Source organism: Tamandua tetradactyla, chromosome 16, assembly GCF_023851605.1.
Source record: "Tamandua tetradactyla isolate mTamTet1 chromosome 16, mTamTet1.pri, whole genome shotgun sequence".
In the NCBI taxonomy this organism is placed as follows: Eukaryota; Metazoa; Chordata; class Mammalia; order Pilosa; family Myrmecophagidae; genus Tamandua; species Tamandua tetradactyla.
This window is the reverse complement of record NC_135342.1, coordinates 75,284,909-75,506,883: the sequence shown is the minus strand read 5'-3', so window position 1 is coordinate 75,506,883 and position 221,975 is coordinate 75,284,909. Positions and strand designations below refer to the sequence as shown.

The window sequence follows — 221,975 nt, the reverse complement described above, 5'->3', positions numbered from 1 at the left end:
CCGGGCTTACTTTTGTTTTTTTAAATGAGTTGTATCAAAACATCCACTAAGTTCTTTCATTCAAATAATGTAATTTGGAATCCCCCCCCTCAAAAAAAAGTCCTCCAGCCACTGGTGGCGAAAGGTGCAACACAGGGGTCACTGGCTACCAGAGGAAGCTAGCATGGCATAAATTGCCATGTTTATTTGGGCAAACAAACAAATAAAACAACAGACCTTGTGTGGAGACAAGTATTGTCCAGGGCTGAGCTCTCCGTTCCAACTCCTTTTCTTGACCTTCTGCTCCCTCTTTCCTCGACTTCTTTCCTTTCGACTTAGCTGATGTGCAACTTCGCCTCTCTTCCTGCTACAGCAGAGGCTGTGTAGATGTGTTGGAGGCTCCTCTGGATTCCCAAGTAGGATGGTTTTAAGACTATGGTCAAAAGTCCACATTCCTGAGGAGAGGAATGATTATACAATAACCAGTGCCACCTCATGGGTTACCTTCTCTAGGATGCCCCCCTCTTTCCTTTTTCTACTGTAGAATGATTAAATATTCTCTTTTGTGTGTCCTTACTGCACACAATGAGATTTTTGTTCTAGCACCTAGAACATTTGGTGGCAATTAGCTATGTCCTCTTGATACTACTGGTTTTCCAGTATTTGGGCTGGGTACAAGCACCCAAAAGATGAGTGAAAGATGAAAAACCTCATTCAGATTTTGGGTCTGGCTAGCATTCCAAAAATTGGAATAAATTAACGTTCAACCTGATGTTTTAGTTTCAGCCAGTCAGACAAAACTAATTTCTAGATTTGAATCATTAGGGGTCTTCTTCAAGGAGTCTTGAATGCAGATATTCATGGATAGCCATTTTTCCCCCAAGCCAACTATGGTAGGTGCAGACAACATCACATCTGCACTGATTCCCTTTGGAAGAACTGATGCTGTAGTGAGATGTTTTTTCATAGCATCCAGGTATAAATAGATGTGTCAAGTGCATATCATGTTCAGTAGACCAGTAGTTGCAGCTGGGGGCCATAGGACCCTTGGCAATGTCTTGGGACAATTTTTTTTTTTTGGGTATATGGTCCAGGAATTGAATTCGGGTCTCCAGCATGGAAGGTGGGCTCTTGGGACATTTTGATGGTTAACATTGGGAATTCAGAGGTTAGGGTGCTGGTAAATATCCTACAATGCACAGGTCATTCCCCACAACAAGGAATTATCTGGCCCCAAATGTCACTAGTCCCGAGGTTGAAAAGTTCTGTGTGCTGTAGAGAATGCTAAACATCAAAACTAGAGGAGCAAAAAGCCACTGCAGTGGGTATGAGTATGGGGCTTAGAGTAAGAAGTAAAGCCAAAAGTTCAGAACACAGGTAGATTCTGGAGAATGGAAATTAAGGTAAAAAGCTGGAGTGAAGTGAAAGAAGCTGTGACTATTGCTATTTGCATAGTTGCAATGCTTGTGGCTCCTTTGGCTTGGGGTGTGTGTGAGTGGAATTGCCCAGTTTCTCAGCACGTGGCTGGGGCACATGCCAGTATTGGCTCGGAAGTCTCCAAGGATTTACACAAGTCCCCAGGCCAAGAGAATCCACTACAACCATTAATTCGCCATAGAGCTGAGTCTAGGGCACCATCACATGTTGCTATCAGGCTGTTTTGCCAGTTCATACACCTTAAAGACCTGATTCAATTTCCGGGTATCTTTTTTCATTAAAGCATTATGTCAGTACTGTGGAAGAAAGTGAATTCATTATGTTTTTGTTGATATATCTTGATAGGATCATGAGACAGTGTGGAAGGATGAAAAAAAAAATGCTATTTAGTAAAACAGTGAGTCCCAGCTTTCTATATTTTATAGGAAGAACAGCATGAGTAACAAAGGTGAATGGCTCTTTCTTGGAGCAAAACACTTTGGTGGGACTGTGTGGCTGAGAAAGATGAGGTTCTGACTTGCTTTTTCACCCCACTACCACGTAGAGCCTAGATTTGTGAGGGTAAGTGAGTGAACACTCAACTAATAAAGAAAGGAATTTTGAGAGTTTGGAGGCAGCCTCAGAAAGAGGACCTCCCAGAATGTGAAAAGAGGACCTAAGAAATTTCCTTGATAGGGACATTGAGGCAGTGAGGAATTCCTTGAGAAGGAGGAATTATGGGGAACTATATGAGAACAGTTATCGGTTTTAGATGAGATGCTGTTCCATGTTGTAAAGAAACCATTTCTATTATCCACAAAGCTTCAATAAAAGCACACAATAGCCTTGTGATAATGTTGTTTGGGGCAAAAAAAGGGGAGATGGGTGGTGTTTAGTTTGCTGGGGTTGTCATAACAGAGTATCATTAACTGGTTGGCTTAAAACAACAGCCATTTTTCATTACAGTTTTGAAGGCTAGAAGTCCAAAATCAAGGGGTCAGCTGGGCCATACTTCCTTTGAAGTTTGTAGGGTTCTGGTGGTGATCAGCCGGCACTCTGTGGCATAACTCAATCTATGCCTCTGTCACAGGGCTGTCTTCTGTCTGTTGGTTCCAAATTTCCATTCCTCATAAGGACTCCAGTCTTACAGGATTAGGACCCACCCTAATCCATTTGGCCTCATCTTAACTGATAACATCTTCAAAGATTCTATTTCCAAGGAGGATCATGTTCATGGGACTGAAGGTTAGGATTTGAACATATCTTTTGGGGGACCACAAATCAATCCATAACAGGCAGTGTCCAGAAGAGGTGACCATTGGAAAAGTAAATCTTACCGTTCGCTTCTCCTTATTTCTACTCTCAAATAGGAAGGGCACAGGACTTCTCACAGCACATGGAATTTGGGCTTGAGCCATTTCATTTGGATAATAAAAGAAGGTGTGCCTTCAACCAGGAGAAGAGAATTCGGGAACATCTGCTTCACAGCTGTGTTGAATCTGTAGCGTGTGAATTGGTACCAGAACCGAGTGAATGAGAAGAATTGGCAAACAAGACGTCATTTACCAGTTCTGCAAAGTGGGTCCTGCCTTTTCACAAGTCTTTTTAGGAAAACATTTCCTACTCAGATATCTAGAAGTGCTCTCATAATTGTCTCCAGAGATTTTGGTGACGTATGCAGTCTGAAACTTTATGAAGAGGCTGGGGCTACAGGAAAGAAAGGAAAAATGATGTGATAGGAGGTGGTTCTGCAGTGGTGCAGCCTGGAGTTGCATGTGTTGGGGCCAAGGCTTTCCAGTGGCATCATATGTTTCCGAAGGTGGATGAACTCTACGTTGTCTTCTGGATGTGTCCCTTGACTATCTCTTGGGTTTGCTATATTGCAAGCATCACGTCCGCTGTGTCTCCCTGCAGTTCTGAGAGTACCCAGCTGCCAACCATAACAAAAAAGACCGTCAAACAGGCTACTTGCCAAAGGTGAAGAGTTAGGAGATGTCAAGACATTTGCTGCAGTCATTTTTCATGTCATGCCCAATCTTTGTCATCTTCCATTAATCAGGAGTATGCATGAAGTTACAGAGTATCCAGATGACAATCACTCACCTTTTTCTCACTCCTACCAAGGCTGTTTAAATGCAGCTGTAGAAATAGTAATGTTTGTGTCTTACTCCTGTGCTCTTAGTCCCATAAACTTCTCCCTTTCCTGTATACTTGCTCATTAAATCACTTCTAACACTTTTATCTTTAGTCTTTCTCTCTCTCTCTTTCTCAACCTCTCTGTATCCCACTGGGTCTTGCCCCTAGATCCTCATGTAGTTGGTTCCTTCTCATTACTCAGGTCTTAGTTTAAATTTGCTACCTCTAGGATCCTTTCCTATAACCTTCAGCAGAGCATGGTCCTGCCGACACCTTGATTTTGGAATTCCAACCTCCAGAATTGTGAAATAAATTTCTGTTGCTTGAAGCCGTCCAGTTTGTGGTCCTTTGTTATGGCAGTACTAGGAAACTAATATAGAAATACTGATGGTGCTATCCCAAAGGGGGTAACAACACGGGGCAACATACCCAAAGAATGATGGAAGTCTCAATAGATGTTGATTCTTATGAATGGGCACTGGTTAGGTTAGGGTAGCAGGTTTGGTGTTTCTCAGGGAAATGAAACATCAGCCATGAACGTGGCTGAGTTCTCAGCAGGGTGAGTGTGCAGCAAAGATGCGAAAGATCGAAGAGTGAGTTGAGTGTGACATCCACACCAAGGGCGTGGGAAGATGAAAAGCTGCAGAGAGAAGACATCTGGGGAGTGTGAGTGGCCGACCAGTGCAGTGCTTTGGGGAGCAGGGAACAGCATAGAATACTGGAATGTGGCTGCAGGAGATGGGTTCAGAAAGATGCAAGGGTGTAGCCAATGGAGGCCCTCGCATGTTACCCCAAGGGCTGAGGATTTTATCCCATAGTTCACTTGTTCTTACATATTTAGGGTTTTGTTTCCCTTAGAGAATTTAATGAAATCTATAGATCATTTCCCCAGGAAAAAAATTAGGAAGTATACACACGGACAGTTGTGTTTTCAATTTAATGATTACGAACTCTTCTTCTTAATAATGGGGCATTGATTAACTGATCCCGTAGAGTCAGAATTTCAGAACAATAATCGTGGAAGCAACATAGAAGATAAAGTGGGATTTGAAACACTGAGGAAGAATCATGGCACAATCGTCTTCCTTTCACAGTTTTGCAAAACATTGCATTATATTTTTCTGGAAACATTTAAATACAAAAGAAAATTAATAAGGATGCTTATCATGCATGCCAAGGCAGAATTTTTAATAAGGCAAAACTCAACGACGATTTAAATTTCTGCAGTGTGCTTAGAAGTATGGCAGTACTGCAAAGAGGAAGAATGTCCAAGGGGAAATACTGTCTTGTTCCAATTCACTGGAATTAGGTGGGGTGGTGAGGGAGAGGATGGAGGGGTTGAATTCTATAGCTTCTGGGCCAGAGGTACTGATGTTGCAGAAAATTCAATACCTAGGGCAAGGCAGGCTTGATTTGTGGCAAAGGTGCCTGGTGAAGTCACTGGCCATGGACCAGCAGGCCTGGCAAGAGGCAGGGAGAGTGATGTTTTCCCCTAGAGCCATGGGAGAAGGCACAGTGCACTGAGTGGGCTCTCAGCTGCTCCCTCACTCCTCTTAGAATTCTACCCTCTTGCACGGCTCTGGGAGAATGGCCACTCATCATTTACAAGTTGGGAAAAGATAGATACACTGCTTCTTGGAAGACTCCATATATAATAAGGAAAGAGCCTTAGCCCCCATGCTGGAAGGTATTTTCTAAAGATGACCGGTGTGTCTTTGCCTCTGTAGCATGATCACGGAGAGGGCAAGAGCAAGTTCTAGGTTCAATTTCCAATTTAGCTTTGTGGGCATTTGGATAAGTAATGTGTCCAAACCTCAGTTTCCCTATCAGAATAGAGAAGATTATTGTTGTTTGGATTAAACGAGACAATATCTGTGTGGTGGACATTATCTGTGGCCTACTCAGAACATCCCTATTTATTCCAGGGTGATAGAACCCTATTCCAGCCTGCAGGCCTGGATAATGTCATATTAGAGGAAGGCTCTCAGAGAAGGCTGACCTTCCAAATAAAAAGACAAAACCTCACAAATTTAAAGCCTTTGCCCCTTCCTTTTTTATTCTGCCTTGAATGTTGAATGTGATGTCTGGGGCTGCAGCAGCCATCCTGTAGCCACAAGAACAAAGTCACTTTGTGAATGACAGATAGAAAGATCCTAGGTCTCGGAGAGTGTCATTGAGCAGCTGAACCAAGGGCAGTGACCATTAACATCTAAGCTTTTTGTTTTTTGAGATAAATAATTCTTATTCTCAGTTGCATGTAGACAAATGCAATCCTAACTGTGAATGCTGTGAAACAGTATCTACTCATCCCAGTACAAAAAGTGAGATTTGATAAATGCTAAGATTTTCCCTTCTCTTTCTTTCTTCTGGTTTGGTTTAAGTTTTGCTTTTCCTGTGAAGCATTTTCCAGGGACTTCATCTCTTTCTTTCATGTACATCTAAAGCATTTGCACTCTTGTGACACATTTATTTTATCCAGTAAAATTATGATCTGCAGATCCCTAGGTAAACATCTTACTTGACTGAATGTAACCTATCAACCAAACTTACTTTTCTTCAACATAGCTGGGAATGCAGGAAAAAAATAATTACTGGCAATTATGCAGCAAATTAGATGAGAAAAATGTCATATTCTAAAAAAAGTGATAGAGTCTAAGCAGAGAACCTCAGATCTTTATAGCTTATATCCTCTTACTTTTAACATAATTTTTATGAAAACTTGGCCAAATAGTTTCCCAGCCGATAGCAGACTTAAAGTTGGAGGATGGTTGGGAGGCTGCTTGCAGCAAGAACTGATGACAACACGGGAGGAGACTAAAAAAAAACCCACCTATAAAAAGCAAAAATGGAAAGTGAAAATTGTAGTAGCTCTAAGTCATTTAGTGTAGCTGCAGGCACCCTGCACACTTCAAATCCCCAAGGGAATCCCCAAATCACAGCATAGTGTGATAGTTGGCATTCATAATCATCCAGAGACATATAGAAAAGGTTAGTCTATGTTCTGTATATTCTGCCTAAGGCAGGGAAATGTTTTAGCTCTGTTTGAAAGAATTCCATATATATATATATATATATTTTTTTTTCCCTTTCTTTCTTAAAGCTTTAGCTTGAAAGTGGTAAGCTTCACATATCAGGAAAATTTCACTTTAAATGTTTGAATAAACATAATATCTTGTTGCCTAGGTATTTCTATTAGGGATTATCTTCTTAAATTTTGTCTTCTTAAATTCTTAATTTATATCTCTGTTAATACTTCCTATGAGGTCAAACCATCACAGACTCCCAATAAAGAGCTATTGCTTAGACTTACTTTACTTATAGAAGCTGTTGGGCGTTGTGATTTCATTCTTTCAATTGTTCAGCTTTTACTTTCAAGAGTGTGTGTCACATTGAGAAAAAGCAAATCACACCTCCAAGAGTCAGCAGTTGCTCCCCCCGAGGGGGTATTTCAGGAGCCTTGGAATGCGCTGTCTAGGAGGGGTATAAACTTTCAGAGCCCAGGGTTGGAAAGTGTGAGCTGGTTAGAGCAGACACCCAGGGTTACTTTTGCTATAGTCTGACATTAGGAGGTGATGGGTTTTCAGTTTGGACTCCGCAGCAGTACCCTTCGAATGGGGGCGGGGCGCGGCGGCAAAGTCCCTCCCTCAACCCATTAGAGGGAATAAGAGGGGGAGAGAATGGAGCAGGTAAAGAGAACATAATGTAGGACAAAATACACGTGCGAAGACTAGAGCATCACTCAGTCATTCCCAACACATAACACAGGCAGCTAGAATTTTGCAGAAAGGAAGTGAAGTCTCCATAAAGACAGTCTTAAAGGGAGCATGAAACATTTGCAGACAGCTCAGAATTACAATCTGCAAATCCCTGGGTAAACAAGACTCAGAATTAAAGTTCTCCAGCTCTGAAAGTCAACATTTCTTCCAACAGCAACATGTAAATGATGCCGATACGCTTACCAATTTACAAAAAGCAGTAACTCGTTACCTTGGCCATCAGAAAATGATATTAACATCTCTCAAGGAAATAACTGGGCCGACATGACAGCCAAGGCTGCAGTCCAATCAATGGAGCCCCTCCCAAGCCTCATTCCTGCACCCTTAACCTAGCACCTGTACCCTCTTATTCCTCAGTTAAAGGAACGAACCTCCTAGCTAGAGTTCACTCTTAGACCTAAAGGATAGTCGTTGCCTTCCCTCTTACTCGGTCTTGCTTGGCTAATTCCTCTCCTAAGCTTGCTCACCTCTATCCTTGCCTTGCTATTAATTGGCCCTTGGGTTTTGAATTTCTCGCTGGGTTGTTCCTTCCAGACTAGAAGCCTGTCACACCAAATCCATGCAGATGCAAGCATTTTCAGCCATTCTAACCGCCCCTTCAGACTCTTCCCCTCTCAACTTAAATAAGATAGCCAGAAAGTTCTATGCCCTGTCAGGCAGGACCTACGCCCCCTGACAAGCCAGAAGCAGCCTCAGAAGGTAGACCCTCAGCCTTTAGCACCCCTTAAGATGAAGGGGTGAGAACTGTCTGAGGGGGAATTTGAGGCAGGCTAAAGCAGGGAGAGAGGGGAGAGGAGAAAAACTGTGAAAGAGCCCTGAACAAGGGGGGTTAATCCAGGTCAGGAGGACCTCTGTCTGGCACAGACACCCTCCCGGGGCTACCCACTTTCAGGAAACACCTGGTGACAGCTGTCATCTGGAACCAAATGACCCCCACCTGAATGGGTCATCTGCGGAGATGGGTGGAACCCAATGACCCACCCAAATGCTCCATCTACCAGCAGGCACCATCCTGGAGAGAAGGGAAGGTCAAAGAAAGAGCCCTAAATGAGGAAGGGGGAGGAAGGGACATAAAGCTAATCTATAAAAGCAAATGCCCCCACATTGCCTTCTGCCTCCCTCACCTCTGTCTTTGTGCGAGTGCCCACATGCCCTCGTACATGTGTACCTAATACATTTGCTGCCTGTTTATGCTAAAAAAATAAAAATCCCCGAGTCAAGAAGCAGGGACCCCAGCGTGGGACGGATGGAGCCTTAGACCTTGGAAAAAGCTCACACCAAACCCAGAGCAAACCACTTTTCTCTTGCCTGTCGTGATTAAGAGAGTTAATGCAAATACAACATTCTGTGTCTAGCTATATACGGGCATTTTCATGGACACCTGATCAGTGGTTTTCAATATATCCCCAGAGACCTGTGATCCTAAAAGCCAGCCTTGTAGAATACTCTCTTAAAAATTAATAATTCTCTAATACATAAATAATATGTTGTTGAAGTTTTCAAAAACTCATATGAACAACAAAATAATTACCACAAGACTAATTAATAAGCTATTCTTCCAGTTTTTAGGTGCTTTTAAAATTATATGTATATAATTTATAGATACATTGTCCACAGACAAGAACTAAAATATGCATCTAATACACATCTAACTATATATTATACATTCTGTTAGGGATTGATTAAATCATAATTTCCACAAAAGGCAGGTCAGGTCCCAAGCCCTAGTCCTGTGGCTGTGGATCCATTATTAATAAGATCCCTTCCAGATGTGGCTACAGTGAAGGTGTGACCTAGCTGAGTCAGGCTGGGCTTTCATCTGGGTTATCAGAGTCCTTTATAAACAGAGTGAAAATCAGACAAAGAGAGACGCCGCAGGAGCAGCCAGAGGCTGGAGGTCAGCGGAACCTGGAAGACAAAGGAGAAGGTGCCGCCATGTGCATTGCTGTGTGCTGGAAAAGCTGAGGAACCTCAAAGACTGCTGGCCGGCCAGAAGATCCCCACCTGGGAGGCAGCAAGCCTTCTAGTCTCTGAAACCACGAGCCAGTAAATTCCCATTGCATGGTTTTTGTTTTAGCAGCTGGGAAACTAAAACCTATTCTTACAATAAAATATCAAATAAAGCCCAAATATTTAAAAATTGATTTTCACCTATTTTATCATGTATATCATTTTTATAAATAAACATACATTTATGTCCTCTATAATGACTACCTAGTATTCCTTTGCATTAATGTGTAATAATTTATTGTAGTTTAAGATTCTTCTAGATTTCTTTATTATAGATGATACTGTGATGAGTATGTTTGAATATACATTTTTGCTCATTTATCCAATTATTTTTAAGTATAAATTTCAGACAGCAGACTTTTGAGTCACCTTTTTTTTTTTTGCATGGGCAGGCACCAGGAATTGAACCTGGGTCTCCGGCATGGCAGGCGAGAGCTCTGCCTGCTGAGCCACGATGGCCCACCCTTGAGTCACTTTTTAAGTTTTCTGATGTTTTGTCAAAATGCCTTCTGAAAACGTTTACACCAGTGAGGACTGTGAGTCCCTCTTTATTCTTTTGCCAACGTTGGGAACAATCACACTCTATATCTCTGTTAATAAGAAAGTTTGAAAATAAATCTCAATATATTTTTTCATTCCTTTGGTGACTAGTAAAGTTAAATATATTTTAACTTTCCTTCTATTTGCCCATCTTCTTTTGAGAACTGACTTTTATTCATGTCCTTGGCTCCTTGACGCATGTTTTTCTTTACTTGTAAGAACTTTTTACATATGAATCCTTTGGCATAAACCATGCAGATAAACTTTCTTGGTTTGCTGTTCACTGAATATTTTGTAGAACAGAAATTTTAACTGTAATGTAACCAAATCTTTAAATTGTTTCATTTGAGTGTTTCTCTGCCATGTTACTATTTAGACTTAAAATTATATAAATATTCATCAGTATTTTATTTCAAAGACTTCATAGTTTCTCTTTTATATTTCTTCTTTATGCATTCTATATCACTCACCTTTTTAAAGATTGTATGTGGTAACAAATGATCCCAGCATTTCAGTGGTTTGTAATTATAAATCTATATTTCTCACTCACTTTACATGGTGGTTCCTGTTAGTTTTTGCACTGTTGCAGGTGTGCTAATTTCTAGGATCTGACCAAAGCCATGGACTCTCTCCCAGTCTCCTGGCTAGGAAAAAGCAACGGTGGAACCATGTGATGGCATATGAAACTTCTAACATGTGGCATATGTCATTTTTGTTCACATTTCATTGGCCAAATCAAGTCACATGGCTAAGCCTGATGTCAGTGGGAATTGAAGTATAATGTTGCAGGAAGAGCAGTGGATAATTCAGAACAAAGTATAATTTTCTACAGGTTTTGAACAGGGTTTAACTTTATGGGTTTCCCAGTGTGTAACCAATTGTTTCAATACCATTTGTTAATAATTTGACTTTTCCATATTACTCTGTGATACCACTTTTTTAAAAAGTAGTCTTATTGAGATATATTCAACTACCATACAATCCCTTCAAGGTGTACAATCAGTGGCTTTTAGTATAATCACAGAGTTGTGCATTCATCACCATGATCAATTTTAGAACATTCTCATAACTCCAAAAAGAAAAACTCCATACCCCTTGGTAGTCACCTCTCAATCCCTCTATCCTTTCTTCACCTTTCATAACCACTTATCTATTTCTTCTCTATTGATTTATCTATATTTACATTTTATATAAATGAAATCATACAATATGTAGTACTTTGTTTTGGTTTCTTTCCCTTAGTATGTTTTTAAAAATTATACTATTTTTTTAATTACAGAAGTTGCAGATTTACAGAAAAGTCATGTGAAAAAGACAACTTTCCCCATACCCCCTATTGTTGATACTTTGCATTAGTATGGTACCCTTGTTACAGTCAATGAAAGGATATTGAAATAGCACTATTAACTATAGTCCACAGTTTACATTCGATGCATTTTCCCATATACCAACCTATTATTAGCACCTTGTTATAACTAATGAAAGAACGTCCTTATGCTTGTGCTGTTAACCCCAGTCCATCGTCCAGGACGGAGTTCACTGTTGGATAGTCCAGTGCCTTATCTTCTTTCATTCTCGTAACGTACATGGCCCCAAACATCCCCTTTCAGCCACATTCACTTCCATAGTTCAGACAGTTAATTACACTCCAAATAATGTGCTACCATCTGGAGACACTTTTATCTCATACTACAGTCTCTCTTTTTTTAATTTTTTATTTATTAAACATACCGACATACAAACACAAACATTTTTACCATATGATCATTTCATTCTTACAATATCATCACGTAGCTGTGTATTCATCATCATGATCATTTCTTAGAACATTTGCATCAATTCAGAAAAAGAAATAAAAAGAAAACAAAAAATTCATTCATACCATACCTCTTATCTCTCCCTTTCATTGATTACTAGAATTTTAATCTACTAAATTTATTTTAACATTTGTTTCCCCTATTATTTATTTATTTTTGATTCATATGGTTTAACTTGTCTGTTGATAAGGTAGATAAAAGGGGCATCAGTCACAAGGTTTTCACAATCACACAGTTACATTGCAAAAGCTCTATCATTTTCAGGAAACATGGCCACTGGAGCACAGCTCTACATTTTCAGGCAGTTCCCTCCAGTCTCTCCATTACACCTTAACTAAAAAGGTGATATCTACATTATGCGTAAGAATAACCTCCAGGATAACCTCTTGACTCTGTTTGGAATCTCTCAGCCATTGACACTTTATTTTGTCTCATTTCTCTCTTCCCCCTTTTGGTTGAGAAGGTTTTCTCGATCCCTTGATGCTGAGTCCCAGCTTAATCTAGGATTTCTGTCCCACATTGCCAGGGAGGTTTATACACCTGGGAGTCATGTCCCATGTAGACATGGGGAGGGCAGTGAGTTTGCTTGTCGTCTTGGCCGAGAGAGAGAGACCACATCTGAGCAACAAAAGAGGTCCTCTTGGGGGTGACTGTTAGGCCTAATTTTAAGTAGGCTTAGCGTATCCTTTGTGGGATTAAGTTTCATATGAACAAACTCCAAGATTGGGGGCTCATCCTATAGCTTTGGTTGCCCACGCTGCTTGTGAGAATATCAAGAATTCTCCACTTGGGGAAGTTGAATTTTCCCCCTTTCTCACCATTCCCCCCAGGGGACATTGCAAATACTTTTTTATTCACTGTCCAAATCACTCTGGGATTTATCAGGGCATCACTCTGGACAAACCACAAAATCTCATGCCCTACTCAAGGTTCCATGTACTATGGTGTTACATTTTTTAAGCTGTCCACATAAGTTATATTAGGAAATATACTAGTCAAAATATAAATTTTGTACCAAATAAACATTTTTTTTTTGCTTTAGTCTCACACATAAGTTAAAGTTCTAAATTATTAATTACTATCTATTTTCAACACCCTGCAGTACTGACATTCCTTTGTTCTTCCTCATGCAAAAACATTTTAAAATTTTTACTTTTATTCTCACATTCTGCTTCATTCAGTGTTCTAACATTATTGTATTACAGTTAGGTAGGATTGTGCTATCCATTTCTGAATTTTTACAGTCAGTCCTGTTGCACAACCTGACATACCACATTCTTACGGACACTTCTTTCCATTTATGGACCTTTCACTAGGCTTCACTGTGTGTTTTCCTGGTCCTACAACAGGACTAGGAATTTTAAAGTCTGCTAGGGCAAGGCCCTTATTATTTCCCTTCATTTAAAAAAAGTAAGTCTTGAGTATTCTCTGTGCTTATTGTTCTTGTAGAAATTTTGAAAAGTTGAATCTATTTCTAAGAAGTTCCATTGGCATATTGATTAGCATTGCATTATATTTATGGATTCACTTGGAGGAGACTAATTTGTTTGCATAGTCTGTCTTTTCTTCCATGAACATAGTATGTCTCTTTACTTGTCCAAGTCTTTTAAAAATTTTTCTTAGAGTTTGTGTAGATTTTAAAAAGTGTCAAAATGAAAACTTATTTTTCTAAGACATTTTTATAGTTTTTTATGCTTTTGTGAAATGTTTTCTTCCCATGATATTTTAATAGTGAGTGAGACTAGCACGCATATGTTTTGTTTCTTATTTATTTTTTAGCTTGTTACACTTCTGAATGAATTTATTTTAATCATTTTTTTAGTTGATTCTATTTGGCTCTTGAAGCCAAGTAGATAGATATACATAGTATTATACTTTGCATGATATCTGACCTATTGCGCTAACCAAAAATTCCAAGACAAAACTGAAAAGTTGTGTAGATTTCAGGAATCCTTTTCTCACTTCTAATTTTAGAAGGAGAGGAAATCTTACTGGTATTTATAAACTATTCTAAGCCTAGTGTGCTAGAATTGTTTAACCAGGAATGCAGTTAATTTTATCACAGGACTTTCTTTTAATCTTTTGAGATCTTCACATGGTTTTCTCCTTGGGACCATTTCCATGCCAAATCAGATTGGTGGTTTTCAAAATGTTGAGCTATCATTGCACGTCTGGAAATAATACTGTCTGGATAAATAGCAATATTCTTTGAATATATGATTGTATTTAATTTGCTATGGTTGTAAATGAGATTTTTTGCGTTCCTTTGTTCTTCCTCTGCAAAAACATTTTTAAATTTTTACTTTTATTCTCACATTCAGTGTCATTCAGTGTTCTAACATTATTGTGTTACAGTTAGGTAGGATTGTGCTATCCATTTCTGAATTTTTACAGTCAGTCCTGTTGCACAATCTGACATACCACATTCTTACGGACACTTCTTTCCATTTATGGACCTTCCATTAGGCTTCATTGTGCTTTTTCCTGGTCCTACAACAGGACTAGGAAATATATTAAATATATTTATATTTATAAATATAAATATATTAAAATATATTTATATTTATAAATATAAATATATTAAAATATATTTATAATTGCAATTTGTTTTAAAATTTTCTTTTTGTATTTTGTCAGCTTTTTATGGTATTAGAGTTATGCTGATTTCATAAAATTCTCTAACCTTACTCTTTTCTACATTTTGGAATAGCTTCAAGAATGCAGGATTGAATCACTTTCTTAACTCACCAGTACTCACCTATTAGACTGTCTTACCATAGACATGTTGGGAAAACTTTTTCTTTTACCTTTCCCATAGTCATTCATGTTTCTGACTTTTATTTTATTTTTTTACCCCTTCTTGAGTCAATTTTAGTTATTTGAAATTTCCAAGGAAATTTCCACTCAATCAAGATTTTTAAATTGACGTACCTTATAGAGTATCTTTTGTCGTTTGAAATATTCCAGAAGTTGTACGTTAAAAACAATTTGAAATTTCAATTTATAATATTTCTTAGATGTGAACAAAGCCAAAGTAAAGGTGTGAAGTCTACCTGCCACCAACAGAGGGCGATAGCAATCACTTTATATTGTGATTTCGGATTTAAGAGCAAAAGAACTTTGAAAGTCTTCCAGAACCTAATTTGTTCATTACAATACCATTTACCATACCTAATATTATGTAATCGTGCTTGCATCTTCGTTTTTTCTCTCCTTCTTCCCTCCTTCCTCTCTCTTCTCCTTTCCTCCCTTCCATCTCTCCTTCCTCCTTTGTTGCTTTTCCCCCATTCCCCTCCCTACTTTCCCCCACCTTGCCCCCTCTTACCTACCTAGTCTTGGAATATGTCATCCTTATAAAAGAATCAGAGCTTGGATTTATTTTTATTTTTTGACATCTATATATATATATTTGTTAATTCTTTAGTTATTTTCAATATTATTCGATAATGAAAGCATTTAATGCCTAAATTTCCCACTGATTAATGCCTTGGTTGTATCCCATTGGTTTTAATATGATTTATTTTCATTGTGATTAATTCCCAAGTAATCTATCATTGCAATTTTGATATCCTCTCATGCATAATTTTGTAGGGCAGAGTTTGTTTTACATTTTCATGACTGTGAGTCTTCACTATCTAGTCCCTACAGCTATGAAGTCATATAGGGCAGCACAATTGTCATAACATGAAATGTTCACTAATGAATTGACTGTTTACAAAATCAATCTCATTTCAAAGGTCACTTCAGTCTTAAGATCAGGATCTATGCCTACCCATCTGGTCAGATCTCTTTGACCAGTAACCCCGAGATGGTTGACATTGCAATTTGTTTAAAAAGGGACCCTGTGGAATTTTTTTTAACCTTTTTTTATTGTGAAATATAATATATATCAAAGAAAAGAGAGAAAAAGCATAATTTTCAAAGTATACTTCAACAAGTAGTTACAGAACAGACTTCAGAGTTTATTGTGGGTTACCAATTCTACTATTTCATATTTTTCTTTCTAAGCTGCTCCAAAACACTGGAGGCTAAAAGATTTAGAGACCGAGGCCACATCTGAGAAACAAAAGAAGTTTCTTGGAAGCAACCTTTTAGCCTCATTATAGGTAGTCTTGAAACTGAGAAATCAGGATTTAAGGGATGATTTTGATTAATGAATCATTATATAGGTATTCCTTTTTGCTTTCTGGTATATTGGAGTAGACAGAGGGAAATTCCTGAAATCTCTAATTTATAATCCAGCTGCTGTGATATCTGAAATGATTGTAAAAGCCTTTTTCTTGTGCCTCTGTGACTGTAAGAGCTGTTACGCCCTTTATCTGGTCATTTTCTTCTAGGGCAAAGGCCCTAATGCTACTGAAGAATTTGAAATCAGCCATGAACTAGCTTCAGCCATGTCATTGGTAAATCATATCAGATGGACTCTGCTATGGACCGATAACTCATCTCCCTTCCTTTTGGCTCACACCTTTAGTGCTGCAGTGATAGCCCTGCCTCCCCTCCTTTCAATTTCTGTTCTCTTATTGAAATGATAATGATAACACTGTCTCCTTTTCTGTTTCGAACTTGCTATTCGAAATGACCTCATCTCCCCTTGCTAAAATCCTTAGAAACCTTGAACCCTCTAAACTTGGGGAGACAGATTTTGGGCTGCTAGGCCATCTGCTCTCCTTCTACAGGCCTAGTAATAAACTCTTTCTCTCTTTGAAGCCCTGATGTCTCAGGAATTGGTTATTGAGTGAGTCAGGCAAAAGAACCCATGACATTTACCCAGTAATGGTTTTCTCTTCTCCACTACAGGAAGAAGTTTCACAGGGCAAGCCTCAAAATCAAGAGCTTGGCCTATTTTCTTGGGAGTCCCCACCAGTTGAGAGGGTTCCCGGGGTTTCCCAGATGGAAAAGTTTAATAGTTTCATTTTCCCTTCAAACTCTCAAGGGGCTCTATAAGTACTTTTTTAATTATCAGCCCACCATAGTCTGAGATGTATTCTGCTATTAAGTTAAGCTATTCTGAATTACAAGGCCTCATTCCCTGAATACTCCAGGAGTTTGGGTTGTTTAAATGAGTTATCCAGACAGGTTGATTTAGATTGTGTCCTAGAGAAAATTTAGGTTCTATACACAATAAACCTCTCTGCCTTTAGTCTCATACAGTAGGTGAAGTTCTAGAGTATATACACTATCATCTTTTACCCTATATTCTGATTTATCTTAGATGTCTCAGCCAGGTTGGCTTCATTTTTAACTCTATTAATTTTTAACATTTTAATTGAGGCCTGATCTCTTTTCAGTTACTTTAACTGTTATTGTATGTAGTTGTGCTAACTTTCAGGGCTGCAGCACTCCATTTCTGGGTCTCACATGTCACAGAGTTACTGAAAGTTCCAGGGAAATACCAGCTGATACACATATAGTCCAGTGTCTCAGAATCTAGAAATACACATACAACTTCAGGCTAAACTGGCTGCTCTTAGGGCTTACAATCTAGGCTCCAAGTTTCTTATAAGTATTTTCTGAAAGTGACTGTAGCATATTTGTTCTTTTGTTTCTGGCTTACTTCTCGCAACACATTGTCCCCAAAGTTTATTCAGTTCATTGTGTGTCTCCTGATGGCCTTCCTTTTGGTAGTCGCACCAGATTCCATCCTATAAATGTATGACTGTTCACCGTTATGCTTCTCAGTCCTTGTATCCTTTGTCTTCCTCCATCTATTGGGCATCATGGATAAGGTCCAAAATAAACAAACCATGTCTTACAGTATCCTCACTTGGATGTACAGTCAGCAGCACTCTCAATTTTAGACAATTTTCATTGGTCCCTAGAGAACTGACAAACACAGCCTCACCAAATAGCAAAACAAAATTACCCCTTATACTTTATGTCCCTCCCTCTTAATTAACTGCCTCTGGTAGTGCTGTGGTACTGTTGATGCCTTTCTATTAACTATTGGCCATAGCATGCAAATTTAGCTTTCCCCTACACCCCTCTACTATTGACTCTTTGTCCAATATCAAAGCTTTGAAATAGTTGATGTGAGAACTTATTTATAATTGTGGATTTAATCAGTGTGATACATGGCATTATATATCCCCTTTCGATCATATTCACTTTCAGCATGGCAATGTTACTTATAATCCCACTAATTAGTTACCATCACTTCTATCCATTCCTATGGATTTACATTCAACTTCGTTGGGTAGTCTTTCCCCCATCTCAAGCTTCTGTGTACCTCTAGGTCTGCTATATTCTATGGCAACCTCTGAGATTACCTTTACCAGTATGATTTTATAAAATCATACTGTATCTATACTTTAGCATCTGAGTTATTTCTCTCAGCAATATGTCTTCAAGGTTCATCCCATTGTCATATGCTTTGGGACCTCATTTTGTTTTACTGCTGCATAATTTTCCATTGTATGTGTATCCACATTTTGTTTATCTACTTGTCTGTTGATGGATTGTTTCCATCTTTTGGCAATTGTGAATAGTGCCACTATGGACATTGGTGTGCAAATGTCTGTTTGTGACACTGCTTTCAGCTCTTCTAGGTATATGCTGAGTATTGGTATAGCTGGATCATAAATATTGAGATCCAGTTTTCTGAGGAATCGCCAAACTGTTTTCCACAGTGGCTGTACCATTACACATTCCCACCAACAGTGAATAAGTGTTTCACATTTTCCACATCATCTCCAACATTTGTAATTTTCTGTTTGTTTAATAGCAGCCATTCTTATAGGTGTGAGGTGATATCTCATTTTTGTCTTGATTTGCACTTCCCTTATAGTTAATGAGAATGAGCATCTCTTCATGTGCTTTTTAGCCATGTGTATTTGCTCTTCAGAAAAATGTCTACTCATATTCTCTGCCCATTTTAGAATTGAGTTGTTTTTTCTTTTGTTGTTGAGCTATATAATTTCTTTGTGTAAACAGGATATCAAGCCTTACCCAATATGTAGTTTCCAAATATTTTTGCCATTGAATTGGTTGCCTCTTCACCTTTTTGACAAAGTCTTTTGAGGCATAGAAGCTTTTGATTTTAAGGCATTCCCATTTCTTTTGCTGCTTGTGCTTTAGGTGTAGAGTTTAAGAAGCTACCTCCTAATATTAGATCTTGAAGATGTTTCCCTATATTTTCTTCTAAAAGTTTATGGTACTGGCCCTTATAATTAAGTCTTTAATCCATCTTGAATTAGTTTTGGTATAGGGTATAAGTTAGGGTTCCTCTTTCATTCTTTTGGTTATTGATTATATATTTATTGCCCACTTATTGAAAAGACTGTTCTGTCCCAATTCAGTGGATTTGGGGGCCTTATCAAAGATCAATTGTCCATGAATTCGGTGGCCTATCTCCACACTCTTGATCTGATTCCATTGGTCAATACTTTTATCTTTGTGCCAGTACCATGCTATTTTGATGACTGTGGCTTTATAGTAAGCTTTAAACTCAGAAAGTATTAGTCCTCTCACTTTGCTTTTCTTTTTAATGATATCCTTAGGTGTTCAGGGTCACTTTCCTTTCCAAATAAATTTGATAACAAGCTTTTCCAAATCTTCAAATAGGTTGTTGAGATTTTGATTGGTATTGCATTAAAAACCTGTAGATCAATTTTGGTGGAATTGACATCTTAAGGGCATCCAACCTTTCTGTCTGTGAGCATGAAGTGTCTTTCCATCTATTTAGGTCACTTTTTATTTCATTTAGCAATGTTTTGTAGTTTTCTGTGTACAAGTCCTTGACATCCCTGGTTAGACTTATTCCTAACCAGGCAAAGATACCTGATTCTTTTGGTCACTATTTTGAATGGATTTCTTTCCTTAATTGTCTCCTCAGATAGGTCATTTTTTGTATATAGAAACATTACTGATTTTTGTACATTAATCTTGTATCCCACCACTTTGCTGAATATGCTTATTAGCCCAAGTAACTTTGTTGCAGATTTCTCAGAGCATAGGATCATGTCATCTGCAAATAATGGAAATTTTACTGCTTCCTTTCCTACTTGGATGCCTTTTATTTATTTCTCCTGTCTATTCACTCCAGGTAGGACTTCTAGTACAATGCTGTATAATAGTGGTGACAATGGGTATCCTTGTTTCATTCCCAAACTTAGAGGGAATGATTTCAATCTCTCACCACTAAGTATGATGCTGTCTATGGGTTTTTCATATATGCCCATTATCATTTTGAGGAAGTTCCCTTTGATTCCTGCCTTTTGAAAGTTTTTACCAGGAAAGATGCTAAATTTTGTCAAATGCTTCTTCAGTATCAATCAATACGATCATGTGATTTTTCTCTTTTGATTTGTTAATGTGCTGTATTATGTTGATTGATTTTCTTGTGTTGAACCACCCTTGCATTCCTGGTATAAACCCCACTTGGTTGTGATGTGTAATTTTTTTAATGTGTTGTTGGATTTGATTGGCTAGTCTTTTGTTGAGATTTTTTGCATCTATGTTCATTGGGAGATTGGTCTGTAGTTTGCCTTTCTTGCATCTTTATCAGGTTTTGGTATTAGAGTGATGTTAGTGTCATAGAACAAATTGGGTAGCATTCTTTTTCCTTCAATTTTTTGGAAGAGTTTGAGCAGGATTGGTGGTCATTCTTTTGGGAATATTTGATAAATTCCCCTGTGAAGCTGTCTAGTCCTGGGCTTTACTTTGTGGGAAGATTTTTGGTGACTGATTGAATCCCTTTACTTGTAATTGGTTCATTGAGATCTTCTATTTCTTCTTGAGTCAGTATGGGTAGTTCATGTGTTCCTAGGAATTTGTCCATTTCATCTAAGTTGTCTAATTTGTTGGCATATAGTTGTTCATAATGTTCTCTTATGATTTTTAAAATTTCTTCAGGATCCATGGTAATGACCCCCTCTTATTTCTGATTTTATTTATTTGAGTCCTCTCTCTTTTTTGCTTTATTAGTTTAGCTAGCGGTCCATCAATTTTATTTATTTTCTCAAAGAACCAATTTTTGGTTGGCATATAGTTGTTCATAATGTTCTCTTATGATTTTTAAAATTTCTTCAGGATCCATGGTAATGACCCCCTCTTATTTCTGATTTTATTTATTTGAGTCCTCTCTCTTTTTTGCTTTATTAGTTTAGCTAGCGGTCCATCAATTTTATTTATTTTCTCAAAGAACCAATTTTTGGTTTAGTTGATTCTTTTTGTTGTTTTTCTTTTGTTTCCAGTTCATTTATTTTTGCTTTAATCTTTGTTATTTATTTATTTTTGCTTTGGGGTTAAGTTGCTGTTCTTTTTCTAAGTTATCCAGGTGAGCAGTTAAGTCCTTGATTTTTTATCACTCTTGTTTTTAAATATAGGCTTTTAGGGCAATAAATTTCCCTCTCAGTGCTGCCTTTACTGCATAATACCATAAGTTCTGATATTTTGCATTTTCATTATCATTCATCTCCAAATATTTACTAATTTCTCTAGGAATTTCTTCTTTGACCTTCTGATTATTCAAGAATGTGTTGATTAATCTCCACATGTTTGTGAAAGCTCAGGTTCTTCAGTGATTATTAATTTCCAGCTTCATTTCTTTAAGGTCAGAATAAGTGCTTTGGATAATTTCAATCTTATTAAATTTATAAAGCCTTATTTTGTGCTCCAACATATGTTCAATCCTGGAGAATGTTCCATGTACAATAGATAAGACTGTATATCCTGGTGTTTTGGGGTGTAATGATCTATATATGTCTATCAGATCTAATTTGTTTATCACAATTTTTAACTTCTGTATTTCCTTGTTGATTCTCTGTCTGGTTGTTCTATCTATAGTGGAGGGTGGGATATTTAAGTCTTCCACTGTTATTACTGAAATGTCTATCGTTATCTTCAGTTTTGCCAAGGTTTGCCTCATGTACTTAGGAGTCCTTTCATTGAGAGCATAAGTATTTATGATTCTTATTTCTTCTTGGTGAATTATCATTATTTTTAATATGTTGTGTTCTTCCTGTCTCTTATGACATCATTACATTTAAAGTCTGTTTTATCTGATCTTAGTATAGCTACTCTTTCTTTTGGTTACATCTTGCATAGAACATCATTTTTCATCTTTTCACTTTCAATATATTTGTGGCCTTGGGTCTAAGATGCATCTCTTGTAAACAGCACATGGATGGATTATATTTCTAATCCATTCTGCCATTATGTATCTTTTACTTGGTGAGTTTAGTCCTTTAACATTCAAAGTTATTACAGTAAAAGCAGTTCTTGAATCCAACATCTTATCCTTTAGGTTTTATTGTCAGATTTTGTCAGATCTATATATTCTTTTCCCTCTGTCTCTTTTTATCTTTTAAATTACCATTACTGGTACTCTTCAATTCTGTGCCCTTTTCCAGACCTCCTGCGTCTGTTTTTTTTTTCCCAGCTGACAGGGCTCCCTTTAATATTTTTTTGTAGGGCAGGTGTGGTAGTTAGATTCGGTTGTCAACTTGGCCAGGTGAAGGCACCTAGTTCTGTTGCTGTGGACATGAGTCAATGGTAAGTGAACCTCTTCTGTTGCTGATGACATCTGCAATCAGCTAGGAGGTGTGCCTGCTGCAATGATGTTTGACTTAGTTGACTGGTGCTTAAATGAGAGAGCACAACGTAGCATAGTCCGAACAGCTCAGCATACGTCATCTCAGCACTCACAGCTCAACCCAGGCCTTTGGAGATGCAGAAAGGAATCACTCCAGGGAAAGTTGTTCAAACCCAGAGGCCTGGAGAGAAGGCCAGCAGAGATTGTCCTGTGCCTTCCCATGTAAGAAAGAACCTCAGATGAAAGTTAGCTGCCTTTCCTCTGAAGAACTAATGAAATAAATCCCCTTTATTAAAAGCCAATCCATCTCTGGTGTGTTGTATTCCGGCAGCTAGCAAACTAGAACAGCAGGTCTCTTGTTGACTAGTTCTCTCAGTCTTTATTTGTCTTTGAAGATTTTAATCTCTCCCTCAATTTGAAGGACAACTTGGCTGGATAAAAAATTCCTGGCTGGAAGACTTTATAATTCATTAAATATATCATACAACTGCCTTCTCGCCTCCACGGTGTCTGTTGAGTAGTCTGAACTCAGTCTTATTTGTTTTCCATTTTATGTAGTAGATTGCTTTTCTTGTGCTACTTTCAAGACTTTCTGCTTCTGTTCAACATTGGACAGTTTGATTAGTATGGTGTCTTGGGGTAGGCCCATTTGGATTTATTCTACTTGGGGTTCATTGGGCATCTTTGATTTGCATATTTATGTCTTTTATAAGGATTGAGAAGTTTTCCCCAATTATATCTTCCACTAACCTTCCCAGCCCTTTATTCTCTTCTCCTTCTGGGACACCAGTGGTTCCTATATTTGAGTGCCTTTTGTTGTCCATCATCTCCTAAGATCCAGTTCTGTTTTTTCTATCTTTGTTGTGATTACTTTTCAATTGGCTCTAGTTCAATTGTTCTGTCTTCCAGCTCACTTATTCTTCCTTTAGCTTCTTTGAATATGGTATCATGTGTCTCTAGTATACTCTAATTTGGTCTACTATATCATTCATTTCTGTGAGATCAGCCATTTTTCTGTTTAACCTTTCAAATTCTTCTTTATGCTCTTCTAGTATCTTCCTGTTATCCTTTATTTCTTTATAAATATCCTTGACTAGTTGTTCCATATTCTGTATCCCCTCCATTGTTTTGATTTGGTTATTTGGCTGGGCCATTTATGGCTGAGTCTTCATGTGCTTTGGGATTTTCTGTTGTGCTTGGGGCATTTGATAATCTTAATAAGGTTATTTTGCAAGTTCATTTCCCTCACTCATCTGCAATTTTGTATTTACTTGGTTTTGAATTGAAAGTTTCCTTTTGCAATTAGTTTGCCAGTAATTACCCACCAATCCAAAGCCCAGATCACATGTGGGGGTACAATTCAACTTGAGGGTATATTAAAAGCTAGGCAGGGGTGCATGGATAGTTTAGTGGCAGAATACCTGCCCACCATGTGGGAGACCTGGGCTCAATTCCTGGCACATGTATCCCCACCAAATGAAATGAAATAAAAATATTAAAACCTACCCACACACCTCAGCAGTAGTAGGCCCTGAAATCATAAGGGGACACCCCAAGGTATATTGGGGATGAACTCTGACTGGTGTCCACAGGGAGAAAAAATTTTTTAAAAATTTAAAAACCAAAAAATATATATTAAAATGGATAAATAAAACTAAAAATTATTAAAAATATAGAATAAATCTATATATTTTTAAAAACCTGGGTAGATAGGGAGTTTGCCAGCCTGCATTTAATGTTTTTTCCCAGCAGTTGGCACTCCTGAAGCACCTCCTTCCTTCAGGCCTGTTCCTTCCTGACTGCAGCAGCTAGCTGGAAAATGGCATGTTCAGCAGGGGAACTGCTCCCAGCATGTGGTGGCGGGATGTCTAGTCCTGGAACATGGGACTGAAAGCTGATCACAGTGCTCAGCCGAACAGCTGATCACAGCATGTGGTGCATGGTGGATCCGCCATTCACTGCACCCAATGGAACAGCTATTTACAGCACCTGGCAGGGCAACTGGTCCCAGTGCCCAGGGGTGCAGATTTTTGTGGTGGGCGAATGGCTAGGCATGCTTCTGGGCTCTTCATTGGCAGTGCCAGCTGTGGAGCCACATGGGAGTTTTCCCCAGCCAGTAGCTGGGGCAGGCTGGAGCAGGGGAATGGTCAGTTTCCCTGCATCCATACTTTCCTGCATACCGCTGCCCACCCCTGGTGGGGGTCATGGCCGAGCAGACCTACCTTGATCTCCCTGCCCTGTGTCTGCCTTTCTCCCCTTTATGAAATATTGAAGACCCTCTTCAATCACTCACCCCCCAAGAGTACAGTCTGGGTCTTTTTTAAACTATCCCCGTCTTGTTCTATGGAGCAGGGGTGAATCCAGCCTGCCCTACTCTGCCATCTTCCCATAAGTCCACCGTGGGATTTTATAACATTGATGAAGTTGATGTTGGAACCACCCAATTTTCTTTGACAAATAAGGATCTGTTAGAATCCAAGGTAAAAGAAGAGAAAATCCTGTAAGATGATGACGTGATAGCTTCAGAAGAGAAAAGTAGAAGAGTACTTAAAGAACCCTTTGGGAAACTGATGAAGGCTTTGATTTTTAAATTTATTTTAAAATGACATTTTATAGTATTCAAATATGAAAGATTTGTATCTTGAGATTCCACATTTTGTCATAAATATATGTCAAACATCAGTAGTTAATTTTTTTTTGTTTTGTTTTTTTAATTTCAAGGAAACTTACCTTGATAACTTTTTGTTTCATTTGCCAAGATAAAGTTCCACTCCAGCTTTTCTCCCTCAGCATGAAACTTTGAACTTCTTCTCAAAGGGGATTTACTTTATTATTATTATTATTTTTGCAAGGGCAGGCACTGGGAATCAAACCAGGGTCTCCGGCATGGCAGGTGAGAATTCTGCCACTGAGCCTCTGTCACACTGCCCAAGGGGGATTTACTTTAAGAAGATTATTCCCATGTTATCCTCAGTAATGCCTTTGTTAATTTATTTTTTATTGCATTTTTGCATTTTATTATTATCATGTTCCATTTTTATGTCTTCTATAATTGTCAGGAAAATGTACTCTCTCTCCACTGCATTTTAAAGATTAAACATTAATTTTATTATTTAGATCCTTTTCATCCATATTTCTTGTCAAGTATACCTTTCAAAAACAATGGCATGTTGAGGTTCTCAAAATTACAGTGTTTTTGTCAGATTTTCTTACACTTTTTTCTTTGTATATTTAAATGGAATATTATGAAGAACAGAATAATTTAAAAAATTACATAACATACTTTAAATTTTAGTAGTAGTTAGCATTAAATGTTATATCTACCTTTTTTACTGCTGGAAATCTGTCAGCATTGATTTATATCTTCCAAATATTGTATAATTTCATCATTTTGAATTGTATGCCTTGCCAGTTTAAAATGTTCTTCTTTGTCCTGTTTGGTGTTTTTCCCTAGACTTCTAGGTTTCTTTTTCTTCTAATATTCATTTTATGTTGTCCAATGTATTCTTGTATTCTCTCAGTTTTTAAATGTTATATCATTTTTATTTTATTGAAAAATGCTATTTTTGGTCTAACATATTTTGAGGCCTAATTTAAGACTTGTTTTTACATTTACATTTGTTGTGATAATAGAAATTGTCCTTGTAATTTTATCATATTTTCTGTTACACTTGCTGCCTCCTTTTTCCCATCTATTGCCATAGGGATATATTGACTTTGTTTCTACAATTGTCTTTTTTTGAGGCTAATATATCATGCAAATTTTAGTAGTGCTTATCTTTACTGTTAAAATTTGTTCTTTGATTTCTATTTTTCCATTTTCAAGATCAGGAGCAAAGCAGCATTTTGGGGTTCTCAACTCTCAATTGAGATGAAGTATTTAGCACAGTTTACTTTCTTCCTTCTTTAAGGTTTTAGTATCAGATTATTATTACACTGTTACTTTTACATTTTACTTTCAGTTTTAAAATTAAATTTAAAACAGTTATTTAGATTTACTTATTTTGACCAATTTTATTGTTTATTGATGATCTCTTAATGACTGTTCCATTCTTGATCTTTTCATTTTGATTAGAATGTTTAATTCAGCATTTTTTTCAAGAAGGACACATGAAAATTATATTTTCGGAGATCTTGTTAATATGAGAATATCATTATGTTCCCTTTACATATAAATGATTATTTTCTTTTTAAAATGGTTAATGTTTAAATCTACATAAACTGGTCAGTCTTTAGCTCTGTCCAATTTTCTTCTATTATATCTTAAGATATTTTATCTTTCCATTTTTTCTCTCTTCAGAAACATTTTTATCAGTATCTTGGTTCTCCATTCTCCTTTTCCATGATTACTTTTCTCTTTTCATCTTAATCTTTTTGTCCTTCTGTTCTGAATTCTGAGGGATATTCTTGTTTGAAGTCCATATCACATGCTGCCATTTATGTTGCCTACAATACTAATTTTTTTGTTCTGTTTTCTTTTTCTTTACAATATTAATTTTATTATGAAGCAACATTTTAAGTTTCTTTAAAGTGTTTTATGTCACTCATCACCCTTTTTATCTCTTTTTATTGTCTATTTGTTTCAATCTTTTCATATGACTCACTGATCATTATTCATTGAGTCTATTACTTTTGTCTTTCGTTTTAGAATAAGAAACAATTTGAGAATAAGAAAGTTTTCTTCTGGATCTTGTTGTAGTTCATTTTTAGAGGCAGACCTTCCTCTAGAGTCTCCTTCCCATGTTTCTTATTGTTTAGAAGGTATTTCTTCTCCTAGGAAGTCTCTATGTGCAGTCCATGTTTAAGGAATAAGGAGTTATGCTGCATCTCCTTGAGGGAAGAATATCTTCATAAACTATTTTTAATTCTTCTGCATAGATTTATCTCTTCTTTTCCATTTATTTATTTATTCGAAATGTATTTCTGTAAGTTATTGACTCATGAATATTTATTTTATACTTTGGTATAATCTAATACTACTTCGTTTTTTGTTATTCAAATTGTTCCAGCTTTGGTCATTGAGAGCTCTTTCAGTTGGCTCTTCGGACATAACTCTATCCTTGTGAGTTTGTTTTGAGTACTTATCTTATGCACTACGATATACTCCTGCCTCATATGTGTATTTCTTACCCTAGATCTAGAATCAGCCATTTCTCTAAAGGATCCTGGTTTCTTTAATTAGAAAATGGAATTAGGAATCAAGATTTGGACACTTGTTGTGGTCACTATTACTGGGGCTTCATGACTTCTAGGCTCTCTCAGCTGACAGAGCAAAAAAATATATGTGTGTATACTAACCTATGTACACATATTTGTAAATATTTCTGTATGTCATCATTTGTATTGATATTAAGCTAAAATGTGAGTCTGGATTGATGTCTTCAACTGGAATCCATTACCACATGGATCATTCTAGCCTCCCCCCTTTGGTTATCTGTAACATCTTACTCCAGAACCTTGCCTTTAAAATAATATTTCCTGGGTGCACAGGTGGTTCAGTGGTAGAATGCTTGCCTTCCATGTGGGAGACCTAGGTTCGATTCCTGAACCATGCACCCCCCCAAAAAAAACCAAAAACCAAAATCAAAAATAATATTTCCTTAAAAAGCAATCTATCAGATGTCTAACTAACTATGTCTGTATTTTCATGTGTGTGTATTACATGTTCATTCTAGAGCATTTGGAAAGTTCAACAATATTTATAGAAGGAAACCTGAATCTTCATTCAGATTCAGTTGCTGTTAACATTTTACTAAAGGCACACACATACACACAATTTTATCAACAATCAGCGCATACTACAATACTGTATTATAGTCTGTTTTTCTACTTTATTGTATGATGAGTCTTTCCCTCTGTCATTGTTTTAAAGGTCATGATTTTAATTGCCTGGAGATTGTTAACTTCTATTTTTGGACAGGCAATTAAATGATAATAATTTGGTATTTTAAATAACTATAAATAAATACCTTTAAACATATGTCATTATGCATTTATCTGATTCTTTTCTTAGAGTATTTTGCTGGAAGTTAAGTTACTTGCCCCTAGCATATGAAAATTTTAAGGAGGATTATACACAATGCTAATTTTTTTCCATAAAAGATAGCAGCAATTTAGGTTCCTTCCAGTGTTATATATAAGCCATTTTCTCTATAGTCTTGGTATTGGTATAATAAAAAATCAATTGATAATTAAAATGACATCTCATTGTTTTAAATTGAATTTTTTTATTACAAGTGTTTTTGATAAGTACTTTTCCTAAGTTTATTGCCCATTTATTTTTCTCTATTTCTGCACTGTCGGTTAATGCTTTTGGTCACCATTTTTTACTTAGGTAATTTTATTTTTGTTATTATTTCTAAGTAACATTTTAATTTCAAAATATACACACTAAATTTAGAAAACTTGAATATGCAAAAAAAACACTCATGACTTTTCACTGATTTTGATTTCATTGCTATCATTTTCATTTTGCTGTATCTATTTACACACTACATTTGGGATATATAAAACAATATTTTATATTTTACATAAGGGTAATTAGAAAAGTGGTACACTGTATTCTTTTTTTGTTGTTTGCTTTTTAACACTTAACGTTATATTATTATTTCCCCAGCTGATACACAATGGGGAAAGACCTTTTTGGAATGTGTTTGTGATTTTTATCAGCAAGTCTGACGCCTTTCAACATCTTGATAAGGCCTTAAATCTGAACTATTTCCTGGTTCCATGGACCATTCCTAAGTCACAAGGATTTCTGCAGTACTAGAGCTTACCGACCTCCTGGAGCTGTGTTTGCTTGAGTTGCTGCTGCTGCCACCCTCTTGGCCCTGAGGCAGGGAGCAGGTGAGGGGACTTCTACTTTCTGCTTTACTCCCACATCCCAGCCATCTACACAGGCTTGTCTCTCAATTTTGTACAGCACAACTAAGATATGGTTGTAACACGCCACAAAACTTGTCTAAAGACCTTGAGGTGAAAGAAGAGAACTTGAACACAAAGAAAATTCAAACCAACTATTGGTTATGATTATTTTCTGGGTCCACAAATTCAAGTTCCTCCACTGAATCCCCAGCTGGCAGTGCCCAAGACACTTCCCAGACTGGGCTATGCTGTTATCCAATGGGTTCCTCTAATGCTTTTGACCTTTATTGAGGGGGGGCGCAGGGGGGGGGGTCCACCTCATTCAATTGTCATTTCCTCATTGGCTCCCTGCCAGGGTGACTGACAGTTGCAATGAACAATTCTCTCAGGGATAAAAATAAACCGATGCCCAGCCCACAGGGGTGGGGCTTGCTTTTGGACACCCCCTCTCGCAAGGGATGGTAATGTTCAGACACCTGTACATTTTACTTTTTAAATTATTTTTATTTTTTTCACCTGTACATTTTTTGAAGTCAAGTTATTCAGCATACAATTGAAATCCTCCTACAGGCTACCAGAAATTTACAAAGACACAGGTACAAAGCTAATCATTGCACTACTCTTTATAATTATAAAAGATTGTCCACCTACAGGGGACTCGTTGAATGAATATTATACAGCCACCCAAAGGACTATTATGCAGTTATAAGAAGGAAGGAATATCTCTAAATAATGCTAAGGTGTGAGCTCTAGGATATAATGTTAAGTGAAAAAAGTGTTAAAGAAAAGTATACATGGTATATTAGCATTTATCCAAGAAAGATGACTACATAAATAAAAATAAATATTTATTTACTCTAAAAATACAGCAATAAAGCATAAAATAAGTAAAATGTTTACCTAGAAAGAGAGGGAGCCCTGTAACAGGGGAGAAGGAAAAGGGTAGAAGCTAGCCTTCTCTATACCTTGTTTGTAGATTTAACTTCAAAGCCCCTTTAATGTCTTACACAATTAAAAAGCAAGATAAAAATAAAAGTATAATCCCCGAAAATCAAAACCAAAATGAAACAACTGGATCTAAATGTATAGTGAGTTGGTGACATAACCAAGCATGGAGAAATTATTTCAAATGACTTTAAAACAAAGTAATTTGACTAGATATCTCTTGCAGGATATTCCCTAAGGATTAAAAGAACTGGGGAAAAATGTCTAGCTTTGTCCCCTAAAAAAGCGCAGAGACAACGACCAACCCATAGCCACACGTGAGTGCCCAGATTTTGGTCTCTAAATACCATTTCCCAGGAAAAGAATCCAGGGATCACTGGTGAAACGGCAGATTCCCAGTCTGGAGCAGGAAATGGTAAAGACGAGTGTGAACATTTTATCACACCGGAAAGGAGGATGCTATCAAAGCCTCAGAAGCCAACTGAAGAGGCAGCTGCTGCTCCAACAGGAGCAATTTGAGCAGCAATAAAAACAATGGAATAGGGGGAAACATACCAAATATGTTAACATTCATGAGTTCATAATAACATTAAAAAAAATACCTCATTGATCATTTGGAGGATGTTAAAGAACTCATTATTTGGAAAATTGATAAATAAAAGGAAAGAATGAAGAATTGAGTCAACTTTTCCTGTGCAAATGTACCTCAGGGAAACCAAAGTGTTAATCATGGACGTTTTCACAGAAGTATCCAGCGAATAAATAAGGAAGGAGTAACAGATGATCACCATTTTGCAACCCCTTGTGAAATAAGGAATCTATGTAACGATCCTCAGTGTCTGCTAAAATTACAGTAAGAGAGACAACTAGAAATTATATGCCTTCTGATGGAAGAGCACAACACCAGTCATGAAATATTCTTGCCCCTCAAACAAACTGAATTCTGATCAAACCTCTAGATCCAGCTACCAGTATATAGGAAGTACCCAGTACCAAGGAACATGCAAAATGACACTGCGGACAGGTAAGCTGCTCTCCATAACAAATAAATTGCAAGGAAAAAAAAACAAAAGGTTGGGAGTACCTAAAGGCTAAAAGAGATTAAGAAATATAATGGGCAAATGCAGTATGTGGATGTTTTGGTCCTGATTTATGCAAACTGCCCCAAATCATTTATGAGACAACTGGGGAAACTTGGACAACAACAGAATTTTGATGACATTAAAGAATTAGTGTTAATTTTGGTGTGATGGGGGCATGGTGATTGTGTCCTTATCTTTTAGTGATATGTACGGATATGTTTCCAGATGAAATGATGTGATGCCTGGGACTTGCTTCAAAATATCTAGTGGGGAGACTGGGAGAATGGAGTGGTAGAGATGAAACACGAGGGGCCTTGATATGGTGGCTCTTGTAACTCGTGGCTGTTGTAACTCGGTAATGGGTACAAGGCCTACTGCATTATTCTCTCTACTTGTGCATTATGTTTGGGACTTTTCTTTTAAAAAAAGGTTAAAAAAAAAAAAAAAGGAAGAGAAAGAGGCCATTTTGGTTGCTAATGCTGATGAAATGCAATATACCAGAAATGGATTGACTCTTACAATGGTTATGTATTAACTTACAAGCTTACAGTTCTTAGGCCATGAAGAATGTTCAAATTAAGGCATCAATAGGATGATACTTTCCCTGAAGACTGGCTACTGGTGAGCTTGGGTCCTCTGTCAGATAACAAAGCACATGGCAACGTCTGCCAGTCCTTCTTTCCCAGGTTTCGTTGCTTCCAGCTTCTGTTTTTCTGAGAGCTTCTTTTTTTTTTTTTTTTTTTTTTTTTTTTGCATGGCCAGGCACCGGGAATCGAACCCCGGTCTCCAGCATGGCAGGAGAGAATTCTGCCACTGAGCCACTGTTGCACTGCCCTGTGAGCTTCTTTTAATTTCACCTCTATGTGTTTTATACTCTTATAAAGGATTCTGGTAAGAGGATTAGTACCTCATTGAAGGTGGGTCACATCCCAATTGAAATTACCTAATGGATTGGACTAAATTTGAGAATATGATTTTCTGTGGTACATAGCAGTGGAGAAAGCGGAGGAAGAAGGAGTAAAAGAAATGCATCTGTAGGTCTTCACGAGTACTCTCCAGTTGTGTTCCGTCAGGCTGCTCCGTAAGCTTGCATTGAAGAACATGCTCCTGGGTCCTATGTGAAGCCTTGGAGCCTCCATTCCTGGCGTTCTTAGGCAAGCTGCTTGAAGAGCACCCTCTCACCTCCAATATGTGGGAACAATGAAGTCTAAATCTGTACGTAGAAAGAAATATTTTCACATGACCTGCAAAGATGCAACTCTACCCGCAGCAGCAGTGGCTTTTTTCATGATTCTGTAGAGCCGTTTCTCAAAGAGTGGTCCAGGGAAAGCTATGCCCCTGAAACCATTTCAGGGAATCCATAATGTCAAAACGGTTTACATAATAATACTAAGATGTTTTTGCCATTTCCACTCTCATTCTCTCACCAGCGTACAGAGGAGTCTTCCAGAGGCTGTGTGACTCTAGCTAACCTTATGCTGATAACTGGTGGGACGGCAGCAGGTCTTTACAGTATGAGTGGAGGAAACGAGAAAGAGATGAAGGAAACAAAAGACGATCACACAAAGAAAGCTCATAGAGCATGGAAGTTACCATTACTGACTGTGCCATTTCAGGTATCAATTTTTGTCCTAATCCATAGAACCCAACATTTTGTTTATATTCCCTCCTTCCATATCATCACGTACCTCCTCACTTAGTAAGTTTCATTCCATCACCATAATCACTGACTTACATACACTTTTCATTCCCTTTCCTTCTCTTCTTCTATTGAACACAGCGTTGGTTCAATCCAACATCCTACCTACATCCTACCTACCAATCACACCACTGAGTGTGATTGGACAAAACACAGTCATACTTACTGGTCTGATCAGTTTGACTTCAACTTATGACCACAAACATCCAAAGGGCTTCAGAATCTCCTTGCAATGAATTATATTTTCCTGGCGAATTCACTCTTCTGTCTGACTTGATTTTTCATACCTTTTCATCTGTCCTCAACCATCTAACACTAGAAAAACTTTGTAATTTATTGTCCAATTGTCGATGCCTTTGGGAGTGAAAGGGGGTGCTATTAATAGTTTTGCTGGGTTAGTATCATTCCAGGCAAGTTATGTTCCCTCAATTTGATGTTTCCTTTTTCCTCACTTTCTCCTGATGCTTTCATGGCTTCTTTCAAGAAGAATATAGAAATAGTAGAAGAGTGTTCCAATCCTGCCACGTGACCTCACTCACCTTCTCTGTTCTCCAGTGGAGGGGCTCTCTGTGCTCCTAAGTCCGGCCCCTCCAGTTTGGCCTTCTGCAGCACCTCCCCACTGGCCTTTCTAAAGACTGTTCCTGCAATTCTCTCTTTTCTCTTGACCGCATGAGCATTCCCTCCACTTTACTGCATCATTCCTATCATTGTTCAGACATGCTGTAATATTGCCTATATTGAATAGGCATCTGACACCCTGCTCTACCCACTGACCCACTTCTTTGCTCGTTACAGTAAAAGCCCTTGAGTGAGTCACCTGTACTCATCATCTTTGCTTCCTTTCTACCAAAGCTCTCTCTAAGCCACTTCGATCTAATGTTCCACTTTATTGTTCCACTGAAACTGCTCCCGTCAGTCATCTAAAATCTCCACATTACCAAATCTGATAGTCCTCATTTTATCCAGTCTCCCACCAATATTTTATGATCCATCCTCTCTTTCACTTGAACCTGGGACATCACATTCTCTTGGTTCTTTCATACCTCTCTCAAGTTCTTCTGGTCATTCTGCCTTCTTTTTCTGAACTGCTCTGGGACTCCATCCCGGATCCTCTTCTTGCCTAGATCTGTGCTACTCACCAATGATCATAGATTGTAACCCTCTTCATCACTGAGAAGCTGATGACTCCCATTTATATGTCCCACCTTGTTCTCTCCCCTGAGTTTCTAACTCATAAACTGAAGTTCCTCTTCTGCACCTGGATAACTTCTCAAAATTAACATGTCCTAAAATGGAACTACCATTTTCCCTTCACCCAACTCTAACTGCCTTTCCCATTTTTCATCTCATTTACTCAGATGTTCACCTCAACTCACCCCGAAGCTTATAGCAAAAATTGAGGAGTCATCCTTGATTGATCCCCTTTCCTCATATCCAGCAGAGACCTGTATACCCCTCAGTACACCCACTGCTCTTCAGCTTGATGGCTTTCTCCTTACTCCACATCACTGAGACCTAGCACATTGGACTTCTGTGATCTCCACCATGTCCACGCTCGTCCCATTTCATTCCATTCTCTATCCAGGAGCCAAGTGACATGATCATATCATTCCCTCACTCAAAGTCCTCCAAATGACCTTTTCTGTCTGTTAGAATGGAAGCCAAATTCTTTACATTGGCCTACAAGGGTCTATGTAAACTTAGCTCCTGGTTAGTTCTCTGCCTTTATCACTTACTGTGCTGCCTCTGGCTCATTCAGCTTTGGCACTGGCTTAATTGCTGAACCTCAAATACACCAGGGTTCTTCTAGCCTATCTCTTCCCTCTGATTTTGTGTTCTCTCTCACTTTGTTCAGGTTTCTATTCAAGTGCAATTGCCTTTGTGAGGTCTTGCCTGATCACCTCAACTAAACCAGCACCCACCCACTGCCCCTGGAACACACATACCTCAGTTCCCCTCCATCTCTTTATCTAGCTTCACTTTCCTTCATAGTTCTTATAACTACATGAAATTATATCATATATTTATGCTGTTTTCTTGTTTATTTTCAGCCTCCTCGCTATTATGTAAGGACCATGATGGCAGGCCATTTATTTTATTCACTTTGAATAATACCTACCACACTGCAGAACCTGAGTAAGTATGACTTCCTTCAGTTATTATTATGGAAGCAAAATGTCTTTAAATTAATACAGAAAATAATGTTTAATTAGTAACAGGTTTCTGCATGGCGTGGTGACAACATTCATCTTTAGTAATTTATTTGATTTAATGCCTTTCTATAGGAGTCTTGAGGATTTAAAGATATTAGGAACACATATCAAATCTGAGGCTAGTAATAGTAGTTGTAATAGCAGTTATAAGACGTAACATTATTTAGTTATTGTGTGGCGTATGCTTTGCATGGATTATCTCATTTAATTCTCAAGATAGCCCAATGAGATCTGTCATCTCAATTGACAGATGTTGTGTGGTGGTTTCGAAATATGTCAACAAATTTTTTGATGGTCCTTCATTTAACAGGTGGAGTCTGACTGTCCACCTCTTGAGCATGGGCTGGATTTAATGGCTCCTTTCTAAAAAATAGAAACTGGTGGAAATGACAATGTTAGATTTTGTCCCTGAGCTATGACTAGTGTGCAGACCTAGTCCATTTTGTCAAGTATTTTCCATTTTCCATGAGCAACGATGGTTCTATGTCATCTGAAAAATATGAGCAGCATTGTCCACTAATTGGACTGCCCACCCCAAGGAAGGTGAGAGACTTGTCCCTTCATCCCTCAGGAAGCATCTGCTTTACCGGAAGCTAACAATGATCTGGGGGAAGCTCAGAATAGCATTATGGGTAGTTTGGTCACTCAGGTTTAACATATTAGTCATCTTTGCATCCTTTCTCTCCTTAGTTGCTCACCCCCTCCCCCAATCCTCAAAACATACACACACACAAATTCCCCCAATCCTCAAAATGCACACACACACACACACACTCACATCCTGTTAGTCATCAGTCTTGTTGATCTGGAGATTTATGGAAGTAGGTGGGATAACCATAGCAAGTCAGTGAGGTCTTTCCTTCTGAACATCTTGCAAATCCAGTTTTTCTACTTCATTTTTACCTTCACCATTGTGGACCACTGATGCAATTGGTCTCCCTGCCCCTAACCTCAACTCCTTGCATTTCTCACATTTCTTCTAGAATTTGCTTCTGAAAGCACACATTGGATTGATTAGAAAATATTTACCAGTTTTCTACTGCTGATCTGATAAATCGCTAACTCCTTAGCCTGGGCACTCAAGGCTCTCCGTGAACTGATCCTTTCATTCTCCAGCCAGGGTTTTTCTTCTCATCCTCCTCCCGAAGCAGCATTGCCTGCTACCTCTCCTTACCTCTTTCTCTGAATTAGAACACTACCTCCCCCTTTTCTATGAGTCTTCAAGTTCCATTTCAATCCTACCTCATCCAAAACATATTCCCTGAAAATATCAATCCACAGTGAATATCCCCTTCTGTGAACTCTGTAAACATTTGTTGTACAGACAAGGGTTTTGTAAACTGCATTCACATTTGCGGGGAGTGTTCGGCTAACAAAAGTAAAAGTTTTTGGTGTTTTTGTGAAACTACTGATTATATATTAAAATTTGGCTGAGCATATCATTTCCAAACCCAGTTTCTTTTTCGTCTTCTACTTCCAAATTACATCCTCATGCTATGGTGGTGAATTTGTTTCTAAGTACAAATTAAGGATCATTAAAATTTGTTTTGCCACCTACAGAGAACTACTTATTATTGTTACTATTTAAAATGGTGACCATTGGGAAAATATTGATATAAAAAGGAAAGAGAACTGCTATAATGATATATACAGTTGTAACAATATAAATCAATTCAATATCATTTCCACACACTTACCTTTTTAAATATGGAATTTTAACCAGAAATTGGCATAAAATTTATTGCACTGGCATATTTAATTCAGTCTGACAAACATTTATTGTGCACTTACTCTCTGCTAGGAATAGTGACAGATGCTCACGATAGAAAGATAAACAAGCCCGCACTTGAAGAGGAGAGTTTTCCAGATGGAGTCAACATGGAAGGACAGTCTAGGCAGAGGGAACAGCATATGTAAACTTAATGTGACCTTGAGTGAGACAGACATGAATATTTTATGGTTCAGTCTATGGTATCTTTTTTTTTTTTTTAATTTAAAGATTTGATAACTTCTTAACCTTTGACAACCTCTTAATTAAACTGTTCTTCTGGCATCTAATTCTCCAGGAGGGCAGTTCAGGGTCCAGATTCAGATACCTACAGCCTTTGCTGAGTTCCTCTCCTGAGCTGGTTTCTGGCATAGGCCACTTCATTTATACATGGACCCTGTATTTAATTCTCACCTCACCTTAGGCGTTTACCATTATCTCCATTTTAGACAGAAGGAAAGCACACTTATCCACGGTCTCACAAACAGAAATGACGGAGGGTGTGAACCTAAGTTCATATTCCATCTGTAGGAAGTGACCAGCTGGGCATCTTTTTGGGGCAGCGATGAGGAAGACATTTCCTTCAATTTCAGAGCAGCCTTACTTCCCAAGTTCTGGGTCTGTCTACTGTGTCTTTTAGACAGAGAAGCCTTTAAGTAGAAGGGTGACCATTTATCCATGATATTGTTAGGAAAAGATGGCTCAAGATAAGGTCTGTGTTTTAGAGAGCTTCTCCATTCCGTCCAGCTCTCAAGTCTGGCACATACAGGAACCCCTAGTTGTTGAACACGTTGTTGAATGCCTCACTACTCAACACCTCGTGACACAGTGGCTAGTCCCTCTTCCTGGAGTGAAAGTCTCCCGCGGGCAGGGTAGGGCCCCAGTTGTATTTGCCCGGGGACATGTGGAGGTGCACAGACTTCGGGAAATATACGTGGAATAATGAACGAGTACACGCATAGGGGGTGGAAGAACCACGCCTGGCTCGAAGGACTTTCCGGGGTTTCTAGGGGTGGCCACGCTGTCCCGGCCCTTCATGGCGCCTCTGGATGGGCCATTTCTTCCTTTCTCCCAGAGGCCTCCACATTTTACACTTCAGACTGGAGGGAGGGGCTGCGCAGCCCAGGGGGGCCAGGTCTCTTAGGGCGAAGCCCGCTCCCCTCCCGGGACAGGAGGGAGGTGGGGCACCCAGACGGTGGAGCCAGGCTGGGGACCGTGCCCTCCGACCTGGAGCCGCAGCCCTCTACCTGCCTGTTCGCCCGTCCCCTCGTGGCCCGCGGCCGGGCGCACCCGCCGGCCACCTGGCTGCCACCCTCCGGGGGCCCTGTCGGCTGCCTTGGGAGGGGGCCCGGGGCGGCGGGGAGGGCCGGGGCGCTCGTCGGCCGGGGGCCGGGTCCCCCGGGGCGCGGTCGGGCAGGCGCCCCACCCCCCCACCCCGCCCCGGGGGCCGGGCCGGGCTCCCGGGGGGCGGGGACTCGCCCAGTGGCAGCAGCGTCCGGGCCGGCGGCGGGCGCGGGGCGGCTTCCTGCAGGCGGCGCCGGGGCGAGCCGTTGCAGGCTGCAGCCACTGCCACCGGGTCGCCGGGTCGCTCGGGCCGAGGCGCTCGGGCCGCGTCCGTCCCTCCCGGGCGCGTTGCGCGGCCGTCGCTGCTGCCCGCGCTCGTGCCGCCGCCGCCGCCGGTTACGCCAGCCCCGCCGCCGCCCGCTCTGATTCTGCGCATAGGCAGCCCCCAAGCCTGTCATTCTGCAAAAACACAGTTTACTCAACACACACTCACACACACACACACACGCGCGCACACACGCGCACACTGGCCCCCGCGCGCACACGCACGGAGGGCGCGAGCGAGCAGACGCGCACACCCGGCGAGCCAAGTTCCGCAGCCTGGCATGGCTTCTGGGGACCTTTACGAGGTACGGGGACGCGGGGTGCGGGCCGCCCCAGCCCGCGGTCGGGCGGCCGGCGGGGAGCGGGCCGGGCCGGGCGCGAGCCGGAGTTGCCGAGCCCGCGGTGACGGCGGCGGCGGCGGCGGGGCCGGAGGGCGGCGGGGGCCGGGCGCGCCTCCCTCCCGCCCGCCGCCCGTCCTCCCGCCGCCCGCCCTCCCGCGGCGCCCGCGCCCGCTCCCTCTTTCTCTTTCTCTCGCTCACACACTCTCTTACTCCATCTACTTTGCGGCCTTGGAGGGGAAGGAGGAAGCCGGGCGGAGCCGGGGCGGGGGAGGTAGCGGTCCCGGGGAGGTGCTCCTCACCCGACGAGCCGCCTCGAGTGCAGAAAGTACAGGTAAAAGTCGGCGCCGGACGTGCGGGGAATGCGGGGGGCCGCGCCGCGCTGGCGGGGGTGCGGGGCGGGTGCTGCGCGGCCCGGGCTGGGCCGGGGGCGCGGGAGGGAAGGTGGAGGGCGAGCGGCGCGGAGTCGGGTGGGGGCGAGGGCGGGGTCCTGGGGGGGCTGCGGAGGGATGTCGCGGGGGACAGGTGGGTGGGGGGTCTGGAGACCCCGCCAAAACGCTCCCCGGGGCCACCAGGCCGCCTCCCCTCCCCCCACCTGCTGCCCTGGCCACGGGTTCCAGAGCTCTCCGGGCTGGGGCGTGGGGGCGGTCTGTACGGGTGTCATGCCCCTTGGGGGCGAAAGGGGGCACTGCAGAGGGCGTTCGGTGTGAGGGAAGGGAACATGGAAGTCGGAGGTGGGTGGAAACACGTTGCTGGAGGACAGCGGAGGTGAGCCCTGCCGCCAACATTCAGCGTCACCCTCAGCCGGTACCTGTCTCCAGGTCCACACAGGTAGTGACCTGCGTTCGATACTCTGGAGCCTTCACAAAGGTGGTCAATGAGGAAGACGCTAGTCTGGCCTTTTTGAAGCAGTGGAGAAATGCCCATGGCCTTTCGGGATCTAGCCAGGGCTTAGCAACCTAGCTCTGGACACAGCCATTCCTGCTTTTGGATCCTCGGCAGGAGGATAAAACAAGAAACAACCACCACACCCTGGGGAGAAAGCCCCCAAAGAAATCTTGGTCCCCAAGAGAAGGTTCAGGATAAAGACTCTAAGAGACCAGCCATCTTCAACCCGAAGGCCTGCTGATTCTTCAAGGAAGCAGAGCCATGGGTCAGCTTGGACCGAGACTCTCCTGCATATATCAGTTAGCACTAGCTCTGGTTCTCATGGCTTTAGGATAAGTGGGGAGGAGTACCTGGAAGGAGTGGCATTGGCCACTGGGTAGCCTGGGGGAAGGGGGTGGGGTGGGGATGATTCTTATAACCTGAAGAGGCAACTTCTCTTATATTGGGCTTTGTCCTTTGGGGCCTTGTGGCCAGCTGGACCTTTTTCAGATGGTGGCTTGGTGGACTGGTGCCAGAGTTGAGTACCCAGCAGGCAAGTTAACATCAAGGCCTCCTGTGCCTTCAGGTTCTTATGGATGATTCTAGGTGCGTGTGAGCCCAGTCGTGAACTGCCACCCAATGGTTTCAGGTGGGGCAGATGGCTCTTACTGCACCTTGAATGAATGACGCAGGTACCCTCTTCTCTCTTCCATCCCTATCATAATAGAGGTGACATTGGGTAGAGACCTGATGAGGAACTTTTGCATGGCATGGCCAATGGTCAACCAAGTTCCTTGGTCTGCTTCAAGACGATTGAGCAATTTCTGAAACTTAAAGTTGAAGCACAGTGAGAAAGGGGAGGTTCGATTGAGCTTCCTAAAGTATGACCTGCAATATTGGGACATTGGCCCAAAGAACGCATTGTTCAAGGGCAGAACTCATCCTGCTGGGATTGTAGATTTTTCTTCCCATTGACAGTGAGTCATCTTAGAGCTGTTGACCTCCGTTGGGTGAAAAGTTGCATCGTGAAGGTGGTAACAAGACATGTTAGGAGCTGTCAATATTTCCCCACTTGAAGTTCAGAACGTATGGACCTTCAGGGGATAATTTCATGTTTAATGTTCATCTGACACTACCCTCTTTAACATCAGTAATTATAGTTGCTGAATGAGTCTGTTAAGAGGGGAGTTTTCACAATGGCCTTGCAACTATCTTAGCACCTTCAAGAGTTCTTATTGAAGTTCAATAAACAGGACAATAATAATAATTACTTCTGTGATAGTAGGTAATTGTACTAGATGTGAAATGGTTTTTCCCTTGCTGATTATTGGCATACTCATTACTAAAAGGGCTAAATTGCATTGTGAGAATATAACGAATGTCAACATTTTAACAGCCTGTGTCTAAGTTACATAACACAGACCAAGGAATTTAGTTTATTGTTCAAATTTAGATTTAAAAACAATGAGTAGTGCTAAGTGTACATTTAGTACATATATTTCTAGCAGTAAATTGTTGTGCACTTAAACAGGTGGTTGATTTAGGACAAATTTTGGAATATCCAATACATTGATTGACTCTGAAAGGAAAAAAACAACAAGAAAACAGATCTCATTGTGAATTATGGTATTGCATTAATTTAATTTTATACTTGAGTGTACATAAAATGTTATTGCATTAATTTAATTTTGTATTTGAGTGTATATAGAATGGCTTCTTATAACCTCTGACTGATAAATCACATTTTGAGCAGGCTAAGAACTTTTACATTTGTGATTGATATTATTTCACCTGTGTGTCTGCTGACATGCTCTTTGACGCTTTATGGTGAAGATTTGATTTGGATTGTAGTAATTCCTCATCTTCTCTTTCTTTTCAGACAATTAAATTTGGGACAAGAGTTATAAAGAGTTAACCTTCCCTAAATAGCTTTCTTTAGGAACAGGTGTTGATTTTAAAGACACCAGAAAATGAGAACTTTATTTAATGGCCCCCTCCAATCATAAGGAAGAACTGTGGATTCAAGTTCAGCTTCCACAATTTTGGATCTTGATAGATTGTCTTATTTTGTTGCTCTTGTATCAGAGTTCTTGTCATCTTTTGGTGTGTTATGACCATAACCCAATGGGAAGGTAAATATTGGTTGTTCTTATAGACAGACATCTGTCTGGATACAAATTGAAACTCCTTTGCCAGATGTTCAAGTCTATATTCTATTAAACACAGAGGTCATAAACTGTCAGCCTGTGAGCCAGATGTGGGCTATTGACTGCTTTGCCTTGATAGAAGTTAAGAAAAATGGATTTGAATACCTTTAGATAAAGCAAATGGACTCTAGTTTTTCACTATCCTCTTATGCTCTCTGTTACCATGCACCCATTCTACTTTATTCTTTTACATTACTTATGGGCTCCAGTACACATTAGAGTTTGCAACTGTGGGGTTCTAGTCAGTTATTCACTAAGATGTTGGGTATCAGGAAGATATAATTGGTGAAATGACAAGCCCAGCTCTGTTGTCTTGGCCATCTGTGTATCCCCAGATCTTTAACATTCAGATATTTATCGAGCCATTGACCTGAAGTCTGAATTAAATACACACCTTGGGTGACCTTTCTATAGCCTTATGTTGAGCATTACCCCTCATTCTCTTTTCTTCCCCAGCTAGTGATTTCCTGGTGTTGGTAACACCATGTGTAGTGTGGCTTACTTCTTTCTCTGGTAGGAAATGTCAAGTCCCATATCAGAGAACCCAGGCTGTTCTTCATTATGAGGATTGAAGGCATTTAAACTCTAACCATGTGGCTTTTCTTGCTGTTGGGTGGTATTTTTCTCTCCATCTTCTGTGATTAGTTAGCGTTTGTGAGGAGGACTGTTCAAAGAGAATTCTCTGTCTGTAGAGTAAATCAGTAGTGTTCAAGATGAAATGTATTGAGATGGACTTGAGAGTGATATTTCCTTGTGTGCTTGTCAATCTTAAGTTCATATTTTCCCAAGTTCTATCTTAAAAGAATGAAATATGCTATATTCTTTCTTTGGGGATTAATATAGATATATACATGCCAACGTATCTATCATCTGTCTGTCTGTCTATCTGTGTATGTATTTGGGTATGTTTATATAATATATATGAGAAAATACTATTTTCATTTAATTCCAAATAAGACAGATAGCAATAACAAATAGAATAATTTTAGTTTTTTTTTTAACTTAAAAAAATTGTATAATATGACCTTTATACAAAGCAAAGAAAGAGAAAAGCGATAGTTTTCAAAGCACTCTTCAAAAAGGAGTTACAGGACAGATCCCAGAGTGTGTCTTGGGCTACCATACCATCATCTCAGATTTTTCCTTCTAGCTGTACCAGAGTGTAGGAGGCTAGCAGGAATAAATGCTTTCTTTTATCATCACAATGACTTTTTTCTCCCTTTCTTGTGAAAAATAACATATTACAAAAAAGCAATAAATTTCAAAGCCCAGCACAATAATTAGTTGTAGAACAGATTCCAGAGTTTGATATGGGTTACAGTTCCACAATTTTAGGGTTTTTGGTTCTAGCTGCTCTAAGATCCTAGAGACTAAAAGAAATATCAGTTTAATGATTCAGCAGTCATATTCGTTTGTTAAACCCTACCTTCTCTGTATAACTCCACCATCACCTTTGATCTTTCCATCCCACTCTTTAGGGGTATTTGGACTATGGCCATTATAACTTTTTCATATTTCACGCTGTTGGTAATATGGGGTAGGGAGATGGAACGATCTGATGTTCTGGAGAGGCTGGGCCCTCTCGGTTTCAGAATTTATCTGGTCCAGGGACCCATCTGGAGGTTGTAGGTTTCTGAAAAGTTAACCTAGTGCATGGAACCTTTGTAGAATCTTCAGTATTGCCCTAGGGGTTCTTTAAGATTGGCTGGAATGGTTTTGGTTGGGGTTTGGCAAGTTATGATAGGTAGCGAAGTCTAACTGAATTGCATAAGAGCAACCTCCAGAATAGCCTCTCGACTCTATTTGAACTCTCTCTGCCACTGATACTTTATTAGTTATACTTCTTTTCCCGTTTTTGGTAAGGATGGAATTGTTGATCCCATAGGACCATGGCTGAACTCATTCCTGGACGTTATCTCCCATGCTTCCAGGGTGACTTTCACTCCTGGATGTCATGTTCCACGTAGAGAGAAGAGCAATGATTTCACTTGCAAAGTTGGGCTTAGAGAGAGAGAGAGGCCACATCTGAGCAACAAAAGAGGTCCTTCAGAAGTAACTCTTAGGCATACCTACAGGTAGGTTAAGCTTCTCTGCAACATATACATAACTTCACAAGAGTAAGCCTCAAGATCAAGGACTTGGCCTATTGATTTGGGTGTCCCTAATGTTTGACACAATATCAGGGAATTCCTTGATAGTAAAGTTTAATAGTTCCATATTTTTTTCTCCCATCTCTCAAGGAACTTTGCCAATGTTTTCTTTTTTTTTTTTTTTTTGCCAACACTTTTTTGATTATCTCCTTAATATATGCTAGGATGTATCCAAGCATTGCATTAAGCTAGACAGGATTAAAGGCCCTCATTCTTATTCTGGGCTCCCTGTATTTCGATTGTTCAGATAAACTATCCAGACAGGTTGAGTTAGATTATGTGATACAGAAAATTTAGGTTCTGGATAGGATAAACCTTCTTTCTTTCGGTCTCAAAGAGTAGGCATGGTTCTGAAATATAGGCAATGTCTTCCTCATCCCTGTGTTCTGAATTACCTTAATCCAAACCTGATCTGTTTTGTTCTTATCTCTAAATGCCAGGTTCTACATATATGAAAAGCTTTTCAAAATCCAGAAATAATAATTACCACTCTGGAATAAATTTGTCTGTTATAAGGGCTTACAGCCTAGGCCCCTGGTTTTCTTATAAGCACTTTCTAAAGGAGACCATACAATAATTCTTCTTTTGTTTCTGGCTTATTTTATCTCACCAAATGTCCCACAGGTTCATTCACAATGTTTCATGCCTCACGAATTCGTTCCTTTTTGTAGCAGCAAAATATTCGATCATATGTATATATCATTGTTCGCCAATCTACTTCTCATCCTTCAGCCACCTACATTCATTAGGCATCATGTATAATGCTCAAAGTCCACAGCCCGTCAATGCTCTCAATTTTAGATAATTTCATTGTTCCCAAGAGAAAGATAACCAATGAACACACCCTCAACCGAATCGGAAATTGAAACCTCCCCTTAACTCTTATTCCTCCCCACATTATTTACCCCTGCTGTTGCTGTGGTACTTCTGATGTTTTCCTGTTAAACATAGACCATAGCATGCAATAACAGTTTCCCCCCTGAACCCCGGACTTAAATACTCTTTGTACATGAGTCATACTTTTGAAATAGTTCTTGCAAAAACTTATTTATATTTCTTTCTTAATCAATGGGACACATAGGTCTATATAACCTTTTTCAGTCATGTTCACCTTCAATATGGCAATATTACTTATAGACCCACTAGTGGACCGCCTTCACTTCTGTCTATTCCCTTCCATTTGAGTTCAACCGCATTAGCTAAAACCATTCAACCATCTCTAGCTTCTATGTATTTCTCAGTCCCTTATATTCTGTATTATAAACGTCTGATTTTACCTTTGCTGTGGTCATAAAAGTGGAGTCATACAGTATCTCTCCTTTTGGGTTTGGCTTATTTCACTCAGCATTATGTCCTCAAGGCTCAGCCATCTTGTCATGTGCTTCAGTACGTCATTTCTTCTTACTGCTGTATAATATTCCATCATATGAATATGCTGCATTTTGTTAATCCACTTGTATGTTGATGGACATTTGTATTGTTTCTATCTTTTGGTGATTGTGAATAATGCTGCTGTGAACATCGGTGTGCAAATGTCTGTTTGTGTCACTGTTTTCAACTCTTCTGGGTATATACCAAGGAGTGCTATTGCTGGGTCATAGGGCAACTTGATACTTAGTTTCCTGAGGAAGCACCAAACTGTCTTCCATAATAGCTGTACCATTATACATTCCATCCAGCAGTGCATAAGTGTCCTAATTTCCCCACATCCTCCCCAACATTTGTAGTTTCCTGTTTGTTTAATAGCAGCCATTCTTAGAGGTGTGAGGTAGTATCTCATTGTAGTCTTGATCTGCATTTCCCTTATAGCTAATAAAAAATGAGCATCTCTTCATGTGCTTTTGAGCCATCTTTATTTGCTTTTCAAAAAATATCTATTCATATCTTTAGCCCATTTAATAATTGGGTTGTTTGTTGTTTTGTTGTTTAGTTGTATGATTTCTTTATGTATAAAGGATTTCAAACCTTTGTCCGATAGGTGATTTCCAAGCATTTTCTCCCATTGAGTTAGCTGTCTCTTCACCTTTTTGACAAAGTCTTTTGAGGTGTAGAAGCATTTGATTTTGAGGAGTTCCCATTTATCTGTTTTTTTCTTTTGTTTGTTGTGCTTTGGGTGTAAAGTTTAGGAAGCTACCTCCTATTACTAGGCCTTGAAGATGTTTCCCTATATTTTCTTCTAGGAGCTTCATGGTGCTAGTTCTTAAATTTAGGTATTTGATCCACTTTGAATCAATTTTTGTGTAGGGTGTAAGGTAAGGGTCCTCTTTCATTCTTTTGGCTATTGGTATCCAGTTCTCCCATGCGCATTTATTGAAAAGACTATTTTGTCCCAGCTCAGTAGATTTGGAGGCCTTGTCAGAAATCATTTGACCGTAGATTTGGTGGTCTATTTCTGCACTTAGATTCCATTGGTCAGTACTTTTATCTTGGTGCCAGTACCATGCTATTTTGACCACTGTGGTTTTATAATAAATTTTAAATTCAGGAAGTGTTAATCCTCCCATTTCGGTCTTCTTTTTTAGGATGCTTTTAGCTATTCAGGGTCTCTTTCCCATCCAGATGAATTTGGGAACTGGCTTTTCCAAGTCTTCAAAGTAGGTTGTTGGAATTTTGATTGATACTGTGTTGAGTCTGTAGATTAATTTGGGTAGAATTGACATCTTAAGTATATTTTACTTTCCTATCCATGAGCATGAAATATCTTTCCACATATTTAGAGTTTCTTTGATTTCTTTTAGCAATATTATGTATTTTTCTGTGTACAAATCCTTTATGTCTCTAGTTAAATTCATTCTTAAGTACTTGATTCTTTTAGTTGCTATTTTGAATGGATTTTTTTTCCTTAACTGATTCCTCAGTTAGGTCATTACTTGTGAACAGAAATGTTACTGATTTTTGCACTGTAATTTTATATCCCGCCACCTTGCTGAATTTGTTTATTAGCTCAGGTAACTTTGCTGTAGATTTCTCAGGATTTCCGAAGTATAGTATCATGTCATCTGCAAATAATGAATGTTTTACTTCTTCCTTCACAATTTGAATGCCTTTTATGTCTTTTTCCTGCCTGATTGCTCTAGCTAGAACTTCTAGTACAATGCTGAATAATAGTAGTGACAGAGGTCATCCTTGTCTCATTCCTGATCTTAGGGGGAAAGCTTTTAGTCCTCTAATTGAGTACTATGCTGGCTGTCGGTTTTTATATATGCCCTTTATCATATTGAGGAAGTTACCATTGATTCCTATCTTTTGAAGTGTTTTTAATCACAAAAGAATACTGAATTTTGTCAAAAGCTTTTTCAGCATCAATGGAGATGATCATGTGATTTTTCCCTTTTGATTTGTTAATGTGTAATGAATACAGTAATTGATTTTCTTGTTTTGAACCATCCTTGCATTCCTGGTATAAACCCCACTTAGTCGTGGTGTATAATTCTTTTAATGTGTTGTTGAATTTGATTTGCTAGTATTTTGAGAACTTTTGTGTCTATATTCATTAGGGACATTAGCCTGTAGTTTTCCTTTCTTATAGCATCTTTACCAATTTTTGTATTGAAATGATATTGCCTTTATAAAATGAGTTAGGTTGTATTCCATTTTTGAAAAAGTTTTAGTAGGATTGATTTAGTTCTTTTTGGAATTTTGATAAAATTCCCCTGTAAAGCCATCTGGCCCTGTGCTTTTCTTTGTAGGAAGATTTTTGGTGACTGATTGAATATTTGTGATTGGTTTTGTTGAGATCTATTTCTTCATGAGTCAATGTAGCTTGTTTGTGTGTTAACAGAAATTTGTTCATTTCATCTAAGTTGTCTAGTTTGTTGACGTATAGTTGTTAATAATATTGTCTTCTGATTTCTTTAATTTCTTTAGTGTATGTGGTAATGCACTCCTCATTCCTGATTTTGTTTATTTGCATCCTCTCTCCTTTTTTCTTTGTCAGTTTTGCTAGTGGCCCATCAATTTTATTGATTTTCTCAAAGAACCAACTTTTGGTTTTCTTGATTCTTTCTATTGTTCTTTGTTCTCCCATTCATTTAAGTTTGCTTTAATCTTTGTTATTTCTCTTCTTCTGTTTGCTTTGGGGTTAGTTTGCTGTTTTTTTCAAGTTCCTCCAGGGGAGCAGTTAAGTCCTCGATTTTTGCTCTTTCTTGTTTTTTAATAAAGACATTTTCGGGCAATAAATTGCCCTCTCAGCACAGCCTTTGCTGCATCCAATGAGTTCTATTATGTTATATTCTTGTTTTCATTTGTCTCCAGATAGTTACTGATTTCCAGATAGTTACTGATTTCTCCAGCAATTTCTTCTTTGACCCTCTGGTTGTTTAAGAGTGTGTTATTTAATCTCCATATAGTTGTGTAAGTTCTTGTTTTTTGGTAGTTACTGATATCCATCTTCATTACATTGTGATCAAGGAAAGTGCTTTGAATAATTTCTGTGTTTTTAGATTTATAAAGTCCTGTTTTATTCTCCAGCATATGATCAATTCTGGAGAATGTTCCATGAGCTCTAGAGAATAATGTATATCCTGGTGTTTTGGGGTGTAATGTCCTATTTATGTCTGCTTGGTCTAATTCATTTATCAAGTTAACTTCTCTGTTTCCTTGTTGATCTTCTGTCTGGTTGTTCTTTCTACAGAGGAGAGTGATGTATTGAAGCCTCCTGCTATTATTGTTGAAACATCTGTGGGTCTCTTCAGTTTTGCCCATGTCTGTCTCATGTACTTTGGAGCTCCTTGATTGGGAGCATAAACATTTATGATTGTTATTTCTTCTTGGTGAATTGCCCCTTTTATTAATATATAGTGTCGTTCTTTGTTTTTTATGATGTATTTACATTTAAAGTCTATTTTGTCTGATATTAGTATAGCTATTCCTGCTTTTTTTGGTTACAACTTACATGGAACATCTTTTTCCATCCTTTCACTTTCAATCTATTTGTATCCTTGCGTCTAAGATGAGTTTCCTGTAAGCAGCCTATAGCTGGATTAAGTTTTTAATCCTTATACCAATCTCTACCTTTTAATTGGTAAGTTTAGTTTGTTAATATTCAAAGTTATTACTGAAAAGGTGTTTCTTGAATCCACCATCTTATGTTTTAGATTTTATTTGTCAAATCTATATATTCTTTTCCATCTTTCTCTCTTTATCCTTAAAGTTACCCTTACTGGTACTCTTCAATTCTGTGCCCTCCTCAACACCTCACTCTCCTGTCTTTTTTTTTCAACTGGCAGAACTTCTTTCGTATTTCTTGCAGGACCTGTCTTTTTTTGACAGATTCTTTCAGGATTTGTTTGTCTGTGAAAATTTTAATTTCTCCCTCAGTTTTGAAGGACAATTTGGCTGGGTACAGCATTCTTGGCTGGAAGTCTTTCTGTTTCAGGATTTCGGATATAACATAGTACTCCCTTCTTAAGGCTCCATAGTGCCAGTTGAGTAGTCTGAACTCAGTCTTATGTGGTTACCCCTGTATATAGTAGATTGTTTTTCTCTTGCCTTTTTTACAGAATTTTCTGCTTCTCTTCAATATATAACAGTCTGATTAGTATGTGTCTTGGGGAAGGCCTATTTGGATTTATTCTGTTTGGAGTTTGTTGAGCTTCTTTGATTGCATATTTATGCCCTTTATAGAGGTTGGGAAGTTTTCCCCCTTTAAATTCTCAACTAATCTACCTAGCCCTTTTCTCTTCTCTTCTCCTTCTAGGGTACCAGTGATTCTTATATTTGTACACTTTGTTTTCCCCGTTATTTCCCTGAGATCCAGTTCAAATTTTTCCATCTCTTTTGTCATTTGCTGTTTTGAGTGTTTGAAATCAGGTGTCCTGTTCTCTAGTTCACTTATTCTTTCTTCTGCCTCTTCAAACCTGTTGTTGTGTGTCTCTAGTATGTTTTTTATTTGGTCTACAGCATTTTTAATCTCTGCGATATCTGCTATTTTTCTTTTTCTTTTTTCTTTTTCTATTTATTCTTTCAAATTCCTCTTTATGCTCTTCTTGAACTCCTTTTTTATCATTAGCCACCCAGTTTATTTTATTTGGTAGAGTTTAATGAACATCTTTGATCAGTTTTTCCAACATCTGTGTCTCCTCCGGTGTTTTAATTTGGTCATTAGGCTGGGCTTTATCTGTCTGCATCATGATATGCCTAATGATCGTCTGTTGTCTTTGTGGCCTGTAAATATCTGATTGGTTTACTTTGGAAGTTGATTTCCTTCAGTAGCCTAAAACTTTGTATTTTCAGGATGGATGTGGAGCAGGATTAGGGGCACAGGGCAAGGCACATCAGTGCAGTGATGTGTTGCAGCGCAGGCTGGGGATGCTACGCTGGTGCCTGTGAGCATGGGCGCCCAGCACTAGGGTAGCTGTGGCATTCTGGGTAGGTGGGGTCTTTGTGCGCATGTGCAGAGCTCTGGGCAGTGGGTCAGTGTTGCGCCTGCGTGGGCTGGGGGCAGATGTGGCCAGGCTGTGCAGGTCAGTGATTGCCCATAGCTGAAAGGCGAGCTTGAGGGTTGTGCGCATGTGCAGATGTGGGAGGGCCATAAACTGATGTAAAGTTCAGGAAGGGCGGGGTGGGGTTGCAGAACTGTTTGGGCTGGGGGCGGGTGTAGCCTGGTTTGTAGGTTAAGTGCCTGCAGCCTTTATGTGCTGGCTATGGCCTGGAACAGTGGAGGAGGGGGAGGTAGCGCCAAGGAGGGGGTGGGGAGAGACTGCACTTGCGCAGCAGAGGTGTGTTGGGTTGGGGCAGGCATGAATGCGCTTAGGGTGGGAGTGGTTACATGCACAAAGGGTTGCTGGGGCAGGGGTGCTTGGAGTGCAGGGAGAGGGGTGGGTGACGGGGTTGAGGTGCATGAGGTGTGGGGCAAGTCATGGGTTGTGGGGTTGCGCTGGTGAGGGTAGCAAGTTCAAGGAATGTGACTTGGCTTTCTTCCTAATCTTGGTCTCCCTGTCCTTGCACTCCTGAGGGCTCCTGACTTCCATGTTAGGTCTGCGTTAGGCTGTTTGCACCAGCCAGACAGTCTCTGGTTCTTTGCTTCTTAGTTCCTCAGCTTTTGCAACTAGGGTCTCTCTATAAGGTGCAGAAGACTTTCCTAGGTCACCTACACCTTGGAATCTTCTGTCCCTTCTCTAGCTATCCCTTGGAGCAGGGGTGTACTCAACCTCTCCTATTCCACCATCTTCCAATAATTTTAGTTTTGATGGAAGAAATTTACTTTAGTTAAAAATTAACCCTGCTACAGTGACAAACAGGCATTTCTGCTATCGTGCCATATATATGTGTCATGTTATGCAACATCATACACTAAAAATAGCAGGAAAAACAGGACTGAGGCAGACCACTGAAAACCTATGGAACTTTGCAAACCAGAACACAAAGTTCTAATAAAAACAAGGACAATATTCTAATAAAAATAAAGTTTGGTTAAATTCTGCCGGCTAGTGTTGGCACTCAACAGTCAGTCCAACCTGTATAGTCTTCACCTTGGGCTTGTCCTTCTTTTTGTAGATTGCACAGGACATTCAATTCTAATAGTTCATTGTCATCCAAATTAAAATCTGGTCCGGGGCATAGCCTTCTTCATTCATCCATTTAAGTGGAAATGTTTGTAGCTTCTCCAACTGCGCTTACAGCTTTTCCACATAGGTTTCCAGAGTAGAAGGTGTAGTGATTCTTGGGCCACTAAATCAGTCACTACTCATATAAAAGAAAGGCATGTATGTGCATTCTCAGCTTTATTCTAAGTCTTTGTATATTAAGTATTTCCTTGTGAAAATGCTTGCCTATAATTGCTTCAATGTACTAACGAGCTAGGAAAAATTTCATATGAACCAACACAGCTGACTTGTTATGTACTGACATCATTTCCCTATTTGCCAATCACATCTGAAGTAATTATCATCAAAGAACATGTGTTGTGACAGTAGAAAATATCAAATGTGATGCAACTTAAGTCTCTGTACCTGTATGTGAAGTAGCTAAAGTTCCAGAGATAATGTATCATCCCTTGAGTTGGATTGATACCTTGGCACAGAGTAGGCACCTGATGAATACTGAATGGATGTATGGCTTCTCCCACTTTTTGAAAGTTCTTTTAAAATTTCCCCTTTGGATAGTCATCATCTTATTTTCAAGTAAACTTTGATGTCAAGTCATCATAGCATTAAGTCGTTTCTTCAGGAGCATACATGGGCTTTAAAAGGGGTTTGTATGACTCTTTTCAGCCTTGCCAATTGTTAAGTAATAGTTCAGTCATAGGAATTTTTGAAGATCTTAAGCTTTGGAGATTAAAAATTAGATTCTAAGGGTATGGGTCTTCTTTGCAGCCCTTGGAAGATGAGAAGAAGATATAAGTGTTTTTAGATTCATAGCATCGTCATTACTTTTTTTTTCACTTCATATTCAAAGAACCAAGTATATGCCAGGCACCAGGAAAGCAAAGAGATTGTGCCCTCTGTGACTCTACAGTCTGTTGGGAGTTATAGTTAAGAGAACAGCCTGAAAGTATTTGGTCCTGGAAAGACACGGTTCTCCTGGAGCATGTGGGATCCATGATCTAGCCTTGGGGAATAAGAGAAGGCTTTCCTGAGAAAGTGATGGCTATTGAGGATTTTTAAGCTAAAGGGTGGACACTGTCATATTTGAAGGGCTAATTGCAAATATCTGTTGTCTTTTCTATTTTTGAAATCAACTTATGTTTGTTGTTACAATTTTGGGAAATAAGAGTATAAAGAATAAATAGAAGTTATAATGACTGAAGGTAATTATTGTTATTCATTTGGTACATGATTAATACAATTAGTTAATACTAATGTGGTATTTGAATTAATTTAATGTTAGCTTTGTTGGTGTAGATACAAAATTAAGAATTGTTTTCCATACGTATTTCTATAATGTAAAAACCCAATTGCAGGGTGCATGGGTGGTTCAGTGGTAGTGCTCGCCTTTCATGTGGAAGACCTGGGTTCAATTCCTGGACCATGCACCCCCCCCAAAAAAAAATTATTGAAAAACCCAGTTGCAATATAGAGTAAATGCTATTCTCTAACATTTTATTTTAATTTAACAATATATACGTATTTCCCCTTACCCTAAAGTATTATTCTATATTGTGATTTTTTAATGACAGATTAATTTTTCCTTAAATAGATACACCATTTTGTCCAGTAATCAATCCCCTATTGTTGGACATCTAGATTGTTTCAATTTGTAAACTAGTATAAATACTGCTGTTATGAGCATCCATGTACAAATTATTTGTATACATGTCTGACTGTTTCCCCTAGGATAAATTCTGAGAAATGAAATTACTTGAACATTTTTAATGTAATTGATACATATTGTCAAATATCTCATCAGAAATGGACAGTGGATTAGATTGGAGGATAACTAGAGACAGGGTGACCAGTTAACATGGATGAAGAGATGAAGGTGGCTTGAACTAAGGTAGTGGTAGTAGGGATGAAAGACATGGAAGAGAGACAAAGATTTAAAAAGAATCAACACAATTTAGTTTCTCTGTCTAATCTAAGATTAGTTTAGGCTAAAGAAGAAAACATACACAAAATAACTGTGGTTTAAACTAGGTTTACTCTCTTACATAAAATAAGTTTGGAGTTAAGCAGTCCAGGGTTGGTATGATGGCACTTTGAAGTTCTTAGCATCCCAGACTCTGTCTGTCTCTGCTCTGTCATCTTCAGCTTATAGCTTCTGTTCTCAGGGTTATTTTATGGTCCAGGTGGCCATGCATCTCTAACCACCTTTAACAGGAAGAGGAAGGAGAAAGGAGGCAAGGGTAAGATTTAAGTCATCTCTCTGTACTTTCCTGGAAGTACCATAGAGTTATTGGTCAGAACATAATTATACAGTGATTGCTAGCAGGAGAAATGTGGAAAATGTAGATTTTTATCTGTGCTCCCCCTCCACTCAAACTGAACCTGTTGTAGGCATGAAGAAAAGGCAAGAATTGAGGAATAACTTTTTAGATTTCTATATTAGTCCATTAGGTGGATGGTGGAACCAGTTACTGAGATAGGGAGCCCAGGAAGAAGTATTGCTTGAAGGAAGTAGGTCTGGTAAAAAGGATAATGATTTTGGAATGTTTGTGGGACATCCAGCTATAGCCATTCATGGTAGTAGGACATGTAAACCTGATTCTCAGGAGAGATACCCAGCATGGGGATAAGAGATTGGGAAGCATTCGTCTATAGATTTTACAGTGACAGCCAGAGGACCATGTGTAAACATGAGGGGTCCAATGAACGGGTACTTGGGAAAAGGATACTTAAAGGATGGGAGAAGAGAATGAAGATCAGACTCACAAAGAATTGTAAGAGAGGTCAAAGAAAAACAAGAGACCTTGTTGTTAAGGAAGCCAATGGAAGATTGAATTTTCAGAAAGAGGAAAAATGCAGCAGTAGTCCTTTGGATTTCACAGCCAGTAAGTCATTGTTAATTTTTGGGAGGCTCTCTTCCATGAGCATGTTGCTGGGTGGGAGAGGACTTGATTACAGTGTGATGATGAATGGGTTGGTGTGGAAAATACAGGGGTAGAGACATCAAATATGGGCAACTCTTTGAAGAGTCTTGGGTTTGATGGTGAGGAGAGAGTGAATATGATACCCAAGAGTGGAATGGGGAGAATGAATCACCCATCTCCATTCTCCAAGTTCTCCACATCCTTTACTACCTTGGATGACTTGGACTGCAGTATTGCAGTATGGACATTGAGTGATTGGATCTACCTTCTTAGAAGAAGTGATTTTCCATAAACCCCACACATCCCTGTCCGGTTGGCTTATGACAGTTGGGTTTGACATCTTCAGTAATTTTGCTGAAAGAAGGTAGTGGAATATGTATAAGTCATACAGAATCTTCCTAAATAAACTTTTCTCAAGGATAAGGTCTTGGTGATTTGAGGACAAGGAGGTAAAGTTTGGCATTAAAGGGTTTGTTACACCATCATTCCACTGAGAGGAGAGGTAAGGTGTGCTATTGATAAATAGCACTACTTGGGTCATATTGATAAATCTATGTGAGGTCTTTCTGATGAGTTATCTTGGCTAGGCTTCATCAGACACTAACTGTAGGCTACAGTTAGTCAGTCAGACACTATTCTAGGTGTTTTACTGAAGACAGTTTTGTAGATGTGATTGAAGTCCCTAATCAGTTGACTTTAAATAAGGGAGATTGGCTTAGACAACCTGAGGGTGGGGTGTGGCTAGATTCAGTCAATGAAAAGGCTCTAAGAAGAAAGCTGAGGCTTCCCTGAAGAAGTAGAAATTCTGTCATGTACAACAGTTTAAGCCTTTGCCTGAAAGTTCCAGTCTGCCCTTACTGATGCCTTGTGCTATGGATTTTGAACTTGTCTAGCCAAGATCCTGCCACAAATCTCTTAGCATCAGTCTCCTACTGTTTCTGCTTCTTTAGTTGACCCTGACAGTCAGAGTTCTCATCCAGACTCTACCATTTGATAATGGTGCTGCTGGGAAAATCTTTAGTTATGTTGAATGTTTCTCACCTCTGCTGTGAAATGAGATATCCAATTGCCTGATTGAGTCTATATCTTCTTCAGGTAAACTCCCCGCTGGATTGGTAATTGCCATCGTCATTTGTATGCCTGTGTGAAGAGGGGCAGCCTAGAGCTCTAGGCTCTGGATCAGAACTGACAACTCCAAGAACCTTCCAGGCGTTGGTGTTCTGTTAGACTGGAGTTCTGTGGGGCAGTGTTTGGGATGGCAGGCCTTAGTGGTGTTGAACCTCCAGGGTAGGCCTCTCCAGTGTCTGAGATTCACCCCATCCTCAAGTAGGGCTCTGGTTCTGGTAGCTGAGTGAATGGTGGGATTTGTGGAGTAGCTGCTCTCTGTCCTGACCCAACCCTTCTTGTCTCTTTCTTCATCTCCTTCTCATCCACCATTGTTGCCAGCTAGCCTTAACCAATGGATACCTCCATGACCTCCAAAGATCAGAATGCTCCAATGAAAGTCCCAACCATTGTCCAGACCATTATAAAGCGATGGGTTATTGAGAAGCCTTGGAGGGCATTTGCTCACTGTTAAGTCCCACTTTCTTTTTTTTCCCACATGGGCAGACAGCGGGAATCGAACCTGGGTCTCTGGCATAGCAGACGAGCCCACTTTCTTTTTTAAAGGGTGCTGCTCCCCAAATATTCCCCCTTGATTCCAGTCACCCCATCTTTCCCAGACTTCCCGAGGGTTGAGATGTGGCTATATTGCTTTATAAGTGATTTAGAGAAGAATCAGCACTGCCCCACTAGGAATCCCCCACTGAGAGGCCTCTTCTCTTGTTCTCAGATTCCTGATCAGGGAAGTTTCCTCCTTGGTCTTCATTTCCTTGTCTTCTTCTCCAGTGTTGTAAAATCTATTTGCCAGAGGTCCTTTCTAACAGAGTATGGAGGTTATACAATTTCTGAATTTGAGTTTTATTTAAAAATACTCATATGTTAAATCATCCATCCATTAAATACTTATTGTGTATCAGATGCATGCCTAGAACTGTTCTAGGGCTGGAGCTACAATCATGAATGTCTTTGAAACTATCCCTTAGAATGTAATAATTAAAGAAATCCAATGTGTATATATGTTTATATACCAAATTTTTAATTCATTGGAGTTTTTGGTATATTGAAAGATTTGTGGGCAGACCTTAGTATACAGCTTTTTTCTGCCATCTGTGGGCATGTATTTGAACTTCTGGGGAATGTCCTCCATCTCCTCTTCTTTCAGACTTCTGAATCTGTTAAAATGAGGCATGCAGAAATTGCCAGGCAAGATGATAAAATGAAACCAAACCAAACCTGATGCCATTTACAGTTACTTTTCATGGCGAATCAAAGATCGTTTTCTCATTACACGATCTCATTATGTTTTCTCATTTATGCAGAAATAAATGGACTGCCAAGACTGTTAGAGGGAGGCAGCTAACACCCTTGGACCTCATTTTAAAATTTTGTTGTTAATGAAAATGGGCTTTGTTGTCTGTTGTCTTAACTCGGTGATAATAAAGTGTCTTAAGTTAAATTTACAAAAAATTTTAAAAAGACATTTACATTAAGAAATTATCACATGTACCTGTTTTTATGTGTTAGGGTTTCTTATAGGATTTTGTTTGGGGTATAGGGTTCCTTTGCTAAGCTCCACAAGTTTCTACTAGACTGTAAGCTCTGTGAGAGCAGAGACCAAGTCTGTGTTATTTGTGATTTTATATCCCAGTTCATGGCATTTTGCTGGGCTTGTGGGAACCTTTCAGTAAATATTCATTGAATGATGATTGAGGATGTCTGGAGCCTATGTTTCTAGGCTACTTTTTTCTTTTCTTAAGTGACCCTCCTTTACTGCTTTCTGTATGACAGTAGGCTTTCCCTTTGCTAAGGAGATTCTTCCAGACTGTTCTTGAAATCCAGGTTTCCATTTAGCCTTCCACAAGGTCTTGTGTATATTTATTAGGTAACGAAAGTACCTTCAAATGAATTGGAATATTTGAGCCGTTCCTCATACAGAGTGTTGACTAGCTTGAGAGTGGCTATTCTCTGTAAAGTCTTGCATTTGAGAGAGCCCCTTTCATATCAAGTATATACAGAGACCACCGTGTGGTTTGCAGCTGCAGTTTCCATTTACAGCTTTGCTTCTTTTCTCTTTTAGCCTCTGTGGCTTGGTCCAGTTTGATATATACCATCTGTTTTATGTTGGGCTGCCTGGAAAACTGACTCAGAAATGGGGAATTGTATGCAGAGGGTTTACCAGGGAATACTCTTAGGAGATACGCCTAAGGAAGCTAGGAAGATTGGATTGGATCGATGGTGAAGCCATTAAGGTCTCAGTTGATCCTGCAGGGAGTTCTGGAGCTGGGTGGCTGTTCAGAGGTGTTCCAAATTGTAGCAAGGGTACCAGGCCTTCCTATCTCTGTATCAGTCAGTCATTGGCTGCTTCTGGGAAGGGGCATATCTTTGGGCACAGCAGTTCCCTCTGGCAGAGGGCAATTCCCTTTGAGAACACAACTGTGAGTTGTTAGAAGCAGGGAATTCATAGTACCTGGGAGGATGGGTGCATTGACCCTTAGGGGAGAACTTGACTGCAATATCCACTATAGCATCTCTTCTTGCCATTCACTGATTGGTGAATCTCCCCAAAGACACACCTGGCACCTTGGTTGTACTTTAAAAAATTTTCATGCTTCTCTGAAGATGTCATTTGTCACTTGCCAGCTTCTTGAGGCAACCTGGTGTTGAGTACCGACAGAATGGCCATGTGTTAGAATCATGCTTGTGATCACCTTGACCCCTTGTTTGATGTACTGTGCAGGGATCACATGCAAGGAAAAATGTCCGAGGTTGTAACTGTGCTTGCTGGGTGACCACCCCTTGTTCTTTCTTGATTGGTTCTTCTACTTCTCAATTGCCTTTGTGTTCTCATCCTCCTCTGCTTGCAGAGCATCTTTGTTTTGGACCTTCTGTTCTCTTGTTGTGCACACTCCTTTGAATGAACCCATCTATTCCTTTAGCTTTGGTGACTGAACTGATGATTTCCAGGTCTCTGACTTTTGTCTGGATTTTTCTCCTGAGCTCCAGAACCATCCATTTAACTTCATTTGGGCCTCTTAAGCTCAAAGTTTACAAAGTTGAACTTCTGTCTTCCACTGCAAAACCTGTTTTTTGTTCTGGATTCCCAGCTTCAGTAGTTCCTCTGTCTACCCAGTTCACAGCTAGAGATATGACCTCCTTCGTTTCTTCCTGATATCGTGTGTGTTCTGCTGAATTAGCAAGCTGTATATTTCTTAAATCTATCTTTTCCTCTTTATACATGCTATCATCACCCTAACTTAGGAGATATTACCCAGTGCACCCCAATACCTCCCAGTTGATTTCTGTCTTGGCCTGTGCACTCTCATTTATTTTTCACGCTACACTCGTAAGGATCTTTCTGAAACCCTCATTTTGTTGTGTCTGTATCATGATGATGTGCCTTTAAGTCATGTATAAACTCTTTGTGATTTGACTCCTGCATACCTCCTGCTGTTTCTCTGCTTACAGCATGTGATCTGTCCACAGAGGCCTAATCTTAGTTCCTTGAGTCTTCCATTATTTCTCCTTTTTGTATTAGAGAAGTTGTGAGTTTACAGAACAGTCATGCCCAATGAAGCTGTGCACAGCCTTGAGTCTTGTTTCACTTCATTGGCGTTGAAGAATGGGGCCAGGTATCTCAGTCATTGACTGATATCCCAGGCCTTGACATTATGGGGAACACGTAGTATCTTAACTTTTTCTTAATTTTCTCATTTAGTCATATCTTTCCAAGGGGCTGGGGCACTCCATCACCACCCCAACTATGTTTTCATTTGCTTAATTCGTACTCATCCTTCAGGTCTCAGTCGAAATGTTGCTCTTGGCAAAGCTTCCACTAATCATTGAGTGTTTGCTGTTCTTTGGACTCCTATGGAACGCTTTACTTTTTTCATTATAGCACTCACTTCAATATATTTTAATTCAATAGCTTATTGTATATATCTTCCATTAGATTGTTAGCTTTGTGAAGGCACTGAGTCTGTCTGTCTTGCTCTGTCTCTAGCACCTAGAGGTGGCAGGTTTCAAAAATAATGTGTTCAGTGAAAGGTCTTTCATTTATATGAAAGAGAGGAAAATTATCTCAGATTTCATTACAAAAGTTTGAAGGCATTTCAGTCTTTTGATTTTTGTAAGGGCATAGAATTCTTGAGTCTGTTTTGTATGTCTTTATTGATCAACTAATAAGTGGACACTAATTTCATATAAGAACAACTCATTGACAGAATCCAGCTTTGCATTATCAATAAAGAAAATGCAGCCTCATATTCAGAGGTTTGGTAAATCTTGGTATTAGTTGAGAGTTCTGAAGTAATCTCCTAAATCTTTCACTATCACCTCCAACAACTGATCAAAAATGAAGGCTTCCATGCTTTTACATATGCTTGAGAGGCTAAACTGGCTGTGTGTCGTCACTAAAATCTAGGTACACATGAGACACGGACAACATCTTCCTGGACTATTCTGAATAGTTGCCTTGAAAATCTTGATGCCACTATTGCTTTCTTATGCAAGATTTTGTAGAGGAGACCAGTGAGGCTCAGCAAACCTCGAGTCTGGTTTCACTCCATTAGTGATAAAGATTGGGGTCTGATGTTGACATTATGGGGAGCATCTAGTATCTTAACTTTTTCTAGAATCCTAAACTAATAGAAACTGTTGAAACTCAGATCAAGTAATGGAATCCAAAGCATCTGTGGCGTTAAAGAGTATAGGCCTAAAGTTTCAATCTCTTCATATTTACATTTCTGTATTTGATTGTCTGTGTTCTACCTAAAATCACATTCACTTGGAAGATTATGGTGTACATGGAGGCATGTGAAACAACTTTGGTAAGGGTCTTACAGTTATTAGAAAGAAGAAGGAAATCACCCAGTGGTTACCTTTAGCAAACATAACAAAACACATGGCTCTTTGTTCAGACTCTAGACCTGATTTTCTTTCTGAATGGATGTATATTTTGATATTATGTAGAAAATCATGGATTATTTTTCTCACTTTGTTTATCAAATATGGCAGAGATGGCAAAGTGTTTGCTATCTTGAGCATTTATTTTGTTTTACTGCCCCCATCCCTTCCTCTACTCTGTGGTCGTGGGTCTGGTATTGACTTTTTTGAGATGCTTGTGCAAATCCTATTTGCTTGTTGACTTAATAAATTGCTGTATATCTTTTGAAGAAACCTAATCTCTGATCCTGCACGATGCATAAAGAGGTTGATGAAATGCAATAGCCTATGCTTTTTGTATAAAATAATCTTAATACAGTAAAAAAGAACAATAATACATTTAATAAGTGTTTGCTATGTGCCAGACACTGTGCTAAATTCTTTACATACATTATCTCATTCAGTTCTTCCTATGAGATGAGAACTAGTATTCTCTCCATCTTATGATTCAGAAATTGGCTTACAGGTACCAGGTGGTAGAACCAGGATTTAAACCAGGTCATCCAAGGCGCTAGTATTCATCTCATGATAAATTATAAAATGCCCAAAGATTTTACTTCTAACCTCCCTCCTTTTTGTTGCCAGTTGGTCCTTCTGCCACTGCACTGGCTATACAGAATGCCAGGGATAGGTTAGTTAATATTGCATTAAGAACAAGAAAAGGAAAAGGAAAACATTCCTGCTTCTCAGTGCTTATAGCACAAAAACACAATTGTGTATGTCATATTGTTCAAGAGAGGGATGACGTAGGCCAGCCTGCGTGTTGGCATGTGAAGGAGTTCCTGTGAAATGAGTAATCAGGATGGGAAAGTGACTGCCTGAGTCTGAGTGGATGTTTGTCAAAATTGCTGTAAGCCCTGCTGCTTCCGTAAAAGTGATGCTTCCACGCATTGGTACTTCTGATGATGGAAGCAATGCAGGATCGATCTGCCTTTATTCTGGCTTTAGCATGGAGTAGGAAACTCTGGTTTTGAGGGAAGCTGTTAGCATTTCTTGGTCAGTCTCCATTTCATATCATCTTACATATTTAGGAGCCTCAGTGCATTTTTCCGTATGTGTGTGTTTTGGTTGATGTGGTGTTTGCAGCCTTTCATGTTTGGAATTGGCCAGGATAGTATTTTTGAAAACTCTTTCTTTGCTACCATGTGCTGTGATTGTAGTTTGGTGTCTGGTGGGCAGTGGTGTCTATGTGCATACGTTATACGTATGTTATACAGCTGTATAGCTAAATGCTCAAAACAGCTAGGCTTCCCAGGCAAATAATGTCAGGCTGTAGCAAACTGATCTGCACACCTGGCTTTTTTTCATAGCAATAGAGCATAAAGCATTACTAATCTTCACTAAAGTTAGCATAATATGTTCAAATGAACAGAACCATTTATACAACATTTAAAGGAATAAAAAGAATGAGAAAGAGATATCTAACACTATTTTTTTTTACCAGCTGAGTGACAAGCTGTAAAGTACTGACAGTGAATTATCAGTGTACTTTTCTGTAGCTCTCACCTTGAATAGAGAAAAAAAAACAGCTATGAGATAATATACACATACACATGCAACTTATTTCTTTCTTAAGAGTTTTACACTAAATTGCTTAGATGGCCTGACATTTCTATTCATTTTAACAAAGAGTCCTAGAAGTAGGAATATTTTACATGCCATGTTATCTAATTTTTAACCTACTGCATTGTTAACATATGATCACTGGTCCATTTTAGGAAATGTCCCAAGGAAAGGGGGCACACTATTTTGAAGAATAGCCTCTTCCATTATTGCATAGTGCTAACTGTTAGAAAATGCTTTCTTATAATGAGCCAAAGCTGCCCTTTAGTACAATTTCCACCTGTTGGGAAGAGCAATGAAATCAGCCATCCAGACCTATCAGAGCCATTTCCTAACTAGCTCTGTTTCCCTTGATAACATCCTAGTCCACGTCATTCCTTTCTCCAATCTGGGTTAAGCAGTAGCGTCTTAACTGGACTCCCAGCATTTCCTCTTTACCACTTTCTATTCTCACACCATATCCAAAGAGATTGTCCTTGAACAGCAAAATGGTTGTTCTGAAAATGTCACTGTCTTCCCAAAGCCTCAGTGGCCTCCCACTCTTCTGCAGCAGTCCCAAATTCTTAGTGTGATCTAACTCATGCCTACCTTTCCAGTCTTGACTAGCAGCACTCACCCTTTTCTTCTCTGTGTACCAGATTCGCTGCCTCTTCAGTTTATTCAAAGGTCCTTTGTCTCAGGACCTTTGCTCATACTGTTTCTTCTTTCTGGATGTCCTCTTTCCTCTCTTTTCATGTCTAGTGTTGACCTGATAGGTGCCTTCCCTGGTCTCCAGATCTTGGGTAAATGCCTTCTTGGTAATAACATTTCTGCATCCTGCACTTCTCTTCTGTAACTTTGATGAGTGTAATGCATCTGTAATCTTTGTGTTTATTGCTTAAATAGTATCTCCCTGGAGGCAGGGTCATGCCTCGCTTATTTTGCTGTGTGTCCCCAGCACCTAGAGCATCAGAGGTTCTTGTGGAAGTCTTTCAAATATTCCAAAAAGCTCTGGGCTACTAGAAATTAGTCTTCTCCAAATTAAGCATTACCTCTTTTTCCGGCTTTTTGCATGATATGTTTTCCCAAACCTTCACCCTCTTGCTATTCAGTGCCCTACTTCAAATGTATTATCTACAATAATTCTTGTGTTTCATCAGCAAAGGTCATTTCTTGTCATTTGGATACTAGATTTTTAATTAATTTAGTACTTTTAACTAATTTAGTCTCAGAAAAAACACCCCAAATTGAAGAATAAATATTTTTAAAATAGCAGGAATAAAACAATAATCTCAGAACTTCTGGGCAATGAGTAAAGCAGTACTCAGAGGAACATTCATAACCTCAAACACATATGAAAAACCAAAAAGAATTAGCTGAAAGAGTTAGAAAAAAAAATCAGAATATTCCAAGGGAATAAATGTAAATAAAAGCAAAAAAGTTAATAAAGCAAAAATAGGAAAATACTAGGATAAGAGTACTAAAGATTGTATTTACTGTCTTTTAAAATACATGTTATTATTTTGTTGGGTCTTATGAATCTTGAATCAATTAAAATCTCCCAAATTTCTTTTCACACAAACACTCCCAAGTACTGGATCTAGAGCCTGTACTAGCATCTTTGTTTCTTTTGATTTTCTAATCTAAATCTGTGTTTTACAATTGTTAAATTTCATCCTCTTACATTCCTACTTTTTAGTCTGTTGAAATTATTTTGGTTGATAATGTCACCTTTTTGGTTGGATGTTCTTTTCAGCTTGTGAGAGCTTTTTGTTTCTGAGCTTTCTGTATGTGACGGAGAGAAGTGTGTTGGGTGAGTAAGTGCTCAAGCAGGAAGTTCTGTGAGACTCTATGAGAAACCTCATACTTGCTAATCAAGACTCTTCAGGTGTGCTTTCAACTAGGTAAGTTTCCACCTCAACAGATACTCTGTTTCTTTCTGTTCTTCTGACTAGATAATTTCGGTAGAACTGTCTTCAAGTTTGATGATTCTTCTGCCTCTCCAGTGGATTTTTTTATTTCAGTTATTGTACTTTTCAACTTCAGAGTTTCTAGTTGGTTCTTCTTCTTTTTTTAAAAAATTTTGATCTCTTTATTGTTAGTCTCTATTTGGTGAGACATCATTCTCACACTTTCCTATGGATCCTTAGACATAGTCCTTTAGTTCTTTGAACATATTTAAATTTTCTGATTTAGTATCTTTGTCTAGTGGGTCCAGTGTCTGGGCTTTGTCAGGACATTTCTGCTGATTGCTGTTTTCTCCCTGTGTACAGACCACATGTTGTTGTTTCTTTGCATGTCTTTTAATTTTTAACTGAAAACTGGACATTTTAAATATTATAATGTGGCAACACTGGAAGTTAGATTTTCACCCACCCACCCAGGTTTTCTTTTGCTGCTGTTTGTTTTAGTAGCTGTTGTTTATTTATTTCGTTACTTTTCTGAACTAATCCTGTCATGGATTATTAGATTAATCCATTCGTTCACATTAATCTGTACTGATCCTGTTGACAAATGCTAAATTTATTCTTTTTGGTTTTTCATATATGTGTTTAAGGTTGTGAATTGAATATTCCTCTGTTTCCTACTCTACCCATTTTGTAGCAGTTCTAAGATTATTGTTTTATTCCTGTTATTTAAAAAGTATTTTTTTTATTAGTCAAGTTTGGTCATTTAAGTCTGTACTCAGTTAGGTTAGAGGTCACTTAAAGTTGGATAGAGATTTTCTTAAATACCCAGAACCAAGAAGGGTTGGTTCTGTGTACATCTTGTGGTATGCCTTCGACATTCAGCCTGGCAGCTGTCAACTCTGTCTTAGCTTTCACTTCCTGCTTGTGCAGAGTGTCAAGGTCAGCTGATAAGAGCTTAGGGTCTTCTGGGTCTTTCCTTAGGATGTGTACAGCCCTGGGCTTCTGCTTGTCCTTCTAAATTCCTAGAAATATGTTGGAGCTTTTCAAAGCCCCTATGGGCATCTCATTCACTGCATTTTTACACTTTTGGGTTAGTCTGTTGTTTGCCTCAGCTGTTACCCATGGCCTCAGACAGCCACAAAGTTAATCAGTTGCCCTTGGTTGTTTTCATCAAACACTCCTGGGGAAAAGGCTCTTGTTCTCACTGGGTGAGTTCTGGCTTATGTCACCTAAAGATACTTTGGAACAGGGTCTTCCAGGAAACCATCAGCCAGGTCAAATAATGATAGTTGCTTGGAATTGGACTTCGAAGTAGCTCCTATCCCATTGCTGTCCCCCTCCATGGGCTGCAGGACTGCTGGTTTTCAAGGTTACCTTGGAGCTGGTGAAGGGTGGGATGGAAGCAGAGCAAGTTAAAAATACCAAGAGCTCATGGTTCTTCCTGAGATTCAGCCATTTTTCTTGAAACAATGCTCCCAGGATTGCCACAAATGCTTGGTTAATTTCCAGAGTTCTGAAAGGTTGATTCTGACCATTTTTGTCAGTCTTACTACTTTTTGGGAGGAGAGAATTTTTGGAGCTCTTTACTTCGCCATTGTCACTGAGATTACCTTTTGTGTGACTGACATTTTATAATCTTATTCTAAATGATATGAGAGACTCTGTCAAATGCTTCTTGCTTTCAAAATATTGTAAATGTGTCATTTTCCTTACACAGTACTCTGCAAATCCTGTTAAAGGAGGAAATGAGATTGGTGTAGAGAACTTGCTTATAGTGGATCCATGTTATTGAGACTCCAAAAACAGTTGTTGAGAAATCACTCTACGCTTTTATGCAGACCTACAAAACGACCTTTGAAAAAAACGGAATTTCACCATGTATTTACAAAAAGCTCCTTAGTTAAGAGATTGTGCACTAAGAAAATGAGGGAATATGTCTCTGTTCTGTATGCAATTCTAATTTTTCAGGATTTCTTAAAAATTGCCAGTCATAATTATATAATTTTCCTTACATGATTGTTTTCAGGTGGGGTCCTCAGATTATAATAAGATGGGGTCTGGAGGGTTGAAATCACCTACAGTAACAGATGCTCATGTGTCATTTTTCTAAATTATCTGAGCTCAGTTTCTTCTCCCTGCTATATATTTTCTTAATAACTACATTTAAAAATTCAAGTTATAAAGCAAATACATACTTATTATAAAAATTTTAAAAATATAGAAACAGAAAACAAAATAACTCATAACGCATACTTCTTTTATTTAGTAGTGTCCACTGTTAACATTGGCATATATCCTTCTAGTCTTATTCTACATACACGAAGAATTTCCAAATGCATGTTTAATTACTACCTATATACAAAATTATGGCCATACTGTACAATATGTTTTGTAATGCCTTTTAACAATATGTTGTAAATATTTCCTTATTCAAATTACTAGTATATGACAATTTTAATATGCTGTCCATGTAGTTTATCACCTTATTGTACCATATGAGAGTGTATATATTTTGTTTTAAAATCTTCAGTACTTTAAATAGTGTGACAACTAAGCCTTCTTTATAAATCTTTGCATCTGTTGCTGATAATTTCTTGATGATGTTTTTTAGATGTGGCAGGTCAGTGGATATGCCCTTTATAAAGACTTTTTTTTATTTTTATTTATTTTTTTTTAATTTTTTTATTAACGGAAAGAAAAAAAAAAGAAATTAACACAACATTTAGAAATCATACCGTTCTACATATGCACTCAGTAATTCTTTTTTTTTTTTTTAATTTTTTTATTAACGGAAAGAAAAAAAAAAAGAAATTAACACAACATTTAGAAATCATACCATTCTACATATGCACTCAGTAATTCTTAACATCATCACATAGATGCATGATCATTGTTTCTTAGTACATTTGCATCGGTTTAGAGGAACTAGCAACACAACAGAAAAAGATATAAAATGTTAATATAAAGAAAAGAAATAAAAGTAGTAATAATAGTAAAAAACAACAACAACAAACAAACAAACAAGCAAACGAAAACAAAAAAAAACCCTATAGCTCAGATGCAGCTTCATTCAGTGTTTTAACATGATTACTTTACAATTAGGTATTATTGTGCTGTCCATTTTTGAGTTTTTGTATCTAGTCCTGTTGCACAGTCTGTATCCCTTCAGTTTCAATTACCCATTGTCTTACCCTGTTTCTAACTCCTGCTGAACTCTGTTACCAATGACATATTTCAAGTTTATTCTCGAATGTCCGTTCACATCAGTGGGACCATACAATATTTGTCCTTTAGTTTTTGGCTGGATTCACTCAGCATAATATTCTCTAGGTCCATCCATGTTATTACATGGTTCATAAGTTTATCTTGTCTTAAAGCTGCATAATATTCCATCGTATGTATATACCACAGTTTGTTTAGCCACTCTTCTGTTGATGGAGATTTTGGCTGTTTCCATCTCTTTGCAATTGTAAATAACGCTGCTATAAACATTGGTGTGCAAATGTCCGTTTGTGTCTTTGCCCTTAAGTCCTTTGAGTAGATACCTAGCAATGGTATTGCTGGGTCGTATGGCAATTCTATATTCAGCTTTTTGAGGAACCGCCAAACTGCCTTCCACAGTGGTTGCACCCTTTGACATTCCCACCAACAGTGGATAAGTGTGCCTCTTTCTCCGCATCCTCTCCAGCACTTGTCATTTTCTGTTTTGTTGATAATGGCCATTCTGGTGGGTGTGAGATGATATCTCATTGTGGTTTTGATTTGCATTTCTCTAATGGCCAGGGACATTGAGCCTCTCTTCATGTGCCTCTTGGCCATCCGTATTTCTTCTTCTGGTAGGTGTCTGTTCAAGTCTTTTTCCCATTTTGTAATTGGGTTGGCTGTCTTTTTGTTGTTGAGTTGAACAATCTCTTTATAAATTCTGGATACTAGACCTTTATCTGATATGTCGTTTCCAAATATTGTCTCCCATTGTGTAGGCTGTCTTTCTATTTTCTTGATGAAGTTCTTTGATGCACAAAAGTGTTTAATTTTGAGGAGCTCCCATTTATTTACTTCTTTCTTCAGTGCTCTTGCTTTAGGTTTAAGGTCCATAAAACCGCCTCCAGTTGTAAGATTCGTAAGATATCTCCCTACATTTTCCTCTAACTGTTTTATGGTCTTAGACCTAATGTTTAGATCTTTGATCCATTTTGAGTTAATTTTTGTATAAGGTGTAAGATACGGGTCTTCTTTCATTCTTTTACTTATGGATATCCAGTTCTCTAGGCACCATTTATTGAAGAGATTGTTCTGTCCCATGTGAGTTGGCTTGACTGCCTTATCAAAGATCAAATGTCCATAGATGAGAGGGTCTATATCTGAGCACTCTGTTCGATTCCATTGGTTGATATATCTATCTTTATGCCAATACCATGCTGTTTTGACTACTGTGGCTTCATAATATGCCTTAAAGTCCGGCATCGCTAGACCTCCAGCTTCGTTTTTTTTTCCTCAAGATGTTTTTAGCAATTCGGGGCAACCTGCCCTTCCAGATAAATTTGCTTATTGGTATTTCTAATTCTGAAAAATAAGTTGTTGGGATTTTGATTGGTATTGCATTGAATCTGTAGATCAGTTTAGACTAAATCTTAATTATATTTAGTCTTCCAATCCATGAACACGGTATGCCCTTCCATCTATTTAGGTCTTCTGTAATTTCTTTTAGCAGTTTTTTGTAGTTTTCTTTATATAGGTTTTTTTTGTCTCTTTGGTTAAATTTATTCCTAGGTATTTTATTCTTTTAGTTGCGATTGTAAATGGGATTCGTTTCTTGATTTCCGCCTCAGCTTGTTCATTACTAGTGTATAGAAAAGCTACAGATTTTTGAATGTTGATCTTGTAGCCTGCTACTTTGCTGTACTCATTTATTAGCTCTAGTAATTTTGTTGTGGATTTTTCTGGGTTTTCTACGTATAGTATCATATCGTCTGCAAACAGTGATAGTTTTACTTCTTCCTTTCCAATTTTGATGCCTTGTATTTCTTTTTCTTGCCTAATTGCTCTGGCTAGAACTTCCAACACAATGTTGAATAATAGTGGTGATAGTGGACATCCTTGTCTTGTTCCTGATCTTAGGGGGAAAGTTTTCAATTTTTCCCCATTGAGGATGATATTAGCTGTGGGTTTTTCATATATTCCCTCTATCATTTTAAGGAAGTTCCCTTGTATTCCTATCTTTTGAAGTGTTTTCAACAGGAAAGGATGTTGAATCTTGTCAAATGCCTTCTCTGCATCAATTGAGGTGATCATGTGATTTTTCTGCTTTGATTTGTTGATATGGTGTATTACATTAATTGATTTTCTTATGTTGAACCATCCTTGCATACCTGGGATGAATCCTACTTGGTCATGATGTATAATTCTTTTAATGTGTTGTTGGATACGATTTGCTAGAATTTTATTGAGGATTTTTGCATCTGTATTCATTAGAGAGATTGGTCTGTAGTTTTCTTTTTTTGTAATATCTTTGCCTGGTTTTGGTGTGAGGGTGATGTTGGCTTCATAGAATGAATTAAGTAGTTTTCCCTCCACTTCGATTATGTTGAAGAGTTTGAGGAGAGTAGGTACTAATTCTTTCTGGAATGTTTGATAGAATTCACATGTGAAGCCGTCTGATCCTGGACTTTTCTTTTTAGGGAGCTTTTGAATAACTAATTCAATCTCTTTACTTGTGATTGGTTTGTTGAGGTTGTCTATTTCTTCTTGAGTCAAAGTTGGTTGTTCATGTCTTTCCAGGAACCTGTCCATTTCATCTAAATTGTTGTATTTATTAGCGTAAAGTTGTTCATAGTATCCTGTTATTACCTCCTTTATTTCTGTGAGGTCAGTAGTTATGTCTCCTCTTCCATTTCTAATCTTATTTATTTGCATCCTCTCTCTTCTTCGTTTTGTCAATCTTGCTAAGGGCCCATCAATTTTGTTGATTTTCTCATAGAACCAACTTCTGGTCTTATTGATTTTCTCTATTGTTTTCATGTTTTCAATTTCATTTATTTCTGCTCTAATCTTTGTTATTTCTTTCCTTTTGCTTGCTTTGGGATTAGTTTGCTGTTCTTTCTCCAGTTCTTCCAAGTGGACAGTTAATTCCTGCATTTTTGCCTTTTCTTCTTTTCTGATAAAGGCATTCAGGGCAATAAATTTCCCTCTTAGCACTACCTTTGCTGTGTCCCATAAGTTTTGATATGTTGTGTCTTCATTTTCATTTGCCTCTAGGTATTTACTAATTTCTCTTGCAATTTCTTCTTTGACCCACGTGTTGTTTAAGAGTGTGTTGTTGAGCCTCCATGTATTTATGAATTTTCTGGCACTCCGCCTATTATTGATTTCCAACTTCATTCCTTTATGATCCGAGAAAGTGTTGTGTATGATTTCAATCTTTTTAAATTTGTTAAGACTTTCTTTGTGACCCAGCATATGGTCTATCTTTGAGAATGATCCATGAGCACTTGAAAAAAAGGTGTATCCTGCTGTTGTGGGATGTAATGTCCTATAAATGTCTGTTAAGTCAAGCTCATTTATAGTAATATTCAGATTCTCTATTTCTTTATTGATCCTCTGTCTAGATGTTCTGTCCATTGATTAGAGTGGTGAATTGAAGTCTCCAACTATTATGGTATATGTGTCTATTTCCCTTTTCAGTGTTTGCAGTGTATTCCTCACGTATTTTGGGGCATTCTGGTTCGGTGCGTAAATATTTATGATTGCTATGTCTTCTTGCTTGATTGTACTTTTTAGTAGTATATAGTGTCCTTCTTTGTCTCTTTTAACTGTTTTACATTTGAAGTCTAATTTGTTGGATATTAGTATAGCCACTCCTGCTCTTTTCTGGTTGTTATTTGCATGAAATATCTTTTCCCAACCTTTCACTTTCAACCTATATTTATCTTTGGGTCTAAGATGTGTTTCCTGTAGACAGCATATAGAAGGATCCTGTTTTTTAATCCATTCTGCCAGTCTATGTCTTTTGATTGGGGAATTCAGTCCATTAGCATTTAGAGTTATTACTGTTTGGATAATATTTTCCTCTACCATTTTGCCTTTTGTATTACATATATCATATCTGACTTTCCTTCTTTCTACACTTTTCTCCATGCCTCTCTCTTCTGTCTTTTTGTATCTGACTCTAGTGCTTCCTTTAGTATTTCTTGCAGAGCTGGTCTCTTGGTCACAAATTCTCTCAGTGACTTTTTGTCTGAGAATGTTTTAATTTCTCCCTCGTTTTTGAAGGACAATTTTGCTGGATATAGGAGTCTTGGCTGGCAGTTTTTCTCTTTTAGTAACTTAAATATATCATCCCACTGTCTTCTAGCTTCCATGGTTTCTGCTGAGAAATCTACACATAGTCTTATTGGGTTTCCCTTGTATGTCATGGATTGCTTCTCTCTCGCTGCTTTCAAGATCCTCTCTTTCTCTTTGACCTCTGACATTCTAACTAGTAAGTGTCTTGGGGAACGCCTATTTGTGTCTAATCTCTTTGGGGTGTGCTGCACTTCTTGGATCTGTAATTTTAGGTCTTTCATAAGAGTTGGGAAATTTTCAGTGATAATTTCTTCCATTAGTTTTTCTCCTCCTTTTCCCTTCTCTTCTCCTTCTGGGACACCCACTACACGTATATTTGTATGGTTCACATTGTCTTTGAGTTCCCTGATACCTTGTTCAAATTTTTCCATTCTTTTCCGGATAGTTTCTGTTTCTTTTTGGAATTCAGATGTTTCATCCTCCAAATCACTAATTCTATCTTCTGTCTCTTTAAATCTGTCATTGTAGGTATCCATTGGTTTTTCCATCTTTTCTACTTTATCTTTCACTTCCATAAGTTCTGTAATTTGTTTTTTCAGTTTTTCTATTTCTTCTTTATGTTCAGCCCATGTCTTCTTCATGTCCTCCCTCAATTTATCGATTTCGTTTTTGAAGAGATTTTCCATTTCTGTTCGTATATTCAGCATTAGTTGTTTCAGCTCCTGTATCTCATTTGAACTATTGGTTTGTTCGTTTGACTGGGCCATATGTTCAATTTTCTGAGCGTGATCCGTTATCTTCTGCTGGCGTCTGGGCATTTAGTCAGATTTCCCTGGGTGTTCGACCCCACAGGTTGAAAGATTTTTCTGTGCAATCTCTGGGTTCTGTTTTTCTTATCCTGCCCAGTAGGTGGCACTCGTGGCACACGTTTGTCTTCGGGTTCCACCAGTGAAAGTTGCTGTGGGTCCTTTAACTCTGGAAAATTCTCGCCGTAGGGGAGGTTCGGCAGCTGAAGCGTCTTGGAAGAGTGCCAGCCGGCCTGGGGTTCTGAATGCGGGGAGGGTCGCCGGCCGCCGCAGCACGGGAGAGCGTCCGGCCGAATTAGCTAGTCGGCCCGGGGCACCAAGTGTGGCGGGAGGGCGCCAGCTGTCGCAGCCCGGGAGAGTGCACTGTTCCCAGCCGGACGGGGGAGTCACGTGTTTGGAAGGGACCCCCCGGTCACCGTTCTCCACCGTCTGGGGATTTCCAACCCAGCTATCTCAGTTGGTCCGGGGGACCTCGCGTGGTGGGGGCACCAGCCGCCACGGCCTAAGGGGACCGCCTGTCCAATTCTACCAGCTGGCCTGGGAAGGTGGAAGGGAGGGACTCCGGTCGCTTGCCGTCCCACCCAGGAAAGCCCGTGCCCCTTGGTGATCTCACCGGAGCTGGTTCTCCCAGATAGTCAGCCGTTCCAGGATGGGGTACGCTGTCCCTTTGATCTCCCTCGTGGCTCCGGGAGCTGCTCTGTATTATCTCCACTCCCCCAGTAGCTGTTCTGGAGGAGGAAAGGTGAGGGCGGCAAGGCTGTTGAGGCTGGTGGCGGAGGAGCTGGTGAAGGCGGAAGAGGGGAGAGGAGGGCGGGCGGGTCCGCTGCTGCGGGGCGTGGGCGCTGCGCGGCGGGCCGGCAGACAAAAAGCCCTTTATAAAGACTTTTTTTTTTTTTTTATTAACGGAAAGAAAAAAAAAAAGAAAAGAAATTAACACAACATTTAGGAATCATACCGTTCTACATATGCACTTAGTAATTCTTAACATCATCACATAGATGCATGATCATTGTTTCTTAGTACATTTGCATCGGTTTAGAGGAACTAGCAACACAACAGAAAAAGATATAAAATGTTAATATAAAGAAAAGAAATAAAAGTAGTAATAATAGTAAAAAACAACAACAACAAACAAACAAACAAGCAAACAAAAACAAAAAAAACCCTATAGCTCAGATGCAGTTTCATTCAGTGTTTTAGCATGACTACTTTACAATTAGGTATTATTGTGCTGTCCATTTTTGAGTTTTTGTATCTAGTCCTGTTGCACAGTCTGTATCCCTTCAACTTCAATTACCCATTGTCTCACCCTGTTTCTAACTTCTGCTGAACTCTGTTACCAATGACATATTTCAAGTTTATTCTCGAATGTCCGTTCACATCAGTGGGACCATACAATATTTGTCCTTTAGTTTTTGGCTGGATTCACTCAGCATAATATTCTCTAGGTCCATCCATGTTATTACATGGTTCATAAGTTTATCTTGTCTTAAAGCTGCATAATATTCCATCGTATGTATATACCACAGTTTGTTTAGCCACTCTTCTGTTGATGGAGATTTTGGCTGTTTCCATCTCTTTGCAATTGTAAATAACGCTGCTATAAACATTGGTGTGCAAATGTCCGTTTGTGTCTTTGCCCTTAAGTCCTTTGAGTAGATACCTAGCAATGGTATTGCTGGGTCGTATGGCAATTCTATATTCAGCTTTTTGAGGAACCGCCAAACTGCCTTCCACAGTGGTTGCACCCTTTGACATTCCCACCAACAGTGGATAAGTGTGCCTCTTTCTCCGCATCCTCTCCAGCACTTGTCATTTTCTGTTTTGTTGATAATGGCCATTCTGGTGGGTGTGAGATGATATCTCATTGTGGTTTTGATTTGCATTTCTCTAATGGCCAGGGACATTGAGCCTCTCTTCATGTGCCTCTTGGCCATCCGTATTTCTTCTTCTGGTAGGTGTCTGTTCAAGTCTTTTTCCCATTTTGTAATTGGGTTGGCTGTCTTTTTGTTGTTGAGTTGAACAATCTCTTTATATATTCTGGATACTAGACCTTTATCTGATATGTCGTTTCCAAATATTGTCTCCCATTGTGTAGGCTGTCTTTCTACTTTCTTGATGAAGTTCTTTGATGCACAAAAGTCTTTAATTTTGAGGAGCTCCCATTTATTTCTTTCTTTCTTCAGTGCTCTTGCTTTAGGTTTAAGGTCCATAAAACCGCCTCCAGTTGTAAGATTCGTAAGATATCTCCCTACATTTTCCTCTAACTGTTTTATGGTCTTAGACCTAATGTTTAGATCTTTGATCCATTTTGAGTTAATTTTTGTATAAGGTGTAAGATGCGGGTCTTCTTTCATTCTTTTACTTATGGATATCCAGTTCTCTAGGCACCATTTATTGAAGAGACTGTTCTGTCCCAGGTGAGTTGGCTTGACTGCCTTATCAAAGATCAAATGTCCATAGATGAGAGGGTCTATATCTGAGCACTCTATTCGATTCCATTGGTTGATATATCTATCTTTATGCCAATACCATGCTGTTTTGACCACTGTGGCTTCATAATATGCCTTAAAGTCTGGCATCGCTAGACCTCCAGCTTCGTTTTTTTTCCTCAAGATGTTTTTAGCAATTCGGGGCAACCTGCCCTTCCAGATAAATTTGCTTATTGGTTTTTCTATTTCTGAAAAATAAGTTGTTGGGATTTTGATTGGTATTGCATTGAATCTGTAGATGAGTTTAGGTAGGATTGACATCTTAATTATATTTAGTCTTCCAATCCATGAACACGGTATGCCCTTCCATCTATTTAGGTCTTCTGTGATTTCTTTTAGCAGTTTTTTGTAGTTTTCTTTATATAGGTTTTTTGTCTCTTTGGTTAAATTTATTCCTAGGTATTTTATTCTTTTAGTTGCGATTGTAAATGGGATTCGTTTCTTAATTTCCGCCTCAGCTTGTTCATTACTAGTGTATAGAAAAGCTACAGATTTTTGAATGTTGATCTTGTAGCCTGCTACTTTGCTGTACTCATTTATTAGCTCTAGTAATTTTGTTGTGGATTTTTCTGGGTTTTCTACGTATAGTATCATATCGTCTGCAAACAGTGATAGTTTTACTTCTTCCTTTCCAATTTTGATGCCTTGTATTTCTTTTTCTTGCCTAATTGCTCTGGCTAGAACTTCCAACACAATGTTGAATAATAGTGGTGATAGTGGACATCCTTGTCTTGTTCCTGATCTTAGGGGGAAAGTTTTCAATTTTTCCCCATTGAGGATGATATTAGCTGTGGGTTTTTCATATATTCCCTCTATCATTTTAAGGAAGTTCCCTTGTATTCCTATCTTTTGAAGTGTTTTCAACAGGAAAGGATGTTGAATCTTGTCAAATGCCTTCTCTGCATCAATTGAGGTGATCATGTGATTTTTCTGCTTTGATTTGTTGATATGGTGTATTACATTAATTGATTTTCTTATGTTGAACCATCCTTGCATACCTGGGATGAATCCTACGAAAGCCCTTTATAAAGACTTTTGATCATACTACCAAATTGTTCTCCAGAAAGGTGGGCTTGCCCGCTGGGAAGTTGTGCTTGTCTCCAGAAAAGATGAGCTTGCCTTCCAGAAAGGACCACTTGCCTGCAGTAAGGATATCACCATCAGAGATGGCGTGCTCCTTTCACTCTCAGCTCTGCTGGTATTATTAAAAATGCAATTTGTGAGGTAGTTTTCATTTTTTGTTTCTAAATTGTATTTCTTTAAACTATTAAAGGCTTTTATTCTTATCTATCACATACATTAACAAAAATATTCATTTTCCTTTCTGGTTATTTGTTTATTTTGTCTTTTGTGGATTTTTTTTCCAAGGAGACTATATTAGTTTCCTGGAGCTGCCATAAGAAGTGACCACAAACTGAGTGGCTTAAACCAACAGAAATTTATCCTCTCACATTTCTGGGGGCTGGAAGTCTAAAACCAAGGTGCTGGTGAGACAGTGCTCTCTCTGAAGGCTCTAGGGAAGGATCCTTCTTTGACTCTTCCAGCTTCTGGTGGTCCTGACAGTCTTTGGCATTCCTTGGTTTGTACTTCACCAATCTCTACTTCTTCTTCTCTGCTTTCTCTGTGTGTCCTCTCCTTGTCTTATTAAATCAATCATTGATCAGGGCCCACCCTATTTCAGTATGATGTCGTATCTTCAAAGACCCTCTTTCCAAATAAGGTCACATTCTGAGGTTCTGAGTGGGCATGGATTTTGGGGCGGGGGGGGGGTGCACTATTCCACCCGCTATGGTCTGACCTCTTGGTCTCCCCAAATTTAGATCTGTCCCCCATACAAAATGCATTTACCCCATCCCAGCATCCCCAAAGTGTCAACCCATTCCAGCATCAACTCTAAGTCCCAAATGTCATCTAAATAGCACCTCAAGAAGCCGCTAATCTCATCAGCTGAGTCATTTAAACCAAATATGAGTAGGACTTTAAGTATCGTCCATCTCTGGCAAAATCCCTCTCCATCAGTGGACTTGTGAAACTAGAAAATAAGTTATGGGCTTCAAAATAGAATGGAAGAATGGTTATAGGATAGACATGTGCATTCCAAAAAGGGGAAGGAATGAAGGGCTCATTTATCCCAAGCAGACTCCAAAACCAGTAGGCAAATTCCCTTAGGTTTCCAGTCCAGAAAATTAGCCTCTGCAGCTCCTTGTCTTCCCCCCTGGCCTGTCTGCATCTACTTCAGATGCCTCAACCCTTTCCCGAGAGTAATTAAAAATGTTATGCCAAATTAAATATATTTTTCTACGGTTTCTTTTTCTCTTCTCTTTTGCCTCCCAGCTTCCCTTCCTCCCCTTTTCAACCTACTTTTCTTCTTTCCTTTCCTCGTTGAAGTGGGGGCGGGGGCTTCCTCATGCCAAGATATAAAACCATAGATCTCCTATCTCTTTTACTTACTTTATGGATTAATTTTTGCCCTTAGGTCTTTATTACGGCTGGAATTTGTTTTGTTGTATTGTGTGAAGTAGCAAGAGAACCTTCACCGTTGTTGATCTATCGTGTCAGTACAATTTATTGGATAATTTGTTATTTTCCCACTGATTTGAAATGTCAGATTCATCACGATGAAATGACTGCATATTTTAAAAGGAGTTTGTTTCGGGGCCTTCTGTCTCCCACACTGTTTTGATTCCTGCACTTTTGGAATACATTTTTTGAAATGTTTTGGTTATTTCTATTGCTAATATTCCAATGTAAAATCCAGATAAGATTTTCTTTTGAGTGCACTGAATTTGTGGAAATTTCCCACTTTGGGGAAAGTTGACATTCTTGTGATATTGAGTCTCCTCATTCAAGAACATAATATTTCTTTCCCCTTATTAGAACTTCTTTTTATGTTCTGTAGTAAAGTTTTCTGGATAAAGTTCCCAAGTTCATTTCTTGGTAGTTTAAATTTTTGTTGCTTTGGTGAATAGGGTCATTTCCCATCTATCATTATTATTGTTTATATATTAGAAAGGTATTGTTTCTTAATATTTATTTTGTGATTATTCACTTTCTGAATTCCTATTAATCTATTTCATTCAGTTCCTTGGAGAATTTTATGTTGAGAGTAGTATGACCCTCAAATTATCTTCATCTAACTGTCATTTTTATTGGTTATGCCCTTATATATTTTTCTATTCTTATTTCATTAGCTAGAAATTTTGAAATAATAATGTGATAGCCGGCATTCTTGTCTTGCTTCTAGTTTAATAAAAATGCCCTTTGTTTCACCTAATTAAGGCAATGGCTATTGATATGAGGTAGGCATTATTTTTCCCTGTTAATTAATAGCTGTTAATACTAAGGTATTGTTTTTCCTGTTTTTGTTTTCTTTTTTCAAAAGGAATGACTATTATATTTTATTAAGTACTTTTTTGATACTTATTAAGGTAATCTTAGAAGCTTTCTCTCTGTCACTTGATATAATTTTGTAACATGTTCCCTCAGGCTAATCTTCCATATTTTGGAATAATCAAGCTTGATGACAGTGCATTTTTTTTCTTTCAATATTTGACTATGTTCAGCCAGTTGCTGTGTATGTTTAAAATTTTAGTATTGATATTCGTAAATGTGATTAGTCGGTGGTTTTCTTTTTGTGTTGTGCAAATTTAGTCAAATTTTTAGTGTCAGGATATTACTGTTTCATGAAATTAATTGATTAACCTTTTCTTTTTTTCTTGTTTTCCAAAATAGTTTTTACAACATGTCCATTACACTTTTTCTTGAATGATTTTAATGTAATTTTATTGCGATGTATTCACATACCATATAATCACCCAAAGTATACAATCACTGTCTCATAGTATCATTATACAGTTGTGAATTCATCAGCTCAATCAATTTTAGAGCACTGTGATTGCTCAAAAGAAAAAAAAAGTATAAAAGAGGACCACAAACATTCCATACCCCTGTCCTCTCTGTGATTTATTTATTTTTTTGTGTTTATTTTCTTACTCATCTGCCAAACACTGTGTAAAGGGAGTGTCAGTCACAAGGGTTTTATAATCACACGATCACACCCTAAAAGCTATATGGTTATGCAGTCATCTTCAAGAATCAGGGCTACTGGATTACGGTTTAACATGTCAGGTATTTCCTTCTAGCTATTCTAATACACTAGAAACTAAAAAGGAATATCTATGTAATACATCAAATAACCTCTAGAATGAACTATCAACTGTATTAGAAATCTCTTAGCCATGAAAACTTTCTTTTCCCCCTTTTGGTCAAAAACTCTTTCTCAATACCACGATGCCAGGTCCTAGCTCATCCCTGGGAGTCATGTCCCATGTTGCCAGGGAGACTTACAGCCCCGCCCAAAGTCATGTCCCATGTAGTGGGGAGGATAGTGAGTTTATTTGCTGAGTTGGCTTAGAGAGAGAGGCCACATCTGAGCAACAAAAGAAGTTCTCTGGAGGTGACTCTTAGGAATAATTATAAGTAGGCTTACCTTCTCCTTTGCAGGAATAAGTTTGAATGGTTTTGGAAAAGAGTTGGTTATATTTTTTGAGACAATATTTAATAATATTTTACTGACTGTTGATTTCTTTTTCATATTTTCTATTCTTAATTTTTAGTAATTTATACTTAATAAACCATTCATATTATTATTATTTTAAATTAATGTATTTATTTGAAGAACAACAAACAGTTTTCTCTTGTAATTTCAAAATATCTCTTTCATATATTTGGTTATGCTCTTCTTCTCTTTCCTGAGGTTGTTTATTTGCCCTTTTCCTATTTTGTTTTTTAGGGTTGTCCAAAATTTACCTCTGCTACTTTTTCATCAAGTCAACACTTGGCTTTATTTTCCCATTTCATGGTTTTCCTGCTCTATTTTTACTCGATTTCTGATTTGTTATCATTAATTCTGTCATATGCTTACTTTATTAATGGTTTTAATTATGAAGTAAAGCACAAAAACACATACATACATAATGTGTAGATATGATTTAATAATATCAGTGGCCTAACTAGAGAGTTTAAAAACTCAAACATCTTTTTTAGCCCTCTCTTTCCTCAGTGTTTGCCCCTTTCCCTCTCAAAGAGGCGACTATTTTTCTGAATTTCCTGTTATTATTTCTTTTAGAATGTATTTATACATTATTTTAATATACATTGCCTCACTTTTCCTGGTTTTGAACTTTATTGAATTGGAATAAAATTTTATGACTTTTTCTGCTTCTTGCTTTTTTTGCTCATCATAATAGTTTTGATATTTATCCATATTAGTGTATGCGCTTTAGCTGATTTTCCCTAGCCTATAATATTTCTCTATAAGAATATATGAATGTATGTTCAAATATATAATATAAAAATATTAAAATTATAAAATATGTAATATACAAATATAAAATATATGATATGCAAATATGAAAACATAAAAAGTGTATGGAATTTATATATTCATTCTGTAGTGAGTAGACTTTTGGAATGATTTCCTTTTCTTTGCTTGTATGTGTTTTGATATTACATTCAATGCTGATATGGATTTTTTTGTATCTGTCTGTTGTATATCCATGCCAAAGATTATCTAGGATAAATACTAAGGTGTGGAATTACTGGGTACTAGTGTACTCACGTATTTAGCTTTACTAGATTATAACATAGTCATGAAATTATTTCCAGAATTTTTACGTCTTCTTTAGACTTAGTTTGTTTTTAATTTTTTAACTACTTGAGTTGAATTGAGTTAAATAATTATTTGTTTTCATACTTGTTTGTGATGTTTACCCCCAGAGTACAGTTTTAATTGCAAAAGTTTTATTATGTACTCTTTTTGATATTTTGTTTCTAAATAGCATGTATTTTTAGTTGCTATTTTCTCTTTTACCCAAGAGCTATTTAGGAGTTTTTAAATATATCATATATATAAATGAAAACTATGTATTTTAATTGAGGCACTGTTTTTAGCTATATCTCATAGGTTTTAATAAGTAAGCTTTAAATTATTGAGTTCAAAGCATTTTCTAATTCCCATTTTTACTTAGAGGCATATTTCTAAATTTCTGAACAGCAAGATTTTTTAGTTACCTTTGCTATGTTCAGTTTTAGATTAATTATATTGATAGAGAACATATTCTATATATTAATACTTTAAAATGTGCTGAGACTTGCCTTATCACTTAGTATGTGTGTTTTTTTGTAAATATTCTGTGTGTTCTAATATAATTGTATTTTCTAAAATTGTTATGCCCAATGTTCTATATATGTCCTTTATATCAAGATTATTAATGTGTTATTATTCAGATATTTAGTCTTGCTGATTTTTTGTCTGCTTGTTCTGTCAGTAATTGAGAACAACTGAAAATCTATGTTCTAATTGTTATGTCTGTTTTTCCTTGTAATTCTGACAATTTTTGTATTATATGGTTTGAGTCTAATGAGTAGGTGCTTACAAATGTATAATTTTCTATTTTCATTGGAAATTTATAGTTTTATCATTACATAAATATTCTTCTTATTAACTCTAGTAAAATTTTTGCCTTAAAGTATACTTTGTCTCATATTAGTAGTTCCACAAAATATTTTTTCAGTGGTATTTGTATAGCATGTCTTTTTCTATTATTTTACTTCAAACTTTTATGAGTTCTTATATTTTAGATGTCTTTGTAAATGGTCTGTGGTTAGATTGATTCACTCAAAATCTTTGTTTTAATTGAAATATTTAGACAATTTGTATTTAATATAATTATGCATGTATTTAGATTTAAAACGACCATCTCACTTTCTGAGCTTTCTGTTTGTCTACCTATTCTTTATTCCTTTTTCTATCCTTTCTTGCCTTACTTTTTTGATTAGCTGAGAAAGCTGTGTGCTTCATTTTCTGTTATTAGTTTTCCTTTTTATGTTTAGTGTTTACTCTAGAGATTACAGAAACCTACTTAAATTCCAGTGCTAATTGATGCTCTATTCTCTTCCCAGACAATGCAGAGACCATACAAATCTTTAGTCAGATCTGTAGATCTGTTAGTTCTGCCCCATCTCGTTAAGGTTGTCTTTTTATCTTATGGCCTTTTTTCTTAAGGGTTATTGTTTTTAGTATTTCATTTCTGTATACTTTCACTTTATTTTAAATCCACATTATTATTATTCTTTGTGCGTTTTCCTGTATTTCCCAGGGCTACGAAAGTTCTTCATTTCTCACACCACATCCATTCTTCTGTCTGAAATTAATCTATGAAGAGCATACCTTTTGGTGTCTCCTTTAGTGAGGGCCTGCAGGTGACAAATTCTCTCCATTCTGTTTCATTCTTGAAGGCATTTTTTTTTTGAGTAAAGAATTCTCAGGTTGTAATTATTTCTTTCAGTGGTCATTCTTTCATCTGATGGATTTTATTATTTCTGTGAGGAAATTAGTTGAACATTGCTCTCCTGAAGGTAATCTTTTTACTTTTGTATTTTTCTGTTTGCCTTTAGTTTTTTGCAGCTTTACTCCTACGTGTCTACATGTGATTTTAAAATTTATATAGTGTGGTGTTTGTTGGACTATTTGAATTTGTGGGGTTGATATTTTGTACTAATTTAGGACAGTTCTCTGCTATTCTCTCTCTACCCTTCCTCCTTCTGGCACTTATTTAAGGCAGTCCATTTAAATGAGTAAGTTCCACCGCCATATCCCTTATCTATTTTTTTTTATTAAAGAAATTGTGAGTTTATAAAAAAATCATGCATAAAATGCAGGATTCCTGTATACCACCCCACCACCAGCACCTTGCATTGGTGTGGAACATTTGTTCCTATTGATGATAGCACTTTTTCAGTAATTGTATGTTTATTTTCAACAGTAGTTACCTTTGTTAGAGTTGATGAAAGATTGTTGAAGTAGTTCTATCATCCATGATTTACATTATCTGCATTAGGTGTATTTTTACCCATATACCACTCTATTATTACGTTTCTTATAATCCATGGAAGAACTTTCTTACACTTGAACTGTTAACAATAACCCATCTACAGTAGGGTTCGCTGCTGTTCAGTCCTATGTTTTATCTTTTAATTTTTATTCTAGTAATATATACATCCTTAAGTTTCCTCTTTTAACCACATTCACCTGTATAGTTCAGTGCTATTGATGATTACTCTCACAATAATGTGCTACCATCACCACCATCTATTTCCAATCCTTTACCATCAGCCTAAATAGAAATTCTGTACAAGTTACGCATCAACTTCCTATTCTCTAAGGCCAATCTATTGCCTGGAAAACTATATTCTAGATTCTAATTTTATGAACTAGTTTATTATAATTAATTCATAACAGTGAGGTTATACAATATTTGGCCTTTTATGTCTGGCATATTTCACTCAAATTAACGTCCTCAAGGTTCATCTTTGTTGTTGCATCAGGACTTCATTCCTTTTTACAGCTGAATAATATTTCATCATATGTATGTACCACATTTGTTTATCCATTCATCAATTGGGGGACACTTGAGTGGTTTCCGACTTTTGACAGTAGTGAATAATGCCACTATGAACATCTGTGTAAATGTCTGCTCTAGTCCCTGCTTTCACTTATTCTGGGTTTACACCTAGTAGTGGGATTGCTGGGTCATATGGCAGTTCTATTCTTAGCTTCCTAAGAAACCACCAGACTGTCTTCCATAGCAGCTGTACTGTGTTACATTCCCATCAGCAATGAATGAGTGTTCCTTTTTGTCCAGTCCTTTCAGCACTTGCAGTTTTATGCTTTTTAAATAATATTCATTCTAGTAGGTGATGACTGATAATCTTGTGATTTGGGTTTGCATTTCTCTGGTAGCTAATGATGTTGAGCCTCTTTTCATGTGTTTTATAAAATGCGATTTTATTGAGATACATTCGTATACCGTATATCATCTCAAGTATATAATCAAATCTGCTGTTTTAAGTCTCCATTGTGTTTCTCATTTCTTCTGTTGTGCCTCCCATTCCCATAAGTTCTGCCATTTGTTTTTTTTCGAGCTTTCCCATTCTTCGTGTTTGCCCAGTGTCTTCGTGATATCCTTCATCTCTCTTGCCGCATCTTCCCTCAACTCATTTGAATTGATTTAATGTGTTTGCTTCAACATCTGTAATTAGTTGTTTCAACTCCTGTGTCTCGTTTAAAGTATCAGTTTGTTCCTTTGGGCCATACCTTTGTTTTTCCTAGTGTGACTTGTAATTTTTTGCTGGTGTCTGGGCATCTGATTTCCTTGATTAGTGTATTCTGGATGTAGTTTTCACTCTTCTACCTAGGGTGTTTTTGCTGGTTGGCTTGGTTCTCTGTCTTTGGCATTCTTTTCTTCTGGCCCTCTAGCATAGCTTCCGTGTATCTGATGGGAATGTTTCACTCTTGGTTTCCTGGTTCTTGCTCTGCGTGTTTGGAACCTTTCTTTTTTTTTTTTTAAATTTTTTTATTAATTAAAAAAAAATTAACAGACAAAACATTAAGATATCATTCCATTCTACATGTACAATCAGTAATTCTTAATATCATCACATAGTTGCATATTCATCATTTCTAGAACATTTGCATCGATTTAGAAAAAAATAAAAAAGTGGAACCTTTCTTTTGAGGAGAGTCTTCTCAGGTGTGATTGATCCCAATCAGATTTTCCCAGACAAGGCAGGCCCAGGTCTCAGGAGGAGAATTCTTGGCTCATAGTTTTCCTCTTTCAGTACCTTATGTAAATCATGCCTCTGCTTTCTTGCCTCTGATGAGGAATTGACACTTAGTCTTATTGTGTTTCTCTTGTATGTGATGATTTGCTTTTCTCTTCCTGCTTTCAGGATTCTCTTTATCTTTGGCATTTGACATTCTGATTAGCCTGTGCATTGGAGTAGGTCGGTTGGGGTTCATTCTGTGTGCAGTACACTGCACTTCTTGGACATGTGTATTTATGTCTTTCCAAAGAGTTGGAAAATCTTCAGCCATTATTTCCTCAGACATTCTTTCTTACCCCTCTCTCTTCTCCTTTGGAACACCCGTGATACATGTGTTTGTTTGCTTTGTGCTGTCATTCAAATTCCTGAGGTCATGCTTAATACTTTCCATTCTTTTCTCTATCTTTCCTTCTGTTTTTAAGATCGCAGTTGTCCTGCCTTCTAGTTCACCGAGTCTTTTCTTCTCCTTGTTCAAGTCTGCTGTTGTATGCCTCTAATATATTTTTAATCTCTTCTGTTTTACCTTTCATTCCATAATTTCTGTTATGTTCTTTTTAAACTTCAGATTATTTTTTATTCTTACACAATGTCTTTTTTAATTATCCTTTATCTCTTTAGCCATATTTTCCTACATTTCCTTGAATAGATTTAGGAAATTTGTTTAAATGTCTTTGATTAATTGTTCCTAATTCTGTGTCTCCTCTGATGTTTTAATTTGTAGCTTTGACTGGGCCATAACTTTGTGTTCTTAGTATGGGCTGGTAATGTTTTGCTGACATCTAGGCATCTGAATAACTTGACTTTATTCTGAAGGTCAGTTTTACTCTCTCACCTAGGATTTTATTGTTGATTGGCTTTGTATTAGGGTCTTCTTTGGCACTTGGTTCAGCTTCTTCTAGGACCTTCACAATAGCCCATGTTTAACTGATTCAGATGTTTTCAGCTCTTCTTCACCTGATTCTTGCCCTGTATATGTGGTATAAGTTTTAAGACTGCACTATTTGTCCAGTTGTTCACCCCAAATGAAAGCTTCCTTTTTTTGTCTTCCTTCTCCTGGCATCTTGATTTGTTTGGTGTGGTTTTGTTTTGCCTCTCTCTCTCTTTCTTTCTTTTTTTAACACTCCTTTCATTGCCTTTAGCTGCTTTTACCTGGAGGGACAAATTCTGGAAGGAGGGTCACCCTGGAGAAGACTTGGCCAACTCACTATTTCCCAGCCCAAACCAGGTCAGGACCCATGAGGGGTGTGTAAACTGCCTCCGTAGTACTCTGGGGAGAGGGTCAAGAAAGATGCCAAAATCTTTTTTACAGCTCCCCAAAGCTGCTCTTTCCTGGCCTTCCCAGAAGATGGCACTCTTCAGCAAACTGTTCCCTGCAGACCTAAGGAGACATTGGGTCTTTAAACCCCCTCTGCTGCCTTCACCTCTGTTGGAGGCGTGGTTGGAACAATGGCGGCTGCCACCTTCTCAGGAGGCCATTGAAACAGTAGCTCAGAGCTGGGATCCAGCTATTAGACTCTGTCAATCAAAAGCCATGATCAGTGTTTGACTATGCCCCACCCCATTGTTCTGGAAGAGTATTTTTAAGTCTTTTCCTGGTAGTACCCACTAGCCAGGGCCGGGATCCCAAGGAGATCTTCCTGCCAGGAGAGTGGAAGATGGGCATCAGCAGCCTCTGTTCTTTACTACACTTTCTTGGCCGCTTCCTGTGTTCTTCTCTGGATGTTTTTCTTCTGTCCTTCAGAGCCCCAAAACAGTTATTGTGACCAGTTCCTGCCTGATTACTAGCTGTTTTGGAGGAAGAAATGAGTTCTGGAGTTATCTACTCCGCCATCCTCCCCACTCCCCTTTCTGCCTTAATAAATTGTTTTCTATTGCACTATGGATATATCCCTTGGGTTCACATTTCAGTTCACTAATTGTTTAATCACCCATGTCTGTTTTTAAACCCATCCTCTCATGTCTTAATTTTGATGAGTGTAATATTTAGTTATTGAAATCTGCAGTATCATATTTTATAGTTTTTCCTGCTCTTACAATCTCAGTACTTTCTTTTATCTCTTTTGACATGCTTTTATTTTAAAGTCTTTATTTGTTATTTCAACATCTGGAGTACCTGTATGTCTGCTTTCACTGTTATTTCTGCCAATTCTAATATTGTCTTCTCTCCTCATGTAGCTTGTTATCTTTTATTATGTTTTTAGCACTATATTTAAAAAGGCATAGAAATCGCCTGAGGTTTGAGATAATTTTATTTTCTCTAGATTGGATTTTTATTTTTCTGCTGGGCACTAAAGCAATATCGAGTCACCTTAAACCTCTTACAGGGATGGAGATTTCCTGTAAAATGTAAATTCCTGTAAAATGAAGATTCATCACATGAATCAAAACTAGGGGTAGTCTTATAAGGACTGGTTTACTTAATATTTACCTTTACTCCTAGAGTTTAGCCCTTCAGAGTCCCAATACAAGTTCCCAGGAGGCCAACTTTTATTGTCCTTTCAGCAGATACTTCTCGTGGAAATTTGCTCTTACAACTCCAATTCTGGAATTACTCTCTGGCTTTGTTCTCCATGATCTTGACGAGCAGTTGATCAATTCCTTTTCAATTCTTCTGTTTCTTAATTTTCCTGTGTCAAAAATGAGACAGAAGTGTTAGTGGTTGTCTTGATAGTAACCTTCTTCCCAATAATTTTTGGGAATAACTTTGGATTTTAGATTTGTTTTTTTTTTTTACAAATTTCAAAAAAATATATGGATGTTATTTAAAGAAAAATGAAAACTTAACCTTTATATAGCCACCCTGAAAAGAATTAGACTATAGATCTAAATTGTACTTGTGTCTTTTCTTATCATGTATTGTTTGATACCACACCTGATCCATTTTTTAGTTTATTATTTTAGTTTTCATTTCTGGTTACTGATATAATTCTATTTTTTCTCTGGTAAGGAAGAATATATGGGAGGTTTAACTTCTGGGATCTTGTAGATTGGAAAATCTTATTCTTTCCTGTGTATAATATTTAACTTGGGCAGTTATGAAGATTTTGTCTCACATTTGTTTCTTTGAAAACCATAGTGTGGAGGAGAAGTCTGATGGTACTATGATTAAAAAAAATTGATAACTTTGCTTTTTGCCTCTTCTAAAGATTTTTTCTTTGTCCTTTAAATTTATAAACTCCAGAAAAATATATCTAGTTATGTAGTTTCATTAATATAAGTTGGTACTTAGTCTTTTGATCTTTGTGAAGTTATTAAAATTATGTCATTGATTATTACTTTCTTCCTTAATTCGTGTTACATTGATTAATATATTGTGTATGTTTTTGGATATTTCTTCTATGTTTTAATCATTTAATTCATATCTTTAAAAATTTTTAATCATCAGAGAATTTTTAAGGTAGTTTTCTAAGTCACTTACTTAGTTTTCTGCAGTTACTATTACTGATTCCATTTATTTTACAAAATAGTGTCATTGTTTTTGAAAATTTGGTACTTTCTCATTTAAACAGTACATAAAATCCATTTTAGGTTGTATTCTTGCACTTATCATATGTTTTTGAAAATTTGGTACTTTCTCATTTAAACAGTACATAAAATCCATTTTAGGTTGTATTCTTGCACTTATCATATTCTTAATCTTTCTTTTTTCCTTTTCGTGGATATAGTATTCTCGAAAATCACTGAGAGTACATATTGTATATTTTATAAAGTCTTCTGAAATTTTTGCAATACTGTTTTACTAGGAAATGAGTGGTCTGGCTACCCAGTTTGGCCTCCTTGTTTTTACATATGCAGATATATCTGTTTATTATTTTTTTACCTCACCTGTTCAGAAATCATATATATATATTTTTTCCAGTGTTGTGATTTGAGCTGAGATTCTTTCAGTGACAATACTGGTCTCTGTTTAGACCTTTCAGGCTGAGCTGAAGAGATCTAGGAGAAGTTTAGACTTCTTGCAGTTTTGCTTTGCCTTATTAGCTGAAGGGGTTGAAGTCAGAGGTGTTGGCATGATTGGGAGTTTCCTTCCTCTGCTGAAGGACTCCTCCCACATTCACGGTGACACCCTGGTATCAGTGGGTACAGGGTCGCTTCCCACACCATTGGTTGCCCTGATTAAGAGTCAGCCATGGTGTGACTCCTCTTTTACTTAGCATGCCAAGACCAAGGGGTGATAATAATACCAACCTTTTAGAATTTGTGAATTACTGGAGACAGTGCTTTTTAAGCTTTCGTATCTTTTCTGGCACATAGTAACTACTTAAATACATATGGACCTATACCATCACCTCTATACTTAGGTTGTTTTATATTCTTAAAAACTTCTGACATATCATTGTTGTCTCAATCACATAATGAGCTAATAGATTAAAGCTGATTAGAATGTGATCATTCTAATGCTCAGTTGCTTCTCAAGCAGAAAGTCAGGAAGCTTGGAACTAAATAGTGCAGATAAGAAATGCTTGAGGCACTGACGTTGGGGATAGTGAGGAGTGGACGAAATTCAAGAGATACTTAGGATCTAGGTCTGATGGCCAGTGAACCAGGGAGGGGTAGACCCCTCATGTCCCTTCATAGGCCATAGTGTGGCTGTTTGAATTTGTAAAAGGATGCCGGCTATGAAATCATTTGGACTGGGGTCCAGATCACAACTCTTTTACTCACTAACAGAGTGATGCTAGGGGGGATTGGCTTTATGTCTGTGAATCCTGGTTTTCCATTGTATAAGATTGGGAAGGGTAGAAATGATCTTAAAGGGTTGATATGAGACTGAATGAGATAATTACTCACAAAGCTTTGGGTGCATAGCAGGCACTCCAGAGAAGGGAACCATTCTCTCTAATAGTCACAGGGCAGGGAGGAGAAGGGAGACTGGGGAGTACCTGGACATTCTTTCCATAGGGAACGTGAAGCCATTTGGTGACAGTTTCGACCTTTAGCTCCTTTTGCAGCTTCTAGTGAAAGATCAGGATTCTTTAATTCCTGGCATATAAGCTTTCAGTAAATAGTGGTTGAAAGAGTGATCTGGCACCAGCTAGCATTTCAGTTGCATTTCTCTAACATCCTATGACTGCATAGACACGAGCTTTCACGGAATGCATTAGAGAAGCCTTGGCTGCTTCCACATTCGGTGCCTCATCTGCCTTGTTCATTGATTGAAATTCTGGGGATGCCTTGGACAAGGAAGAAATGATTGGAAACCAAATAATTTTCTATTAGGTGTTCATATTTTATGACATTCTGATAGTCCTTTATTTAGAGGGTTCCATTTTCTGTAAATGCAGTTGAGTGGAGGAATCTGTATGCAGCAAAAGCCCCATCCTAGAATAAATGACTGCAGATATTCTCCCTATTGCTTTACACACCTGTTAAAAGTAATAAATGAAATGAAACTCTCCTTCTCTGAGAAGTATAGCTTTTAGTATCTCCAAAGTAAAATATGCCCAGAGAGCTCTTTTGAAAGTGCTGTGCAAAAGTGCAATTGGGCTATTACTTGATATGGTTTGGTAATATGGGAATAAAAGGAAAAATTCACCTACGTGTTTGTTATATGGTTGGATAAAAGTTTTACCATGTTAAGACTGTCTCTCTGTCTTCTGGAGACTATTAGAGGCAGTATGGTGCATGTGTGGGGGGAATGTGAAAGTTCTGGGACACGATGCTGGCTTTGCAACCCCCCTCTACCACTACCTAGCTGGGTAACAATCAATACATTTTGTAAACTTTCTGTGACTCAATTTTTTCATCTGCAAAGTAGGGGTAATAATAGTATCTGCTTCTTAGGATTGTTGTGAGGATTGAGTTAATATATGTAAAAATATCACCTGCCATGTAGTAAGCATTTACTAAATGTTTTGTTCTGATTTAAACTGCAAAGGTGGCTGAAATTTCTTTCTTCACTATTCAAGTTTCTAATGTTACTCTCCATTTTGAGATTTTGGCTTTCAAACTTCTTTTTGGAGAGGTAGTTTTGTGCTGTGTTTTAGACCTTAGAATCTGCAGTCGGATATATTTGTAGTTATTTCCATCAGTTACTAGTAGTGATTTTGGATAATTTCTCCATCTCTTGGATCTCAGATTCTCCATTTGTAAGAGGGAGTAAAATAGGTTTGTGGTGGGCTTGGGTTATTATAAGTACTCTTGATGCTTATTACTATCCTTTTGCTTTACAGAAGTGTTATACCAGTTATAGCTCTCAGCAACAGCATTGGAGGATGCTCTTTTCATTAAATTTATAGGTGAAAATTAGATTTTCACTTTAGTTTAAATTTAAATTTAGTGAAGGCTTTTTAAAAAAATACTTGTTCTAGATTCCTAGCTGCTAAAACAAATACTATACAGTGGGTTGCCTTAAGCAGTGGCAATGTATTGGCTCTCAGTTTTGAGGCTAGAAGAAGTTCAAAGACAAGGCATCAGAAGGTTGATGCTTTCTCCCCAAAGACTGTGGCACTCTGGGGCTGGCTGCAGGTGATCCTTGGTCCTTGGCTTTTTTGTCACGTGACAGTGCACATGGTGGTATCTTCTTCTTTGTCTTCTGGATGCTCCCCGTGGCTTCTCTCTGTGGCCTTCTCCATAAGGCCTCCAGGAATAACCCCATCCTGACTCTGTTGGGTCACACCTTAACTGAAGTAGCCTCATCAGAAGGTCCTCTTTACAAGGGTGTGCTGGTTTGAAAGGAGGTATGCCCCCTAAGGAAAGCCATGTTTTAATATAAATCCCATTTCATAAAGGTAGAATAATCTCTATTCAATACTGTGTGTTTGAAACTGTAATGAGATCATCTCCCTAGGTGATGTGATTTAGTCAAGAATGGTTGTTAAACTGGATTAAGGGATGACATGTCTCCACCCATTTGGGTGGGTCTTGATTAGTTTCTGAAGTCCTATAAAAGAGGAAATACTTTGGAGAATGAGGGATTTGGAGAGAGCAGAGAATGCTGCAGCACTACGAAGCAGAGTCCACCAGGCAGCGACCTTTGGAAATGAAGAAGGAAAACGCCTCCCTGGGAGCTTCATGAAGCCAGAAGCCAGGAGAGAAAGCTAGCAGATGACGCCGTATTCATCCCGTGCCCTTCCAGCCGAGAGAGAAGCCCTGTGTTTGCCATGTGCCGTCTCACTGGAGAGAGAAACCCTGAACTTCACTGGCCTTCTTGAACCAAGGTATCTTTCCCTGGATGCCTTTGATTGGACATTTCTATAGACTTGTTTCAATTGGGGCATTTTCTCGGCCTTAGAACTGTAAACTAGCAGCTCATTAAATTCCCCTTCCGTGTCTGGTATATTGCATTCCGGCAGCGAGCAAACTAGAACAGATTTATGGGTTCCCACCAACCAGAATGCAGACTAAGGCCAAGAACGTGTCCAAGCTGGGCCTGCAGTTTAGTCCACTACAGTCTTCACTGTTGACCAAAGTTTAATGGAAATAGAATTCTCCACTGCTAATTATGTTGGTCAATATTAGCAGAGCCTTTCTTATAAATTTGTTTGCTCTTCTTTACTTAGGGGTCTCAGATCTTGGTTCTGTTTATTGCGACATTTAGTCTGTTTGTTTTCTAAAAATTGCTTTTTTTTTTTTTTTTTTTTTTTTTAAAGAGAGAGGGAGGAAGGGAAGGAAAGACAGAGAGAAGGAAGGAAGGATGGAAGGAAGGAAGGGAGGAAGAAAGGGAAACATCTTTAAACATTTTCTTGTTTTATTGTATTTTGTTTGTTTGTTTGTTTTTTACATGGGCTGGGGCCGGGAATCGAACCGAGGTCCTCCGGCATGGCAGGCAAGCACTTTGCCCGCTGAGCCACCGCGGCCCGCCCTAAAAATTGCTTTTTAATTTTTATGCAGTCAAATCTATTACTTTTGTCTTTTGTTATTTCTTCCCATAGATGAACGCTTGGGAAATATTTATTGCAGAATAGGATATGGACAAGCTTATCAGTGTTTCATCTAGCCTAATTTGCAGTGATCTGCATTGAGGGCCCTTGACATCAAGGGCAAAGAGTCCTATTTATTGTACTCTGCAAAAATGATGTAAAATGTAGAGGCAGTGGCAGCTGCCCGTTGTCCTGTTCTCCCATCCTCAATGCCACGGGCTTTGTCAGGGTGAAGTGGTGAGGATGGCTTTGATGTCATTGGCCCTGGGCCCCTCTTGCTTGTTTAGTTTGATGAAGAGCTTGTCCGAGTTAAGGTAGCTTTTAGAGCATCCCTGAAACAACAGTAAGGTGGATGCTAAGACCACCCCACTCACTGCCCTCTTAAAGAATGCTGCCCCAGACTGTACCCCGCCCCCATTCCTCTCCATTAGGAAGTCCCTGGATCTGCTGCTCCCGCTTGGTCATCTGAATCCTGTGTTGGCTTGTCATTACTCCTATTTTCTCAAGATCTAGTTTAGGGAACTGAGATCTGAATATGATTGTAGACCCACTGCTGTATTTTACCCAAGAGCATAAAATGATCTTTGACCATGACAACTTGTATCTCCTTCACTGCACATTTAAATGAAAATGTATTATATGACTGTGATGGTAGACAGCATGCTTTGTTTTGTTTTTTTTTTAATTTCTTCTTCCTCTTTGTTTTTTTTTTTTTTTTGGCATGGACAGGTACCAGGAGTCAAACCCAGGCCTCCGGCATGGCAGGCGAGAACTCTGCCACTGAGCCACCATCACACTGCCCTGAAACTTCTTTATGCAAAGGAAAATAATCGTAGCAATAGTTTGTTGAAAATTCCCTGTTGCCAGACTGTCACTTCGTCCTTTTGCTCATCCTCTATGATGAGAGAAAAACCAGGAAAACGTTAAGAAATCATTTATGCAATATTCATTTCCTTTTTTTTATTAATTAAAAAAATTAACTAACATATTCATTTCCTTTTTCCTGGTCTACAGTCAGTATGGAATTAATTCAAGGAACTAAATTAATCCTATTCCAATCACTAACCATTTGTTCCAACTTCATTAAATTTGTTAACTCTTCTTTCCCCACCAGTAGGAATGATTCCTGCAGTAAATACTAAGTATTAATTACCACTTATGCTCATATCTTATTATGATGGTTCTTTTCTATAGCTCTGTCTGTCCATTCTTGTCCCAGAAACATACATTTCTGTTTATCATAAATATTTTAGTATTGGTACTGCTTATCTCTTTTAACTACTAAAAGATTTTATTTCCTCTTCTCCCACTGGTATAGGGATTGAAATTACATTAGCCCTAAAAATTGATTTGGGGAGAGTTTGACACTTTTTTGCTCTTGGGTTTTCCTCTCTGAAATAAGACACATAGTTCAGTTTTTCCATTTCTGTTTTTATATGTCTCAGATATTTTTGCAGTTGTCTTTATATAGGTCATGTGTATTTCTAGTTAAGGCTGTTCATAGATATTATATAAATTTTAGGGTTACAGTTATGGTTTATAATTGGCCATTGCTGGCATGTAGACATGTGTATGATTTTCCTGTATTCCTCTTATAAATATATCTGCCTTAATAAATTTTTGATTTTTATTAAATGCCTATCTTTCAGGCAGTTCTTTTCTTTACATATTAAGTCATACCATATTTAAAGACTTTTTTTTGTCTTGCCCGTTTCAATATTTATAACTCTCATTTCTTTTACGTCTCTTAATTCTGTAGTGAGTTTCCTGGGTGCCCTATTTAATTTTCAACACTGCCTTATTTTATATCTCCCTCCCTCATTTTATCTTTCTTCCCAATTCTTAGCACTCTCTGGCATCTCTCTTTTTTTTTTTGAACTTGTTTAATGTTTATGTTCTCCCAGTAGAATGTAAACTCCACATGGGCAGGGGTTTTAGTATCTCTTCACTATTGTATGCCTGCGTACAGCTCCTAACACTGAGCCTTGTTAAGTATTTGTTGAATGAATGAATCTGCAAACTATTTCAGAACTCCAGATTGCAATAATCTGAGCTCAGAGGTCTGAAACTTTTTAAGTGGCTTAGTGTTCCCTTACTCTCTTCCTCTTTGTTTTATCCTTCCTAGTTGGAACATCCTCTTCCTTGGAGATGATGGGCTGGTATCGTTGGAGCTAATCTTTTCCAAGTGGTGGAATGCTCCACCTTGTATTACTTTTGATCTGAAATGGCCTGATGCTGTCTAACCTTTCAGCTGTTGTGAGTTCATTTTGGATCTCAGCATTGCCCCCAGTTTGCTGACGGCTAGGCTACTCTGCTCTTTTGTAGTGACTGTGGTTGTATAAGACTTTTGCATCTATATATTCCTAAGTCATACTGGGATGTGGTTTTAGTGTGTGTGTGCTTGTGCCTGGTTGCACATTGTTAACATTTTCTGTCACTAAATGTCATAAGATGAGTGGAGAAACTTGCCTTAGCCACATTTTAGAAAGCATCAAAGATTATTCTTTAGCAGCATTTTCACATTCGTTTATGGCTTTTGGTTAATTCGATATTCTTAATTCTTTTCACGTCATTGTGTTCTTTCGTAATTATCGAGAAAATCGTCTATTTCACTGAACATTTTCAATTTTAATAAGTTGTAAATAGTATCCGTTTTTTGAATCGCTGGCATTTTTTTTGGTTGTTGCTAAATACTTTTCCTCATTTTTTATTGTATTTGTGTTTTCTCGTTTATCTGTTTGGTGGTAGTTTTTGTTTGTAGCAGTGCATTTCACAGAACGAGCATTTGAATTTTGCTGTGTTTTATTTCCAGTGACTTCATTTCTACTCTTACTTTTATGAATGCCTTACTTTGTTTTTCCTTTATTTTATTTTGTTCCCCTCTTTTTCACTTCTTGAATTTGATCATTACTTTTACTTTTATTTTTCTTATTTAATAGTAACAACATTTCATAGTTTTCTTCTGGCTATATTTTTGGCTTTTTCTTATGATAGATTATTACATGTAGCATTATCATTATTGCTATTTTTTAACTAGTTTAACTTTGTTTCTTTACCTGTTCACCCAACAATTATGTAAAGGAGTCAATTCTGAGTGGCTGAGGGTTTTGTTTGTATGTTTGTAACTTCCTTATAATTCTGCAGTGAACATTTGCAATTTTCTACATCTCAATTTACCATCTTAGGATAGTTTTCTAGAAGCAAGATTAGTATATCAAAGGGTGAGAATACCTTATAGACCTTTTGATGGGAATGGCCACATTCTTTATTCGCCTTTTTTGCCATTGAGCAAAAGTGATGTCGTTCTTTGGTTCTAGTTATTAAAAGTCCTTTTCTGTCTGATGCCAGGTTTCTTTGTAGACAAAGAGTTTCCACTGATTTCTCCTCCTCCAGAGTAAGGGCTCTTCTGTTCAGGGCACTGGGAATCCTTCCATGGATTCGCTAGGTCCGCACTCCTTGGTAGAGTGGGGCTTACGAACCTCACCCATTTCTCCCTCCACAACCAGGCAGCCTCCGAGCATCCCCACTGACCCTTACAGGGGCCCTGACATTTGCAGAGGAACCAAAATATGTCATACAATTGATAAATACTGTTAATTCATCATAAAATACCTCCAAGTATGTTAAGTATAATGCGTATGAGGAGAACATGGCTCCCAGAGGGCAGGTGAAGACTGCAGCCTGAGGTCAGCAGCTATCGGGGGAGAGAGCTCAGGTCTGTTTGACTTCCAAGCCCTGCAAAGTACAGGTTGTGTGGGTGGGTCATGGTCCAAGGGCCAGGAGTGAGGTTCTGGTGGCCTTTCTCCTGGGAAGTCTCATGGGCTTCTCAGCCAACCAGGAAGCGAGCAGCTTTCCCACCTGAGACCCTGTCTTCCTGCTTGACCTTAACTGCTAGCTGAATCTCTGTTTGGGGCAGTTCCAAGACTGGTCCACCAGCCCAAGCAAATATTTGACATTGGGCTCTTCCCAGGTACACTGGAGATACACTCACCCTCTTGCTGGGGCATGTTTGGGGAGGACTCATTGCAGTTTGTGTCTAAGCAGGAATGGCAGTCCCCATCCCTGTGCCTGAAGAGGGGAGGAAGCTTGAGCACGTGCTGAGCCTTTAAAATAGAGATGAAATAAAATAATGCATAGAACAGGCTTGCACTGTGCCCCCACAGCCCACTCTCCTTGTGCCTCCTCATCGAGTCTCACACACCTGGCTCTCTGCCCTGGCTCCTGAGAAAGTAGATTATATATTTTGGAGACAAATCTTTTGTCAGAAATCTATCTCTGAGGTATCTTCTCCCAATCTTTGGCTTACCTTTTTATTCTTTTGTCTTCTGATAAGTGCATGTTTTTAATTTTAATGAAGTCCAGTTTATCAGTCTTTTATGGTTAGTGCTTTTTGGGTCCCAGCTGAGAAAATCTTTTCTGTCTGAAGTTCATGAAGATATCCTCCTGCACTTCTCTATATCTGGAAGATTTATTGTTTTGTCTTTTAAATTTAGATACGTGCTCCATCTGGAACTGATTTTTGTAAATGGTGTGAGGTAGGGACCAGTTTCTTTTTTTTTTTCAGTTGGGAATCCACCACTTATTGAAAAGGCTGTTCTCTTTCCACTTCAGCACCCTTTTGTCAAAAATCAGTTGGCCATCCATGGGTAGTTCTGTTTCTGAACTTTCTGTTCTCTTCCATTGGTCTGTGTGTCCATTCTTGCTCCAATATATACTACGTTTGTCTTATTTACTGAGCTTTATAATAAGGTTTATAATAGATTGTGATATTTGATAATGTAAGTCCCCCAAGTTTGTTATTTTATGTAAGAATGACTTGGCTGTTTGTGTTTCCATATAAATTTTAGAATCCCTTATGAATGTTCTCTAAAAACAACTGTGATCTTGAGTAAGGTTTCATTGAATTCATTGCTTATTTTGGTGAGAACTGATATATTTACTATATTGAGATTTCAGGTCCATTTACAAGGTTTATCTATCTATTTATTTAGGTCTTTAATTTCTCTCAGTAATTGCTTTGTAATATTCTAAGATATTGCAAGTGTGGACTCTTGCATGCTTTTTGTTAGGTTTATAGCTATGTATTTGAAGTTTTTTGTTACTATTGTAAATGGTTTTGTTTGTTGCTAAAAGATGTAAATAAAATTGACTGTGCATATTTCTTTGTAGTCAGCGACCTTGCAAAACCCACTTTTAAATTGAATTGTTTGTTAGTATATTCATCGGAATTTTCTACATATGTAGTTATTCCATATAAGAATGTTGACAGTTTCATATCTCTCTTCCTAGTCCTTGTACCTTTTATATTTTCTTTCTTTGTCTTTTGCACTAGTTTGGGCCATGTGTATATTAATGAATAGAAGTAGTCATAACAGATATTTTTGCGTTGATCCTTATCTTGTTCTTGGAGTAGGGGATTAGGGTGGGTGGGTGAGAGCTTTCAATTTTAATCATGTTTGCTGTGGAATATTTGTTGTTTGACTTTTGGGGGTGTGTGATATCCTTTATCAGATTAAGAAAGCTCTTTTCCATTCATAGCTTGCTAGATTTTAAAAACCATGTTTTATAAATCAGTATTCATGTAGATTTCCTCACGTATTTATCCCTTTGGTTTCTCTTCATTGTTTTTGTCTTTCTGCTCTATCGATACCGACTTTGCGTTTCTGGAGTCCAATTTGGTTGTGATAGCTTATACTTTTATATATCATGGGTTAGGTTTGTCACTTCATTGTTTAGGATTTTTGTGACTAGGTCCCTGTGTGAGATTGTCCTTTAGTTTTCTGTCTTATAATGTCTTTGTCATAATTTGGAATCAAAGCTGCGGTGGCCTTAGAAAAAGAGTTTGGAAATGTTTCCTCTTTTATTGTTTTCTGGAATAGTTGTATATAATTGGTTATATTTATTCTTATGTGTTTGGAAGAATTTGCTAGTGAGTCTATCAGGAATTAGAGATTTCCTTGTTGAAAGGTTTTTAATAACTGTTTCAATGTCTGTAAAAATGTAGGGTTATCCAGATTTTCTATTTCTTATGTCATATGTCAGTTTTTATTGTTCTAAGAATTTGTTTGTTTTGTTTAAATTTTCAGATGTGTTAGCGTAAAATTACTTGTGAATTCTCTTAACAATTAATATTTTTGAATCTAGGTCTTGATAATTTGTTCCTTGTTAAGGGTTTATCAGTTTTTTTAGTCCCTTCAAACAATCAACTTTTGGCTTTGTTGATTTTCTCAATTCAGCATTGTTTTCTATTTAATTACTTTCTGGTCTTTTACTTCCTTCTACTTTATTTCAGTTTAATTTATTGTTGTTTTAAATTCTTGAGATAGATATTTAGATTATTGATTTTCAACCTTTCTTCTCTTCTAATCCATGCAGTAAAAGCTATATATTTCCATAGAATCATAGCTTTAGCTGCATCACACAAGTTTTAACATATAATATTTTCATTATAATTGAGTTCAAAATATTTTCTATATTTCATTATTATTTCTTTTTTGACTCATAGGATTTTTAGAGGTGCATTAGTTAATTTCCTAATGTTTGAAAGTTTTTCTGGTTATCTTTTTGTTGATTTCTAATTTAATTCATCTCCGGTCAGAGAACCTACCATGGGTAATTTCATCCTTTGAATCTAGTTGAAGTTTTCCTTATGACTCGGCATATAGACAGTATTGGTATTGTGTGGTTGTTCAGCACAGATATATTGTTCAGCTATGTCTGCATATCTTTATCTTCATATTTATTCTGAATTTTGCCTGCTAATTCTGTTGCAGAGGAAGTATATTAAAAAAATTCCCCATTCTCATATGGATTTGTCTTTTTCATTTTATTGTTTTAGTATATTTCTTAACCTGTGCTATTAGGAATGCTTAAATTTAGAACTGCTGTTCTTCTTGGTAGATCATGCCTTTTAATTTTTATGAAAATTCTATGAAAGGAAAATTTCTTACCTTAAATACTATTTCTGTGATATTAGTATAGCTACAATAGCTTTCTTTTCTTTAGTATTTGTATGGTATATATTTCCCATTATTTTCTTTGAACTTCTCTGTATTGTAACATACAAGGTATATCTCTTGTATTCAATAAATAGATGTCTTTGTTTTTTTCTTTTTTATTCCATGGGCAATTTCTATTTTTGGAGTGAATCCATTTACATTTAATATCATCAACTAAATATCGGGTTGACATTTATTATCTTACTTATTTGTTGTCTATTCTATATATTCCAAAACTCCTCTCTGTTTTTATCTTTTTTTGGATTAATCAAGTCTATTTCCTTCTTCCATTTCCCCTTTCGATTACTTTCATGGTTAAACATACTTGTACTAGTTTTTTTTGTAGTTATCCTAGAGATTACAATGTGCATCTTTGACTTATTAAAAACTACTATAAATGAGAAATTTACAATTTCTCTTACCTTAGAAAACTGACTCCACCTACTCCCACTTCTTTCTTTAGGGTTAAAGTTGGCATGCATTTTAATTCTGTATCTATTTTAAACCTGTATGTCATTATTATCATCTTTTGGCCAGTTGTTAAAATTTACCAGCACACCCTAGTTTAAGGCAAATTCTCTGTTACTGTGTGCCTTGAAATGTCTTTAATTTACTTTCACTTTAGAAAGATATTTTCATGTGGTCAAGAATTTTAAATCGGAATTTATTTTCTTTCAGCTATTCTAAAGAGCTGTGCTTTTTGGGGCCCAGCCTGGTAAGGAAAATTAGTAAAATGCACCGTGTAGCATTTTTGTTTTGTGGCTTTTGGGTACAGAGAGAGATTTCTATTCTATAAAAAAATCAACAGCACAACATCATGATAAATGGCAACTGGCGCTTAGCCTTGTGGATCCAACAGAGTAATGGGGACTGTGGCCAACCCACGAAGATTGGGGCTGCTAAAATCTAGTAATTGCTGCCCTGTTGGAATGGAGACCAAGGGCTGCCAATCTTTTCTATTAATTTTTTTTTGAAAAGAAGTTAAGAAACTGGATTTCAGTGAAATCTACCAGTGTTTGAAAGCTGGCTGTGTGGTTTTGAGCAACCACGTTCCAACAATAATGGATTTACTGAAAGCCCTTGGGTCCTTGTTAGTGGCCTCTGTGCCGATGCCAGACTGTCCCAGAACGTGCTGGAACCTTCCTGGTTGACCGCACCCCTTCCCACCAGCATACCCCCCTCAGCCCTGCAGGGGTGGGGGTGCGCTTTTCGACCCCTGGGATGCAGCTGTTTCTCGGCATGCCTTGGCCACCGCGGGAAGCCCCTGTTTGTACATCTGAGCTGGGAATTATTCCCCATCTGTCTTGGGCATTTGGCTTCCTATGCCTTCCATTCTTGAGGGGCATTTTCCCTGACTTTAGCACCAGGTCAGAACAGTCAGAAAACCCAGAGCACTTGAGAGAATGCAGGGAAAATTGCTTAGATTCCCCACTTTAAAAATCTGACTGTAATACGAGAATAAGAGGTTATTGCTGGAGTCAGTGCCAGATAGAATGTTTAGAGCGTGTTGGAAGGAGCCCTTTTCTTCAGGCAGCACAATTCACTACCGAATTCATAGCCTTGTAGGATTATAAAGTCAAATCTCCACAGGGTCAGCAAGGGGAGGGTAATTTTGCATGAATCATTTATACGCACAGCTCAGGCTTCTGCCTAGGCAGAGAGAATTGAATTTTGGTGTCCCATCGTGTGCAGATGAGCTCAGGGACAGGGGAACAAATACCCTTATTTTCACAGCCTGGCATCCTGGGCACAACTCTTGGTAGAGAGTTTCCTTATCCCAGAGCCAAAGGTCCAAGGAGGGCCTTGGGAAAAGATCTAGTCTTGTGAGGTTCATCCCTTATCACTCTGCATGGCAAATTTCCAGAAACTGTGTGCCAGTGGCATGGATACAGACAGAAGTCTTTACCTGCTCAAGTAGGAAAGCATATTTGTTTCTTGGGGCTGCCATAGCAAATGGGCACACACTTGGTGGCTTAAAACAACAGGCATTTATTCTCCCAGAGCTCTGGAATCAAGCTTCTCCCTGAAAGCTCTTGGAGAGAATCCTTCCTTGTGTCTTCTGGCATTTGGGCCAATCCTTGGCCCTCCTTGGCTTGTAGGCATATCACTTCATCTCTGCCTCCATTGTTCCATGGCCTTCTCCCTGTGTGTCTCTGTATCTGTGTATCTTCCTTGCCTTATAAGGACATCTGTCCTTAGATTCGGGTCTGCCCCAGTCCAGCATGATCTCATCTTACCTTGAATACCTGCAAAGGCCCGCTGCCAAATAAGGTCACCTCCACAGGTACCAAGGCTAGGATTTGAACATATCTTTTTTGAGGGACCCAGTTCAACCCATGGCAGAAGGGGTATTGTAACACCCACAGGACTGTTTAATTAGGTTGTGGCAACATGTTACCTGTCCTAGGTAAGCAGGGGTTACCTTCTTCTTCTCCCTTTCCTCACCCACCCTCTGAGGCAAGAGGGGAAACATGACTGCAAGATTGGTGCAGAAACCTTTCAAGTCAGTAGAATCACCTGGTGTGTGGTAGGAAAACCCAGGCGATGTATGGGATGGAATTCGCCTTTTCTCATGGACATCACAGAGTGCTCATTTACCATTATGTGGTTTTGCTACTGCAAGCCAAATCTAGGGCTGAAATCACCTCCTATTATAGGTTGTCACCTCTTTGCAACCTTAGTGTAGTGGTAATTGTAACAATACTGATAATTGTTGACATTTATTGGCTTATTGAGGGCTTTTGGTATTCAGGAGCTGTTAAAGTACTTTACATGTGTTATAGATGAGGAACCTGAGGCACAGAGAGGTTAGATGGCTTTCCCAAAGACACACAGCTAATAAGTGGCCAGGATGGGATTATGTAGCCCAGTGCTCTGACTCCAGAGCTCATGCTTTTACCCACTTTGCTAGCCTGCCTTTTGCCGTGGGGTGTTTTGAGTATTTATGATGGGGTTTCATATGACTCCTGGTTGCAGGGTCATTAACTCTTAGGGAGTGAACATCTGGCTTTCCAGATGCTCCAGTTGACGCAAGAAGTTTTTTATACCATGGACAGACCATGGGGTTTAAAATCAGAAGTTCTCTGTTAAAAGTCCAGACCCACGTTCTTCTAGCTGTTGGACCCTCTGGCCAGGCTACTTGCACCCCTATTTGATTACTTTTTTAACGGGCAGGATCCTGACACCTGCCCCTTGGGTTGCTTGTGCAGATGTAAAGAAACCAGTGTTGTGACAGCACCTCATCCCCTGGAAGACCTCTAGAGATGGTGGTTTTATTATCTGTGTTTGCCACCCACCTGTAGGTAGGGGGTCTCCTCTGGTACCTGCTGCCGTGGATGGTGGTCCAACACTGTCACCTCCCCAGTTAGGAGTGGTTGTACTACCAGTTGTTCAGGGATAAAAAGACTGACTTGCTTCCCTGTCGACTGGGAAGAGAGAAGCCTTCCAGAGCTCACTTAACCAGAGAGACCCTTTGCTGTGTGGACATGTGCCACCAAAGCCTTCGTTTGGTTGAGACGTCCACAAGGCCTTTGACTAGATTCACCAGTGAACTGGTTCAGTACCTATGAGCTGGGCAAGTTGTTCAGCCTCCCAGAGCCTCAGGTTCTTTACCTGTGAGTGGGGAACAAAGGTATTTTCCTTGGGATGTTTTTTGGGAGGATTAAAGTAAAATGATGAATGTTAAATACTTAGTATAGGGTGCTCATACTTTTTCATTCATTTTTTACCTTCTCAGTAGGGACTTCAGGAGAGGGCTTCTTGCAAGAAAGGTATCTTCATGGTATCTCGTAGGAAGCTAGCATTAAAGGACTGAACATGTGACTGGGCAAAAGAACCCATGGCAACATTCTGGAGTTCTCCGGTGGCTTATGGAGTTGCTCAAGGAATGGGGAGGTTGAAAAATGAAGGCAAGAAATTGATGGCCTAGAGAGCAGGGTAGCATCTGCCCAGGTGTCCTAGCTCTGCCCTGGAGGGATTACCCACGGGTACCCGGCTTTTCTGTGTCTCTGGACTTAGAATCCGGCTGATTTGCGCTGAGTCTTTTGATGCTTGTAGGTGTGTACCTGTGGTGAGCTGCTTTAACTTCTCTGTGCTTCAGCTTCTTTCTTTTTCAAATGGGAATAATAATGATACTTAACTCCTAGGGGTTTGTAAGTGTTAAATGAGTGAATAAATGAATCAGTAGGTGTTACGTATCTCTATGATACACTAAAATTGAGTGTTTCCTTTACACTTAGGAGAATCAGCAGTAGCAGTAGGAATACTAGAATCCCACTTCTGCTCCTCCCACTAAGATTTATTGAGATCTCACTATGTGCCAAGGATTGTGTTCAGGCCCTTTATCAGCACCCCAGAATATTGCCTTCTGTTGTCAGTTGGCTTCACCCTTAATCCAATTTTAAGGGGTTACATTTTTTTCAAAACTATATAGTTTTTTTCAAAACTATGTATTTTAAAAATTTCAAAATAATACAGTGTTTCATATAGAAAATAAAAACAACTAACTAACACACAGTTCACCCTGTCATGTAGTTTGGGTGTTAATGCCAATCCCTCCCCCCACCCCATAGGACATGGGTGAGACTGTGGCTAAGTGAGGTTCTGGGAACCTCCCTCCTGGAGTGCCCTGCATCCTCTTGCTCCTGTCCCCACCTTTACTTCATCTCTGCTATGTTCCGTATCTCACGTCTTTCCGGTCCACGTGGAAGTGCCGCCTCCTTCTGTGAGCTGTCTATGAGTGTAAACAACCCTCAGCGTTTTGTCTGCCAGTCCTTGAGGAGCAGACTTTAAATACAGTCTCTCATGCATTGTGACTACTTCTGGATTCTCTCTTTTATAAAACAACGAGGTTTTAAGCACTTGGGGAAGAGAAAACCTTCCAGTTTGAGAGCTATCTAATAATGTCTGTGTTCACCATTTGAGGTTCTCCTTCTGGAAGTAGCAGCCTTGAGTTTTGCTCTTTGTTTCGTGCCCCTTTTGGTAAGGGCTAGAACAGTGCCTGGAGATACTGCTCAGTACATGTTAATAGGCAGATCCCACATGAATGCTTTGTCGTTTGGGCTACTCATCTATCCATCTATCTAACCATCTACCACTTAACCTGTCTATTATGTACCCATCCATCCACCTGCCCATACACCCATCCATATATTCACCCATCTTCTCACTCATCCATCTGTCCACCCATCCACTCATCCACCCTTCCTCTATCCATTAATTCTCTCATGTGCATATGCCAGAGCATATTTGACCAATCCCTTATTGTTAGATATTGTGTTATGTTCATGCTTTTGCTGTTTGTGTTGATGTTGTGCTAGTGGCCCCTTTGTGTTTAGAGTTTGGGCGAGGTAGTATGGGTTTGGGTCCTGGCTCTATCACAGACTAGTTGCATGACCTTGGGCAATTTTTTTTGACCTCTTTATGCCATAGTTTCTTCATCTGTGAAAACAGGGATCATATCAGGGTCTTCTTATTTTGTAATGATTAAATTACACAGTCCATTTAGAGTCTAGAACTGTGTTGTATGTGAAGTGCATATGTTACGCCTACTGGGGTGATGGTGTTGAGCCTTTGCACATTGTTCCTTTTTTTTCCTTAGGATGTTTTCTGAAAGTAGAATTACTGATCAAAAGATGTGACTCTATCGAAGATTTTTCCCAGGCACTGCTAAACTGCCCTTCAGGAATATTTTAAATTCGTCCAGTATTTGCTTCATTGTTCTAGTTTGCTAGCTGCCAGAATGCAATATACCAGAGAGAGAATGGCATTTAAAAAGGAGAATTTAATAAGTTGCTAGTTTACAGTTCAAAGCCAAGAAAATGTCCCAATTAAAGCAAGTCTCTAGAAATGTCCAATCTAAGGCATCCAGGGAAAGATACGTTGGTTCAAGAAGGCCAATGAAGTTCAGGGTTTCTCTCTCAAGTGGAAGGGCACATGGCGATCACAGTCAGAGTTTCTCTCTCATCTGGAAAGGCACATGGTGAACACGATCAGGGTTCCTCTCTCATCTGGAAGGGCACATGGTGAACACGGCATCATCTGCTGGCTTCTTCTCCTGGCTTCCTGTTTCATGAAGCTCCCCAGGACTCATTTTGCTTCTTCATCTCCAAAGGTTGCGGGCTGGTGAGCTCTGTTTCTTGTGGCTGTTCCTTCTCCTCTGCTCTCTCTGAACCGCTCTCCAAAATGTTTCCTCTTTTATAGGACTCCAGAAACTAATCAACACCCACCCAAATGGGTGGAGACATGCCTCCAGCTAACCCAGCTTGATTAAATCACATCTCCTGGGGGACGATCTAATTACAATTTCAAACATACAATACTGAATAGGGATTAGAAGAAAACGGCTGCTTTTACAATATGGAATTAGGATTAAAACATTTTTTTTTAGGGTACATACATCATTTCAAACCAGCACAATCATTTACATCCCAACAAAGGCATAGGAGACTGCCCATTTACCTCAGTTTCTGCCGCTGCTGGGCAATTTAATTGCATGTTAATCTTTGCCAGTTGTTTGAAAAGTGCTAATTGTTTTACTTTTCATACTTTCATTATCAGTGATTTTAAGTATTATTCATTTATTTACTAGTCCTTTGATGATAATTAATTTTGCACACTTATTCTTGATCTTTTTTGCATCATTGTGTTCTTCTCTTTCTTGCTGAAGCATGGGGTCCATTTCAGTTTTAAGAATAACTGTTTATCTGACACTTATGCTGAAAATATTTTCCCCATAATGTTTTCACATTCAGATAGGATGCTCTGATATACAGAAATTTAAAACATATATGTGATACAAGTTTTTAAATTTTTCTGTAAGCTTAGAAAAGCCCTTCTCTATCCTTAAATTGTGTGTGTTAATTTATCTATTTTTACATTTAATACTGGAATTAAATTGGATTCATGTTGGTTGATATGAGGAAAGCATCTTACAGTTTTTCTTTGAATAGTTAACCATTTTCCAAATCCACTTTGAGTAACATATCTAGAATTAAAAATGCCATTTTTGTTATATATAAAACACAAATGTATATATAGTATATATATAGGTATGCTTATATATATATACATATATATATAAATATATATATAGGCATGTTTCTGGGGATTATATTCAATTCTATTTTTTTTTTTTTGGCTACAGTTATACCAGTTACTATGTTGCCATAGCTTTATGTTTTAAAAAGTGGTAGTGAAAATCTTGAATCTTGGTTTTTTTGTTTTGTTTTTTTTCAAAAATTTCCCAGCTATTTCTTGCTTTTTATTTATGTAGAATAAATTTGTCAGGTTTAAAAAGTCCAGATGGGATTTTGATTGAAATTGCTTTAAGTTGAAAGTTAATTTTGAGAAAATTAACATGTTGAGAGTATTGAAACTTCCCATCTACAAATATAGAAGCATCTTGATTTAGTAAAATAACATTTTTAATGTGTCAAAGTTAAGTTTTGTGAATTTCTTCATTTAGTCTTGTTCATTTCTTGTTAAATTTATTCCTAGATATTTCATATATTTTTTTTGCCTCCATAAGTAATGTTATTTTCCTACTATATTTTCTAAGTGGTTATTGCTGATTGTTGATTTTTTCCTGAATGTTCTTATTTATTCTCAATGATCTTTCTCTTGGGCTGTTTAAATATATGATTATGTGTGCAGCTAACACTTTTTGGATTCTTTCTTTTAGATTTACCTGCTATTTTTGTTTCCTACCTTATTGCATTGGTTACAAGTTCTAAAACAGTATTAAGTAATGATTCTGGAGGTCAGGGCTGCACTTGAACACCCTGCAGAACTTGGATGGGTAGATGGTCATGGTTGTACTTTTGAATTAGGTCCTCCAAGTACTTCTCAAACACACCTGTCTGTCTGTACGTATGCTATTGTTTCTGTCCCCTCCTCTACCTCTACCAGTTTAGGAGTGAAAGATAAAGATGAGAATATACTGTGGGGTCTTGGGCCTTGACCCAGTGGGTTTGCAGTGGGGAACATTGTAGCAAATTTAAGCCACCTTGGTTCCTGCTGCCCCTTCCTAGACATGCCTTTTCCATGGGCTGCAGGAGAGTTAACAAGGGCCACTAAACAGGCAGTTAGTCCTTGTGGGCAACCCACCCTGCCTGGCTCATTTAGTCAGCCCCTCTTTTTCTGAGATGGAGACCCATCAGCAGCTCTCCTACTTCTGTAACTTCTCCACACTCTCTGCTCTCACCCCCCCTCCATGGTCATAGGGAGAAAACAAAACAAACTGGAACCATGACGTCGCTCCAAGTGCTTTTGTTCCTGAGCATAAATAAGTCTGATTCAGCTTCACTTACTGCAGAATTTGGCTCTTCTGTTGGTGTAATCCAGAAATTTAGCAGTTCTGGGTAATTGGACTGTAGGGCTGGTGCGTGCATGGAGGTCTCTAGTGGGGAGCTTCTATTTTTGGAGCCTCCTTGACTGGTAGGGTGAGAGGTGGTGACTTCCCTCTGAACCCCACTGCGTGAGCTGCTGTGACTCACTCCTGCTCCTCATGCCCCCAAGCTGGGAGCTGATGCCTCATGTTCCGTGGGCAGGTGCTGTGCCGTGTGTGTGTGCAGAGCTGGATGGAGTCATACACTGCTGGGAGGCAGGAGGAGGGTCCAGGGGGCTTGCTAGGTTCTGTACTGAGACTGTGGCACCAAGATGCCTGATGAGTCTCCCCTGCTAAGGCGTGGGCTTCTGACTCTGATTCTAGAAAGCCTTCTTGTTGTTTCTCTCTCCCTTCCTGGGTGTTCGAGTCTTTCATACCTGATAATATTAATGATTATAGGAGCTAGCGCTTTTGCCAAAGTCATCCCTGTGAATTGTCTCAGTAGTTTTACATTTGCCATGATCATCATGTCCATTTAATAGATGAGGAAGCTGAGGCTTGGAGAAGTTAAGTAATTTGCCCAAAATTATATATATATATTTTTAATTAAAAGCAGCTTTACTAACCTATGATTCACACACCATACAATTTACTCATTTAAAGTGAGTGATTCAATGGCTTTTGGTGTATACACAGATAGATACAAGAATATTTTAATTACCTTGAAAAGAAACCCTGTACCCTTTAGCTGTGACAACCCTGCAATTCAGTGGCTTTTGGTGTATACACAGATCCATACAAGAATATTTTAATCACCTTGAAAAGAAACCCTGTACCCTATTCTCCAATCTCCCCCAGCTTCCCCCAGCCACTCATCTACTGTCTGTCTCTTTAGCTTTGCCCATTGTGGACTTTCGTACGAATGAATCATACAATATGTGGACTTTGGAGACTGGCTTCTTTCACTTAGCATCATGTTTTCAAGGTTCATCCATGTCCTAACACGGATCGGTACTTCATTCCTGTGTATGGCTCAAAGTTTTTGTGTATTTGAACCCAAGAAGTCTGATTCCAGAGTCCCAGGGCACCATCGCATTGCTGACCTGCCTGCCCCTTCACACATTGTTGACAAGTTCGTGTTTACTTGCTTTACCTTCCTGGCTCCGTGAGGGTTTCTGGGATACAGCTTTTGGGGTGCAGTTCTGTACCTCTCTTGCATCTGGTTATCTGGTACATAAGTGCTCAGCAAACGTTTGTTGGATGCTGTGTGTTGGACAGTTTTGCCAGCTAAACACATGCAAAGGCTTATGCCTATTAGTATTCTGTGCCTGATGTTTATGTGTCATGTTTTGCCATTAGGAATGAGAGCAGACAAATGAGAAAATGTTCATTAAAGAGCTCGGAAACAAGTGAACTATGAATGTATTGATGGTGATGACGTGTCATCTTTGCAATTAGATTTAGAAACTGACTAGTGGCTCACAGGACAGGTTTGTACACGTTGCCTCTGGGCCTGTGGCTGCCTGTGACAGCTGAGGTTTCTTTATTCTTAAGGTCACTGCTTATATCACAAAGGGTCAGTCACTAAGAAGAAGTTGGACAGGTGACCCCCAGTACAGAGGTCCGAACAGACTGAGGTGTTGAGAATTTCTTAACCTGCTTGAGACCACTGAGCTAGTAAGTCCAGCTTCAGGTGCTGGGCCTGGTCTCTGGATTTCCAAAGTCCCCCTTCTTTTCATCCTTTCTCCTGCCTTCGTTATGGACAGGCTGTGCTGAAGGCCTGTGAGGGATAGAAGTCTTGTCCAGAAGTGGGAGTCTCTGGAAGGTCCCTGATGAGTTAGGTTTCTTTTGAGAGAAGATGCAAGGGGAAAGCACAGTCTGCAAGCAGTAGAGGTCTCTCGCAGGTACTTCATGGGGTCAAGGGATCATTTCCGTGAGCTCCTTGGGGAAAAATGTCTACGAGCAAATATCCCGGGCGTTCTTCTAGCCCAGACCCCCAGTGCTCTCCTGGGAGCCAAGGGCAATTCTCCGGGGTCTCTGCTGTCTCTGGGAATCCCCTTTTCCCTCCCCAGGAAGGCCGCTGGAGCTCTGTAGCATCAACCATGTTATAGTCTGTCCACTACCATTGATTGGTTTCAGCCTGGGGCTAAGTGCTTCACATGAGTTTGTTTCTGACAAAGAGTTCTTCATTATTAAGTTCATTTTCTAGATGAGGAAACTGATACATAAAGGAGGAAATAAAGCTTGCTGAATCCACGCGACTGGTAAGGGTCTGACTCAGATTGCACTTGGTTTAGTACTGCTTTGTGCTGTAATTTCATCTCAGAAATATATTTTATGATGTACAGACCCACTATAATGCAGGCAAATGCAGTTCGTATACATTTTCTTCCTGGCTTGTTGGTAAGGACAGTAGCATAGGCATCTGTATTCTTGACTGCTAAGTTTCAGCATTTTCTTTCCTGCTGCAGCATGGCTCAGTTTGTGTACTCCGTTAGGTTCTTTCTTCCTGGCATTATTTTGTGTTCTTTTGAACAGTTCCAGCCCTTGATGGTGATCAGAAGGAAGGCAAGTGGAGTGGTTAGAAGAACCACTCAGATACCAGAGAGGATCGAGCTGGGTGATAAGAGTAAGGTGGCGGTGGTTGGAGGTAGGGGCGCCTTCAGGGGACTAGTGAAGAAAGCGGAGGACGGAACTCAGTATTCAGGAATGCTGAGAAGCCTTTGGGTAGAAGGGTGTGGACAAGATGCCTAAGGCATGGGAAGGCCGATGACTGTCAGTAGTTAGAACACGGTGTGCTGGGGGCGGGGGGTGGGGAGTGGGCCAGGATGACTTCCTAGGCTTAACTGAAGAACTAGCACCAGGTTCCCAGAACCAGCTCTGTAGGGGATATGCTTGTGGCAATGATTTGTTCCACTCCTTGAGTACATTCCCAAACTGAACCTGTATATCTGTACCCCCAAGGCCCAGCACAGTATTTTTGTGTTTATGTAATAAACCTTGTTGAATGAGTGATTCCAGATCCCTTGTCTTTAATTGTCAATGAGGCTGTCTCCCTAGGAGAAGTATTCCCTCCAGGTTCTGTTGTCTCCCTTCCCAAACCTGCGTCCCTTTTCTGAGTTGCTGTCCACTTGCTGTCCAGTCCATCTACCAAGATGTCTTCTCTCTGCCCAGCCGCTCTAGCTCCATGCCTCTAGTTCTGAGCTGCTCTGGTTTCCAACTCTGCCTTTATCCTCAAGGAGCTCTAGCTTTCTCTTATCTTCTGGCCCGCATCTCAACTGGTTCAAACCCCATGCCCAGGTAAAATGCATTAAAACCCCATGCCCAGGTAAAATGCTCCTCAAAAACTCCATGGTACAAGGCGGTGCAAGGGTAGCTCAGTGGTAGAATTCTTGCCTGTCAGGAGGGAGATCCAGGTTTGATTCCTCACCCTGCACCTCGGGGGAAAGAACAAAACAACTCCATGGTACAAATAGGTGATCTTGGCCCCGAAGTTCTTCTCCATGTAAGAACTTTGCAGCATTGCTGTAACAGCCTCCTAACTGATCTGCGTTCACTTTCCTTCCTCCAGTCTGTCTCTACTTCCTCCAATCTGTCTATTGTTTTTTTTTCCCTAGTCGATGCAACAAGACTTATCCATTGAACATATAAAGTATCTTGAAATAGCCAGCTTTGAATGGTGGTATTTCCTAATATGGCCAACAAGGAGATAACCGTTGCGAAACATGCATCCTGATGTCTGTGGGTGGAAGTTTACAATTATAAGGTCATTGGCTATAACAATTTTATCCATAGTAGTTTATCTGTTAGTTTTATACTTGGCAATAATTAGTTAGCAAAGCCAGTTTTCCATTCAGAACAGTTCTGGCAGACCTTGTAATTCATGTCACTGGAAATGGGTTTAAATCCTGGAAGGAGCCATTGCAGAGTTTTAAGGGAGTGAGACAATAAACTTTATAATTTAAAAGCTCAGCCTGGTTTCTGACTGGAGATAGATTGGAGGAAGGAGCGTGAAGGCAGAAGATCAGTTAGGAGGCTGTTGCATCGGTGCTGGTGAAAGGTAATTCTCTGTGCTCTGCTGTGGTAGAGCTTTCACCTCCTTGACAATTGCACTGAGGCAGTACTTTCTCCTCAGAGCACCTCAGGGCACCTTCCTCTTGTGGCTTCTGCTTTACTTGCATTTACTGACAGCACACTGGGTTGGAAAGAGTATAGCCAAGGTATTCCATCTCTGCTTCCTCCAGTAGGCACCTCTCCACTTTGGCATCACAGACTGGAGTTTAGAAGTTGCCATGTCCTGCTGGATATGAAGAGAGGACACAAGTGCCTCCAAGGAAGCTGCCAAAAACCTGTCTAGGGATCCTTGGAGAACATCCAAGCATCCTGAAACTATTCAGAGTGCTTTCAGAAGATACAGAAAATGGTCTTCCACTTATTCAGACTGTACCCACTCCCTGCAATTATGGTTCTTTTGAGGCTCTGAGGATAAGGCAAATGAGAGTACATGCAGCAGACTCTGGGATTGTCATAAGAGTTTTTTTAACAAGTGATTTTATGAATCCTGCTTCTTCAGTCTCCTTATAACTCCCTACTCCTCTTGATAACCCCCCTTAACCTCCCACGAGGGCTGTCAGCAGGGTGAGGGTGGGGGCAGGAATGGTGGGGGGCAGGTCATTATTAAGAGGCAAGATACATTGGCTTCTTTCCTCACCCTTCACCCTTTGTCGGTGGATGTCTCTGAGTCTATTTTGGTCATTGGCCTTTTCATAGAATAAGTTATGGCAGCCTGAGGCAGGCAACAGAGTTAAAAAGCGCGTGTATATGTGTATTTTCATTCTTTAGCCTTCCCAACTTGAACCTTGTTTAGAGAGGACTAAAGAAAGTGTTTGACCAATTGAAAAAAAGAAAGTGTTTGTACCTTTAGAGAAGTTACTTTAATTTTTTGAGAACAAAAGAAACAAAAGGAAGCCCTTATAGCACTGACCCGCAATTCAAAGTCATCCTTAAATCTCAGCTAATTCCTGCATTCTTCGACTTCCTTCTAAATATTTTTATATGTTAATTTCCTTAGTTATTTTAGGTACTTTTCATTTTATTTTACTTTTTTAAAAAATGCATAACATGCTTGTGATATAAAATTCAAAAAAGCAGAAGGACAAATAGGGAAAGTATTTACCCTCACATATCTCATGGACACAACCTTAGCTACTACCTTCCAAAGATGTTCTGTGCTCTATTCAAGCATGCGTGTTCGCACTGGAGACTTTCTTATTTGGGCAGATTTGTGTTTTGCTCTGTATGGCATCCAATGGGGACAGGAAGGCTTTGGGAGCAGAATGTTGATTAAAGGAAGGGCTCGAGACTCAGTGTACCCACACATTTGGGATCATACCATATGTGGTCAATAAGAAGACGCACCACTAAGACAGAAAACAATGGGCAACCAAGTAAACTATGATGCTCCATCAGTTGTGAGATATATCCTAATTTCAGAAGTGTGGAAATGTGCAAAAAGAATTCTCAGCATTGGTAAAACATGCTACTTCATCTTCTCATCACTCAGTCCTACCCCCCCACCATCATCCTCAGGGATGACGGCTCCCCAAAAGTGCCAGTTCCATTGATCTGCCTTGTGCCTGGCTGTCTGTTCTGGAGAGGAAAGTGGTTATCAATACACTAGCCCTATTCTTGGCCAAAAAATGTCAAACTTGCTTCAGTCTGTACTGATTTCCCTCACCGTCTAGTGCACAGAGGGCACTCCGCTCCTTCCCCGGTCCCTTAAAGCCTCAGCTTGGGAGCGTCATGCCATTTTCAGTTGGGCTCCATCTCTTCTGTCTTGTGTTCCATGAGTTTTCTTTTTTGTGTTACCCTTTTGTTAGGGTGGATCATGTTCTCAAATAGATTCCTGAGAAAAGTGTACAGGAAGTTAGTTTTTTTGGATTTTCATTTCTAAAAATGTCGTTATTCTACTCTCTCACTTGATTGATGATTTGGCTAAGTATAGAATTCCAGGTTGGAAATCATTTTCCTTAAGAATTTGAGGATATTCTTCTGTTGCTTCTAGTATTCAGTACTGTTGTTAAGAAAGCTGAAGCCCTTCTGCTTCCTGGTTCTTTGGATGGAAATCTTTATTTTCTACTCTGAAGGATTTTAGAACCTTGTTCTTGATGGCAGTGTTCTGAATTTTCAGAGGGATGTGCTTTGATTTTTTCTTCATTGTGTGGGGTAGCTGCTGGGTTCTTTGAATCTGGAAACTCATCTCCTTTGTTGTGGGAATTTTCCAGAATTACTTTATTGATTTCCTTCTCTCTAATTTCTCAGTTCTCATTTTCTTAAACTTCTGTTATTCAGATGTGGAATTTCTGGTTTCTTATATTCCCTCTCCTATATTCCTTGTGATTGTGTTATTTTTTACACTTCAGAAAATTCCTTGAACTTCATCTTCTGACCCTTCTATTTCTACTCTCATTCCCCCCCCAAATATCCTGCCCAATTAAAAACATAAAAACTTATGTTTTTTCTGTCACTACAGATTAGTTGCATTCCCACTGTTTTACAGAAATGGATTCATGCAATATGTTCTCCTTTTTATCTGATTTCTTTCACTCAGTGTAATTATTTTAAGATTCATCCATGTTGTATCAATAGTTCATTCCTTTTAATTTCTGAGTAATATATCTTTGCATAGATAGCACTACAATTTATTTTTCATTCAGTGCTGAACATGTGGGTTTCCAATATTTGGCTGTTAAAAATGAAGCTGCTATGAACATCCATGCACAAGTCTTTTGTAAGGCCATAGGCTTTTATTTCTTTTGAGTAAAAACCTCTGAGTGTAATGGATGAATAGATGTATGTATAAGTTTTGAAGACAGCCAGAACCACCAATTTTAACATCTTTCCACCTTTGCTGTATTGTTCTATCTACCTATTGTCTCCTTACATATATATATATGTATGTATGTGTGTTTATTTGTATATATATATAAATGTATGTATGCATGTGTGTCTTCTCAACATTTGATATGTATACATGTCTTCTGAACATCTGAGAGCAGGTTAAACACATCATGATCCTTGAACATGCAGTACTTCCTTGCACATTTCCTACAAACAAGGATATTCACTTATGTAATCACCTAAAGTGTAGTTATCAAGTCCAAGCGCATCTTGTCTTGGGCATGCATGTCTTTTTTTGCCCCAGGAATTTACAGTCTCCTCTTCCTGAAAAAAGTGACTCCTCTTCCCTAAAAAGCTGTTTCCCCATGGCCGCAGGTACTGGGTATGTTCTTTTTCTTGATTCAGAACTTGCCCTGTTAATGCAGTCCTTTAAGTGTTTTCTGCAGCTTTGAGAAGGATGTTTCTGTCCATTTTTGCTGATTGTTTAATGTTTCTTTGGAGGGATGGGGCCATAGTTCCTCACTCCACCACCTTTATCCACATGGATTTTTGCATGTCAAACCAGCCTTGATTTCTAGGGATAAATTTCACTTGATCATGATGTATAGTCCTTTTTGTATGTTATTGAATTGTGTTTGCTGAAATTTTGGGTACAATTTTTGCATTTTTGTTTATGGTAGTTATTGGCTTGTGGTTTTCGTTTCTTGTGATATCTTTGTCTGGCTTTGGTGTTAGAATAACGCTAGTCCTGTAGGTTGAAAAGTATTCCCTTCTCTTCAGGTCTAGCCCTTTTTAAGTATTTTGTGCTGTCTGACTCAAAAAGCCTCTTTTTTTTGTTGTTTGTTTGTTTGTTTGTTTTTCTGTCAGCCCAGCCGCCTCTCGGTTCTGCCTGGGCAAAAACTCCTAATACCTTTATCTCTTATTCCAGGTTTATCTGAGCTGGGGGCTTATTTTCAGTAGTCAGAATTTGCTAATTCTGCCATTGGAGCTTGGTTGAGCTAAGCTCTTGTGGCTAGTAAAGTCAGTTTCCTCTCCCTTCGGGGAATCAGGCTGCCATGCCCATGGGGGAGGGAGGCCAGCCTCTGTGGCTGGGAGGACTTACAGTTCTTTGTGGGAGTGCAGCTGGTCCAACTTGTCCAGACTGGTGTACAGTGAGTGTCTGGTCACTGATGTGGCCCCAGGAGTTATTTTGTGCTATTCTGGGTATTTACTAGCTGCTCTGGAGGAGGAACTAAATTCCACACCTCACTAAGCCACCATCTTGTCTTTTTCCTCAACTTCATTTTTTAAAGTTATCTTTTTTTGGATATAGGATTCTTAGTTGACAATATTCTTCTTCCTGCATTTTGCCTATATTGCCACACTACCTTCTGGCCTGCATTGTTTCTGAGGAGGAGTCGGCTGTTAGTCTTAATGTGGCTCTCTTGTTCCTGGTAAGTAATTTTTCTCTTGCTTCTTTGAAAATTTTCTCTTTATGTCTTTATTTTCTCTTTACATTTTGACTGTGATACATCTGAGTGTGGATCTCTTCACATTTATTCTACTTGGAGTTCCTTGAGGCTCTTCGATGTATAGATTAATGTTTCTCATCACAGTTGAGAAATATCCAGCCATTATTTCTTTGACTATTTTCTCTGTCTCTTTCTTTTGCTTCTAGTACTTCTGTTAGATATATTTTGCTGAGCATAATGGTGTTCCATATATCACTGAGCCTCTGTTCATTTTTCTTCATTTCTTGCACCTCTTTTATTCAGACTGAATAATCTCTATTAGTTTATCTTCTACTCATTGACTTTTTTTTCCCTGCCAACCCTTAGCTATTGTGGAGCCCCTCTAAGGATTTTTTTTCTGCTTGATTATTGTAATTTTGAACTCTAGAATTTCTATTCAGTTATTTAAAATAAAATAATCTCTGTCTCTTTCCTGATATTCTCTGTATGATCAGTTATAATTATCATGCCTTCCTTTAATTCTTTAAATATTTTTTTTGTTGTTTCCTTGAGCATACTTATATTAGCTGCTTTGAAGACTTTGTCTGCTAAGTCCAATATCTGGGCCCCCTCAAAGACAGGTGTTTCCTGATCACCCCCTCCCCCCATTTATTGTTCACACCTTCCTGTTTCTTTGCATGTATCATATTGTTTTGAAAGCTGGGCATCTTAGATAATTTGTTGTCACATGTTGTAACAACTCTGGATAGTGACTCCCTTGTCCCCTGAGCCAGGACTTATTTTTACTGTTTAGTTGGTCATTCACTTTTTGTTTAATTAATTACCTGGACTAATTCTGAAAAATTTAATATCCCCATGATTTGTAGCCTCTGATAACCTTGCTTAGGTTTTTTCCCTTGGTTTTTATCTCTTTTTTTTTTGCATGGCCAGGCACTGGAAATCAAACCCGAGTCTCTGGCATGACAAGCGAGAATTCTGCCACTGAGCTACCATCACACCACCCCCTTGGTTTTTATCTTTTAGCCTGAACTTCCTAGGAAATTTTCTTGGATTAGCATAAGCTACTTATTGGTCAAAATTTATGCTTATGCCCTTTTTCTAGTTAGGTTTTCACATTTTATCTTGGATTTGTTTGTGGCTTGGTGTTTGTTTTCAGATTAGTGGTATTTGCAATTTCGTCCTGCATCAGGGACATATAAGTGGGAAATTCCCTCTTTGGTCACTCTTAAGAGAGTGCAGCCTTGGGCATGTGCATAGTCTCCAGGAACACTAAGGGTGAGTGTGATTTTAAGACTGGCTTCCTAGAGTAATTGTAGTTTATTGTTCAGCCAGTGATTTTTGAGAGATTATACTTAAATACCTTACCCTTTGCTGATGGATCCATGTAGCAAAATGCTTTCAATTCTAAGCCACATCTGACCCTTTTTGCCCCTGAATGGGTGCAGCCTAGCACAAGTGTGCAGCCATCTGAATAACCAGGGATGATTGTGATCCCAGGAGGGTCCTTTCTGACTTTTTCCCTGGTTCTGTATTTAAACTTCCAGCTGGTCTGTCGTTTTGTGTGCTGCTATTAGTTGCGCAGAGCTCCTAACCCCCTTTAACTGCTGGCCAACAAGATTTCCGTTGTTTTCAACAATGCCCTTGGATATGATCTTCTCCATGTTCTGTTCAAAATAAAAAGTCAGTCTCCTCAGGCATAGCTGTGGAGCTTCCAGTCCTTATGGCCTCTTTCCTCTTAAGCAAAACCTCTGTGTCAGTGTACCAAAGCTGGGGATAGGGACAGAAGCTCATATCTCTAGTAGTGACACCACCACTCTGTGAGTGGCCATCAGTGGCAGGATGGTCACCTCTGGTCTTGCCAGCTTGCACCTCCATGTGTGGAGCTTCACCCTAAAAGCAGTTTGGGTGGGAGGGGCAATCAGCCTTGGTGTTTTTGGCCAGACAAGCCCAGGCCAGAGTTCATCCCTCAGTATCTTAGTTTCTGCAAGATGGTGCTGGAAATGGGGTAATGAGAGACCCTAGTGGCCTACCTGGGATTTACACCAGAATCTGGTGGAAATTGAAAGTCTATATTTGTTGGTTGCACAGTCCAGAGTGGAGGTTCCATAGTATGAAATTGGGAGTGTATTAGGGGTAGGTCATAGATCAAGTGCCACAAACTCTTTCTCATTTGCAGGGTATTTTATAAATGTTTCTCCATTTGCTGTGTGTGCTTAGCACAATTTTCCAGGGACTTTAAATGGTTACTCTTTAAATACTTTTCACCAGTTAAATGGTTGTTTTGTTGGGAAGGGATTCCCCCGATCTCCTCACACAGCTGTTCCAGAAGTTCCATCCCTCTATTAGTTCTTATTAATGACACTCAAATCTAAATAGACATTGTATTTGCAGAAAAGTTGCAAGGGTTGTACAGGGATTTTCTATACATCTCTTACCCAGTTTCCTCTGATTACTGTGGTATATTTGTCACAACAAAGGAACCAACATTGGTAAATTACTAACTAAACTCTGTTCTTTAACAAGATTACATTGGTTTTCCCCTAATACCCTTCTTCTCTTCCAGGGTCCCATCCAGGCTCATGCATCATGTTTAGTTGCCATGTCTTCTTAACTTCTGTTCTATGATAGTTGCTCACGCTTTGCTTATTTCTGATGACCTTGGTAGTTTTCAGAAGTACTGATTAGGTATTTTACAGAATGTTCCTCAATTTGGGTTTGTGTGATATTTTCCCCATGGTTAGATTGAGTATGGGTTTTGAGGAGGAAGATTACAGTTGTGATGCTCCATTCTCATTGTATCAAGGGTGCTTGCTATCAACACGGCCTCTCACTGATGATGTTTCCTGTGGTCACCCGGCTGAAGTGGTATCTGCAAGTTTCTCCACTGTACAATCACTACCCCCTCTCCTCTCCACACTGTTCTTTGGAAGGATGTCACCAAGCTCAGCCCAAACTCAAGGGCGAGAAATAAAGCTCCACCTTCTTGGGGGAGGAATGTCTATATAAATTATTTGAAATTCTTCATTATGGGAGATTTGTCTTGTCTTCCCCCTTTATTATTTATTCGATCATTTATGTGATTGATCTCATGGTTACTTATTTTGTAATTTGGGTTATAATCCAATATTAGTTTGTTTTGTTCAAATTGTTCCAGCTTTGGCCATTGGGAACTCTTTTAGGTTGGCTTCCATATCCCTGTGACAGGCCTCCATTGGTTTGCTTTTTGAGCTTTTCCTTATGTTCTGGAGTGTAAGATGCAGCAGGCTTATCTCATATATTCCCTGCCCCTGCCCTAGAATCAGCCATATGTCTAAAGGCCCCTCTTCCTTTTATTGGAAAATAATATTAGAACCAATATCTAAATGTTTGAATGTTTGATACTATTAAATTTTTTTTTTTTTTGCTTTTTGGTGAAGCTAAAAATGATTGCAGTTTAATTGGGAAAGATACCTTAGCTGATCTTTCATTCAACAAATAAGTTTTGAATGCCAAGTTCCGTGCTTAGGGTCATGTTTTTAGTTATTTCAGATTGTTTATACATTTAGAAAGTATTCTCTGGTGCTGGTTTCGGCAGCACATATACTAAAATTGAAACAATACAGAGAAGATTAGCATGGCCCCTGTGCAAGGATGACACGGAAATTCGTGAAGTGTTCCATATTAAAGAAAAAAAACAACTAAAAAAGAAAAAGTATTCTCTGTATCATTTTATACAGAATAATTAGAAATTCATTCACAATTTAATGTTATTTTAGTAAAGGATTAAAATTTAATTGGAGATAGATTTTTTTTGTTGGTCTAAAATCAGTCCCTTTGCTTTATAAACCTTTCATTTCACTGCTGATTTTATAAACAAATACTTTTTTTGGGATCAGTTGAGATATATTGATTTGAGTCACTAAATGCTCATCAAATAATTTTCAAAATTTTATATAGAACGTTTCTAATATGTACAAAGATAGAATATTATAATGAATCCCTATGAACCCATCATCTGGCTTCAGCTGAACTCATGACTAATCTTATTTCATGTAAACCCTGCTTTTTCTTTTCTAGAGTACAGAATTGGTTTTGAACTTGAGATAGTTATCACCACTTTTTTTGTGACTCAGACATGCATAATGGAAGAAGCTTAAATAAATTCTAAGGAACATTTAACAGTTGACCTTTTTAAGAGCAAGTGAGTGACTGATTGTCATCCCACTTCAGAAGATGAATGATTCACGCCCCAGTCTATTAGAAGTTTTTGGGTAGAATAACACCAAGAACATTTGTAACATGTGAGATTTGGGAAAAATGGAGATTCACTCGTTTGGGTCCTAGAATCCAGATTTCACTCTTCTTGAATAGCAGGGGCGTGCTTGTCATGAAAGCGTGTTGCTCACACTGGGATTGTCAGGCTTTCAGGAGCAAAAGATGTCAGATATTTTTCTGTTTGGTGTGCATTGTTTCTCAGGTTAGGCACTCCAGCCTGATAGCCAGAATTTCTTGTGGAAGTTTCAGCAGAAGTTTTCTGCTGAAACTTCCCTATCTGGTTTAGGCCACAGTAACTGAGTATTGTTCATAGACATGGAGTGAGAATTTGAAACTTGTAGACTATAGGATGAAACTTGTGGATTCATTGATTTACCAAATATTTCCTGAGCACCTGCTATGGGCCAGGTCCTATGCTTAAGGACCCAGTGGTGAACAGAACAAATGGAGCCTGCAATGTGGGGCTTGCAGAAATGGACAGTGACCATGAATCACAATCTTGCTAAGTGTTATAAAGGGAAAGAAAAGAGTGCTAAAAAGTATTAGAGCTCTAATTTTGTCTGGGGTGTCAGGAAAGATTCTCTGTGGAAGTGACATTCAACTAAGACTGAAGGATAAATAGGAGTTAATGAGGCACAGTGTGTGTGTATGTTTGTGGGCGTGGGTGTGAGTGTGGTGGGTGTTTTAGTTTGCAAGCTGTTGGAATACAATATACCATAAATGGAATGGCTTTTAAAAAGAGAATTTAGTAAGTTTCAAGTTTACAGTTCTAAGGTTGTGAAAATGTCCAAGTTAAGGCAGGGCTATAAAAATGTCCAAACTAAGGCATCCAAGGAAAGATACTGTTCTAGTTTGCAAGCTGCCAGAATGCAATATAGAAAAAAATGAAATGGCTTTTAGAAAGCAGAATTTAATAAGTTGCTGGTTTACAGTTCTAAGGCCAAGAAAATGTTCCAATTCAGACAAGTTTATAGAAATGTCCAACCTGAGGCATCCAGGGGAAGATACCTTGATTCAAGAAGGCCGATGATGTTCAGGGTTTCTCTCTCAAGTGGAAGGGCACATGGCAAACATGGGCAGGGTTTCTTTCTCATCTGGAAAGGCATGTAGTGAACACAGCATCATCTGCTCGCTTCTCTCCTGGCTTCCTGTTTCATGAGGCTCCCCTGGAGGCATTTTCCTTCTTCATCTCCAAAGGTCACTGGCTGGTGGACATTCTGCTTCTCATGGCTATGTTGTTCTACTCTCTCCAAATATCTCACATTCTCCAAAATGTTTCCTCTTTTATAGGATTCAAGTAAATTAATCAGAACCCACCCGAATGGGTGGAGACACACCTCCAACTAATCCAGTTTAACAACCACTCTTGAATGAGTCACATCTCCAGGGAGATGATCTAATTACAATTTCAAATATACAGTACTGAATAGGGATTAGAAGAAATGGCTGCCTTTAAAAAATGGGATTAGGATTAAAACATGGCTTTTCTAGGGTACATACATCCTTTCAAACTGGCACAGATAAATTAGCTCAAGAAGGCCTGTGATGTTTGGGGTTTCTTTCTCAGCTGGAATGGTACATGGCAATGTCTGCTAGTTTTCTCTCCAGGTTTCTTTAATGGCTTCCCTAGGGGTGTTTTCCTTCTACATCTCCAGATTTCTCTGGCTACGTGGGCTCTGGTGGCCCCGAAGCTTTTTCTAAAATGGCTCCCTCTTAAAGGGCTCCAGTAAGCAACCCTACCTTGAATGGGTAGAGACACATCTCCATGGAAACCATCTAATCAAAAGTTACCATCCACAGTTGGATGGGTCACATCTTCATGGAAACAATAAAAAAGATCCCACCCAGTAATATTGAATGAGGATTAAAGAACTTGGCTTTTCTGGGGTTCATGACAACTTCAGACCAGCACAGTGGGAGTTTGGTTGCCCCAGTCCATGGGAGCAGTACCCACAAAGGCTCTTCAGTGGGAATGGGGTGAAACGTCCCAGGACCCAGAATGGGCACTCTACCTGGAATGTGGTCAGAGGTAGGTGGGCTCCAGAACATGCTTAGTTCCATGTGCCGTGTGAAGAAACCTAGATTTTATTCTGAATGCAGGGGCAACCACCAAAGGGTACCAGACAGGGCCATGCAGAGCTGGCTTTACAGTTCTAAAGGCTTTCTCAGGCTGCCATGTGAAGAATGTGTTGGTAGGGTGTCGGGACTGAAAGTAGGAAGATCAGTTTGGGAGGCTACTGCAAAGTCTGGGAGAGAAATTTTGTGGCTTGTTGTTAGAGAATAATGAATAGATTTGAGATCTAATTCAGACTTGTAGAGTAGTGGCTTTCAAAGTTTTGAGGCTGTGACCTACAGAAAGAAATGTATTGTACCTCATGGACCCAGTATACAAATGTGTATCTATGTATACATGTCCGAAGCAAAAATTTCATAAAATAGTACCTTTATTACAGGCAAGGCACACTGATGTATTTGATGCATGTCAGGCCATGCTATTAAAAATGCTGGTCATGACCATTTGAATTGCCTTCATAGTTCACTAATGGGTTATGACCTACAGTTTGAAAAATATGCCTTAGACACCACTATCTAATCATTTTTCCCCACTGTGTCTGACACAAGATGAACCTGAGGCCCAACTAGGAGCTCAGTATCTCTGGAGAATTCTTTGTATGCCTTCTGTTTAAGGTGGCAGAACATGTTATGGGACTTGATGAACCCATCATAAAGAATCTGGATCTTCACCTTGAATGCAGTGGGAAATCTCCAAAATTCTTAAAGTAGATAATGTTCTTTGCAAAAGGGAACCCTAATGGCGTGAAAGAAAGAGCCCTATGACAGGAAGACTAAAATATAAGTAACTTCTTTAGGTTTTCTTTTTTATTCTTTTTTATAGCAGGGGTTGCCAATTTTTTTCCATAAAGGACTGGGTAGTAAAAATTTTAGGTTTTGGGTGCCCTTTGGTTTCTGTCACAACTAAGAACTCTGCCATTGTAGTGTGAAAGCAGCCATAGACTCTGTAAACAAATGGGTATGGTAATGTTTCAATAAGATTTTATTTACAGAAACAGGTGGTGGGCTGGTTTTGGCTTGAGGCTGAGGCAGGTTGGCTTTGGCCTGAGGCTATGGCTTGCTGACTTCTGCTCTAAGGAGTGGAGGAGAGTGACCTGTAGGAACAGTAAGAAAGCAGAAGGACACACTGAGAGGTCAGTGTGCTGTGGGGATAGTGTTTTTCCCACCTTATCCTCTCAGTGGGAGAATTGCAGTGGCACTTGGGTAGGGCTGAGGGCAGCAAAAAAAATGCATTCTGACACGCAGAAGTTTTGCATTTGAAGGAGCCTGGGATTCAGAAGTAGTTGGAATTAAGGTCCTAACTTAGAAATGTCCAGACTTCTGGCCTGAGATTCAGCCACAGACAGAATGAAATATGTAAATTGAATGCTCAGCTCAGTTCCTCAGTGCTGCTAAATTGAAGTTGGACTTGATACCATGCCAGGGATTAATTAACACAGCCCTTCTGGGCAGAGAGCCTTGCTGTAGGGGCCACGCATCAGTAATTATGGCCTTTGTGGTGGAAGGAGGTGGTTTGAGATGGCTTCTTAGGGCTGCTTTTCCTCTCTCTAGGAATTCTTGGAACACACATCTGATACAGTTAGAAGCAAATGGTTAGCCTAAGAAGGTGCCTGAAATGGGTACGTGACACAGAGGGGCAATAGAGGATGATTATAAACTCACTCCTGTTGAGCTTAACAATTAAACAAGCTTCTAATCTGCAACAGATATGGGGAAGGCAGAAGGATGGACCCTGAAGTTTGGCCCCTCTGTGCTCCTAGTCTGCCTTTTGCCCTGTCCTTCTGCTTTGTTAATGGAAATCCTGCTTACCTTCTCAGGACCAAGTCCTGAATCTTCTCTGTGGAGCTCGAATCCTCCAGTCAGAAGGCATTTCCCCTCTTGTGGATTCCCTCAGCTCAGTGTATGTTGGAGAGCTCAGGGCAACTTATAGGTATTGAGTAGTGAACCAGTCTGCCTCCTGGAGTAGATTAGAAAATCTTAGAGTGCATGATCTGTGGTTTAGCCATCCTTGGATTCCAGCTTTTATCTCTGTATGTAAAGAAGAGTCAGCAAGGGGTTTTGAAAAGGGCATAAACTTTGGAGGTGGTTTTGCCAATTACTTCTTTTATAACTGTGAGCAAGTTATTTGACTTATCTGAGTCTCAAATTTCTCATCTGTAAAATGGGCCTAATAAAATAAGTGTTAGGTTTGTTCTGAGGATTACAGATAAAATACATGACTTGGTTAGCCATTGTATTGTTGGTGACTTTGTCATTTTTGATTTGATAAAGCATCTCTTCCCCAGGATCTAGGGAGTGTGGGAGATCCAGCTGAGTTTCTTGGGTAAACTCTGAGGGTTTTGCCCTGCATTTGCTTTCACTGAGTTGAACACACTATTGATGATCAGATACAGTATTATTTTCTGTACCTCTAAACATTAGAATCACCTGGGGAGCTTTCCAGTATCTCAGTGCTCAGAGTATACTCCACATCAATGACATCAGAATCTTTTGAGGTTGGACACTGTATGCACGTATGCATTTCTTTATTTATGGTGGTTTTAAAAACTCCTCAGGTGATAATAATGTGCAGCCAAATTGAGAACCTATACACTGTAAGAAATACCGCTGCCAATGAAATGATGACTCGAAGCTTCCTTCTAATTTTGAATTTTTATGTTAATATGTTTACAGAGCCCTTGCATTTGTTACCACAGCTCCTGAAAAGTGCCTGAAAAGGCCAAAGGGCCTCTGGTGGCAGTGCTCTGCCAGCTCACAGACACCACTGCTGGGTAATGGCCAAGATTTCCCCTGCCCAGGCTGGTCTTGTAGCCCAGAGACTCCCCAGTTTCAATGGTCAGGCAGAGGGGATGGACAGGGCAAAGGAAGGGACTGTGGACACGAAAAGGAGGGTCTAACAGCAAGTCTTCCCTGTAGCTGCTGCTTAGCTTTGGTCCTGGAGAAGCAGAGAGTAGCCAAGCTGGGTGGTTGTAGGGCACCCTTGATTGACTCGTGATATTGATCTTGATTGCAGAGGTGATAAAATGTAAAACTGTGTGCATTTTGGAATCAATGAAGTATGGTCAGTGATGGAATACATGACAGATCTGCTTACAAGGAGATGGTTGCTGGTGGCTCTTGGCTTTTCTTCCTTGACATCTCGGAAACAGATGCCCAGGCTTGTGTTTGACTCTGGTGTATAAAGAAAAATTCACAGCTCAAGGAATTCCTTACCACCTTCCCGAATAGTACTAGATTGAATGACTCCCTTGTGAGACATTTTTCAGCTGTCCAGCTTGCTCCTGCTTTGGTTAAGAGCTCAGCTTCCTGTATCAGTTTATGGTTTCAAATCCAGCCTTCAGCGTATGTTAGCTAGATGACTCCTTAATTTCCCTAAGCCCCAGTTTTCTCACTTGTCAAATGGGAGTAATAGTCACTACTTCAGAGGATTGTTGTGAGGATGGAGTAAGGTACTGCAAGTAAAGTGCTTAGTCTGTGGTCAGCATGTAGGAAACAGCCAGCAAAGAGCAATGATTGCTTTTCTTAATGCTGTTGGTCTGGTGGTAGTTGGGCATTGTTTGTCTCTCTGTATGTTCCACATTTTGGCCAGGTCTGAGGACACTGAGAAGGAAGGTGTCCTAACTGCCTGGGAGGAGGTGATGCTTTCCTGGGGTCTTCGTGTAATTGTGTTCCCTGTGTTGAGTCTCTGTGGGATGACCACTTCGTAGCCACTTCCTTATAATGATGTGATGTGGGTTCTCTTTGGTTATTTTAGTCTGTTCTCTTATTTAACATAAGTTACCCCACATGTGACTCTAAAGAAAGCCTTTTAAGCAACCACACATGCTCAATTTCTGAAGAGTTTATTTTTAAACCAGAAACAACATTAAAAGCTGGATTCCCAGGCAGCCTACAGACATCTTCAGTCACTAATGCCAGTGAATTATAGTAAGAAGTAGAATGGTGTACTAACTGCCACCAATCTGTATTTATAAATTGGTCCAAGAGGAAACGGCATCGTGAGTCCCAGCCTGAAATTCTGATAATATATTTTCCCAGCAGCAATAGCTTATTCTGAAGCCGTGCTGAAGGAAAGGGGTAGATTCTCTTGGGTAAAGTGCCCTCAACTTTTAAAGAGTTGTTAGCAGAGATCAGTCTTCCTTGCTCATGGAATGTAGAAGAGTGAACATTCACTGCCAGAGTATTTCCTATAGGGATCTGATAAAAAGTGACAGTAGGGCTCAACAGAAGCGTCTGTGGACATAGATTGTTTCTGCACTGCTGGTCATTGGGCACAAAATGGTAGCTGTTCACAAACCTGGCAGGAAGTAGCATCAGATCCGCACGGCCAAACCCAGTCCTGGTTTTTCCTTTCCTTGCTCTGCTGATTTTCTGGTATTTAGAATTCAGATGCCTGTCAGTGGTTCCTGGGATCCGATGTTGATGGGTGGCCGTCACTGTTGTGTGATGTCTACTGCATGTCTACAAGGAGAGGAGAAGTGAGAGGAACTGAGAGTGGGGATTCCCTTGATGAGCAGAGATGGATCCCCCTCCTTGGTGTGTGTGGATGTTGGGCAATTTCAGTGCCCAGTGGAAATCCCAGGTTTTCTCTTTCCACCTCCAATTTCCACCTGCCCATTTTTGCCTAAGTTTTGTTTTGCTCTACAGTTAAAGACTAGAAGCTTTACAGTGTCAGGGACACTGTTGGAAAATGGTTAAGCCACTGTGAATATCATTGATGCTTTCCAAAACCCTTCCCAAATTAACTGGGCTTGGGCGCAGAGATGCTGGAGGAGGCCTGGGGTGGGAGAGAAGGCGACCAAGGCAGACCAGGACCTTCTTGCTTTCCTCTTGGTCTCATTCTGTCGTCACAATCTCTGCACAGGCAAACACAGGCTGTGAGCAAGGTGCTTCCTGTCCTTCATGACTGCATAGCGTGAAGCTCGTCAGGGACGGCCTTCTGGTTTCCTGTTGCTAAGTCTAGCTTACAGGAGACACAGTAATGCCGCAGGGACTCTGAATTGGGGTCCCAAGTGACTTTGTTACCCCTAGACAGCCTGGGGGACAGATCCTTGTTTGGCTCAATTTTGAGTTGTTAGATGATTTCCGCGTTGGAAGAACAGAGTCTAATTGATTGCATAGGTAAAAAAAATCTAGTGACTCTGAAAATTCAGCTCCTACAATTGACTAGAGTCTTGTTAAAATACTCACAGACCCCATTCCTAGACGACGATGCAGAAAATTAAAATGATTAAGATCCTGATGATCCTGGTTTGTGCTGAAGCCCTAATAAATTTATGTAATGTAACAACCCATGTGTCAGTCTAGTCTCAGACAGAAGCTCTGAGACAGTTTGCCCAAGGCCAACACAGATTCCTACTCCTAACCTCTTTCAATAGGTCTGGGGCAGGGCCCAGTAATCTACGTTTTATAGGCACCCCAGACAGTCCTTGGACCCTAGTTTGAGAATTACTGCATTGGCCTTCAGCTCCACAGGAGGTGGGGGCTGCATCTGTATTGTGTTCTGCTCTATCTCCAGTGCTTACCCTGGGTTAGGGAGAAAACAGGTGCTCCACTAATACTTGATAAAGTGAATGAGTGTCCTTCTCAGCAAAGGAGTCCCCTTGGGACTCTCACAGGCCCCTGGCCAGTTGGCTGGGACTCTGCATTAAGTCATCAAACCTGGAACTTGTGTTTTGTTTGGGTCTCTTGCCAAGAATAATTTTTTTTTTCTGTGTTCTGTTCCCTGGATCTCTGCACTATTCCATGCCTTGACATGCTTACCTCCTTAGCACCTTCCCTGTTTGTATAGGGAAATGCTCTTGTCATTCCCTAGGGACTCAGTTTCTGTCAACCGGACCTGGCTGCTGGGACCTTTCTACCTGGAGCAGGCTTTACTGGTGCTTCCTGCTGGCCCATTGTTGAGTTCTCCTTCACATGACCCAGGTGTCTGCTAGGGCACCACCTGCCTTCTGCTGCCCTAGCCTTGGATGTCAGTTACGCACGTCAGACTGGGCCTCCAGCTCCTTCAGCTACCTCCTTTACTTGTAGTGACCTTTTCTAGCTCCTGAGCCCATGCACCATCCAGCCTGCCTTGCTCTGGGGTAGGAAATCAGCCCCGTTCTAAGATATTCAAGGAATGCAGATCTCAGACACTGGAGGAGGTGGGCCTGGGTTCAAATTGTGACCTTCAGGTAAGCACTTGAACCCCCAAAGCCTTGGTTTCCCCATCTGTAAATTGGGTGGGATGGTCATAGTCTCTCCCTCAGTGGTGATCTGAGGATTAAGTAGGATTGTGAGTATGAGTTGTTTACCATCAAAATTGCCAGATGGTTAGTGCTCAGTTAAAAAAATCTTTCTTTTTCAATTTCAAACACTACCAAACACATTCCCCCATCTTCCTTTTCCCCTTCCTCTGATAACCTCTAATCTACTTTCTGTCTCTGCAAATTTGTTATTTGTAGACATCTCTTATAACTGACATCATGCTCATGTATAAGCATCTTGTTTATTTCACTGAAGCATAATGTTTTCAAGCTTCTTCCATGTCGCAGCCTGTCTCCTAACTTCATTCTTTCTTATGACTGAATGATATTTCATTGTATTATATATCACATTTTATCTGTTTATTTTTTTGTGGACCTGGGTTATTTCACCTTTTGAATGTTGTGTTGCTATAAACATTGGTGTGCCAGTATCTGTTTGAGAACACTGTTTGCATTTTCTTTGACTATATACCTGGAAGTAGAATTGCCAGGTCAAATCATAATTCTGTATTTAACTTTTTGAGGAACCGCCATATTGCTTTCTGCAATGGTTTGCATCATTTTACATTCCTACCAACAGTGCACTACAGTTCCAATTTCTCCACTCTCTCTCCAATACTTATTTTCCATTTATAAAAAAGTAGCCATCTTTGAGGGTTTGAAGTGGTATCTCATTGTGCTTTTGATTTGCATTTTCCTAGTGGCTAATGATATTGAGTATCTTTTCGTAAGCTAATTAATTGGTTGTTTGTTTATCTTCTTTGGAGAAATGTCTATTCAAGTCCTTTGCCTCTTTTTTAATTGGATTGTTTGTCTTTTTGTTATTTGCATTGTGAAAGTTCTTTATGTATTCTGTATATGAAACCCTTATCAGATACATGTTTGCAACTGTTTTCTACCATTGTATAGGTAGGTAGTCTTTTCACTTTCTTGATAATGTCCTTTGATGCACAAAAGTTTTAAAATTTGATAAAATCAATTTTATCTAGTTTCCTGCATGCTTGTGCTTTGGTATTAATGTGCAGTTATAACCATTTTGTGGCATTCTGCATGTGCATATAACTTGAAGATTGTCTTGCCCATAAGTAGTGAATATCAATGTTTTATTTTGTTAGATTCCTCAGTTTTATGCCTCCAAAACAAAAAGCACAATTCTCAATTACTTTGAGGCCTGATATAGGTGAAAGAGAGCATGGGTTTGGGGGATAATCCTGGGTTTTGTTCCTTAGGCAACTCATTTAACCTCTTCTCAGCCTCAGTTGCTACATCCGAAAAGTGGGGATAATAACCCTTCCTGGTTTTGTTGGGGTAGCTTAATGACAGTGCCTAGAAAAGCACCCCAGCATAAGCTGGACATCAGAGACACATTGTATGTGAAGAGGAAAGTTGGGTTCCTTTCACACCTCTCTACAAGTGCTTCACAATTCTGCTTGGCCTTTCAAGTGGAGAGATTTATTAGAAACCTAAATGTGTTTCTCTTTTGCATCCATAGATCATATGGGAAAACTGTTCCAAGAACCATGTCACATTTTGCATGTCTAAGAACTTCTGGAATCTAATGGAGATTTTCTTTCCATATTTACTGGGATGTCCTGTATTGTGTACATGTGCAGTTAGTTAATCATTTATTTTAATTATTTATCACTGCCTGGCTTCCTTCAACATGTCTGAGGGAAGGGACCTGTCTGTCCTGTTCCCTGCTCTAGTTCCCAGCAGATCTCATGAATACTTGTTGCCTCCGGGACACTGGAGGAGACCCGAGGTTTCTGTTTCAATCTCTAGTTTACCATAGGGATTTTCTCTCTGTGTTTCCCAAGGAGGTGAAGCACCCTCCTTAGGTGCTGCCCTGGTAGAATCCTGGAAAGAGGGCTGGGGGCTCAGAATCACCCAGCTGTGATTGCGTCCACCTCTATCAGCCTTCCCTTACAGCAGTAGTATGCGTGTACACTACTGTATAGGATGTATAGAGTATTGTCTTTGGAGTGTCTTTCTTACTCCAGTGCTATCAGAAAATTCCATTAGGTACAGTCTACCTACATCTCCTGTCTCCTTACCCTCCCTCTTCCTCCTCACTCTCTATTCATCCATGCCCCATGGATGTAAGGGCCCACCAAAAATAATGTGATGGGGGAAGAGAACTGGTGATGCTCAAGACCATTATCCAGGCAGTCTAGGACACCAGGTAGCTCCTTGAGCATGAAACTCTTGGGCCTAAATCTGGATAGTGAGAATGACTAGCCTCCATACCTGCTAGGCTGTCTCCCTCTCATCCATCCATCCATCCATCCATCCATCCATCCATCCATCCATCCATCCATTCGTCCATCCATTCATTCATTTTGATTTGAGTATCTAACTGTGTATCAGGAATTATGTGAACTACTGGAATATAATGTGAGCAAAACCGTGCTCTTGTGATCAATGTGTGGGACATAACACTAATCAAATACTCATACTAAAGTATGCAATAAATGCTTTGAAGAAAAGAACATTTAGTGAAGGAATATGATTTAGTGTGGGTAACCACTGAGGAGGGTCTCTCTGCAGAAATATTTGAGCTGAGATAAGAATAAGGGGCTAACGGGCGGGCCACGGTGGCTCAGCAGGTAAGAGTGCTTGCCTGCCATGCCCGAGGACCCGGGTTCGATTCCTGGTGCCTGCCCATGTAAAAAAAAAAAAAGAATATGGGGCTAACATTTATTGAGTGCTTCTTATGTGCTAGGGCCTGTTGGAATTATTTTTATCTGAATTATGTATCTTAACTCTTTTATCCTCATAATGACCCAAGAAGCAGGAATGAGGAATTGAGACATAGAGAGGTTTAGACATTTACCTACAGGCATAACCTCAAGCCAGAGCCTAGCTGGAATTTGAATCCAGGAAGCCTGTCTCACTTCTTCCTCCACCTACGGAATAAATAGTTAGGTGAAGAGGGATGCAGAATGAAAGTGCTGTCCAGGTAGAGGGACATAAGGGCTGGCCCTGAGATAGGGGGAGTGGCATGGCTGATGAGAGAAAGTAGCTGGAAGGTAGTAGAGGAGGTGACAGGGTGAAGAGATAGTAGGTAGATGCCATGCTTCTCAGGGCCTTGTAGATCATATTAAGGAATCATCTGGAGGTATCTGTGTTCACATGTTGAGTACATGCAGTTGGCTGTTGGCCTGGACCTTGGCTGTGCTTTTATTTGGAACACTTATATGTAGTCTCTCCACATGGGCTCTCCATGTGGGCTGACTGAGCTTCCTTACAGCTGTATTTTAAGAATGAGCATCCTAAGAAAGCAAAAGTGCAAGTGAATGGCACTTTGATGATCTAGTCACAGAAGTCACATAGAGTTACTTCCATAAACTCTATTGGTCAAGGCAGACTCAAAGAGGACAGGACATGGACCTCACTGCTAGGTGGGATAGGAGTGTCCCATGGGCCACATTGTAAGAAGAGCACATGGGATGGGTGTTATCCCTGCAGACATCCTTGCAGAATACTCACATCCAGCAATAGGATGGTAGAACAGGTATCAAGATTATGGTCGTCTTCCAGAAGACCATTGAATTTCTGATGGAAGCTAATAAAAAAACCCACAGGGATCTTTTGAGTTTGGGTCATTATTTAATATTCAAGTGGAACATCCTGAACAGTAACCCATAGCTGTGGTTGTATTGCGTCTGAATGGCCCCTGGATTTAACGAAGAACACTGCCAGTCTTCTGGGGGGTTCTCTGCAGGTAGCAGATGACAACCTGACTGAGTTGCCTGAATGATTTCAGACGTTTCCCTTTACACACAGCCCTTCCTGGCTTGCCTCAAAATTTTATCCAGCCACTGATCCACCTATTTGTCCATCCTTCAGTTCAATCTTGCACCCATCCACCCGTCCATCTTGTGTTTTTTAAATGCCTACTGTGTGTCAGGCAGGAGGTGAGGTAGGAGAAGATTCAGAGCTTAATAGATCTTGGGCCATATCCTCAAGAAATTACTGTCTCTTGAGAGATACTCTTGTATATGTAGGTGAGGTGAGGCTATACCTGAACTTTCTATTAATGAGGCCACATCCACTGGACCTGAGGTGGACGACACTTCCAGTATCCTTGTGGCTTTCCTTGTCTTGTCCCTTCTGGTTGGTATTTGTAGAAAGTCTGCATTTGCTGCAAAGGAAGCCAAGCACCCCTTTGGGCTGAGCGGGACTGAGCTTATGACACCTAGGAGATTTAAAATTTACAGAACCAGCCTGACATTCTACATAAATCAGATGAAGAGGGACAGGGCTGGACTTTTTATTATCTGTCCTGGGGTAGTTGGGATGCAGTCCTCTTTGCTGGTTGCATTTTCTTATAGCCACCTGTTTCGCTGTCATCCCTGCAGCTCAGGGCTGCATTACCATATGCACCTTTCAAAGGAGCGTTCCAATTTTCCTTTCCAAACGCCCAGCTCAGCCAATGCTTCCTCCCTCTTGTCTGCTTCAGCCACCCCCCTTCTCCTGTGTGGCAGAGGGAGACACAGGTGACCCTGATGTGCTGATAAGGGTGGTACCCATTTTGCATCATTCGTGTCTACCAGGATTCAATTTCTTGCTGCTCTGAAGAAGTGAGGGACCAGCTGACATGTAGAGGAGCCAGAGACCAGCGTTGCTGTGACACTGATAAATGGACCAAAGAGGAAATTACAAGGGCACACAAAAGGCATCATGCAGAGATCATTTATATCAGTGGTTTCATGTGCAGTCTTCAGGTGAACAAATGGATGTTTTTTGAGGAACTTTTTGGACATTATTCTAAAACATAAACAAATTTCATTGCATTGAGTTCAATCGCAGTCAGCAGTGGTTTGGATATTTTTTTTAAGGAAAAATACTGAAGCTCACTGTCTCCCTTACCCTCTCCTTCCACCCTCCAACCTCATCATACCCCATATGTATTATGGCTCAGGGGATGGGGGTGGGTGAAGCTGATTTGCATTATCCAGTGTTGGTTGGGTAATGGATAATTCAGGATCCTTTTGGGAGAAGGAAAGCAGGAGGAATTTCTCCCCTGCTGGTGCCATATTGAGTGTCATCTGCTTAGAGCGTTACGTTCTTTTGAGGGACAGCACCAGGGTGATAAGAGGGCCACATTTGGGAAAAGAGGCAATGGGAGTATCTCTTGAAACATTAAGGTTCAGATTTAATGAGCATTTATTGAGCCCCTCTTAGGGCCAGGTATGCTGCTTTTTAAGGCATTTAGTCCTCTGAACATCCATTGAGAGATGCTGTTATCCCTGCAACTCTGAAGAGGAAAGGGAGGCTCAGAGAGGTAGAAACATTTGCTGAGGGTCACACAGCACATGGCTCCAATTAACTCCCAGGGCTGTCAGGACCCAAAGAGTGAACTCTCTACCACTCTGTATCCTGAGTGTTCAGAGGAGGAGAAAACTTTGTTATGGGAAAGGCCAACTCATGAAATGTTAATGAAAACAGGACTTTCTGTTAAGTTCTCCAAGTTACCCCCGCTCAGGTGAGCCTGCAGGTGCATTCACTTACACTTGGCCTCCACAAGCACTGTCTATGTCTGTGAACCTGCCTGGGAGTCTGAGCTTTTCAGAGATACTTGCACAGACGTTTATGACTGTATTTTCCCATAGAATCCATTGGGTGAGTCTGTTGTTGCTAAACATGAGAATTCTCCTACTTCCTTTTAGCCATCTGATTTGTCCAGAACTGTCTTCCTGGTCACAGCCCTGCTTCATACAAACCCTGCCTCCTCGTGGCCCTCCTGTAGACTGACAGCAGGCGTGCATGGGCACTCTTGCCAGTCGTTTAACAGACCCTTTCCTTTCTACCCTCATGTTTTGCCCTGTGTGTTTATGTGTTGCAAAGGGACTGTTGTTTCCCTATTTATATCCAGCAGTGGGCCGCCAATTAGTTTTAGTGACAGACTGCAGGTAACCAGCTGTAGTCCAGCATTCAGATTTGTACTGGTATAAATATATGTGTTCGCAAAAGGAAAATTTCACGTTATGTGTTTCCTTCACATCTTGAGACAGTGTGCGGGGCATAGGATAAGCAGGGGAGAGCTATTTCTGATTTTTAGCAAATCTGAAAATTATCATATTTAAAACCCTTCTTGAAGACTTAGATTTTTTTAAAAAAGTAAAGTGCAATTCTCCGTGTGTGTATATGTGTGAACAGTATTATAACATTAAGGAAATTTTCAATGATGCATAATAAATCACCTCTAATCCTATGATGCTAATACAACTCTAATCATTGTTGTCCTTTCAGTTCTTGTTCATAAGCCTGTTTTTCATGATTACTCGATTTACATGCACTTTTATTTCCTGTTCACTTATAAATATATCAGTCATTTACTATTTTGTTACACTGTTATTGTGATATTTGGTGTTTTTTACAAACATACACACACACCAGTATCACAGTGAACATCTTAAGACACACATCTTGTTCCTTTTTTTCCTGTCAAGTTATTTCCTTAGGATATGATTCCTAGGATGGGATTACTTGGTCAAAAGATATAAATGCTAATTTGTAAATATGATCATTTGAGTGTGAGAAGGGTGGTATCAATTTTTAGTGCTGTATATTTCCTTTTAAAATAGACCAGCCGTGGAAGAACATTTTTCGATGTATAGAACATTCTGCTGTAACACAAAAATTCTAAAAGTCACCATGTTCTGCAAAGTCGTGGAATAAAACACAGGGCTTGGGGGAAAAATCAAATTAGGGCATAATGTTTAAAAACACTGCCATCCACACATTACAAAAAAGATAGGCAGCACAATTTTGCACATTAAATGGCTAAGAAATACATAAATACTGCAGGAAATGTCAGACTTCACCTTGAAAGAGACTTAAAACTGGCTCGTAGCAGTGGGCATTGGAAGGGCTGCAGTTTGTGAGCTATTGTGAAGTGTGAAAGGAGGGTTTTCTGAATCTGAGGGAAAGTTGTAACACCAGACGTAGGTAGGTGTGGCGCCTAACACATGTGGTAAACTGAGGCAGCTGATAGGTGCTGAGGTGTGTTCGTGCACATTTGTGTCTCCCTAACTAGTTCGGCTGGATACAATTTTCTGCATTCATCCAGTGTGTTTCTCATAGATGAAATTGTGCAAAATTCACATCATGCGCAAATTGCTCCCTAATATATCAATCACATTGGAACAAATTTGTGTTTTTGTAACAAGTGTTTTCAAAACAAGTTTACAGCAGAACGGAATGTACTTTTCCTATTTGTATTTCCTCTCGTTTGACTGGCATCTTAAGCTTCTGTTCAGTTTGCAGGCAGGAGCTGGGTTGCCAGAAGAACATTTTTATCTTCGTACTTAAAAATAGGAATATAGATATATAATTGCATCATTTTACTTTATAATAAACAATTGCCACCAGTTTTACTTTCTAATAAATTCCATCATTAACAGATTCCTGTCTGCTCTGTCTTTGTACTTTGGAACTGGGAACAACTTGAACTACATAATGAGCTTCTAGTACTTTCCATTTATAAATAAAACCCCTGTCTTTTTATTTATTTACGGTGTCCTTTGCAGTTAGGAGGGTCAAGGTGAGTTTTCTTTTTGCTGAAAATCCTCCAAATGATGAAGGTGTTGGCATAAGGGAGTGGTGAGGCGGAGTGCAGATGATACATGCGCTCCAATGCCAGTTGGGTAAATGTGAGATTCTTCCTATCCTTCCATCCCATTCTTGGATTTTTGCCTTAACCTAGGTAATAATAATCAGGAGGAGCCTAATTACTAGGTTCCCATGGCCCATGACAGGGAAAGGGCACCCTCCTTTCCCCAGCCCTGAGGGTTTGATCTACTACATCGTTTTACCTGGTAGAAGAACCATTCTTCCTTGCTTTCTGGATAACCTTGTGGTGATGGAGCCTCCTTCGGAAACCTGATTCTGCTATTAGAAGGAAAAACTTGTAGTTTAACAGATATCAAGGATCCCTTACTGGAATTTTCTCAGCCAGTAGTAATGAGACAGTTGCATCTTTGTGTTACAGCCCTTTAAACCACCAACCCTTAACCCAGCACTGCGGTTCAGATGAGGTGCGTTTCCCTAACTTCATGGGTCCATCTCTCTGGAGTGCTGACCTTGGCCATTCTGCTACCGATGGGAATTTTTGTACAAAGAGGAATCCTATTACAAACCAGGAAAGGATCATGACTTCACCATTGGTTCTGATCTTGCAGAATGATGTCATTAAAGCATTCTGAGCTTGTTGAAGGCATCCTAATGAATCTTTGCTTCCTGGGCTATTTGACTCTGTTTCCCCAGCCAGGCTTCCAGAAGGAGCCTCTTGGAGATCATTTTGTCCAGAGTTGTTTACGTTTATCATTATCACTTAAAAGTGTCCTTTAGAGCAACTGTGGTCATTTGGAATGGTGTACCCCATTCTAGCAGGTGTGAACTATTGTCGGTAGCACATTTTGATGAGGTTGCTTCAGTTATGGTGTGTCCCCATTGAATCGAGATGCATCTTGATCTTATTACTGAAGGCCTTAGAGGGAAGGCCATGGAGAGAGGATCCTGAGGGAAGAATCCACTGGAAGCCAGTGGACCCCAAAAGATAAGCCAAGAGAGGCTGCCGTGTACTTTGCCATGTGTTGCTAGGACTAAGGATTGCCAGCAGCTGCCCCAAAACGCCACAGTCTTCTGGGAGAAAGCATTGGCTTGATGACATCTTGATTTTGGGTTTCTCCTAGCCAAAAAAACCATGAGCCAATAAATTCCCATTGTTTAAGCCAGCCCGTTGCATGCATTCCTGTGAAGCCTCCATTGATTTGCAGGACTTTCCAGAACACGGGCTGAAACCCTCTAGCTACTTCTGTTTCAGACCTTCATTTTATCTTGAGGAGACAGGTCTGGGGGTGTGATTTATTGCTTCAACTTAGATAATTTGAGTTTTTACTGGTCCACTTCACTGCCCAATCCCCCCCACCATACTCCCACTTCTGCCATCTTGTTGTAGCTCAAAATACAACCCTGTCAATTTTGAAAGTGGCACATGGTGTTGTACAGCAGGGAAAGAGGAGGGAGTGAAGACCCCTCTGCTTCTCCACCGCCGATGCAGGATGAGGAGTGACCCCAAGGCCCCACTGGAAGGCCTGAGCCGGCCCAGGGCGAGGGGGAGCTGTGTAAGGTGACATGGGTGGGTGACTCATGGATGTCAGGTGTGGTCCATGGGCCTTAGGGGAGCTCAGGGAAGCAGAAAGGAGTTGGTAGCTGTGGCCCAATTCCAAATCTGAAAAGGTGAGAAGTCAAAGCCTCTCCATGTTCTTTCATTCAGAACATTTATTGTGCACCTACTGTGTGATAATCCTGGGATCTTCGGTTCACAGTTGAAAGACACAGGTCCTGCTGTCAAGGAATTCACAGCTCAGTTGGAGAGATAAATCAATTTTAAAAATACAATACCATTATATATGTGTGTGTGAATATATATATATGTATGAATATATATACATATATATATAAATATATATGTATATATATATATATTCTTTTCAATGTTGTGAGAAGTTTTGTAAATAGAAAATAAGAAACCCTATTCCTTATTTTTGGAGATAACAGTCCTCTTAGCATATCTTCCTCTCCTTTTGCCCAGGTGTGTGTGTGTGTATTCTGCATGGTTGAGATAATTCTGTAGATAAGGTTTTACATTCCTGCTAACATGTCCTTTCTGTCTTTTTGCCTAGGTTTATGTGGTCCATATTCTACATGATTGAGCTAACTCTATAGATACGACTTTATATCATGGTGTACCAGTTGTAAAAACACACATCTGGAGCTGCAGGGTGTGGGCTGGGGGTGCCTCTGCTGGTTTCCTCTGTGCTCACTCTCGCAGCTGGCTGGAAGGTCCGAGATGACCGCAAGCCCATCTGGCAGTGGGGCCGCAGTTGTCTGGGCAGCTCAGTCCTCTCTACCTCCTGTAGATGCACCAGCTTCTGTACATGGTGGCCTTGACAGCAAACAGGGCATAAATGCAGAAGCTGCAGCTTCTCTTGAGGCCTGGCTTTTCAAGTTGCATAAAGTCCCTTCTGCCCCATTCTGTTGGTCAAAGTAAATCACAAGGAAATCCCAGACCAGACTCAAGGAAATCCTAGAAACATTCCTTAGCTTAAATAGATTCCACTCCGTAGTGGGGGCGGGGACTGTCTCATTGCAGAGGCCATGGGCCAAGAGACGGCCGTTACGGGACTAAGACATGCAACGATGACAAATTTTTCACTTACTTTTTATTTTTTCACATCATTAAAATCTATTTGGTGATAAAAATTTTTGAGGCTGCATGTTTCATTCCAGCCTGTTAGGGACTTAGGTTTTAACCTATTTCCATGCAGTGCTACAATAAACATACATAATGCTTTGCCAGTTTTCTAGAGTTTACAGAGACATTACTGGGTCACAGGATATGAACTTTTTTTGGGGGGTGGGGGTGCACGGTCTGGGAGTCAAACCTGGGTCTCCTGCATGGAAGGCGAGTATTTTACCACTGCACCACCCGCACACCCCTTAGGGTATGGACATTTTAAGGTTTTTAATATATATTATAAAGTTCCTTTCTGGAAAGTTGGGCTGGTTCCCCGTGGTGCATTGAGACTTCCATTTCCTCAGCCCCTCCTGTGCCCGCATTGAGCGTCCTTGATTTTCTAAACATTTGCTAATTTGAGGAACCTCATCGTTGCTTTTGTTTGTATTTCTTTGATTATTAGTGAGATGTAACCATTTGGATCTTCCATCTGTGGACTGTTTCTTCATGTCCTTTGCCCTTGTGTGCACTTTTCTTAATGATATTCCTGAGATCTTCATGTGTTAATCATTAAACCTTTGTCTGATATATTTCTTGATTTTTTTCTAGTTTGTTGTATGCCATTTAATTTTGTTTTTAATATCAAAGGTTCTTTTTTTGAGTAAAAAAAAACATAGGATAACTTTCAACCAAAGAGCTTATGTTACCCACCTGTATTTTCTTACGGGTTTTCATAGTAAATTTTTTTTTTTAAAAGAGGTTATTAACTCTGAGTCTCTTGGAATTAATTTAAAAATAAATAAAAACAGTGCTCTGATTCGTCTGTTGCAAAGTGGGGATCTGTTTCCCTGCCTATTCCTATTTAATTGTCCCAGTGTCATTTACCCAGCAATTCTTCTATTTAACCTTGATTTTTTTTTTTTTTTTTGCATGGGCGTACACCGGGAATCAAACCTGGGTCTCCGGCATGGCAGGCGAGAATTCTGCCACTGAACCACCATTGTACTGCCTTGACCTTGGTTTTTGATGCTACTTTTTTACAGATTTTATTTCCTAATATGCTAAGGAATGTTTCTGGCATTTCTTCTTACTCAATTGAGTTTTTCCTCTCCCAATACTATACTCACGATGGTTGTGACTTTCAAGTGTGTTTTGTTGTATAATCAGGAAGGAAAGTGCGTTCTCATCCTTCTTCTTTTTCAAAATATCTTGGCTCTTTTTACTTCTCCCAGAGGTACTTGAGAATCATTTTGCCAAATTCTAAAAATGGATCCTCTAGAATATTGATGGTAACTGCATTATATTTATTAATAGTTGTTGCAAACAAACATCTTTAATATATTAGGACTCATCATCCAAAAACATGGTGCATACAGCTTCATTTATTCAAGTTCTTAAAAATATTTCAGTAGAATTTTGTGGTTTTTCTTCTTACAGTTTCTCAATATTCTCTTTAAAATTAAATTCTCTATTAAATCTTTCTGTTGCTTTTTGGAATGTGATAATTTTTTCCATTTACCTTCTGATGGGTCATTGTCAATGTAGGACTAGTATAAGTTTAAAGCATTTTTATTGATTTAATAATATTACAGGTACTATATACATAGTTTTCATTGAAAAAAGATAAGTAATACAGGAAATTGAATTAAAAGGTAAAGTCCCCTTAAGCTTTTTCCCTCTTCCCTTATTCCCACTTCAACCATTGCTATTAGGCAGTAGTTGTAGACAGTTAACAAGGAAATATTCCAGACCTTTAGCTATTTATTTACACATGCATATTTTAACATAAATATCACACTATATATCAAGACATACAGCACTCTTCATTTCTTTTACCGTTTTCCTTTCATAGATAATTACCTAGAATCTATCTTGATTTCTTTTCTTCTGTTAGAAAGGATTGTATATTTAGGATCAATGCCCAAAAGTCAATTGCCAGGTCAAGAATTTGTGCATTTTTCCCTGGCTTAGCACAACAGGGGTTTATTTCTCACTCATGTTACCTGTCCAGTGCTGGGTGGTTGGAGCTTGGAGTCCACCTGCTCCCTCTGGGTCCAGGCTGATGGTAGAGGCTCAACTGTCTTGTAATTGCAACTAATGGCCCATCTGTTACAGTAGCAGAGGGGAGAGAGGACTAAATTCCTGCTCTCTCTTTAGAGGTGAATAGTTCTGATGCTGCCCAGTGGCCCAAGTTATTATAATGTGAACTCGTGTGTGGAGAAGGGGATTGTGCCTTCTTAATTTTTATAGCTATATTTTAAATTACCTTTACTTAGGATGAACCAGTTTATACTCTTAAGAGTTCTACAGCTATTCATTTCCTCATGCCCTTATCAACATATATTATCAACCTTTAAAATTTTTGTCAATTTTTTCATTGTTTAAATTTTAATTTCCCTGATTAGCAAGAAGATTGACCTTCTTTTTAATGTGTTTATGTCCATTTTTGAAAGAATAATTTCTTGTTCTGGTTCTTTGGCCCATTTTTACTGGATTGTTTATTGGTTTTGAAATTCTTTGTATTTATTCTTTACATATTTGTTACAAATGTGAATATTTTCTTAGTCTGTCATTTGTCTTTTTTTGTGATTTCTTTTATTAAATTGGAGTTTCAATTTTTTGTGTAGTGAAATTTGTCACTTTTTCTTTATTGTCACTGGATTTGTGCTTCAGAGACCTTCTCTATCCCAAGACTTAAAAAAAAATTTTGAAATTGATACGCTCTGTTTGTATACCTTTAAATTCATCTAAAAATTTTTGGGATGTTATGGGTGAAACAAGGAATCTCATATTGCAGAGGTATTATAACTTCTCCAACTTTTTTTTTCACTTAAAAATTGTTTTGGTTATTCTAGTTATTTTGCTTTTCCCCTGTAAATTTCAGAATTTTGTTATCTACATAAAGTCGTGTAGGGATTTTTGACTTGAATTGCATTAAATTTATAGTTCAATTGAATAGACATCTTAAAAATTTTGAGTTTTCCAATCCATGAACATGGTATAGCTCTCAGTTTATTTAGGTCTTCTTTAATTTATTTCATCCATCTTTTATGGCTTCTGCCCATAGATCCTGCACTTCTTAATTTTTACATAACTATTTCAGTTTTGGTACTATTATAAATAATACTGTTTTAAAAGTTTTGAATTATTTTTACTTTTAGAATTGAATTGTTCACTTCTAAAAAATAGAAACAAAATTGATTTTCGTATGTTGACTTTGAGTTCTGCAGCTTTGCTAAATCCACTTAAATTCTAGAAGCTTTTTTATAGAGTCCATTGAATTACTTAGACAATGTTGTAAGTGATACAGGCAGATTTATTTCTTCCCCTGCAATTTCTTTACCTTTTTTCCTTTCTTTCCTTATTTCAGCTGGCTAGGATTTTCAGTATGATGTTGAATAGGAGTGGTGAGGGGGATCATGGTTACTTTTTCCCCATTCTTTGGTGAAAGTACTCAATCTTTCCCCACTAAGTAATTTGTTAGTGTAGATTTTCTGTAGATGCCCTCTAATAGGTTAATGAAATTTCCTTTTATTCCTCCTTTGCTGAGATTTTTATTATGAATAGCTGTTGGAGTTTTCAAAGTTTTATTTCTGAATCTTTTGAGATGGTCATATTGACTTCTTTTTATCTGTTAATATGTTGAATTACACTGATCGATTTTCAAATATTGAACCATCCTGGTACTCTTGGAATAATTCTTACCTGGTTGTTATACATTATCCTTTTTATGTGGTATTGGAATGAATTTACTGATATTTTGTTAATTCTTTGCATCTATGTTCATGAGTGTGGTGGTCTGTAGTTTTTATTTTCTTCTAATGTCATTGTGTAATTTTGGTATAAGGATAAAACTAGTTTTATAAAATAAATTGGGAAGCATTCCTTTAGCTTCTGTTTCCTGGAGGACACTGTGTAAAATTGGTATTATTTCTCCCTTATATTTTTGACAAAAGTCACCAGTGAAACCGTCTGGGCCAAGAGTTTTCTTCGTTGAAAGATTTTAAACTATGAATTCAGTTCACTTAATAGAATTAAAGAATTATTCAGGATTATTCAGGTTATCTGTTTCTTCTTGAGTGTGTTTTGGTAGTTTCTGTCTTAAAGCTTGTTTGTCTCATCTTAGTTGTCAAATTTAGGGTCATCCTTAATAGTATTTCCTTATTATCTTTCAATATCTTTGGGGATATTATTGATGTCCATTCTTTCATTTCTCTTGTAGGTGATATGTATTTGAAATTCTTTTGTTTGGAAAGTATGGCTAGAAGTCTATCAATTTTATTGTTCTTTTTAAAGAACCAGCTTTTGGTTTAATTAATTTCTCTTTGTCTTACTGCTTTCAATTTGTTTCTGTTCTTAATTATTTTCTTCCTGTTCTTGCTTTGAGTTTAATTTGCTCTCTTTTAATCGTAGTTTCTTAAGATAGCAACTTAGATTATTTACTTTTGACCTTTATCCTTTTCTAATATATAATGCTATAAATGTCCCTCTTAACAGTACTTTATATGCATCTAACAGTTCTTTAAATTTATTTTTTCATTAGAGAAATTGTAGGTTTATAGGAAAATCGTTCATAAAATAGAGTTCCCACATATGCTTCAACACAATTCTCCCTATTATTAACACTGCATTGGTGTGGTACGTTTGTTGGAACTGATGAAACAATATATAATTATGCTATTAACTGTAGTCCATAGTTTACATTAAGGTTCACTGTGTTGTAAAGTTCTAGAGTTTTTTTTTAAAGAATTTTAAGTAACTTTTATATAATCTAAGGTTTCCCTTTTTAACTTCATTCAAATATATAATTCAACAGTGTTAATTACATTCACAATGTTATGTTACCATCACCACCATCCATTACCAAAACTTTTCCATCACTTCAACAGAAACTTTGTACCAATTAACCATTAACTTCCATACATAACCCACACCCTGATAACTTGTATTTTAGATTTTGGTCTACAAATTTGCTTATTCTAATTTTCATATCAGTGAGCTCATACAATATTTATCCTTTTGTGAATGGCTTATTTCACTTAATATGCCCTCTTCAAGGTTCATCTGTATTGTTGCATATGTCATAACTTCATTCTTTCTTGTGGCTGAATAACATTCCATTGTATGTATATAGCACATTTTGTCTATCCATTCATCTGCTGATGGATGCTTGGTTTGCTTCCATCTTTTGACATTTGTGACTATGGTTACCTTTACTGGAGATCTTTATTTCTTTATGCCTTTTTGATCCACAGTCTAGTGTCTTTTCCTTTCAGTTTGAAGAACTCCCTTTAGCATTGTTTGTTAGGACAGGTCTAGTGGTTATAAACTCCCTCAGCTTTTGTTTATCTTGGAATGTCTTATTTTCCTCCCTCATTTTTGAAAGAAAATTTCACTTGATAAGAAATTCTTGGCTAGCAATTGTTTTCTTTCAGTGCTTTAAATATTTCATTCCACTGCCTTCTTGCCTCCATAGTTTCTGATGAGAAATCAGCAGTTAAGTTTATTGGGGCTCCCTTATTCATAACATGCTTCCTCCTGCAGCTTTCAAAACTCTCTCCTTATCCTTGGCACTCAACAGTTACTTTGTGTCTTGGCATTGGTCTCTTTAGGTTTATCCTGTTTGGGGTTCGTTGGGTTTCCTGAATGTGTATATTCATATCTCTTATTAAATTTGGGAAGTTTTCAGCTATTATTTATTTGAATATTTGCTCTACCCTTTCTCCCTTTCTTCTCCTGGGAGTCCCATAATGCATATATTAGTATGCTTGGTACCCCACAGTGTCTCTTATGCTGTGTTCTCCTTTTTTCATCCTGTTTCTCAGCCTGAATTATTTCAGTTGTGTTGTCTTCAAATTCACTGATTCTTTCTTCTGTCAGCTCCAAACTGCTGAATAACTCTCTAGGGAATTTTTTACTTCAGTGATTTTAATCTTCAACTCCAGTGTTTCTATTTGGTTTTCTTTTATAAAAAAAAAATTTAGTCTCTTAATTGAGATTCCCGTATTGTTCATTCATTATTTTCTTGATATCCTTTAGTTCCTTTTCTATGTTTTCCTTTATCTCCTTGAGCATATTGATCATTTTTTTAAAGTCTTGGTTTGGAATGTCTGGAAGTCTGGTCTTATGGTTTCTGAATATTTATCTTGTTCCTTTGGATGGTTCACCATTTCCTGTTTATTTTCTAGTTTTTTGCTACACATTGTACATTTTAATATTTTAATGTGGGATTTAGTCTTTGAGCTGTCTTTTTTTTGTATGCTGTATGGCGGGGGTCACATTTCATTCTTTTTCCATGTGAGTGTCCCCTTATTGCACCATCATTTGATGAAATTTTGTTTGTTTTGGTTTTTCGTTTGTTTATTTGAGAAGTGCATGGGCCAAGAATCAAACCCGGGTCTCCCACATGGCAGTCGAGAAATCTACCTCTGAATTACCCTTGTACCCCCTGAGCTGTTTTTTAATATCCAACTAGTGATATGACAGAGATTTCCTTGAGTGCCAGGACCTGACAAAAGAAACCAATGCAAGACAAAAGAAACTGTTCACAGTCTTTGCAAATTGGCTCTGTTTTGTTGGTGCTTTCCTTCAGAATTAGCCCTCTTATCAAAAAGATCAACTTGAAACAAAAGTGAAATGCAGGGTCCCCTCCATCGTTTCTGTGTTTGCATCTTGTCCTTGGCTTGTACTTGCTCATAACCTTAGAATTACCCAATTTACAGGAATTTGAATATCCTCACCACTCCTTATAAGATAGACTTTTCTCCGAGTCCTGGGCAATTTAGAAAAACTATTACTTTGTCCCAAGCCACGTTGGCATAATTGTTTCATATATTACTTTACCTGTGAGCAAGCATTTTCTGCCTACAGAACAATTTCTGGAGGGTGATCCAAAGAAGAGTTTCCTGGCCCAGACTTTCAGATTGCTACCTGATAGATTGGCATGGATATACAGGTACCCCAGTATGCACATAGGGGTTACTCTGTACCCTATGGAACAGGGCAGGGACCCATAGTGGGAGCACAGGCTGGCTTCACTATGTGCTGCAGAGAAGGTGCAAGAGGGACCACCAAGGGTTCTGTCATCTTCTTCTACTGCTTTTAAAGCTGCATTTTTTTGATTCAGCACTCACTCAATTACTGTAACCATTTAGCTGCTTTCTTGAGTTTTGAGGGAGATTGCTCTGTCAGTTTTTGCTAGTTGATCAAAGGTGGGGGAATAGCACTGTGGAGCAGCATGCACCATCCTGGTCAACCAGGCATTAAGTGCACTTTGTATTGTTACACATATTTGGAGAAATGGCCTGTATTAGTTTATCAATGCTGCCCGAATGCAATATAGCAGAAATGGAATGGCTTTTTAAAAAGGAATTTACAAAGTTACGAGTTACAATTCAAAGGCCATAAAAATGTCCAACCTAAGGCAAGATACCTTGACTCAAGAAAGATACCTTGACTCAAGAAAAGCTGATGTCTGTCACCTGGGAAGGTATGTGGCTGGTGTCTGCTGATCCTTGTTCCTGGTTCCATTGCTTCCAGCTTCTGATGCTAGTGGTTTTCTCTCCAAGTGCCTGTGGCCTTCACTTAGCCTCTCTGGGACACAACACTGGGTCTGGCTCACTTCGCATCTCATAGGAAGGCTCATGGCAATGTCTGCTGGGCTCTGCGTCTCTAAACGTCCATCTCTAGGTGTCTGCTCTCTCTGTCGGTATCTGAAGCATCTCCAGATGTCTGTATCTCTGTCTGCTCTGAGCTTTCTCTAAAAAGGACTCCAGTAAGCTAATGAAGTCACACCTCCATCTGATCAAAAGGTCACGCCCTTTTGTTGCTACCATTAATTTTGAAAATGCTTGGCTTTTCATTTTTAAATTTATTTTCACCATTCTCATTCTTCTCCTAGGATTTCAGTGATGTATGTGTCAGACCACCTGCTATTGTTCTACAGCCCTTGCATGCTGTGTTCTCCTCCTCCCTCCCCAATTTTTTCTTCGTTTTGCAGTTCGGCTAATTTCTGTAGACCTGTTTTCATATTGTCTGATTTTTCCCTCAGCTGTGTTGTGTCTACTGATGAATTTCCCACAGACAATCCTTATTTGTTTTACTAGGTTCTTGAATTTTAGCATTTTCATTTGGTTCTTATAGTTTCCTTCTCTCTGCTGAAATTCCCCATCCAATCTTACATTATTCATTTTCTCCATTAGAACTGTGTCTGGGAGCCTCTGCCCCAGGTAAATCAGTGCTTGTGTTCTGTCTTTCCACGTAGGTAACTTAGATTTCTGGCTACTTGAATTCCCTTCAATCCGCGTTGTTTAATGACTTCTGGAGAAGTCATGAGCATTCAGTTTGTCTTGATTTTTGTGTTTTGGTTGTTGTTGTGAAGGGAGTAGCAGTGCTTTTTCTATCTCCTCACATACTAAGTAAAAACTGGAAGCTAGTCCATAGATTTTTTTTTCTTTCATTTTGTTGTTGATATAGGCTTTTATTAGAATGAATTTAGAAAACATGATCTGTGTGATTTTTATTTTTTCCCTCCAATGTATTGAGATATTCTTGAAATATGAAACGTATTTGTTTTTGTGAGCACTCACTTCATATTTTAAAGTAATATATAGTTTTGTTTTGGAGCAAAGCTGATAGCAAATTATTCATATTTATACTGTTAGTTTGATGTAGTTTTAATTCTTCTTATGTATTTTAGTCCTATTTTGCAGGGATGGTATCTGGAATGAATTTGAAATTTGGGTGACTGACTTTTCAACATTAATTAAAGTGTCTCTTTTTTCTTTTTTGACCAGTTAATATGAAATTTCTGTATGCAGACTTTTAAATATAACCATTCTGTCACTTCATAATGTTTTAGCCTTTTAATATATTAATTAGCCTTGTAATATATTATTGTGTTCTATTTTCTAGTTGTATGTACAATGTTTAAGTCATATTGGTCAGTTAAATTGGTCCATAAATTTTGTTATGTTGTCTTTTTCAAGACTTATTGTGAAGTTTGTGTTAGATTTGTTCAGTTGATCAGGAAACCATTCGTTCTGTATGCACTAAAGTAATTTTTGGAGTATAGGAATTACCTATTTCTTGAACATCAAAAAGATTCATGTGTACATCTCTTTTGGATTACAGCCTTTTTGTAGGATATTGTTAATAACGATCCTTTTTATAGTTAATATTTGTTTTATGTGTTCAACTTTAATAACTATATTTCTTTCCTAGTTTTTGAGTTGTTTATGTTTTCATCATCTTTCTGAGTCATTTTTGTTAATATATATTATTTCATAATGTGGCTTTCATCTAAGATTTCACCATGTTAGAGTACATGGTTTTGAAAAGATTTAATTTACATCTATTATATTCTCATTTCATTTATGATTCATTGTGTTTGTATTTTCTCGATCTTCTTTTCAATGGATTCATTAGACGTTTGACTGTTTTATTGCCTCATCTCAATGTCTTGTAATGTACCACATGGATTCCCTTTATGTTTCCTTTTGTGTACTACTAAGATATTTACTTAGTGGGCACTAGGGTATTTATCATCCACATTGTTAAGTTTTTAACTGTCTTGTTTAATTAATACCAAGTTTGCTTCGATGGCATACAAAAAATCTGTTCCTGCACAGCTCCACCCCGTTTATGTTGCCGCAAAATATATCTTTATACCTTGTATGACCATTAACATAGATTCATAATTATCATTTCATACATTTTTCTTTTAAGCCATACAGGAGATAAAAAGGGACATTCCAAACCAATAATACTGGCTTTTGTATTTATCTTTGTAGTTATAGTTACAGGAATTCTTTATTTCTCTGTATGGCTCTGAATTACTGTTTAGTATCCTTTCCTTTCAGTCTGAGGGATTTCCTTTAGCATTTTTGTAGGGCAGGTCTATTAGTGATGAGCTCTCTCAGCTTTTTGTTTATCTGGGAATGTCATAATTTCTCTTTCATTTTCTAAGAATGGCTTTGCCAGATACAGAAAAATTGGTTGACAGTTTTTTTTTCTTTCAACACTTTAAATATGCATCCCACTGACTTCAGGTTGCCATAGTTTCTGATGAGAAATCACCTGTTAATCTTATTGCTGATCCCTTGTCCATGATAGGTTTCTTCTATAGGTCTGCTTTTGTTATTCTTTCTTTGTCTTTGTTTCTTTCAGCAGTTTAATTCTAATCCATGGTGTGGATCTCTTTGAGTTCACCCTGCATGGAGTGTATTAGTTTCTTGGATGTGTGGATTATGTCTTTCATTAAATTTAGAAGTTTTTATCCATTTTTTCTTTAAATATTCTTTCTTCCTCTTTCTATCCCTCTTCTCTGTCTATAATTCCCATTATGCGTATGATGGTATGCTTAATGGCATTACACAGATACCTTCGATGCTGTTAATTTGTCCTTGTTCTTTTTACCTTCTGCTCCTCAGACTGAATCATTTCAACAGACTTATTTTTGAGTTTGCTTATTGTTTCTTTGCCTGCTCAAATCAACTGTTGAACCCCTTTTAATTTCAGTTATTATACCCTTAAGCTCCATAATTTCTTTTTGTTTGCATTTTGTAATTTTTCTTTATTGATATTCTGTTCATAGATCATTTTCCTGATTTTCTTTAGCTCTTTCTTGATGGTTTCCTTCTCTCTTTGCGTATTTAAGACAGTTGAAGACAGTTGATTTAAATTTTTTTTCCAGTATGTTCAATGTGTATGCTTCCTCACTGAAAGTTTCTGTTGATTTCTTCTGTGACCAGGCCATACTTTTTATTGGTATGCTTTATAATTGATTGTTGAAGGCTGGATAACTGAACTCTCTTCCAAAATGCCTGAACCATTTTATGTTCCCACCAGCAATAAATTTGAGTGCCTGTGGCTTAGTGTCCTTTCCAGGTTTATTATTGTCTGTATATATTTAATTTTAAAGCCTTTCCAGGTTTATTATTGTCTGTATATATTTAATTTTAACCATTCTAATAGATGTATAATAGTATCTCATTGTGGTTTTAATTTGCATTTCCCTGTCTAATTATGTTAAGCATCTTTTCATATGCTTATTTGACATTTGTATACCTTATTTAGTGAAGTACCTATTCATATCCCTTGCCCATTGTTTACTTGGGCCATTTGTTTTCTTTTTCCTCAGTTTTATGATTCTTTGTATATTCTGAATGAATATCTTTTCTTGTATATGTTATTTGTAAATATTTTTCTAATCAGGTATGTGACAGAGCAAATGTTTTATAATTTAATGAAGTTTAAGTTATCATTTTTTTTTCTTTTATGGATTTGGCTTTTGGTGCTATTTCTAAAATGTCATCTCCACCCCAAGGTCATGAAGATTTTCTCCTATCTTTTAGAAGTTTCATAGTTTTAAATTTTACTCTTAGGTCTTTACTAATTTTGAGCTAATTTTTGCATAAATTGTGAGGTATGTCTTACACTATTTTTTAAATTCCGTCTGAAAGTTTCACCTTTTATTGATGGAATTCTGATATTTACATTTTCTTTATATGATACTGTTTGGTCTAGTTTCTCATCTCTTATTTAATGCTTTTGGGATTTTATGCTTTATGGAAATTTCACATTTAGAATGTATTTTGCACTGTGGGCCACATTTCTATGTTATCATTTGATTTCAAATGTATATTTCCTCCTTTTAAAATTTCTCAGAGCATGTGTGTTTTCTAAGCAACTTTATTGAAGCATAGTTTGTATAGAATAAAATCCACACGATTTCTGTGTGACGATTGATGACTTTTAACAAATGTGTACATGATCACCTTTGTCAAGGTATAGAACATTTCTGTCTCCCCAGAAAGTTTCCTTGTTCCTTGTCTTAGATTTCCCAGGCTATAAAGAAATTCCACAAACTGGTTGACTTAAATAGCAGGAATGTATTGGCCCACAGTTTGGAGGCTGAAAGTCCAAGATCGAGGTGTTGGTAGGCCAGATCTTCTCCAAAGTCTGTAGTATTCAGGTGGCAGGTGGCTGTCGGTCAGCTGTCATTCTGTAAGATGGCAATATGCTACTTACTGTCCTTCCTGTGGCTTGTCCTTGTGTGTCTGAATTTCCTTGGCTTATAGGAACTCCAGTCAAACTGTACTAAGGCCCACACTCTTTCAATTTGGCCTCATCTTAATAGATTCTTCAAAGATTTTACAAACGAGTCACACCCGCAGGACTGGAGTTGGGACTTGAACAAGTCTTGTGAGGGCCGTGAATCACTACTGCATGCCCCTTGCAGCCATTCTCTCCCCATCCACCCGCCCCATTCACACCAGGCAACCACTGATCTAACTTACATCACTTTAGATTACTTTACCTGATATGTATTGTTTTTGTCTAGCTTCTTTCATTCAGCGTAATGCCTTTGAGATATTCCATATTGAGTGTTGTCAGTAGTTTGTTTGTTTTATTGCTGAGTAGTGTTCCATTTCATGAATATACTAGTTTCTTTATTTACTTGTTAAAACATTTTCATTTTTCCAGGTTTTGTCCATTATGAATAAAATGGTGTGATCATGTGTATATATGTCATTTTATGGACAATTTTCCTTTTCTGATATAAAATAAAAAGAAAATATGCATTAGCATATGTTTCTCCAGTGTTAAAATGCAAAAACAATACAGTACATTTTAACTCTTTCAAATATGACCATTTCCTACCTTTGTTAGCTTGGCATTTAAAAGTCACATTGTTAAATATTTTAGCTTTCTGTTTTTCCATTATAAATAGAAATCATCCTTTAAAATTTGCTTTCAATTTTATCACAATTGCAGTAATTCACTCTGGATGTTTATTTGTTCTCGTTGTTTAGCATTAATCCTAGTACATACTCATTTCACCTTCTTGAGTTTTAAATTTTAAAAATTAGGTTTAAAGTCTTATTTGAAGTACCAGTTTGAGTCTTTTTTCTCTTTAGGTGACAGGTTTATTTTTGTACACTGACATATGAGATGCTTTCCTTCGCATCTAAAGGACCCCTTGACTGGTTATAGAATTCTTAAGTTCACAATATTTATTTCTTCAAATTTTGTTTTGTATTCTCTGAGGTTCTGTCTGATATTTGCTCTTGCTTCTGCCATTTTGGATGGAGAGGGTAGAGTATGAGGGTGGGAAGTTTAACTTCTAGAAATTTTCAAAGGCAGAAATAAGTTTGATATATTCTCAATCTCCCCTCTATCACTAAGATTTTTTTTTTTTTTGGCATATAGATTTCATCTACTTTGCCTTGATTAGTGTTCCTGACCCTTTTTCATTTTTCCCTCTGTCATACTTATATTGGTTGGCTCTGTGTTAACTCTCCCAGAGACCTCGTTTCTTCTTGATGTTTTCTTTGAGGCCTGTGCATCCTTTTCTTCTGCATTCTTGAAGAGGTATTCAGGTGTGTTGTCTATATCACTGACTGGACTTTCTACGTATTGAATCTGTCTTTTCCTGGCTCCAACAGAAATTTTATTTCTTTGTTTGCATTTTTCCTTTGGTTTTCTTATGACCTTTTTTTTTATATATATAAATGAGATCTTTAATTTCAGTTTGCAGCTCTGCCTAAGGGTTTTCATTTAATCATTTCTCCCTTGCTCTCTTAAAAACAGAAGTCATTTTCTGTAGTCTTTGAAAACACAGCACAAATATTGTCCAAAACTGTACAGTACATACTAAATCACTAGTATGATTTTACAGAGGATTTTTAGTTATGATCATATTGTTATGTTTTAGAAATTTTTATAAATGTGTCTTGTGATGATGATGTTGCTAGGTTTTGTTTGTGTTTTCTTAAAGAGAGGGATAATCTTTTCCAACTGAGTGGATGTGGGGATCCCTTTTAGTCCCCAGTCAGATCCTCACCCAAAGGTTAGCTTGAGTTCCAGGGTTCTGAGCCAAATTTCTTATGCCTGACAGCTATTTCCCTGGTGTAATTTTGCTGGACTGATCAGGGAGAGTTTCCTGTTCTTTTTGTCTTATTCTTGGACTAGATAATCTGAAGCAATCACAGTGTTCAAGAACCAGAAACTGCTTGTGTTGAGTTGCTCCCAGATCTTATCCTGTCTATATCCCTCTTGAGGACTTTGTACCCCAAGTTGTAAGAATGGGGTGTCTTTGCATCTCCATTCCCAAGGGAGTTGCCCCAGGATGTGGAAAGGAGAGAAAAAGAGATCCTTGTGGATGTGGGGTTTGAGGTCCCATGCCAGGGAACTATGTTGTTTCTGTCTAGGGATGGCTGTTTTGTATGTATGGGCAGATAGCAGGCTGGGGCAGCTTTCTTTATTCTTTTTTGTCCAAGCTCTGTGTTTTTCAAGACATTTCCAGGCAACCCAAAGTTTCTCAATCCAGCTCCATCTGTTTTGGGACATTCCCTCAAGAACTGGTAGACCTTGATGGGTAATTCTGGATTCCTGAGTTGTTGTAATTTGTATGCACCAACTTAGATAGTTTGGTTGAAAGAGGGGTATGAACTATGATGGTTGATCTAATGCTGTTTGAACCAATGAAGAATTAAAGCAGAATGGCAAGGAGGCCTCCATGGTATGCTAGGTCCCTAGAGGAGTCAAGGTCAGGAAGCTGATCCTAGACTTTTTAAAGGTGCCACAGGTATTCGATGCCCTTGGCAGGAGTTGAGGGCAAGATTCTGCAGCTGTGGACATACTGTCAGCCTTGGTCAGAGTGGGACCACTGAATGGACTGGAGGGCATAGACTATATGGTCCGAGAGAGCTTGGGATTATGAACCAAGACACATGGGACCAACTCATAGCTCCCTGAGCTCATAGCTCATAGCTCCTCCTTACTAGGTGTGGGACTCTGGTCACGTTATTTAACCTGGTGTCTCCATTTCCTCTCTGTGATAAAGGGAGAATGCAGTGACCTACCTCACTAGGTTATTTCAAAGTTTGAGTTAATAAGTGGGGATTGTGTACAGCAGTGGCTGGCACTTAGTAAATGCCCAATAAATGCCAGATGATGTTGCTGTTATTTTATTAGCCTACAAGTGAAGAGAAGGGGGGATGACCTCTTCCTGCTTGAAAAGGCTTCTCACTGGTCTCAGTTGTCTCCTTCCCTGAAGGCCCAGTTCAGGCTCAGTTTAAAATGCTCTTTCTCATAGGAATCTTCCTCACTGTCCAATTGAAGTAAACCCTCTGTCATTCTTTCTCCCAGCACCTTTACTCTTCTCCTTCAGTATATTTATCATTATTTGTGACTACTTATTGCATGTGCTCACTCATTTAAGGGCAGTGCCCCCATTAGCTTGGTCTTTGGTTTTACCATTGTCTACCAGTGGTTTTCATATAGACGCTCATTCAAGATTTCTCGATTGAATGACTTCCATGAAGCTGTTCCTTTCTCCATTGCCTGTGTCTATGTGTTGCTGATTCCTGCAGTTGGTGCTTTGCTGGGTCCTGCCTTTTTCTAATTGGTTCTAATCACTGGTGAGCTGAGGGTAGGGGGCTAAGAGCTGGGGCATAGAGTCAGATGGACCTGGGTTCAAATCTTGGCTTAACTACCCACTGTGTGATTTACAGAAAGTTACCTACTTTCTCTGAGCCTCAGTTTCCTCATCTGTCAATGTGAGAAAAATACTTAAAGGCTAGATGTAAGATTAGCTATGACAACTTATAAAGGGCTTAACACAGTTCCTGGAGCTTAGCATATACTCAGTAAAGGTGATTGTCATCATTCTTCCTAATGAGACAGCCATCTACCCATCATAGTAAAACTGGTAATAAGTGTTTAGAATTTCCCTGCCCCCACCTACAGTAACCTTCGATACCAACTGGAATCACTGAGAATAAATGTTAATTAGCAATTTGGTTAAACTCTAAGGAACTGCCCAGGGTTTTGGATTACTTATCTTCAATTGTGAGTTTATGTGCAGTTTCTAATATCATTCATGTGTTTGTCAGTAGGTACAAGGGAGAAAAATTAAAGATTGTTTCCATTTTGGACAAACTAAATATCAGTTCAAACTAATGCCCATGGCCTGTGAAGATGGGGTGGGGGTAGGGAATCAAGAAACAAAGTGACCAGGACCAGGTTGGCCAATTCTCTGTTTTTATCAGGAGTTAGGAAATGGTGGAGGAGGTTTGGGGGATATTAGAGGAAGAAAGGTTCCTAAAATGTTGCCATCACTCATAAGATCAAGTCCTAAATAACTTGCATGTTTGTAATCAACAGAACAAATAAGAATTCTGATTCTGTTTGAGGCACTCTTGAGAAAAGGAAGGAGAGTCAAAAAACCTACCCAGGGACAGAAGAAGATTAGGTATCAGGGGATGACAGAGATCAAGATGTGATAGGATATTTAGGAACCAGATTTCTTTTGCGCTCCTTGTGGGCATTTTGGTCTTTCAGAAAAAGTCATTGTTTTCCTGAACCTGAAAGAGAATTTTTTAGCTGTGAATGAAATAGTAGATATAAAACATTTTTATCAATTGAAGTTTCAACCATATAAGCTCACTATTGTTCATCTCCTTGTAATGCTCTGGGTTTTGAAGTTATTTCCCTCATATCTAATCCATTCAGTTCACCCAACAACCCTGTAACTACAAATGGGGACACTGAGGCCCAAAGAGGTTGGGTGACTTGCCTGGGGCCATATATATGGAAAGTGGCAGAACCAGAAGTTTTTCCCCAACACCAGGCTATTAGTGATGACCATGTTGATAGTGTTCATTGTTAACTTAGTGGAAACAGGACACAGGCCACCAAGTGGCTTTCCTTTCCCCCATAAAGCAACTTCCAACTCAGGTCTTTAGGAAGAGTTTGCTAAATAGGTTGGGAGCAAACAAAACCAAGCTCTCCCTGAGTGTGACCCGAAATAGCCATCTAGACTCTGCTCCTTTGTTGACTCTGCTGCTTCTTGAACATTCCTTCTACGGTTAGCCATCTTCCACTCCTGGAAGGACTCACCTAATTGGGTGAGCTCTCTCTTTTTCCCAGGGAGCAATTGATTATCCTAAGGGGGACATGTTCTGCAGGGTGGAGAAGCAGCTGTCCTTAGATACCAGCAAGATTTTTGGTCAAGGTCATATACGAAGTTAAGTGACTTTTATTGTGAAATATAAAGTTACATATTCATGTGTTCTCCACAACAACCTATGAGATAGGTTCTGTGATCTCCCCTTTATTTTATGAATCAACCAAAACCCTAAGAGGTTTATTGACTTGCACAAAGTCTCATGATAAAAAGTACATCATTTAAACCAGATATTTTTGCCACAAAGCCTGTGTTCTTAAATACTAAGCTCCTTTTGATGAGTGACTGCCATTCATTCATCCATTCATGGACCCAGCTCTCTACTCACCATTTCACCCATCCATCTATCTGTCTATCCATCATCCATCCATCCATCCATCCATCCATCCATCCATCCATCCATCCATCCATTGTGCTAGCTTTTTTTCTAATATCATTCTCAGCTTTACCCTGGGGAAACACACATTCCTTAGCTCCCAAGAAATATCTGGACTTGCTCTTGCTGCTCTTAGGTTTGTTTCCTCAGGAATACTGCTATTTCAGACGTTGCCAACTTGTTTCTTCACTTTCCTTTCTTTGTAAACCTGCAGAAGCCTTATCCCTAGAAAGCTTTCAAAATGTGAAAAGTTCCATCTGTGAGTCACAGCTTCAGGATCTCCTATAGGCCCTCTTGGCTTTCTGAAACATCACTGTAAATGAATGCTCATTTAGCCCCATTCCTTGGCTCAAAGGTTGGAGGTTGGATGGCATTGGCATGATTTTATTTTTAAAAAACTGTTATAGAGTTTGTATGATACATCTCAAGATTATGACATAAATCTAGAACTGATGTTTATAAAACATTTTATAATGAAAGAAATGTTGATAGAAATTTGAGATAAATCCATTAAGGAAATAAAATGGTTTCTGAAGAGGCAGTATTGTACAAAGACAATATGGTCTATCTATTTAAATATTGGTTACATGCAAAGCAATGAAATTATTTTTCATAGCCACTGTTGTATACAAACCATTTGTAAAACAATCCCACTTTAAGAATTATTTTACAAATGGAAAATTTCAAACATATATAAATAAACAGAGTCATATAATGAATCTTCATGTACCCGTACGTCCCCTTCAAAAGCCATGTTTTAATCTAAATCCCATTACATAAAGGCAGGATAATCCCTATTCAATACTGTATGTTTGAATCTGTAATTAGATCATCTCCCTGGAGATGTGATTTAATCAAGAGTGGTTGTTAGACTGGATTAGGTGACAGCATGTCTCCACCCATTTGGGTGGGTCTTGATAAGTTTCTGGAGTCCTATAAAAGAGGAAACATTTTGGAGAATGAGAGTGATTCAGAGAGAGCAGAGCAGAATGACGTAGCCACGAGAAGCAGAGTCCAGGAGCCAGTGACCTTTGGAGATAAAGAAGGAAAATGCCTCCTGGGGAGCTTCATGAAACAGGAAGCCAGGAGAGAAAGCTAGCACATGATGCCATGCTCACCATGTACCCTTCCAGCTGAGAGAGAAACCGTGACTGTGTTCACCATGTGCCTTTTTACTTGAGATAGAGACCCTGAACTTCATCAGCCTTCTTGAACCAAGGTATCTTTCCCTGGATGCCTTTGATGGGACATTTCTATAGACTTGTTTTAACTGAGACATTTTCTCGGCCTTAGAACTGTAAACTAGCAACTCATTAAATTCCCCTTTTTGAAAGCCGTTCCGTTTCTGGTATATTGCATTCCAGCAGCTAGCAAACTAGAACACCTCCCATATAATTTTTCTTTTCACGACATCCGAAGGCATATTTTCCCACTTACTACTTAATTTCAGTGCTTAAAATTCCATTCTAGAAAAGTGGGTTATATTGTCATTGATATATAATAAACTTTTGCCTCTTTTTGTTTACTTTTTTCATTGAAATTTAGATTTATTTTGGTAGAGCATTGGGCGTTTTCTCCCTATTTTTACTTTTAAAAATATCAAACCTTGAGGAAATTTGAAAGCATAAAAAGTGAACTTTTGCATACTTCTCACCAAGTATCACCAGTGATTTTTCTGTGTTTTTTTTTTCCCCATGGGAAATAAAGACAGGAGAGGTTTTCTTACTTTAAAAGATACCTAGACAGTAGCACATGGCATCAGAACCACATAGACCTGGGTTAGAATCCCAGCTCCACCTCATTGCAATCGCTGGGGGATTGTAGATGAGTTAACCTCACACTCAAGTCCTTAATCTATCAAATGTGAGTAACCCATGGAGTTATGTGAAGCACTGATTGGGCCTTCAAAAAACGTTACCCATCATCTTGTAGAAGCTGGGAGAGCTGAAAACGGGGGATTGGACCTTGTCAACCAAAGTCCATTTTGGTCAATATGGAAGTTGCATGTAGTTGAGAGTTAGTATGGCTTTCTGATGAAGAGAATATAGGAGAGTGGGTCCAGCTTTGGAACTTGGTTGAGTTTATCTCCCTGAGTCCTGGTAAAATGGGAATAGGAAGGACACCTTCATGGGGTTGTTGCCTGGAGAAAATGAAACAAGAGAATGTATGCCCAGCATTTAGTTCAGTGCCTGCTTTGTAAATGTTCAACAAATGTTTCTAATTATTAGTGTTATTACACATACGTATGCGTTAACATAACATCTACCACATAAATGCTCAATAAATGTCACTTATTATTATAACTAAGGATGAAAAACCCATACCAACTGGTCTTTGAAAATGAGTCTATTTTGGTGCAGTGAAAAGAATAAAGACCTGTAGTGAAAGTGTGCAACACAGTTTCAACCAAGATATGTCTTGGGGGGACAGGCAGATGGCAGCAGCCAGGTATGGTGCTATCATGGGACAGGTCTGGGGGCTTCTGATTCTGTTCAGGGGTGTCCTAAAATACTCCAGCCTTCCTGGATGCTCCCGGAAGGGCTGGCTGCAGACATCAAATGGGTCACGCCCCCATCAGGATATTCTTGTTGCCCCCAGACTGATCTTTTTCTTTTCTCTCTCTTTTCTGGTTCTCTCATCTCACCTCCCAGGTTGAAAGGATTGTAGACAAGAGGAAGAACAAGAAAGGAAAATGGGAGTATCTGATCCGGTGGAAGGGGTATGGGAGCACAGAGGACACGTGGGAGCCGGAGCATCACCTCTTGCACTGTGAGGAGTTTATTGATGAGTTCAACGGGCTGCATGTGTCCAAAGACAAGAGGATCAAGTCAGGGAAGCAGGCCAGTGCCTCCAAGCCCCCGCGTGACAGTCGAGGGGCGTCAGTTGAGAAACTCTCCCACAGACCTTCCGAATCTGGAAAGAGCAAAGGGACTTCCCATAAACGGAAGCGGATACATCCTTCCCTGTCCAAGACGAAAAAGGGGTATTCGGCAAAGCCCCCCGTGGGAGGCGACAGGGCCACCAAGACCGTATCTTACAGGACTACCCCCAGTGGCTTGCAGATAATGCCCTTGAAAAAGGCTCAGAATGGGATGGAAAATGGGGATGCTGGTTCAGAGAAGGATGAGAGGCACTTTGGAAATGGGTCCCACCAGCCTGACTTGGATTTGAGTGATCCTGTTGGAGAGCAAGACCTGGGGGACTGTGACGTCAGCCAGGCAGCCCTGGCCGAGAACGGGCTTGGTATGTTGCTTTTCCTTCTTGGGTTTGGCCCTGTCCTTGGTGGACAGGGGGCTTTGCGTGCAGCCTAGGGAAACCTAAAGACCCCACCCCCATCCCTGACTTAGCTAGCCAGTAATTGTCCCTTCGTCTCTTGTACCCAGGGCCATGTGGACTTGGTCCTATGCCCACATTGGTTACAGACACCTATGCATGTGGGGAGGCCAAGCCGTTGGTGCAGCCACCAGGGTCTCTCATGAGTCTGAAATTGCTGACTGTGCTTTGAGGCACCCGCGGTCATGGTAACCACTCCAAAGACACTTCTCAGAGGGCAGCTCAGAGTTCTCCTCTACCAGGACCTGAGACTCATATCCCCAGAGGGCCAGTACCTTACAAGGCAACACACAGCTCTCAGAACCTTGGCTTTCAATTTTATCATGCCCCCATAGGATGGGGTCTCGGGTGGGGTCTGCTCTTCCTTCTTAGATTGGACCTGGAATTCTCCAACCAGTCCAAAAGCTGGAGCCCCTTTCCTTTCATCCGTTGCTTGGTTGGATCATCTGGCCACATTTCTATATTAGGTCCTAAAGGTTTCCTAAGTGAATTCTTTTAATTTCACCTTCTTACTCCATCTCTGGAAGGAATATAGCAAAGATCATGGAATTCCTCCCTCTTTCCTAAGTCCCTACAGGCAAAATTAAGAAAAGAAGAGTCACTGACCCAGGCAGTTTAAGGTCCCTAACCTGACATTTCCTTAATCGTCCATGTGTTCCTTAATTGGATCCTTTGGGCCCATATTCTCTAAATTAGTTATCAGAACCAGTTGCATGCACTCTTCTGCTTCTCAGACACCTGTGCCCCCATGTCTACCTGGATACTGTCCTCTTCAGCTGCCAGCACCCTGAACCTCAGGCTCTCAGGAAATCCTGCGTGAGTTTGGACAACACATGCCCAACAGAGCAGAGTGTCCAGGCACCCCGTGGGGAATTAGAGTGTGGGAGGAAATAGGGAAGCTGGAATTCAGAGGGGAATTATCCAGAAGAGTTCACAGAAGGAAGAGGTGGCGGAGGCAGAGGCACATCGGAAGGATGGTTGTTTTAGAGTGAAGTGTGCTTGGAGCATTCTCTGCTGGGGAGAGCGCAGTGTCTTCAGGGGCTGCTGCCTGGGAATCTGAGCAGCCTGCTTTGAGGTTCTCTTCCTCCAGAGAGAGGAATTTTGCCAAAGCAGGATTTTTTTAGCAGTTGTTACCCCAGATTGACTCATGTTTCCGTCTGGGGGTCCCTGATGCTGTCATGACTGTGCCGGCTGACATATATGAAAGCTGTTTGTTTTAAAAATGCATCACTTGGGGAGAAATGGGCTTGTGTAAATGAGAGCTGGCCTCAGCATGCCGGGTCTGATGTTTCTGTGACAGCTGCCAGCAGCAGAGAAGTTAGTTCCCTGTCTCGGAAAGAGTGCCGGAGGAGCTTGTTGGCTCTCCGTGTGCTGGCAGAAGGGCTCTGGGCATAGTTTCCTGCATTTTGGCTGTTGGCTGCCCCCACTCTGCCTCAAGAGTAGCTGGAGCCCACGGGAGAGGCGTGAAGAAGGCATGTGGCTTACTGTGGCTGGCAGACTGCAACATGAAGGAGGGAGGCCAGACTTCTAGATAAGTCTAGATGAAGATGCACCTCTCATCCTGTGCAACCTGTGCAACTTCCTCAGTGAGGCAGAGCTGCTGGCCATTGGTGCTCCATACTTAGGTCTTGCCGATGCCTCCATCCACGACTCGTTAATGAGACATGGTAGTACATGACCAGGGTGAAGGGACAGAGGCAAGGATGAGCCTTGTGAGGTCAGTTTAGTGAACTCCAAGATGCTTCTCTAGACCTCTCTCTTCTCTGCTTCATTTTATCTAATGTTACATGTTCTCTACTGTCCTGGGCTAGTGCCTGGGTGGAGAAGATGAAGTGCCTGTCTGTATTTTGATCTGTTTCAGTGTTTGGAAAGAGCTCTTTTGCTGGCTCACATCCTGTAGTGTTGATGTCCATGAGGCTTCCCTGGAAGGTGAAGGCAGTGTGCTTAAGATTTATCTGGCACCCTGTTAGAAATGCAGATTCTTGGGCCCCACCCCCATGGAGTCTGATTTACCCAGAAGATGTGTATTTCACAAGCATTCCATGTGACTCTAGTGCATTTTGAGAAGTGCTCTGTAGTAAAATGGGGATGGCAATTAAGTTTCATGTCATGCCTTAATTTAATTCAATTTATCTTTCAAGCACCTGTTCAAGGTTAGTCACCATACAAGGCGCTTGGGATGGAGTCATAAGATAGCTGAGGACTTCTCTTTTATGGAACTTGCAGTGTTGTTGCCATTGATTTGGGAATGGCTGCCTCTGGCTCTGTGTTGAGAAAGTTCTTGAGGCTGACTCAGTGGAATGAGTTACTTGTATGTGACACACATGGTATGTATTTGTCATACCTGTATTAGAGTCTACTGTGATTATTGGGGTGATAAGCCATTGTCAGCTCTTAGCACTCCAGTAAGAACTAGCTTATTATCCAAGTCTTGGGAGAACTAAGGAGAGGAAAAGATTAGGGATCTTTGCCAGGGAGAGATAGGACAATGCCAAAGAGTGGTTTGGGGTTCTTAGACGAGTCCCAAGCCTGGGGAGCTTTGGTTCTAGAACTTCCCAGCAAGTGGTCAGAGGGATAGTCAAGCAAAATATGGTTCCTCTATGTTTTCAACCAGAGGGAAGCCTTGATGATGCCAGTGTCCACACCCACCATGGACCCCTGCAGTGTCCTAGTCCCATCCCTTCCCTTCCCCCCCGCTGTCCCTGATTCAACTCATGGTTCCAGGTCTGGTGGATATGAGGGTTTGCCAGCACAGCTCTTCAGAGCAGAGGGAGGCTCATCTTTGCCTGGCAGAAGGGGATGGGGAGATCCTGGCTATGCTTGCGCAGCATTTGTTTTGGGGGTGGACTGTTGCTTTTTATATGGTTTTGACTTCTCTTTGGTGAATTAAGGTTCTGCATACAGAAAAGTGACTTACGTAACCTGTTACTCATTTACTGCTGACTTCCTTGATCTGTGCTGTGGGAACAAGTGCTAAATCGGGGCCGTGGCGGGCATGTTTTGCTTTCAGGCTGTGTTTCCCCCAGCAGTGTGTATGAAGTGTTTGCAGCAATGCAACCCTGCTCTTCCTTCTGATTCTTCTTCAGTTATGACCAGCTGCTTTGTGATCTGGGGACCATGTGCCTTAGGGCCCCTTGGAGAGCTTGTTAAAAATGGGCTCCTTGGGCGGGCCGCGGTGGCTCAGCGGGCAAAGTGCTTGCCTGCTATGCCGGAGGACCTCGGTTCGATTCCCGGCCCCAGCCCATGTAACAAAAACGGAGAAACAGAATACAATAAAACAAGAAAATGTTTAAAAATGTTTCCCTTTCTTCCTTCCTTCCTTCCTTCTCTCTGTCTTTCCTTTAAAAAAAAAAAAAAAAAAAAAAAAAAAAAAAAAAAAAAAAATGGGCTCCACTCCAGCCAAATGAATCAGAATCTCAGGGGGTAGGGGGTTTTATTGTAAAAGCTGAATTTAACAACCTTGGGTCTGTAGAGTAGCTCCTGCAGTTGTGTGTTGTTGCAAGAGATGGTTCGCTGATCCACTTGTTGGTAGACCCTTTTATTGTTTGAATCTTAAGCTCATAAGTAGGAATATGAATCGGTCCTTCAGAGTTTTAAAACCTGACCTGTTGTCTTTTCCTTTTTGATGAGCTTTCTAATGGTCATCTTTTTTTCAAAACACACTGCATTTACCTGTACGGAAAAGCCCATTGGGTTAGTTGACCCCTCCAGGGTCCCAACTAGGAGAGCTTCCTAGCAGCTCTGTTGTCTTTATAGGTCACAGCATCATGCTTCCTTACAGTTTAAAAAGAGCCTTTAACCCATGGAAATATCCAGACGTTTCACTCTAAGCCCTTGCACGACACAGAGGCGCCAGCGTCCCCTGAGCGCCTGTGAAGCCTGTAGGCATGCCTTGTCAGTGCTGGCCTTGGGGCCCATGGTCACGTGTATTTTGTCTTTGAGAACCATGGCCCCTGCGTTGTGATGGTGAATGTCACATGGGCAGCCCCGCTCAGACCCTCGTGACTCAGTGTTTTCAGAGTCGTTCCTGTTGTTGAATGAGTCATCCCACACAAAAAGACCACATTTGTCGTTTTCTCTTCATTGATTTTTTAAAAAATCATCTCAAGTTTCATTTTTATAATGCTTGTTTTTCTCTTCCTACTCATGCTTTTAAGATGACTTTTTTTTTTTTTTAACCTTTATGGATCATGATGGAGTTAGCCATGTTTTTTTGTTTCTTTTTTTAAGGGATGATACCAAAGCTAGGATTTAGGAGCACCTGTCTTGCCACAAGACCTCTGAAAATTTGGCCATTTGCCCGATGTCAGCTTTCATTAGACAGTCTTTGAATTTATAAAGGCTCATAAATACAAACTCTTTGATAGCCTCTCATGGTTAGAGCTGGGGGGTGGTAGGGTGGGGTCTCCAGGTCCTGTCCCCCATCTTCACTCTCACTTCAAGGTGTTTTACAATGAAAGCAAGGTTTAGACCAAATTCTTCCAAACAATCAATGATTTATTATTAAGACCACACCAACACCTCCCTGTCCTTGCATGGAAGTCTCACCCAGAGGCAGCCTAGCCTGTGGTCAGCTCAGGTACCCTGGAGGGACAGTGGAGGACCCAGGAGTGCTGGTCATTGAAAGCTGTATTCCTGGCATTAGAAAGCTGGGTTGGCCAGATTCTTGTGCCTCCTTCATGCAAGAATAACAGGACCTACACAATACTTCACATTTTCAGTCTTCAGAATCAGTCCTTTCACCAGAAGAAGATTATCTCTAATATCCCTTATGCTAATTAAAAAGCCTTCAAGGGTGTGTATATATATATATATATATATATATATAATATATATAAATATATATATTATATATATATATATATATATATATATATATAAAATTTTTTGTTTAAGACGTTGTAGGTTTACAAAAATGTCGTGCAGTATTTTAAGTGTTCAAAAAACACTGCTGAACTGTGCTGAAACCTGGAAATGTCCTCTTCTCAAACCAAGAACCTGCATCAGAATCCCCTGGAGGCCTGGAAATGTCCTCTTCTCAAACCAAGAACCTGCATCAGAATCCCCTGGAGGCCTTTTGAAATTACAGATTGCCGGGCCTTATGCTTCAGTCTCTAATTCACTAGGTATGGAGTGAACCCTGAGAATTTGTGTTTCTAGCAAGCTCCCAGGTGAGGGATGCTGCTGGCCTGGGACCCCACTTTGAGAACCACAGCTCTTGCCCAGTGAGCACCAAAATGAGATGAGAATGATGGGTCGTGGTTGGGAGTGGCAGTGGTGGCTGGGGAGGATTGAAGCATGGTTGCTCTGGACCTTGAGTTTCTATTTATGAGACGTTATAAGTTCAGAGTTTATGAGATGAAAAGTTGTAAGTTGAAGGTTTATGAGTGTAGGAACTTCATGTGATGAGGGCTTGGGTTTTGCAGAGCTCTTCCTGTGACCCTCCTGGGAGTTCTGAGCAGCTGTTGTTGTTACTCTATCCCTCTTTTAGAGGACGAGACTGATCTTACAACTTGCCCAGTTTGAAGAGAGGAGAAATCCAGGCAATTTGACTCCAAAGCTGATTCTCTAAACCACTGCCCAGCTGGCAGTTCCTAAACCCTGATAACTGACAAAATGTGACCTGACTGGGAGCAGGGAATACTCCTGGGGTCGGGTCAGCTTCTTTGACTCACGATCCCTATCTATTGCCAGAAGGATACAATACTTTTAAGCCTGAGATGACCAACACTCTGCCAACCCACTTGAAAATGCATATAAAATTGTCAATTTCCTAGAAAAAATACAACCTAAAACAGACTCAAGGAGGAGTAGAAGACCCAAGCAGAGCAGTAACAAAGAAACTGAAGCCATAATTTAATAACTCTCCTAAAAAGCAGGAAAAAGGAGCACGAGGCCCATATGGTTTTACAGGCAAGTCTACCAAACATTCTAGGACAGGTAATCCCTACCTTAGACAAACTGTTGTAGAGAACAGAAAACAGAAAAAAATAATCCCAGGCTGGTATAACTGGGATTTCCAAACCAGACAATGAGTGGAGGAGAAGGAAAAATGATGGGTTGATATCACTAAGGAATGTAGTTGTAAAAGTTGTCCATAATCTTTATGGGCTTGTTACAGTCTTGATGCTTCCTCAAAATCGTGACTTTTTGAGACTTCTCACTCCTTGCCCTCAACTTGACCCCAGTTCACCTCTGGGGTTGTCGGACTCACCACAGCTTCTCAGGCCAAGGGACAGCTGGGCTCAGAAAGCTCTGAGTGTCCTAAGCAGTGGCCCTGATGCCTAGTGAGTCATAGAAAAGCCATGAGGTGTGCCCACATGGTTTTGTTAGCACAGGTATCCATTTCCTTGGGCACAACTGTCCTTTTTACAGTCTTCAGACGCCCACTCCAAGGCTAGCAAACCTTGACCAATCTTGTTGTTATTTCAAAAGTGGGTCATTTTCCCAACTGATAATAGCAACAAAAGCCTAAAGGGTTTCTCTGATTTGTCTTTCAAAGTGTGGCCAGTGAGTAACTGGTACTAATGAATGAACGCAAAATCCTTTTATGTGGTAATGTTGAGACTTGTCCAACTTGGCCACGCTGGTGTGGAGAGGCCAGAGGGATGGAAAAAGTGACTGTTTCACCGGGAGCAGCTTGACGTAAGGCAAGATGAGGGGGGAAATCGACTCAACCCACTTAATTCCTGACTCATGTATTTGAATTTGGCATCCAGAGGAGGCTTATGGAATCTTGACTGCTCTCGAGATTCGGAAATCAACAAATTCCTTTCCCTGCCAGCTCAGATTCTGTTTTCCTCTCTCGACTACCTCAGAAAAGTCTGAGAAACTGTTTCCATGTTGCCATTTATCAGTGGTGATCCAAGGCAGGTTGGGAGGGGGTGTCTACCGGTGTAGACAGTGGGGGGTGTGGTGTTCATATAGAATTTCAAAACAACAATAAAAATCAGTTTGCCAAGGGTCTGTGATAAAATCCTCTGCCCTCCTGTGGAGCGACCCTCCCCACCATGTCCACATGCCACCGTCCCCCACCCCATCCCCACTGCTCATCCATCAGTGAGCCTTCATTGGTGATTGGATAATGGTGGTGCTGGTGGCGGCAACAGCAAGAGTAGCTAACACTTCTTGAACTCCAGCTGTCGACCAAGTATTGCTCTTTGTGTTTCTTGTACTTGATATCATTTAATCCCCCCAGTGGTCCTCTGACATAGCAACTAAGCAACATGGCAACATAACAAGGTTCACTGTTATTAATTTTGTTTATTGATGGGGAAACTGGGGTACAGAGAGGTTAAGACTCAACGCCAAGGGAAGGAATTGGTTTGAAGTGCTGGTCTGGTTATTCTTAAGCTGTCAGAGTTGTGACTAGTTTTATAAAGGAAGAAAGACACTTTGGGGATTTGGGTTGAACCCAACAGCCCTTTCCCAGAGTCCTGGAGTGATGCTCTGGCCAGCATCCCTGGGCCTTCCTTTGAGATATCTTGAGTGGTACCAAAGATATCAAAGGCTTGTGGCTCCAGAGAGATAGGGCCAGTCCTCATGATTTGCCTCTGTGCCGTAGATCCTGACACACACAGACACACACACACAGACACACACACACACCCCTCTATAAATCTTAAGGGGAACTCCCTTAATTCTCAAAATGTATTTCAATGCCAAAAGATATGGCCAAAAAAAAAAGGTGAAGATTGGATAAACAAAAGGTGGTATATTCATGCAATGGAATATGATTCAGCCATACAAAGGAATGAAATACTAATATATGTTATAACACAAAAGGCTACATATTGTATGATTCCATTCACATGAACTGTTCCAGAACAGGCAAATCCACGGAGACAGACAGTAGATTAGTAGTTACCAGGGGCTGAGGGGAGGAGAGAATGGGGAGTAACTGATAATGGTTATGGGTTTCTTTTTGGAGGTGATGAAAATGTTCTGGAATTAGATTATGGTGATGGTTGCACATCTCTGTGAATATAGTAAAAGCCACTGAACTATACACTTTAAATGGGTGAATTTTATGGCGTATAAATTATATCCCAATAAAACTGTTTAAACAAAGGGAATAAAACTAGAACATAACAAGTAGCATAAGAATGATAGCTATCATGACCCTTGTGCTTGCCACGGGCCAGGAATCTCTGGGTGCTGTCCACAAAGGCACTTACTTCAAGACTTTGACCACCTCCATTTCTTCAAGGGGAAAGGGATGCCTGAAGAGAAGCAGGCCATCACTTGAGTTTGTCTGGGTGGAGCAGGAGGTGGAGCTGAAATGTGACCACAGTGTGACTCCTTGGCCCAAGCTCTTTTCTACAAAATCAAGATGGCCCTCAGTGGGCCAGAGAACACTGCGTTGGTTTCCTCTTGTTGCTGTGACAAAGTACTACAGGCTTCATGGCTTCCAACAACACATCTATTATCTTTCCATTCTGGAAGTCACAAGTCTGAAATGGGCTGGTATGGTTGCTACTACTGTCTGGTTCCCAGGAGAATCCACTCCTTGCCTTTTCCAACTGAGGCTGCCTGCACTTCTTGGCTCGGGGCCTCCTCACTCCATCATCTGCTCCCATGGTCACATCTCCTCTGTCTCTGACACCCCCCACCACCACCACCCTGAGTCTCCCTCCCATAAGGACCCTTGGGATTCCGTTGGCCCACCAGGATAACCCAGGATTATCTCCCCATCGCAAGACACTGAACTTAATTACATCTGCAAAGTCTCTTTTGCCATGTAAGGAAACATATTTATAGTTTTGGGGACTGGGATGTGAACATCTTTCACAACTATCTGGACATCTCAGCCTATTGCAGACATGTAGAGGGCTTTTGGGGGAAAAACTCTAGGCAGATGGGTTTTTATTTTTGAATGAGCAAGAAACCGACTGGTAACAAGGAAACATTAATTTTGTCAGTTGGATTAGAAAATAAGTTAAAACGAAATAATAGGCTTGATGTGGGTTTTGAACAACTAGTGATCATTGAAGTTGACTTAAGTTTCCTTATCAGTTGCAAAGAGAGGAGGCAGGAAGCTCCTACACGGCACAAAGCATGTTTTAATTCTACAGTGTATTTCATTGTGACATTTATTACAAGACAGCAGTTATTTTAGAAAAGCTGTTGCAAGCCCTCCTAAGGCTGAAACTGCTGCCAGTGATGATAGTAACTGCAGTGGTATCACCACCTGATATTTATTAAACCCTCATGCTGGGTCAGGTCTCAAGTGTGAGGGTTTTACATGCCATAGCCCAGATAATCCTGGCAACTGTGTGAAGTAGGTCATCTTTCATCCCCACTTCACAGATGGGGAAACTGAGTCTTTAAAACATTAGTTGGGCAACTTGCCCATGGACCCACAGAGGGTAACATGGTAGAGCTTCAAAGCCCAGCTTACTTTTTGGAATCAGGGTCTTTTTAAAATTGTGTTTTTATACTGCTGTTATCATATGCTGTTCAACTTTCTTACCAGATTGTAATCACGTGGAGGAAAATGGCTTTGCTCCTCATCTTTGTGTGTGTGTGTGTGTTTGTATATGTGTGTGTATAGAAAACATTTCATAGGAAAACATTTGCATTTTGACCTTTCTCCTTAATATAACAAATAGCTATTTCCATATTGGACAAGTGTCTTCATATCTGTATTTCTATTTAACACTGGTTTACTTAAACTGGTAATTTTGCCATATACCTTCCCCTCCCCCCCAAAAAAGAATATTTGATGATAACCAGTAACATATCATTTCTAGTTTTGGCATCATCTTGTCAACATTATTTAATAGGAATAAAGAAGAAATACTGTATGGCTTTCATTTGCATTTCTTTTCTTACCACTGAGGTTGAGCTTTTTGTCCATGTGCGTATTTACTTAGTTTGTCCTCTTTAGTGGGTTATCTGTTCCTGTCTTTTGGGACTGGAGAGAATGTAGAAACCTAGGGGGTAAATGTGATGTGAGTGATAGAGGAGAAAAGTACAGGGCAGTTGGGTGAGGAGGTGAGTTTGGTGCAAGCGACTGGTTTGTTTGGAGGAAAGGGTAGGTGACTGCCAAGAGGTGAGTTGGGGTCAGTTGCAGGATATGCCTGGATGTCTGGGGGTCGAACCCTTGCAGCACTTATGGGGAGCAGCTGCCATGTAGATTATCAATGCAAGGACTGGGGTTTTTTCTTTCCCAACGATTTTCTGATCCCAAATAACTGAGCTGGCAGAAAAGACAGAAATAACAAAATCCCAACTTGGCCCGTGTCATCTTCTTTCCTCTGGGGAGCTCTGCAGATAGACTTCCATTCTTTGTAGGCTGCCCAGATTCCTCTCTTACCTTACTTACCTGCCTGCTCCCTGGAAGCCTTAGTAAATAATGTTTGGGCGAGACCTGCGGAAGTGAGGGAGGGAGCAGTGGGCACATCCAGGAGAAGAGCCCCCAGGCTGAGGGCTCAGCAAGGCGACAGTAGGCTCCAGAGGCACAGAGGCAAGGAGAATTTAGGAGGGAGTGTGGCATGTATGTATTTCCTCCTTCTTTGTCTTCTAACTCTGTGATTTTGTTGTTGTTTTTTTTTTACTTATGGCAATTTTCAAATATACGTAAAAGTTGAGAGAATTGTAATGAACATCTGTATACCTATTTTCTAGACTTGACATATAGTTCAGAATTTTGCCATATTTGCTTCTGAAGTATTTTAAAGTTAATTATACCCACCATGACACTTTACCTTTAAATATTTGCATGCATCTCTTAAGAAAGGACATTCTCCTCTTTCTGACCATTATCACACACCTAAGAAAGTCAACGGTAATTCCCTTATATTGCCCAATATTCAGAATTTAATGCAGACTTACCTAATTGTCTCTAAAATATCTTTTATGACCCTCTGTTCAAGTCAGAGTCTGGTCAGCACCCATACACTACATCAAGATATGTCACTTAATTCTCAACTAGAGCAGCCCTCCCGTTTCCTTCTGTTTCTTCTCCTCCTTTTCCCTCTTCATCTTTTCCTGACAATGACGTATTAGAGAGTTTGCAGCCATGTCATGTCCTGTCCTAGAGAATATCCCACCTTCTGGATTGGGCAGAGTGTTTCCCTACAGTGTCAGTGAACTGGCTCTTTTGTTTCCCGTGCTTCCTGTGAACTGGAAGTTAGATTTGAGGATTAATCTAATTCTGTTGAAACACTTATTTTTTGGATGAATACTTCATAAGCGATGCTGTTTGTATCACATCATGAAGCACATGAAGTCTGTCTCCTTATCTATGAATGATCCCTGGTTTAAGGTAAGGGCAGTCAGATTTTTCTGTTATTAAGTCATGTTTTTTCCCTCTTTGGACTATCATGTAATCTGTGGTATGCATGATCATGTTTTACTTGAGAAGTTTTAGATTTGTATACAGTTAAATCATTCCACTTTTTCTGTAATACAGTCTGTGTTTTGATTTATGATTAGAAAGTCCTTCCTTTACCCTAAGAATAACTTTTGTTTTGTCTTTATAGTTTTATTTTATACAGGTATATGTACATGTATGTGATGTGTCAGAGGGCACTAACTTTCTTTCATTATAAGTCGATAGTCATTTGCCCCAGTTACTTTTATTGAATATCCTTAACCCACTTATTTTAATTGATACCTTTATCAATTCCTAAAATAGTCCTCTCTGGTTAGGTTCTATTACATCATCTTTTTTTTATTCCTATAAGAATATATTTTAGAAAAATAATTCCAGTATCTTATACTATGATAGAGATTTGTGGGCGCTATAAACAGGGGCCCCTAAGCTAGCTTGAAGGAGTTGGGAGAGGAGGGAATGTTGGAGGAGGCAGTGCCTAAATGAAATCTGTTAGGAGATGCTGAGTGATCCGGGAAAAAGGCATGGATGGTGGGAGGCAATGACAGCTGTACAAGGACATAGAGCCAAGAAGCGGCCGTGGGTGCACAGGGCCAGCCTTAAAGAATATGGCGGCCCACCCAATCCTAGACCTGCAGGAGAGGCTGAGGCTCTGGTGAGTTCCCTGCTCAGTCAAGATTGGCTTAAGAACTAGATGGATGGAGCCTACAGGAAGAGGGTGTTTGGGAGTTTTTCTGGAAGGGGCTGAGGAAGACCAGGGCTTTGCCATGTGGGAAAGCAGGTCCCCAGGCCTGCAAAGCCTGGCTGGTCTGTCCCTGCCCTGTGTTCCATTCCTGCTCCCCTCCCTCCTTGTTCTGTGTGTGCTGTTCCCTCTGCCTGGGACATCTCCTCCCCTGCCAGCCCCTTCTTAACTAGTTCACAACTGGTCCTCCTTCATGTCTCCCCCTGGGAAGCCTCTCCTGACCACCAGTCTACGTCATCCTACATTTTCCTTTGCTCTCAAAGAAGCACATTTTTTCATTTAAGGCCCTTTCCTCTGTCATGATCGTGACCTGATGGTTCATATAGTCCACACCCAAAACCATAAGCTCCGCAAGACAAGGACAACCTCTCCCTGATCTCAGCTGGATCTCCAACACCTGCCATGTCTCACACATAGTAGGTGCTTAAGCAATAGCTGCAGAACGAGTGGGTGAGTGAACAAATGGGTGAAAGCAAAGGTGAGAGGCTTTTCCTCCTATAAAATGTGGGTCCTCAGGTGGGGACCACCCCCCTCCAGACCTCCCCAACACTGTAAATCCTCCGAACATCTGTCAATGAGTCCCGTCGCTTGTCTCAGCCTTCCCCGCCCACCTTGTGTTGTCTTGTGTTCTCACGTTGCGCTCTCTGCTCTTGATAATATGTCATTGCCAGCTAATGTTTTGTCAGGGCTCTTAACAGCAGCTAAAGGATTCCCTTTCACTTGTCTTGTCTGACAGTTGTTTCGCTGTCTGCCGTGGCAGCCTTGTTCGCTGCCTTCCCCTTCCAATAGTCACACACTCACGCCCGCTCTTAATTAAACACCTGGGCTCCCCACCCCCTCACCCTCCATCAAAGGTATCATGTGTCCTTTCCAGCAGAGTGCATTTCATTTGGGTTGCACTTTCCCTGGTTCATACAGTCCTTCTCTATGGAAGAGAAAATGCCTAATTTATAGAATTTATGACTGCTCTGAGGTTATACACACCATGAAATCTATGGACTTTTTAATAGAAGTCCTGGTGTGAGAAAGGATTTTATGATTTCTCCTTTAAAATTGCTGTAAACTGGAGAGGTGGCATGGCGAGGAAGAAAATGGAAAAAGCTAGCACAGGCTAGAGACAGAAGGTCTGTGAGTTCAGATCCAAACCACCCTTCTACTTAGTGAGGGGCTCCAAGCAAGTTTTGCCAGCTGATTGAGCCTTGTTTTTTCTGCACTGTAGTATGGGAATAAGAATCACTGCCCCAGAGAATTAAATAACAGGTCCTGGCACACCGTCTGTCCTCGTAAATATTAATTGCTCTCCCTGTCCTTGGTTAGATTGTGCTACTTACAGAACCTTCTGCTTTATTCAAAAGATGTGCTTTCTCACCCTGTCCCCACTAGACCCTGCTGCTTTTTTAGTGATGCAAGGACATTAATTTTCATTCTGTTTATGTAAACCAGCAAGGTAAATTCAAAAGGCCCACCACTGGGTAGCAGCACGACTGAGCCCTGTTCTACCTTCCTCTGTGAAAGTCAGAGTCCTGAGTTTTCCTATTTTCTGTCTTGGTGACAATACCTCTGAGTTGGCAGTTCCGCTCTCCAAGTTTACTGTTTCTTCTTTTGTAATATATGTATACTTCTGACAGCCGTTTCCCTCTTTAGTCTCGTAATTGACTCTCTCCCACTTATGAAAATTGGTGGAGAGTAGATCTGTGCCAAGTGGCCAGTTCCCAGAGTTTCAACAAGATGCCCTATTGCTGGCCTGACTTTCCTTCCAGCAAGTCGAGCACTTTGTGGTGAAAGAAAAACAGTTGATCCAAGGTTCACTGAGCAACTGCGTGTGGTTGGGCACTGTGTCGGATGCTGAGGATACAGCCACGTGTAAGAGACAATCTGTGTCCTCATTTAACTCACGCTGTTGTGGGAAAAACTGAGGAAAGAGCCAGATGTTGCAGCAGACCATGACAGGGCCATGCATGAATGGCTTGGGGGACGTTCTCCATGACTGTGGAAACTGCTGAAATTGGGAGACTAGAGAAATCACCTTGGGTGGAAGCAGCATCTAATGTGAGACCTTATGATGTCTTGAAGCTGTTCTGTACCCCAGAAAAGACCATGTTCTTTTAATCCATTCCTATGGGTGCAAACCTGTTGTGGGTGGGACCTTTTGATGAGGTTTTTTCAATTGAGGAGTCGCCCCAAGGTGGGTCTTAAATCCTTTTGCTGGAGTCCTTTAAAAGAGATGAATTTAGGAGATGCTCATAGAGGAAAGCCCCAGGGAAGCTAGGAGAGGACCCACAGGAGCTCAGAGAGGAAGCCGCTGGAATCAGAAGCTGAAAGTAACAAAACCCACAAGTGAAGGACCAGCCGATGCTGGCCATGTGCCTCCCCATGTGACAGGGGTGTCCTGGATGCCAGCTGCTTGTCTTCAGAGTTCAGGTATCACCCTATTCATGCCTTGAGTTGGACATTTTCACAGCCTAAGAATTGTAAATTTGTAAATGAATAAATCCCCATTGTAAAAGCCAACTCATTTCTAGTATATTGCATTTCATGAGCTCTAGTAAACCGAAACAGACGTGAAGGATGTGTATGAGTTGTCAGGCAAAAAAGAGAGTGAAGAATGTTCTGGAAAGCAGGAATCATATTAAGAAAATTCCTAGAAAATATGCATCATCAACCTCGGGCATCATCAGTAAACTACCTTTATCCTTTCTTCGTCAAGCACTTACTGTGGTACAGTCACAGGCCAGGTACTGTGTACCTATACATGGGGCACGGTGGGCCTTGTTCTGAGAATATAATTGGTGAATGAGACAAGATGTTCACAGTCTAGGGAAGAAAGCAGATGAATAAATCGGCCATTTCCCTAACATGTCAAAGTAGCTGGCATTTATTGAGCTATGTCCCGTTCTTAGCACTCTGTATGTAGTAACTCACTCTTAGAAGGCAGTGTCTCCTACTCTCCCCACTTTACAGATAAGGAAACTAAATATGCAGATGTTACAGAACTTGCATATAGTCTATAGCTTGGTAGGATTCTGCTCTTGGATTCAGACCCAGTTGATCTGGCTCTGGATATATGCTCTTAACGGCCACTGTTCTGCTTCTTGATGGGTGGTGTGTTCTGGGAAGAATTCATCTATTGGAAAACATTTTGTTTATCCTTTGAGATAATTTTTTCCCTATAGTTCAGCTGAAGAGGCATTTGTTTTGCCACCATTGTGTGCTGTGTGAACTAGAAATGTAGAGATGAGTGGCTTCCTCTTCCAAAGAACTTGAAGCTAATTGAGCTAATTGAGATGACCCTACCGCAAAGCTGAGTGTGCAGAGAGCCCAAGAAGGACCTGGACAGATGGCCATGGGAGCACTGGGGACAGGGAATTTCCAAGAAACTTGGGGAGGAAGAAATGGCTGCTAGGAAGAGAAGCACTGCAGGTGGCGTGAGGAGCACTCAATGTTTGAAAGTGAGCAGAAAGGGCATTCAGGCCAAAAGAACAGCTGAAGCAAAGGCCCAGAGGCAGGAACGTGCAGAAAGTTTCAGAGAACCTTAAATAGTCCTGGAAATTAGGCTGCTTAACAGGGAGGGATGGGAGTTAATGTTGGAAAATAGGATGAAGCCAGAAGGTAGAGGCATGCAAGGTCTCGAGCCGAAGGGTGGCAAGAAAAGTTGATTAAAAAAACTTAAGCTAAGTCACTTTATCCTTTGAAGACCTCATAGAATATTTTGTCATGGAACAGAAATCTTTCATAATAGTGCTGAGAGTCACAGTGGTCTTGGAGAGTTTTAATGTAGGAGATACAGTTTGACCTGTAGTAAAAATTCCTTTTAATCAGATTATCTTGCCTTTTGAATATTGATCTGCTGCTTAAAACATTTGGACATCTGACAGTAAGCATCATAAGATGGTAATCATCACTCCCAGCAATCCTAAGTAATCTTGGAGCCTAAACTTTCTTAAAATTCACAGTGTATGGATTTTATCAGGTAGATGATGGCTACCATGGCTGTAATATGTATTTTTTAATGTACCCATGAGTTTCAGCTTTGCTGTGACTCCAGGCCCCAAGATCCGGATTTCTGTGCATGAAGATGATCAGGGCTGGGTCAGCAAACGGAGTGAGAGAACTGCACAGGTATCGACATTTCAGGGTGCAGAGGTGGTGCATATTGGCGTTAGGTCATGAACTCTCATGACCTGAGTGGGTGCAGTGATCTGTGGGTTTTCCCAGCATCGTCATCATCCTTCCCCTTTTTGAGAGATTGTCAACCTCTGATTCCCTCTTAATGAGAGAAGCTGCTGTCCTGAACTGCTGAGTCTGATGGCTGCATGTCATCTCCTTCATGGCAAGACAGAAAAAAGACCTTGACACTTCAATATTAGACCCTCGTACCTCTCCTTCCATCCCACCCATGGAAAAGTCCACAGCACTTTCCAGTTCTCTTGTGAGTCAACCACATATCAGGAAATGGTGGCCGTGCAAAAGAACTATCACTTTCTTTTCTAAGAACTGCAGCTGGAAAACCCAACCCTGTAGCCAAAAAGTGCGGGTTTTACTCAGCGGTGGAACTGATGATTCTTCTCTTTTGTTTGTCTGAACCCCTCTCTCCACCCAGCCCTCTGCCATGGTTTGCAGTAGAAAATCCTCGACTCTGAACTGCTCCTAGGTAAATGCACAGGGAGGAAAATGCCTGGTGTGGTGTCTTTTCATGAGACCAGTAGCTGTTACAGCAATCTCCTTATCCTGCTTTCTGGCCTTTCACTTAAACGGTCTCTTACGGTCAAGAGAAAGGAACTTCTTTAGAGTCTCTGTAATACATCTAGCACTTATTCATTCATTCATTTACTCAACAAGCATTTACCAAGCCTCCTACCCTGTTTGAAGCTCCAGTGGTTCTGAAGATAAAGGAATGAGTGAGAAAGCCTCTGCCTTTGAGAAACTTTCCATCTGAAAGTAAGGAGCCAGACATGCAAGATAATTATACTACAGCATAATTACTTGCACTGTCCAATATGGTAGCTACTATCCACATGTGATTAAAGTTAAATTTTAATTAGTTAAAAGCAAACAAAATTAAATTCCAAATAGCCGTATGTGGCTACTGGCTGCTGTCTTGGGCAGTGCAGATAAAGAGCATTTTCACCATCGCAGGATGTTCTGTTGGGTGGCAGTGGACCAGACTGTGAGCTCCTAGAGTACAGGGCTCAGATACGGTTTTTCCCGTCACTGCCTCTCAGGTGCCAAGCCTTCGGTGGACATGCACTCATTATCTGCTGAATGAATGGAAGAAGAGGTGCTGAGGGCTACAAAAGAAGGATGTACAAACAGCCACAAGAAGACGGATGTACTGGCTCTGGAGACTTTCCAGAGCAGCACTTAGCACTGGAGCTGCGTTTAGAAGGATGGGAAGACTTTCAGCAGGTAGAGACAGCAAGGAAGGGCTTTCAGGGGACAGATTTCTCCCTTCTGTGTTCTCATGACTCAAACCGCACAAAGGTGCTACTATTTTCTTCGCAGGGGAAAGGAAATTCATAGCACTCACCCTGTTTCTCTCATCCTTGGAGGTGAGATCTCACTCTGTTTTTGTGATAACAGCCAGATGTGAATAAGGATGAATCTGTCATCTAGGTGCGAGATCCACGAGACTTCATAAAACTGTTGCCGTGCACAAGACTAAGAAGAAGGTCTGGAAGTGTGGCCAACACATGAAGGCTTCACAATCGGAGTGAAGTGAACATGGTTTAAGGGGTCCAACACCAGGAGAGTTTATTATGAAGTTGGCGATAATGGGGCGATGTGGTAACCCCTTCCTTGGTTTATTCGCTTGTTTGTTCTCTTGACAAATGACGTATTGAGCATATGGCGTCTCTTAAGTACTGTGCCCAGTTCTGTGGACATGAAGATGACCAGATCTCTGAATTGTCCTCAAGGAGCACACATTGTTGTAGGTTGACAGGCGATGGCATAGAAGATGCTGCAGCAAGATTTTTCTTTCCTGCCTTGTTCAGTAAAGACTTATGAAGAAGAGTAGAACATCCTTCAGAGCCAACACCATTGAGCACATGGGTACATTCAGGAGGACCCTGACTCCCAGCAGCTTGAGGAAGTACAAAGTTGGGTTTCAAAGTCTTGATGCTTCAGTTAGTATGCTTTAGTTTAAACCATTTCCTGGCACACATCCTAGAGGTATGACTTTGAATTTTGTCTTTCTCATCTGTAAAGTGGGTATAAAAACAGCATCTTTACAGGGTGATTGTGAGGATTGAATGAGGTGAGCTGTGTCAATCATGTAGCAAGCCCTCAATAAACTATTATTGCGTTATAGTGAACAGTTGAGGGGAAGGACTTTGAGACAGATGATGAACTGACACTGGAAACTTCCATTTCAGAACATTCTAGGTGTAGCTCGCCCCTAGCCCAGCTGCCCTTGGTGATTCCAAGAGCTGCCCTAGGCTCTAGAATGACCGTGTGAGTGTGGGACCAGCACCAGTCATGCATCTCTCAATTGGAGATAGCATACTTTGGTGTCCTGTTTAAACTTTCTTTACTCCCTCCCTGTCCAAAGTTAGTCCTGGGGTTAGGCATGTTATTGGTAGAGAACATGAACCCTGCCTGTAGTGGCTGGGTTCTCTGAAAACTGATGGAGCACGGTTGAAGCTCTCTGTGGTCTGTCCCTCGTCTGTCCTCTCCTCTGAACCCCCAACCCCACCCCAATGTTTTTTCATCTTCTGCCCTCCTAGACATCTCACCCAGTCCCAGGGCAGCTCCTCTTTAGCTTTCATAAAAGAGGTACCTATTTCTCTTTGTGTCTTGCAAACTACAGTACATTGCCTGACACTCCCTTTTTTTGCTGCACGTAGACAGCTGTGTATCATTTCTTTACTCCCCTGGAATCATTTCTTTGTGGATAAGGCAGGTCTCCTTCCGTCGTTCGCTCGGATAGAAAAGTGAGCTGCCTTTTTCTATCTTTAAGAGTCTCTCCCTAGGGAATCTTCCACACACCTGGGTTCCTTTATTCTTTTATCCAATCTTATCATTTCTATCTTTTCATGTATGTTTAATCTGTTCACAGATATTGTGGTTGTTGATATATTTGAACTGTTTCTCCTATTTTATTTTATTTATCTATCATCTTTTCTTCTGCCCCCCTCTTTCACTCCCTTTTCCTCTCCTTTTCATCCTTTTTATTAGATTGATAAATTTTATATATTCCCTTTTTCTGGGCTGACTTGGAAGGTAGCTATAGATTTTATTTGTATTCTTAAGTTTTAGAGTACAGGGTTAAGTGTAATTTTTTCCTTACATGATGTCTTCCTGATGACTGTAGCAAGGAAAACCCTAACTACCTTTAACTTCTCATTGAACACTATCCTTTCCACATCTTGTTATTATTGTCTGCATCCAATGCTGTTGAATACTTCATTAAGCAGGTTATTATTTTATAGCCAATAATTAAATTTGCAGAAATGTATATTTTATCATCTTTGTTTCTTTTCTCCCATGCCTTCCTCTGAATTAACTTTTTGGCTTGCTAAAGTTTCTCTTAATAATTCTTTTAGGATCTATGGTTGATAAACTCTCTTGGTGTTTTTATGTATGAAAATATCCTCTTATATGCTCCTTTAATAGCTATTTTGACTGGGTATTAAATTCTCAGTTGATACTTATTTTCTTTCAGCACTTGGATGATAGTAATTTATCTTTTTCAGTCTTTTCTGATAATCTTATTTTTCTCTCTCTGATAGTGTTTAAAATGTTCTCTTCACCTGCAGTACTCTGAAGTTTCATTGTCATTTGTCTGTTTATTTTGCTTAGTACTCAAGAGTGTTCTTTCAAACTAACAACTCGTCTTTGTTTTTAGTTCTGGAAAATATTCAGCTATTATGTCTTCAAATATTCTTTTCCTTGGGTTATCTTTTTTGGGGGTTTTATTTGATTATTATTTACAGAATGTATTTCTTAATGTGTTTAACAGTTGACCTTGAAAAAACTTCAAATTTAAAGAAAACATTGTAGAGAAACCCTTTCATACTCACCAATTTTTAACATTTTGCTATTCTCTCTTTATCTACGAATACACACACTCACAACTTACATGCAAATTATAATACAAATTATATAAAAACTCTTTTTCTAAAACATATGAGTGTAGATTGAATATGTTTACTTCAGTACTACTTTATAAGGATAAGGTTATTCTCAATTTAACATATTAAAAGAATAAAAGTTATAAAACTCAAGAAATTTAACATTGATATAATATTAATCTATAGTCCCTATCCCATTTTTGTTGATTGTTCTAATAATGTCCACTAGATAATTTTTTTTTAGAAAATTAAAAAAACAGTGAGTCCTTACTGATACCTCCAATTCTACTAGAGCCCACAGGATTCTTCCTTGCGTTCCCCTTCTGTGCTAGTTTGAATCTGTCATGTACCCTAGAAAAGCTATGTCCTTTAATCCTCATTCGCTATTGCTGGGTGGAGGTTTTTGATGGTTTCCACGGAGATGTGACCCACTCAGTTGTAGGTGGTAACTTTTGATTAGATGATTTCTATGGAAATGTGTCTCTACCCATTCAAGGTGGGGTTTGCTTTAAGCCCTTTAAGAGGGAACCATTTTGGAAAAAGTTTTAGAGCTGAAAGAGTCCAGGTAGTCAGAGAGACCTTTGGAGATGAAGAAGGAAAACACCCCCAGGGGAGCTTCATGAAACAAGAAACCTATAGAGAAAGCAAGCAGACATCGCCATGTGCCCTTCTAGCTGAGAGAGAAACCCCGAATTTCATTGGCCTTTCTTAAGTGAAGGTAACCTCTTTTTTGGTACCTTAGTTTGGACGTTTTTATAGACTTGCTTTAATTTGGAAATTTTTATAGCCTTAAAACTGTGAACTTGAAACTTAATAAATTCCCCTTTTTGAAAGCTGTTGTTTCTGATATATTGCATTCCAGCAGCTAGCAAACTTGAATACCTTCCATAAGGGAATTCTGTCTCTCTGTAACATCATACATTAACTCATTTTCTCAAAACTAGAATACTGATCAGATAAATTGAGTATTATTAAACCCTTATTGCTATAAAAAACAAATCTAGTAAGAAGAGTTCATGATCCATTTGAAGTTATATGTATTGGTCAGGATTCTTACAGGAATCAGAACCTTCAGAATTCATATATATATATATATATATATATATATATATATATATATATGAATGTGTATGAAGAGATTTATTTTAAGGGATTGGCTCACACAGTTGTGGGGTCTGGAAAGTCCAAATTCTTTAGGGCAGGCCAGAGGCTGGAAATTCCGATGAGAGTGATGTAGAAGTCTTGAGTCTGAATTTCTTAGGGGAAGTCAGCAGCCTGGAAATTCCAGTAATAGTTGTTAGTGTCTTGAGTCTACATTGCATCATCGTTTTTGGGCCTCAGTTCTTTGCTTTTAAGACCTCCCACAGATTGGAGGAGTCCTGCCTTGTATTGTGGAGGTAATCGCTTTTACGAAAAAGTCAGTTGATTGTAGATGCGAGTCACAGCTATGAAATACCTCCACAACAGCATGTAGCTGCATGTTTGCTCAGAGAACCAGACATCATAACTTAGCCCACGTGACACCGAACACTTTCCATCATGGTATATTACATCGAAAAATTATTTGTATTAGTCCCCTTCCCCTCCAGTGTGGTGATGTGATTAATTTGAAATATGATTAGATTCATTTATTTCTGTTCCCATTCAGTTTTAGCTTTTTTCTTCCATCCTTGTTGATTTTATTTAATATTTGAACATGCTTAATGTCCTTCCAAAAATCAAAATTAAAAAAAGCCTACTCAGAGAAGTACCACTCCTTCCTCATTCTTTCCCCTCTCTTCTCTCTTCCCATCATTTGTCAGAAACCCATTGTTTTCTGCTTGATTCTTCCTGAGTTTCTTTTTGCAAAAATTGGCATATTTATTTCTTCTTCTTTCTTATAGGAAAGGTAGATTACTTTTGTATATTGCCCATTTTCATTTAAAAATATATTTCAGGAGTCATTCCATATCAGATCATAGAGTTCATTCTCATTCTTTTTATAGCTGCCCAATATTCCATTGCATAGATGCACCTTGTTTTATTCCACCAATCTATGCTTGGACATTTGGGTAGAATGCAGTATTTAGCAATTTTTGTTAATGTTGCAAAGATTGAACTTATGTTTCTATGTTTTGAAATTGCTGGAGGCTGGGTTGAAGAGTATATGCATGAACTATTCCGTCAGATGATCCCAAATCCCCTTCCATAGCAGGTGTACCATTTTGCATTTCCCCCTCAATTGTGAGTCTTCCCACAGCATCTCCAGCAGTGTATTGTCAAGATTTAAAATTTTGCCAAGTTTGTGGGTAAAATGGTATCTCAGTGTTGTTTGAACTTTCATTTTTCTTATGACTTTTTTAAAATTCAATTTTTATTAGAATAGTGTAGGTTTACAGAAAAATCCTGTGGAAAATAGAGTTCCCACACACTCTCCCCACACACTGACACCGTTTTCCCTAATGCCTTTGTTACAAGTGATGAAACAATTAGTATTATAATTATGCTTTTCATTGTAGTCCATAGTTTTATTTTATTTGGAGTAATTCATGCTTCAGTGTTGATTTTTGTTGTCCAGTTTTTAAGTATTGGGTGTGTTCATGTTTTGGAATTTTGGTTTGCAAGTTCATTTTGAGAGGAAAGTTATTTTTACTTTTTCACTCTTCCTTTCTCTCTACTAATTTTGTGTTGCTTTCGTCTGTCCCAGAGCTCCCAATAGAGTGTTAGCCGTGGGCAGCAGGACTTGTTTTTGCTAAATTTGCTCTGCCTGCATGAGAGGGAGGGACCTTGCTCCATCCTCCAGCTCCAAGCCTCGAACCTGGCTCGCTCTGCTGGGCTGCGTGGAATCCTTTGGTCAGGTTTCCCTTGAAGAGCCCCCTTTCCACCCCCCACTGCCTGCTCCCAGCCCCCCTGCTGCTTTCCATCATCATCAATGAGCATCAACCAAATGCTCAGAGATGGTTTTCTTGTTAGCGAGCCCAGCTTCATGTCATTGCATTTTGTATTTTATCCGTCATTTCTGTGTGTTTAGGGCAGAGGGGATGTATTGACGTGTGACTATATAGAACCTTTTAATAGGAAATACTCCTTTTTACTTTCAAGGAAGGAACATGGGAAAGCTTGAAGAGAACAGAAGGAGGGAAAGTAATGTGTATGTGTATGTATGGAGGGGGTGTCTCCCATGTCCCAGAAACACCATGTGCATCATTTCCTCTACTTTGCAGCACTTCTGTGAGGAGGGTCATTTCCCCCCATTTCATAAGGGGTCACTGGGGCCAGTGGTTGGTGAGTTGCCTGGCCATGCAGCCAGGGTAAGGAGTTGTGGGGTTAGATGACCGGCTCTGTGTGCGGTGCACGGAGCCCCGCCCCGGTCATGGATTTCCCCATGGCTGTGGGCTCAGCGGGGTGGTTGGGTCTTCTCTGCCTGGAATGGACCAGCTCTTAGCCTGGGTCTGCACCCTGGGCTCGGAGAGAAAGATGAGGGTTGGGAGTAGAAGGAGACATGGCTGGAGGTCCCGCTGGTTAATTCCTCTTTTTTTGAGGACTCGGCATCCTTCAGCCAGTGTTGTGAAGTGCCTGGAATGTGCTGGACACTTTGATAAACCCATTTCAGTTCTTTGACTGAATCAGCTCAGAACAACCCTAGAAAGGAGGTTTTTTAAAAACCTGAATTATAAACAAAGAGCCCAATGTGCAAGAGCTCATGTGGCTTCCCAGCTTCTCCCAACTTGCAAATGCAGAGCTCGATTTCCACATTGTCTGGCTGCAGAGCCCAAATCTCATGCTTCTGGCATGTTCTACCTCCCATGGTGCCTTCCCAGCCAGCCTGCCCATCTCTCAGGAGGCACGATGTCCCCAGAAGGGGTGAGCCTTGAGGGCAGCTTTGTGCATCTAGGAGGGCCTGTTTTCAGCCACTTACATTGAGAAATGTAGCACAAGGCAGCTGCACTTGCTGTGAAGGAAGGTGCTGCTTCCTTTTTGGTCTAGTAATGTGTTTTTCCCAGTCACCATCAGAGATGTGGCACCAGCAGCTGTACAGAGAATAAATAGGTCTTTTTTCCTCAAATGGTTTAACTAGCTTTATTGGGTCAGATGCTGGCTCTCAGAGCCCTGGTTCCTTTGGAGGTTGCCTCACCCTGCACTCCAGTGGCAAGGCCGTGGGCTTGGAATTCAGGAACCCTGTCCACAATTACTCTTACACATCTCTGTCATTTTCCAGTCTGCAGTTGGTCTAGGTTATCGTTTATGGTTAACTCGTCATCTCCCACCCAAAATGAGCTCCGTGAGGACAGGGACCTGATTTATCTACCTTTTTGTTGAATCCCCATCACCTTGTAGAGGAGCTAGGCCATCCTGGGTGATAAATAATTAGAGTTCAAATGAAAGAATAAAATGCGAGACAGCTGGACTCAAACCCAGACCAGTGGCAGTCTCGCACAACCGTCGAGGGACTTAGAGATGACATATCTCAAAAAAGGTAATCCTTCCTTCTCATGATTGACTCAGCTGGGTAGCAGGAACCAGGAGGATTTTGTTCAAACCTTGCCCAGCTCCTGAAAGCATCCATGCACGCAAGCTCTGATCTTCTAACTTCTCGCCGATGCCCAGTGACAGCAACTCTCCTCATTTGATGATGCCTGGAGCAGGAACATGGCCTGCATCTGCCAAGGCGGCTGAGGAAGATGTGGCCAGCTCCAGTTAGGAAGCCGTTCCAGGGAGCTGAAGGTTCTGAGGTCTTCATACCAAATCTTTTGATTAGATACTCATGTTTATTTTCCAGAGTTCATTGAATCATTTTGTCTGGTTTCCAGAACCACATGGAAAAGTACAAAATGAGGAGGCATCAGGGGAGCTGTGGGCTTACAAAGGCACGTCCTTTGCCTGTGGCCCTGGTGACGGTGGCCTCGATGGAGCTGCTGCTCACTGTTGCCCATGGGGACCTGTCTGCTGGAGAGCTCCCCTCACACACTCCTGGCCCTACCTAGAGCCTCTTCTCGAGACCCTGAGGCCCCCAGTGGTCACTGCTGCCCGTGGTGACCTGTCTGCAGGAGAGCTCCCCTCACACTCCTGGCCCTGCCTGTAGCCTCTTCTCAAGACCCTGAGGCCCCCAGTGGTCACGGAGAGTCTACATCCACCCTGAGGCTGACCGGCTAGGCTGGGCAGTGATGGCTACAGTGGCCTTGACTTCAAGAAACTTACAGTGTCTGACTCACACAGAAAATATTATTAGAATAACTTCGTGTTCAGCCAGGCTGTAATGATTAGACAAATCAGAACCACCTCTACTCACTACTTACTATATACTGATTTCTTTAAATATTTTATCTTATTTGAGCCTCTTGATCTGCTCTCTAAGGACAAGAAAATGGGGCTTATCCACTCTGTCCACACAGTAATTTTCCTAAGGAGGGGGCAGGCTTGGCCTTGGGGGTGGGTGAGGGAGAGTTGCAGGCTTCTCGTTGGGTTCCGTGTTCCTCCATTCTTTCCAACCCTGCCTAAAGTTCAATGAAGGTGCCTAAAAGTGCTTAGCACCTGGGTCCTTACCTGCAGCTTCCCTTCCTGCATCATTGCATTTTGGAGCTGATGCGGTGCCATCTTGCCTGGGCAGTGACCTCCCACACTCCCAGTAGAAATAGTGGCATTCAGTAGAATCGTTTGATCTTTGTCAAAGCATGAGTAGAGAACAACACCTATTTTTCTGCAGGGGGCTTGAGGGAAACTGCACACCTTGCCATCAGAGAGATACCTGGAGACAGATGAATCCCTGGGTCATCTAGTGCCTGGTTCTCAAAGTATGACCCCTGGAGCCACAGTAACTGCATGTGGGGTGAGCCCAGCAGGCTCCGTTGTGACGGTTCTCCAGGTGATCCTGAGGCACGGACAAGCGTAGGAGCCATCGTTCTGGGTTCTCAAACCTGCCTGCCTGTCAGAATCATTTGGGAAATGGATTATTTTAAAATCTATTCTTTGAAACAGTTTTCCAGGAATCAATCCCAGGTCCTCTGCATGGAAGGCGAGCATTCTACCACTGAACCACCCATGCACCCCTTGGAATAGTTTTTGATTTACAGAAAAATTTAAAAAATATTCCGGAGAGTTCCCATTCACCCCATACCCAATTTCTGCTATTAATAGTGTCTTACATTTGTTTGGTACATTTTTTATAATTGCTGGACCAATACTGATAATATTATTTTAACTAAAACCCATACTTGATTCAGAGTTCCTTTGTTTTTACCTAATACCTTTTCTTCTGTCCCAAGTCCCATCCAGGACACCACATTATAATTATTTGTTATATCTCCTTGGCTGTAACCGTTCCTCCATCTTGCCTTGTTTTTGATGACCTTGGCAGTTTCAAGATACTGGCCAGCTATTTTGTCCCTCAATTGGGATTTATCTGATGTTTTTCTTGTAATTAAACTGGGGTTATGGGATTTGGGAAGGAAGAGCAAACAGGCAAATTACCATTTTCATCGCACTGTATCAGGGCTGTATACTACCATGTTTACGGTTGACCTGTGTCTCCTGGCTGAAGTCGAGTATGTCAGGTTTCTCCGCTGTCAGGCCACTCTCCCACCCCCTTCCGTCCTGCAGCCTTGGAAGGAAACTATATGCATACCCCACACGTGAGGAGTGGGGAGCTGGCATAGGAAGGCGGAGCATCTGTATAAGTTATTTGGAATAATTGTTCAGGAAAGATTTGTCTCATCAAGTTATTTGTTCCATTATTCATTCATAACATTGAACTCGTAGATACTTATTTTATATTGTGGGTTATAATCCAATACTACCATCATTTATTGTGTTGCTCAGATTTTCTAGCTTTGGCCATTGAAGGCTCTTTCAGGATGATTCGTGTCCTTTTGACATGCCCTTCTATATATTTTTCTTAGCACTTTCTTATTTTCTGAGACTAAATGGTACTCCAGGCTCATTTGGCATATTTTCTGCCTCAGCCCTAGAGTCAGGCATTTCTCCAGAGAGCCCTGGTTTCTTAATATTGGAGAATGGTATTTAGAAACCAAGAAATGGGTGCTGAGTGGGTTGTTTGCTAGTGGTATGTCACTGCTTCTCAGCTTTCTCAAAGGAAAGAGCTAGGAAATATATGTGTACACTAACCCACGTTTGCGCATGTCTGTATTTATTTCCATAGCTAGCTCTATGTTGAAATAAGCATGAGTTTATACTAATGTCTCAGACTCAAATCCACTCCCACAGGGTTCATTCTAGCCTTCCCTTTAGCTTATTTATAACTTTTTTTCTTTGACAGTGAGAAATCTGTCTCATATTATCTACAATTTATTCATGGATTTGTTCAAACCTAGTCATTTCTAAATTGTTTGTACCCCTGTGAGAAACAAATCTATCAACTAGAATACAGTAGAATACACATTGTATGTGTACAATGGTTTTTATCTTTAGCCTTTCTTTTATTCCATTGAAAGACTGTCTTACATCATTACATTAGTCAGCTCCTTTTTCCCCCTTTCATTTAGTTTATGTTCTTCTATTGGAGAATGGAATTATAGCCCACGGTCAGGGTTCTGGTGTGTCGTGCCCTAGATATCATTGCTTCTAGGCCCTCTCAGCTGACTAAGCAAGGATAAGGACATGTGTGCCCTAACTTGTATATTTACACTTAACTAATGAATTCTGAGTGTAGCCATTTGTATTCTTTTTAAGCTAAACATGAGTTTATACTGATACCTCAACTCAAACCCATCACCACTTGGATCATTTTAGCCTCTTCCCCTTGCTTGTCTGTAAACTCCATCCGCAGTGGTGAGAAACCTGATCCCTAACCAATCCGCTGTCCTTTCAGTTGTTCACTTCCAGTATTCACGTGTTACAGAATCAGAATTGTTCACCTATAGGCTTGTGTACAGCTTCTTTGACCTTTAGATTTACTAACTCCACTCATTTCCAAAGTTACGTAGGTCAGCACTTTCCCTTCAGTGTGGTTATTTCATACATTTGTAGTGAGGTTATAGTGCTTTGTCACATTCAATCCTGGAATCCCCTGGCCACCTAAATGATTATTTAAAAGTTTTGCATACATTTAGGTTTATACCTTGTGCTGAATAGTTCTGCGGGTTTTGGCAAAGCTTCTGTGGGTTTTGGCAAATGCTTAATATCTCATATTCACCAATACAGTATCATATAGAGTAGTTTCACCACCTTAAAAAATCCCCTGCACCCCACCTCAGCCTTCTATTCCTTCCACCCCAGACCCCAGCAGCCACTGAACTTTTTACTGTTTCTGTACTTTTGCCTTTTCCAGAATGTCTTATAATTGCAATAATATACTCTATATCCTTTTCAGCCTGGCTTCTTTCACTTAGTAATAGGTATTTAAGTTTCCATGATGTGTTTTTGTGGTTTGATAGCTCATTTCTTTTTATTACTGAGGAATATTCCATGCTATGGATGTATTGCAGTTTGCTTATCCAGTCACTGGTTAGGGATACCCTGGTTGCTTCCAGTTTTTGGTGATTATGGATAAAGCTGCTGTAAGCATTCACATGCAGATTTTTGTGAAGATATATTTTCACATCATTTGAGTAAATAATTGGAAACATGATTTCTGGATCATATGGTATGACTATGTTTAGCTTTGTAAGAAACTGCCAAACTATCTTCTGAAGTGGCTGGACCGTTTTTATTTCTGCCAGCAATGAGTGACATTTCTGTTGCTTTGAGTCTCACCAGCAATGGGTATCATGGAATTTAGCCATTTTTAAATGTTTATAGTGGTATCTTGTTGTGGCTTTAATTTGCATTTCCCTAATGACTTATGATGTTGAGCATCTTTTCATATGTTTCTTTGCCATCTGTAGCTCTTCTTTGGTGAGGTGTCTGTTCACATCTTTTCCCCATTTTTTAATTGGCTTGTTTGTTTTCTATTGTTGTGTTTTAACACTTCTTTGTATATTCTGAATATAGGGTCTTGATTAATGATTCGTTTTACAAATATTTGTTCCCCTCTGTGGCTTGTCTTTTCATTCTCATAACAGTGTTTTTGTAGAGTTTTAAATTTTAATGAAGTCCAACTTATACCAATTTTTTTCTTCATAGATCCTGTTTTTGGGGTTGTGTATAAAAACTTATTGCCAAACCCAAGGTCACTTAGATGGTTCTCCTGTTTTATCCTAGATTTTGTAGTTTTGCATTTTATATTTGAGTCTGTGATTCATTTTGAGTTAATTTTAGGGAAGTAGGTTTAGGGTCAGTACCTGGGTTCAATTTTTGCATATGGGCATTCAGTTTTTCCAGCACCCTTTATTGAAAAGACTCATTTGAATTGCCTTTGCCCCTTGGTCAAAAAGGTTTATGTGTGTCTATTTCTGGGTTCTCTGTTCTATTGATCTGTGTATCTGTTCTTTCACCAATACCACACTGTTTTGATACTGTAAAATTATAGTAAGTCTTAAAATTAGAAAGTGTGAAAAAAATTGGGTAGTGAAAGTCCTCTCTGTATTTTTTGTTTAATATTTTGCTGGCTATTCTAGGTTTTTCATCTTTCTAAGTAACTTCAGAATTTTTTTTTTTTTTAACATGGCCAATCACCAGGAATTGAACCCAGATCGGCATGGACTTAAAGAATCATTTTGCCAACATCTGCAAAATAGCTTGCTGGGATTTTTATTGGGATTGCATTGGATCTAAAGATCAATATAGGAAGAATTGATATCATAACAATATTGAGTCTTTCAGTCCATGAACACACAGAATCACTTTCCATTTGTTCAGATCTTTGATTTCTTTCATAAGAGTTTTATTGTTTTCTGTATATAGATATTGGTACATATTTTGTTAGATGTATGCCTGACTATTTCATTTTTGGAATGCTACTGTAAATAGTGTTATTTTTCAAATTTAAAACGGTATTGTTCATAGCTGGTATTTAGGAAAGCGTTTCTCTTGCAGATTTACCCTGTGTCTTGTGATGCTGCTATATTTGTTTAGTGGCTGAAGGAGTGTTTTTATTTTTTGTGATTCTGTGTAATTTTTTTTGTAGATCATGTCACCTGTAAACAAAGACCCTTTTATTTCTTCCTTACCTGCTTCTGTATACCTTTTATTTCCTTTCCATGCCTTATGTCAGCTAGGACTTCCAATATGACGTTAAATAGGAGTGGTGAGAGAGAAGATCCTTGCCTTGTTCTGGTCTGGGGAGAAAGTGTCCAGTTTCTCACCATTATGATATTAGCTGTAGGGTTTTTGTAGGTGCTTTTAATCAAGTTGCCCTCTATTCTTATTTTGCTGAGAGTTTTTATCAGGAATGGGTGTTGGATTTTGTCAGATGCTTTTTCTGCATCATCTGACATGATCAAACCAAGTTTTCTTCTTTAGTCTACTCTGTGACCCCATCTCAGGGCAGCTGCCAGAGAGGCTCTGGGGGACCCAAAGCCGTGGTCCTCATTAAACAGGATAATACACACGTAGTGTTGCAGGGCGGTGTTTAGCCCCCAACACAGACTGAACACAGTCAGCTTCTGTTATTGCTAATAATTTCCTGTCCACATAGATGTGCTCAGTGGAAGGGCTGCCTTGTTGGGTGGCCAGCAGGTCCTATGGTTAAAGAAATCCAGGTGGAAGCTGGGTGCTCGCGGGCAGAGACGTGGGACGGGAGAAGCAAGGATGACACTGGGTCTTCCCAGAGCCCTCCACAGCCCCTACTGAATGTGGGCCTGTGGCAGCTGAGCCCCAGAAGCTTCTCCACCCCAGATCCAAGGGCACTCCTCCCAGCCCCATTTGCTCCTTTCAGTTGAAAAGCGAACCCTCTGTGACCCCGCTGTATGCGCATGCTGCCGTGTCCTGTCTCACTGTGTCTGTCTGATTTTGGAAGGCTCCGCTCTGGCCCACGGGGGACTGAGCCTGCCCAGCCCCACGAAAAGGAAGCTGGAGACGGAGAAGGACTACGTCTTTGACAAGAGACTCAGGTACAGCGTCCGCCAGAACGAGAGCAACTGTAGGTTTCGAGACATTGTCGTGCGGAAGGAAGAGGGGTTCACACACATCCTGCTGTCCAGCCAGACCTCGGACAACAACGCCCTGACCCCCGAGGTAGGAGGGGAGGGGCCGCTGGGGGAGGGGAGCTCCTATTCTGAACAGGGAGCCGGTGGAAATAGCCCGCAGGATGGGCAGTTTGCTAATCAGTGTAGGTGCATTATTCCGTTGGCCCTTCATGGCAAGGTAACAGTATCACCCCGTTTGCAGATGAGGGAAGACTTGGGGTGCAGGGAGCTTCGTTGAGTTGAATATGGGCACAGAACCGGGGCTTCTCCAGCTAAGCTGCACTGTGAATAGTGTGCCAAATTTCTTTGCTTTAGATGGAATTTTATTTACTTGGTTCATTTGCATTGCATTTTGGTTTTATTGAGGTATAATTCCCATACCATAAACTTCACCCTTTCAGAGTGTGCAATTGAGTAGGTTTTAGAACATTCACAAGATTGCACAACCACTGCCACTGTCCAATCCAGAATAGCTTCATCACCCTGCAAAGAAACCCCTGATCCATTAGTAGTTACTCCCCATTTCCCCTCCATCCCACTCCTAGAAACCACTAATGTTTGCTTTCTGTCTCTATGGATTTCCCTACTCTGGACATTTCACTTAACTGGCACATGTGTGGTTTTTGTGTTTGGCTTCTTTCGCTTTGCCTGATGTTTTCAAGGTTCATCCTTATCGTAGCTGTTTCAGTGGTTCACTCTTTTTCACAGCTGGATAATATTCCAGTGTACAGATAGACCACATCTTGCCTATGACTTCATCAGTTGGTGGGCATTTCTTGACTGTTATGTATAACACTGCTATGGACTTTGTCTGCAAAGTTTTTGCATGATCTCTAGTTTTCAGTGTTCTTGGATGTATGCTTAGTTGTGGAATTTCTAGATCATGTAATAACTCTATGTTTAGCTTTTGTGGGAAACTGGCAAAATGTTTCCACAGGGGCTGTACCATTTCACCTTCCCTCCAGCCCTGAGTGTGAGGGTTCCAGTTTCTCCATTCTCGCCAACACTTGTTATTATCCGCCCTTTTTTAATTCTAGCCATTTTAATGAATGTAATGCCTTATCTCTTGATTTTAATTTGCTTTGACCTAATGACTAATGATGTCGAGTATTATTTCATGTGCTTTTGGGCCCTTTGTATAGCTTCTTTGGAAAAATGTCTATTTGAATCCTTTGCCCATTTTTCAGTTGGGTTTTTTTTTATGATTGATTTTGAGTTCTTTAAATATTACGAATGCACGACCCTCATGAGTTCATGATTTGCAGTATTTTCTCCTATAATATATGTTGTCTTTTTATTTTCATGATAGTGTCCTTTGAAGCAGAAACATTTTTAATTTTGACGAAGTCGATGTTACTTTTTAAATGTGAATCGCATTTATGTCTTAGGTGAATAAAACAGAGAAGTAAATGATAATTTAATGCAGTGAGGTAGAAACCATCACTCAAAATATGAGATATACAGGAGGGAGCAATGAGGGGATTCTTGATGGTTGAGATGTTGGAAAACACTCATCTAAGTCATTGTGCCCAACTAGTCAGGCCTGGGAGAGGACAATGGAGTTCTAAGTGGCAAAAATAATGATGTGCCAGCTATCAGTGACCCTCTGTGCTTTTCTATTTATCTCACTTCATCCTACCAGGTAGGGGTCATTATGACCCCATTTAAAGATGAGCAAACTTTGGTTCACCCAGCTTGACGGGGGGTAAATCTCCCGAGGGCGGGGGCCATCACTGCTTCAGCCCACCCTTTTTGTCCCTTGCACTGGTCCAGTTCCTGAGCCATTGCAGAGTTGCCTCCATACCCCCTTTTTCTGACCCTGCAATGCCCTGCACTTCATTTGCCATAGTAGCAGTGGAAACACAGAGGGTTAACCACAGGAGTTTCAGAGGACATGGTCAAGGAATCATCACCCCCCCAGCCTGGGGTCTGTAGGCTGCCCCTGGCAGTTCTCATGGCACCCCGGAGGCCCAGGAGGCAGTGTTGCTTGTCCCTCCGGTGAGCTGGTGTGTTGGGGCCTCTCCCTCCTCCACCCTCTGGGCACTGCCTTGGGGTTCTTGGCTGTGGGTGGCTCTCGGATTCAGAGATGTCCAGAGCCTGGAGTTTACCCAAGATGCTGCTCTTCACACGTCCATATGCCTGAGAACCTTGTTATTTTAAACACATCATAAAACACCAGCACGAGACCAATTCTTGAACATTTTCTGCCTGACTCCTTTTAAAAGGATACTTTTAAAAGGCTCAGCCTTTTCCTTCAATGCATGGAAAAAACATGAATTCTCCTAGTATACTTTGTCTCTTTAGAGCAACTTTGAATGTCGACTCTTGCCTACTCATCACAGGAAATGTATTGGGTGCAGTTGATTTAAGATGCACAGATTCTCACCCCCACCCCCCGAGCCATGGGCAGGTTAGTTAGGTGTTCCATTTCTAATCAGTGTCTGAAGGCAACAGGAGGAAAACAGAAGGAAAAAAGAGCAATTCAGTGCTTTAAGCTATCTCAACCACCAAAGTGGATCAGCTGTGTGGGTGAGTGGACTGATTGGATAAAGTATTTCCCAGTAAAGATTCCACTGAAATAAAGAGGCAGTGCTAGAGAAGGAAGGCAGATTTTGGAGTTCAGTAGACCTGAGTTTGAATTCTGCCTCCATTAGTTTATGACTTCTGTGACCTTGAGAAGTTGCTTTGCCTGTCTGAGGGTTCTCTTTTTCTTTTTTTTTTTCTTTGCATGGGCAGTCACCCGGAATTGAACCCAGGTCCGTGACATGGCAGGTGAGAATTCTACCACTGAGCCACTGTCGCCACCACCCCCAAGCATTTTCATTTTTAAAAATCGTGTAATTTCTTCTTTATGGGATTAGAGATAATGTCTGCAGAGAGGTCTGTAGAGTCCCAGGCAAGCAGGAGGGTTCAGTACCCGTTCCTTTTCTTGTTTTTGACGAAACAGGTGATTGAGTGGCCACCAGCAGACCCAGCCTTCTTGTTAATGGAGGAAAGTAAAGGTGATATTTTTCTAGTTGTTTGTTTGACAGTGGTTGGGTTGGCCTCCCAGGTTTTACTGAGGCTAGTGGATGTGTGGTCTTATTTCTCCTGTCTGGAACATGGCAGAGAACCAGAAGATTAATGCTGATTTAAGTTGATTTAAGATGCACAGATTCTCACCCCCACCCCCCGAGCCATGGGCAGGTTAGTTAGGTGTTCCATTTCTAATCAGTGTCTGAAGGCAACAGGAGGAAAACAGAAGGAAAAAAGAGCAATTCAGTGCTTTAAGCTATCTCAACCACCAAAGTGGATCAGCTGTGTGGGTGAGTGGACTGATTGGATAAAGTATTTCCCAGTAAAGATTCCACTGAAATAAAGAGGCAGTGCTAGAGAAGGAAGGCAGATTTTGGAGTTCAGTAGACCTGAGTTTGAATTCTGCCTCCATTAGTTTATGACTTCTGTGACCTTGAGAAGTTGCTTTGCCTGTCTGAGGGTTCTCTTTTTCTTTTTTTTTTTCTTTGCATGGGCAGTCACCCGGAATTGAACCCAGGTCCGTGACATGGCAGGTGAGAATTCTACCACTGAGCCACTGTCGCCACCACCCCCAAGCATTTTCATTTTTAAAAATCGTGTAATTTCTTCTTTATGGGATTAGAGATAATGTCTGCAGAGAGGTCTGTAGAGTCCCAGGCAAGCAGGAGGGTTCAGTACCCGTTCCTTTTCTTGTTTTTGACGAAACAGGTGATTGAGTGGCCACCAGCAGACCCAGCCTTCTTGTTAATGGAGGAAAGTAAAGGTGATATTTTTCTAGTTGTTTGTTTGACAGTGGTTGGGTTGGCCTCCCAGGTTTTACTGAGGCTAGTGGATGTGTGGTCTTATTTCTCCTGTCTGGAACATGGCAGAGAACCAGAAGATTAATGCTAATATCCTTTAAAGAAAAAACCAGCAAAATAGATTGCATAAACTTTGTGATTAAAGCTAGACTGGGGTCACCAGCCCTCGCTCAATCCTGGTTTTCTCCGTGCTCCCACCCTCAGCCCGTGGACTGTCACGTCCTGGTTTTCTCCGTGCTCCCTCCCTCAGCCCATGGACTGTCACGTCCTGGTTTTCTCCGTGCTCCCGCCCTCAGCCCGTGGACTGTCACATCCTGGTTTTCTCCATGCTCCCGCCCTCAGCCCGTGGACTGTCACGTCCTGGTTTTCTCCGTGCTCCCACCCTCAGCCCTGGGACCATCACATCCACCAGGATGCACAAGACCTGCCAGAGTCATATTTCACCCCCTCCCAGTCATGCCTGTGATGCCAGCCATCCCGTGGCTATTAACTTTAATTCTTGACGATTCCTTGAGTGTGTTCACTTCTGTTTCCACCATTATAGTCCAGACTAGTAGACTGCTTTGTCTGGACTGCTGCAATAACTTGCTGACAGGCCTGCCCACTTTCACGTTTCCTTCCCTGTAATACATGTCCCTTCTCCACAGAGCAGGCAAAATGCAGAGCTGATCACTCACCCCCCCCAACCCCGGCTTCAGACATGTCAGCGGCTCCCCACTGCTTTTGGTGAAGAATCCACGTTCTCAGTGTGACTTGTGAGGCCTGCACAGTTGCCCCTGCGCCTCTCCAGCCTCATCCGTCATCACACCTCACCCTACTCCTTGTCAGCTGGCTTCCCTGTGTGCTCACACCTGCCCCAGGCCCTTTGTACATCCCTCTACCTGGAGCAGCCTGTCCTCCTTCCTGGCTCAGCTGACTCTCACTCTGGATGTGAAATTTGTGTTTGACAGTTATTTTCCTCGGCACCTTGAAAATATTGTTATCTTCTGGCATTTGTTTCTACTGTTGAGAATTATGCCACCAGCCAGATGTTTCCCCTTACTAGGTAATCTTTCTTTTGACTCTGGATATAGTCTAGGTTTTGTTTCGTCTTTGATGTTCTTTAGTGTACATATAGTGTGTCTAGGCATGTGTTTATTGTTATTTCTTCTGCTTAGCTTTTTGTGGCAGTTCTTGAATTTCAGAATTCAGATGTGCAGTTAAGTAGAATAAAGATCTCCAAAGATCCCCAGAAGCTGTGAATATGTTATGTTCTATGGCAAGGGGGAATTAAGATTGCAAATGGAACTAAAGTTGTTAATCAACTTTAATATAAGTTAATCATAACTTACATAATGTAACTTAAATAACTGATATAAATTAATAAACTTTAACGTAAGTCTTAATATGACTTTAAGATGAAGAAGTTTTCATGGATTATCTGGGTGGACCCAGTATGATCATAAGAGGGAAGCAGGAGGGTCAGAAACCGAGTGATGCAACGTGAGAAAGACTCAACCAACCATTGCTGGCTTTGAAGATGGAAGGTAGCCATGAATCAAAGAAGACAGGAGGCCTTGAGAAGCTGAAAAATGCAAGGGAATAGACTCTCTCCTAGAGCCTCCAGAAGTCATGTGGCCCTGCCGCTGCCTAGATTTTAGCCCATTGAGACCGGCATTGAACTTCTGACCTACAGAACTATAAGATGATAAGTCTGTGTTGGATTAAGCCATTAAGGTTGTGGTAATTTGTTACAGCAGTAGTAGAAAACTGCTACATCTTTTATCAATCCCATGAAATTCTCTTCCATCTGCTCTCCAGCTGCTGCTTCATATTTTCCATCTCAATGTCTCTGTGCTAGATTTGAGAGTTGCCTCAGGTCTTTCAGTTCACATATTCTCCCTTTAGCTCTATCTACTCTATTGATCCCAGCAGATTTCCATAACTTAGTTTTTCATTTTGAGTAGATTTCCCCACAAGTCTGCCTATTGTTCCATAGTCTCCTGCTATTTTCTTATCATTCATATGTTTCCTTTTATTATTTTAAATATCCTCATGTTGCAATCTCTCTCAGGTTGTTCTGTTACCTGAAATGCTATTATGGAACCCTCCTGTGTGTTGAGTATGCTGACTGAGTCCTGGCTAGTATTTCTTTACATGTTTTGTACTTTTTCACTGTGAGTTCATCTTCAGCCAGGATTTTTTCCCCCTGTGTAATTCCTTTCTTTCCTGAGTTGCAGTTTCTTTCCAGAGCACTATTACATTCATGTCTGTTGGGTAGGTACCTCAGTCACATCCCCAACCCATGTCCAATGTCCAATTTCCATGGCAGTTTCTTTAATTTGGGGATTCCTCCCCTCTGTGTATATGGCAACCTGAAACCTCAAATCCATGCACAGTGCAGGCTTGGGGCTTTACATTGTCACGGGAGATTCTGTCTCAAGCAAAGAAAAATGGTTTGTGTGCGTGTTTCGCTCTGGTTGTAGTGTAGAGAACAGATGGGAGAGGGACCAGAAAGGCTGTGCTAAAGGCTGTGACAGAGCTGGGATGCCAGCACAGACTTCTCTCCTGAAACCTGTGCTCTTTTAGCTCAACCATACTGCCCTCAGTCACCCTGGAAGTCCAGGTCCTGGGTCCTGAAAGTGTTGGCTGCAGAGTGGCTGGAAGGAGTCAGAGTTTGTAAAGGGCTGCAGGGGGTTGGTTTGGCCAGTGCCCAGACGTGGAGGTGTGTGTGAGGCTCTAGCATTCACAGCCAGCATGGGTGTGTTTGGAGCTCAGCTTCAGACCTGTCTCCACCAAAACCAGGGGTGGGGAGGGAAGAAAGATCTGCTTCCCCCTTGCACTGCAGAGCTCAGTACTGGTCTTAAAGCCAAATCCCATAGAGGGCCTTAGATAAAACTGTGAGTGGCAGCCTGGCAGGTGGTGAAGGTCAGGGGCCCTGGAGCTCAACTTTCTGAGTTCAGGTCCCAGATCCATTATGTCCTGGAGAATTACTTAAATTCACCGGACTTCATTTTCCTCATTAATATAAATAATAGCTGCTTCATAAGGCCTGAAGGAGGGCTGAGTTAATATTTTAAAGCATTGCTTCTTTAACTTTGATATTATATAAATCACCCAGGGATTGCTAGGATGCAGGGTCTGATTCTGTAGGTCTTGGGTAGGGCCTGAGATGCTGCATTTCCAACAAACTCTGGTGATTCCGATGTTGTGGGTCCAAGGAGCTGGGATTTAAGACTCTTAGGGCAGAGCCTGGCATCTGTAAGTGCTCTGTAGAGTCAGTAGATAAAAGGTGACATTTTCCAGAGCTAAGCATGTGGATTAAATTTAACACATCTTTTGAGGGGACATGATTCAACTCACTGAGAATATAGTGCCAGAGAGCATAGAGAGGGTGTGGCCCTGAGTCGGACCTGGGTTCCAGTCCGGCCTTCAGCATGTGTTACCTGTGTAACCTGAGACTATGGCCTTCACCTCCCTACACCTCCGTTTGCACGTCTATCTGTGAGTAGATGGTGCCCACCTTTGGAGATGTTGGGAGACCCATATCACACCTAGGTGGCACCTGACATCAGGGTTCCATGGCACCTGCATCTGTCTCTAAGATTCTGCTACCCCAGCCCAAGACCTTAAAAATACATAGGGTGTGTGTACAAGAGATAAGAGGATATCACCCCATGATGCGGGGCGGAGGGTGGAGGGACAGCCACAGGGCCCTCGTGTCAGTGGATGGAGAGGAGGAACAAAATACTTCTTATCTGTAACTCGCCATGCCTCCCAGGAATGCGACATCACAGGTGACCATGGCATCTTTTTTCTCTTCATTTATTCCTCACTGGAGTCCTTGAAAATGGGCACTGTTTCCTCATTTATAAATGTGGAAATTGAATATAACTAGTTTGGCCAAGGTCCTGTAGCTGGTAAGTTGCAGCTCCAGTATTTGGGCCAAGGATTTCTAAATCGAGCAGGAATTTGAAACTAGGGAAGGGTCTGATGCCAAAGTCCATTTGCCATGTGCCAGCTTGAACCATGCGAGGGTCTTTGTTGAATTAAACCTGAGCAAGAATATAATTAATCTGGACCACCTAGTGATGCCACATCCCCACACATGGGCTTTGTGCAAGAGACGTATCTTTCCTCTCCTTGTAAAATGCTAGACAAGTAAACACCTGTGCAAGATTTGCAGCGTTTACCAGGGCATTAAACTGCTGCAAGCCAGGTTTCAAAATCTGCAGCCAGTTACCACACTGTTGCCTATTAGCACCCACGTGCCTACTCCGGGGCTTGTGCTGGCGAGCTTTGGGTGTTGATATGTACTTCTTCCCTTGGTCTGGACATGTGTTCAGATTCAGGGGAGGCTCCCTACACAGGGCATAAGTGGATTTTCTCACTCTAACTGCAGGGGTTCAGGCCCCTGGCAGCCTCAGAGCCCCGGCTTAGGAAGCAACTCACCTCTGTGCAATTTCGTCTCGGCCTGCAGATCATGAAGGAGGTCCGGCGAGCCCTCTGCAACGCAGCCACCGACGATAGCAAGCTGCTGCTGCTCAGCGCCGTCGGGAGTGTGTTCTGCAGTGGCCTGGATTACTCCTACCTCATCGGCAGGTTGTCCAGCGACCGGAGAAAGGAGAGCACACGGATCGCAGAAGCCATTAGGTGAGCTCTGTGCACGTTTGGACACTCTGGGCCTTGGTGTCCAGAGTGCCTTGTTAAACTGGAAATTCAGATAAACAGTGAATAATTTCTTTAGTATAAGTATATCCTGTGCAATATTTGGAATATACTTATACTAAAAATATTATTCATTGTTTATCTGAAATGCATGCCTTGATTGGGCATCCTGTATTTTAGCTGCAAACAGCCTTGATAAAATTACGGAGGCTTCGTTCGCTAAGCTAGATCCCATTTTCATTCTTTTGATCACAAAGAGATTTTGTTCTTTATCAAGTCTACCATGTAGCAATGCCCTGTGTTATCCACGCCACCCCTGCCCCTCTGCCCGATGGAGGGATTTTGCAATTGTCTGGCTACTCCTGTGTCCTGAAAGTGGCATAGCTCAGCAATGGAGTGGTGGATAGAGGGATTCCCGGGGAGGTGACCATTTGCAGACCCAGTGGGGTGGGGGCTGCTTCTACCTCTCCTGCGGCCTTTGAGGGATATGTTGGGATCCTGGGGGTGACATCCGGTCCCGGCAGTCAGGGGCCATTTTAGGACTCTGTATAGGAAAGTTAATCCCTTGTTCTCTTCAGATTTTTCAAAAGCAAATGCATGTAGTTTCCATCAAGGGCCTTTTAGCTCTTAGGGTTTACAGATATTTCTCGATCTCCTGGCAAAGAGCACGTACACTTGCTGCTATACATTGTTTAAGAAGCAGACAAGTTATAGTTTGGTAATCCCTTCTGCTCTTATAAGAAGGAGCATATATTCTATGGTGGTCACAGAGCCTCAGCTGCCTGTAGGAGGTTTTCCGTGGCTTCTCCATCTGCAGTGACAGTACCCCAAGGTGGCCAATCTCCACGTGACTCCAGGGATGTTCAGGAATGCAGCCTTTCCAGGAGATGGCACTGGGGTGCTCAGATTGTGTGCAATTCTGAGTTCATTTTCAGAGTGAACATCCATTTGAGTCTCTCTTCCAAAATACCTGTTTGCTTCCTGTTTCAGGATTCTTTCCAAAAGACGTGTGAATGGTGTTAGATAGATTCAGGTCCCTGGGTACAGGCCAGCCCTGGCCATGTCCACAGCAGATAGTCGTCTGGTTTGACTCAACTGTGTCTTCTCACAGCTGCCTAGTCACATGGCTGGGGGAACCACGGGGTCCTGGATATGTGCCCCTCTTCATTTATGGGACCACCAGAGCCCACCCAGAGAAGTGGGATGCCCCTCACTGTGGCCTACAGAAAAGCCTTGGCAGCCTTTATCTGGCCCATGTGGAAGCTGTAGGTGGATTTCAGGAAGCCCAGGGAAATAATTTCACATAACCCTGAGCTTCCATTCCATGCACCTGCAGCTCATTAATATGCAAACCTCTTGTTGAATGGTGGCCCGGCAACAGATATGTGTAAGTCCTAACCCCAAAACCTATGAATATGAAAAAGTTTTAGGTTTTTTTCCAAGTCTTTGGAAAAGGGTCTTTGCTGGTATAATTAAGTGAAGGGTCTAGGAATGAGCTCATCCTGGCCTAGATTGGGCCTTGAGTCTAAAGGCAAATATCTTTAAAAGTGAAGAGAAGGGGAGAAGGCACAGACAAGAGAAGGGAAGCAAAGACGGACACAGAGGTTGAAACCCTGCAGCTTCAAGCCAGGGCTTGCCGAAGCTTGCCCAAAGCCCCCAGAAACTAGGAGGGGAGGCAAGGATCAGCTTCTCCCACAGAGCCTCAGGAGTCCTGCTGACACCTTGATTTTGGCCTTTGGCTTCTAGAACTATAAAATAACATGTTTCTATTGTTGTAAGTCACCTGGTTTGTGGTGATTTGTTACTGCAGCCCCAGGAATCTAAGACAGCCCCTGAAGGAAATCATCACCTTGAAAAGCTCTGTGTTTGGGGGGCTCTCCTCTTGGGTAGCATTCCATCCTTGCCCTCATCTTAGTTTTCCAGGGCTGCTGTGACAAATGCCACACCATTGGGTGGCCCAAACAATGGGGTTTTATTGTCTTCTGGTTTTGGATTCTGGGAGTGAGTCCAGCATCAAGGCATTGGCAAAGCTGGCTTCTCCTGGGGCCTGTCGCATTCCAGCAGTCCCCTGTGATGTGGCGCTCTCTCTCCTTATGTCTGCTCCTCTGGTTTCTGCTGACTTCTGCAACTGAATTTCCTTTTCTTATAAAGACTCCAGATCATCAGAGATCTCATTCATAAATGAGCCTACACCTTAACTAATAATAGCATCTTCAGAGTTCCTGGATACGTATAGGTTCACACTCAGTGGATCGGGTTGGGACCTGAACATGCCTTTGTGGGGCACGTGGTTCAGTCCCCAGCACCCTCTGCCCCAGCGTCCGAAAGGCCAGTCCTTTGGGTGGGTGACTACCCATGCACACATAGTCCCTGCTGACTACCCCAGGTACAGCCCCCAGGTCCATCTTGGCTTGGTGGTACTCAGGCTTTGCCAGCAGGGGTGGGGGGCTAATTTGTTAGGGGATCCTAGGAAACAAAGGTACCCTCTAAACTCTGAGAATAAAACCAGTGGAGACATAGATTTAGGAGACAAGCTGGGCCTTAAAAAAAAAAAATCAGACATATGAAGCTGGAGTGGAGAAGGTGGCTGAGACCTGGGGCAAATTGCTTCCCAAAGACCCCAGGAGAGGAGTCCGGGAAGCTCAAAGTAGAAGTCTCAGACACGAAGAGACGCTGGCCGGTGTGTTAGCCCTTCCTGTTGAGAATGCGGCCAGTGTAGCCCAGCTGTTTGCTGCCTCGTAGGGTAGCTGGACTTCTCTTTGGCAGAGCAGAGAGTGCAATGCAGAGGGAATCCTTCCAGATGCTTCAAAGGGAGTAGAAGTTGCTATTTTATGAGCTGGCAGGGGATGCAGGGAAAGGGAAAGGAGACAGCCCAGCTGACTGCACGGAGGGCAGCCCCAGGGAGCGCTTCCAAGCCACAGGTGCTCTGGCTGCACCCCCAGGGGAGATTCCGATTTAATTAGTCTGGGGTAGGGCCAGCATATCCTTTGTTTTAATTCCCTGGGTGGTTCTAATGTGCAGCCAGGGCTGAGAACCCTGCCCTATCCTGCACCTGGGACTGAGAGCATTAGCAAAGGGACAAAAATATCCTTAGTTTTTGCAAAAGAGAAAAGGTGATTATGAGGAGGAGAAGGTGGAGATGAGTTGGTAAGGAAGGGTGAGAAGCTTCGAGGAGGAGGGATGGAGAAGCAGATAAAGCAGTGTGGTGAGGAGAGACCTGACTGCTCAAGACCACCCAGCATGGGGAGGCAGTGGCTCATCACCCATCTCTCAGAGCTTGGTAGTTCATCTGGAAGGTGGGAGCAATCACATGATGGTACTGACCTTGTGGGCCAGTTGCTGAGCTGGAGAGTAATCGGATGATTCACATGAAATGCTTTAACTGTTCCTGGAATGTAATAAGCACTATGGACTAAGTGTAAGGAATTATTACCATCGTTATTAAAGCTCCCGTAATTTCCAGCCATGGGTTCTGGCCAAGTCTGGGTCTGACTATGGAGTGGACTCCAGGAGCTCCCATCTAGGGGTGTCCCAGGAGGACACACAGTGTAGTGAGGCTCAGGGGTCCCAGACCAGCCGAATTAGCTCTCAACCTTGGCAGCAAGATGGCTCTAAGTAAAGGGAATTGGTGGTGAGGTCACAGAAAAAATGCTCCTTGCTCCAGGTAAAATCTGGGAGTGCAGAATTTTGCTTCCAAGCCTCCTTCAGGCTGGGAGGGTGGCTCACAGACCACTTTGAGAATCCAGTGAAACCTGTGTTCACCCATCCCCAGCAGATGCCCTCATGGGGAACAAAGCAGCAGGGACCACAGGTTCCCCATGTGCCAGGCACCTTACTAAGGGCCCAACACGGCCTGTCTCATTCAATTCCCTCCCAGCTCTGCTTGGAGGCATCATCGGCCTTCCCATTTTACAGAGGAAGCAAACGAGGCTCGAGAGGCTGTGTAACATGTCCAAGGTCACTTCACTAATTAGGGGCAGAGTTAAGACTTGTTCTCAGGTCTTTTAGACTCCAAAGCCCTTACTCTTTCTGCCATGTTAGAATAGCCCCAAAGCTCGGTCAGCCGGAAGCCACAGGGCTCGGTTGAACAGGGAATCTGCAGGGGTCACGGTCAGCGTGGCAGCCTTTGATACAGGGGAGGCAGTGAGCCAGCTGCCCACCCAGCCCCCCTACCAGGGTTAGGATCAGATAGCTGAGCCTCAGTGTCTGTAAGGCAATATCCTGTTTGTTGTTTGGCTCCTGCCTCTGCGGGGCCCTTGTGATAGAGATCTGCTGCTGGAGGTGAGAGAAGAAGAATGGGGAGGCTGGTCTCTGCATCACATTTTTAATCACAGAAATGAAATGATGAGGCCAGCTTGATTGCAATGGGAGGGGTTGAGGGCAGAGGGTTGAGAGCTCCATATGGTCCCTGTAGCCCTTCCTTGGTGTTCTCTGGAGGCCCCGCACAGACTGCAGGTTGAAAACCACCAAGGGACAGGTCCAGGGCTTGGAATTGGGAAGGCTCGGGAAGGTCATGAAAGCTGAAGTCCATCCTTGAAGGGCTGTTATGTGAATGGTGAAGCAGTATTGTTGGAGGTAGGAGAAAGGCCTCCCCAAGGATGCAATGTCCACAGCAGGGAGGCTGAATTGTTGGGGAAGGAGGATGTTCAACAGACACAAGTTAGCGTGTCCTTCAGGATGTCGTGGAGGGAATTCTGCATCGAGGGGATTTAACTTGATGACTTATAATGTCCTTCCAACTCTGAGCCTTGAGATACAGGATCCTGGAGTTGTGCAAGGGTACTCAGGAACAAAACATCCACCAAAAATCACCCCAGCCCTGTGGGTTCAGACCTGCAAAGAAGTCCCATATCCCCTACAGTCTCCAGGTAAAAAGTCCTGCAGAAGTGAGTGTCTAATGCCGTGAGATCAGCAGTTAAGCCAGGAAATGGGCCAGTGGAAAACCAGAATCAGGGAGTCATGGTGTCAGGACTCCATCTTTATAGCCATATTCTTTTGGGGTCAACAGCAGTACTGGCCTGAGATAACTCCATTATCTCCTCACAATGAAAGAGTCATCCCAAAGGCCACCAGTGTAATGCCTTAAGCCTGAGTCAGAGGCACAGAATTTTATGATGATTCATGTAGGTCATCAGATACCACTACCCCAGCCTAATCTTTAGACTTTCATGGGTGAACCCTGCTCCAGCATATCACCATGATACCCATGTCTTTTGGTAAGCAATGGGGAGAACTGTATCAATTAAGTGATAAATCAGCTTGAGTTTTTTTTCCAGCTCTTTGGCAGGTAGGATTTGTTTTTTTTTTTTTTTTAATAATTTTATTGACAAATCTTTACACACATGCGGTCCATACATGGTGACAATCAGTGGCTTGCAATATCAGCACATAGTTGTGTATTTATCACCATTATTTTTAGAACATTTGCATCACTGCAGAAAAAGAAATAAAAAGTAAAAAGAAAAAACTCATACATCCTATAAGCTTTACCCCTCCCTCTCATTGACCACTAGTATTTCCATCTACCCAATTTATTTTACCCCTTATCCCCCCTGTTATTCATTTATTTTTTATCCATGTATTTTAATTTATCTGTCTATACCCTGGAAAAAAGGAGCATCAGACACAAGGTTTTTGTAATCACACAGTTACATTGTAAAAGTTACATCATCCGTCTTTAAGAATCAAGGTCCCTGGAACACAGCTCAACAATTTCAGGTACTTCCCTTCGGCCACTCCAATATATCATAAACTAGAAAGGGATATCTATATAATTCATAAAATAACCTTAAGATAACCTCTCAAGTCTATTTGAAATCTTCCAGCCACTGAAACTTTATTTTGCCTCATTTTTCTCTATTCCCCCTTTTGGTCAAGAAGGCTTTCTCACTCCGATGATGCTGGGTCCTGGCTCATCGCAGGACTTCTGTCCCATCTTGCCAGGGAGATTTACATCCCTGGGAGTATGTCCCATGTAGTGGGGAGAGCAGTGAGTCCACCTGCTGGATTGGCTTAGAGAGAGAAAGGCCACATCTGAGCAACAAAAGAGGTTCTCTGGGGTAACTCCTAGATACAATTTTAAGTAGGCTTAGAATGTCCTTTGCAGGAATAAGTTTCACAGGGGTGAACCCCAAGACAATGGCTCAGCCTGTTGATTTTGTTTTCCCCACTGCTTGCGAGAATATCAGAAATTCTCCAGAGGGGGAAGTTGATTATTTCTTCCTTTCTCCCCAGTCCTCCAAGGAGACTGTGCAAATACTTCTTAATTCACTGCCCAAATTACTCTGGGATATATCAGAACATCACACTAACCTGTACAAACCAACAAAATAACATGCCCTGTTCAAGATTCCATGTACTTATGGTGTTCAATTAAACTGACCATACAAGTTAAATTAGGTAAGGTGCTACCCAAAAAATAAATTTTTGCACCAACTAAACATCTCTCCCTTTGGTCTCACACAGAAGTTGAAGTTTTAAAATATGGGCCATTTTATCTCTTTCCCTATATTCTGATCTACCCCAATCCTGTCCAGATCAGCTTCATTTATATCTCTAGTTGAAGTCTGATCCCTTTTTCAACTTTTGTGTGAGTGAAGTATTAGCTGCTGAAACAAATAAACTCCAAATATATATATAATGGTTCAATTGAAAAGAAAAATTGTTTCTCATACATGTAAAGCCTAAAGCAGATGTTACTCATCAGCCCACGGCTGTCCTTCAAGTGGTGACCCAGAAACAGACTCCTTCCACCTTGTGGCTTGGCAGATATCTTCCAAGAACACCACACTCGTCTAGATGAAAGGGTTTAGAGGAGGTGCTTGTGCTCCAAGCTTGGAGTGGTGTATTCTCCACTCACATCCCATTGACCTGCTTGGTTATTTGGCTCTAGTCAACTGCAGGGGAGGCTGGGAAATGTGGTCTTGCGATAGACCCAGGAAGAAGAGAGAAGGGAGAACAGGTTTGTCTTTGTCACATATCTGCAAGCTTTGCTGTTGTTCTGAGACTCATTTATTTACTCAACAGCTGTTTATTGAGTGTGAATTCCAACAGCAGCCAAGCAGTGAGTTCCAGGCAGACTTGTGGGTGTACTTAAGAAATGAAAGGGAGAGAAGAATTAAAAAACAAGTAAGCAAGCAAATAATTAGGATAGTTGCAAATTGTGAACAGTGGTGTCTTCTCAGAAGACCATTCTGAGTTTGTGTGGCTTGAGCGCAGCCAACAAGGGGGCAGTGATGTGTGATAAGCCTGGAAAGGTCCGTGGAAGCAGACTTGATCATGGGCAGGCCTTTGCATTTCATTCCTTACTCCTGAGTTCTTGGTAGTTCCCAATCATCCGTCTGAGAACAGTGAAGAATGCAGGTGTTACTAGTCATTCTGGATCTCCTCGTATCCAGGTGAATATTTAAGCCTTCTAGATCTTCTGCAGCAACTAGGGGAGAGGCAGAAAAGGTGTTCTAAGGCAAAAGAAAGAGAAGTTCATGCTGCTGACTCTGTTTAATGTGCAGAGATGCATGCTGTAAGCTTGCCTAGTGCAGAGAGGCAGAGAGAGAACATGCTGCCTATCCCCGGAGCTATGATTCCAGATGTCTGAAACCTTCGGAAGAACCAGCATCCTTCCCCTGTTTTAGTCAAGGCCACCCCAACTTGTACACCCTGGTCAGCATTCTGGAGCTCCCCTTGATGAGTCTGGCTTCCATTTAGATAACTCAGAATCAGACAGTCCTGGGACTGGAAGAAATCTGAAATGGTATCGTCGTACGCTCTGAAGTTTGAATTCCCACTGCAACATCACCAAACGTGGTCTCTCTTCTGAGTTTGAATGCCTCCAGTGATGTGGAATTCATTCCTCCCCAGTCCACCGTCCCACCTCAGGGCAGTGCCGGTAGAACATTCTCCCTCTCACTGGGGTGAACTGTCCTCCCTGAAACACGCTCCTTCCTGAATATTTCTGTGGCATGGCTTCTGAACTTAACATTGGCTCTTCTCTCTTAGGAGCTATACGATTCAGTCGGGATCTGGGGTGTCGTGCCATTTTATTGCCCAAACCAGGACTTTTGAGAGCAGAAAGAGCTGATAGCTGGGACAGTCTGGGTACATAGCCACTCGCTCTCCCGCCTTGTAGTCCGGGCGCCAGGGGCCATGCAGCCGAGCTTCTCCCACTGCGGCCGGCGGCTGGGTCCGGTGATGAGGGCTGTGGGTGGGCGCCCCTGGGCTTCTGACTGCCCGAGGCTGCGTCCCGCACCCTGGGATGTTACTTCAGCCTCTGTCATCGCGGGCCTCGGCCAGCCGCAGGCCTCTGGCAAGCAGGGCGCTCTCTCCCCAGGGACTTCGTGAAGGCCTTCATCCAGTTCAAGAAGCCCATCGTGGTGGCCATCAACGGGCCCGCCCTGGGCCTGGGCGCCTCCATCCTGCCACTCTGCGACATCGTGTGGGCCAGCGAGAAGGCCTGGTTCCAGACGCCCTACGCCACCATCCGCCTCACGCCCGCCGGCTGCTCCTCCTACACCTTCCCGCAGATCCTGGGCATCGCGCTGGTAAGCTGCGCCCCCGTGGCCCCCCACGCTGCGCTGCGTGGACCTGCGAGCCCAGAGGACCCCTCGGCGGTCCTGGGTTTAGGGTTTGGCCCTCCGTGTGGACAGAGCCCCAGGGTGCCTTTGCCCGCAGAGTCTGCTGCTCGTCTCGGCGTCCTCAGCCTCCCCAGACCGGCCTGTAAACTGAGGCCTGGCTCATCTCAGGTCCTTCCGGCAGAGCCAGGGCTGCCTCACCCAGGACTGGGATGTGAGGGTGGTGAGGTGGCATGTACTGAGCACATATTTAATGCCAAGCACTTAACTAAGTACTCTGCCTCCATTTTCTCTCCTTTCTCCTTCCTTCATCCTTTCTTCTGTCTCCTTCCCTTCCTTCCTGACTTCTTCTCTTCCTTCTTTAGTGTTTCCCTTAACTTTTCTTTCTTGTCCTCCTCTCCCCCTCCCCACTCCCTCTGCTTCTCACTGTTCTGACACTGAGTGCCGAGCCCTGTGCTGATGACTGGGGACTCAGTTCTGTCCCCAAGGTGTTGCTTCTATTCCCTGCCCTCAAGGGCATAGGAGAGGGGCCGCTTCAGACAGACAGGGCCTCGCTGAGAGGGGGTGACTGGAACAAGCACTCACTTTCCAGGCAGAGAAGACAAAGGGAGGCAGCCCTGGGAACATGAGTGTGGTGGGCATGTGGAAGGAGGGGTCCGGTGACCGGGCCTGGTGAGGGTGGGTGGGAGCACAGAGCAGGCGTGGCCGGGGAGAGGGCAGTGCCGACCCGTGGCCCCTCCTGTGAGGTCAGCCTGGGGTTGTTTGGCGGCGGTTGCGAGGACTGCAGGAGCGCGTGCCTGTAGAGACCCCGCAAAACACTGAAGGAGCAGGACTGCAAGGGGCCAAACCTGCCTCCTTCCACCTTCAGCCTTGCTTCTTCCATGTCCATTGTGGGGCTGCATCTACTGTGAATTCTCCCTTTCTGGGGGTGCACTCTAAGATGTCCCTTTTTACTCTGGGTCTTATCGGAACGTAAGCGTCCACTCTTACCATTGCTTGTGAGCATCTCAGGGCAACCTGTGGGCACTCTGAGTCCCATGATCCTTTGTGTCCAGCGAAACGCTTGCTCTTGATGTCCTCTGGGGAAGGCACTGGGTTTTACACTTGCTGGCGGGCTGTCTTCCCTGGCTCTCCTCTGAGAATGTGCAAGTCCTCTTTTTTATCTCTCGAGTCCTGCCTTTGTTACAACAATTAGAGAGATTTGCTAGCAGTCTCCCTTCTGTGTCCTTAATAGTCTTCATTGCTGCTTTTTGGAAATGACACCACCAGGCATAAAAGTCATGGCCCTGATGGCACGTTCCCCATGGACCAGGCCTTGCTCTGAGCACCGTCTCGTGTCTTCACCTCGTGCCTGATGGACAAGGGACAAAATCGAGGCTTTGTGAGGTTAAATGACTTGCCCAGTCACACATCTAATGAATAATTAAACTCTCGGTTTGTGCTCTTATTTTCTTATTAGCGTGAGTGACCTGTTAAGTTGTTGGTCATCACCCGGGACACTCAGGGTTTCAAGGTGACCCTTTTAAGTTCTCTCCAGAAACTTAAGGGACGCAGGGGCTAAGAGGAGGCTGTGACAGTCCGTCAGTTGCCTTCCCACATGTACAAAGACCTTGCCTTGTCCCCAGGATCCGTAAGAGTAGATAAAGCTGGACCTGCATCTGAGGTTCTGGTGCAAGCCTTGGATATGCTGTGAGAACTCGCAACAAATGGCTGTTGTTGGTTTGAGCAAGATGATCCTGTGGAGGACACAGGAGCTTAGTGTGAAATCATCTTTCATCCTGCCTGTAACAGCTAATCCCTGCAGAGGGGAGTGAGCAGGCCGGGGGCCTTTGGCTCCTCCAAACCCCAGACTCCAGGTCTTTAGGCTGAAGTCCCAGCACCCAGAGGTGTGGATGGAGGTGGTGGGTGGTCTCTCTTCTAGTAGTAAAGGGAGAAAACTGCCCTCCTTCTGTGGCAGAGGATGCTTCTGACCTCCTAATTGTTAAGCCCAGTGGGCCTGTCGATGTTTGCTTGCTGTGCTGTGATGGAAGCTTCTGGAAATTCCTTCCTTGACCCTCTCGTCCTTCGACTACACAGTCTGAGAGCCCTTTGACCTTCCCACATTTTTCTTTAGGAGTCTCTTATAAAGCCACTTAATGGCTTTAGATTATAACCTTGTATTAAGTTTGAGCTCCTCAGCCATGGCTCAAAATTTTTTTCATGACCTAGCCCTTTTCACTACTTTTCCCATTTGCTCTCTCCTTGACTTTCACATTCCAGCAACACCAAACCACCCGGGGTTTCCTGTGCACATCAGGCTCTTCTGTGCTTCTGAACCTTTCTCAATTCTGACCAGGAGGCCCGGAATGCTCTCTTTTCCCAGGTATCTCCCAAAGCCCTTTAGGCTCAGCTCTGGTACCGCCAACCTTCCCAGTCCCAGCAGAGTGAGTTCATTGCCTCCTCTGCACTCCTAAGTAGGCGTGTAGGTCTGTCCCCGGCCCCAGACCAAAGCCCTTGGGGTGCCAGGTGCATCTGGGCCTTAGCATAGGCTCACTAAAGCCATCTGGGGCAATAGTTACTACTGCCCTAGAGACAAAAACACTGAGGCTTGGAGAGGCAAAGAAGTTTGCATAGGATACCAGGGCAAAGCAAATGGCAGGGCAGGGATATCGTGCTTTTCTCTACACGGATCCTTCACATCTTTGCCTTCCTACCTGGGGCTAGACATGTCATCAGCGCTGTGGTTTGTGAGGTTCCGATGGACACATGGACATGAAGGGCTGGAGAGCACTAAAGAGAAACTCAGCCCTGCATGGAACAGGTGGGAAAGAAGGCCCCAGGACCTCCCAGATGAGTCTGGAAGGATGGGGTCCCCCTTTCTGTCCCTTCTCTGTGGGCAGGAAAAGCAATCCAGAGGGCAGCTGACCTCATTCTCAGCCTGAAACCCACCAGCACTGGCTCTTCAGTGCAGGGGGCCCTGCTGCAGGACCAGTCAGGTCTTTTGGATTCAGGAACTCTGGGTCGATTGGAGCTGCTCACAGTCTCACCAGTGGCAAAGCCAGCCCTTGCCCAGCCCAAGAAGCACACACTTTCCCTTTGAATCTGAGCCTTGTGCCATGCCCAGACTCACCCAAGGTCCACTCCAGGCCCTCCCCGTCCTGTGGTCACAGAAATGTCCAAGCCATACAGGCTTGTCTCTTTCTCTTTTACTTTGCTCGTTTCTGAAACTCTAAGTATGTTGCTGACTGAGCCTGTCCTCCTTGCTGAGCGAGGCAAGCTGGGCTCCTCCTACAGAGTCTGCTCATTGCTACTTGCGGAGATAGGGGTTTCTAAGTGAGTAGAGTGACATATGTTTTCTTTAAAACTTTTATCACATGTATGCTATAGACTTACTTCCCACCTAATACTTTCTCTACTCTGGCAAGATAGAACGTCCTTTTGATCATCACGGCCCATCGGGTCAACCAGAACCGAGGTACATGCGCAACCCTAGAGGCTGGGGGAGCCCATTTCGACCCCGGATCTGGAGGGTCAGCATGTTGGGGCAGGAAGAGAGGTGGAGGGTGGGTACCATTGGCAAGCCGGCCAGGGAAGGTGCTGACCACCTGGAGTTAGCTGGGAATATATCCTGAAGGAGCTGCGGGCCCCATCATGGGGCTGTGACCCTCAGGTCCTGCATGAGAGTTGCTCGGTTGTAAGTTTCAGCAGCTCTTTGCCCAGGACTCACCCATAAATGTGGCTCCTCCTGGAATATGTAGGAACACTTGCAAATTTCAGAGCAAAAGGAAATTCTTTGGGCAGCAGGGTGCAGAGCCAGCCCAGGGTACTAGAGCTGAAGAAGGCCGATGGTTGTGGTTGCCACTTTACAACGGGGCAGCACCTCTGTTCACAGCCCCCGGGCCCCTGCGAGAGACCCGCCTCGCTGAGTTGGTCTCCTTAGGGGCCCTTTTGGTTGCCAGTGACGGAAGCAATACTTTAACTGGCTTAAGAAATTGAAAAGGAATTGAATGGCTCTTATAACCCAGAAGTCCAGAAGTAGAGCTTCCCAAGTGGATGGCAGGGTCCAGGAATTCAGGTACCCTCGACACTCCTTCTCCATATCTCCTTTCCTCGTGACCCCTACCTGTTCGCAGAGCAGGAGCGTGACAATGGGTGGCTCTGGGCTCACTGACTTTAGCCAGAACCAGAGGGGGAGAAAGACTCTCTTCCCTATCCTCTCTGCCTAGACAAAGAGGAAGGGTTTTATTGGTCTGGGAGCAGTCATCTGTTCCTGCCTGGAACAGTGTCACAGCCGGAGTCTCGGGACTGAAATGTCCCCAGCCTGAGGCATGTCACTACCCGTGACTCCATCACCAGGAGTAGGGAGGGGTGTGGGGCAGACAGGGCCAGAGTAAAGGCTTCTTTTGAGAATGTGATCAGAGCCGTGGCCCTGCTACCCAAAGCGATGCACATGGACATCAGCATCTGCCTGCAGCTCCCAAGGCCGATCCAGCCCAAATCAAGAACGCTGCCTGCGAGAGTCTTGCCCATACATGCCCAGGGCTCCCTCAGTCTGGGAGCAGCTCCCAGCCCTCAGCCTTCTCCTGCCTTTGCCTTTCAGGCCAATGAGATGCTGTTCTGCGGGCGGAAGCTCACTGCCCAGGAAGCGTGCAGCAGGGGGCTCGTGTCCCAAGTCTTCTGGCCGACCACCTTCAGCCAGGAAGTCATGCTGCGGGTCAAGGAGATGGCATCCTGCAGCGCAGTGGTGAGTCCCTGTTTTCCGTGTGCGTCTCCTTATGGTGGACCCATTTTACAGATGAGGACAAGGAGGCCCAGAGGGAGTAGCTCACTTGTCCGGGGTCAGGCAGGTAGTGAGTGATGGGGCCTGTGCAGTTAAACAACTTGGAGTCTCCGAGTTGTTCAGTTCTGAGTAGAGGAAGAGTGACAGCACAATTAGCTGTTCCCCACCATCTCCAACTTGGGATTATACTCCAGGGTTGGGTGCATGGCCTAAAAAAATTCCTAAACACTTACAGAAACCCCAAACACCTACGGTTTTCAAAGAAGCAAAGGCAAATGAAATCCAAGGCTGTTAAACCAGCATGGAGACCACTGGAGCAAGCAGTGCCTGCTTTCCTTGTACTTAAAGTCGCCTGTCCACTGAGTGCTGGGCACATTTAAAGGCCACCATTTCACCCTGAAGAACGCTGAAAAATAAGCAACATCTCTTCAGCAGTGCAGGGTTTTAACTATGTGTGTTTATCTTGCACAAGTCATTCTGAGCACAGTACGGAAAGATTCTGTTGAAAGATGGAAGAAAGGCAGGTCCTAGAGCCACAGCACCCAAGGGAAAACTTCCCGGGGTCCCCAGAAACAGGGAGGTGCCACAGGACTTATTAGGCGGGATCCCTGTCCCTCTCCCCCTCTCCCCCAGCCCCCCCGCCTTGCTGTCAGGATCCTCCTGATTCCCTCCATTGTCAGCCATCTATTTAGCACTTGTTGTATGTGCGCCCCGTTCCCTGGAAGTTTAAAAGTAAAGGTTGTGGCGGTGCAACGGTGGTTCAGTGGCAAGAATTCTCACCTGCCAAACCAGGGACCCGGGTTCGATTCCCAACCTGCCCATGCCAAAAAAAAAAAGGAAAGAATATAGCCCTAAAAGTAAAGGTGGTGGTGCTGGCTGAGGATGATCTCAGCCTCAGGGTGGGCCATGTCCCTTGCTCAGCTCTCTGTGGATTCTCTTTTAATCTTCTAATGACTAGAGTGACTAACTCATTGCAGTTTGCCTGGAACACTGCTGGTTTTAGCTGGGACATCCCAGAAATCCCCTTAGTCCCAGGTAAACGGGGATGGTTGGTCACCCTGGGGTCAGCTTCCCAGGGGCAGGTAGAAGTTCCATTAGGGAAACAGGGCAAGTGAGGACCCTGGCGTGGGAAAAACCAAACAGGGCAAGTGAGGACCCTGGCGTGGGAAAAACCACAGGCAATCGAGGAAGTGGCTCACAGCCCGAATGAGCAAGTGTAGGTGTATGAGGGACAGTAGGATGGAAAAGGAAAGCGGGGGTCGGGGACAGTTCTCAAAGCTACGTTGATGAGTTTGATCACTCTCTCTGGGCAGTGGAGAGAGAGCCCAGTGAAGACAGCTGATAGCAAATAGCCAGAGAACTGCAGGGACCGCCAAGGAGTACAGAGCCTGAGGAGGGGCCAGCTGACCGGGAATACTGCAAGGGACTCTCTCTCCTATCGGCAGTTAGGAATTCGGGAGCCTTGAGGAGCTTTGCCTGAAAAAGGAACCTACTCTAAAAGGCGAGGTGCCAGGTCAGATTCTTGGGAGGAAAGGGGCGTTCTCTCTCTGTCAGCCCATCGTCCTCCAGCCTCCAGCCGGGCTGAGGGCTGCGGGCACAGTGCCTTGCCAGCTGCTTGAGCAGGGGAGTGCTGGCCTTGCTGGGGTCCCTGCAGGGGCGCCTTGTGGGGCGTTCACCTCCCCTGGGCATCAGCAGAGGCCGGCAGAAGGTGCCCAGAGTTCCCACCTCCAGATGGCCTGGAAATTGATTCTCACAGAGCTTGTCAGTCGGTGGTGGTTGTGGTGGCAATGTTTTTATTAATGACTAGTATTACTACGAGTATTATTACTGTTATTAAAAGTATTATCACTGCTATTACTCTCATTGTTACTCATTCCCACAATTACTTCTATTGTAACTGCTGATCTGGCTACTAAGCCTGAACCAAGGGCACTGCTGTTGGGGTGGGCCACCCATTATTAGTTCCTTTTGTCATGCCCTGTCCCCAGCAATCCTTGAGTTAAGTATCACAATTCCTGCTTGGCAGTGTTGGAACTGGGACATGATGAGGCTAATGCAGGGTTTCCCAAACCTTTTCATGGCACCCATAGAAAATGCTACTGGGTTTATGTTACCCTTGGATGAAAGCAGGTCTTTTGTGGCCATCCCAGGGTGGAAAGCTCAACATCTTGGCACACTGGAATCCTTGCATGGCCTTGCTGGGAACGTCAGCTTGGAGGCTCTAGAAGCAGTCTCCCATGGACATGAACATTGGAAGCTTAGCCAGTGCCTCAGAGGCCAGTGCTTTGCCCTGGAGCAAAGTGCCCAGGGCTCAGATGATGAAGCTTGTCCATTTCCCTTCAGGTCTTGGAGGAGTCGAAATGCCTCGTTCGAAGCTTCCTGAAATCGGTGCTCGAAGATGTGAATGAGAAAGAATGCCTCATGCTCAAACAGCTCTGGAGTTCTTCCAAAGGCCTGGATTCCCTGTTCAGCTACCTGCAGGACAAAATCTACGAAGTCTGAAGGGCCCCAGCTCACCTCCCCAGTGCTCATGGGCACCTGACTCTCCAGCTTCGCCCTGTGTTTCAGAAATGGGAGCACAGCATATGCCCAGCCAAGAAGCCTGTCTAGGTGTCTCTTTATACCTACAGTTGTGTCTATTTCCTCGTGTTCTTTGGTTGCTCTCATTGGTTTGATTTTGTGTAACAGATGGGAAACGCAGCGTACTTGGCCTCCCTCTCTCCTTCCTGCCCCTACTGGCCAGAGAGCTCTTGAGGGCTACTCTTCCCAGGCCTCTGCCAGATTCCCTATCCTTTCCCCACTTGCTAAATGCAACGTCATGGTCCAGGAAGGAGAAGACCAATTTCCTCCCTCCTTTTGACTCAGGCTGTGTCTGCACAGTGCCTCCATTTTGGAGATTTGGCTGTTGTGGCCATATCTGGTGACGTGTGCATCGTGGGACAGGGGGACGGTCAATTTGATGAGCAAAATGAGTGTAGACCTGCCTCAGTCCTCTCTCTGATGCAAATCTGTGTGACCAGTAGGGCTTGGTCTTGAAACCCAATTGAGTGATTTACAAACCCAGATATTGTACATTTAGAAATGTTTTGTTAAATATATATTTTTAAAACAATGTAAGTGGAAATTCTGATAATTTATGTGTATTATATGTAAAGCTAGTTTTGCAAAAACATGAACTATTAGGAAAAAGTTTTTCTTTAACCAGACTTATTTAATTTATTTATTTTGTGTTTATATATTACGATGTCTGTTGTTCACACAGATATTATTTTCATACTGCCCTGGACCAAATGCCGCGCAAGGTTCCTGCCATTTGGTGTGTTCTAGCAATGAGCCATGTAGAAATAAGATTCAGATAAATGAAAACAGAAGGATTTCTATGGGTAAAAGGAATAACTCTACATTTGTCTTCTATGTGTAAAATGGTTCTCAGTCATAATAATAGTATAATCCTAGTTTTTATGCTTGTCCTTAGGAGAAATCCTGGAAGAGAGTTCTTTTTTTTTTTTGCTGCCTTTAGGAGATAAAGGGACCTCCAGCCCACATGGTTGATGCACCCCGTTCTTAATTGTTTAATGCCAGGAAGGGGTGAGGAACAGGGTCCTATCTGGGGGTTGTGCATTGTCTAGAGTCAAGCTTGTTTGGGGCAAATGACTCGACTTGGACTTAGGCCCTTTTCTTCCATGTTCCTGGTTTGGCCCTTGAGGAAGGTGGAGACAAGTTTCCTCTCTGTCCAACTGTCATCAGAAGGTCTGAATCCTTTCGCCTCCTAAAGCCAAGGTGATCTGTCCTTTTTCTGATTGTTTACTGCCACACGGGAGCAGTAACTGGGGGGTGAAGTTTAGACCATCAGACCAAAGTCCCTGGATCAACTGTGGGAGAGAGGATTTTTGGTTTTCTTTTGGGATGGTGAGGAGGGAGATCAAGGACAGAGCAGAGAAATGGAAGGAGTGTGTTATGTAGTGGCTTAAACCAGCTATAAGTCAAACACCCAGAGAAAGTTTGGTTCTCCAAATGGTAGGATTTCCCATTTCCATAATTACCTCTGTCTGCCCGCAGAGGCCCTTTGCCCTTCCCTTCCATGTCCCTCAGTTGGTCACCCACCTCTCTAGATCCTTGGAGGTGGTTGAACGGAACAGCCAGAGTTGGGCAGAGCTGGGGGTAGGTGAGGCTGGCTGAGAAGCAGGAGGGTCATTGCTACAGTTTTTCCTCTTTGGTCCTTCATCCTCTCCTCAAACGACCATGTGTGCTGAACAGGGCAGGGGTGGCTCTCGGCCCTGAGCTTGGGGCTTCAAAGAACCAATTGAGTGTCTACCCTAGAGCTACAGACATGGTCCCTTAAACAGTGACTCTGAAATTTATTTGGACTCTTGATGCTTAAGATGGATAGCCTTGGCTCCCTTTTAGAAAACCCTCATCGCTTTGTATTTCTCCATGACTTCATGAGGCCCTGGAATGAAAAGAAGCTTCTTCCCTTCTCTCTTCCCCTCCCACCTGGTATCATCTGGAGTCAGAAGGGGACAGCAACTTGGCTAAACCCAGCCAGAAGTAGAAGTAATTGTAGTCCTTCGTATCCTCCCCTTCCTCTGGGTAGGAACTGCAGCCCTATACTATACATGCTGTAGAGAAACACTGTCCTCAGAATCATGTAGGAGCTTGAGCGCTGTCTGTCTCCCATCTTCCCTTCCTGCCCCGCACCCTATGATATTGCTCACAGCAGGGGGATCAAATCATGCTGGCTGAGCAGTGACCACACCTAGTGCTGTGCAATTGCTCAGGCAGAGGGACTCCTTGGAGGACTGGGACAGCTGTAGGGTCTTTGCTGGGAACACAGAGCCATAAGCCCCTGGATGTGGGCTGCTGAGTGCTGCTCAGCCCCCACCTGAGTGAGCCTATCGTCACATCTCCACTTGGGTTTTTTTTTTTTTTTTTTTTTTCCCATGAGAAAGCAAATATACCCATTTCTCAAAGCTCTCAGATAAACCTTCATTCTATGCTATGGTAGATGATCTCAGTACCATTGCTAGTCCTCTAAAGAAAGAGCCCCTCACATTCCATTTGGCTCTTGATCAGGAGCAGCTACATACACTGTCTGTGGAGGTGGAGTGTCAGGATTCTCTGTGGAAGTGGAAGAGGATGGTTGGAATTTCCTTTTGACCAATGCCCATAATTGCTCCCAGTTGAAAGAACTGGAAATGTTTTCCTTTAAACATACCATGAAATCCAGATTTCTAAACATTTCCGGGCTCTCTGATGACTAAGGTAGGAATTGGAACCATTTCTAAGGTAAAATTCATGCCATTCATTTGTAGGTTCTGGACATAATGGGGTGTTTTAAAAAGACAAGTCTATATTTTTATTGTTTTCATGTAGTCAATTCAATAAGGTTGTTGCACCAATTTGGCAAAAGTTGGTTAAGTCTCTTTGTGTGGGAGGGACTGAGCTACTGAATTTTTCTCTTTCCAGGTAGTTGTGAGACTATATAGACTAAACCCAGGTCACTTAGAGCATATTGCCCTGGGATGGGAAACACTGGACCTGTCAGGCCAGGGCTTGTATCTCAGTAGTTTTCTTGAGACGGCTCAAACCTCCTTTTTGTAAAAAAAATTTTCTATCCCAGTGCCCTCTCTCCATCCATGGGATCCTTTCTCCCCTCTCTCCACCGCTTTGGCCCACCCCTGCCCCCTGGTTTGGATGTTGTGGGTATGTCTGTAGAGCCTGGAGGACCCGTGAGGAATTGTGGCTGGTGTCAGAATTTCCTTTGGAGTTGAAAGAATGGCTGTAGGCAGGAAATTGAAGGCATCTCTTTGGCCCAGGAAGCGTCTCTAGAGAGACGGATCCCCGTCACTCTGTTAGCTCTGGCTCCAAACTTGCTTTCCCTCTCTTGCCCCAATCTTGATGATGGGTAGCTCCCAGCCTGTCCAGTGGAACTGTCTGATTTCACAGCCCTGGTCCAGACGACTTTTTGCAGAACTTTGCCCAGGTGGTCAGACCCGCTCCACGGTATGGAAGCGCAGCCTATTGCCGATCCACCCGTGTCTCCCTTCCTGCTTTGGAATAAAGCTTTTGAGTAAAAACCATCAAAATTTCCTGCAAGGAAATGAAATTGGATAACTGTGAGAAGGTAGTAGAGAATTGACTTAAAATGTTATTCTTGTTCAGTGCAGATTAAGCTAGGAATTGTTCTTTCTGAAGCATGGAAATAGATTTTTCCCATATGGAATTTAGTATGAAGATGGGAAATCGAGAATCAAATTGGATTTTGAACAATGCAACTGTATCTCTGAATGTCCGCATTTAAAAATAGCTTTGACTGAATATGCTGAATTGCATTTCCCTTTATTAATTGTTGGTTTAAAAAAGTTTGTAAACTTTTTTAATTTGTCATTTAGTCACATTATGCCATTTTACAATCTTGTTCCTGTGAAAATTTTTCTAACAGAAAAAACAAATAGGAACATCTTCAAATCCTCCTAATTGGATATTTAAAATGCAGAATTGCTTCCTTTCTGTGTTTCTGTATTCAGATACTTAGATCTGTTGTATATATTAGTCTAGACACTCTCACTAACATACACAGTATTTAAGACTCTAAATGAGATTTCTTAAGTATTTTATTTTATTCTCTATAAATGGTTTTGTATAATCTTTAAAAATCTACACTTTGCCTTTGTAGATATTTAAGGGAAACTGTTTGGGGGGTTGTCTTGCATGTATATTTTTGTTGTAGATAAGTGTTGCTTAGTTATTTCTGCAAATTTTGGTTGAAATGCTTACAGACTTTAATACAGTATATATTTTCAGAATATAAACTTTTATATTTCTGTGGTAAGTTAGGATATGCGTTTTAGGCAATCTTTTCCAATTAATATCACTTGTTCTTTCCAACAGTCGCATACTGGTTTGGTGCCAATAGTTTTTTTCATTAGAATCTACTGCTCTTCTATTAGAGCAGATTAATTTTCTTTTTCTTAAAGTAGTTAAGTTTGAAGTATAATTTGAAAATGTATTGAATTTGTGAATAAGCCTTACCATTAGGATCAGTAAATTTTTCAACCTTTACAACTACACGTCTATTTTGAGATCTCCCCCTTAAAATTCTTACTGTGTGGCAGTTGATGAAGTTTGTGAACAGAGCCTTAAGCTTGTTGCAAAAAAAAAAAAAAAAAAAAAAAGGGTTATACGGGTTGTATCTTCTAAGCAGCAAAGGCCATGTTGCAAGGACTCGATGTCGTCTGTAGCTCATGGCGAATCAGAAGGATTTGGTTGAATTGAGAGCAGCAGGGACCCAACAGGGGCACCTTGGTGATTATCTTTGGCCATAGGAATGGACCAGGGACAGGTTTTCCGGAGCCATTTCCATACTCTTCATATGGTTTGGATACGGTCACAGGGATGGGTGCTTGTCCTTCATTTAGGTCTCAACAAATGACATCTCCTGCCCCTCCTTGCCCTGGCAGTTGACCTTAGCTTCTTGCTAGATGGCTTGGAAATGTCCAGTGTGGCTGAGTCAGCCCTCCCTGGGAGACATTAACGAAGTTTACATGAGTCTTACTGTGTAGACAATCTAAAGTCAATTTCAGTCACAGTAAAACAGCATCCCCACGTGACCTCAGTGTCTTAGCAATGAACTGTGTGTGTTAGGCCATACTAAACCTGAGGTGAGCACAGCAAAATCAAGCGGGACGCCGGGCACACACAGCCACTGTCAGTCCACATGGGGCTGTCTGGAAAGAGTATAACGGGTTGAGCCTATCGGAAGTAGGATCTATTAAAACCAACTAGAAATTGGATTTAAACTTTTTTAAAATTATGATTCTTTTTGGTTGTTCACCTATAAGTAGCCACCAGGTGATTCTCCTTGCCAAAACTTTAAAGATGATCTTGAGTCCAAGACTATCTTTTAGCTAAAGTCAAGTCATTTGGCTCATCTCTAGTAAGTGTTCATAGAGACGGATTATAGACCATTAGAATGGACGTGTGCTTCTAATATTTGCAGGGTGTTGGCAGTCAGAAAAACTGATGCCTTGTTTTGAGTTTCAGCTCCGGCATCCCTGTGCGTTGACCACACCTCATTGGTCCAACATCCTGGCCTGATGCTGGAGTTTGTTAAGGTGAATCTGGGAAGTTTGGAGGGTTAGAGTTTTCCATCAGTATTTAGTTTGTCCCTGTGCCATTAGTCCCGGCTTGAAGTCATTTTCTAATTTCCATGTTGATAGGATTGTAAGAATATTGCCTTTCATAAAACCAAGGACCAAAGAATTCCATTATTCCAACAAAGCGTGAGTCTCATAGATTGTGAGCACGTCTGTCCAGAGCTGTGCATGCTTTTTTGGCACTGAGGAACTGCTCACGTCCATCAACCTCATACCCCCACCCCAGCTGACCATACAGAGCAACCACTTGGTTATCACACTGAGAAGGCTCTGGAAGATGAGTTTCCAAGATTGAAACTCACTCTCTCGGGTGGTGTTTCTGCTGTGTAGTCTCAGCCTTTATCCATATCATAAAAAGTGAAGGTCTGGCATTCCTCCAGGTGATCTGATGGGTATAGCCTGGTCCATCTGAACCTGAGCCTCCAGGGTGTTTTTCAGATGTGTCTTCGCTGAGCAGTGTGAGATCATACAGTTGCCAACTTCACCTCCTTTTGTTCTGTATCCACTTATTAACACTTCAGTTTTCACACCAGGGCATGCTCCATTCTCATTAATGCTGAAATCACCTATCCATTAAGCCGACTGAGAAATGATTGATGCTGAAGAAGTGGTATTCTGTTGGTAAGGCTTATTACCAAACTTCTGATAATGAAGCAGGCTACCAAAAACTTATCCAGCCTATCCTCGGAGTGTTGGGATTTGATCATGGATGTAGCACACACACCAAAATCCACGGAGACCTTTGCAAATTAGGCTACTCGTTTTGTTTTGCCAGATTGTCATGGGAGAGTCTTTAACTAGTTTCTGAATATTTGTAAGTAAGAAGTACTCATAGAATTATAATGCAGGTACAGCTGACCCTCTCTCAACCACGTTGTAAATATTTCCTGAGACAGGGTGCAGTACTAAGGGATAATAATCTTCTGATTTATCAAATGCTGACTGTCTAGAGCAAATTGTACACTCTCTTCGTGAATGGTCCTGTAACGTGTATGAACACATTTCTGGGTGCCTTAGAAGTTGTATTTTTCATGTGTGCTAATATGCAGTATTTATACATTGTGAGAAGCTGCTTTGAATAAAAAGGTTGAAACTTCACCTCCATTTGATTGTGCTCCTCCTTTTGCAGCCTGTACCTGAAGTTCATGGACAGATTCTGTGGTTTCCCAACAGACAAGTTTCTGCTGCCTTCTAGGCTTTGAGCCCTCTGTAGCTCCTGGGTTGGGCCTGGGTCCCTAGAGACTGTAGAACCCACCCACCCACACCTGGCTTGAGGCATCAGTTAGGCAGGCAGGTAGTCACTGGGGGAGGGCAGGGTAACAACTGATGCCAAAGGACCCCAGAACAGGGGACACAGGAGTTTTTCTCAGGGGTCAGTGTCAGCCTTTGCCCCTTCCATGATGCCCCTGGAGTCTCCTTATGCCACAGTACCCTCACTAGATAAACGTCCTCGAGGCTTTGTTCTACAGTCCCAGTGCCACATGTGCCCAGCAACTATGCTTGTCACATGGAATTATGCAAAGTCCCTTCACATTCGTGATCTCGTGGCTTCAACCATCCACCAGGGCCCTTACAAAAGCACACTGATGGGGAACCTTTGGGCCACAGAGCCTGGCCTCGGGGCCATAGCGGGGGCTTCAGAAAGAAGGAAGAAGTCTCAGGGATGTGGTAACTGGGAACTCCA

General features: G+C 40.8%; 1 protein-coding gene and 1 non-coding gene across 2 annotated transcripts; both read left to right on the top strand.

Annotated features, from left to right (window-relative positions):
* Positions 1 to 38,537: 38,537 nt before the first annotated feature.
* Positions 38,538 to 221,389, top strand: CDYL2 (chromodomain Y like 2). Its single transcript, XM_077133104.1, has 7 exons — positions 38,538 to 38,692; positions 158,514 to 159,105; positions 190,179 to 190,396; positions 198,622 to 198,794; positions 207,136 to 207,346; positions 211,956 to 212,099; positions 214,479 to 221,389. Exons 1-7 carry the CDS (start codon positions 38,669 to 38,671, stop codon positions 214,635 to 214,637), a joined length of 1,521 nt encoding a protein of 506 aa, XP_076989219.1. The 5' UTR covers positions 38,538 to 38,668; the 3' UTR covers positions 214,638 to 221,389.
* Positions 119,255 to 119,361, top strand: LOC143660508 (U6 spliceosomal RNA). The gene has a single exon (XR_013164103.1). It is a non-coding gene; the product is annotated as a U6 spliceosomal RNA (small nuclear RNA).
* Positions 221,390 to 221,975: the final 586 nt, after the last annotated feature.

Coding starts and splice junctions, on each gene's coding strand:
- CDYL2 (XM_077133104.1), top strand. CDS start 38,669: ATGGCTTCTGGGGACCTTTACGAG. Junction 159,106..190,178: donor CCTGGCCGAGAACGGGCTTG/GTATGTTGCTTT, acceptor TGATTTTGGAAG/GCTCCGCTCTGGCCCACGGG. Junction 198,795..207,135: donor CGGATCGCAGAAGCCATTAG/GTGAGCTCTGTG, acceptor CTCTCTCCCCAG/GGACTTCGTGAAGGCCTTCA.